A 271,460-nucleotide genomic window follows, 5' to 3' on the forward strand; every position below is an offset into this window, starting at 1 on the left:
TCCCCAGCTCCTACCTGCACATAGTAGGTGCTCAAGATAGGTCTGTTCACTGACCTAGGAAGTGCTCCTCCTCAGTCTCTCTTGTGGCGTCTACCTACTCTGAAGTCAGAGGACCACTGGCGTCCACAGTGTTTGAAAAATAGGAACACCCCGATGACCCTCCTGATTTCTGCCTTCTGCCGTGTTGGGATATCTGACAACTTGGAGCCCACTTTTATTTTTTTATGTTTATTTATATGTTTCATTTATTTATTTTGAGGGGGAGCAGAGGGAGAGGGAGAGAGAGAATCCCGAGTAGGCTCTGTGCTATCAGCACAGAGCCTGATGTGGGCCTCGATCTCATGAACTGTGAGATCATGACCTGAGCTGAGGCCAAGAGTTGGACACTTAACTGACTAAGCTACCTAGGCACCCCTGGAGGCCATTTTTCTCCTTGGGCACAGTAGGCTGGAGCTGCTAAACCTATGAAGGTTTAGCTGATGGAGATACAGATATTAGAAAAGAGAGACGTTAACACACGGAGGTGGTTATGCACCAGATGGAGGAGCTAAGGGGCCAAGTAGGAGCCAGTGAAGCAATCAGAAATTAGCAGCAGTGGGAAGCCACTGTCACTCCAGGCTGGAGGAACAAAGGAAGGAGTTACCGTCATCAGACCCAGAGACAAAGTCACCTCATAGAAGCTGGAGACCCAGAAGGATTGTCTAGCTGGCTGGAGCTGTGGGGAGGCACAACCACAGGGAGAGGGAAGAATTGCCTTGGCCTGCTGCTCCCACTCGCTGGGCTCCTGCCACTGCTTCCTGTTGGCAGAACCCCAGGTAAATCCAGATAAAGGGAGAGGCTGGAAACTGTGGCCTGGGATGCAGGCAGAAAGGGGAGGATGAGGAACAGGTCTGGGGGCGAATACAGCCTAGAGCAGTACAGCACGGGGTCCCGGACAAACCAGGGTCCCCACCGTGCCGTGGTGTCCCCACCTCACTGAGTCACATTATAGGTCTTGCTGCTGTAGGACTAGGGTTAGGGTAGAATTTGCGACCCCAGTGTTTCAGTTATCTTTTGCTGCATAACACGTTATCCAAAAACTAAGCAGCTTAAGTCAACCATTTTCTTTTTCCTCTGACTTTATGGATCAGTTAGTCAAGAAGGGCTCAGTGGGGCTGTTCTTACTTGGTGTCCATCGTATGGTTGAACTCAGATGTTGAGTGGGCTGGCGTCATTTGAAAACGCGACGGGCCTGGTGTCCCAGGTGGCTCACTCACATAGCTGGCAATGTTGCTGACCGTCAGATGAGAGGTCAGTGGGCTGCTGACCAGAGCAAATACACGTGGCCACTCCAGCGTGGCAATCTTACATGGTGGCTGGCTTCTCCCAGAGCATGTGTCGCAAAAGATCCAGAAAGAAACTGCTTAGCATTTTCTGACTCAGCTTCTGAAGTCACACAGCATCACTTCTCCTGCTGTCTATTGGTTGAAGTAGTCACCAAGTAGTTTTTTTTTAACTTGTTTTATTTTTTATTTTTTAAAATTGACATCCAAATTAGTTAGCATATAGTGCAACAATGATTTCAGGAGTAGATTCCTTAGTGCCCCTTCCCCATTTAGCCCATCCCCCCTCCCCCAACCCCTCCAGCAACCCTCAGTTTGTTCTCCATATTTACGAGTCTCTTCTGTTTTGTCCCCCTCCCTGTTTTTATATTATTTTTGTTTCCCTTCCCTTATGTTCATCTGTTTTGTCTCTTAAAGTCCTCATAGGAGTGAAGTCGTATGATTTTTGTCTTTCTCTGACTAATTTTGCTTAGCACAATACCCTCCAGTTCCATCCACGTAGTTGCAAATGGCAAGATTTCCTTCTTTTTGATTGCCGAATAATACTCCATTGTATATATATATACCACACCTTCTTTATCCATTCATCCATCGATGGACATTTGGGCTCTTTCCATACTTTGGCTATTGTCGACAGTGCTGCCATAAACATGGGGGTGCACGTGTCCCTTCGAAACAGCACACCTGTATCCCTGGATAAATACCTAGTAGTGCAATTGCTGGGCCGTAGGGTAGTTCTATTTTTAGTTTTTTGAGGAACCTCCATACTGTTTTCCAGAGTGGCTGCACCAGCTTGCATTCCCACAAGTGGTTTCTTACCTATGTGCCTTTGTACATGCTCTTCCACTGACTGTGTTCTACTCACTCTTAAGACACAGGTCTGTAGTTACCTTTATTGGAAGCCTTCCCTGGAAGCCTTCCTGAGCATGTACTGTCTCAGGTTGGGAGAGGCACCTGCCTCAGGGCCCAGTAACGGCCTGGGCCCATACATTCACTGCATTTTAGGAGAGTGCGTCTGTGGGGCCCACCATTGCATCTGTTTCTTGCCTGACCCTTGCGAAAGGTCAGTAAGGAGCCATTTACTGGATTGCGGAAGTCAGTTATACTGAGATTCCCAAAGAACTATACCTCACTGCTCACGCTCTCCCGCAGTCCTCTCCCTTGCCTCTGCCTTGGACACGTGACTTGTTTTAACCAACAGAATGTAACAGAAGTCACCCACTGCCAGTTCTGGCCTCAGTCTTAAGCTTGGCAGCTTTTGCTTTCGTGTACTCAGGAACGCTGAGCTCCCTGTCGGGGAGACCACATGGCAAGGCCACACAGAGTGATTACGTGGAAAAGCCACATGGAGAACTGAGGAAGCCAGATAGCGAGAATTGATAGCCCCGAATCTGTGACCTCTGTTCTAGCTGTCCCTCGGCCGTTTGAGCTTTTCTTGGAACACCAGAAACGTGAATAAAGAAGCCTTCTTGGATGCTGTAGCCTCAGCTGACATCATGTGGAGCAGAGACAAACCATCTCTGTTGGGTCCAATTCAAATTCTTAAAACACAGGGCAGTGAGCAAATAATAACATAGTTGCTGTTTAAGCCGCTAGTTTTGGGAATTTGTTATGCAGCAATAGCTACCTGATATAGGCTGAGCGAACTATTTCCTATTTTCTGTGGGCCTTATGGAGTAAAGGGGCAGGATGTTATTCCCAACATAAATAAACTCACTGCCCAGATTAAGGCTGGCATATTGTATGCATTCATTCATTCCCTCATTCTTTCATTCATTCATTCCCTCATTTATTCTTTCACCAGACATTCACTGAGATACTCAACTGCTGTGCACCAGGTTCTGTTCTAGGCCCTGTAGATACACATGAGTGATAAAGCAGACAAAATCACAGACTTCACCTAACTTAAAATGTGATTTCCATGAACTAGCAGTCATGCTGGGTATCTTACCGGAATGGCTGGCCAAAGACAGAATAAAGAAAGCAAGAATGTATTATAGAACAGAACTATAATGTCATACCAATTGGATTTATATTCCAGCCATTTGGGGGAAGATATCAATTTGGAGCCTCATCTTACATGACAAATAAAAATAAATTCCAGATGGACTAGAGTAAAATATGGGAAGAAAATTACACAATAAAAGTCTTGAAGATGAAATAAATATTTAATACTCTGGGTTGGAAAAGACTACCTGAACTTCAAAATGGGAGAACAAATCACCAAGGAAAAGACTGATGGATTTGACTGTTTAAAGAATTGAATATTGCATGTGTCCAAAAAGGGCATGACTAAAATTGAGGTTATGCAAATACTGGAGAAAAATACTCGCGACAGGCAAAACTGACAAATGGTTAGCATATTGTAATGAAGATATTAATATATCAATGTGGAATTAACATGAAAACCCAATACCCAAAAGATGGGCAAATAAGAGGAAAAGACAATTCACAGAAGAAATACAAATAGAAAAAAAGTAATGTTCAAATAATTGCCACTTGAAATACTGAAACACATCCCTTTGCCTGTCAAATCGGCAAAGATGTTTGAAATGTGGTTCCCTATAGCTGAGGAGAGTTCAGGTAAATGTGAGATTTCATTCACCATGGTTGGGATGGGAATGGGAATGACCCTTCTGGAGAAGGATTGGACAGCCTGAGTTCAAAGCCTAAAAATGTGTGTATCTGTTAATTCACCATTTATACGTCTAGGAATTTAGCCTCTGAAAGAATCCAGCAAGTGGGAAAAGATTTCACTAAAGAGATTTTCATGGCACCATTTTCTAATAATAACAGAAAAAACAGACCAAAACCAAAAACAAATTGGAAATAATCCCGTGTCCCACTAACATTTGACAAAGACCCATGGGATGTCATTTGAAGGTAAAGGGATTCCTTGCGAAAAGAAACGTGGGAAACGCTGGCTTGAATAAAGTTAGACGAGCTGCTTTGTTGGAATTTTTATCAGCATGCTGAAGTCCATGATAACTGTATGGGGAAGGGGTGGGGGGACCTCCTAGGCATTTCCACCCCCCCCCCACCCCCCGCCGGATTTATTTGGTCAGGCAGCCTGAATCAGTTGGCTATCGCTGGCAACTGTCCTGCTATTCCTTGCTCCTCATTCTGTTGACCATGTCAGTTCCCAACACCTACTCAGATTCAAGGGCAGGGAAATAGACTCCACCCTTTGATGGGAGTTGCCTTGAAGTCAGATGGTGAAAGGCAGGGAGACAGAGAGGGTTGAAAAATTGGAGCCATTTTTTGCAGTCTTCCAGAATCTTTGCTTCATGGAACATATTAGGTAAGGCAAATTACTAGCTTTTTAAAAAATGTTTTTAAAGTTTATTTAAAAAAAGACTTTTTTAAGGTTTATTCATTTTTCAGAGACAGAGAGACAGAATGTGAGTGGGGGAGGGGCAGAGAGAGAGGGAGTCACAGAATCTGAAACAGGCTCCAGGCTCTGAGCTGTCAGCACAGAGCCCGACGAGGGGCCTGAACTCAGGTTGGACAGGGAGATCATGACCTGAGCTGAAGTCAGACACTTAACTGACTGAGCCACCCAGGCACCCCACAAGCTCTTGTTAACCAAAGAAGCCCAAATTTCAGTGGCTTGATACAATCTATCTTTCCTTCACACCACAGTGTAAATGCAATCAGTAGGGGGTCTCTGCCCCTGAGTCACCCTGGGACTGAAGCTCCTCCCATCTGGCAGCTCTGGGCTCCTATAGTCGGCCTGCCCCTGCCCCCAGTCCTCTCTACCGGTGGGTGTTGAAAGAGGTGAGGGCCACAAGTGGGAGGTTTTCAGGGTCACACCTGGAGGTCCATCACAACACACTTGCTGGTGTTACTGCCTCACATACCTGATTACAAGGGACGATGGGAAATGTGGTCCAGCTGTATGCAAAGAAGCAGAGGGAAGCAGTTTTAGTGACAAATTAGCCAGTCTCTGCCACAGATTTTGGAACATGCTAGCTATCTCTGAAAATAGAAACGTCATATTTATTAGTTTTCTTATTTATTGCCTTTCTCCCTCCACTAGGAGCCAAGCTCTAGGAGGGCAGTTTTGTTCACTATTACATACCTATCACCCATCCAGGGGCCTGGGCAAATAGGTGTTAAATAAATGAATACATGCACGAGTTAATAAAAATTCAATAACTTCAGAAGATATAATATTACAAACCCATTAAGACTTATATTTCTTTTTTTTTTTTTAATGTTTATTTATTTTGAGGTGGGGCGAGGGGCAGAGAGAAGAGAGAAAGAATTCCAATCAGGCTCTTCGAGATCATGACCTGAGCCAAAATCAAGAGTCAGGGGCTTAACTGACTGAGCCACCCAGGCACCCATAGACTGATATCTCTAAGGGGATTTTAGGAACATGAGAAATCGCTCATGTGTAATGAACACTTAGATAGGATATAGGTTAGGTAGGATATGAACCCTGTAATAGAATTCAATATAACAGTGGCTTAAACAAAGTAGAACTTTATTTCTCTTTCACCAATAGATGAAGTATAAATAGTCCGGGGTTTCATTGTGATGGTATGGAGGTTTCATGGCATCAGAGATCTAGGCTGTCTAACCGATGGTCCTACCATCCCTAGGGGAGTGCCCTGGCCTGCGTGGTCCAAGATGGCTCCCACCACATTCACATTCCAGGCAGTGAGAAGGAGAAAAGGGAAATGGAGACTCACCTCACAGCTCTTTCCTAGCGTAGGTGAACCGAGAAATGAAATATATTAAAATTTTTTTTTAACTTTTATTTATTTTTGAGAGACGGAGAGAACCAGGCCATGAATGTGGGAGGAGCAGAGAGAGAGGGAGATACAGAATCTGAAGCAGACTCCAGGCTCCTAGCTGTCGGCACAGAGCCCGACGTGGGGCTCAGACCCATGAACTGTGAGATCATGACCTGAGCTAAAGTTGGACGCTCAACTGACTGAGCCACCCAGGCGCCCCAAGAAATGAAATATATTTTTAAAATTTATTTTTATTTTGAGGAGTGCCTGGGCGGCTCAGTCAGTTGAGCGTCCAACTTCGGCTCAGGTCTCCGATTTAGTGAGTTCGAGCCCCACATCGGGTTCGTTGCTGTCAGCGCTGAAGCCATCCATGCAGGGCCCACTTCCACTTCCAATCCCCTGTCCCCCTCTCTCTCTGCCCCTCCCCCGCTCTCTCTCTCTCTGTCTCAAGAATAAATAAACATTTAAACATTTTTATTTTTATTTGTTGAAGAAACCAAGAGTCAGACACTTAACCAACTGAGCCATCCAGGCACCTTGAAATCTTAAAAAAAAAAAAAGTTTATTTATTTATTTTGAGCAAGAGAAAGTGCGAACAGGGGAGGGACAGAGAAGGAAGGAGAGAAAGAATCCCAAGCAGGTTCCATGCTGTAAGCAAAGAGCCTGATGTGGGGCTCAATCTCACAAACCATGAGATCATGACCTGAGCTGAAATCAAGAGTCAGACACTTAACTGACTGAGCCACCCAGGCAGCCCCGAGAAATGAAATCTTAGCTTTGGTGTCTAATTTATTTTGCCCTCTGTACTGTGAGGGTCATCTTCTGGGTTACTTTCCAGAGCAAAGAGCAGATGTATAACAGTAAGGTCAGGTCACAGATGAGCAGTCGAAGGGAATATAGCTGCTTATTTCCAGGTAATACAAATTCTTTGCAAAAATTGGCAGGATGATAAGTCAGACATCTGAAGTGTTTGCATGTATGTTGTCATTTTTGTTGATCCTGCCTATTCTTGTTCATGATATCTTAGATTTGTAGGAAGAAGGACATTAAAAAATTTTTTTAATGTTTTTATTTATTTTTGAGGGAGACACAGAGAGACAGAGCACGAGTGGGGGAGGGGCTGAGAGAGAGGGAGACACAGAATCCAAGCAGGCTCCAGGCTCTAAGCTGTCAGCACAGAGCCCAACTTGGGGCTCGAACTCATGAACTATGAGATCATGACCTAAACCAAATTTGGATGCTTAACCGACTGAGCCACCCAGGCACCCCCAACCCCCAAAAATTTTTTTAAAAAAGATTTGTAGGAAGAATCTGAAGACCTAATATGGCTGTATGTTACTCCAGAGGGGACATTCATCCAGGACAAGACCCAGGTTTACCTGACTTAGGGGCTACAAGGATAAGCTGTTAGTTCACATGAAGGCTAGGTGATTTCTGGCTCACTCTTACCTTGAGTGTGACAAGCCTTCAGATCCCAGTTGAAAATGAAGAGTGATGTTCACACTCTCCAGTCTGGGTGGACCTGGGCCTCTACATTTTGCCTCTCTAGTCCCTAACTGTCTTCTGGATTGGACCATGTCTTCAGAACATAGTGAAGACATTTGTTCTGAAGACATTTGAGTTCTGGGCTCCCTTTTTGTTTTATTTTGGATATTGGATGCTATTTCCTTACCCTCTTACCAGTGCTTTGCTGCTTTTAGTAACTTTTCCTATATATTTCAAACTGCATTTTTAGTTTTGAGAAAGAGAGGGAGGGAGAGAGAGAGAGAGAGAGAGAGAGAGAGAGAGAACAAGTTGGGGAGGGGCAGAGAGAGAGGACAGAGAATCCGAAGCAGGCTCCATGCCATCAGCGCAGAGCCCGATGCAGGGCTCAAACTCACGAACTGTGAGATCATGACCTGAGCCGAAATCAAGAGCCAGATACTCAACCAACCGAGCCACCCAGGCACCCCTCAACCTGTATTTTTCTTTAATGTTTATTTATTTTTGACACAGAGAGAGAGAGAGACAGAGCATGAGGAAGGGAGGGGCAGAGAGAGAGGGAGACACAAAATCTAAAGCAGGCTCCAGGCTCTCAGCTGTCAGCACAGAGCCCGACGCGGGGCTCGAACTCACAGACCGCGAGATCAGGACCGCAGCCGGAGTCAGACACTCAAACGACTGAGCCACCCAGGCGCCTCCCTCAACCTATATTTTTATTTGTTCTTCAGGGGAGGGTGCTTTCTGATTTCTTAGAACACCAACATTGACAGCAGAAGTCCTGTATTTTTTTTCCTCCAAAAAATTGCCTTTATTTGTTGCGTTTTCTGAAATTAAAATATTTTTATTTATTTATGATTATATAAGTTAAAAATACTCTCTGTAAAAAAACAAATGTAAAGGGTGCCTTAAATTTTTTTTTTAATTTTTTTTAACGTTTATTTATTTTTGAGACAGAGAGAGACAGAGCATGAACAGGGGAGGGGCAGAGAGAGAGGGAGACACAGAATCTGAAACAGGCTCCAGGCTCTGAGCTGTCAGCACAGAGCCCGATGCGGGGCTCGAACTCACGGACCGCGAGATCATGACCTGAGCCGAAGTCGGACGCTTAACCGACCGAGCCACCCAGGCGCCCCAAGGGTGCCTTAAATTTTAAGCCCTGCATGGGGCTTAAAATTGTAGATTTCTAATTCATTTCTAATGACTGCATTTATGATATGGATGAACCACAACTGATAAATCTATGGAGCATTGCTTTAATTATATTTTAAAGGCCTTCCTTTCACAAACATATAAAGCCAGCTGTTGTGGCCTAGGATGTCTGTTCACTGACAATGTCGGGGCCACATTCCTGCGAAGAGGGAGAATAGAGAAAGGGAGGACACACTTTTGCCTTTAGGGACACAACCTGGAAGTCGTTTCTTCCCGCATTCCATTGACCAGAAGACCGTTCCGGGGCCTCATCTGGCTCCAAAGAGGCTGAGAAACACAGTCTTGGCTAGGGGACCAGATGTCCAATTACCAATTACATTTTAATAGAAGAAGGGAAGAAAACACTATTTGCTGATTGCTGGCATGGTGCTTCACTCGCCTTGCAAGTCAGTCCTTGCTAGCACTTTCCCACAAGCCAAAGCGGGAAACATCTGTCTAGTTGTCAACGCTGAAACTGGTAGGAAATAAAGACATCATGAAATCGCTTTACCAGTTTCTTTGGTGCTTCCAATTTTCATCTTTTTAAAACAATTTTTTATTCAGGCAGAATTTACGTAGAGTAAAACACATCCTTTGTAGTGTATTGTTCTATGAACTTCGACAAACGCATGCAACCATGAAATCATCACAAGAAAAATAGAGAATTCTATTGTCCTCCCCTCCCCAATTTCCCTCACTCCCCTTTGTGGTCAACCACTGCCTCCACTTCCAGCCCCTGGCAGGCACCGATCCGATTTCTGTCCCTCCAGGCTGCCTTTTCCAGAGTGTTCTATGGCTAGAATTGTGTATGGAGACTTTTGAGTCCGGCATCTTTCCCATAGCATGATGTACTTCAGATTTGTTTGTGCTCTTGTGGGTTTATCAGTAGTTCATTCCTTTTTCTTGCCGAGTAGTATTCCATTGTGTGGATGTACCATGATTCATTCATCCGCTGAAGAAAACATGGCTTGTTTTTAGTTTGGGGCAATTATAAATAAAGCCACTGTTTATATGGCATACTGGTGTTTGTGTGAACTTAAGTTTTGACTTCTCTTGAGTAAATATCTAGGAATAGGATTGTTGGGTCATATGACAAGCGTGTGTTTAACTTCATAAGAAACTGCCACTTTTCCTAAGTGGCTGAACCATTTTGCGTTCCCACCAGCAATGTGTAGGAGGGTTCCCGTTGTTAGGCATCTTCGGCGGCTCTAGGAATTGTCCGAAGTGCTGCTGTTTGCCATTCTTTTTTATTTTATTTTATTATTTTATTTTTTAAATGTTTATTTATTTTTGAGACAGACAGAGACAGAGCATGAACGGGGGAGGGTCAGAGCGAGAGGGAGACACAGAATCTGAAACAGGCTCCAGGCTCTGAGCGGTCAGCACAGAGCCCGACGCGGGGCTCGAACTCATGGACCGCGAGATCGTGACCTGAGCCGAAGTCGGACGCTTAACCGACTGAGCCACCCAGGCGCCCCTGCTGTTTGCCATTCTAATAGATGTGCAGTGGTATATCATTGTGTTTTTCCATTTTATTTTGACTAAAGAATCAAACTCTCATCTTGCCGGGGAAGGGGAAGGCAGGCCCTACGGATTGGTGCCTTTGGTGTTGTGGACATCTCTCATGCTTTCTATTCAGATGTCTGGAGTCTTTTGAACATGTTCTCTACATTTTGGGAATGTCCTACCCTATGAATTCAGCTTCCCCAGTCCAGAAGTCAGAAATTCCCAGCCTTCCTTGCAGCTGTGTGCAGGCATGTGTCCTGCACTTTGCCAATCGAACGCACCCACGTTTTCAAGAAATTTTTAATTTGGAGAATTTTGAAATGAAGGAAGACAAAAGAGTGTGAGGAATCCTGAACCATCTCTCTAACCCCGATGACCGTTCACATAGGGCCGATCCTTTCCCCCTCATTCTCCTCCTCTGTGTGGTCATGCAGCATATTTTGTCGGTAAATGTTTTGGTATTTGCATCAGGATTTTATCTGAAAGAGTGAAGAGAAAAAGGAAGCAACCTGTAAAATCGATTCCGATGTGAATAGCGGCGGAAGTCTTAGCAGAAACTCCTGGGTGGCATTAGGATTTGTGTAGCCCGGGGACAGATCTGTGGCACTCCCAGAGATTCAGTGGTCTCCCTAACATCCTTGAACACACCCACTTTGCTGTTTAAACGAGTTAGTGGCATCTACCGTACGCAATGAAGAATTGTGACTGCTATATCTGGGTCAGGTGTCACCTTGGTTTAATGGCCAGAGCCAGGACCTGAGCATAGGTAGCTCCAACTTGCAGAAAGGGGCCTTGAGAAGACAGTCACAGTGCAGGAAGTTGTAAGCCAGGTAGTGTGCCTAGAAGTGGCGAATACTGAGGGAGTATGGGGGAGGAGCCAAGGGCATTCCCCACATGCTGCTTAAGGACCAGTCCTCCTTCATCTCCAACGCAGTGTTCTCAAGCACCCTGCCACTTTCTTACAGACTTTGCCCCCCACACCAGCCACAGGTGATTGGTTTGGGAAATGCAGGGAATACATGCTGAGCCAAGCTGAGTCCTCTCCCAGGATTCTTTTATTTTCTTTTAATTTTTTAAGTGTTTATTTATCTTTGAAAGAGAGAGACAGAGCGCGAGTGGGGGAGGGACAGAGAGAGAGGGAGACACAGAATCCAAAGCAGGCCTCAGGCTCCAAGCTGTCGGCACAGAGCCTGACGCAGGACTTGAACCCATGAACTGCCAGATCGTGATCTGAGCTGAAGTCAGAAGCTTAACTGACTGAGCCACCCAGGCGCCTCCCCCAGGATTTCCTTTCCTTTCCTTTCCTTTCCTTTCCTTTCCTTTCCTTTCCTTTCCTTTCCTCTCCTCTCCTCTCCTCTCCTCTCCTCTCCTCTCCTCTCCTCTCCTCTCCTCTTTTAAATCATGGGCTCAGCAAGAGTGAGCTATTGATGACAGAAACTGTGCAGTTCCATAAGAAACAGAGAGGGCTGAACAAAGCTGGCCCAGAGAGAAGCGGAAGCAAGCTATGGAGAATCTTGGAGTCAGTCTGGATCTGTCCAGCGTTCCATCATCCCTTCTCCTCTGATGTTTAGGTTGTTTAGTTTTCCCCTTAGAGCACTTGTGTATTAACCTCCACATCTTCACAATCTTCACCCTCCAGCCTCAACTAGTTCAAGTTGGGCTTTTGAAACTGTATTCGGTGGAGTATAGATTTGGTTGTAGTGATATAAAGTCCCCAAAATAACAGTGCTGTTTCCATTGTCTATTGTTTTCTAACAGACCATCTAAAAACACAGGGATTTAAAACAACAATAATTTATTATTTCTCATGATTCTTTCAGCTGACTGAGTGGCTCTTCTGCTCCACATGGTGTTGCCTGGGGTCACTCAGGTGGCTGCATTTGGCTAGTGACTGGCATGGCAAGAAAGATCCAGATTACTTCTTTCACCTTCCTGGGGCCTTGGCACTTGCTATCGACTGGGGTGCCTTGATTCTTCTCCTAGTGGCCTTTCTTTCCACACATGGTGTCTCACCTCCAAGGCCTCTTTGTGTGTCCTCACTCTCTGGGAAGGGAGCTTGGACTTCCTTACAGCATGGCAGCTGGATTCCAAGAAAGCAAAACCAGAAGCTATAAGGATTCTTAAGGTCTACCTTCAGAACTGACACAACATCCCTTCCGCCACGTTCTTTGTCAATGCAAGTTGCAAGGTCAGCTCAGATTCAAGGGCAGGGAAAATGGGACTCTACCTTTTGGTATGGGGGATGGCGTGTGCATATTGGGAGGAAGAAATTCTTGGTGACCATCTTTGGAGACTACCTACCACAAGTGTCTTGAACAAGGTAGAAATTTCTCCCTTACGTAACAGTCCGGGGTTGGCGTGGCTCTTCCAAGGTGATGAGCACTGAGGATTCTTCTGTCTTCTTACTCTTTCATTTTTGTCATGTTGTCCTCATCCACTTGTTCCAAGTTTCCCACATTCCAATTCCAGCAAATGAGAAAGTCAAGGAGAAGCGTAGAGTGCATTCCTCCACAAAGGCTCTGCCTTTTAAATCGCCACTTTACTTCCCATGCTACCCGTTGGCCAGAATAAAGTTATATGGCCACTCTAAATGCGAAGGAGGCCAGGAAATACAGTTTTTAGTTGAGTGGGCAGATGCCTTGCTAAAAATTTTGTGGAAGAAGGAGCAGGAGGATATCGGGGGAACCCTAGCATTCTTATCTGCCAAGTGATTAATTCAAGGAGAAACAGGAGGCATGTCTGGGATACCATTAGAGCGTGATGCAGACATGAGGAGCCACGTTTAATCCAACCTGTTCCTGGTGGCCATTTAGTCCAATATTGAAAGAATATTTTCTGGGGAGCCTGGGTGGCTTAGTCGGTTAAGCATCCGACTCTTGATTTCAGCTCAGGTCATGATCTCACAGGTTTGCGAGATCAAGCTCTGCATAAATAAATAAACTTTATTTATTTAAATAAATGAAATAAACTTTTAAAAAAATTCCTGGGCATCTACTTTATGTGCTGAGAATACAACGGTGAGCACGGCAGAAAGGTTCCTGTTCTCATGGAATTTCTATTCTAGAGGAAGTGGCAGACAGTAAAATGGGAACACATAAATCAGAGAATTTCAGGTATGATAAATACAGGAAGAAAATGAAATTGATGGTGGTGGGTGACTTGAGCGGGAGAGGTCTCTGGGAGGGTGTAACATTTGAGCTGAGAGCTGAAAGACCAGAAGTGGCCAGTTCTACATGGACTTTGGGAAAACCATCATAGGCAGAGGGAACAGCAGGTACAAAGGCCCTGAGGTGAGAGTGCACTTGACTTATACAAGAAACAAGAAGGCCAGGGTAGCTGGAGTCGCGGAAGGGAGGAAAAGAGGGGGAGAAAGGGAGGACAGAAAGATAGGCAGGTCTTGATGTAAATATATGCTTTTATTTCTCCTGGGTAAACGCCTGCTTCTGTGGAATTGCTAGATCTCCGCGTAGGTGAATATTTACCTTTATAAGGTTTCTATTTTTTCATTTCCACCAGCAGTGTGAGATTTCCAGTTGCTCCACATCTCTGCTGACACTTGAGAGGGTCAGTCTTTTTATTTTATTTTTTAATTAAAAAAATTTTTTTTTACATTTTATTTATTTTTGATAGAGAGAGACAGAGCACAAGTGGGGGAGGGGCAGAGAGAGACGGAGACACAGAATCTGAAGCAGGCTCCAGGTTCCAAGCTGTCAGCACAGAGCCTGATGTGGGGCTCGAACTCACAGACCCCAAGATCATGACCTGAGCCGAAGTTGGACGCTTAACCGACTGAGCCACCCAGGCGCCCCAAGGGTCAGTCTTTTTAATTTTAGTCATTTCAGCGGATGTGTAGTGGTATTTCATTGTGGTTTTAATTCGTGTTTCCCTAATGACTAATGATGTTGGACGCTTTTTCACAGGCTTATGGGCCATTCACATCCCTTCTTCTGTGACATTATCTGTTCTAATATTTTGGCCATTTACAAAACTGGTTCTCTGCCTTTTCAAAAAAGCTTCCTCCGGGGCGCCTGAGTGGCTCAGTCGGTTGGGTGTCTGACTTGGGCTCAGGTCATGATCTCACGGTTCATGAGTTTGAGCCCCGTGTCCAGCTCTGGGCTGACAGCTCAGAGCTCGGAGCTTGCTTCAGATTCTGTGTCTCCCTCTGTCTGCCCCTCCGTTGCTTGCACTCTGTCTCTTGCATTGCCTCAAAAATAAATAAACATTAAAAAAAAATTTTTTTTACAAGTTTCCTCTGGTTGTTATGGGGAGGATGGGCTGTAGGGGGCAAAAGTGGAAGCAAGGAGAGCGAGGAGGGGTTGTGTCTTCCACAGAGGCAAGCTTGTTACAGGCTAGACACATTGCCTGCTTTCTGGCAAAGTCTGTCTGGGCCTTGCCCAACTCTTGGGCTTCTGCCAGGAGACATTGAGACATTTTACAGATCTCAAGGGAGGGCGAAACAGCCCCACTTCCTGGAGTCTGGCACCCTGTGAGGGTGGCTCGCAGTCAGCTGGGTGCCCCCCATCACAGCCTTCTTTCACTCAATGGTTCGCCCACCCATGAGAGCCCAGCCCGACCAGCCCCGGCCAGCATTCTGCGGTCCGTACCGGTGCGATCATACGAGATGCCAAAATATTGAAATACTTCACTTCTGGTTGGTAAAGAGCCTCTACCCCACCTCCCACAAATATCTGCCACTAACTCAGTCAGTTCCCTTGGGAGAGCTCCGACTTCCCCACATCTCAGCAGTGGAAAGGGGAGGCTCTGGGACTCGGACGCAGCACCAGCCCAAGGGCCGCAGCTGCTTGATTGGATGGTGCGTGAGCGCGCTGTTCAGACTGGATTCCGGGGCCGGCTCAGGCCTGGCTGGAGCCGGGAGGACCGGATTGCGGGGCCGAGTTTGAGGGGTTGAGGGAGGACTTTCAGCAAGAGGAGCCCAGAACTGGAGACTTGAAGTACTGATAAGGATAACTGTAATGATGAGGATAGTGATGAATATTCACTGAGCACATACAGGGTGCCACGCGGGCATTTTTCCGGGAGACGTCACAAAATCCTCTCAATATTGTGGACTGTAGCGGCAGCCTGGCCCCTGCTTTGGTCCCTGCCCCCTGCAGTGTGCTCCCCCTGCCCAGCCAGAGGGAGCCCACAAACGCCTGATTCAAGACCCTCCAGGCTGAGAGCTTCCTGTGGTCGCTGACTGAGACCACGGCTCGCTCAGCTTCAGCCACCTTGAGGCCTAGGGTGCTGCTGCAAGGGCCTCCACAGCTCGCCTCTTCTCTCCGTGCTCACTCCAGACCTGGCGGTGGTAGGGGTGGGGGTGTTGGAGACTTGGCCAGGCCTGGGCGACGGAGGCTGTTAGCAGCCAGTGCTCCCTCGGACTGGGCCCTGACCCTCCTCTGGCTTCCAAATCCCCCCACCACAAAGGGCCACTCGGAGCCTGTCCCATGACCAGCATCCAGGTTCCCCTTTTCTCTCCTAAGCCCAGGCCCAGGGAGCTGCGGGGTGTGACGCCTGGATGGGGGAGGGGGGCTTCCTGCCGCTGGCCCATCCCCCAGTGCCTTAACCTCAGGTTCCTCCTAGCCAGTCCCAGCTCAGGCTCCTGTAGGGGCCTAGAAGTCCCTGTCTCCCCCTGGGTGCCTCCCTCTGTCCTCACTTCCAGCTACTTCCTTATTTGGTGGGGCAGCCCAGCCTGGCCCAGTGGTCACCATGTTGTCCCCCCACTTGCCTCACCCCAAACGCTCAATCCTGTGTCTGTGCTGTGTGTTTTGGTGTCACTGCCTGCCTCTCTCTCTCTCTCTCTCTCTCTCTCTCTCTCTCTCTTTCTCGGCCTCGCCATCTCTTTCTCCTTCCTTATCTTTCTTTCGTCTTGGTTCTTTTTTTCTTCCTCTTCTAAGGGTCAACTATCTGTCCCTGGGTCCTGTATTTCACTATCACCTTTATTTCCTGTGTGACCTTGGGCAAGTGTCTTTACCTTTCTGTAAAATGGGGATAAGAGCATCTACCTCAGAAGGGTGCTGTGGGGGTTAAATGAGTTAACACTTAGGACAGAGTGCCTGCGGCTCATTAGTGCCCATATCCTGATGGCTCTCTTTTAATATCCTGTAAACATCACAAGGCTCTGAGTATCAAATAATTATAGCTGATGCTTATAAAAAGCTGACAAGGTGGGACCCTGTTCTAGAAACATTAATTCATTCCATCCCCACATACCCCTACAAAATAGGTACTGTTTTACTCCTCATTTTACAGATAAAGAAACTGAGGACCAGAGAGGTTGAATGGCTTGTTCAAGGCTGCCCAGCCAGGAAGAGGCCATGCTGACGGCAATCATAGCTACTGACTCTCCCGTTACACCGATGGCTGACCCCCGAGTGGGGGTGGGTTGGCACATTTCCTTTTATGTTCCGGTAGTTAGGGGCTATAGCATGGCCCCTGGAGCGTCTTGGCCTGATTCTTTCTGGCGTTATCTGTCTCTGTCCCTCCTCCTGTCTTGTCCCCTCCTCCCTCCTGCCACCACCCACCTCAGACTTCCTCCTTCACTTGGACGCTACACCATATCCCACCGGCCCTTGAACTCTGGTGTCCAGCAGCGTCACCTGCGTCATGAGGGTCCTTGGACCTTCCAACAGGCTGTTGTTCCTGCCTCTCCTCCTGACTGTGGGTGGTGAGTTGGGGGCTTCTGCAACTGCCTCCCCCGTCCCTGGGCTCAGCTTGGAGCAGAGCAGAGAGCAGGGTAGAAGGAGAATCAAAAGGGAGGTGGAGGGAAGCAGATCCCCAGCTCCCTAAAACGTGTGGGTCTCTCCCGGAGCCTGAGCCCCCAAGATCTGGCCTCTGGCAGAAGTGGGGGTGGGGGGACTCTAACGGTGTTGCAACAGGGCAGGTCAGGGTGAAAGTAATACAGTCCAGGGGCCTTGACGCTGACCCACAGGTCCCACCAGACATCATTCTCCACTCTTATCTCCTAGCTCTCAGGACCCAGCCTCCCCAGCTTCTGTGCCCACTCTGCAGTCACAGCCCCAGGCCTCAGTTTACCTTCTTTTTCTCTCCTCAGGTTTTAGCCCTGCGCAGGCACAGAACGGTAGGCCTAGACCCTGCAATTCCCCTCCCTGCCTCCCAAAGACTTCCCCATCTCTGTTCCCCAGCCTTTCCAAACCTGCCCCTGCTGGCACCTCCTCCCAATTCCCAACTCCCACTGACCGCCCCACAAACCCCCTGTGCCACATTCTCAGAATGCAATTGCTCCGTGGTGAGTCCCGGTGTGCTGGCGGGGATCGTGCTGGGGGACCTGGTACTGACCCTCCTCATCGCCCTGGCTGTGTACTCCCTGGGCCGGCTGTTCCCTCGGGGGCGAGGGGCTGTGGACGGTGAGTGGGGACGGCAGGGGAGAGCCTGGGCCCCTCTGAGGACTTGCCTGGCAGGGAGGGGTAAGCTCCCAAGTCACAACCATCCAAAGGGACATTGATGGAGGGACAAAATTGTCCTGATTCACCACCTTAACTGTCTCTGCACCCTGCACTACTCCCCATCCCCCAGCAGTGACCAGGAAACAGCGCATTACGGAGACAGAGTCGCCATATCAGGTGAGAAAACCAGCTTCTCACATCTCACTCCTACCCTGTGCATGTCTGTCCTAAACACCTCCCCAGTCCCTTTAGGACCTAGACCCTAAAGCCACTTTCTCAGCAACATTTCAAACCCTCAAAGACTAACGGGGCTTTCATGATCTGTCCACAAGGGCTTTCAGTGATCAATCATGACCTTATGCGCAGCTTAAAATGTGTGAGAAAACCCAGGGATGGCTTTACCTTTGCAAGGGCAAATGCAGGCCTTAACCTTCAGGCAGGCACTGAATTGTTCAGGACAGAATGATTTCTGGGAGAAGCTCTTAGAAGGGCAAGAGGATATAATTCAGCTCTAATTCAGTAACTCCGAAGAGAGGAGTTTTAGAATTTTTTGGAAGGAGGGATCCTGTATCGCTTTGAGAAGCTGATGAAAGCTAGAGATTCCTCAGAAAATCCACACAAAAATTTACAAAATTGTACATATAATCTAGGGGCGGTACAAGCACCCTTGAAACCCTTCTTAAGAACCACCATGCAGACAGAGGCATCTCTCCTTCTCTTGCCTCTCTGTCAATGTCCTTCTCAACCCTTTTGGGGGTCATGGGCTCCTGTGAGAATCTAATGGAAGCTGAACAGACCCCTTCCCATCGAGGTGTGCACCCAGACCGGTCGTTTGCATATGATTTCAGGGATTCAGTTTGAAGTCTGTCTCTTTGGACCATAAACCTCCCCCTCAATTGTGAGCCTCGTTCTATGAAATCTCTTACTTACCTGCAGCCAGCTTTGCTTTGCTTCCCTTGTGGATTAAAAAGTCTTTTTGTAAGGTGAAAGAATCTTGAGTTTGGCTCCATGAGGTCCAGAAGAATGAGGGAGATTTTCAGTTACCAGGGGCAGTGAAATTTGGGGGGAAAGCATTATTCTAATTTATTTATCCTTTGGTAGAATTTGTTGAGCACCTACACAGCAACAGTTTACATACTAGTTGGAGAGATGGACTTGAAGCAAATTAACATAATATCATTGGGGGAAAGTATCATGAGCGAAATAAAGCTGGTGTGGCAGTGACTGGGGTGTGCGTGTGGAGGGGAGAAATTAGATGGGGTATCAAGAAGTGCTTCTCTGAGGAAGTGACATGAGCTGAGACTTGCAGGTGGAAAAGGAACCATCCATGAGAATATCTAGGAAACCTGTGTTCTAGGCAGAGAGAACAGCACACACAAAGGCCCTGAGGCTGGGACATGATTGTGAGGCAGAGCAGAAAGGGAAAGACTGAATGCACTCGATTAAAATCCAGATCTCTTCCATGGTTGCAAGGCTGACGAAGCTGCTAGGAGCTTTACAGGCCACTGGGAGAAGGCTGAATTTTGTTTTAAGTTTATTCAGCGTACCTCTTCCACTGATGGTTCCCACCCTGTCTCTCCCATTAGGAGCTCCAAGGTCAGAGGTCAGATGTCTACAGTGACCTCAACACACAGAGGCCATATTACAAATGAGCCCAAAGCACAGCAGTCGACAACCTGATGCCTGGATCCAGTCATTCCTGATGCCTACCCAGCACCTTATTCCTCCTCCCACCAAGATCCAGATCCAGAGTGCTCTCCCTGAGATGTCAGACTTTTCTTCACCACTGCTCCCAAATAAACATGGCACACAAAAACACTATTGAGTTATTCCAGATCTCTGGGCTGAAGGAGCAGGGGATATGTGAAGTTCCTGGGAGGGAGGGAAGCTCTGGGGACCCTGGGGTTCTTTGAGGAAGACGTAGAACTGGAGGTGTTTTGGAGCACCTGGCTGGCTCAGTTGGAAGAGCATGCAACTCTTGATCTCAGGGTTGTAAGTTCGAGCCCCACATCGGCTGTGGAGATGACTTAAATTGTTTTTAAAAAATTTTTTAATATTTATTTTTGAGACACAGAGAGAGACAGAGCGTGAGCAGGAGAGGGGCAGAGAGGGAGACACAGAATCTGAAGTAGGCTCCAGACTCCCAGCTGTCAGCACAGATCCCGACACGGGGCTCGAACCCACGAACCACGAGACCGTGACCTGAGCCAAAGTTGGATGCTTAACCGACTGAGACACCCACACCCAGGCGCCCTTACAGTCTTTTTTTTTTAATGTTTATTTATTTATTTTTGAGAGAGAGAGTGTGGGGGAGGGGCAGACAGAGGGAGACTGAGAATCCCAGGCAGGTGCTGAGCTGTCAGTGCAGACGCGGGGCTCCATCTCACCAACCATGTGATTATGATCTGAGCCAAAGTCAAGAGTCAGACGCTTAACTGATGGAGCCACCCAGGCGCCCCCCCCAAACATCTTAAAAAACAAACAAACAAACAAACAAACAAACAAAACTAGAGGTATTTCAGTTGCTTTATTCCAACCCAAGTCGGGAGTGGGTATCCTGTGCCACCACACACAATGCAGGATGAGAGGGTCAGAAGTCAAAGGTGTCGCTTACAAGGGGGTCAGCCCCTGCCAGGCATGTTCATGTAGATTTTGTCATCTTCTGGGGGTGGGGGAGAGAAAGCATGAGGCCTGACCACCTACCAGCCACCCACGTCTCTACCTTCCTGGGGACCCCCTGCCTCAGGGGTTTCCTCAGGAGTTCCCCCATGCACCACCCCCAGGGTTTCCCCAGCATATCCTCCAGGGCTTCCCTGGAGGACACCTCCCCGGGGACCCCCTCCCTAGGGCCATCAGCCCCTCCGGGCCCCATCCTGTCTCTGCCCTCACCTTGGGTGGGCCTGCGGCGGGGGCAAGCACACACAAACACCACCGCAACGATCAGCAGCGACACCACCAAATCGGCGGCCATGAGGCCTACCAGCATCGGCAGGGAGGGGGGCCCACATCCGGAACAGGAACCTGGTGGGTGGCGCCCAGACAGAAGGGGATTGAGGTGGGGGGGGGGGGGTTCCAGACCCTCAGGACTGCACTTTGGGCATATGGGACAGAGGAAGTCCCTGGGGGGGGGGGTGTCTGAGATTCCCTGGGTTTGACTTGGGGAATGAAAGGGGAGGTGGAGGACTGGAGACAGGTGGGGGTGTCCCAGCACAGAGAGACATGGGTGGTGCTTCGGGCCTAGTGGGTACTCCCAAAGAAGGCTGGGGGGTGGCTGAGTCCCTGGGGCTTCAGTTTGGTGATGAGAGCAGTGATACGGGGACCCAGAGAGGGCTGCAGGTCCTCTGGGGGCTCTGATTTGGGGGTGAGAGGTGAGGTGGTGACCTGGGGTGTTCCAGGACCCTCAGGCCACACTTTAGGGACAGAAGCAGTACCTGAAGGGCCATGGCAAAAGGGAAGGAGTGCTGATTTCTCACCTGGGGTTGTCAGAGCCACAGCCACTGTGAAAAGAGAGGGAAGGTGGGTCAGCAGGGAGAGGTGGTTCCCAAAACAGGGTGCAGGGAAAGGTGGTGTCCTGAGAAGCAACCTCCATTCCAGAGGGAGCAGATGAGAAAGAGGCCAGATGGGAAGGGGAGCTCCCAAAGACACACAGAGATAGGACATCAGAAGTAGAAGTAGAGACAGACCCAGCAGGGAGATGGGGCGATTAACAGGCAGAGGCTCCAGACTCCGTTTCTCTCCCCAGAGAACCAGCCTCTGAAGCCAAATGGATCTCGAGGAAGGAAGGGGTACTGGGAGGATCTGCTCTCAGCACCCCTCCCTTCAGATGCCACCTGAGCCACCCTTTTCATAAATACCGTGCCTGCCACCCCCCATAGCCACTGGCTTCACCTGGGAGCAAAAGCAGGAACAGGATGTCACTTGAAGGGGCCATGGTGGGTAGGGGCTAGAAGGGGGCTGGCAAAAGGCTTTGGTCCAGAGAAGTCCTGAGGAACAGTGGGGGAGTAGAGAAGCAAGCAATAGCGGATATCACCCTGCTGGTGACAAGGCCACCTGCTTCCTGTGTGTGTGGGAGGGGTAGAAGTGGTGAGTCCCTGTGACTGCCTTTGGGGGTAGGGTCAGAGACCAGGGAGGCTGCTATGTTTGTCTAGGTGGGAGGTGACAGATGGACCAGGTTGTGGGCACTGGAGAGATGGAAAGATTCTGGAAGTAGAACCAACAAAATTTGTTGACCATGTAGGTATGGGTGTGTGAGAGACAGAGGGATTCAGGATGACCAAAACTTCTGGACTGAGCAACTGAAAAGTTGGGGCATCCTTGGACAGAGATGGCAAATGAGGGGAAGCAGGTTTAGGGGAAAGTGTCAAGGTCTGGGGACACGGAGTTGGAAATGCCTGAGAGATTCCTTGTGGAACTGAATGACCACAGCTGCATCTATGAATTCAGGGGATAAATCTGGTCTGGAAATGTAAATTTTCAGGTTGATGGCTTATGGATGGTATTTAAAGCCACGAGACTGGATGAGGTCACCAAGGAAGTGAGTACAGACAGAGGAGTGCCCCTGGCCCCCAAGAATGGGTGAAGAGGCGGAAACAGCCAGGGAAGCAACAGCATGTGAGGGAGGAGAACCAGGGGAGCAGAAGCCTTGAGAGCCCGAGAGAAATGATTAACATGATCACTGAGATGGGAACCGAGAATGAGCCTCCCCTGGAATGTCAGTTGGCTTGAGGGCTGGGAATTCCTGGCTGCTTAGTTCACAGCTATACCACAGCGCCCAGCAAAGTACCTCTCTTGCAGTAATAAATCATTTTTAATGATGATGAATATATGAGAACTGCCCTCTGAAAAAGAAGGTGATGTGGGGGAAAGGGAGAAATTTGAGCCCACCTATGGTCGCTCTTACCAACAGATCTTCCCTCCCTGGGGACCGGGACCCCAGTCCCCTCTTACCCCAGGACACAGTAATACTGTCCCCTCTCAGCCCAGGGCCCAGAAATCGAAACCTCCATCACCCCCTTGGATAGAGCCTCAGAAGTCTAGGCCCTCAGTGCTCTCCTCCTTCAGGACTCGGCTGTTCTGGGCCCACTTCTCCTTCAGACCTAAGATGGGGCCCCCAGCTGCCTCTTTCCTGGGAGACTCAGGAGTCTGGCTCGCAGTGTCAGCCCCGCCCATTCAGAGACTCGGCTTGCTAGAGCGCGACACGGGGACTCCCAGGCCTGTGGGCGGGGCCCTACCCATGACCGGGCGGTGCTAGAACCCCAGTTTAAAAACTCGCGGGGCACCAACTCTAGATCGGGGACCCGGCGGCGGCTCCGCGGGAAAGAGCGAGGCTGGCGCAGCGCCGAGGCCGCGGCCCTGGGGGCCCGCAATCCGCGCCACGGAATCCCCGAGGTAATGGGGGTGGGGTGGGGAGGTGAGACACGCTCGGCCCCTTGAAGGAGCGAGGGGCTGGGAGTCCGGCTCTTGAGGATGCCAGAGACGGAGCTGGGAGGATCAGGCCTGGGTGCTGAGAGTGAGGGTACTTGGTGTTTGGAGGGGCCAGGAGGCCCGGGCATCTGGGTGGTGATGGAGGAGCGGCTGGGGTTCTGGACTCCTGGGTCCTGGGCGGTAGGGGATTGGAGATTCGGAATCCCGGGTCCCGGAGGTGAAGGGGCTGGAGGCCCGACCCCTGGGTCCTGTGGGAGGACGGGGCTGGGAAGGAGTGTAGAAAGGGGCTAGGTTGAGTCCTGGGGGAGGGGGCGTGGTTGTTTAAAAATCAGCCACGGGTCCGCGGGGGTAAGATCCGGCGCCTGGCCGCAGGGGTCCACGCAGGCCTTGACCCTACCCCCCACCCCGGGAATTCCCGAGTCTCCACCAGCCCTGGGTCCCTGGGCTGCTCGGGAATTCCCCACGTGCGGGGATTCCACGCGCTCCACGCTTGGCCAAGCGCCCCGCCTCTCAGCGGGACACCTGCTGCGCGCGGCCAGGCGTGGAAGGGGTGGTTGGAAGATTCCCTTGCGTGAGAGCCGTGACGTCAGCGCGTCGCGGCTGGGCTGTTTCCGAGTCCGCCCTCCCCCGCTTAACCCTTCCTCCTCCGGAATCCGGGCTCTGAAGGGTGAGCGTTGAACGCCCGGACTTCCGGGGTGGTGTGGACCAGGCTTCTGCAAACTGGGACTCCCAGGTGCTAGAGAGGAAGAGGCTGAGGGCCCGGACTCCTGGGTCTTGGGGAAACGGGTGCTAGGCTCTCGGACTCCCGCAAAATGGGGCCTGGACTGTTAGGTCTCAAGGGGGAATGGGGTCTGGACTTCTGGAACCCAGATGAGCTAGGGGCTATTGATTCGTGGTTCCTTGGGGAGAGGGGCTGCGGACTCGGACGCCTGGTTTCCAGAGGAAAGTGTGTCAGCTTCTAGGGCAGAGATGTTGAGAACCTAGTTGTGCAGGCGTCTCAGGGAGTGATTCCCAGCGACCCCCGAGGCCTCGGGAATGAGAGGTCTGGGGGCTGGGATTTTTCACGGAAGTTGGGGGGAGGTGCTGCAGAGGAGCGCCCTCCTCCCCCTTCCTCAGTTTCCACGACGCTGGTGGAAAGTTGGGTCAGAGGGGAAAGTGCGAAGCAAAGGGAAGGAAACGGCGGCGGCGGAGGCGGATGCTGCACCTGAAAGCTAAGATTGGCTTTGGAGTTCGCAGGCGGAGTCAATGTGCCAGTTTTTCCGTGCAGGAGGGCGAGGCAGGGAGCCCAAAACCACTCCCCCGCGTGGTTGGGTGACTTAAAGACCCCTAATTATTTCCCTCCATCTCTTCCCCCCCCCTTTCCCCCCCTTCCCTCCCCCCTTGCCCCCCCCCCCCAAGTGAGCCGGGGTGAACGCAGCCACTGCCCGTCACAAACAGTGAAGAAGCTCCTGGAGGAACAGAGGCGCCGTCAGCAGCAGCCTGATGCTGGTGGGGTACCGGTAAGGCCCATGGAGCCTTGTGAACTACAACTCTCATGAGGCTCTGCCCCATTGGGCAAGGACTTGATGGCCTGCTGGGCCCTCAGAACAGATGAGAGGCTAGTCCTGACTTAGATACGCTGTGGGTGGGGGAATGGATGCTGGGGGATCGGTCATAGAAATTCTCCCTTGTTCCTTTTTGTCTCTGCCTCTACAGGGACAGTTTCCACCTCCTCTGGCCCAGTCCCTGACCCCATCTGTGAATGAGAGTGAGGCAGGTAAGTCTGGAAAATCATCTGCTTCCCTCAGCTCACAGCCCCAGCTTTCTTCAGGGACTCAAACGTTCCAAATCTTAGGACTTTTGGGAGCGTAGGAGTCAGACCTTCTCTTGCTGGGACCCAGTGGCAGTTGGATCTCCCAGATTCTTTGGAGCCCTGTAATCTATGTACGTAGCCCTTCCGTGTTGCAGGGGCCCAGGCTCCCAGCCTTCTGTTGCTCCGGGAGTCTAGGCCCTCAGCCCCACAGTGTCCCAGGAGTCCAGGTTTCAGAAGTCCAAGCTTCCAACCCCTCGGCGTCCTGGATTCGGGGTCCCAGCCCTTTGGTGTCCCACACGGACGAGGACTGGCTCCCAGCACCTTGGGAGGTTCCGGGCTCTCACACAGGTCCTCCGGCCTTGATGACTTCCCTGACTCTGGTAACCAGGCCTGCCCCTGCTCCTCCTCTCACACACAGGCCATTCTCGCTTGCCAGTACACCAGGAGACTGTGGGTTCTGGACTTGGCAGCCTGGCCCCCACCACGGGCTTTCCAGAGTGGGACCCCAACACGCATGCTGCCTACACAGACAGCCCCTACTCTTACCCTGCTTCTGCTGCTGAAGGTTTCCTGACTCCCGACTTCTACCCACCCTCCGACCCAGGGCGCCAGTGTCCATTTTCTGTGGGGATGGAGGTGAGATACAGAGTGGGAACAGGATACTGAAGGGCCCCTAAAATCCCCAGTTGCCCTCAGGCTGGATTAAGGTCCTGTTCTTCAGATGGGCAACACTGAGGCCCAGAGGTCCAAGGTCATTTGGTACAGATGGGACACCCAGCCACTGTACCTGGCACTCTGTATGTGTATGTATATATGGTAGGAAGAGAGAATGCTCAACTGATTGGCTCTTCCCACCACATGCACCCTTCAGGACCCCCTGGATACCCGGCTTTGTGCAGAACCTTCCCTGCCACAGGCAGGATCCTGGAGAGGTTCTGGACTCCCCTCAGGACCCCCACAGATGCCTCCCGTGACCACCGGACCGTCTCTGGACACAGCCCGTGCTCACATGCTGGCTTTGGGGCCACAACGGCTGCTGGCCCAGGATGAGGAGGGAGACACGTGAGTATGGGGGATCGCGGTCTGCATGCTCCTGGCTCAGCTGGGGTGCTGTGCTCACTGGTGTCCCCCTACCTGTCCTCAGGCTCCTGCACCTGTTTGCGGCTCGTGGCTTGCGCTGGGCAGCATATGCTGCAGCTGAGATGCTCCAAATGTACAGACATCTGGACATTCGTGAGCATAAGGGCAAGGTGAGGGCCAGGGGCCTGGACTCCTGGATTGAAGGCAGAAGGTCTGGGGCCTGGATTTCAGACGGGGGCCCCAGACTGACCTTCTTATGTCTTGCAGACCCCTCTCCTGGTGGCTGCCGCCGCCAACCAGCCCCTGATTGTGGAGGATCTACTGAACCTGGGGGCAGAGCCCAATGCCACCGATCATCGGGGACGTTCTGTCTTGCATGTGGCCGCTACCTATGGGCTCCCAGGAGTCCTCTCGGTATGGCCCGCTGACCAGGGGGGTGGATGGGATGGACTGGTTGCTCAAATCATGGCTTCCGGGGCTAGGAGGCCCAGGGAGACTCTAATCCAGCACTCTGCCTTCTCCTACTCAGGCTGTGATTAACTCCGGGGTTCAGGTTGACCTAGAAGCCAGAGACTTTGAGGGTAAGTTGGGTGGTGAGCAGGGCAGGTGTGGCAGGTGGGGTGGGTACTTCAGACACAGAGCCCTCACTGTCTCCATTCTGCAGGCCTCACCCCTCTCCACACGGCCATCCTGGCCCTCAATGTTGCTATGCACCCACCTGACCTATGTTCCCGGGTGCTGAGTACCCAGGCCCGAGACAGGCTGGCTTGTGTCCAAATGTTGCTGCACATGGGTGCTGATCACACCAGCCAGGTGAGCTGGGCAGTGGGCCGCCCCTAGGAGGGTGGGTCACCTGGATGGTGTGGGGCGGGTCACCTGGATGTCCAGGGGCTTCAAACAAATGCTGGCTTTGTCTCTTCCCAGCTATGTGAACTTGAGCCTATGACTTCATTTTTCTGTGCCCCTAAGAGTAACATTACTGATCTTAGCTTATATTTATCCAGCACCTACTATTCATCTAGTGCTGCGTTTCATGGATTAGCTAATTGAGTCCACAAACATCCTTTGACGTGTGTGCTATTATCACTTTTTCTGTTTCACTGGTAAGAAAAACTGAGGCACAGTGTCAAAAATCTTACAGCTTGTGAGTATCAGAGAAGGGATTAGAACCCAGGTGGTCTGACGCCAGAATCCACCTCTTCATAAATATATTATTCTCCTTCCTCTGATCGTAGCTTCTTCGCAGGCTGGCTGAGAGAATTAAACATCGACTTATTTAGTTTTGTTTTTTAGTTAAGGAATTTTGAACACAGATAAACTACAGAAAATGGTATAGTGAACTCCCCGTACCCAACATCAATAATCAGCAACTAGTAGCCAGTCCTGCCCCATCCATCCCCTCACTTTCCTGTATTATTTTATTTAGAAAAATTTTTTTGGTGTTTGTTTATTTTGGGAGAGAGAGAGTGAGTAAGAGAGGGGCAGAGAGAGAGAGAGGGAGAGGGAGAATCCCAAATGGGCTCTGCCATGTCAGCACAGGGCCCGATGTGGGGCTGGATCCCACGAACTGTGAGATCCTGACCTGAGCTGAAGTCAAGAGTCGGATGCCTAACCGACTGAGCCACCCATGCATCCCTATGTTATTTTAGAGCAAGCCCGAGCATATTTTTATCCATAAATATTTGTGTCTTTAAAGTTAAGGACTCTTTTAACCTCAGTACGATTATTCCACCTTAAAAAAAATTAATCTCAAAATACCAAATATCCTGGCTGTGTTCAAATTTCTGATTGACCCTAAGGGATATTTATTTTTTTTCATTACAAAAACTAGGATCCAGATAAAGCCCACATATTGCCATAATAAGACTTTTAAGGTCCCTCCTAATTTAGAGCTTCTCCCTCCGTCTCCTTGTCTTCTCTTCATAATATATTTGGTGAGCCAACTAGGTTATTTTGCCTTGTAGAGACAAACATATATATTTTTTTAATTTTTAAGGCTTATTTATTTTGAGAGAGAGTGTGTGTGCACGCACGTGCATGCATGTGCAGGGAAGGGGCAGAGAGAGAGAGAATGAATCCCAAACAGGCTCCTTGCTGTCAGTGTAGAGCCTGACTCTGGACTTGATCGCATGAACTGTGAGATCATGACCTGAGGAGAGAGAGGCACCGGATGCTTTACCAACTGAGCCACCCAGGCATTCCTAAACACATAATATTTTTTAATGTCCGTTATCATTACAAACCCTTTAAGGGTACATAATAAGGTTTCACCCTGGAAAATGCATTTATTTGCTCCAAAATATGAAGAGAACAACTCAGTATAGAAGTGGATATAGGCTTGCTTAGGCCCCTGATTGATGCTGCTCAGGTCCCATCCTTATAGGTAAAGACTGTCCATGTGGGATGCAGGTACATTTTACTGTGCCTCTTAGAATGTGGGGTAGCCAGGCAGCTGCTAGCCCAGAGTCACTTGGGCTGGAAAATTGTCATAATAAATGTATAGTTCTGGGATGCATTCGATGTGAAAGGCACCCCCTTAAACGTGGTACTCTTGTATGGTGCACAACACCTATAAGTGTATAAGGCACCCCTGGGTGCTTGTAAAGGGGAGACAAGGTGTCTAAAGGCTCTTGGTTCCATGGGAGGGACCCTGGGTGTGAGGGCTGGCCTGACCTCTGCTGTTCCCTTCTCTGTAGGAAATCAAGAGCAATAAGACGGTTCTGCATCTGGCCGTGCAGGCTGCCAATCCCACCCTGGTTCAGCTGCTGCTGGAGCTGCCACGGGGAGACTTGCGGGCCTTTGTCAACATGAAGGTAGGGGCCTAGGCTGGCATGTGCAGGTTGTGTGAGATATGACAGAGAGGGGCAGTGGGATGTTGGGAGTCCTGTGGGCTATGGCTGTGGAGGGGACAACGTATGGAACATGGGTGGGGACTGTATAGGATGTGGATGTAATTGGGGGAATGCATAGGACAGAGAGGGGTGTGTGGAATGTGATTGTAGAGGGGATTCTGGGATGTCACTGGGGGCATGTGGGACATGGATGTGAAGGCGGGAGTGTGGGACTCGGGTGTGGCAGAATGTAGAATATGAAGGGTACCTGTTGAGGGTCCAGGCCAGCTGAGTCTGAATCCTTATCAGTCCTCCCCTCACTGTCTCCAGGCCCATGGGAACACAGCCCTCCACATGGCGGCTGCCCTGCCCCCTGGGCCACCCCAGGAGGCCATCGTGCGGCGCCTGCTGGCAGCTGGGGCAGATCCAACACTGCGAAACTTGGAGAATGAGCAGCCTGTCCACCTGCTGCGGCCCGGGCCGGGCCCCGAAGGGGTGAGCACTGAGCCCACCCTGACTGTAGAGTGGCCTCTGACTTAACAGGGTGAACGCCTGACGCTACTCATTCATGACTTGAGAGGGTGATTTTAATCTCAGAAGGTGACTTTGAGCCCTATCCAACCCTGACTTGAAAATATGATCTCTGACCACAGTGTTGGATTTCATACCTGGTATTGGTGACTCCTCCTAACCTCTCCTTCAACCTTGACCTCAGAGTATGGCCTCTACTTCTACCCCTGAATCATGACTTCGGGGTGTGACCTTTGATTCCCAAGTTTGACCTCCAACGCCCTGCCCCAGCCCTGACGTCAGAGTGGGACTTCTGACCCCTAAATGTGACGTCTGATCCCTTGCCTCTACTCTTTGACTCCCAGTCCTCAATGGTAACCCCAAGGTGGGAACACACCCCAGCTTTCCTTCCATCCCCAGTTCTGGCTCCTGAACCTTTTCTCAGTGTTGGAACCTTCGTCCCTAACCCTAAGTCTTGACTCTGAACCTCTGACCTGCAAACCCAGTTGATCTTACTCTGCTTCTCCACTTTAACCCCCAACTTCACAGTGTTTGTGTCCCCCACCTCTCCTTCCAACCTCCCTAACTTCTCTTCCTCTGCCTTGTCTTGTCTGCAGCTCCGGCAGCTGTTGAAAAGGAGCCGTGTGGCACCCCCAGGCCTGTCCTCTTAGGACTCAAACCCAGAACCTGGACTGATTTTCCAGTCCCCACCGTCCTGTGGGACAGCCAGCGTATGCTAATGTTGCAAATCCGTGATAATGTATGTGGAATGTCCTGCCATTGGGGTCTTACATTAAAACCCCAAAATGGCTGCGGGGGTGTAAACAATCCCCAATATTTGGGGTGGTGTAATACCCCTCTCCCACCTACAAGGAGCCTTCTTGATGATTTCTGTGAAATCGAGGCCCCTTGATTGTTTCTGTGAAACACCTGGACCCCTAGCCCTTTCCCCATTGGGATCTTTTGGGGCCCCCGCCCCTACTCAACTGTTCACACCTAGAACCCCAGATGTGATTTCCCGACACAGTACTTGGAGTACCCCCAAAATAGCTCCCAGTGCCACCCAGTAGAGCTCCTAAGATGACCCCCCAAACCTCCCCAGGACCCACACCATTCAGGTCCTTACCTCTGAGACATGGGAAGGACTCTTCTAGATGTGAGTTCCCTAGGTCATATGCTTTCTAATTCAGAACTCCACTGGCTGGACCCCCCTGTCCCCGATCTCCCCATTTCCATTGAATCCCTCCCCGATGTGGAACTCCTTATTAAACTCAATTTGGACTCAACTGTCTTTGTCTTAATCTCTGGAGGCATTGGTGCAGGGGAGTGGCTGTGGTGCTCGGCTGGGTAGGCATGTTTGGATGAAGGTGCCTGGGGGGTGTGTAGCAGACACTGTGGGTGCTGCTGTCACCCTCACGGTATCAACATCTGGTGGTCTGACCTGCTCTGTCCTGGCTGTGAGCACGGCAACCTTAAATGCCAGTGAGTTTATACTGCTTCCCATCTAACAGCCCTCCTTTCAGAAGGAGATGGCACAGAACTACTCCAGGTCCTGGGGCGCCTGGGTGGCTCAGTCTGTTGAGTGTGCGACTCTTGATTTCGGTTCAGGTCATGATGCCAGGGTTGTGGGATTGAGCCCCATGTCGGGCTCCGCCCTGAGTGTGGAGCCTGCTTAAGATTCTCTCTCTCTGTCCCTCTCCCCCATTTGCTCTTTCTCTTTAAAATACACACACACATACATACTCAAGATCCCTCACCTCTCTGTGAGGATAATGTGGAAGTATGTGTTCTGTACAGGCTCTCAGTTTCCCAACAGAGTCAAGCTCCAAGCCCCGCACTGGTTCTGGCTTGATAACATACTCTTTCTCGACTGCTTTCCCTTTTCTGTGTCATATCCCACCTCCCCTACCAATAAGTTGTCCTCAAATCCTGCTTCTGGAGAAACCCAAACTAAGAGAGAAGACCTCCATAATGACCCTTCTCGTAATTGCCCCAACGGCCTCTGCTCCGGACTTCATCTGAGTCTCATCCCTCAAAGAGCCCCTCCCCCTCTGAAAGCCCTCTGACCCATCATAGCCCCCCACTGCTCAGAGCCTCTCAAGGACAACAAACCAAGCACACTTCAGGGCATGTACTTCTGTCTCTACCCCGAAACTTGAGGCTTAGAACAACCATCACTATTTGCTCATGATGCTGCAATCTGGGCTGGGCTCTACTGGACAGTCCTATCCTGCTTTGGTCACTCATGTGGCCACAGTCAGCTAGAGGCCTGATTAGGCTGGCCAACTTCACTCACGTGTCTGATAGCTCAGTTGAGATGGCCGGAACCACTGGGAGTGGGCCGAGCATCTCTTTGTCCACATGGTCTCCCCAGGAAGGTGGGCGGATCTCTTCACACGGCGGTTCCAAGAGAACAAGCCCTTGCTTGCATCGTGCTTGCTGACATCACCTTGGTCAAAGTCATTCACGTGGCCAAGCCCAGAGTCTGGGGAGGGGGCACCACACGAGGGCTTGAACACTGGGAGGTGGAGTTTCAGAGGCCACATCACCTCCCTGTACCAGCATGCGTTGCTTTCCTGTGTATGCACGTAGTGGCAGCTGACCCACGAAGAATTCATGGGAATGTTATGTCATAGATTCGAACAATTTAACTGGAGTTAATCTTACAGTCACAGCGTGGCTTATTTTAACTTATGTATTTTGGGGTGCCTGGGTGGCTCGGGTAAACGTCTGACTCTTGCTTTCAGCTCAGGTCGTAATCTCATAGTTTGTGAGTTCGAACCCCACATTGGGCTCCATGCTGACAGTGTGGAGTCTGCTTGGGATTCTCTCTCCCTCTCTCTCTGCCCCTCCCCTGCTCTCTCTCCCTCTCTGTCTCTCTCTTAAAAATTAAAAAAAAAAAAAACTTTAAAAAAAATTTCTGTTTTTTTCCCTTGTGGTACCTAAAGACAATTCTTACCATTGATGGCATCTTAGATTCTATTGACATATAAGATGCATATCCCAGGGCACTGGAGTGGCTCAGTTAAGGTCTGACTTCAGGTCATATCAAGGTTCGTGAGTTTGAGACCCACCTTACCTCTCTGCTCTCAGTGCAGAGCCCGCTTCAAATCTTCTGTTCCCCTCCCTCTCTGCCCCTTCTCAACTCGTTCTTTCTCTCAAAAATATTTTTTAAAAATCTAAAAAGATGTATATCCCAACATGTATCAACACACACATGCACGTGCGCACACACACACACACACACACATTAACATGATAAAATTATGTCTCGAAGAAACTATTATTAAAAGAAAAATTAACAAATTGTTTTCAATGAGAAAAGAGGGCAGCGTCAAACAAACAATAGCAAAGTTATTCTTCCTGCTGGAATTTCAATAAGTGTTTTAAAATTACCCTAAGTATTGCCATTAATATGTAAACATTAAGGAATCATACACTGAGCGTAGTGAGCAAAATGGCCTTTCATTTCCTGTTCCATCTGCTTGGAGCTCCTTACCCATTGTTAGCCTATTGATCACACTTGTCTGTGAAAACACACAAAAGCAACTTTTTCCCCTACCTGTGGTGCTAGTTATAGGTTTCTGCTAGGGTTGTCTCAGTACAACTGAAGCTAAAACCGAAATCAGAATGACGTTGCAAACTGGGTTCTCCAATGAAGCTGTGGCATTGTATCCAACTTGCATCATGTAGGCATCTCCCTCACAATGTCTACTAGGTCTGTATTTAATATACATGACCTGTATTTACATGCATATATTGTAAGAGACATTGTGAGCTCAAAGGCCCTCGGGAAAATTAGAAACAGATGCTCCCAGGCGCCTGGGTGGCTTCGTCGGTTAAGTGTCCAACATGATCTCACGGTTGGTGGGTTCGAGACCCTTGTTGGGCTCTGCACTGGCAGTGTGGAGCCTGCTTAGGATTCTCTCCTTCTCTCTCTCTCCCCCTCTCTCTGCCCCTTCCTGACTCATGCTTTCTCTCTCTCTCTCTCTCAAAATAAACGTTAAAAAGAAAGAGAGAGAGAAAGAAAGAAATAGATGCTCCCTCCCTAGGCCATATGTCAGAAAATTGTGTGCTGCCATTAGAACATGGCATATTACTGCCACCTGCTGGGAAGTTGTGGTAAAAATGCAAATCCATAGTGAATGGTAGGACTTGGAGTTTTGCAGTGTACAACTTGAACAGCCTCAAATTACCAGACAGCTGGTTAGCAAAATGGCCAAGAGTATGGGTGCTGGGGTGAGGTTGCCTGGGTTGAATCTCTAGCTCTGACCATTCCTATATAGTGACCGTGGGCATGTGATATGACTTCTTATATCCATTTCTTAATCCATAAATGGGAATGAATAATCATAATACCTCCTTTATGGGATCGAAGTAATGATTAAGTGTGTCAGTGTATGTAAAAAGCTCTCAGAGCAGGGGTGCCTGGCTGGCTCAGTCGGTAGAGCACACGATTCTTGAGCTCAGAGTAGTTGGCTCAAACCACACATTGGGCATGGGGCCTACTTAAAAAAAAAAAAAAGCTCTTGGAGCCGTACTCAGCACAGAGGGAGTGCCATATGAGTATTTGCTGCCACACTGTTTTAAAATTTATTTAACAAATACTTGTGAAGTGGTTGTGAAATGGCAGGCACATTTCTAAGTCTCCACAAATATCAACCCTCTTAATCCCCGTAACAACCCTTTTGGGACAGGTAACAGCATATGTAGAGGGTTAACTCCAATGTCACAAAATGGGGCACATGAAGGTTTAAATTCCAATAGGTGCTTGCAGACATCACATACCCCTCCCTAGGACATAACTGGATTTCCACATATCAGGGGGATTCCTATTGCCTCCCAAAGAAGTGATGAAGGCTTGTGAATGGGAAGAGAGTTTCAAGATCCTCGTTCTCTCCTTAGGCTCGAAGGTTGGGGGTGGAGGCTGTGTGTGACTGAGAGTGAGGGTGAACAGAAGGCAGGAGAAACTGCTAGAAACAGCTTCCTCGGAGTCTACCCTGGGGTTCAGCAAATACAGGTCTAGAAGTAACACACCGTTTGGCACCACGGAAAGCTTCTGAGCGGGCAGAGGGAGGCTTCCAAGTCTTTGGGCCCCGCCCTTCCTAAAGGCCCCGCCCAGAGTCCAGAGCTATGATTACACACTGATTCCCCCCCAAGAGACGCAGGATGGCCTGGTGGGGAAAAGGATTTTATTGGGACGTTAGTGGGGATCACATGGGAGGGTGAATTCTAGGGAACAACAGACACTGGGACCAAGCTGGTGGTCACCTTAAGGAACAATAAATTAACTTACAAAATAAATTAAAGTGAGGAGGTCCCAAGCAGGGAGGCAGCTGGGAATACCTGGGGATTTCTTGGGGATGGAATTTGGAATTGGAAAGGGGAAATAAGAATTTCCAGTCCCCTCACAAAGAGTGTGAAATGAACAATTTTGAGACCCCTCCCCCAGGCTGGGAGTTGGGGTTCTGGGGCTCCAGGAAGAGGGAAGCTCTGGGCTCAGCCAAAGGGGTGAAGGGGGCTGGTTCAGGGTCGTTCCTCCAGGAAGCGGTAGGTGGGGTTCTCATAGCCATGACGCTGCAGTTCACGCAGCTGCTGCTCCTCCAGGGTCAGCATAGGGTCCACCTGCATTTGGGGCGGGGAGGAACAGAGGGGCATAGAGACTTGACCGCAGATCTCACAGCGCCCCTGTGCCCAGGCTCTGGAACTCCTTCCCCATATACCATGTGTTTGTGCCTCTCACCTCCACCACTCCATGGCTGATAGCCCCATAGGGCTTCTTCCTGCGCAAGAGCAGGAGGGAGAGGACGATCAGGGAGCCCCCACCTGCTCCCATGATCAGCAGACCGGACACGGCCTCTCGGGACACACCTGTCCCAGCTGGTGCCTGCATGGAGAGGACATGGGGCAGGGGCCATCTGTGAGGCTCACCAGGGCCCTGTGTGGCTTTGGGAGTCACAGCCTAGCCACTGCCTTCTGACCTCTCCCCCTAGGTACCCAGAATAGTCCTCCTCTTACCAGCTCATCTCTCTGAATCTCCGCTGAGTGGAAAGGAAAACCCCTTGGAACAGATACATTCACCTGGGGGAGCAGGAGGTGTCAGGGACTCAGGAGTCTGGGCACCAGCCTCCTCCTCCCCTGGGCCCCAGTAGGGCATCCCCAGCCTTCTTCTTCCTTAGGACCCCAAAGTCCTTGTCCTCAATCCCTTATTCCCTCAGGCCAAAGGATCCAACCCCCTAACACCCTCCTCCTTCAGACCGAGGAGTCCAGGACCCCTCTCCCATCCACCCTCAACATCCCCAGGTCTCACTTACCTTTCGCTCATACTGCTCCAGGGGGGACATCTTCTCTTTCCCAGAGGATGCAGCGTCTTGTTCTGCGGACCCTAACCCCCAAGTCCTATCTCATTACTGAGAGTTGAGAATGGTGCTACCCCTGCCTGAGGAGGCGGTCAGAAGGGGCACCGGACTTTACCCCAGCAGGTCGGGAGTTCCCAATGTATGGACCCTTTTCCATTCGGGGCTCAGGGACTAGTGGGATTTGGTGGCTGGGGTCTATTCTGGGAGATACTCACCTTTCGGAAGGGCCACGGGGGTGTCTGCTGGCAGCCAGAAGAAGCAAGACAGGTGGAACAGTGAAGAAAGGAGGGCATCATGGAGGAAAAGGGTGGAGACACACCCTCCCAGCCAAGGCAGGAGGATCAAGGATCCTACAGAGGCTTCCACAACCTTAGACATCCGTTCCTATCCTCTCCCATTCACTGTGGTGGCTAAGATACCCCCAGAATTTAAGGGATTAGGATTGAGGTTGGGTGCCTGTCCCCCAAAGTCTAGGGTTATCTACATTTGGGTGAACTCACCATCCTTGGAATCCAGAGGCTGCAGCCCACCCTTGTCCTCACTGCTGCCCCCTGGGGCGGGGGCTTCCAATTCATTGGGACCCAGGTGCTCAGAGTGGAGAAGTTCCTCTGAGGGGAACATGCAGAAAGGGGGTCGACATCACGACCCCCATAGGGATGCCACAAAACAAAACGAGGTGAATAAACGGCAACCTAATACTAGAGTGATTGGGGGTAGCTGTAAGTATGATCTGGGGAAATTGGGGAGCTAGATGAAGGCACCCCTGGCAGGGAGGATGGAGGTTGAAGTTTCAAGAGAATGGCCTCTTTTTAAAAAATGTTTATTTATGTATTTTGAGAGAGAGAGAGAAAGAGCATGAGTGGGGGAGGCATAGAGAGAGAGAGAAGGAGAGAGAGTGAGAATCCTAGCAGGCTCCACACTGTCAGTGCAGGGCCTGATGCAGGGCTTGATCCCAGGAACTGTGAGATCGTGACCTGAGCTGAAATCAAGGTCAGACACTTAACTGACTGAGTCACCCAGGCACCCCAAGACTGGCCTCTTTAAAGAGCAGGGACAGGTGTGGGACATCCAGTAGGAAGTCACAATAGATCTGGGGGCTTTGGGAGATCACACTTTTTGGTCCTCACGCTCTCATGTAGGCCTCCTCCCTTTGAATCTGGACTGAGTTTGTCACTTGCTTTAATCAACAGAAGGTGGGCCCCTGCCTTAAGAAGACTTGGCAGCTTTCACTTTTATGCTTTGGGGAGCGTGAACCACTGTGTAGGAAGTCCAGGTATCCTGCTGAGAGACCATGCAGAGGGGCTCCATGGATAAGAGACCCTGAGCTGACATGGAGAGGAAGAGAGGCCTGTTGGTGCCAGAGTCCCATCCCTTAACTGATCTGCTAGCCAAGGGTAGCCACACACCGACCAGATGGCAGAATCAGGAGCAAAGAAAATAGTTGTCTTTAAAGCCACTATGTTCTGGAGTTTGTTACATAGGAATAAATAACTGAAACGGTGGAGGGGGGAAGAAAAGTTTGGGGGTCAATATCTGCCTTCACAGATCAGGAATGGGAACCAGGGGTCACAGGCACTCACGGATCTGGGGCCGCAACTCCTGAGCCAGGCGGGGGTTCTGGTCCAGCAACCCCAGGCTCTGATTCATCCTTTCCTCAATTACTTGAAGGTGGGTCTGCACCTGTGGGGAGGTGAGGATGAACGATGAACTGGGCAGTAGGCAGTTCTCTAGCCTACTGCCTAGAGATGGGGAAACTGAGGCAGAGTGCAGAAGGAAGGTCAATAGGGTCCAAGGAAAAATAGCATACACAATGGACAGGAAGTAGGGCCAGAGGAGGCCAGAGGAGGAAGGAAACTGGAGGCGAAGCAGAATAAAAAGAAAAGGAAAAGGTGTATAGGAGACAGGAAGTGAAAGGCTTGGAAAAGGAAGTAAGGCAAAAAGAAAAGGAGGAGTCACTAGGAAAAATGCACAAGAGACAATGTACGTATAAGATACCAGGGATATGGCATAGAAGATAGGAAGTGGAGGAAGTGGGTAGGAGGAGCAGAAAGTAGGGTCTGAGGAATAGAAAGTAAGGTTTCAGGGATTATAGAGAAGGAAATGGGATTAGACAGTCATATACAAATGACGTCTTTCTTTTCTTCTTTTTTGTTTAAATTTTTAAAAATTTTTTTATGTTTATATTTTGAGAGAGAGACAGAGACAGAGACAGAGCACAAGTTGGGGGAGGGCAGAGAGAGAGGGAAACACAGAATCTGAAGCAGGCTCCAGGCTCTGAGCTGTCAGCACAGAGTCCAACATGGCGCTCAAATTCACGAGCTGTGAGATCATGACCTGAGCCGAAGTCACTCAGCTGACTGAGCACCCAAGGCGCCCCCTGTTTAATGTTTTTTATTTATTTATTTTTGAGAGACCATAAGCAGGGGAGGGGCAGAGAGAGAGAGAGAGAGAGAGAGAGAGAGAGAGAGAATCTGAAGAAGGCTCCAGGCTCTGAGCTGTCAGCACAGAGCCTGACGCAGGGCTCGAACTCACGAACCGTGAGATCATGATCTGAGCTGAAGTCGGATGCTTAACCAACTGAGCCACCCAGGAGCCCCAGAAATGATGTCTTTCAAGGGCAAGACATGGAGTTCAAGAGCACAGAATGGAGTATTCATGGACAGGAAGAGAACATCGAAGAACTAGGAATTGGGATCTGAGGGCACAGGATAGGGGTTGCATGGAAAATAAGTAGTGTTTGGGAGGAAGGAGAGTTGAGGGACAGGAACAGGGTTCAAGGCGTTGGAGGAAAATTCTGGGAAAGGAAGTAGGAATCAAAGGGACAAGAAGGGGGTCAAAGGCAAGGAGCTAGGGTGGGGGTAAAGGGCAACATTCCAGGGTCAGGAAGTAGGGATCCAAGGGGCTGGAAAGGGTCCCAAGACTGGGGAGAGGCGTGGGGGCAAGCTTGCCAGGGATAGGTAGAGGTCCAAGGGACAGAAAGAGGGTCTGAGGGGTGGGGCCCTGGAGACTGGGGTCTGAGGGACAACAGGGTATTTGGGAGGCAGGAGCATCTGAGCACCTGGAAGCGCATCTGCTGGGCCTTCTCAGGATCCACGGCAGCCACGTGCTGGTAGTGCCTCAGCGTGTGCCTTCGTTCCTTCTGCTCTGCACGCAGGTAACGCCGCAGGGCCAGCAGGACGCGCTCTGCCTGTGGAAGGGACAAAGGCTGCCTAGGCCTGCCCCAGACCTTTTCACCCACCGCCCCTGCCCCCACGGCTCCCACACCTGAGGCGGATCTCCCTGCAGTGCTGCCAGGAAACCTTCCAAGGCTGCCCGGCGCTGGTCGTTGATAAGGGCGATGACTCGGGTGGCGTGGGTCTCCACCAGGCGCTGTCGCTCACCAGACACCTGCTCCTCCAGGGTCTGCAGAATAGACTGGAAGTGCTGGCAAGGGGGTGAGCACAGGGCCAGGAGAGGTGAAGATAGGTGAAAATCCAGGTCAACACTCTGGAAAGGCAGTCTGTAGGGCCATGTGGCGGAGGGTGGTGCGGTGGGTCTAGGCACGAGTAGAATTGACTCCAGGGTGGGACCAGATCACAGGATGTGGACTGGAAGGAGTGGGGATACAGGGCCAGGCAGAGTGCAGGTAGGACCAGGCCAATTGGGAGCTGATCTGAGGATGTAAACTCTACCGGGTGGGAACAATCTAGGAACTGAGGCAGCTCATGTTCTGGTGAAATATTTTCCAAGTATTATAGGAAAGGTAAGGCTGTAGGCCTGGGCGGGGCCTACTGGAGATGGCTGTGCCTAAATAGGACCTAGAGGGGTGGAGCAAAGATCAGGAATGGGGCTAACCTAAGGGGAGGGGGTGGGGCCTCTAGAGGTGATCAGTGAATCATGAGGCTGGGCCTACTGAGGAGGGACTGAGAGTGAAAGTGAGATTAGAGGGGTGGGACCAGAGTCAGGGGATGGGCCTAATAGGAAGGTGAATGAATCAAGGATGCTGAGAAGGACCAAGGATGCATCTTGCTGGGACTCAGTTTGGGAGATGACCACAGAGCCTGCCCTGAGAGGTAAGGATCAAGTGAGGATCAAGGCAAAACAAGGCCAGTCTGAAGAGGAGAGAAATGCCAGGTCAGACATAGGCCAAGAGGAGTGGAGCCAAATGGAGGGAGGGGGCCAGGAGAGACCAATATAAGTAGGAAGGGGTGGGACAGGATGAGCCAAGACCAGGCCTGGACCCAACTGAGACCAGGTGTGTCCTAGGTATCGGACAGGCAAAAGTAGGACCCGCCAGAGGGTGTCCTACCTCGTTCAGGGCCTGTCTGTCAGCTTTCGGCAGGTTCTTGGACTGGTTGTCTGCCATGGCCCATTCACGCATCACCTAGGGGCAAGAGGAACTTCAGGATCCTCGAATCTACCCTGCTCCACCCAGTGAGTCCCCCAATCCCTCTTCAAGACTTTGGAGGCTCCAGATCCTATAAGTCCTACTTGCTCTTGACTTCACAAGAGGTAAGGCTCCGAAGGAATGTAAGTGGAAGAATGCAGTTCACCAGGGTTTCCATAGAATCTGCTGGCATCTCAGTGGGATTCTAGGTGGGTCAGGGATCCCTGGTCATCCCAGAGGTGGTGTTGAGGATTAGGGGTTGGATGGGGGCTTGGGGAGTCTTTGGAGGTAGTCTCAATGTGCCTCTGAGGAAATTCCTGGTATTCAGGGAGTTCCGTGTTGTGGGAAATCCTGAGGCCCCAGTATCATCACCTCATTAATCTGGCGCATCCTACGTTCCTCCAGGTCCATCTTGGCTCTCAGGAATCCCTCATGCTCGCTGATTTCTCCAGGCATGCCAAAGTACACGTCCACACCATCTGTGGGCCTTGCGGTGGTGGTCACTGCAAGGCCAGGAACCGGGGAATCAGTCTGAAGCCCATCTTCAGGTTACCCTCCCTTCTTGGAGAACTACATTTCCTAGAGCACACTGGAGACCACCATGTGTCTACTTAACCATAGGTGGTGCAGGGCATCATGAGAGATATAGTTCTGAACTGGGCATGTTCTTGCAAAGCTTAGAAATCTACACCATCCTTCAAGCTTTCCCAAAATAATCCTTAGGAACTACCAGATGGCTCCTCCACTTTCAGGTACCCCCAAGCCACCCTCACCCTTTGCATTCTGCACAGGACAGCCCTTCCACCTCTTCTTTACCCAGTGTTACTCCCATCCCTTCCATTCCCCCCAGTTGGGTCTCTCCCCAACAGGTCCCTCCCAAAGATGCCTCTACACAAAGGCTCCCTCAAATCATCCTCCCTCCAGGATAGAGGGAACTAAGAGTTCAGAGACAGTCTCACCTTTGCTGAACCCTGCAGGGCTATGGGAGCTTGAGGGTGGGACTCTTTCCTCCTCTTCTTCCTCTTCAGCCTGTGGGGGCTCCACGAAGTAATCGTCTACTGGCTGTAGGAAGGATTCCTCTTCTTCCTCGTCCTCACCCCCCTCTACTCTGCCCCCTAGGGGCCAGGACCGGGTGGAGGGGTCACTGAGGGAACAGAAGACTTGAGGCAGTGAGAATACGACCCAGGCCCCCAGGCTTCCATTTCCTGCTTCAGGAGCCTTGGGATGGGCGTGGAGGGTTCCTTCCCACTCACCCAACTGCTGTCCCAGATGGATCAGGGGTGACTGGAGGGGGGCAGCACACATACTCCACACCTCGGAACCGATCCGTGCCACAGGGCAAAAGCATGCCCGAGCCATGCAGGATGAGGCCCTGGGAACGGCAGGCCTGCGGGAAGAGTAGGCCCAGATGCCAGGATTGTGGGCTAGGAGAGGGTAGAGAGGGAGCCTGGATGCCTGGGTCTTGGGGGCTGATGGGACTGGGGGCCTGGATTCCTGATTCTGTCCCAGTGGGAAGAGGGGGCTGAGGCCCAGAGTCAGGTTTGGGGAGGGGGGGGGGGTGGGTTGTTAGGGGACTGGATTCCTGGGTTGGGGACTGAGAATGGATGGGCCAGGGTCCTGACCTCCTGTGCCTCCTGATGCCTCCGAGTTGAACTCTCACACTGGTCCATGCGCTCCTGATGCAAGAACCGGCAGCCTTCAGGCACCAGCAGGGCCTCGCTCACGAATTCACCTGCTGGAGAGTGGGGGCACCAGAGTGAGACCCTCCCACAGACACTAGCTCTACCCTCTTCAGAATCCAGACATTTTATCCTCAGAGGTTTCTCTGCCCCACTCTGGACCCAGGCATGCGTCCAGCTTCCTAATATGAGCCTGAGACCGGGGCTCAGAATCTCACCCCAGGGAAACCCCCACTTCTGTTCCCTGCCCCCAGCCTGGGACTCACGCAGGCATTGGAAAGGCACAACCTGGTGGTGGGGGTGAGCACAGCGGCCACCTCGAGAGCCCCCACACCAGCGCTCCATGGGGATGGCCTGTGTCGCCTGTTCCACACGTGCAATCTGCAGCTCCGGGTACATCTGGGGGCAGCGGGTGAGAGTGATCAGCCCACAGCCTCGCCCCCTGCCAGCTGTGCTTCTCCACTGGCCATGTCCCTTTACAAGGCTCTAGTGATCTCCCTAGGTTCTGCTTCTCCGTAGACTCGGTAGCTAAGCCAGCCAGCTCCTTGGCCACGCCCCCAGTAGCTCTCCCTCAGAAGCCCCGCCATCTGCCCAGAAACTCAATCCCCGTAAACCTGCCTCTCTTCTGGTCACCTCTGTCCCCTCCTCCAATAGGTTCCGCCCTCCTTTTAGGCCTCACCGTTTTCTCTGTTTGGCCCCTCAGTAAGCATCCCTTCTCTTTGTATTAGAACTGGCTTTTCCTAGCTACACCTCCCAGCTTTCCACTCTCGCATTGGGCTCCACTCTCTTGCAGGTCCAAAAGGTCTTTTTTCTTAGCCCCGCCTCTCCTTTGACCACGCCCACCTGTGCCCCTACTCCTTAAGGTACCTACCACAGATTGCTAAACTGTCTCTTCACTGGATACAGTTCTTAGCTGACCCTCTTTGCACAGTTCTCCTTTCCTGCCCTAGTTTCTCAAAAACAGGTCCTGCCCTATCCTAAATTCGCCTCTTTCTCAGCCACGCCCCCTAGCTTCCCCTGACTACTTAGATCTCTCATTCTCCCTGGACCATGCCTTTTGCACGACTAGCTTCTTTCTTTTGGGCTATCCGGACAGTCTCGGAACCGTTTTCCTGCGGACCACGCCCCTCCCAGCAGGTCCCGCCCACCTGTCTGCAGTATTCCAGCACCCGTTGCGGATCGCGGAGACAGCGTCGTGAGCGCTGTTGGTCTGGTTCCCAGCGGCCGGTGCGCAGGTCCCGGTGAAGAGTTAGGTGCCCACATAGTCCAGCCACCTGGGCCGACCCTGGAGCCTGAGGGTCGGGTCAGAGGGGTCAGAGAGGGCCCAGGGACGCTGGCACGTGTGTCCCCCAGACCTTTGCTCCTTAGGACCCGGAGGTTCAGAACCCCAGCACCAGCCCCTCCACCAAGTGCCGCGCACTCGCCTCCTAAGAGGTACTGTTCCCCGGGAAACAGCTCCCACTGGGCGGGGGCGCCACAGCTCTCCCGTTGCTATGGCGACCCAGGTCCCCCGAGAGGCTCGCGGCCTTGTTGCCGCGGAGACAGGCTCCGCCCCCACCCCGGCGCAGCCGCACTGGAGCCCGAAGGGGTTAAAACTGAATCGCGGGGGAGGAGGCCAGAACCCAGGCGTTCTGGCCCCTCCTCCCACCATCCCTAGCTCAGGGTCCTATTCTCCGGTGCAAAGACGACAAGGCCTGGCTTCAGGGCCCTGCAGGCCTGGACACCAGGTCCTTTGAGGGATGGAAAGCTACATCCTGGGTCGGGGGTCGGTGTCTGAAGACCTAGACTCTTCGGTTCTGGGAGGCTGAGGGGGCCCTCAAATATGTCCAGAGGATGCAAGGGGCCAAGATTCTTGGATCCAGGTGTCTTACTGTCTGGTGGGTCCTGTCTGGTTGGGGCTGACTCACCTAGGTCGAGAGGGTCTGAGGGGGCTGGGCTTTTGGGACCACGGCTCTGGAAAAGCCAGTTCCTAAGCTAGCGGCGGGAGGCAGCTGGGAGGACAGAAGATGGGGGAACTGGGACCTGAACCCCTGGGTTCATGAATGCCTAGTGCCATTAGGGACGTATGGGGGCCTACCACTTGGCCGGAAAGACTGCGCTTTCTGCCCTGGACGCGTCCGCGTCCGGGCCCAAGGCCCGGTCCCGCCCCTTCCCCCATCCCCCAGGACCCGGCCGGGCCTCACCTCGGCCGCGCCGGGGCTCCCACCGGCCAGGCTCCCGACGGCGAGCTGCGCGCGCAGAAGCAGCAGCAATAGTGGCAGCAACAGCGGCAGCGGCGGCGGGCCCGGGTGGCGGCCCAGACCGCGAGCGGCAGGGCTAGTGGGCCCCATGTCCCGGCCCTCGCGCCCTCACGTCCCCTGCACTCCGGCCCGGCCCGGCCCGGCCCCAGCGGTGACAGGAGCTCCCAGCGCCACCGCCGCCGCCGCCGCCTCCTCCCGCCGCCCCCGGGCTGCGCCGGCGCCGCCAGCCCCGCCCCACGCCGGCCCCGCCTTCCTAGCCAGGACAAAAGCGTGGCAGCTCTGCGCAGACTGGAGCAGCTCGGGAACCCCGGGTGGGAGCCGGCGCCAGGCCCCCGCCTCCTAGAGATTCCAGGAGTCCCACCCCATGCAAGGGCCTAGCCGGCAGTCTGGGTCATAGGCTCCGCCGTTTTGAGCCCTTTCTCAGGACCCTCACCCCCAGCTTTCTCTTCCCTCGGACCCAGACACTCAAAATCAGCCTCTTTCTCTTCCAGGCATGCCAACATTGAAGACCTCCACCGTCCCCCGATAGATTTGTCTCTTGAGGTCCCAGGAATACAGGCTCTGAAATTTCCCTAATCAAGGATGCAGCAGTTGAGATCCAGTCCCCTTCTTCCTCAGATCCAGGAATCTGGACTGCAGGCTCTTTCTTTTTCAGGACCAGAGAACAAGCCCCCACCCTTTCTCCCTAGGACCTGGGCTCTTGGCCTTCTGCTCTGCTTTCCAAGGATCCCAGGTGTCTGGACCTTTAATTCCTAGCTCAAGGATGCATAAAACCAAAGCCCGTAGGTCCTTTCTTTAAGGATGACCTGAGTCAGGTACCCAGCACCTCAGGACAAGGGCCTCAACCCTATCCTTGCTTTAAGGACCATGGCATTTCTATTTTCTCACCCCTAGCCTCTCCCACCCTGCCTACTCTTCAGGGCTCACTGCTTTGTCTCCTTAAATAACTGTAGAATTCTGTTTTCCGCAAGCCAACTGGGGCAACACTATCATGTATGTGCATCTGTGCATGTGTGTTTGTGTAGATGTATGTTAAAAGAGCCCGGAGTGCTAAATGGGTAGCAAAAGGCTGGGAGGTGGCTCAAGGTTTTGTTCCTACAGCCACTTCATTGCCTAGGGTAGAGAATAGGGTAGAGGAAGGGTCTTAGGGCTGATTTAATGGACCCCTTCCTTGATGGAGGGTAATAATGCCAGGAGGATCTCCAAGACGCATTCACTCATTGACTTTTTTTTTTTTTTTATTATTAAACATAAATATTCTCATTCCAAGATTCCACCCCACCCACCCCACACTACTCTCCTCTCCCCATGATGGTTCTCACCCTATCCTCATTCCTTGGATTCAGTTCATCCAGGGCCCTTAAGGAGGTTGAAAGGAATCGAGATGGTGGCCATGTGGGGTTCCCAGAGAGTAATTAGCCATCTTGGCTGCACTTGAATTGGCCAAGCAAAGGGTCCCTCAGGGAGAACCAGGACAGGGCCTGGTCTGGCCTCCATCTTAACCTACGTTGCCTTTTTCTCAGTATAGGTGGTCATCTTGAAATCTCTTCTTTCCACACCTAGAAACAATTTCCATCCCTGCCTTCCATCCCATCACCCCCTGCCCCCGTCCGTCTACAAAGAGCCCATCTGCCATCTTGAATCTCTTTTACACAGGGGAATAGTCGGTCATAGTGGCCATCTTGCTCCCACTTGGGGACCTCAGTCCCCTTTGACTGAGCTGACTGTACACCAGTAATCCAGAGAACTGTAATGATCTTTCTCTCCCATCAGTGTTCAATTTTGGAGGAGTAAGGTCACCATCTTGTTCTGGTTCCTCAGAAATCAGGACAATCCATTACGGCAAGTTGAAGATCCCAGGACTCTTCACTTGGAGAGGTGTCACACATGAGTTTGGAGACGTGGGTGGCTGGGTGTGGGGAAGGCAGCGTATGGGAAGGGTGGAGTCCTGGGGGTCAGATCTGGGGGTCCAACGGATGTAGGTTTGATGTAGCTGGTAAAAGCTCGAGGATGGGGTGTGGTGAGATAACCTGCCCGAGCTCTATACAGTCTGCAGGGTGGGACCATGCCTAGGTGTGGGTTGAAGTCATAGAAGGTAGGGGTCCCTGGAGGTCCAAGGGGGGAGGGGGGCGGCAAGAAGAGGCCGCCTCCAGGGCCTTCACCAAGGCTCAGGCTCACACTGACTCCTCGGACCTTGTAGTAACCATTGGTTGGGTCCTGAGGGACAAATGGGATTTGTTAATGTATGTGAGGATATAAGATGGGGTGAGGGTCACTAATGGAGAGGCACACTTAGAGCCAGACCTAGAGAGAGACAAAAAGACAGAAGCAAGAGCAAACAGAGACCCAGAGTCAGAGAGATAGATGTACAGACTGATAGGAAGACAAATCGGGACAGGAAAACAGAGACAAGAGATAAAAGGACAGACGGAAATGGGCAGAGAAAGGCAGCAACAGAGGAGTATAGGCTTGCTGAGGGCTGGTGGTTTGGAAGGAGATGCAGTGGGAACAGAGGGGTTGAGACCAAGACATTCATTCATTCATCTGCCCACCGGCCCCAAGGCTTTGTTTCTGTGTCATGTCTTATGCTGCTGCTGGACATGTCTCTCAAGGGGAGAGACTGGGCCCTGCCTACATGGAGATCCCAGGCCAAAGAGGAAATGGCAAATCACCAGAGTCCAGGGGGGTCAGGGTAGTGATGAGGGAAATACAGGCAGAGTGAGAAGGCTTGATGGGGAAGCACAAACAGGATTTCAGGGCTGGGATGGGAATCCAGGAAAGAGTGGTCCTAGTTGTGGCAGGTGGAACACAGACAGAATGATCAGGGCTGTGAGTAGGGAAGCACGGACTTTCTAGAACAAGAAATGTGTGAGCTGAGACCAGAGGAATGAAGGGCAGAATTAGGTAGTATGGGAAGGAAAGTGGTGTTTCAGGCCAATAGAATAGCATGTGCTAGGTACAGAGGGGACAGAGAAGGGCTCTGGGCTAGGGACTGAGGTCAGTGGAGGCCAAGAGAGGGGACTTCAAAGGAAGGGCCTGTTTGGGGAGAAGTGAGGCCAGTGCGGGAGCTGGTAGGTAGGAAGGGGCCTGGCAGAGGCATCCAGGAGACCTGAGGCAGGACTGTGATGGGAAAGCACAGGCAGAGTGAGCCCTGATGTGGGGCTCCAAGAGGGAGGCCAAGGCTGGGACACATTTGTGGGCATTATCAGCAGCTGTGCAAACAGGACCTGGAGGTGGGTGAAGTGGCCCAGGAGGCAGGAGGAAAGTGTGGAGGGGGCTGGGTCCTAGCTCTGGGGGCAAGAGAGTGAAAAAGGAGGGGACCAAGCAGGGAGAGAGCTGGAGACTCAGTGAAAGGAAACCATCCCTTCCCAACACTTACCTTGGTCTCCAGAGCCCCTTCCTCATCCAGAACCAGGTCACTGTGATCTGTGTGCACGATGGGGCCCTGGGATAGGGTGCTTAGTGAGAGGGGGCACTCAGAGGATCCTCCTGGTCCAGTGCCAGACCCTGACAACCCTCAGTTGGACAGTGGAGGCCAGGCAGGAGGGACCAAGAGCACCTGGAGCTGGGGTCTAGACTCAAGACAACAAAGGGCCCTGGGGACGTATTTGGTCTAGGGGATAACTGGGTCAGGAGCATATTTGGACTTGGGGGACATGTTAGCCCGGGATTACTTATTAGGATGTGGACCGCCTTTGAGTTTGGGGGCTCAGTGGGGACTGGGAGAACAGTTGGGACTGGGTTACTAGTTGTTCTAGAGGCTGAGTCTTGTCTGGGGACCCTGCATCCTACCCGGTCCTCGCCACTGCCGGTCTCCTCCTCTTCAGGGCCTCTTGAACTGGAGCCATCACTGCTGCCTGGGATTCGTACCAGGTTCTTTTGCTTGGAGAAAGAGGCTGAGGCCAGGGACAGTGGGAGGCAGAGATAAGTGATGGGGCAGGGTCATGGTTTGCAGAGACCAATGAACAGGAAGAGAGAGGGCTGGGTTGGGTCAGGAGGCTGGGAACCAATGAGAACCTGCAAGGGGGAGGAGTGTGACCCTGAGGAGAAGGACTTAGGGCTTGAGGGAGGAACCAGGGTCTGAAGGTGAGTCTGAGGCCAGAGAGGTGAGACTGGGGCGGGTCTCAGCCAGGTCAGTGCGGGGAGGGGGCTGGGGGATGGTGCTGAGGTGGGGCTCAGTCACTGACCCTTGCCATGGCGCCAGCAGCAGAGGGCCACCCCAATGATGACCATAAGAAGAGTCACGGCTGCAGCAGCCACTGCAGCCACAATCCGCACTGTGGGCAGCAAGTCTACAGGAAGGAGAGGGGATGTTCTGAGGAGGGTAAGCATGAGACCCAGGAAGAACTGGGGAACAGGGACTCAGGACTTGCTTGCGTTGGCGTCTCTGGATTCAAAAAGTCCCCAAGTTTGGGGATACCCAAGTTTGTAGGTCCCTTAGCTTGAGGTCCCTTAGGCTTACAGGCTCATGAATTTGAGGTTCCACAAGTTTAAACTCCCTGGCTCTAGGGAGTCCTAGAGTTTGAAGGGTTTTTAACTTTACCATTCCCCATATTTGGCACTTCCTTTCTTTGGGGCACCTAAGTGTGAGGGGGGGGTCTCTCAGTTTAGAATTCCGTATTTGAAGGAATTTACTGTTTTGAGGGTCTCAGGGTTCAAGGGACTCATAGTTTTGAGGCTTTCAAGATTTGAGGGTGTCTGCATTTGGAGGTCTTTGATTTAGAGACTGTGGCGTGTGGGGGTTTGGGATCCTCAGATTTGGAGGCTTCAGGCCCAGGATCTCACCTCTACGCCCCAGGCTGACCCGGGCACCTCCCTCGCCCAACCGGTTCCTGGCACTGCAGTTGAAACCCCTGCTGAAGTCCGATTCCTGGGTCCCCGAAATGTGTAGCACAGAGATCAGGGCTGGGCCCTGGCCCCCGCGGCCCTCCGGGGCTGGGAATGTCTCCACCAGGAACCGACCCTGAGACCCCGCCGCCAGAAAGCCCTCATCCCAAGACCAGACCTGGGGGCACACACAAAAAGGAGGTCATTAAGAAGACTGGAGAAGGAAGGAAGGGCAGGCAAGGTGTCGAAAAGTTAGAGGTGGTCATAGCAGTTTTGGGGGTCTGGCTTGGGAGGACAGGGATAACAACTGGGCTGGTCATGAGAGCGGGGACATTCCCTTACCACAGCATCTGGGGCCGGAGATGCAAAGACTAGACATTGCAGGCGGGCGGGGCCCCTCAGGAAGGCGGGCGCAGAATGCAGGGCGGTCACAATTGGGGGAGCTGTTTTGGAGATTGTGGACCAGTCATATAGAGGCCCTGCCCTCAGAAACGTCAGTTCTCAATAAGGCGGGGCCAGGTCTCGGCACACTTCACGAAAGCCAATCAACCAGGCCACGCCCCTCAACAAACCCCGAATCCCTCAGAGGCTCGCCTTCGCGTGGTCTGGCTCCCAGCCCCAGGCCCCGCCGTCCAAAAAGCTCTCCCTCTCAAGGGCACGCCCACCCCCGTTTAGGGCTGGCCCCCTCTGTCCACTCTGTGTCCCGTCCCAGGCTCTGCCAGGTCTTCTAGGAAGCGCCACTTTCTCACCGTTCACAGTCAACCTAGCCTCCGCAGCGCCGCCCCCCAGGCCAGAGAGCCCCGGCTCAGCTCTGCACACGTAGTCGCCTGCATCCTCGGGCCCCACCGACGGAAGACGCAGCGTGGGCCCAGAGCCCAGCACCTGGGAGAGGGTAGGGGCATCAGGGGCAGGACCTTGAGAGGAAGTTCTGTCCACCGCCAGCCACGGCCACAGGCTTTAGATCGGGTCTCACCTGCGCGTCCCCGCTGCGGGTCCAAGTTACCCGTGGGAGCGGGTTCCCGCGCCAGGCACAGCTGAAGGAAGCGTCTCCCCCTACGTCTACAGACATGGGCTCCGGCCTTGCCTGCAGAATCGGCCCGACTGGAGGAGAGGAGAGGAGAGGAGGTGTCACATGGTCGGGGAAGGATGCAACTTCAGACCCAGGATCGGCTACTCAGAAACGACATCTTCCCGCCCCTGCTCCCCGTGGCGTTGACCCAGCACAGCCAATCCCTGCCTACATCCTTTTCCGTCCCACCTTCTCCCGCAGCCAGTCGCAGCCACGCCCCCCAACTGCCCCACTTTGGCCACACCCAGGGCCCCTCCCCCGCTCACACTGCACGTCCAGCGCTGTGCTGCGGTTGGCGCTACCCACTGCGTTGCTGACCTCGCAGGACACTGGCTCAATCAGGAATGAGGCGTCTGCCACAACCTCCAACATTGGTCCGCGGGCCCCGAGCACGGGGGAACCTCCCTTTGCCCACCTGCAGAGGCAGTGAGGCTGCTCATGTTGTCCCTGCTCCCCTGGCACTCCCGCGCACGTCCCAACCCTAGTCCTCCCTAAACCCTGCTCTGGGCTGAGGAGAGGCGACCTCACCTATAGCCTGTGACAGGAGGTTGGGCTGTTGCTTGGCACAGGAAAGTGACCTTCTCTCCCTCCAGCACACTCTGTGGTTCTGCAGACAGAGTCACCACTGGGGGATCTGTGGAGGTAGGTCAATGGTTAGCGGTGGGCAAGGACCTGGAACACCTCCATGGAGCATCTGAGTCCAGTGCCCAGCCTCTCCACCCCAGGAGTCTGGGTCCCCACTCTCCTCTTCCTTTTTTTTTTTTTTTTTTTTAATGTTTATTTTTGAGAGAGAGAGAGAGAGATCGCGCGCGCGAGCATGAGAGGGGGAGGGGCAGAGAGAGAGGGAGACACAGAATTTGAAGCAGGCTCCAGGCTCCGAGCTGTCAGCACAGAGCCCGACGTGGGGCTCGAACTCACAGACCATGAGATCATGACCTGAGCCGAAGTTGGAATTTCAACTGACTGAGCCACCCAGGCGCCCCTCTCCTCTTCCTTTTGAGCTAAGAAGTCCAAGACTCCAGGTCCCAATTTCCCCAGGGTCCCAGGTCCACAGCCTCCTCTTTCCTCAAACCTTGGAGTCCAGACCTCAGGCCTCTCTTTTCCCAAGGGCCTGCAGCCTGGAGGGTCAATTTTTAACTGCACTCACACTGCAGGCTTAGTGTGATAGCTGTATCCTTCCCTGAGGGCAGGGCCTGGCTCCGGGCCCGGCAGACCAAGGTGGCTCCGTCATCAGCGCTGGAAGGAGTCAAGGACAAGATGCTCTCCACCAACCTAGTGGTTCCTTCCTTCAGCAGGGTCTGGAGGTTATGAATAATAATAATGATTTCATCTTCTTGCTATATTGTGTTTACTATGTATCAGGCACTTCAAAGTACTTTATTTAATCCTCACGATTACCCTATGAAGTGAATATTATTGTCCCTATTGTACAGATAAGGAAACTTGAGGGACAGAGAGGTTAAGTTACCTGAACTCAAGATCAATCAACTAGCAAGTGATTTGATCAACTAGCAAGGATTTGAACCCGAGATGTCTGGCTCTGGAATCCTTACCCTTAATCACATACTAAGGGTCCTAACCCTTGAACTTCCTTCCTCCCATGCCCTTTTCTCCTCTGGATAAGCCTGTGGTCTGAGCAGACCCCAGATTTCCCTGAATGGGCAAGAGCTGCACAGGGATTTCGACCTGACCTGGTGGAAGGTGGTCCCATCCAGACGGATCCCATCTCGGAACCACAGCAGCTCAGGGATGGGGCGGGCATCCCCACGGCTCCGACAGGTCAGATTTGCAGGAACTCCAGCAACCAGAGACACAAAGGGGCCTCCCAGTACCTGGGGGGCTTCTGGGGGTACTGTGGGGTGGATTGGAGTCAGAGCTGGACCCTGGGCCCAGAGACCCCAATCTTCCCAGCTCTAACTAACCACCCCTCTGGGCTCCTCGGACTCTGACACTCAGCTAAGCACTGGCTGTCCCCCTGGGCTTCCCAGGTACAAGTGGATTGAGTCCTCACCCAGCACATGCAGTTGGGCTGGCCGAGAGCGGAGGCCTGCTTGTGTAGCCTGACATTCATATGATGCTTGATCCTCTAGCTCCACGGGCCTAATGTAAAGGTCGTGCTGGCCACTGGCTGCGTTCCCTGATATCCAGTACCGGGACCACCCTGAAGTTAAGGAAGAGGCAGTCACACCATGATTCTGAGTTCCTGGCCTCAGTCTCCTTTCCCAGGCACCCCACACCAGAAAGACACCAAAAAGTGGGTGCTGAGCCAGAGAGACTAACCCTCTCGCATCCAGAGTCATGGCAAACTTGGGGGTGAAAACGTCGGAAAAAAGAAAACAATTGCTATAAAAATCAGATTAGTACTATGTCTGGGGTGAGGAGAGGGCTATGGTAGGAGAGGGAATAAGAAAGGCTTCTGAGGAGCTGACAAGGGTCATGAGTAGTAGTTACAGGAGTGTCTACTTTATTTGGCAAATCTTCCTTTTGTGTTTTATATGCCTTCCTACATTTATGTAGTATTTTATAATACAAACAAAAATCTTCTACCCCCTAAAGAAGCTAAAACTTCAGTTCTCCCAGATGTTTATCTGAGCCCATCAATTTCCTAAATTTGAAAACATTAAAATAGAGACTTCAGATACGGCGCAAGCTCAGCACCCCCACCTGGAGCCAACCCCTCCTGAGTAGAGAGAACAGTCTCACCTGGTAGGTCCCTTTCACCCCCTAGAGCCAGCCCGTCCTTGGTCCACTGAACCAGCCCCCAGTATTCGCCCAGGGCACAGGGCAGCCGGGCCTCAGCCCCCAGCAGTGCTACCAGGTCATCCGGTTGTTGCAGGAAATGGGGCGACGGGCCTAGGAGAATTGGGGGAAGGGAGTAAGGTTGAGTTTAGGAACGATCTTAGCTCCCTCATTCGGGACCCAGGAGCCTAGGCTCCCGAAGTTCTCGTCCGGCAGATCTAGGAGTCTGAACCCCCAGTTCCATCCACCCCAGTAAAGAGGCAGCTGGCAAACAATCCTCCCCCCAAATTCATCCGTCCCTAGAGGTACCTGCATGCCCTCTGAGGCAGAAGAGGAGAACGAGGAGGGCGGAGACCAGCATCCCCGTCGTGTCCCCCCCAAGATTCCGCAGACTTGCTGCACGGGCTTTCCTGCTAACTTCTTCCTCAATAGCACACCTCTCACAACCCTGGTGGGAGCTCCCTTCGCGCCCGACTCTTCGCCCCAGGCTAGAGGCCACCCCGTTTCTGGCCTGGAGTTCCCGCAGTCTGCCCAGCTGCAGGCTCCAACACTCTGAAACACAGGCGGGTTCCGCGCCCTCTGTCTCTGAGAGACCGGGGAGGGCCCGATCCCACTCGCCCCGCCCCCTTGGAGACCCGCCCTTTCCCATTGAGGAACTCGCGCGGCAGAGACTTGGATGAATGGGGGCAACCAGGGCGGGGTTTCCCCGCGGGCGGGCGCCCCAGCCAAATTGGGGTCTGGGAGCCAGAACACCTGGGTCGAAGAAGGGCGTCCCGGCTGAGTTGGACACCTGCACCCAGCCAGGCTTGTGGGGGACATGGCGGGGGGAGAGAGTGGAAGAAACTTGCTCAGCCCAGGTCCTCGGAGGGACGGCGCTGAGTGGAAACGAAGCTATAAACGGGAGCCTCTGGGGCCTCGCTAGTTTCCGCGCCCTGGGGAGGCGGGGCCCGGGCCCCGCCTGGGCCTGAGGGTCAAGAAGAGGACACCGGGGTGCCTGGGGCAACCGGGACCCCCGAGAAGAGGAGGGGGTCCAGCTCTTCTCGCTTCAAAACCCCTCTTAAAAAGGGGTTGAACCACTTTTGCTGCAACCCATAGCACGTCCAAGGATCCAGGAATCCAGGCCCCCAGCATCCCCCCCCTTCCCGAGACCCCGCAGTCCCGGCTCAGCCCCTCGTCCCCGCTGTGGTTGCTGGGCGACGGCTGGGAGGCGGCGGTGCCCGAGCTGGGGCAGGCGGGGAGGCTGGGAACCGCGCAGCTTGTCCTGACGGCCGCCTGCCGCCCAGCTGGGGCGTTCCCACGCTTCTGGCCGGCCGGTGCGCTGCGCAGCTGGCCCGGCAGGTGGGCGGGACCCCAAGCCAATCGAGTGCGACCTGGAGGGGGCTGGGACCCTGGGTCTGACATTCCTGAGCCTGTAGTGACTGGGGGCCCACACTCAGGTTCTCTCTCGTTCCTGAGCTCAGATTCTGACGTCCTCACATGGCAGGCGTTTGGACTCTAGGATTCTAAGACTGGGCGAACAGACCTCTGTTGACTGACAAGTTAATGGCCTGAACTGCCAGTTTCTGAGGAGCTGGAGACTCAGCTAGGTCCCCTGCCTGCAGCATGGTGCAGTTGGGAGAGGATGATAGGGGGTCAGAAAATCTGGTCTTAAGTCTTAGAGTCAGTGGATTAACCACCAATCTCTCCCACCCCCACGCAGGCCCAGGAGGATTTGAAAATCACAGACGGTGAACATCTGCCCTAAGTCCTGTGTGTGCGTTGAGGGGGGAGGGTTGGAGGCCTCAACTCCTAGGACCTTGGGGAGAAGCTTCAGGACTCCTGAGTCTGAGAGACTTCTAGGTCTGGCGGCCTGAACTGGCTTCCTTCTGGGGACTCCAGTGACTGCATTTTGACATAGGATGAGCTTGGAGCCAGGACTCCTGAGTCTTGGGGAGGAAGTCAGGTAGTAAGGCTGTTTTTCCAGACACCTGACATCGCTTCCCCTTCCTAGCTCTCTTGGGCCACAGGCATGGAAAGATGGAGAGCCTGAGGTCCCAGGAGCATCCAGAGAAGGAAAACAGCCAAAGTGGAGGGTGGAAGGTTTGTGCTAATTAAAGGTCCCAGCAACGGACAGCTTTACACCCTGGCCCTGAGGGACACCATCTGGTGAGAGGGCCCTAAGACAGAACCTCCAGTTCTGCATCTAGTCTGTGCCCCGGGAGGCGTGGGGGGGGGGGGCAGTTGGGAGAGGGAATGTGGAGGAGGGCAAGGGGTCAGTAATGGGAGGGAAGCAGAACGACTAGAGCGAACATGAAGTATGGAGCTGTGGGGGCTCAGGCCAGATGCCTCATCTTGTTCCTGGAGGAAGACCAGAGGAGGGAGTCATGGTGATAGGAGTGGGGGGAGGAAACGGGCCGTTCCAATTCCTGCAGGAGATAAGCAGGCAGAAGAAGCTTATCCCATGTGAGTGTGTGTGTGTGCGCACACTGGGATGGGGAGGGCAGGCCAAGCAGCATATGGTTATAAAATTCAAAGATGTGAGAAACAGGAGGACTCAGAGATGGAGAAACAAATAAAAGAAAGAGGTATAATCAGATATTGACTGAGAACAAATATTTAGTGAGTTTCTGGTGCGTGTGAGAGACAGAACACTGGGGGGAGAGTGGGGGATAGAGATGAGAACAAAGAAAGACAGAAAAACAGAGACATGTAGAGGCATAAAGAGAGACAGTGATGGAGGTAAAGGTTGACTGAGGTGTAACCACCTTATGGAGAGGGAGGGAGGGAGGAAAGGAGGAGAGAGATGGGGGAGGAGGGGAAGGGGGAAGGAGGGGAAGGGGGAAGGAGGGGAAGGGGGAACCTGGGGAGAGACAGAGGGAAGCTTCATGAACTAAAACTCACACAGCCAAGGGCTCCCAAGCTGGGCTCGCTCCTATACCCACTCAGCGAGTGTAGTCTTGAGCTCCGCCTTTCACTTCCACCACTCTGACTGCCTTGCACACTTATACCTCAAGTACTCTTTTTTTTTTAATTTTTAAAAATGTTTTTATTTATTTTTGAGACAGAGAGAGACAGAGTATGAGCAGTAGAGGGGCGGAGAGGGAGACACAGAATCCGAAGCAGGCTCCAGGCTCCGAGCTGTCAGCACAGAGCCTGACACGGGGCTCCAACCCACAAACCGTGAGATCACGACCTGAGCCGAAGTCGGACGCTTAACCGACTGAGCCACCCAGGCGCCCCATGTACCTCACGTACTCTTGCGTATACCTTCACAGGGCACAATTCACTCTCACTTCCCCATGCTCACATGCATGCTCGTGCACTCACACACACATGCACACACAGATATCTGCACTCCTGCGGTCTGTCAAACACACCCTTGCACGCTCTCCAGCAGAGACCCCCGATGGCAATGGGGGGAATGAGGTCTACTCAGGGAAGGAAGACACTTGCCAAGATCATGTACCAGGGGAGGAGAGAGCTGGGGAGTCCTAGATGACCCAGTTCTCCACCTGGGTCTGACCTGCTCCCCCTTATCCTTGGCCCAAGCCAGGCTCTTGGGGTCATCGGGGCTGGGGAGGCACCGAGGAGTATTCCTGGCATGTGCTGACAGGGGATTTCATGCTCTGGATGGGCTGGGAGGAGCCTGCTGGGCAGAGGCCTGGAACTGGAGGCTCTCGGGAGGGCGCCTGGGGGAGGCAGCATTGTGAAGACGACAGTGGCTGGGTCTCTGTCACTGAGGGTCTCTGCCACTGATCACATCAGCCTCATCACTCTCCTGGGCTCCTGAAGCCTGCCGGACTCTGAGCAGCCGTCCTCCCTGAGGGACTGAGTGGTGAGAGGAGAGCAGGGGAGTGGGTGGCTGGAGAGAAGAGACTGAAAAGGAGGAAAAAGAGAGAGAGAGAGGGAGAGAGAGACTGACGGACTGACTCCTGGGAAGAGAGGAAACCAGAGAAAGAGAAGGAGACAAATGGACAAAGAGGGACAAGAAGCAAAGCAAGAGACATAGAAGGACCCAGAGAAAGACAGAAACAGAGGCAGCAGGTAGGCAGTGGACACCACAGGAGCCACAGGCAGAGGACCCGGGATGGCCCTGAGGACCCCTGGCAGGGTTCCCCTGCTCCTTCTGGGGCTGCTGACCACAGGTGAGTGGAATCCTGGTCTTGTGACCCAGCACCATGTGGCCCTCATTTCCCACTCGTGTTCTCCAGACAGACCCCCTGCCCTCTCCTGCTGACAGCCCTGTGTCCCCAGGCCTGGCGCATTTGCCACTCCCTGCTTCCACCCCCCGAGGCTTCTGGGCTCTGCCCGAAAACTTGACGGTGGTCGAGGGGGCCACTGCTGAGCTGCGGTGTGGGGTCAGCGCCCCTGGCAGTGCGGTGCAATGGGCCAAAGATGGGCTACTCCTAGGTCCTGATCCTAGGATCCCCAGCTTTCCGAGGTACCGCCTAGAAGGGGACCCTGATAGAGGTAAGCGGTCAGGGCCTAAGACTCTAAGCCACCAGCAGGGGCTGACTGTGGCCCTGACCTGGGACTCTTGGTCTTACCTGCAGGTGAATTCCACCTGCACATTGAAGCATGTGACCTCAGCGACGATGCAGAGTATGAATGTCAGGTCGGCCGCTCAGAGACAGGCCCCGAGCTCGTGTCCCCCAGAGTGATCCTTACCATCCTGGGTATGGGTGAGAGACCCCCAGGACCCTTGAGTCCAGATTTCCAGCCCTCTCCTATCCCAGGGCCCAGAGTTCCAAGTCCCCAGTCCCCAGTCCCCAGTCCCAGACCCAGGGCGCCGAGCTCATTTCATGAGCAATGAGACTGAAAACCCAAATCCTCATATCTTTCTCAGTGGTGGCAGCTCACCTCAGACCCTTTCTCACCAGTGCCCCCCAAGGTGCTTCAGCTGACCCCTGAGGCAGGAAGCACAGTCACATGGGTAGCTGGGCAGGAGTACGTGGTCAGCTGTGTGTCTGGGGATGCAAAGCCAGCACCTGACATCACCTTCATCCAGAGTGAGTGGGTGAATTGGTGGGAACAGGGTAAAGCCTCTGGAGTGGGGAGGGGGTGTGTCCCCACCCAGTGCCCTCCTAGGGGTCCCAGAAAATAGGACTTTCCTGAGTGATGGGGATGCAGGAGGGGGCCTGGAGAGATGTTGAGGTCAGCGTGAGACCCTGTAAATAGGAGGGAACATCCAGGGAAAGGTACCAGAGTGATCGCAGGACTGCAGGTCTGGAACTCAGGGAAGAGCCCGAGGCTCCAGACAGAGATATGCGTGTCATCGTTGGTGCAGAAGCAAGAAGCTGGGTGATGGGGGTGAGTGATACAACCCAGCAAGGTGGTGAGGACAGGGGTGAGGCCCAGGACTTGGCCCCAGGGACTCCAGGAGGGCTGAACGTGCGGAGGAACAGAGCTGGTGCTTTTCCTCTGGAACTAGGAGGGAGGGGGCAATATGTGCACCCTAGGATTTCCAGGCCATTCTCTTCAGGATCTACCTTGAGGGGAACCTGGCACCCCTCTAGCCCTCTTGTTACCCTAAGGTGGACAAACAGTTTCTGACATCTCTGCTAATGTGAATGTGGGGTCCCGGGAGAAACTCTTCACCACAGAGGCCACAGCCAGGTATGAAAATTGGGATGCCTTCCCTCAGCCTGGCCCCCAAATTTTCCCATGAAAACCCCATATCCCAGGGATTTATGCACAGAGACTAGAGTCAGGTGTGAACATCTGGGACCTAATTCTTTACTCTGACACTTCAAAACATCTTCATGGGAATGAATGCAAATTCCAGAGCATCAAGTACAAGGGCTTTGGTGTGGGCTCCGGGATCCCAGTTTTCACTGCTGACCCCCCAGATGTCTTCCATAGAACTCTAGATCCTAGAGGAAACCAGCAGAGAAACTTAGACCAGATGTGGGAAACTGGGATCCCCACCTCTTCACCCCGACTCCCCAAATTTCAGATGACTCTGACTCCAGAACCCCACCTTCCCACCCCAGGGTGACACCTCAGAGCTCAGATAATGGGAAGCTGCTGGTCTGTGAGGGGTCCAGCCCAGCATTGGACACCCCTATCCGGGTCTCGGTCACCATGAATGTTCTGTGTAAGTAGGGGACTGAGTCAGCTATGGACATTAGGGGTGGGAAGCAGGAATTGGGGGTCCTGGGGAGTTCAGGGATTATGGAAGGTTCAGACTCTCAAGGGGAAACATGGGGGTTCAAGAGGCAGGTCGTGGGTCCTGGAAAGAATGGATGAGCTCCACAGGCCCAATGGGTGCTGCTTCCCAGTCCCCCCAGGACCTCCTGTCATTGAATGGCCAGGCCTGGACGAGGGGCACGTGCGGGCAGGACAGAGCTTGGAGCTGCTGTGTGTGTCCCGAGGGGGAAATCCGCCAGCCACACTGCAGTGGCTGAAGGTGAGGGCGGAGGCAGGCATGGGGGTGGGAGGATAGGGGGAGGAGCTGGCCCTGAGCTGGCCCAGGTCTGTCTCTGTCTCCAGAATGGCCAGCCCATGTCCACAGCGTGGGGCACAGAGCATGCTGAGGCAGTGGCCCGAAGCATGCTAGTGATGATTGTGCGACCAGAAGACCACGGGGCGAGGCTCAGCTGTGAGGCCCACAACAGCGTATCGACGGGAATCCAGGAACGTGGGGTCACCCTGCAGGTCACCTGTGAGTCCTGATGCCAGCTGCCCGTCTGTCAGTCTGTGCCCCAGAGAACCATCTGTTTGTGCCCCCAAATCATGCCTGACTGATGCCAAAGACCTTGTCATCTGTCCCCAGTCCCTTATCTGGGCCGGCCTGTGAGGCATCCAGCCTAGTTTAGTGTCTCTCCTCTGTCCATCGTCTCTGCAGTCCCCCCCAGTGCCATTACCATCCTGGGATCTGCGTCCCAGTCTGAGAACAAGAACGTTACACTCTCCTGCATCACCAAGTCCAGTCGCCCACGGGTCCTGTTGCGATGGTGGCTGGGTTGGCGGCAGCTGCTGCCCACAGAAGACATGGTCATGGATGTGAGGCGGTGGCCAGGCTCCCGGGTCTGAGGGAGGAGGGAGCTGAGGGCATGACTCCTGGATCTGGGCGAGGATGGGTCCGGCAGCCTGGATGCCTTGGTCCTTGGGGAGTATGCACTGGGGTCCTGGCCTCCTGGGTCTCAGAGGAGAGGGTGGAGATGCTTTATGTGTCCCTGCTAGGGTCCCAGTTGAGCCCAGCCCTCAGTACCATGGATGGGAGTGATCTCGTTCCCAAGTCTGAAGCTCTCTCCCTGCCAGGGCCTGCATGGTGGCCACATCTCCATGTCCAACTTGACGTTCTTGGTGCGACGGGAGGACAATGGTCTGACCCTCACGTGTGAAGCCTTTAGTGAGGCCTTCACCAAGGAGACCTTCAAGAAGTCACTTATCCTGAATGTGAAATGTGAGCCCCCACCTTTGCCCAGAGGTGCCCCATCCCTTAGAGACCCCTCCCCACCCCCCACCCCCACCCCCGTCAGGCCCAGCCCAGAGAGAAAGGCCATTCTTCCTGGCTCTCCCCACAGATCCTGCCCAGAAGTTGTGGATAGAGGGCCCCCCAGAGGGACAGCGCCTCCGGGCTGGGACTCGGGTGAGGCTGGTGTGTTTGGCCATTGGAGGCAACCCAGACCCATCTCTTACCTGGTTCAAGGTCGGTGCCAAGCAAGGGGTGTGGGGTGGCCAGAAAAGTGGGGGAAAGATGAAGCCCTTTCTTTCCTCCAGAGTCTTGGGAAATCTTGGGAAAACTTGAATTTCTTGAAAAATACTGGCGAGTTTGAGTTTTGGTAGGGAACTGGGAAAGACACAAATGCCATTAGAATTGAATGGAATCCTAGGAAAACTCTTGGAATTCTGGGAGAACAGTGAGAATTCTGGGGAAAAAGAAGGCATTCTAGATCAGGATAGGGAATTCTAGAGAAAAGGCAATTAATTTCATCAAAAGTAAAGAAAATTCTCATGAAATTTTGGGGATTCGGATGCAATGGCAGGAATTTTAGAGAAAGACTAAGAATTCCAGGAACAAAGACAAAGATAGGGTAGAGGCTGGAAATTTTGGGGAGAGACTAGTTATTCCACAGAACATTTGTAAATCTATTCATATTAATTAATTCGTGGGACTTGGGGGTAAGAAAGTGAAATTCCATTAAAATTAAGAGAAATTCTGACAGAATTCTGAGAAAATCCTGGGAAATTAGGGGGCTAGTGGAAATTTTGGGGGAAAGACTAGGGATTATAGGAAATTTCATTGGAGAGAATTCTTGGAAAATGCCAAGAATTTGGGCATTACACAGGTAAAAGACTATTTTAGGGTAATAGAATATTGGGAAAGGATTCAGAAACCTGTGGAAAGACTATGGAATTAAGAGAACAATCAAAGGAAATCTTTGGGGAAAGTGGGAATGTAAAGAAAAAGAACTAAAGATAGGAAAAAATGAAGAAATTCTGGGAAAGGCTTGGGGATTCCATGGGAGTTTCCAGGCAGGTGGTTGCTAAGCGTAGCTGGAGTGGTTGTTGAGGAGTGGGGCTGAGGGTCGGCAGGGGGCGCTAACAACTGCTGGCCTCCGGAGAGCAGAGCAGGCGGGGCGGGGAATGGGGGCGTGGGCCAGGAAGCCAGATCCCACCGAAAAACCGCGGAGCTCTGGGGGCCCAGGGTAAGTGGGAGAGACTCCAGGTGGGAGGTGCTCAGTTCCAATCCCCATTCCTCTACCCTAGCTGGGTGCCAGCGGAAGGGGGCGCCTTTTCTTCATCACAGGAAGGCTTTATCTGGACTGGGGGCAGCCAACCCGATGAGACTCTTTCTGGGGGAAATGGCAGGCCTACGCGGTCCCCCCGTCAGTCTTTGCCCTCAGGACTCCCGTGCGGTGACCGAACCGCGGCCGCCCCAGGAGCCGCGGCGGGTGCAGCTGGGAAGTCTGGAGAAGTCGGGGAGCACCTTCTCCCGCGAGCTTGTACTGATCACGGGTCCGTCGGACAACCAGGCCAAGTTCACGTGCAAGGCGGGTCAGCTCAGCGCATCTACGCAGCTTGTGGTGCAGTGTGAGGGCGCGCACGGCCGTGGCCTGGGGGAGGGCTTGGTCGCGGCGGGAAACTAAGCCAGAGCCCGGCTGGGGGACAGTGGATGCCAAGAGCCAGGACTTGTGCAGCTGGGCCTGGAGTCTAGGTGAGGCGGAAGCAGGCTCTGAGTCTCGCTTTTCCGACTCATTCTTGAAGTTCCCCCAACAAACGTGACGATCCTGGCCAATGCGTCGGCGCTGCGCCCAGGGGATGCCTTAAACTTGACTTGCATCAGCGTTAGCAGTAACCCTCCTGTCAATTTGTCATGGGACAAGGAGGGGGAGAGGTGAGAGTGCGAACGGCCCCACCACTCTCTGGTTCTGGTCATGCCTCTTTACCGTCTGAGCTCCCCTCCCCACCCCTGGTGTCCTGCCCTGTACCTAGTATGCCTCTGGCTCTGGTTCCATCCCTGAGCTGGCTCTGGCCTGACTCCGCCACCCCTGCCTGGTCCACAGGCTGGAAAGTGTGGCCATACCACCCCGTAGTGCCCCATTCAAAGGATCTGCAGCAGCCAGGAGTGTCCTTCTGAGAATGTCATCCCGTGACCACGGCCACCGAGTGACCTGCCGAGCCCACAGCACTGAGCTGCGGGAAACCATGAGCGCCTTCTACCGCCTCAATGTGCTGTGTATGTGGAACCCTCTGGATTCCCTCCTGATCCTCTACTACTTGGGTCTTCACCTTGACACTGTCCTCTATCTCCAATCTAAAGCTTGAAACTTTCCGGACCTTTATCCTGACCCCCGACTCTACACCAACTCCAATCCTGTCCAACCTCCATTTTGCCTTTGCCCTCTATCCTGACCCCTGACAGTGACCTCCATCCCGAACCCTCTCTCCATCTCCTAACCTGACTCTGGCCTTCATCCTTTTCCTACACTGGATTCTAACCTCTATCCTGAACCTAACCTCTGAGCTCAGCTCTGAACTTGTTACCTTGTCCACAACCTTAAATCTAGTTATGACCTAACTTTAACCCTTATACCGGTATCTCAAATCCATCTCGGGCCCCAGCCTTAACAACAATCTTGACTCGTGGTGGTGCTCCTTCCACAGACCCTCCAGAGTTCCTGGGGGAGCAGGTGCTTGTGGTGACCGCGGTGGAGCAGGGTGAGGCACTGCTGCCTGTGTCTGTGTCTGCCAACCCTGCCCCGGAGGCCTTCAACTGGACCTTCCGGGGCTACCGCCTCAGCCCAGGTGCGAGGAGTGGGCAGAGAGAAGGGTGTGGGTCTCCTGGATGTAGAGAAGGGTGCAGGCCCCTCACCCTGACCTCCCCCAGCTGGTGGCCCTCGGCATCGCATCCTGTCCGGTGGAGCTCTGCAGCTATGGAACGTGACCCGTGCTGACGATGGCCTTTATCAGCTGCATTGCCAGAACTCAGAGGGCACCGCCGAAGCGCTAGTGCGGCTGGATGTGCACTGTGAGCCCCCTTCATCATCCTAGGAAACGAGAGTGTTCTGGGGGGCCTGCCCTCCATGGAAGCCACACCAACTCAGGGAACCTTGCCCGCTGTGGAGTCTCCTTATTGTGGAAGCTCCACACACCCAGAGATATTCACCCATCCTGAAAGCTTCCCACTCCGGGAGCCTCTACTGTGATGGAGTCACTCCCACTTTGGGAACCCTGTCCACTAGTGAGACTCTATGTGGAATTTGCTCAGACAGGGGGCCCACCTACATAGGAATTACTCTCATCAGGAAGCCAAGCCCGCTGTGGAAGCTCCACTTCCACACAATCCTGAAAGTCCACCAGACCTACCCTTGTCACTACAGAGACACAGCAGAGGGTGGGGAATGTCTCACTAACACTGAGAACTTTACTCCAAGTGCTCTTCATAAAGGGCAGTCTGTATTACACCTGTAACTTTCCTGAACACCTCTAAGACACCTCTCCTACTTGGGACCTTCTCTCACCATCAATTGTGTAGGCCCAAGTGCCTTCCCCAAATCCTTGCCTCCCCCAGATGCCCCCACTATACGAGTTCTCCAGGACCCTACTGAGGTGAATATTGGGGGTTCTGTGGATATAGTCTGCACCGTTGATGCCAATCCCATCCTTCCAGGGATGTTCAACTGGGAGAGGCTGGTAAGGATCCAACCTTTGGTAAATGGAAGTGGGGTCTGGGGATGTGTTTTCTTAACTGTGAATTCCTTGGGAGGAGGGATCACATCTACGTGATCCTGTATAATTACATCTTTATTGGGACATACTCCAGTGAACTGGAGAACTGGCAGGTGAATGGCAGATGGATGGGTGCATTTGTGGCTAGATAACCAAATGAGTGGGTGGACAGGTAGATGGATATATGGATCAATAGGTAGGTGGATGGATGGATGAATGAATGAATGGATGGATGGACAAATGGACAAGTGAATGAATAGACTGATGGTGAATAGATAAGTAGGTAAATGACTGAATGAGAGAAATAAATGGATTAGATTAGAGAGTAAATGGATGGATAAATACACCATCAGTAGAAAGATGTCTGTGAAAAGATTATGGATGGATGCATGGATGGATGGGTGCAGAGGTCAGTGGAGAGATGAAGAGATAAATAAATAGGTATCTGGATGGACTGATGAACAGTTGCATGTATTTATGGGTATGTGCGCATATGAACAAATAGATGAGGTGGATGGGTGGACAGATGGAAGGGTGGGCAGATGGATAGATAGAAGGAAGATAAATAGCTGGGTGAATGAATGGGCAAATGAATGAATGGATAGGAGAGGGAGATGGATGGACAGATAAATGAATAAATTGATAAACAGGTGCATGGTCAAATAGACAGGTGGATGGGTAGATAAATGGTTCCAAGCATGAATGGTTGGATAAATGGATGGGTGAATAGTTGTCTGGATTGGTGGATGAATGGATGGACCCATGCACAAATGATTGGATAAATGGATAGATAGATGGATGACTGGGGGAATGGATAGGGAATTTTTTCTTTGCTAGATCTGTGGAGGATGATTGTGCCTAGGAGAATAAAGATATAGGAGGGACCCAGTTTGGGGGATAACAGAGCTGGGGTCAGACTTGGGGGCCATCTCCTGTATCTTGTGCCTCAAGGGAGAAGAGGAAGAGGACCACAGCCTGGATGACATGGAGAAGATGTCAAAGGGATCCACAGGGCGTCTTCGAATTCACCATGCCAAACTGGACCAGGCTGGTGCTTACCAGTGCATCGTGGACAATGGAGTAGCACCTCCAGCCCGAGGGCTGGTCCGACTTGTTGTCAGATGTGAGTGACACCCAAAATCCTGACTTCAAGGCCTGCCACTATGCCCACATTTCTCATGTCCTTCCACATACCTTATGTTGACCAACAACCCCTCCTAGTTGCCCCCCAGGTGGAGCACCCCACTCCCCTAACTAAGGTGGCAGCAGCTGGAGATAGCACCAGTTCTGCCACCCTCCACTGTCGTGCCCGAGGTGTCCCTAACATCGTCTTCACTTGGACCAAAAATGGAGTCGCTCTGGATCTCCAGGATCCCAGGTGAGTCAAGGCCTAGCCATGTAGCACCCTAGTCCCAACTTTGGTCCCCCAACCCTAGTTACCTTCCCTGAGTCCCTGCCACACCTCTTCTCCAGATACACAGAACACACATACCACCAGGGTATGGTCCACAGCAGTCTCCTGACTATTGCCAATGTGTCTGCGGCCCAGGATTATGCCCTGTTCACGTGCACAGCCACCAACCCCCTTGGCTCAGACCGCACCAACATTCAACTCGTCAGCATCAGTATGGTGGGAGTGGGGTGTGAGGGTGTTGGGAGGGTGCTCCCTGGGTCAAACCCAATCTCTAGTTGGCCCAGAATGGCAGTGTTCCCCAAACCTGAGAGGTGTTTATGAGTGAGGATGGAGTTTCTGCCTGCCCTGAAAATCCTAATAGATTCTGGATCTTTAGGAAAACTCATAGCAAAGAAAAAAAAGGCAGTGGGTGGGTGAGGGATAATTTATTGGCCCAAGTAACCGAAAAGTAGATCATCAGGAGTTGCTAGATCTAGATTCACTGCCATCCAGAACTCTCTGTCTCTCAGGTCTGCTTTTCTGTGTTGGCTTTATTCTAAGGCTCCTCATGGAGGGCTGTTAGACTTCCTAGAGGACATAGAATCTTTTTCTTTTCCTAACAGTGGTATGAAAGTACTAGAGTTAAGACTCATTGGCTCTACTCAGCTCCCATCCCACCCCTGAACAAACCCCGTGGTCAGGGAAGGCAACATTCTGGTTTGTTTGGCCTGGACACAAATCTATCCTACAAGGGAGTGGAGTCACTTCCATCAGAAGCATGTGGCCTAAGAATGTGGGCTAGTGGTTTTCCAAAGGATACTCAGGATTTTGTAACCAGAAGAAATGAGGAATGGATGTGAAATAGGCACCAAAAAATCCACACAAGGAACGTATGTCATGTACAGCCAATACTCATTACTTGTCAAGTCTGTATTTGTAAATTTGCCTACTTGCTAAAGTTTATTTGTAACCTCAAAATCAACACTCATGCTGCTTTCTTGGTCACTTGGGGACATGTCCAGAGCAGGCAAAAAAATTGAGTTGCCCAGTGAGGACATTCTCAGCTGGGGTAGAATAAGGTGACACTCTGCCTTCTCGTTCCAGCTTTCATCCTATAACGAAGTGTCTTCTTTGTGGCCCTATCTGGTGCCACATTTTTTTTTTTTTGCACTTTTGTGCTTTTTGTTAGTGATCTTGCTATTTAAAATGATTTAAAATGGTCTGTAGGCACAGTCCTGAATTGCTATCTACTGTTCCTAAACATATGGAGAAAACACTTCTGTTGGATAGGCTTCCTTCAAACATCAATTATGACACTGTTGGCCGTGAGTTCAATGTTAATGAGTCGATCAATAATATATATTAAATAAGGTGTCTTTAGACAGAAGCACACACAAAACAAGATCATGTATTGACTGGTTGATGAAAATGTGACTGCAGGCTCACAGGAGTCTGACTCTGCATTTCTCCCAGAACCAATGATTTGATATTCTGTAATTCAGTGGTCATAGCAACTTTATAGAACATAACCACTACTAATAACAAGAATCAACTGTATATTTAAAATCATTCTTAGAAAAATCTGGAAGGAATCTTGCAGAACCCTTTTGTATCCTCTATTTCCCTCATCCTTTTCCTCAAAGGCCGCCCAGATCCCCCAACAGGATTAAAGGTCATGAGCATGACCCCATACTCAGTGGGGTTGGAATGGAAGCCTGGCTTTGATGGGGGTTTGCCACAGAGGTTCCAGATCAGGTGGGTTCCTGTCAAGGCAGGAAGGGATGGCAGCCAGCAGGGCTGGGGCACCTCCCTCAATGACTGCCCTTCCTCTCATGCAGGTATGAGGCTCTGGGGACTCCAGGGATCCTGTACATGGATGTCCTACCACCTCAGGCCACCACCTTCACACTGACTGGGCTGCAGCCCTCTACACGATACAGGGTCTGGCTGCTGGCCAGCAATGCCCTGGGGGACAGCGGACTAATGGACAAGGGGTCCCAGATCTCTGTCACCACCCCAGGTGGGAAAGGACAGTCTTGAGCAGGTTTTAGACCCCCTCAGGGGACTTGTAGGATGGTATAGTGAAGTAGATACTATTATTCCCTTTTTATAGATGAAGAAACTGAGGACTAGAGAGGTTAAGCAAACTGTTGAAGCTCACACAGCTAGAAGGAGGTAGAGATGAGATTGGAACTCAGGAAGATGAACGCCAGGAAGCAGTTTTTAGCCACTAAACTATACTGTCTGAATGTGATTAATGACACAAGGGAAATTAGAAGAAAGTTTGAATTGAATGAAAATGAAAACATGGAAATTGTGGGCTGCAGCTAAAGCAGTGCTTAGCAGGAAACTTGTAACATTGAGTGCTCATTTATGTTTTTAAAAAGGCTTCAAATTGATGCTTAGTTTCTATCTTAAGAAATTAGAAAAAGAAGGGCAAATTAAACCTAAAGGAAACAGGAAGAAAATAATAAAGGTAAGAGCAAAAATCGATGGACTAGAAAACAGAAAAACAATAGAAAAAAATCAGTGAAGCCAAAAGCTGCTGCTTTGAAAAGATCAATAACCTTTATAAAGCTAATCAAGGCAGGGGCAACTGGAGGGTTCAGTTGGTTTAAGCGTCTGACTCTTGGTTTCAGCTCAGGTCATGATCTCACTGTTCGGTTCGTGAGTTTGAGCCCCATGTCAGTCTCTGTGCTGACAGTGAGCTCAGAGCCTGCTTGGGATTCTGTGTCTCCCTCTCTCTCTCTCTGCCCCTCCCCCACTCATGCTGTCTCTGTCTCTCTCAAAAATAAACTTTAAAAAAAGGAAGAAAAAAAACAAAAATCAAGGCAAAAAAGAGGGAAGATGCAACCTCACCATTATCAGGAATGAGAGAGGACATTACTACTAATCTACAGATATTAAGGACAAGTTAGGGAATATTATGGACAACTTTATGCCAATAAATTCAGCAACTTTGATGAAAGGGACAAATTCTTTACTATGACTGATGAGAAGAACGTTTTGACTCTGGCAGGCACTGTAGTGTGGTGGCTAATCACACAGAGCCTGGTTCAGACAAGCCTGGATTCAGGTCTCAGCCCTGCCACTTCCTAGTTGTGAGACCTTGGGCAAATTACTTAACATTTTTGAGCCTCAGTTTCTAAAAATAAGGCATCTCAGATCTCTGTGCCTATTTCTGAAAGTAAGGTGTCTCTCAGACAGTGTGAGGATTAAATAATATGTCTAAAGTGCTTAAACCATGGACCCATACAAAGTAAATGCTATGTAAATGCCGATTCAAAGAAATGCACCCCCCTCCCGCCCCCGCTCAACTTCTGTTTACACTGCCCCATGAAAACTCACTCTTTCTGTCTTTCCCTTCCTGACACAGTAGTCTTTTTCCTCACGGAAGTAAGGAGTTCTTCCCATTCCTCCTCTTTCTTCCCCCCCCGTGGAGTCTTCTCTTTAGGTACTAAAGCATAAAGTGCCACATTCACTTCACTTGTTCTACAGCTGATACCTCTATGAAGACATTCTGAGAGGGGCACCTGGGTGGCTCAGTCAGTTGAGTGTCCACCTCTTGATTTCGGCTCAGGTCATGATCCCAGGGTTGTGGGATTGAGCCCTGAGTCTCCTCCACACTGAACATGGAGCCTGCTTGAGATTCTCTCTCTGTCTCTCTGTCTCTGTCTCTCTCCCTCTGTCCCTCTCCCTGACTTGTGTTCTCTCTCTAAAATAAAATAAAATAAAATAAAATAAAATAAAATAAAATAAAATATAAAAAAAGACATTCCGAGAGCCCAGCATCATTTTTGATTAACTCCCCAAAACTGATAATTCAGGTTAAAAGGACATTCCATAGCATAAAGCACTCATCAATAATAATAATTAGTAGTAGTATTAGAGTGGCTATTAATAGCATTGCCATTACTATCAGGATTTGCAGATGTCTTTGAAATATTCCTAAAGAAGACAAAAATCAGTTCCTCAAAATGGGTTGAAAAACTTAATAGGAAACTAAGAAATACTTAAGGCTTATCCCAGATTCTTGGTGTTAATTCACAATCTCTATATCCACCGCCCCCCCCCCCCCCCTAGGTCTAGACCAGCCTTCTGGAGAACCTGACTATCAACTGCCCACAGAGCAGCCTACAAGTAAGTTTTCAATCAGCTGAGTATCCCTCCCTCCTCTGAGAATAGAACCTTCTGGTTTCCAGCTCCGCCTGCTCTGTTTTGTGGCCACAGCCCCTTAAGACTTAGCTCTGTCCCTCACCCACATCCTCAGCTCTTTCTCTTGCCTGGATGTGATACGTTTTCTCTCTGCCTAATTCAGTTTAATTCTGAAAGAATTAGCTGGTTCTCTGCCCTGTGCAGAGCCTGTATCAGCGTTTGAGGCAAAATAAAGCACTTCAAACACGGGTACTTAGAGCTACAACCATTGTTTTTCTTGTTTCTATGAGTGACCCAATACTTCTGTTCTGAGCCACAGGCAGCTGGAGGCTCAGCTGGGGCTAGTCGATCTAGAATGGCCTCCTCCTCACACATCTGACAATCTGGCTCTTGGTTGGGACAATGGAAGTAACCGGGCCACATGTCTCTTCTTGGTTTGTTCACATGGAGGTGGTCACAGGAGTCTCAAGAACAGCAGGACAGGACAAGCACTTTCAAGCTTCTGATTCTGTCATATTTGCTATTGCCTTATGGGCTGAAGCAAGTGACGTGGCTCAACTCAGAGTCAGTGTGGAAGGGGACTACTCAAGAGTGTGGTTATAGGGACAGAATTATGACCATTTTGCAAACAGTCCCCCTTCAAAGTCTGAGAAGAAGGTTGCAAGTGACATAAATTCACCTGTGTGGGCAATAAAAAGAAATGCTTGGCTTGTGAAATTGAAAACTCCAATACGTGCTCACAACATTCACCAAGGATCTATTTCTCATCCCCTCTCAACTTGCCTTTGTCTTTTATAGCTTCCTTCTCAGGTTCTTTCATCAAGAGAGCAAAGAATTAACACCCCCCACCCCCATACACACACATACTTCTAGCTCTGTTCTCCTTCTTAGCAGCCAGCAGAGGAGTGCTCTAATTATTCTGGCAAAAATCCACCTTGGGTAAAATGCTGGATTGGTCTGAACTGATCACTGTGGAAAGAGGGATGGGTGCTCCCGTCGGCCAGGGTGGGCCATTGTGTCCTCCATGGAAGTCTGCAGAAACATACAGCCTGAGAGTGAGGGATGGTTATTTCCTTGAAGGAAATTAGTGCTGTCAGCAGAAGATGGGGAGATGGATGCTGAGCAGACGTCTACTTAAAGGGATTTAGTCTTGCCCTTAGGGATATAGCAGGGATTCCGATATTATCTGGAATGGAAGCTTGTGCAAAGAGGAAGTCATTTGAGAAGAAAATCAGTTGAGAAGAAAAGCCATTTAAGGACAGACATTTGACTATTCCAAATAGTCACACTTACAGGTGTGGCTTTGCCTCAGTGATTCTGGAAATAACCAGTGGTTAATTTGTGTGGCCAGAGGGTCCAACACCAGGGTCTATGGTTGGTGGGCAAGGCTTGATACCTGGGGAGAGGCCTTGAATGCCCAGCTAAGGAGCTGAAGCTCCCCCCTGAATCCACACGTGGGGCTCAGACAGAAGTAGGACCCACTGTTAGTGGCTTGACTTGAGAAAGTAGCCACCTGCCCTGGGGTGGAAAGAAGGAATGGACATGGAAATCCCTGCCCATCTGCTTTTCCGACCTGAGAAGAGACCTTTGCTTAATCAGAAATGAGCATTGTCAGAGAATGCTGCTCCGGGCCTACAGCCAGTTGTTTTAGGTTCATTGAGGGGTACCTTCTGCCCCCAGGACCCTCAAGGCTGCCCCTGATGCCTGTGCTGTTTGCTGTTGGGGGTCTTTTGCTGCTTTCTAACATCTCCTGTGTTGGGGGATTCCTCTGGCAGCGGAGACTGAGGCGTCTTGCTGAAGGTGAGGAGAGACCCTCTTCCCCTGCGGGGATGGAGGCCCAAGGGTGACATGAAGCCCTGAGCTTCATATTGAAAGTCTCTCAGGGCCTGGCTGGCCAGAGGAGGGGTGTCTCTGATCCCTTTTTCCCTACTTCCCTCAGGCATCTCAGAAAAGACAGAGGCAGGGTAAGTGGGAATATTTTTCTGTAAGAAAGATTCTGAGGGAGGAGTTTTGGGGATGAGAGGTGTCAGAATCAACACCCAACTGCCCTCCATACCTCTATCCTGGAAGGTCGGAGGAAGACCGAGTCAGGAATGAATATGAGGACAGCCAGTGGACTGGAGGCCAGGACACTCAAAGCTCCATGGTGAGTGGGGGTGCTTCCAAATGCTCTGCTAATAGTGAACTGGCAGACTAAAAGCCTGTCATTAGCTTTGGGTTTATCATTGTCCTTTCTGGGAGCTATGGAGTCAGAGGATAGAAAACATTTTATCTGTTGTTTTTTTTTTCGGGGCATGGGTGGGCATTATTGACAGGTTAGCACAACAGATGTAGAGCCATATTACCACTCCATGAAGGACTTCAGCCCCCAGCTACCACCAACACTGGAGGAGGTGTCTTATCCCCGAGGTGAGTCATGACCACATCAGAACTCCCCCTGCTCATAGATACCCTTGACATCTGGATGGGTGCCCTGATCATCCCTTCCTTTCACTCCAACTCCAGGTCTCACACATCTTGAGGAGGATATGGCTTTTCCTGGACACCTGTATGATGAAGTGGAAAGACTGAATGCCCCATCTGGGGCCTGGGGACCCTTGTATGATGAAGTACCAATGGTGAGGAGATTTGTATCAGCATAAGTCTTTTCTGGCTCATGCCAGAAACCCGCCTCCTACTGCTTATATTGGTGAGGGTAAGCTAGACACCATAGCAAAAAGTCCTGGCTACAATCCAGTGGTCTAAAGATTGCCTATTTCTTTCTCACATAGCAATCAGAGGTGAGTGACCTTGTTGCACGTGGTTATTCCAGAATTCAAGTTCTTTCCATTGTGTTCCTCTGCTATCTGTGAGTACATTGTTCAAATTTGCATGGATAGGCCAGTCCACTGGGGGTTTCAACTGGTGGGATAGGGAAAAATAGAGTGTGGTGGAGGCACAACCCTGCCTTATGGCCCAGGCCCAGAAATGGTACACTCTATTCATTCCCCAGTGAGAACACAGTCACATGGCCACACCTAACTGTAAAGGAGACTGAGAAATACAGTCCAGTTTGGAGATATATGCCTCACTATAGTTCTATTATTGTGGAAGAAGGAATCTATGCATTCTGTTGGATAATTAGCCTTCTCCAATACACTGGTTAAGTAGAGAGACATAGAGAAATATTTTTTTGGTCCATTCAATTGAAAAGTCAAGGGAAACCCAGAGTTTCCTCCCTAGAAATGTCCCTAGAGGGGCGCCTGGGTGGCGCAGTCGGTTAAGCGTCCGACTTCAGCCAGGTCACGATCTCGCGGTCCGTGAGTTCGAGCCCCGTGTCAGGTTCTGGGCTGATGGCTCGGAGCCTGGAGCCTGTTTCCGATTCTGTGTCTCCCTCTCTCTATGCCCCTCCCCCGTTCATGCTCTGTCTCTCTCTGTCCCAAAAATAAATAAAAAACGTTGAAAAAAAATTAAAAAAAAAAAAAGAAATGTCCCTAGAAAATTCAGGTTTGTATCCTATTAGATTGGAAATCTTCAGAAAAAGAGAATGTCTTTTTTTCCAATAGCCCTAAAGCCCCAGTGATGACACTTTATTAGTCTAGCTTTGGTCACATACTTATTGCTGAAACAGTGAGGCAGGGGAAGGACTATGCTAAGACAGGTCTGGATCGGTGTCCAGCCATGGCATCAGGGATTAGGGGCCAGTTTCACTCAATCCACCAGCCCGAGTGGGAGAGGAACAGAGAGCCCAGAGGGAAGTGAAGATGGTGGCCGGGCAGGCAAGAACAACAGACACTTTTGACCATCAACTACCCCCACCTACTGCCCCACAGTAAGGGAGATGGGTCAGAACCCTTGCCTTTCTGTGTGGCCTTGGCTAATGCTCTGGCACCTCTGGGCCAAGGATTTCCCTCTGTAACTTTGTCCCAGAGAGGGCACTGTTCTCACCAGCGTGGAAATAGCAGGGCATTAAAATGCTGTCCGTGGTGCTGAACCATATGTGCCCTCTAAAGCACAGATGCAGTCTGCACTCTTTCTGTAAGGGTCCAAATAATAAATATTTTGGGCTTTGCAGGACATGCTGTCCTTTTCAAAACCACTCATCCCTGCAGCTGTACTATAAAAGCTCCCATTAACAATATATAAATGAACAAATGTGGCTAAGTTCCAATAAAACTTCCTTTTTGGACACTGAAATTTGAATTTCATATAATTTTAATATGTCATAAATATTCTTATTTTGATATTTTCCCATAATTAAAATATGTAAAACCATTATTAGCCCCTCAGCAGTACAAAAACAGGCAGCAGACCATATTTGTCCCATGGACAAATCTGCTCTAAATTTTGCCAAGCTAAAACAACCATTTTTTCCCAATTCTAGGGCAAAGCACATGTACAGTAAGGATCCTTCTACATGGTCTTCTATTTTGATGAAAATTTGGAAATTTATAGGACTAACAGAATCACAACTCACATTCTACAATTCCCGATATCATGCTTTTTTGTTTCTATTTTATTTTTTAAAAGATTTTATTTTTCTTTATTTCTTTCATTTTTTTATTTTGAGAGAGAGAGAGAGAGCATGCATGTGTGTACACATATGAGTTGTGGGAGGGCAGAGAGACAGAGAGGGAGAGAGAGAATCCCAAGCAGACTCTGCACTCTCAGCACGGAGCCCGACATGGGGCCTGATCTCATGAACCTGTGAGATCATGACCTGAGCCAAAACCAAGAGTCAGATGCTTAGCCAACTGAGCCACCCAGGCACCCCTTAAAGATCTTATTTTTAAGTTATCTCTATACCCAAAGTGGGGCTTGAACTCACAACCCCAGAGATCCACAGTCACATGCCCTACTGACTGAACCAGCCAGGCACCCCTCCTGCATTTTTTAAAGTTTCATATTTCTGACATTTACATTATTTTTCTGACAAAAATAATGAGATATCTTGGACTTGAGGCTCATGGAGGCTCATTATAATCACTCTCTTCTTTGTATATGTTGGATTCCCTCCCATAATTAGAAACTAAAACATTTTTTTCTGGGAATTTGAGTAGGAGTGTGTATCCCTCCTAGAGCTGCAATTGTGACCCATAGGGCATCTCTCTATGGTTCTAACTCCAACTTTGTTTGTCAGGGCCTCTGTGATCCCTGCTGGCCTGAGGAGACATATGAAGATACAAGAGGAATCTATGATCAGGTGGCAGGAGACTTTGACCCGATGGAAACTGATTCTCTACCTTTTGAGCTGAGGGGACATCTGGTGTGAAAGCCTTCTCAACACCCTTTTCCTACACCTGCAGGACATAATATACCAATGGTCCTTTTTATTCCAATATGGGCTGAGCTTATTAAGTGAGCTCCATAAGACACAAAGGGACTGGACTATTTTGGGGAAAGGTGTGTGTAAGTGACAGGAGATGATTCAAGCCGGTGCCAAAAAGGCTTGTATAAATAAAGTTCCTCCTGGAGCCAGCTTTGGAAACTAAACTTCTCCAAAGGGGAACAGTAAATTATAAAAGACATCTCAATAATGAAAAAGCTATTCCAGGGTCTTTATACTTTTTTACAGGAAAATTTTCAGAAGTTGGAAATGACATATTAAAAATAGTTCATTTTGAAGTCAACTACACCCAAAATAGCTAATAATAAGTGGAATTTATGAGCCATTGTTATGTCCTACAATATTATTTTCCACAAGTATCTAAAACATGATGTATAGACTATGACACACAGGTAAACATAAATAGACTCTATAGAAAATAAAAAGACAATAAAAGAAGATAGACACAGAATAATATATATTATATGATTTCACTTACAGAAATTCTAAAACAGGCAAAGCTAATTTAAGGTGACAGAACAGATCAGTGCTTTCCTGGGGCCCGAGAAGGGAATTGACTGCAAAAGGGCACAGGGGAACTTCTGGGGGATAATGGAAATGTTCTATATCATTATTGTGGTGGTGGTTACATGGATATATAGATTTGTCAAAACTCATTGAACTGTACACTTATGATGGGTGCATTTTATGGTACATAAATGATACCTCAATGAAAGTGATTTGTAAAACAGTCTTCACAATAAAGCAGCCCAGCAAGAGAATTCTTATTGTTTATATTGAATAGCAGAAAAACTGAGGAGGCTGCCTATTTTCATGGAGAACTGACTATAGTTAAATATAATCTTTATTTAAGCCTCCACCCTCACTTGATTATCATATTACCAAAACTGTAGGCTCAAATGCTCATCCATATATTATATTTTATCAGTGCAGACTTTATCATAGGCTTTTATACCACAGCACTTGAATCCATAAACACCTTAGGGTCCAAATGATTCCCCTTTTAATTAAAAGATGATTCCTTTCCTAAAAGTAGAATTTTTCTTTTTAAAAAAAATTTTTTTTTAACGTTTATTCATTTTTGAGACAGAGAGAGACAGAGCATGAACGGGGGAAGGTCAGAGAGAGAGGGAGACACAGAATCTGAAACAAGCTCCAGACTCTGAGCTGTCAGCACAGAGCCCGACGTGGGGCTCGAACTCACGGACCGCGAGATCATGACCTGAGCCGAAGTCGGAGGCCCAACCGACTGAGCCACCCAGGCGCCCCTAGAATTTTTTCTAATTGTGTATTTTTGTTTGTCAAAGAAGAAACTTACAACATTCTGTTTCCACACTGGCTAAGCAGGAAAAGTGAATTTATTGGCTGTTCCAGCTGACAATCCCAGGGGAATGCTGGCTTCAAGCACTGCTGGATACAGTATTGAAACAAAGCCATGAAGGGCCTAGCTCTCTGTGTCGTTTGGCTCTGCTTTTCTCTGTGTTGATTTCATCCTCCTCTTCATTTAAGAAAGAAAGATGACCACTTACAGTTCTAGGCTGGCATTCCACAAGCTCAGCAGCCACAGTGCCTCTAAGCTGATAGTTCTAGAAAGTGCTGGGGCTGTTTTTCCTCAGCCCATCTTGAGTTTTAATCCCTGAACCAATCATTGTGGCCAGGTTAGAGAATATGCTGATAATCCTGGTCCTGGGTTGCTGAGCACCACTTGAACCACTTGGGTAAGTCTCTCCAAAGGAACTCCATGCTGTGGTTGGGTCTCTTCATGCACTTCCGGTTTCCTCTTTGTCATTGCCTGAATCAATGTAGCAAGTACCTATTGCTTCTGTCTGTCCAGAATCTAGTCCCTTTTATTTATATAAATAACTATGAATAAGACAAGTTCTTGATTACAGCAAGCTCCTGGATCCGGCTGTGCCTGAAGTTAAAGCCACTTCTGGACTATAAATTCCCCTCTCCACTTAGGCCAATCTGAATGATGACTCTAGTTATGAATGATGACTTTAGTTGCAACATAAATGACCCTCTTTTGTTTTTTTTTTCTTCAATCAATGACCCTCTTTCTTAAGCCAGTTTGAATGGGCTTAATGGATACAAAATGGATCATTTTCAAGGAGCAGAAGCTCATTCAACCTCAAGCAGAGCTAAAAAAAGCATTTGTTTTACTAGTTACTAAGGGAAGAATAGTAATTCCATAGTTTATAGATGCCACCTTATTCAAATGATCAAAGTTAACATTACCAGTCATGGGGTGAAATGGCATCATGGGCCCCCTGGTATGAAATACTGAGGATCTGACAGTATGTCAATGATATTCCTGACTAAAATACATAATCTGAATCTAATAATGAGAAATACAGATAGGAATTAAAGGATATTCTAGAAATGAACTGGCCTGTAATCTTCATCTATGTCAAGGTCATGTAATACAAAGGAAGATTGAAAAAAAAGAACATTAAGGAATTGTTTCAGATTAAAGGAGACTAAAGAGACATCAGACCTGAGGGCAACACATAACTTCCAAAAAGGATATTATGGGGCCAACTGGCAAAAATGAATAAGGATTGTAGATTAGATAATAATATATCAGTGTTAATTCTATTATGCTATTGTTGTGTAAGAGAATGTCTTAGTCTTAGGAAATGTAAACTTATGCATTTAGGGTGAAAGGGCATTGTCTCTTTAGTTTACTCTCAAACAGCTGAGGGGGAAGAAGTATCTATACACAGAGATAGAAAAGAATAAAACAAGTGTGGTAAAATGTTGACTGTTGGAGAGTGTGAGTGAAGTGTATTGGGATTCTTGGTACTATTCTTAGAAATTTTCCATATATCTGAAATTATGCTAAAAATGGAAAAATATATTGTAAAGGTGCAAGACAATGTCACAGAAGCAAAAAAAAAAAAAAAAAAAAAAAAACCAGGAAGCACATCTGGGTCTCATGAGTTGTATAAATCTATCTGGTTCTTTTAATCTTTCATTGGTCCATTCATCTTTTGTCTGCATCCCTCCATTCTCTCCTTGTAGATATTTAGCTTCCCTCCTTGTCTATAATGATTGTATTTTGAGACATTGGCTGCTCCAGCTCTAAAGCACCATGAAGCCTAACACCACACAAATGCTTGACTCTGAAATGTAGTACCCTTATTCCAAATCTCAGAGAAGCCAAATCCTATTGGCCCAAGTTGGGTTAAGAAAAAGAAATCATAGGGGGAATAAATAATACCTAGAACTGGATGAAAAATGAAGATACCACCTATCAAAATCTGTTGAGTACATCAAAAGAAGTTCTTTGAAGGAAATTTATACCCTTTAATACTTACACTAGAAAGGAAGAAAGCTCCAGAGTCATGAACTAAGTGACTACTTAAGAAACTAGAAAATGACATTTCACCAAAGAAGACATACAGATGGCCAACAGACACATGAAAAGATGGTCAACGTCACTCATTATCAGGGAAATGTAAATCAAAACTACAATGAGATATCATCTCACACCTGTCAGAATGGCTAAAATAAAAAACACAGAAACAATAAGTGTTGGTGAGGATGTGGAGAAAAGGAACCTTCTTGCACTGTTGGTGGGAATGCATACTGGTGCAGCCACTGTGGAAAAGAGCACGGATGTTCCTTAAAATTTTTAAATAGAAATATCTTACAATCCAGTAATTTTACTGCTGGGTATTTACCCCTTAAATGCAAAAACACTACTTCAAAGGGATATATGCACCCTATGTTTATTGCAGCATTATTTAGAATAGCCAAATTATGGAAGCAGTCCAAATGTCTATCAATAGACGAACGGATAAAGAAGATGTGGTATAGGGGTGCCTGAGTGTCTCAGTTGGTTGGATATCTGATTTTGGCTCAAGACATGATCTCACAGTTCATGGGTTCAAGCCCCACGTCCGGCTCCATGCTGATAGCTCAGAGCCTGGAGCCTGCTTCAGATTCTGTGTCTCCCTTTCTCTCTGCCCCTCCCCTGCTTGTGGCCTATCTCTCTCTCACTCTCTCTCTCAAAAATAAATAAACATTAAAAAAGATATGTGGTATATATACACAACGGAATGTTATCCAGACATAAAAAAGAATGAAATCTTGCTTTTTGCAACAACACAGATGGAGCTAGAGAGTATATTGCTAAATGAAATAAGTCAGAGAAAGACAAATATCATATGATTTCACTTATATGTGGAATTTAGGAAACAAAACAAATGAACAAAAGAAAAAAGAGAGACAAACTAAGATTCTTAACTATAGAGAACAAATCAATGGTTACCAAAGGGGAGGTGTGAGGATATGGGTGAAATACATGAAGAGGATTAAAGAGTACACTTATCATGATGAGCACTGAGTAATGCATAGAACTATTAAATCGCTATATCATACTCCTGAAACTAATATAACATTGTGTGTATATATATATATATATACATATATATATATATATACACATGTGTATATACATGTGTATATATATATATATTTTTTTAAGTTTATTTATTTTGAGAGAAGAGACCATGCGCAAGTGAGGGAGGGGAAGAGAGAGGGAGAGAGAGAGAGAAAATCCTAAGCAGGCTCCTCACTGTCAGTGTGGAGCCCAACATGGGGCTCGAACCCACAAACCCTGAGATCATGACCTGAGCTGAAATCAAGAGTCAGATGCTTAACTGACTAAGCTACACAGGCGCCCCAACATTGTATGTTAACTATACTGGAATTAAAATTAAAAACTCACTAAAATTTAATATAATAATAATAATAATGAAATGTTGGAAGATGTTTAAAAAGAAGAAAAAACTAGAAAATTAACCATAGAATAAACCCAAAGAAAATAGAAAATTTCTCTACTTTTAAGAAAATTAAAATAAAGTTAATGAAAAATGTAAAATAGAGATTCTTTTTTAAAAAGCCAACACGATGTTCTTTGAAACTAACAAAATATACGAATCTTATTACAAAGAAGTCATCGAAGTTATGAATGAAAAGAACTGTGAAAAACAAGAAGTAAAAATAAAGAGCTTTCAGTCCTAAAGGTGCTTTGTGAGGCTAAAGCAAGCTTGGAAACTGTAAGAATGTGTACGTGTTTGGGGGGGATATGGAGAGCCATGACAGCCCTGGGGGTTAGGGGTCAGAGCCTAAGCAGACTGGGAGGGGTATGCACAGGAGGGTTGCCCAGAGTGGGCTGTTAGAGCCCTAGCATAGTGGAAAGGGCTGGTACGGAGGACAAGGGTAGCAGCAACAATGGGACATCAGTGAAATACGGAGGGATTGATCAAAGGAATAAATATATTAATGACAGCTAGATTTCTCACCATCAAAGAAGGGGCTTTGCATGGACAAGAACACATCATAAACCGAAGATAATGGTTAATCCATTCGGTGTCCCTGGGGTCCAGAAGAAAAAAGAAAAACAGGACAAAACAAAAGTGCTCAGGTATAACTGTGTGCTCATGGGAGCATACGTTCATACAACCACTTTGTTTGGCTTTATCTACTAATTCTTTTTTTTTTATTAAAAAGTTTTAAAATGTTTATTCATTTTTGAGAGAGACAGAGACAGAGTGCGAATAGGAGAGTGGCAGAGAGAGAAGGAAACACAGAATCTGAAGCAGGCTCCAGGCTCCGAGCTGTCAGCACAGAGCCTGTCACAGGGCTGGAACTCACAAACTGTGAGATCATGACTTGAGGAGAAGTTAGATGCTTAACTGACTCAGCCAGCCAGGCACCCCTCTACTAATTCTTAACATACACATACCCTACTAACATATAAGTATACTCCTAGGTATATACCCAATAGAGATGCTTATATCTGTGAACAAAAAAGGCATAAACTAGAATGTTCATTGGTACCAGAATCCGGAGACAACCCAAGGGTCCATCAGGGAGAACAGATAACTCAGTTGTATGTTCATCCAACGGATACTATGACAATGAATATAAATGAACTACTGACTCAACAACGTGGACATATCTCAAAAACATAGTATTGAATCAGAGAAGTCAGACCCAAAAGAGAACACATTATATTTCATCTGCTTAAAGTTAAAAGCAGGCAAAAACAATTTGTAGCATTAGAAATCAAGAGTGGTCGTCTTTGGGAGAGACGGAAATAGTGATTGGAATGTGACACAAGGAGGGCTTCCAGAGAGACGATAATGTTCTTTGACCAGCGTGCTAGTTACACAGATGTTGTCACTTTCTGAAAATTTATCATACTGAACACTAGTGATACGGACACATTTCTTCACGTGTGTTTTACACTGTTAAAATTTTACATTATATCTCTTAAGTGGCATTATGGTTGGACTTGCAATTTTCCTGTATGGTGAACAATCTTTGCAGCCATTCTGAACAACAAAAAATTATCATTTTCACTCTACTTAATTTAGAATTTTATTTCAGAAAAAAGTCAGTATATTTCAAACAGTACCGAAAATTTTTATGCATTTGTATATATGTTGTCTTAATAACTTCAGATAATTAATAAACTTTTTTTTAACTCCTTTAAAGAAGGTTTCAACTTGTTTAGGGTGCGGACGCAGGGTCTAGCATTCTTGGTTCCTGACCTGTAAAAGTCTGTAGCGCCCTCCAAACAAGGTGGCAACCAAAAACATTTGCGCAAATTTCCAAAACTTCCACCAGGGGGCGGTACCGCCCCGTTGGAGAAGAACAAATCTAGACTAGGATTCTAAAGTGGTTTGTATATTTTGGTCTGTGCTGGAGATAAAAACTTGGTGGTGGTGATGGGAGCGTCCTCTGATGTTAAGTGGTCGCCGAGCCCCAATATTTAAGGCTGAGTAGGTGTGCAAGGGCATTGAGACACAGACAATCTCAGGAGTACGGGGTAGAGAGAGATTTTCCTAAAATTATTGCTGGAGAATTGTCAAGGCAGGAGTGGTAGGAATTGAGGCTAGTTGAGATGGACCAGGATAAATCACGACGGTCTTCTTATGGTGTTTGTACTTTATCCTATGAATGGTAGGAAGCCAGTAAATAGTTGAAATAACAGCAAACAGCATTCATGAGCCGTCTGCACATGCCAATCCCTATTCTAAGTTCTTTTTGTGGGTTTTCTCCTGGAACCGTTACCACTCATGAGCCCAATTGTTTTGTCATCTAGTGTCCATTCACCCTTTTCCATGCTGACTCTTTGGAAGCAGCAATGCCTATTTCTTCACTTTAGGTAGGCTTTGTGCATTGGATGGATGTAGACCTCTACCTGGTGCTCCTGCAAATGGCCACTCGGATTTGGCCAAAGTATTTAACACTCCAACCCCAGTGATTGGCTTAGAGGTCATCAGGGAACCCAATCAGAACTAATGAAAGGACTCTGACCCCAAAGCTGTTCTCCCACTTAGAACTATTTCTCTTTGCTAATATTAAATCCCCTTTCCCTCTCACCACAAAATGGGTGACCACCCACAGGACCATCTGGAACTTCATTCAAGAATCTTCCATGGCTACTATTGAGCAAACCACTGTGTTCTGTCTGTTCTGCCAAGCACCCAAGATTCCCCACCTAGGTTCTCCCCCTCCCAGCCTGTTATTTTCAACCTAACTTTACCCCAGTCTTAGATTTGTCCTTTGGGTAGGTCAGAATCTTTTGTTGTTGTTGTGGCAGATTGTATTTTTCAAAGATGGCCACAAGATTTGCTTTTCTTACAATGTGACTTGACACTATCCACTGAAAGATAAAATCTGTGCCCCCCTCCCTCCACACCTTGATCTGGGTAGGTTTATGACTGTGGCAGAAATGACACTGTGTGACTTCCAAGACTAGGTCATAAGAGGCAACACAACTTCTTCTTCATTCCCTTAGGATGCTCACTCTAAGAACTTGACCACCATGCTGTAAAGAAGCCCAAGCATTTTACAGAGAGGAACTGAGCCTCCCAGCCCACTGCCTTGACTCAGCTTCTAGCCAACAGCCAGCACCAACTTGTCATATATGTGAGTACAACATCTGGAAAGTGCATCTTCCAGCCTCAAGTTGAGCTGTCCCTGCTCATACTGCATGGAACAGAAACAAGCTGGCCAAGCTGAGCCCTGCCCAAATTGCCAATCTGTAAGCAAAATAAATTACTGCTGTTGTTTTAAGCCACTAAGTTTAGGGGTAGTTTATTTTGCTGCGATAGATAACTGGAGAATTGCTTCTGTTGACTCTCACTCATGGTGGCTTTTTTTCTTGTGTGCTTGGTGATCTTTGAATGTGAACTTATTACTTGATCTTAGTTACCAGGAGTCCTACAAACTTAAAATGGGGAAGCCTTCCTCCAGAGGGCTTCCTCCAAGCCCTTCCTCCAGAGGGGCACAATTAACCTGGGTCTATCTCAGGTCCTCTCAGGGTCTTGGCTGAACTTGAGAGTATCAAGTCCAGATGCCCCACCTCTCTGATAGCCCAAGACTTAGCATCTCAATATCAATGCTGTCCTCAGCACTCTCAGGGCAGCTCTACCTGTCTCAACTGTCCCCTGCTCTATCCCCTTCCAGGTCATGATTTTTTTGAGGAGGTGATTCTTGGGGACTGTTTTACTTCTTGCAAGATCACAGCGACTCAAGAAGAGGGCAATTTATTCGTACTTCAGCAGGAAGGAAACTCTAAGTCCTGTATCCAACAAATGCCAAATAAATCCATTAAATCATTCATTTGTGCCACAAAAATTAAGTCCTGGGCTAATCACTGGGGATAAATTAATGACATAAAAAAATGTGGTCCCTGCCCTCATGACACTCACAGTCTAGGTGTCATATTAACTAAGTATTTGCTCAAATAAGAATGAACGTGTCAGGAACTACAAGTAAAGGGTGGAATGGTTAAACTTCCCCTCTCAGCAAGAGCTGCTCAGGGCAGGACTCGTGGAAGGTGTGTCTTAAATCCTGAGAACTGAGGGCATGTGGGAGTTAATTAGGCAAATAAGAAAGGAAAGCGTTTTCAGGGAAAAGGAACAACAAGTGCAAAGGCCCTGAACTGGATGAAACCTGGTGTGTTCAAGGGACAGAAAGGAGTAAAAGAGGGTGGGAGTGGGGGAGACGTAAGAACTAAGTGAGAGAAGTGAAGGGGCTAGACTTTGGGGGCCAGGGTCCTCAGCTGGGGTGAACATTTACTCACCAGGGGAGCTGGTGACATTCCTAATGCCTAAAAGAGAAAATTACATCAGACTCTGTGAGGTTGGGGGCCCAAATGTCAGAATTTTTAAAAGCTCACTGGATGCTGGAAAGAACAGGTTAATGGATAAACAAGCTTAGGTGTATCCACACAACAGAATACTACTCAGTAGTCAAAAGGAGTAGAATTATTGATAAATGCAACAATTTACATGATCTCAGAGACATCATGCTAAGTGTAATAAGCCTGTCTCAAAGAGCTCATACTGTACGGTTGCATATATTTGACATTCTCAACAATACAAAACTACGGTGATGGAAAAGAGATCAGCGGTCATGGGGAGTTATGGGTGGGGAGAGGGTGTGGCTGCAAAAGGAGTGTTTTGGAATGGTGCAACTGTCCTTGCCCTGACTACAATGGGGAGGTGGATGAAATGGATTTATACGTGTGTTAAAATTCATTGAACTGTACACCAAAGGGGGGGAAAGTTATTTTTATTGTATGATAATTAAAATAATAAAATTAAAATAATCTCCTCAGGTGATCTCAGTGTGTAGTCAATGTTGAGACACTGGTGATGGCCTTGAAGTCCATCCGAAGTTTTTTCTTTCTCTTCAGAACCATGGGGAGCAAGGGAGGGGCATTCCTGAGATGGGAACCCCCCAGGATGATTCATACATTAAGGCTGGTCCAGGGAGTGGAACACTCATTGGTCTGAAGGCGCCAGGGGGATGAGACATATCTGAGCTTTTTCATGCATTCATTCAATAGCTATTCAGCACCTAAGTTGTGTTGCCTGTGTCTGGAGACTGCAGTTCACTGGGAAACAAAACAAAACAAAAAACTAAACTATTCCTTCCTCCTATCATGGAAGGAGAAAGGAGTAGTTTAAAGATGGCAAGGGGAAATCTGGGAAGGGAGTCAGAGCCAGTATCTCTGATCTCCCCACTTGGCTAGAGTCTCTGGGCTTGATTCCTGGAATCTGGGATTCTTATGGAAAAGTTTTTGGGGATCAGAGTGAGGGGACAGTGTTCCTCAGATGCCACACCTGATCAAAGTCTTTGTGCCTGTCACCCTTGGGACTGGGGTTTCCATGAAGATTTGAGGGGATGTCCCATTACCCATCCATGCAGTCTCCTGTGTATCTCTCCCCTTCTCCTCCTCCACTCTGTTCCTTCCTCATTATTAAGCTCCTGTTCCTGCTTCAGCCTCCTCCATGGCTTCTATCCTTAGACCCCCTCTCTTATCTACTCTCCACTGGGCAGCCAGAGGGATCTCCTTTTTTTTTGTTTTTAAATAATTTATTTTTAAATTTACATCCAAGTTAACATATAGTGCAACAATGATTTCAGGAGTAGATTCCTTAATGCCCCTTACCCATTTAGCCCATCCCCCCTCCCACAACCCCTCCAGCAACCCTCTGTTTGTTCTCTATATTTAAGAGTCTCTTCTGTTTTGTCCCCCTCCCTATTTTTATATTATTTTTGCTTCCCTTCTCTTATTTTCATGTGTTATGTATCTTAAAGTCCTCATATGAGTGAAGTCATATGATATTTGTCTTTCTCTGACTGACTAATTTCACTTAGCATAATACCCTCTAGTTCCATCCATGTAGTTGCAAAAGGCAAGATTTCATTCTTTCTGATTGCCAAGTAATACTCCATTGTATATACACACACCACATCTTCTTTATGCATTCATCCATCGATGGACATTTGGGCTCTTTCCATACTTTGGCTATTGTTGATAGTGCTGCTATAAACATTGGGGTGCATGTGCCCCTTCGAAACAGCACATGTGTATCTAGGGGGATCTTCTTAAAGCCTAAATCTGAGTTTCTCTTCCCCAGCTAGAATCTTCCATGGCTCCCTAGTGTGCTCAAGGTAAAATCGGCTCTTTATAACAAATATTTAAGGTTCCTCACAATCTATTCCCAAAATACAATTTTGCTCCTGGCTTCTCTCCTCTCTCTACACCTCCCTAAACTCTAGTCCTCTTAATCTCCCAATGCGCAGGTGTAGGAAGGCTTTGAACCTAGACCCTCAGCTTGTCTCCTACCCTTGAGGCTGCTCTGGCAGAGCTCTTGAGGAGCCTGGAAGGCCTAATAACATGATGGTTAAGAGACCAGAATCGGGGACTCCAGAGTCAATCTAAATTGTCACTGGTAGGAGACTGGACTAATAAATTATGGCTCTTGACCAGAACACTGGATTTACAGTAAATACATAGGATAAAGGAACATATTAGATGACATCACAAGAGTACAATCAGACAAATACAACATGAGGGGCATTCTACAAGACACCTGGCGTGGGCTTTTTTGGAAGGCTTTTTTAAAAAATCGTGAGGACTATACCACAAATATACCTCAAACGCTAAAGAGACAAAAGAACCAAATGCAAAGCATGAACCTGGATTGATTCTGGTTTAAAAATAATAGTAACATCTATGAGAGCCATTTTGGAGACAATTGGGGAAATCTGAACATGAGTGCAATATTAGACACTAAAGAATTATTGATATTTTCTTAGATGTGAGAATGGTGACGTGGGCATGTAGGAGAATATTCTTATTCTTTATTCTTAAGACGTGCATGCTGAGATGTTACAAGGTCTATAACTTTTTTTTTTTTTAATCTTGGAGAGAGATGATGGGGGGAGAGGATCAGAGGAAGAGAGAATCTTAAGCAGGCTCTGTGCTCAGTGTGGAGCCTGATGTAGGGGTCGATCACCCTGGGATCATGACCTGAGCCAAAATCAAGAGTGGAGTGCTCAACTCACTGAGCCACCCAGGCGCCCCTATAACTTACTTTCAAATGGTATGGGGGACACGTTTACATTAAGAGATAGGGGAAGAGGAGAGAAAAAGCAAATATGGCAAGGTTATTGGATCTAGGTGGAAGGTGTATAGGTGGTCTGTGGCCATTCTGGAAACCGTATCTGCAATTTTTTCATGTTAAGTGTCAGGAAAAATGAAGCCATCAATAATGAGAGCCCATACAATTGAACATTCTGCAAATGTTAAAAATAAGACAGATCAGCAAACCACAGAGAATATTAACAAAGCCAAAGTTGGTTGTTTGAAAAGATTAACAAGATTGATAAAATCCCTAGTTAGACTGATCAAGAAAAAAAAAGAACAGAAATTACCAATATCAAGAATGAAAGAGAGGTTGTCTCTACAAATTCTGCAGTTAGATTTGACAATTTAGATGAAGTGAGTATTCTTTGAAAAACGCAAGGTATGAAAGCTTGTGAAATAGAAAATAAGAAGAGTCCTATATTTATTTAAAAAATTGAATTCGTTATTGAAAACCTTCTCATAAAGAAAACAATTGGCCCAAATAGCCTTACTGGTGGATTCTATCAAAGATTAAAAGAAGAAACAACACAGAACCTTTCAAATTTGAGATAGAGCTATGCACGCTGAGATGGGAATGATCTTTCAAAATACATTGCTAAGTAAAAAAAAAATCAAAGTACAAAGGAATAAGTAGTATTTTTTTTATTTTGTAATAAATAAAGGAGATATATAGGTGCACTTTTTTTTTTAATTTTTTTTCAACGTTTTTAATTTATTTTTGGGACAGAGAGAGACAGAGCATGAACGGGGGAGGGGCAGAGAGAGAGGGAGACACAGAATCGGAAGCAGGCTCCAGGCTCCGAGCCATCAGCCCAGAGCCTGACGCGGGGCTCGAACTCATGGACCGCGAGATCGTGACCTGGCTGAAGTCGGACGCTTAACCGACTGCGCCACCCAGGCGCCCCTATAGGTGCACTTCTATGCGTAGTATATTCTGTCTTTGCAAAGATACCCCATTGCCTTAGAAGGAAGAAATTGAGGGGCTAAAATTCAGGAGCTGGAGAAATATTAATTTTTCACTCTGCCCCCTTTTGGATTGTTTTAATTTTTAAATATGAACTGTTCATGGAATAAAAAAAAAACAGTTTAGGGGTGCCTGGGTGGCTCAGTCTGTTAAGCATCCGACTTTGGCTCAAGTCATGATCTCGCAGTTCGTGAGTACGAGCCCTGCATCGGGCTCTGTGCTGACAGTTTGAAGCCTGGAGGCAGCTTCAGATTCTGTGTCTCCCTCTCTCTCTGCTGCTCCCCCACTCGTGCTCTCTCTCTCTCTCTCTCTCTCTGTCTCTCTCTCTGAAAAATAAAGAAAACATTAAAGAAAACAAAGACTTTTTTAGCTCAAGCTTTGCTGGATTTATAATCTAATTCCAGTCACGTGTTCTGTGAATTGAGTCCTGAAAACAGACTACACAAAGAAGTGGTTAAAATCTTGAGGCCTTGGGTCTCACAGTTGGTGAGATCGAGCCCTGCACTGGGGCTGTCAGCATGGAGCCTGTTTGGAATTCTCTCCCTCTCTCTCTCTCTCTCTCTGCCGCTCTCCCACTTGTACATACACACACGTGTTCTCTCTCAATAAAAAAATAAACTTAAAAAAATCTTGAGGCCTGAGGTCTGGGGGACAAGGTCATTAAGCCCACACTTGGCCATCAACTGGCTGTGTGATTTCAAGCAGGTATCTCCACCTCTCTGAGCCTCTGCTTTTAACACCCATGGATTAGGGGCTCATGTGAGAGTCCCTGGATGCAGTACTCCAGGCATGTTGTCACGCATTGTGGCCGGGAGCCTTGAAAGCTGCTCGGTGGCACTGGGAGAGATCTAGAAGATTGTGCCTGGGGCACAAGAGACCCCACGGGCCTCTTCCCTTTGTTATTTTTTTAATTTTTCAGTTAAACACACTTTTTTTTTTTTAATTTTAGAGAGAGAGAGAGCAGGAGAGAGGGGCAGAGAGAGATGAAAAAAAATCTCAAGAAGGCTCCGTGCTCAGCGAGGAGCCCGATACAGGGCCCAATCCCACCACCGTGAGATCGTGACCTGAACTGAAATCAAGAGTCAGACGCTCAACCAACCGAGCCACCCAGGGGCTCCTTGCCTTTGCTATTTTTAATCTATCTCCTTTCACTGTAATAAACCATAACGGTGAGTAAAACATCTCTTCTGAGTTCTGCGGATCCTTCTAGCCAATAACTGAACCTGAGGTGGTTTTAGAGATCCCCAAACACAGCAGCGATTAACAGTATATACCTCACCAGGAGCACAGGCACCAATGGAATTTTGCACACACAGTACCTAAAGATCACAGCCGGTACTTACTGAGCACATGTTGTGTCCCAGGCTGTGTGTGCACATGAAGTCACTGGATCCTCACAACAGCCCCATGAGACTGATACTCGGATGAATGTTTCCTTTTTATCTTGTTGTGAAATGTATTGTCTATTCAGGGGTATAAAATGCAACTGTAGGGCATTAAAAAATACTTAATAACGTGAACAACTGAATCATCAGGTTAAGAAAGGACAGCCCCCGTGTGCCCCTGCCCAGTTACAGCGCCTCTTCTCTGACTTTTGGGATAATCATTTCATTTACTGTGTTTTCTTTACAGTTTGACCACGCATGTACATATTCCTAACACTGCTGTCACTTCCTTTTCCTTTTTCAGGTGTATTGAACAGAAGAATGCAGCATATCCTGTTTGGTGTCTGGCTTCTTTCACTCACCGCTTTGGGTGTGAGATATTTTATTAATATATATATTTTAAGTTTATTTATTTGGGGGGGATGGGCAGAGAGAGAGAGAGAGAGAGAGCGAGAGAGAGAGAGGCAGAGAATCCCAAGCAGGCTCTACACTGTCAGGGTGGAGCCCGACATGGGGCTCGAGCCCATGAATTGTGAGATCATGACCTGAGCCAAAACCAAGAACGGGACGCTCAACCGACTAAGCCACCCAGGCGCCCCTCTCCGTGTGTGAAATTTAACCATGTGGTTATACGCATCATTAGCCTGTTCTTTTTTATTGCCGTATAGTAGTCCATTGTGTGAACAGGCCACAATGTAGTTATCCATTCTCCAGCTGACAGAAATCTGGATGGTTTACAGCTGTTACCCACAGTGCAGTTGTAAACGTTCCTTCCTCTTCATGTTTCCCGATGGCGATGTTCTCGAGGTTCTCTTTCTCTATGTTCTCTACGCTATATGCTCAGCAGGGTACAGCTGGGTTACGGGTTATGAGCATTTGTAAATTTATTCAGTAAGTAACGCTACAATCTTTCCCATTTGAAGATGAAGCACTTGCAACAAGAGAGGTTAAGTAACTTTCCCAAGATCCCAACACCAGACTGCCTTGAACCCAGGGGTCCTGGCTCCGGAGTCGCACTTTCACTTAGCATGGAGAGCACCTAGGAATTGTGAGCCGCTGTGCTGAGGGTGGTTGGGGGCTATTATTGGGACTGTCCTCTCTTGTCCCGTTATTTTGAACTCTGTCCCCCTCAGTTAATAATTAACTGCCCCCCAAGGAGCCTATGATCCTAAAAGATTTGCCTTTCCCTGGCTACTGCCTGGTTAATCAGTCACTGTCCCTGGCCGGGCAAGGGGCACTTGGGAGACCTCTTTACTTGCTGTCGGAGCAGCTGGGGATTCATGATGCTCCGGACCTGTCGTGCGCTCTGTTCCCAGGCTGGGCCCTCCACTGGAGGCTGGCAGGCCCTAAACTTTGATGGTGGGGCTTTTCACCTCAAGGGCACGGGAGAGCTGACACGGGCTTTGCTGGTGTTGCGGCTGTGTGCCTGGCCCCCTCTGGTCACACATGGCCTGGCGGTGAGCAGTGACCCTGGGGACGGGCCTGGGGGGTCCCCAGGGCTGGATTCTGAGCCCTTGCTCTGTGTCACTCCAGCTCCAGGCCTGGTCTCAGCGGCTCCTGGGCTCCCGGCTCTCGGGCGCACTTCTCCGAGCGTCTGTCTACGGGCAGTTTGTAGCTGGTGAGACAGCAGAGGAGGTGAGGGGCTGCGTCCGGCAGCTCCAGGCCCTGGGCCTCCGGCCCCTGCTGGCCGTGCCCACTGAGGAGGAGCCTGACTCAGCTGTCAAGACTGGGTGAGTAGGGGCCAGGCCCTGGGAGGTTGGCAGGAAGGGGGGTGGCGGGCTCCAGAAGCTAATGCCTGCTGGCTGGGCAGTGAGGCCTGGTATGAGGGGAACCTCAGTGCTATGCTTCGGTGTGTGGACCTGTCACGAGGCCTCCTGGAGACCCCTGGCCCGACTGGGAACATCCTTATGCAGCTGAAGGTGACGGCGCTGACCAGCACTCGGCTCTGTGTAAGGGACAGACCGGATGGGGGAGGGGGGTATGGCTGCCTACCAGGTCCTCCTCACCACTCCACCCATTACCCTATTCCAGAAGGAGCTAACCACGTGGATCAGAAGACCAGGGGCTTCCTTGGAGCTGAGTCCTGAGAGGCTGGCAGAAGCCATGGACTCTGGGCAGGTAAAGACCTCAGGCTGGGGGAGAATGGATAGTTGGTGGGGAATGTGGGGGGAGCAGAGTTCTCTGTACATGAATGTAGCAACCACCTGTAAGCGGGATATTCAAACTGTGTAGCTGCTGCTACTCCCCAGGCTTAGAATAATCAGAATAAGTATGCTATAGCCCTGGGGTCTGGTCGGAAGAGATGGAATATGGGTCATCTGGGGGTCTTGGGGAGGGGCCTGGGGGCTGGGAGTTCTCAGAGGAGGGAGTGAGATAGTGGCTCTTTACCAACTAGAAGAAAGTAATCAGTATTTGGTCAATCAATTCAGCTATGCTATGTGCTGAATGGCTGGGAGTTGTGATTAGGCCAGTGGGGTTTTGGTTAATTCATTCATTCCTTTCTTTTTATTTGCATACACTATTTTTACCCTCCCTGCCATTGGCATCTGGCTTCGTGATGAACAGAGGGGCCCTCCTCCTCCCTGGGTCACTTGCTTTCCTTGGCATCCCTAAGAGCATCACACCTGGTTTTCCTTTTTCATCTCTGCTGGCTCATTCTCCATCCTTTTGGGCTCTTCTCTGCCTGTCTCTTAAATATGGAGGTTCCCCAAGGCTAGGTCCTGGCTCCCTCCTCCTTACTCCTTAATCCCTTCAATGGGGCCTTCTTACCCACCCTATAGCTTCAGTTTCCGAAGTCTGTACTAATGAGGCCCACGTTTATCTCCAACCATAGCTTTTTCCCTGAGCCCCTGGATATCCTCCAGACCCCTCACACTTAGCAGGTCCTACCCTGGCTTGAGTGTCTCGCCAAGGCTGCTGCCCTTCCTGTCCCCATCTCAGAGACAACCCTACCATCCCATGTCTCAGATTTGAGTCCCTACCCTCCCTGGTCTCCACAGTACAATTCACAACTGTCCTGTTCACTGTCATATCCTCAGCCCCTGGCACCTAGACGAGATATGATAAATAGATGTTAAATAGATGGATAAATGAAGCAAGTGATTTTTAAGCAATAAATTACTAGCGAAGAACTTACTGATCACTCACAATGCACCACACACTGTCCTAAGTGGCTCATATATGTTTGAAGGAAATGTTTACCCTGCCTGTGAGTGGGTATATAGAGTGACGGTTAAGAACTCAGGGTCTGAAGGTGCCTGAGTGGCCCTGTCAAGTTAAGCATCCAACTCTTGATTTCAGCTCAGGTCATTATTTCATAGTTCGTGAGATTGAGCCCCACCCAAGTCAGGCTCTGTGCTGTTAGCATGGAGCCTGCTTTGGATTCTCTCTCTCCCTTTCTCTCTGCCTCTCCCCAACTTGCTCTCTCTCTCTCTTTCTCTCTCAAAATAAATAAATAAACGTAAAAAAAAATAACTCAGGGTTTGAGGAAGCCGTGTGGCTTTGGACAAGCGGTCTCGCCTCTCTGTGCTTCAGTTTCCCTCTCTGTAAAATGGGGGATGATAATAGTCCCTACTTCAAGGAGGTGAAGATTAAGGGAGGTAAATTCTTGGTGAGGTATGTGAAATAGCACCAGGCACCTCGCAGGACCTCGATGAGGGTGGCCATCGCATACAGCGAGTTTTGCCAGTTTACCCCAGAACTCCCCCGAGACTCTGCCCTCAATCCTCCGATTGAGGAAAAGATGGCTGGGCAGGTGCCCCATCTCTTCCCTCCTTCTGGAGAGTTTTCTCCACTAAGATCCGGGGGAGGTTTGCCATGTTCTCCCAGCCCAATTCTGAGGGAGTTCCACTAGCAGACTTAGGCCTACATCTCCATGTGGATTCTGTTAGATATAACAGAACTAAGTCCCACCTGTTCCTCCTTCTTTAACTTCCCAATTTCTTTGAACTCACCTGGACTCCTTGCATCACCAGTGGCTCACATTGACCCTTGGAATCCCCATAACAAGATCATAAGTTAGGGACAAATATTATTTCCACATCACAGATGTGTTAATTCCCTGAATGTTTATTGATCACCTACCATGTACCAGGTGCTGTGCTCCTCCAGGGGTGGAGGGTGGAGGGGACGATGACCAAGACAAACTCCCTGTCCTTGCTGGTCAGGGAGAGGCAAGAGGCACTCAATAATTAAAACCAAAGCCGATATGGAACATGTGTCAGTAGGCATCATAGGGAATAGTAAGGCTGAGGAAAGAGAAAAGAAAGCCCCAGATCGGGAGCTGCAAATTTGAACCAGGGAAAACCTCTCTGAGAAGGTGACATTGAAACAAAGACCTGGAGGAGAGGTGGGAGCGAGGTAAGTGGACATCTAGGGGAAGAGTGTTTCCCACAGAAGGAACAGCCAGAGCAAAGGCCCTGAGGCAGGAAGGTGCCAGGCGTGTTGCAAGAATAGCAGGGAGGCGAGTGTGCCTGGAGGGCAGTGAGCTCGGAGAGCTGAGGAGAGGAAAGCAGAGGGGCCAGATGGGTGGAGCCTTGTGGGCTGCAGTGAGGCTCTGGCCTTAGATGAGGATACTGAGGTCCTAAGAGACCTAATGCAAGGCAACACTTAATGGCACTTACTATGACCTAGCTACTGTTCTACGCACTTTCTATGTGTTAATTCCTAGTTACCTCACTCACCAACCTTCAGTCTTCTCCCTGGAAAATGGAGCTTGGAATAACTATCTACTGGGATCGTTGTGAAGATTATATCAATAAGCTAGTATATGAAGTCACTTATTACAAATTGTTTAAAAAATTTTAATGTTTACTTTTTTATTAAAAAATTGTAATGTTTTAATTTATTTTTGAGAGAGAGACACACAGAGTGAGAGCAGGGGAGGGGCAGAGAGAGACGGAGACACAGAATCCAAAGCAGGCTCCAGGCTCCGAGCTGACAGCACAGAGCCCAATGCGGGGCTCGAACCCATGAATGACGAGATCGTGACCTGAGCTGAAGTCGGATGCTTAACTGACTGAGCCACCCAGGCGCCCCATAATTTTTTTTTAGAGAGAGACAGTGCTAGTGGTGGAGGGGCAGAGAGGGGGAGAGAATCTTAAGCAGGCTCTGTGCTCAGCCTACAACCTGACAAGGGGCTCGATCTCACAACTCTGAGATCATGACCTGAGCCAAAATCAAGAGTCGGATACTTAACCGACTGAGCCACGCAGACACCCCAGAAATCACTTATTATTATAATGACAACATATATTGAGCGCTTATCATGCGCTGGGCCCCTCCCATTCTTCTGTCAAGGCACACTCCACACAGCAACTCCATGAGGTTGGTGCCATTATCATCTAATCATTGAAAAAATAGACAACAAATGAGGCCCAGAGAGGTTATACCACTCATCCAAGGCCATACAGTAAGTGGTGGAACCAGGATTCAAACCCAGATCCTGGGTTCTTGACCACTTTATTTCCCTCAATAAATAGTATCTGTGTGATACAGCTACTTTTCATATTTCTAACGATTTCTAAACAGTCTTCCCTTCTCGGTGGGTGGGGAGAGGAGACATAGGCCCTGGAAGGATCCAGTAACCCGAGCCATTCTCGCCAACCCTCCTGCTCCCCCAGGACCTTCAGGTCTCCTGCCTCAACGCCGAGCAAAACCGGCATCTCCAGGCCTCTCTGGGCCGCTTGCACCGGGTAGTACAGGTAACATCTTCTGTGGCCTGGCCCCACGACACCTCCTGGGCACCCTGACGCCTGACCACGGCCTCTCTCACCCTCAGCACGCCCGGGCCCAGCACGTGAGGCTCCTGGTGGACGCTGAGTACACCTTCCTGAACCCTGCGCTCTCTCTGCTGGTGGATGCCCTGGCCGTGCGCTGGAACAGCCCCGGCGAAGGCGGGCCCTGGGTGTGGAACACTTACCAGGCCTATCTGCAGGTGTGTGGCACGCTCTGGGGGACGGAGGGGGGGGGGGGTCCCGGTGTCCTGACCCGAAGCTGCCGGGGTCCTCCGCCAGGACACACATGAGCGGCTGAGGCTGGCCGCCGAGGCCGCTGACAGGGCTGGCCTGGCCTTCGGAGTGAAGTTGGTACGAGGGGCATATCTGGACAAGGAGAGAGCGACGGCTCGGCACCAAGGGACAGAAGACCCCACTCAGCCTGACTATGAGGCTACCAATCGGAGGTAGGACTGGGCCAGACAGGCCTCTGAGATAAATGATAACCTCTAACCTCTCATCAGAGCGCACTACATGATGCTGAGCTTCCTGTGGATGTCCATGTGTTACTTCCTCTCCCCGGTTTAGGACATCGTCCCTTCCCACCCTGAACAGCAGCCTCCTCTTCGGGCTCCCTGCATCCTCCTTTGTCCCTCCCCCTCCCCAGTCTATTCCTTACTGGCAACCAGAGGGAGTCTATTAATATTGAAGTCAAATCCTGTCCCTCTTCAGTTCAAAACCCTTCCGTGGCTCCCACTGCACCTCAATAAACCCCAAATCCTTAAAGCAGCCCACAGCTCCCTCATGATCTGAGCTTGTCACCTCTCTGACTTCTCTTCCTCCCACTCTCTCCTCACTCACTGTACTCCAGCCACACTGGCCTCCTCGATGATCCACAGGGCCTTTGCACTTCCTGTTCCCACTGCCTAGAATGTTCTCCCTCCACACAGCTGCATGGCTCAATCCCTCACCTCCTTACGTCTTCACTTATTGGTACCTTCTCAGGGGACCTTCCCTGCCCTCCCTATCAAAAACTAGAACGCCCACACCTACTCTCTTCCTGAATTTATTTTTCTCTTTAGCCCTTACTTACTGGCATCTGAGGTTCTATACACTTTCGTATTCAATTGCACATTGTCCGTCTCCCCCCTCTCTAGAGTGCGGGCTTGGGAGGGCAGGGGTTTCTGTTTTGTTCATTGCTGAACACCCAGTGCTTAGAATCATGCCTTCCACATGGTAGCTTCTGTACAGGTCTGTTCAAAACATAAATAAACAACCACAAGAAGTAGGTACTATTATTATTACCCCCCATTTCAGAGGGAGGAACCCAAGCACGGAGAGATGGAATCACTTACCCAAGGTCACATAGCTCGTAAGTGGCAGGGCCATGTTTTGAACCCAGCAGGCTGGCCCTACAACCTGCATTCTTACTCACCTCAAATCATAGTGTGCTGGGAGCAAAATATGGGTGAGCTCCTTGGGCCCCCATCCCAGGACCCTAGGAAGGAGGAAATTGTTCCTTTACCACATACTCTCTGATCACCTAATTTAGATCAGGACCTGTGCTGGACCCTGGTCCCAGTATCAACCAAGGTGGTCCCCAGGCCCTGTCTGTGTAAAGCTTACAAAGTCTACCTCCATTTCACATTGGATCCAGAAGAGGTTTCTAGAGACGCAGGGACTGACCCAAGTTTACGAGGCAAGTGGTCAAGCCATGGCTGGAACTGAGGCTTGCCTCCAAGGCCCATGAGGGCTCCTACATACGGTTGTGCCCCACAGGCTTAATCACTGGCACCATTATTATTTCTTTTTACTAAGATATAATTCATATACCATAAAATTCACCGCTTTAAAGTATACAATTCAGTGCATTTTAGTATATTCACAAGGTTGTGCAACCGTCGCCGCTAATTCCAGAACATTTCATCACCCCCCAAAAGAAACCCTGCATCCATTAGCAGCAGTCACTCCCCATTCCTCTAATCTTTCTGTCTCTGTGGATTTGCATATTCTGGACATTCCCTATCAACGGAGTCGTAGAATGTATGGCCTTTCGTGCCTGGCCCCTTTCACTTAGCATAATGTTCTCAGGGTTCAACCATGTTGTTGGATGAATCAGTACTTCATTCCCTCATACGTCCAAATAATATTCCACTGTATGGACGTACCACATTTTGTTTGGCCACTCATCAGCTGACAGGCATTTGGATCGCTTCCACCTTGGGCCATTGTGACTAGTGCTGCTATGAACATTCCTGAGCACATTTTTGTGCAAATATACACTTCCAATTCGCTTGACAGCTCAATCCTCTAGGAGTGGAATCACTGGGTTATACAGTAACTCCCTATTTAACTTTGTGAGGAACTGCCAGATGGTTTTCCAAAGCTGCTGCACCTTTTTACATTCGCACATTATACATTCTGAATACATAATAAATTTGTGTGATTAAAAATCACAATGATTCAAAAATGAATACAGACATACCTCACTTCCACCCAAATCCCCATCTCATTTTGGAGATGTTTATCTCCTAAGTTCCTTTATGCATAAATAGGCAAACGCAAAGGTTTTGTGTGTCAGTGTACGAAAGGTATCATGCCTGCACACCGCTCCCTGTTTTTCCACTCAACTGCTTATTTTAAAGGAAGAACAGTCTAATGATAATAAACGCAGGCCCTGAAGCATCAGACAGCCTGGGTTGAAATCCCAGCCCAGCCACTTCTAGCTGTGTGACCTGGGGGCAAGCTTCAGTCTTCCCCTCTGTAAAATGGAAATAACCAGAACGTCTACCTCATGGAGCTGACCTGAGAGTCAGAAGAGTGAATGTATGTGTGTCAGGCAGGACCCCAGAGGAAACGGAATTCCAAGCAAAGGGCTTTAACTACAAAGAAACGTAGTAAAATGCACTCTCTTTATAGAGAATAGGAATATTGAGGAAGCCCGGAACCTACAACAGCATGAGGCTCTTAGGGCCCTTGTGCCGTAGCTGAGGAAGAGGGGCCACCCTAGAGGAGATGTGGCCACCCACAGAGCAGACAGGGTGAGCCAGGGAGGGGGCAGAGGGGTGAACTACCCCAAGCTCTCTCTCCTCCCACCTTCTGATCTCCTGCCCATTACACCATGGGTGACACAGGCCATAAACGTCAGTTTCCTGGGTAGGGGGCAGAGGAGGTCAGAGGACAGATCTGGCAGTCTGTCCAACTCAACTAGCCTAGTACATGAAGTCCTTAGGGTAGCGCTTGGCCTGCAGCAAGCTGGGAAAGCATTTGCCAGTCATCTTACCTTTCCACATCGGTGCCCAAGAGGGTCCTCATCCCTTCTCACGGCTGCCCGGCCCTCCACTCTCCATTGTGTGCCACCATTCGTTTCCGCCAGTCTCCACTTACAGACAGTTGGGTTATTGCTACTCGTGTTCTGTAGATAATGCTGCAGTGAATGACCTTAGGTAAATTTCATCTTGTGCACGTGATGTGGCCCTTTGCTGTGAGACTGCCCTTGTGCCAGGGGCTTTGACACCCTCATCTTACTCCATCCTCAGCAGCGCTGTTAGGTGAACTTGAATTGTTACAGGAGAGGAAAAAGGCTCAGAGAAGGGCTAACCCTTGCACCTGGTGCAGGTGCAACGGAGGGACTTTCTGACTCCAGAGTACTTGCCCTTAGGCACCCCACCTCCCAAGGACAGGAGCCCTTAGTCCCTGGGGACTGACCCTTAATCAGCGGGTGCCATAAGCTGAAGAGATCATCTCCCTTCAGCTATAGCCGCTGTCTGGAGCTGATGCTGACCCATGTGTCCCACCGTGGCCCCATGTGCCACCTCATGGTGGCTTCCCACAATGAGGAATCTGTTCGCCAGGCAACCAAGCGGTATGTAGAAGAATGGAAATAGGTACCCACAAGAAGGCCCCCTTCCTTCCTCTCCCTTGCTCACATGCCAGGGTGGGCAGAGGGGTGGGTGGTGGACGTGGAATAGGGGGAGGAACGGTGAGGGGCCAGTAGGTCCACAGGGGTTCTGGGGAGGCTGTTCAGACTGAACAAGACATTGCTCCTTATTTGCTGGGGCATAGAGAGGTCTGAGGGTCCCAGGGAAGGAGGTGGGACTCACTGGAGAGCTTTCCAGGGGCTTGAGAGCAGTGGTTATCTATCACTGGGTTTGGAAGTACTTCAAAATTTTAGTAACTGAAACAGCCATATGACTGCATAATGGCTGCTTTCAGCTCTGAATCCAGCCACTGTCTGACTTGACGATGTGGCCTTGTTTGTAGCATGTGGGAGCTGGGCATTCCTTTGGATGGGCCCGTCTGTTTTGGACAACTTCTTGGGATGTGTGACCACGTCTCCTTGGCATTAGGTATGTGAATGGCCCCTTCTCCCCATACCTGACCACCATGCCCCACCCAGTCCTAGGCCTCATTCCCTCCCAGCCACATCCCTTCTCGCATTCCCAACCAATGCCTGGCCAACCTCCCATCCAGACCTTTCCGGATACATCTGTTGTTCCCATTATCTGAAGGCCCTGCCTGCCTGTCTCTGAGCCTGCTGTCTGTTGGTTTTGTTGGTTCTTGAACATGGTGTCTTATTTCCTGTGTGCTTTGTTATCTTTCCTGTGTTGTTCCCCTGGGTCTGAGACCAGAAGATTTATGTTTTCTTCTGCAGGCAGTAAGGGGTACAAAACCACTTTACCCTAAATTCAGAGCTTGAGGTTTCTTGAGGCATCTCAGTGATGCAACTTTGAGCTACAAATATGTGAGAGGGCTGATCCAAGGCCTCAGTCTCTCAGAGATGGGTTTCTGTTTTCTTCTGTGCTCCACTTATGGTCAAGGCCATCATTCCCTGCGAGTGGGGGAAGGTGGGAGGGTTGACTTCTGGTTAGCTCTTACATGGAGGGTGCAGCTTAACTTGGGGGAGTTCCCCATTACAACTCTCACCCTGGCCAGGCTCTGGGCCTCGATCTCTGCACCCCCTCAACTCTGCAAAGTCATAAAATAGCAGCTCACTTTTGCCTTCAGGGTGGAAGGACTTCCTGTGCATCCCTTCCCTCCGGGTGCTCACTTTCTCTTAATTTTGGATTAGTAAGCTCCTTACTCTTTTGGCAGTATTTTTATAACTTTAAGAAGATTTTCTAGGGGCGCCTGGGTGGCGCAGTCGGTTAAGCATCCGACTTCAGCCAGGTCACGATCTCGCGGTCCGTGAGTTCGAGCCCCGCGTCAGGCTCTGGGCTGATGGCTCGGAGCCTGGAGCCTGTTTCCGATTCTGTGTCTCCCTCTCTCTCTGCCCCTCCCCCGTTCATGCTCTGTCTCTCTCTGTCCCAAAAATTAAAAAAAAAAAAAAAAAAAAAAAAAAAAAAAGAAGATTTTCTAAACGTTTACTGCAGGATTTCTAGTTTTCTAAGTGGGAGATTTTATCCAACTCACCTAGTCTGCCATGTTCTCCGAAATGAAAGTCTCTGTTCCAGATGGGGCCTCACCCCAAACAGGTGTTCATACCCTGCCAACACTCTCCCCACAGGGCAGGCCGGCTATGCCGTGTATAAGTCCATCCCTTATGGTTCCCTGGAGGAGGTGATCCCCTACCTGATCCGGAGGGCCCAGGAGAACCGGAGTGTGCTGCATGGTGCCCGCAGGGAACAGAAGCTGCTCAGCCAAGAACTTCGGAGGAGGCTGCTGGGGCGGGGCCTGAGGGTTCCCCATTAGCACCCTCAGGGGTCCTGTGGTTAATAAAGATCCTGAGAGCTATTGCCCAGGCCGCTGTCCTGCACTGAAGCCGCCTCCTTGGGGAAGGACTAATCTCAACCTCAGTCAGCCCATGCTAGGGAGACCTTTAGCTGACCCTGGAGCCCAGCAAGGGCATTGATCAAAGACTTATGATGCCTCTCCCTAACCCCAAGGCACCCTATCCTGCAATGGGCCTGGGATCAGTCAAGTAACTGATGTGGGTGCTTTCTTAACTCCAGTGGATGTCCAGATAAAGAGTAGACTTTGAGGTACTGCATCAAGAGGCCGGGAGGGACAGAGGGAAGAGGCAAACCACCCATTCACTTGGTAAGCATTTACTGAGGCTCCTTCTGAGCTACACTCTGAGGTGAACAAGGCTGAGGACACAACAGTGCGAAGACAACTCTGCAGGCCCTGCCTCGCAGAGCTTAGTCAATAGTGGTAGACAGATCTGTCTTCACACAATGACAGCCTGGTGGATCAAGAGGGCTTCCCAGAGCATTCATAAGACTAACCAAGTGAATGCTGAGCACAGCATTCAAAAGCAAGGGCATATGCATAGACAGAAGAGTGTGGAACAGACGGGGGAGTGGGGAGACAGGGATGGAAGGGTAGGCAGGCCAGATGATGCCATCTTTGATGCCAGACTTCAGGGCTTGGACTCTGTCCCAGGGGCGTCAGGATGCCCTGCGGAGTCGGGACAGTTTCAGGTAAGGGAGGGACAGAGTTAGGCCTGGCTTAATAAGATTTCCCTGGTGCCATGGAGAGGGTGTACCATAGTGGGGCGACAGGCTGGGAGCCGGAAGGAAGCTGGGGTAAGAAATCCCTGCAGGCAGCCGGAGCATGGCAGGGCTGTAACAAACTGAGGAGGGGGCTGGCTGATGGAAAGGACACTCAGGAGGCTGAGTGGATAGGCCCTCAGCAGACAGACTGGATGGGAGGGAGACATTGCAGGGAGAGGCCCAAGGCTCTGGCTTGAAGAGGGGGGACCCTGAGATGGGGATTGGGGAAGAAGTGCAGTTTGGGGGAGATATTACGGCAAGCGTGGGACCCAGTGGATGTGAGGGTCCCAGGGGATTCCCAGGGGGAGGTGTCCAGGACACTGCGGGCCCCAGGTTTGGGGCAAAGAGATGAGGCTGGGGCAAGGAAAGGGAGGAAACAGCCCACGGGGATGGTGAGAAGCGTGGGAAGAAGACAGCCAAGGACAGGGATGAGGAAAGGCCCACCACCTCCAACAAGTCCTGGGGCAGGCGTAATCAGGGGGTAACGTAGGGCACAGCCCACAGCTCTGGGGTGGACATCGCTTTTTCTTTTCTCGCGTCACTTCAGGGCTGGAGGGGCGCCTCTCAGGGGTGGGGGCTACTGCGCAAGCGCAAACGTGGCGGGAGGGGGCACTGATGCGCATGCGCCGCTGCTTCCCGCTCGGCCCGCCAGAGCTAGCGTGCCTGGGTCACGTGGCAGTCACGTAGTGCTTGCTGTGAGAGCCCAACGGTAGGTGCCAAGACCTCTGGGCTGGGCCCTAGGCCCCCAAACCTTCCTAGAGCTTACTGGGCCCTCAGCTCTTGGCCAGACCCGCCCCCAGGCCTCCCTCTCCCTCCTTCCCATCCTTGGTGGCCCGCAGACCCTACCCTTTATCAGACTCTGGCTCCCAGCCCACAGGCACAGGCCTCAGATCCCCTTCTTCCTCAGTCCCTTCCCCCAGCGCGGAGATCCCAACCCAGCACCCAGAGGTTTCCCTGAACCTCAGTCCACATCCCCGGACCTCAGACCTTCTCCCAGCCCGCAGACCCTGCCCTCAGACTGTCTTCCTCCCTTCGATCCCCTTGCATAGCCTGGAGACCCTGCCCCTTCTCAGGTCCCAACCCTCAGGCCCCTCTTCCTCCAGACCCTTTTCCTAACCCCCTAGACTCCTTTCCTACGCTCAGATCCTATCCCTGGAGGTCCTTACACCTCCCTGAGATGGAGTGCCCAGCCCTCAGACTCCCTTAGACCCCAGACCTGCTGGTTGTAGCTCCCAGAGCCCACCCCTTTGCTCCTTCAAAAGCCTGACAACAAATCAGACCCCTCCTGACTCCCCTGCCTTTCTCACACTGCCCTCCAGGACTCCCAGCCGGCTCTGTTTTTATTGCCCCCAGAGGTCCTGTCTTCACTTTCTCCTGCCCTCATGAGACCCCCTAGGTGATCCCCACCCAGGAGCTGACTGAGTCCGGAGCCCACAGATGCCCTCCCCGCGCTCTCGATTCCCCGTGGAGCTGGGCTCTGTTAGGGATCCAGAAGCCCAGGTGGGACAACTGCATCGCCTGGCTGTAGCTGGGGGCCCAGGCTGGGGCCTCACGCGGCTCCTGCGCAGAGGTGAGGGTCTGGCTGCTGCAGTTGCCTGTGGGGCAAGATCAGGAGGCAGTACAGAAGGTGTGACTTTAGCTAGCCAGTCAACGGCTGTGTAGCGGGCACCTGTTGTCCATGATGGGGATTTAGGGGTGAAGCTAACTTTCTGGGTCATTTCAAATGGAATCTATTAAGAGAATTTAAGAGAATGGTGAAGATGAAGTAGATACATTGAAAAGGATGGCTTTTTGGATGGGGTGATACTCGTCCCACATTATAAAAGTTGGTCATGCAAAAACCTGGGGAAGGGCACTTCAGAAGGGTGGAATAGCCATTGCAAAGGCCCTGAAGTCCAAACAGACTGGGTATGTGTAAGTAGCCTTGGAGCGAGGGGGCTCAGAGAGAGGGCTGAAGCTAAGAGGCTGCGGGTGCAGACAGGAAAGGGCCTCAAAAGTAGTGTGTGAATTTTGTTAGATTTTGTTCTGTGTGTGATGGGAAAGCATTGGAGTTGTAAGCAGGAAATGAAGGTCTAATTTACAATTTCCATTTTTTCATTGATTTTTGTAAGTCGATTGTGTATCTGGCTACTACTTTCTGAGCTTAAGTAATCGTTGTAATTTTTGGTTCTTTTACATTTTTTGTTACCTGAGGATGGTGACAGTTTGGCCCAGCCCTTTAAACTCGAATTCTTTTTTTTTCTCACGTGAGGTGTTGGCCAGAACCCCTGAACTTTGTTGTGGGTGGATAGCTCTTTCCTTCTTGACATTAAAGGGAATTAATCTGTATTTCTGCATTAAGTATCGTGCTTACTCTTGGGTTTTGGTTTATAATTTTTATGAAGTGAGGAAGTTCCCATCTATTCTTAGTTTTTGAGATATTCCCCTCACCCCCAGTCATAAGTAGGCATTGAATTTTATCAGGTGCTTTTTCTGTATCTACTGAGTCAAATGTGATTTTTGTTCTTTAATCCACGAATGTCTTTTCCTACGTTGATTTTGTTATGTTGAATCATCCTTGATTTTTGGGAATAAATCTATTGGGTAATCCCTTTTACTTTATTTAGGGGGGTTGCATATATGATCATAAATGGAATTGAAATATACTTTCATTTTTGGTTCTGGAAGTTCATCTGGTTTTGGAATTAAGGTCTTACTAGCTTCATAAAGGGAGCCTTGCCCTCTTTTTCTCTTTTTTTGTTTTTGGATCATCGTGTATAAGATTACCTATACATGGAATGAAATGATTACCACTGTAATGATTATATCATGCAATGAGGTGTGTTTTAAGAAGATCCTTCTGCAGGGCAAGACAAATGCAGAAACCCAGTTAGGATGCCATTGTGGATGCAGTGAATGTGATATTCGGATGTTCCTAAAGGACCACATCTGGAGGGATTTTGTGACAGAGACCAAGCTGGTTTGGACCAAGTGCATGATTGATTTTAGTCATATCTGCCAAGGACATAGGAGTGCAGGGACAAAGACACCACGCATTTTCCCTCAGTAGGGATAGGGGCTAGGGCCTAGAGGGAGACGGGTGAGTCCAGGGTAGCTGGGAGGAGTGGGCGAATGGGCTTCATGTGCGGTTAGTTACCTGTCCGCATGCAGCAGCCACAGCAATGATGATGGGTGGGGAGAGGAGGGGTTAGCAGGGGGATCTGAGCAGGATGATGGGGGGGAAGGGCTTGGCATAGGCGTGGAGGCTCAGAGGAGACTGCTACTTGGATTCAGCTCTTAGAAGCAATATTCAAAAATAAACTTGAGAGATTTCCTGGTAAAATCCAGAGTTTGCTTTTCTTGAAGAACTGGATGCTGGCCACATGGGATGTGTATCCATACACTGAATTAAAGCTGGGTAGAGGCTGCCTGCCGTGGACAGTGCTTACTCCTGTGAGCCGGAGTCCCTGAGAAGTCCACCTCCCCCTGGCCCCCGGGTACTTTTGTGTGATTTTACCACTTCTGGGACGGCACATGGGTGTCAGCGTGGCAGGTAGACGTCACCCCTTGTTGCAGCTCTGTGCACTTACTAGTGGTGAGTACTGTGTCGAGGCGAACTCTGAGGCAGAGTCCCCAGTGGCTGGAGGGTGGGGGGTTCCAGGACGTACAGATAGAACCTGGAGTCAAGGGTCACCCAGTCAAGGAGGGACTGTGGGGACTGGAAATTGGCAAAGGTGTTGCCTAGCGGCCCTCAGGACCTCTGCCTCTGGAGTAGAGGGCAGGGAAGTCCTGAGCCTCGCTGCCCCTCAGTTGTCCAGGTCGATGGTGAGAACTCTGCTGGGCAGACGGGGCTCTTCCTTTCGGCGCTGCTGGGCCACAGCTCTGCCGTGCAGCTCCTGCTGACCTTCGGCGCCAACCCTAACCAGTGAGTGGACGGATGGCGGTGCCCCCACGCTCCCAGGTCTCTGAGTCCCAGTCCCAGAGGTCCTGGGAGCCAGGGCTTTCTTCCGAAGACACCTCTCTCCCTCAGGACACCCTCCTATCCCCAGTGACCTCCCCCTTGTTCTCTGAATTAACCCCTTCTTGTCCTCCAGTGACTATTCCCATTCTCCTGGTATCGCCCATGCTCACGGTGATACTCTCACCTCTCAAAGACCCCACCGTGTCCCCCAAGTGACCCCTCCTGTTCTGATATCCACCTGCCACGTTCCTTTCATCCCTCAGTGATCCCATCCTGCCACCTCTTGTCCCTGTTACACCCTTTTCCTAATCCATTTCTGTCCTCATTGTTCTGCTGCAGCCGCTGCCTCGATGGCAGCACGCCTGTGCACGCAGGTGCCTTCTCGGGCCGCCGCCCGGTGGTGCTGCACCTGTTGCGGGCAGGGGGTGACCTGCGTCTACATGACCAGCAGGGTCGCACGCCTCGGGACTGGGCAGAGCAGGGTGGCGCCAGGCAGAGCCGGGAGGTGAGCGGCAGCCCAGGTAGGGTGGGGGCGTATAGAGTCAGCACCCCGATCTGCTCCAGCGCACCCCGCCCCCATCCAGGTGCTGGAGCTGCTAGAGCTATGCCGAGCCCGCGTAGCAGCACTGGTGCATGGCGGTGCGTTAGCAGCCAGTGCGTCCCTGGGCCAGCTGCAGGCCAGCTCTGTACACCACCTGTGTGGCTCCCTGTGGTTGCCGCGGCTGCTGCGTGCGGACGGGTAACTATCCACGCGTGAAACCCACTCGCCCGCCGCTCCCAGCTACCCTGGACTCACCCCTGTACGTCCCTTTGCCCCAGGGCGCCGAGGCAGGAGCAGACCAGAAGACCCCCCCAAATCCCAGCCTTGGGGTTTGGCCAGGTAAGCGGGAGAGGTTGGGGGAGCAGGGGCCACCCCTGTCCATTTCTTGCCTCATAGTCTCACTCCCCATCCCCAGCTGAGCAGCCTGTGGCCACTGGGGCTGCTGACGGGCATACCCCTCGCGGACCCCAAGGAGCTGCTGCCAGCCCAGGGCGAGCCCGACCGCACCTACGAGAGCAGCTCCCGCACCCTCATGGCCAAGTGAGAGCTAGCCCCCCCAGGCCCCTGCCTAACTGTCCGGCAGAGCTCTGGGAGGTATCCAGCTCTCCTCCTAACCTCACCAGGAAAGCCCCCTTGTCCCAGACCTGCACTCTTACCACCTCCTCATTCTCTAGCCTTCTGTGGAGGGGCCACCCTGTGACAGCTCGGCAGCTGAAGGTACCGGGAACTCAGCCTGATGTGCTGTTGGCCGACCTTCAACACTGCAGGTACCCCCACCCCCACCCCCAGCCTTGCCCTCAGGCTAGCCCTGTCTCACAGACCAGTCTCCTGCCTGCCTGTCCTACTCAAGTGTTTCACAAACAGAAGGCCAGGAACGTGACAGCCGCCAGCGTTATAGTCTTCACCTCCAGGCCAGCGCTTGGCACGGACCCCTCCTACCGGAGTGACCACCCCTCCCCCTGACCGTAAAGTGGCTCCCCGTTCCGCGTGCAGTGTGTTACAGGCCGGATGTAGGGAGGGTACCACAGGTGGGGTGTGAAGTGGGTGCCGGCCTGCGAGCCAGGTCTCAGTGTCTCCTCTGTCTGGTGGCTGGTGCAGATCGTCAACCCCTGGCACGCGGTGAGCTGTGCCCAGGGGCAGCCCCCACCATGCAGGTTGGGGCCTCCTTGTGAGTGGCCTGATCTCCTCCCACCCAGCACCCTGCACCACCCCAACATGTTGCTGCTGATGGCACTGAGCCCCTCGGCGGACCTGTCAGGGCTGTGCCTCCTCTTCGAACCCGTGTGGCTGGGCTCCCTGCATGTGGTGCTGCACCCACGGGGACCGAGTCAGGGAGGGCCCCGCACTGTGCCAGGCCTGCCGCCCGGCCACCTGCTGCTGCAGGTGCTGGAGGCCCTGCTGTTCCTGCAGGCCCGCTGGCGTGCTCATGGCGGCCTTAGCTCTCATGCCGTGCAGCTGGTACGGCCAGGCCTGGCCAAGGTGGGCAGCCTGGAGCACGGGCGCCCACTGCACCGATGCTGGCTGCCGCCCAGGTGAGTGCCTGCCTCATCTGCCCGCCCCTGTGTCCCTGTCCCGTGGCCACTGGCTCACCAGGCCCCTTGGCCTCCGCAGGCCACAGCAGGGCTACCCCCGGGGAGGCCCAGGCCCAGGGCTACCCCCGCCTCCTGAACTGTACCCATGGCTGCCACTTGAGCTCATCTGCGGTGACGTGCCTGCCGCCACCTCAGATCTCTACAGCTTCTGCATCCTGGCCCAGGAGGTCTTCACCGGTCAGTGAGTGATCCTACACCCCGCCCCACGGAGGTACCTGTACTGTTTCGGTCCCCCAGTCATGCTTCCTCACAGGAGAGCTGCCCTGGGCTGGGAGAAAGGGGCCTGAAGTGAAGGCTAAATTGGAGGCAGGTGAGAGCCCGGCCCTGGATCCCCTGGTACCAGCCCCCTACCAGGCCCTGGTTCAGGCTGGGCTGGGCCTAGGGCCCGCTGACCGCTGGGGCAGCCTGCAGAGTACTCGATACCTGCTGCGGGAGGCCATGGCCCAGGTACAGGGCAGGTTGGCAGGGTGGGTGGTAGCCATGGAGCCTTAGGCAGGACCCACGTCCCATACTCAGCCTCCTTCCCCAGGACTCCACTCCTGAGGTGAGCTCCCGGAAGCATTGGCCCACACGGTACCTTTCATCCCAGGGTTCCCCACCAGGTGAGAGGGCAGGGAGTGGGTGGGAGCAGGTGGTGAGCTCAGCTCTGCTCTCCCCATTCCAACCAGCTGGTCTGTCCCCCCAGAGACACTGTACTGTGAGGTGGCTCCCAGAGCCAGGACTATACCCAGGCCTGTGCCCCCTGTGATGCCCCTAGGCCCCTCCCCATGCCAGGTAGGAGCCAGAGCAGGGACATGGAGGACCAAGGGAGCTGTGGGGCACCTGGGCAGGCCCTGCCAGCTCTCTGCCATGGCTCTTTGCAGGCCCCGGAGACTCCTGAGACCCCAGGCCACAGCAGAGTCCAGAGGGGCGCAGCCTGGGACTCAGGCAGCAGCTTGACTCTAGGCAGCCTGAGCCCCAGCCCCAGCCTCTACCCAGGCTTCAGCCCCGCAGCCAGGGTCAGCCTGCACCGCTGCCTGGAGCCCAGCTCAACAGTATGGACACCCGCAGGGCCCTGTGCAACCATTCATTTGTTAATCTTTTACCCCTCACCCCAGGTGTCACCAACCCCAGTATCCCTGGCTGCTTCCCCTTTGACCAGGGACTCACAGGACACCCCAACTTTCCTGTCACTCACCTGTGCCCCCCTGACCAACTCTATTTCACCCAGGGCCCTGTCCTGTGCTCCAGCCATCAGGACTCAGCCTCCCTTCTAGGGACCCAGGGCTCTTTGGAGGAGTTTGAGAGGAAGTTCTCAGTCACGATTCAAGCCCTGCAGGGGCTGTGGCATCACACACACAGGGCTGCCCCGCGGGGCCCCTCTGCCGTGTGAGCCTAGCCCCTGCCTGCTGACCCACAAGGAGGCCTCCCACACCCTGGAGGCTGCTGGCAGGGAAGGCCATGAGGGCAGGTGAAGCAGAGGACCCTGAGCCTATCCCCTGCCCCATGCCACCTTCCCGGGCACCCTCTATGGCCACTGGGTGGCAGCTCCAGCCTTTTTCCCCTGCAGGTGCCCAGTCCTGAGCTGATCAAAGGAGATCTCTTCTCCAGCCTGCAGAAGTGAGAAATGGGCCCTGCTGGGGGACCCCGGACCCCTTCCTCACCCCCGGGGTAACCTTGGCTCCACCCCTATCCCACTACTCCCCAGGATGGACCTGCTGGAGGAGGTCATAGCAGAGCTGCAAGGTGGATGCCAACTCGGAGACAAGCCCAGCCTCGACCCCACTCCTGACACAGATTCTTAGGGTGCCCATGACTGCCTCCCTGAAGATATCACTGCTCAGAGCCTCCCAGGAACGGTTCCCTGTTCAGCACTTGCTGAAATAATAAAGTGATAAAGCAGCCTATCTGTCTCTGCCTCTTTGTTCACTGCATCTGGCTCCAGCATGACACTAGCAGCCATATTTTCACCATTTTTATTAATTTTATCAGATGGTTTAGTGGGGGTGTTGGAGGGGGGTGGAGATGGGCAGGAGCTGTTCCCCAACCCCCTGTGCACAGGGCAGGACAAGCTGGGGGCTCCTGAAGGGAGAGGGAAGACAGGCTGTTAGCCTAGCCCTCAGATTTGTGCGAGAGCCCCCAGGATGGGAGGACGGTGGGGGGATGGGTGTGCCCTTCGGCCCAGGGTAGGAAAGCTATAACAGGTTAGGGACCCACATCAGAAACAAGTTACAAAGTTAGAAACCAAGGGTAGGGGTCAGGAGCTCAAGAAAATACAAAACAAGGGATTGGATTGGGCCAAGATCAGTGAGGGGGAAGGGAAAGGAAGAAGGTCTCCCCCAGCCGTGGCTCAGCAGTAGCTTCGGGTCTGACCCTCAGAATGGAGGGACCAGCTGGGAGTGGGGTAGGGGGGTGGGGGACCAGCCCCCTCCCTTCCTTGCCCCCCATTCCTGTACAAAGATCCTCGGTGGTGTTCACCCCCCCTCCCGTAGGCTGGTGGGGCTGCCCTATACAGCAGAAGAGGCTCTGGAGGGCCCCAGGGCCCAGGCACCCTGTGAGGGGTGTGGGGGCCCCAGGGGGCCCGCTGTTTCTGGGGGAGGCGGGGAGCTGGGGGGCCAGGATCTGAACGGCTACGGGGGTGGGCAGGAGGGGAGGAGGAGCTGGAAGAGGCGGGTGAGGGACCCCTGGGCCCCAGAGCTAGGTTGACATAGAGGGGCTCAGGCCGGGTAGGGCGCCGGGCAGGATGCTGGGAGGCTGAGTAGCCAAGGTGGTCATGGGGAAAGCAGGAGGGGGGTGGTGGGTAGCTGAGCAGGAAGTCGGGGGACCTGTGGAGTGGTGGTGACTGGCCAAGCAGGCCGTATGAGGCATTGAGCCTATCTGGGGGCATAGAACGAAAGGGACTCCAGGACCGAGTGGGGCCAGAGTAGGGGGATCCCTCACCTGTCTCGATTTCATAGTACAGGTTCTCTCCCCTATCAAGTGGTGCAGGGGGACCTAGGGGGCTCCTCCAGACCGGGGCTGGGGAGCTGGGCTGGTAGGATGGGGAACCCAGGGAGTACAAGCCTGGTTTAGGGACCCCAAGGAAGGGTGGCAGGCACTCCCGGGGGGCCGAAGAGAAGAAGCCAGGAGTAGGAACCTGTGTGGGGACAGAATACAGGAACTGAGCTGCTGTCTCTGGCTCATCTCCACACCCCCTGCATCCCCCACTTGTCCTGAGCTGGGCACTGACCTGGGAAGGGCCTCGGAGTCCCCTCCTTGAGGTCCCTGGGGGACGCTGGCTCCTCACCAGGCTCCCGTCACTTTGTTGCCTCGGTAGGGAAGGTGGGGGTCCAGGAACCCAGGCACCCGGGTGGGCTAGGGAGTTGGGGGCTGGCCCAACCCCTGAGGTCCCTGGGGGCTCACCGCCCACCTCCAGTGACAGTGAGCGGTGAAAAGGGGAGTGGGGAGCAGAAGGGGTGCTCCCATGCTCCTGTTGGCTCTGTCTCTGGGCCACCTGCTGAGCCCGCTCAGCCAGGGCCAGGGCCATGAGGCGTGCTGGGTTCTTGGGGGGTGGGGGCGGGGCTCCCCCAGGGCGCAGGAGGGACAGGGGTGGGGGCAGCAGCGGAGAATCTGTACCAGGACCTACACAGAGAGGAATGGGAAGAGGAGTCAAGCAGGTCTTGGGTGCAGCTTCTGGGTCTATGAGGGTGTAGGGTAGACTGAGCGGGACTCACCGTGCTGGCCTTGGGGCCCCCGGGGACCAGGCAGTGACAGCTTGCTGCAGATCTCCTGTTGGCAGGTGTCACTCAGCTGGGCCTCAGCTCCACGCAGCAGCAAGGGGATGAGATGGGGCCGCAGGCCTGGGTTGGGGCTGAGGGCTGGCGTCGGGGTGACTGAGGCAGGTGTTCCCCCAGCCCCCAGCAGCTCCAGGACAGCAGGTGGCACTGATACAGCTAGGGGCTCTGAGATGTCCAGGGCGGTGGGCGAGGCAGGGCTGGTGGTCCCACGGGGTGAGAGGGCCTGGGGGGTCACCCTGGGTGGGAAGGCAGAGGCAGGGGCTGGGGGTGCTGGGCTGGCAGGAGGTGCAGGGTCCCCTGGTGTGGGGCTGCTGCAGCGAAAGGTCAGGGGATCAAAGTCGAGCCCCCGGAGCCCCTCCAGGCAGCGGGGTGGGCTGAAGTCCAGCTCGTCACCATCATCTAGCCAGGCTGAGGTTCGGTGTGAAGGGGAGCCAGAGAGTGCCCCCAGCCCAGCTGCTGAGGATCCAGATGATGAGGACTCAGAAGAGGAGGAGGATTCAGAGGAGGAGGAGGAGGAGGACAGGCTCTCGCAGGAGCCAGCAGGTGCTGGGCCCACAGGGAAAGCATCGCTGCTGGAGTGGGGTCGCCGTAGCCTGTGCAGCCTCTGGAGGCCTGGAAGAGGGGACAGTTTGGTGTCAAGGGCCAGACCTTTACGTACCCATACATCAGTGAGAATAGGGCACGCAGCCCAGTGGGTTGGTGGAGGAACACGAAGAGGCACTTCCCTGGATAGGGTCACAATGGCTGCGAATCCAGGGAGAGCTGTTCAGACTCACAGTGATAAAGGAAATAAATGGCAAGACCATGAGGAGAACCATTCCAGACCCAAAGGCAAGAACGAAGTCTGACAACCACATAGCTTGTGAGCATGAGACCAATGGGATCTCACACGTAGCTGGTGGGAGTGCAGACTGGGGCAGCCATATTTGGAAAACAAGTGGGCCTTCTCATGTACAGTTGGACATGAACATACCCTACAGCATGCACCTCCATCCACTCCTGGGTACGTGCAGCGCTCTCACCAGAGTGTGGGGCATGGCAGAGATCGCTCACCAGAGCCCCTCAACCCATCGGGAGTGGGACAGACATGCAGCTCTGGATAGGACATCCACACACGGCTACCAGAGAGCAGCTGAGAGGAACGAGCCTGGGCTACACTTGGCCACATGGGTGGCAGTGAGTGAAAAGTGATGTTCCTCATCCAACACCATACCCCCTTTCTTAGGATACCTTTAAAGATCCAAAACCACTAGGACTGTGCTGTATGTTATTTATGCAGACGCCTACAGGTGAGGAGACCTTAGAGCAAGGGGATGCTGACCATCAAGTCTGGAGGGCGCCTCCGGTGGGGAGGCAGCAGATGCGAGGGGAGAAGCTTGAAGGTAAGGTCGTGGGGCTCTTTTAGTTCTGGCCAGTGGGTTCATGGGTGTTCATTTTATTATCTAGATTTGTTTTTCAACAGGAATGCATAGAAGACTGTTTGAAAGGGCCCTGCCTGAACCAACGATCACAGTACATCATGAACCAAGGGTGATGCTTTATCCAACTCATTGTACCTAATGTCCAGATTAAGGAAAAAAAAAACCCAACCCCCCAAATTTGAAGCACATTTAGAGGCCACCTCAGGGCCCCCGGCCCTCCCAGTTCCACCTGGTCACAGGCATGAGCCACCCTGTGCTCACCAGCTCCGCTGGCCTGTGATGACAGAGACTCCTCGCTTTTGGCAGATCTCAGCGTGACAGTGTCAGGTCGGCCACCTGCTAGGAGAGGTACAATGGTCACAGGGCACTTCAGAGTGCCTCCCCCTACCACCACCGCCCACTGCCGGCCTCTGACCTGAAGGCTGCGGTGGGGCACGGGTGCCCCCCAGCCAGGGTAGAGGTTTCTTTCGGGGGATGCTGGGGCCCCGGCCCAGGGCAAAGAATGTCTTCCAGCTGCTCCCCCCTGGCTTTCGCTGTTTCTCGCCTCTCTCCCTTTTCCTCCTGGGGTTTGCATGAGACACAGGAGACAGTTTGAGGATCTGGGGCCTCCAGGCTGATCCTATGCTCCCCTAGCATTCCACTCACCTCTCCACAGGCGAAGCTGGGGCCTTGGGAGTTATGGGCTCCGTGGGTGTCCCCAGACGGCCCTGGGTGCGAGCCTGGGCTTCCTCCAGCGTCAGCAGGCGAGTGGAGGGGCCGCTGCCCGCAAGTGACTTGGGCCTGGGGAGGAGGCAGCGGCCTAGGGAATTGGGAAAGGGGGCAGCTGTCAGCTCAGGGTGCCATTCAAGGCCACGGGCAAAGCCAAGCGCTACAGCCCAAGCCCCGGCCCCGCAGCGTGCCCACCCGGGCTGGCAAGGCAGGGGGCCAGGGCGGATCAGGCGGGAATGGGTGGGCAGCAGGCAGGTGAGGAGGAGGAGTGAGGCAGAACGAGCTGATGAGGAGGCAGCTCCCGGCAGCCAGCGAGGGCAGCGGCTCTGGCTTCAGTTACCTCGGGCCAGTGGGCCCTCCGACGTGCTGAATCCTGATTGGGCTGGGGTCCCGGGTTGGGCGGGGAGTCTGGGTGGGGCCAGGGCGGGGTCAAGTCTGGGGACCTCCCACCTCCTCCCAGATGGACCCATGGCCCCAAGAGCCCCCAGGAGCTACAAGGGGTGAAGGAAGAACGATGTCCGGGCCAAGAAGTGGGGATCCTGAGCGTAGGAGCTGAAATGAGAAGGGGGGGGGGGGAGGGGAGGGAGAGGCCGGGGCGGGGTCCTCAAGGAGCCAGGAGGGAGGTCCAGCTTCAGTGGGGTAGGGATAGGGCTGGGAGCCCACCTGCCCTCCCACTGCAGCCCTAACAATGAGGGGGCAGTAGCCAGGACATGAGCGGGTGAGATGGGCGTACCTGCAGGGTCGAGGCCAGCAGAGGAGAAGGTGTCGCTAAACAGGACATCCACGTGGGTGAGCAGGAATTCCACCACCACAGACTGCACCCGAACCTCCCTGAAGGCTGCGGCCCCACCCAGCCCCACTGACTCCAGTTCCATGGACCTGGGTGGGAAGAGAGAGAGGGAGGCCAGGTGATTTAAGCTCCAGCTGGTGGATTTTAGCTACCCAAAATGGGGAGCCAATGGAAGAAATGACTGTCATCTAACACCTCTGACCTTCCCCAAGTGATCACATCTAGCATTGGGCTCTCAACCTTTCCCCAAACCTCCTTCCTCCCTGTCCGCAGCTCAGTCGATGCTCAGGCCAAACACCTCCGGGTGTTGTTCCTGATCCCCCTCTTTGCCTCACACTCACATCCAATCTCTCAGAAATCCTCCCTGCTCCACCCACAAAATCTCTCCAGAATCTAAACTCTCCCCCACTGTCCCCACCCCTGGCCTGGCCTCTACCCTTCCCATCCCAGACACCACAGCTCCTCCCTGCCTCCCTGCCCCCTCCCCCTCCATTCTGTGTTCTGCCCTCTGCAGTCTGCTCCCCTCTGCAGCCAGAGGTAGCCCCTCCATGCTGGGTCAAGGCCCTCCCGGCTCAGAGCCCTCCCCTGGCTGCACCCCTGTCCTGGTAAAGTCTGTCCTTACCATGACCCACAAATCATAAGTCATTCCTCTGTCTGGTCCCCTGGCATCTCTGACCTCACCATCTCCTCCCCCTCAACCCCTCCCTCCCTTGCTCACTGGGCTCCAGCCACACTGGCCTCCCCGCTGGTCCTCCAGCACACCGGGCACCTTCCCAGCCTCCAGACATTGGCACTTTTGGTCCCCTCGGTCTGGTTTGTTCTTCCCCAGATAGCCACATGTGTCCCTCCCTCACCTTCCAAAGTTCTTAAATGTTACCTTCTCCGTGGAGTCTTCCCCACCCACTTTATTTGAAATTGTAAGCTGCCTTCTCTTTTTGTTTCTTTGTCCTCATAGTTCTTATATCCACCATCTGATGTACCACCTATTTTATTTGGGACAGAGAGCTTGCCTGTCTTGGTCACCATCAAATCTTCTGTGGCTCATGCTGCTACTGGCCACAGAAGCTTCTTACTTGAAGCCTTCCCTGCCACTCTAAAAATCTCAAAATACCATGACCCTGTGCATCTCCCTTCCCTGCTTTGTAATCTTTCTCCTTGGTACTCATCACTATCAGACCATAGTCTCTATTTTTCTTGTTGATGGTTCATTGTTCATCTCCCCCATGAAAATGTGGACTTAGGAGCACAGGATTTTGCTCACTACTGTGTCCCAGTGCTGAGGAAAGGAACTGGCACACAGAAGGTACTCAAGAAATATGTGTTGAATGAAATGAATAAGAGAGCAAAAGTTGGGCTCTGGGTGTGGGGGGCTTCTTGAGGCCCAGCTAGTGGAGAAGGCTGAGGGGGCAGGCTGGTGAGTTGCCAGCTTACCGTAGCAGATTGGGTGCCCAGACAATGGCCAGGTTGCGGGCATGCATGCTGGTGTTGGCGCTGTGTCTTGCCATGCGGGCCAAGTGCCTCAGCAGGTACTCCAGGGTCCTGGGGGTGGGAGTGGAGGAGGACACCTGAGCCTCAACTCCCTTGGGACCCCACCACAGCCCTTTCTGCCCCTCCTGGTTTACCTGTAGTGTGGTGGGGGCAGCTGTTGGATGACGTCGTGGACACGCACCAGGCGTTCCTCCTCCCCAGGCACTGACATGGCTTCCTGGGATTATGCACAAGCATGATGGGGGCTGGGCCAGATGCATCCCAGCACCCTCCAACCTTGCCAGCTCCCTTACTCACACTGAACTTCCCATAGAGCTGGTATGTGAGCAAGGGATTCGGCAGCTCCCGGAAGTACAGCTTGCAAAGGGAGGACACACTGTGGATGTCCTGCAGAAAGGCGGGGCCAGACAGTTCAGGGATCCTCTCACTGTCAAACTCATGCCTGAGGCCACCAGGTCAAAGAGGAGAAAGATTCAGGTCAGAGCCGAACCACCTGGCCATGTTCTTCCCCCACTTCCCAAAGTGGCCACACATAGGTGCATGCACATGGATCCTGTGCTGGGCTCTTCAGAGGCAGAACCTTACTGACCGCCTCCCACCCCCCCCCACCCCCCCGCAACAACTCTGTGTGCCCCAGAGAGCATGCCTCATTTGACAGGAAGGACACTGAGGCTCAGGTGGGAGATGCCCCTGCTGTGGGTACCCAAGGCTATCTGAATCCAGAGTGTGACCATGCTCCTTCCACGAAGCTGTCATTCTCCTGGCTTCTGGAGGTCACTGAAAAACGTGGCCCAAATCCCAATAGCCCCTGCTCACCACTCTCTGGTGAAGTCCCACTGCTCTTGGGTAAACATCCTATCATGTGACCTCATGCCTGTCTCTCAGAGTCTCAGGCTCCACACTGACACCTCATGCCTCCTGTCAGCCCCAGTGCTCGTGGCTCACTGCTTCCCCTTAGACTCTCCCACATGCTGTCCCTCCTCAGCTCAGAACCCTCTTGTGGTTACCCCCTTATTCTGAGTAAAAGGCAAAATCCTAACAGTCATCAAAAAGGCCCTGTATGCTCTGCCCCCATTTCCTTCCGGGACATGACCTCCTGCCGCTTTCCCTTGCACTAACTGTTCCCTCCATGGTGAATGTTCATCCCAGCACATCCACACAGCTCACTCCCTCACCTCCACCAGAGCAAGCTCTCTCCCAGGCGGCCTTCTCTGCCCACCCTATATAAAACTGCAATACCCCTCCCCAACTTATTATGAGCCTCCCCACCCCATTCTATTTTTCTCCATAGTACTTGTCACCTGCTAGTACACACTCTCATTTCCTTGTTTGTCTCTCCCTCTAGTATGTGAACCCCATGAGGGCAGGAATCTCTGGTTGTCTCTCATCCACCACTGTGTCCCCAGTGCCTCATGCTTGGCATGTGGCAGGTACTCAATGAAGGTTGATCTCTTGCTTCCAATGCTTATTCTGCTCTTGCCTTTCAGGTCTCAGTGTGGGTATCACTTCCTCAAGGAAGCCCTCTCTGCCCCCAGCCCCAGTCTAACCCCACTCTAAGCCCTCCTAACCCTCCCTGATAACTCTATGTCCCCAGCACATGGCACAGGGCCTGAAACAGAGATGATGCTCAGTAGGAGTTTGTGGAAGGAAGGGCTCGGTGGAGGGCCCTCACCGTAGCCTCTGGATGTTGGATGACACTCCTGAGAGCCGGTAGATTCCATCCACCACCCCATGGGCCTCAATAAACTCAGAGCAGCAGCGAAGCACCTGGGGCACTGGGGAAAAGCAGGGGCTCAGGTCTAGGCAGGTTGCAACCAGGGTGGGAGGAGAGGGCTGGGCAGGGAGACATAGGGCCTGTCCTCACCATCCTGGCCTGAATTGCTGAGATGCTCTCCAAGGTCACAGCCAAACACCCTCTGCCTCAGGATGCCCCGCTGCCGTAGCCGCTGCCGAGAAGGGCGGGAGCGCATGAATGTTCGGAGGAGGCCAGCCAGCTTCCCACGTGGCCGGGGCACAGCTGTGGGGGTAAAGGCAGGCCACACAGGGTCAGTGCAGCCACTGATCTTATGGTGGGGGGCAGGGGCCTGGCCCCTTGTTCCCATTACCTGAGGTCAGAGAGGAGACACCCTGGGGAGTTGGGACACCACACGGGGGACCATCGGCATCTGTGGGGTGAACAGTAGGTGGAGAGAATGGATGGCAAGCAAAGGATGCAGGGAGGCCTCCACATTTTGCCCCTGGCACTTACCCCCCTTTAGTCCTGGGCCAGGCCGCTCTGTGAACAACTCCACACACTCACTGGGGAAGAAACCGACCTGAAGAGGGTTTGGGGTCAGCGAGTAGGCCACCCTAGCTGGCACAGTGCCCTGCCTCACTTGTCCACCCCAAGCCAGGCTCACCTGGAAGCCTCGCTTGCCCCGCCACCAGCTCCGGTCCTCAGTGGGTGGCATGTCGATCACTGAGACAATGTCTCCCACCTGAGAGTGGGAAGGTAATTGGAGGGAGGGTCAGAAGGGACAGGGGAAGTGGGGAGCCCAGGTGGAGTCCGCTTCCCCACAGCCTCACCTCGAACGACAGCTCGTCTGGTGCCTGGGCTGTGTACCGTTTTATTACATGGGCAGCGGCCACCGCAGGGATGTTAAGGGAGGCTTCCTCACTGAGGAGCAGTCGCCGGCCATGGTTGTCCAGCTGAGATGGTGGGGGCAGAGGGATGTGCAGGGAGAGGCCAGAAGAAGATAATAAAGGCAGAGGAGGTTCCTCCATGTCCAGTGGAGCTCACTACCTGTCCCCTACCTAAAAGCCTCTGTCAGTCAGAGCTATCGGTCAAAGAGCTAAATTCTTGCCCCTACCCAACAAAGCCCCTCCTTCCTCTCATGTCCCGGGATACCCCTGCACCCTCATCCTCCATGACACTGCACATTTGGTTTCTAAAAACCGACTGGTTTAAGCCACTGTTGGCCGAGTGTTCTGTGAGTTACAGTAAAACCTATTTCTAACTGATATATCTTGAAATCCTCACATCCCCATAGTCCAATGCCTCTCTCTCTCTCTCTCTCACACACACACACACACACACACACACACACACACACACACACACACACTTATTCTCTCTCACAGGCATGTGCCCACACAGACACTGAAATATCAGTGCCTCCTCCACTCTGGCTCGTTTCTTTCCTGTGCCCACACACTCTCTCTGGCTGGTTCTCACTCCTCAGACATCCCTCACTCACTCCCCACCCCGAGTCCCCTTTCCCGGGCCTACCTCCATCCAGGTGAGCACAGGCCCACAATTGAGGTTACTGTCCACCAGTCCTGACAAGGTCTCCAGGTATTGTAGCAGCAGTGGTACCAGCATCTGGGGGCAGGTTGTCAGGATGGGCTTTTGTGAGGGGAACTTGAGAGAGTCACTGCCCTCCTATACTGCCCTAGCTCACCTCTAGACAGGGCTGAAACTCAGCCTGAATGCATGGGTGCTGCTCCACTGGTAAGCACTGAAATATTTTCATATCAGTTAGTAAATAGGCTATGCCAAGCTCCTGTGTGCCCCCATTGGTCTGGCCATGCCGACTCTCCCACCAAATCCCCTGGAACTCCCATGATCCTAAAGCTGAAAGGAGCCTCCAGAACCTTGCTGCAGTTTTATTCTGGGCCTCTCCATTCTGATTGGTTGGAACTCGGGCCATACCAGTGTTTAAATATTTAACTATCCTCCCTTGATGGTTTCACACAGTGCTTATGAGGACACACCATAGCTGAGGCTGGGACCATAAACAGTTTACCTGGGCAGCCCTGGCACCCTCTGGGGGTGGGGGAAGCTCTGGGAGGCAGGAGAACCTCCTGTCAAATATGCACCGGTGTAGGTGGGCATCCAGGGAACGGAAGTCATCGTAGCTACGCAGAACTGGCCACGAACGGCCCTGAGGGAGCAGGAGGGACAGAAAGGAGCAGTAGTCCTATTACACTGAGCCAGTGTAGACCATGAAGACCAGACTGTCAGGCTAGATGAGAGGAGGGGTGGCCTCACCTGGCAGGTCACCTGTACCCCAAACACCAGCTCATTCTCTCCAGAGAAGCTGGGGCCTTCACGCTCTGGAGACAGCAGGAGCTATAGTGGGAAATAAAGGCTCAGGTAAGGGCCTCACTTTTGTCCCAGTCCTGACATTCCCAGGTTAGCACTATCTGGAAATGGATCTGTGTCCCCTGCCTGGGGCTCCCTAACGGCAGGGCCTGCTGATGTCTCAGAGTACAGGGCCCTGGCACAGTGTGTACACCTAACAAAAAGTTAGGTGAATGAATAAAGAAACGAACAAATGAATAACAGTTCTCTTCCACCCTGCACCTCCTGCCAGTGACTGCTCAGCTATTCCTGAGATAGGCTTCAGGGGTAAAGTGGCTGATACTGCTTCAAGGTTGGGTAGGATCTCACCCTCCCACCTGGGTGCAAAGCCCCCATACCTGAATATGGCCAAAGTCAACATTCTCATAGTGGAAATGGGCACAGTCAGCCAGCCGAGGGAAGGGACCTCGAGGAGCCGAGAGCCTGGGGGACAGGTGACACATCACTAGTGGCTCCTGTGCTTGGCCCCCCTCCTAAGCTGAGCCTCACCCTCACCTCTCACCTTTTCCCAGGCTTCCCCTTCACACTAGGCCCCCCAGTGTGGGGCAGAGGCTGCACTGAGCCTTCCCCTGGGCCATCCAGGCTGTCAGTGCTGCGAGCCTGTAGAGCAGAAAGAAGAATCAGAGGCCTCCAGAGATGGGAGCAGAGAGACAACGGGAGCATTGTTATCTGTGAGCCTGGGCCCAGAGGCCCGAATTGCTTCACAGGCTGCCCTGAGCATGGAGCAGAAGGGTAGGTCAGGGGGAGGTGAAGGCAACTGAGGGTAGGCCTGTTTCTTTGTGGGTGGTCTGGGGTGGGGGGCTGGAAGAAAAGGGACTGAGGGTGAGGGAGGGAGAGCGCACGCTGGTACCATCTCTCCCTGTTTGAAGCCCTCCTTTAGCCCCTGCGGAGTATAGTCATCTCCCCTATGTGCCTCTCCACACCTTTCATTGATGTCTGGACAATCATAGCTCCCATCTTATCAATCTTCCTGCTTCTAACCTCTCCCCTCCTGCTCGCTTCTTCCTAGCAAGTGCTGGTATAATTTTCTTACCACACAGATCTACCTGTCTCTCCATAGATCATAGACCTTCAATGGCTCCCTGTTATCTTCAAGATAAACTCTGAATTCTCAGGTCTCTCTTTACCACTCCAGCCCAGCCTTCCCCCCCAATGGCCTCTACTCTCAGGGCTCACACTTTAGAGTCCAACAAAAGCACGACCTTCTCATTTCCTCCTAGGCCTTTGCAAAGATTGTTCTCTCTGCATGGGACACTCTTCCTAATTCTTTCAGTAGGTTCACTCCTCCTCATGCCTCAGGTCTCAACTCTCATTCTGTCCTCTTGACCCAGGCTGTGTCAGCCTCCTCTTCTGGACTCCTCTATCCCCATTCCAGCCCTGAGCACTCTGAGATGTCACTGGTGACAAGCCCATCTCCCCCGTTGGACTGTGACTTCCCCAGGATCAGGGACTCCAGCACATAGCTGGGCACAGAATTGATGCTTCTCACAGGGAAAGTTGCCTGATTCCTCTGTGGGTCCCAGTGTCCAGTTACACAGCAGGAACCAAGTAAAACCTGACAAATAAATTAACCAGCTGCCAGATAGGGATTTTCCAGGCTGGGCTCTAGCCTCTCCTTCCTTCATATCCCTGAGACCCCAAGTTCATCCTTGGGTCTCACCCTCAGGTCTGTCCCCCTCCAGCTCAGAAAGCTCCTCAAAGCAGGATGAGATCTGAATCTCTTTGCACGTGGAACATGGGGTCTGCCCGGAGGTATCAGGGAATGTCTGTTAAATGAGCGAATGAGAGAATGAATGGATGAATGAGCAGAAGCAGCATGGTGGGAGAGGGAGATGGTGGGGGAGGGAGGGTGAGGACAAGAAGATGGAGAAGGACCCAAGGATCTAGCAAGAGGTACACTGCTGGTTTGGGGTTGGGGTGAAGTAAGGAGAGGGGAGACGCTGGAGAGGATGAGGTAAAGGTTCAGGCTGATGGGGGGTAAGGGAGCGTAGATTGAGAGGAAACAGAACGGAATGAGATGGAAGAGAAAGAGAAGAAAAGGGTCAGGCTGAGGATGGAGCCGGGTGGGGGTGGGGCTCAAGAACGCGAAGGGGGCTGGTGGTAGGAGGGGGAGTGGGCTAGTCAGAAAAGGGTGGAGGTGGGGAGAGGAAGCTGAGGATGGCTCTGGGATGGGGATTGGCGAAGGACCCGGGAAGCTTCAGCAGGCCCCTGCGGGGGCCACTTCGTGGTGCGGGTCCTTCCCGGGACTAGCCCCTCCCCCCCAAGCCTGGGTCCTCGGCCACTGTCACCTCCATCCAGGACAAGGAAGGGGACGAGCACTGAGGGGGCGGGGCTGGGGTAAGGGCTTGGGCCCAAGACCAGGCCGGGGGACGAGAGGGACCTCGACGAGGGGTGAGGGGCGGCGCAGGCCGCGGGCTCGGGCGGGGCCGGGGGCGGGGCGCGCGGGGCGGGGCCGCGCGCGGACAGACTGACACGCGGACGGACTGACGCCCGCTTGGGCCCCTCACCACCATGGTAGCGTAGCCTCCTCAGGCGCCGGCCGCGCTCGGCCCGTCGCTCGTCGTCCTCGTCGCCGCTGCCGCCGCCATGGCGACACAAAGGGGAGGGCGCGAGCCGCGCGCGGGCGGCTGCAGGCCCCGCCCCTAACGGCTGCCCGTGGCTCCGGCGCGCGCCCCACGGAGGCGGGGCAGTGGGGGACGCGGCGCCGCTTTTCATTGGCTCCGCCCTTGGCCTTAGGATGACTCCCCGCCCACCTAGCGGCTTTTCATTGGCTTGGGTTTTGGTCCCATCCCTGGCTCGGCCTCTTCGGTCCCGCCCCGCGAAGTTTGACAGCGCCGCGCCCATGACTGCTTTTCATTGGCTGTCATTGCCCTCCCGAGACACACCCCCAGGTTCTTTATGCTTTGCTTCCAACACTTCTAACACTAAGCAGTGGGCTCTCCCCTTAGTCCATTCTCAGTGACCACTCCTCTGACACTGTTTTCCCCCTTCTGACACTCTTAATTGGGTTCTTCCATGGCCTCAGGGCTTTTCTCCATCCCCAAGTAGCTTTTCAAGGTCTCAATCCTCTAGCTCCAGCTTTGTCAGTTGACCCTGACACCGCCCACAGAATACTGAGGACATTTGCCCATGGATGGTTTTCACTGGCTCAGATACCCTGCCTGGGACATAATCTTTGCCCTTCCCACATTGTCCTTACCTCCTCCTCTACTGTTTCTTACAGGCCGGCCTCCGGCTCTGACTCCTTTTTCATAGGACCTGGTTTAGCCCGCAATGTAGAACATGACCAGGTCTCCTATAAAGCCAATCCCAATCTTTCCGCCTCTAACTTGAGCCAGGTCCAGAAAACACTATAACAATGCTGTTTCCAAGAAGACTTTCACTGGTCATGTTCTCAACAGGGCCCCTCACCTCAGAAAGTACAGCTTTGATTCATTCTCTCATTCATTCAAAAACTAATCACTTAATTTGTGGCTACGTCAGTATTCAAAGGAAGGGAAAATATATCCTGCCTACATGGAGCAGAGATAAACTGTCCCCAACTGTGCTGTGTCCAAATTTCTGACTCACAGAATCCATGAACATAACAAAATGATTGCATTATGTCACTAAGGCTTGGAGATGATTTAAAATCCAGCGATAGTAATTAGGATAGTCTTTTGTCAACTAGTTAATTCCTACCTGTCTCAGCCTGAACGTAACTTCCTCAGAAATCCTCTTTATATCTAAACAGCTATTTCCTTCTTTTTTATTTCATTTAATTGTGTGGTTTGTTCAAAAAGGCTGAAGACAAATATATGCCATGTCTATGACATACAGAAGCTACTTTTAATAGAAACCTATCCTATCCTCCCTCTTTAATAAATACAGATATCAACATAATCCTGATCATACATTCTCCAACATTTTATCATGAAAACTTTCTAACATACAGCAAAGTTGAACAATTTTACAGTTGACACCCATAGATCCACCACTTAGATCCTACAGTAAAATTAACATTTTACTGTATTTGCTTTATCTCAATTCACTTATTACTCTATTCATCCTGTTTCATTAATCTTACTATTTTTTGGATGTATTTCAAAATAAATTATAGGCATTGGTATACTGTCCCCTAAACACTTCAGCATGCATATCTTTAACTAGAGTTCAATATTTATTTTTGAGGTAAACTTCACATACAATGACATTCAGAAATTTCACTGAATTTTGACAAGTGCATACACCTGTGTAACCAAAATCCCTATCCAGCATGGCAACTGGACTTTTTACATGGAAGTCCAGGGCTCCAAAGCATACAAAAGGAGGGGGGAGATCAGGGGGATACTGTATCATCTTGGCTAATTTGGTTTAGAAAGTTAAAGCAGTATCATTTCCTCTGCATTCTATTTGTTGAGGCAGTCACAAAGTTTTACCCAGTTTCAAGGAGATGGGACATAGAATCTACTTTTTGATGGGAAGTGTGTCAAATAATTTGCAGACAAAACAATAGGTTTTTCAATAGTCCAGGTGCCATAGCTTAGGCTGGGGTGAGGGCAGTGGAAGAATAAGGGGTTAAATTCTGGATAGATTTTAAAGGAATTGCTAGCCAAATTGACTGACTGTGGGGTGGGGGAAAGAGAGGAGTCAGGAATGGCCACATGGCTTTTGGCCTGGGCAACTAGAATAGAGCACAGGAAAACCAGAGTGGCAAGTTAAGGGGAAGATTGAGAGCTCAGTTTAAGACCTGTGAACTTTGAGACAGTAGGCATTGGCATGGAAATGGTGAGGAATGGAGCAGGTAGCGGAATATAGGAACCTAAGGTTCAGTGGCCCGGTCTAGGGTGAAGATTGAAATTTGGGGACTATTAGAATAGAGATGGGCTAGAGATGCCTGAGAATGAGTACAGACAGTTAAAGGCAAGGACCTGGGACATGCTAAAGTGACAGGTTGGAGCAATGACAAGGTGTGACCAGAGAGGTGAGGAGTGGGGTGGGGCACTGGAAGGGTAAGGAGGAGGTGTTTCAGGGAGGGAGGTATCAGCACACTAAATACTGTTTCTGGCTCAAGCAGGGTGTGGACTGAGGATTGACCATTGCCCAGCACTCTGATGACCCCCATTAGTTTCATGCCCAAAGGACAGCCCTTTGGTCTCAGCTGAGACAGGAGGATCCACTCTGAGTTGAGAGTCAGCTAAGGTAAGTCCAGTCTTGCCTGAAATCTGTCCTGGAACCCCTCCCTGTCCTGACCTCAGAGAGGATTCCTCAGAGAGGATACCAGAAGAGATTTTGTGCCAATGGTCAGGAACTAGAGTGGAATGGGGCAGGGCAGAGGTACCTCGGATAGGGGGAGGGAGGGAGCCATTTCTCTTAATTAGCACGACTCTTAGCCTTTCCAGAACAACTCCCAGAGAAACTAAGTAACTTGAAAAAAACATTTTATTGGGAAAAATACAATTTGTATAATTCAGCGTCGTCTGGTCTCAAGAGAAGCTCCTTCCTTTTGCATTCGCCTTTCTGGGGACCTGGAAGGTGATCTGGTTGGAGGAGACCAAGTCGCTTGGTCTTCAGTGTGGTCCAGTAAGAGCGATAACTGCGCGGCCACTTTCCTGCAAAAAATCCGGGGTTGTAGAAGCTGAGGTGGTTATGTGCTCAGGATTGGGGTCTGGGGTTGTGGATGGCTCTGGGAAAGGCGTGTTGTAGATCCTGGTGATGGTCACCTTTTTTGCAGCCTCAGCTCGGCCCTCTTAACTCTTAGCACCTGCAGTACAGGGTCGTCCTGGAACTCGCTGCCGTCAGAGTCTAGGGGAAAAAGAGGGGGCGCCAGGAGGTTGACTTGTGGGGTGCTGGACTACTATCCAGATCCGGGCAGCCACGCACATCAGCTCACCCTCTGCGGCCTCTAGAAGTCGGGCGGCCTGGCAGAGCAGATCTGAGGAGGCGTGGTCAGCAGCGGACGGGGGCGTAGCCACAGCCTCCAGAGACCCCGCCCTGAAGGAAGGGGGCGGGGCCTCGATGCAAGCGGACACCTCCTTAGCTGGAGGGGGCGGGACTCTGGGTTTCAGATACCCAGCTTCAGCCAAGGGAGTGTCTTTGTCCTTCTTCCGCTCCGACGTCGCTAGGGGGAGCTTGGCCTTGGCAATCCGAGACTCTGCTTTAGACCGACTAGGCGGGGTCTGTTCTTTGGGAAAATGGGATCCAGATAGAGGGGGTGTAACCTTGGTTTGGGGCTGTGTGGCCTTGACTTTCTGAGATTCAGTCTCTGCCAGAGGTGGGCCCTCAAGGTGAGGGGGCGTGTCCTCCAGGCTGTCCGGGAAAAGCCGAGCGGCTACTACCTGGCCCAGGGCGCCTCTGAGCTGCAGGCCAGGACCCTCGTCAGCTGCCGTGACTCTCCCAGCGGACTCGCGGCGCCGGGCTCTGCCACTCCCAGGCTTGGGGCCCTGCTTCTCAGGCTGGGCGGGGCAGCTTGGCGCAAGAGCCGGCGGATCCTGGGGGACGGCTGGGGGCGGGGAGGTGGAGGCTGAAGGTGCCGCGTTGGAGGCCTGGGGCACCGGAGTGGAACCCGGAGGCGCAGGGGTAGAGGCGAAGGGCGTGGGAGGAATGGCCCCGAGAGGTACCCAGGGACCAGGCTGCGGGGCCCAGAAGAACCCATGTGGGCTGGGGCCCCAAAAGATGTGTGGAGAGAACCCTGGCGGAATAGGAGGCCTCTCCATATAGAAGGCCTCCAGGGGACCAGGCCGGGTCACACTGCTCCAAAGTGGGACGCAATTAGGCTGGGTTCCCAAGGAAGCAAGGGACTCTGCAGGGGCAGCAGGAGCTTGTCGACAAACAGGGACAGGGACCTGAGATAAAGAGAAAGGGTAGAGGGGTCCTCAGTCGCCTCCAGGCTCCTCTTTCCTCCAGCTCTCCTTAGCATCCCTCCCTCCAGCCCCCTCAAGCTCCTCCCTCCCCCATCTCACTGGAGTGGTGAGGGCAGGAGTCTGGGGTAGCACCCAGGTTCCATCACCCTGCCCTCCTCGAGCCCTTTCAAGCTTCCGCCGCTGCCGCCACTGGTATAGAATGTCATCCTCTGGACGCAAGGGTGCCTGGGAGGAGATCGGGGCTGGAGCAGGGATGGGGGCATGTGCTGGTGTTCCTGTGGGGTAAGCAGAGAGGGGCTAGGGTGATGAGCAAACCAAGGACAGTCTGTTTATATACCTTTTAACTGTACCAGAAAGTTATTCAGACAAGCTCTCCAGATAATGTCCCAACTCCTCATCCAAATAGGAAGTGAGAAAAGAAGCAGAGTCAGGGATAGAGCACTCCTGGGCTTCTCAAGCTGCCATCATACAATTCTTTATTCATCAGCAAGTATTTATTGAGCTCTTACTTTGTGCCTGGACATTATGCATACAGCAGTAAACAAGACAGATGCTCCAGAATCTGCCCTCTTCTCCCCCTCTTTTTTTTTTTTTTTTTTTTTAATTCTTTCAGACATTCATTTTTGAGAGGGTGGGGAGGGGCAGAGAGAGAGGAAGACAGAATCCGAAGCAGGCTCCAGACTCTGAGCTGTCAGCACAGAGCCTGACATGGGGCTTGAACTCATGAACTGTGAGATGATGATGGCCAAAGTCGGACGTTTGACCAACTGAGCCACCCAGGGGCCCTTCACTTCTCCCCCTCTTTACTGCCCTTACCTGGGGCCAACCCAACAGGAACCTTTTCTCTTGTTTCTCTACTTCTGTCCTCCCAATCTATTCACCCTGCAGCCAGAGAGAGCCTGGGAACACCTGAGTCAGATCAGGGCCCTCCTGGATTAGAACCCTCCCCAGGCTGCACCTGTCCTGGTAAAAAGCAAAAGCCTGTGCATTTGTGGTTCCCACTGCCTGTCATGTTGTTCCCTCCTGTATGTACAGGGTTCAGGCCCTCAAATCCTTCCAATCTTTGCTCAGTATCACCTTCTTAGTGAGGTCTTCCCTGGCTACCCTATTTAAAACCAAAACAACCCCCAGCCTTACCACTCCCAATCCTCTTTCTTGTTCCATTTTTCCCCTTAGTACTTTTCACATTCTAACATACTCAGTATGGCGCTTCTTTGTTTATGTATCTCTGGCAGCTACACAAGGGCAGTGATTATTTCTGTCTGACCATTCTCATATCCCCAGTGTCAAGAACAAGGCCTGGTGCCACCAGTATCTGTGGCATAAATGCCAAATGAACTGATTATATTGAACTGCAGTGCCCAGACCCGTGCTAGGGATACCGCAGTGACTAAGGGTAAGGCCACTGGTTGTCCTCAGTTCAGTGGGGCAAATGGACATGGATATCATTCCGATCATTCAGAGCATAACTTCATCAAAAATGATCAGTAGGGCTACCATTGTCTCTTAAAAGACCTGTCATTTGATGTTGCACAGAGAAGGGGGGGGGGGGTGTCACCCTGGATCTCTCTCCCTCACTCCCCTCTATATCCCGTGACTCTACTTCCAAACCTGGCCACTTCCCTCTACTCTGCTCCTCAGGCTCTGGCCCAAGTGAAACTACCAGCATCTCTCACTAGGGGGTCAACAGCAGCCAGAGGGAGTCTGTTAATACCCAACTTAGATCACATCCTTTCCCTGCTCAGAATCCTCCATGGCTCCCTAGTACTAAGATCATGACCAAATGCCTCCTGTGCCTACCTGGCCCAATGTAATCTGACTCCTGCCAGTCTCTTCCACCTTACCCCACCCTACTCTCACCCCCCGCATCCCTTGCCTTTTCTAGTCCATTGTCTGTACCATGTTCCCTCCCACCTCAGGTCCTGAGTACATGCTAGAGGGCTACTGTCTCCACCATCATTGTTCAAGTCTCCAGTTAGATAGCCCCTCTTCCCCGGAGGCCTTCTGTGACTTCCCAGCATCACAACCATCGCATGGCCTTCATTTCTGCTTACATTTCACTTTTGTTTGTGGGGTTATATAGCTATTTTCTGCCCTACACTGACTATATTATGAGGACCATGAAGGTGGGACCATGTATGGTTGGTTCACTGTGGAATCGCCAAGCCCACTCACAGGGCCTCATCCACAACAGGTATTCAATGTTTTTTGTGTGTTTGTTTGTTTGTTTTTTTTAACACTTACTTTTGAGAGACAGAGCATGAACAAGGGAGGGGTAGACAGAGAGAGAGACACACAAAATCTGAAGCAAGCTCCAGGCTCCAAGCTGTCAGCACAGAGCCTGATGCGGGGTTTGAATCCACAAACCATGGGATCATGACTTGAGCTGAACTCGGATGCTTAACTGAACCACCCAGGCGTCCCGGTATTCAATGTTTTTTAGATGAAAGAATGAATACATTTCTGCAGAACAACTCATGAAGTACATACTAGTTTTACCCCCATTTTACAGATGAGAAAACTGAGGCTTAGGAAGGAAAGGTGAATAAAAGGTGAAGTGAAGCTGAAAAGGAGCAAAGAATCAGACAAGGAGGCAGGGTCACGCACCAGGCACGAATGCCTGTCTGTTCACTGTGCCTGCCTGTCCCCGCTCACTTAAGCCCCGTGAGACATGGAAAGCATCTGTCCTGTGCACCACGGCATCATCCCAGGACCTGGGCATGGAGTAACAGTAACAACAATGATGACAATAGTAACCCAGGTCCTTCATCCCACCTCTGAAGTCTGAAAATTTTAGACGGCAGAAATGGAGAGTTCAACAGTTTGCATGCTTTAGCAGAGTCACACGATGTGAACAGCACTGCCAGGGGGCTGGGTCAGTACACCAGACTCAAACACATTAGCATTTCGCTGAACAACACGAAATTGCCAATATTCAACCACCTTTTACTTACAAAGACAGAGATCTTCATGTGGTTCAATGTAACACAACCATAGCAAAAATTGTACGACTAGTCACCCTAAATGAAATACACAGAGATCATAAACAGCCTTCATACTCTTTAGGTCAGATTTTGCATCAAATCAGGTATGGTGCCAAATTAGCAAAGAGCTAATTTCCAATTTTGGACATCTGTGTTCAGAACTGCAAACGGGATGCAGGGAGAGAGCCTGCCATACTAATGATAGGTACTGTTCACAGACCGGCGGTAAGCGCACCCTGCATTATTCACCGACTCATTTATTACCCCTGTTCTAAAGCTGCAGAAACAGAGGGGCCCAGAAAGGTCCCAGGTGACACAGCTGGTAAATGTCAGAGCTGGGATTCACATCCAGACTGCCCTCAATCGTGGCCTCAGAACTTACCGTGTGCCTTGGGGTCAGAGCCCTTGCTGGAGTCAGGGGTGAAGGTCATGGAGAAGGGAGAGAGGCCATCAGAGCTGACGGGGCATGAGGAGCCGCTGGCATCGCTAGGGCTGAGTGAGGAGGAGGAGATTGAGGCCTTGCTGTAGGGAGAAAGCAGAAGTGAGGCAACAGAGGTCTCAGAGGCAGTGGGCTGGGCCCGGAGCTGTAGGAGTGGGGACGATGAGGGCAGGGAAGGCACCTTCGCTTGAGCAGCCTGGCAGCTCTGCTCTGCAGGCTCAGCGTCTCCAGGTCCAGCAGGGGTGAGTTCCACGTGCTGAGGCTCTGTGAGGTGACAGGGGTCAGAGGCCAGCCCCCACCTCAAAGGGTGCTGGGAAAGGGGCTGTGGACAGAGGGCCCGAAGTCCAGTCTGCACTCCACCTGGTACCCTCACATGCTGGCTTAGAATCTGCTCCTCCTCCTCAGGGAAGGGGGACCCAGTGTTCCTCTGTGGATCCACCCCCCCCCCCCCCCCCCCCCCCGTAGTCATTGTTCTGGGAGAAGGGTTGACCTCACCTTCCTGACCAAGACTGGCTAATCGCAACAATCTGTCCTCTGGTTCCACAGTGATTGGCTCAAAGATGAACGAATGAGAGTAAGCCCTGGTGCTCTGGAAGGAACTATTGGAAAATCCTCCTCTTTCCGCTAAACTAACTATGTAAGTTAGAAACCTAGAGCGAACTAAGGCTATCTTAGTGACTTCATGGGGAAAGCCTGCCTGAGATTGAACCCAACAAAGAGGAACAGAGATTCAAGAGAGTTGAGTTCCTCTTAATACTGTCCAAAAACCTGGATCCAGCCATGCCTGAGAGCATATACATTTGGATTTCTTGATTGTATTAGCCAACGAATCCTTCTTTTTTGTTTAAGCTTCCTTGAACTGGGATGGACTCTAAGTCTATCCCAGGGCTGGAGCTGTCGGTTCAGGTACAGAGGGAAGGAAGTGGATGAGGATGTCACCTGCTTCATTTCCTGAAGGGGGGCCACAGCCTTAGCCTGAGATGCGCTCATCACCTTGGCAAGAGTTGAGACTGCTATGTCGGGTCTTCCTTCTGGTTCACTGGCTCCTGCTGAGAAGTCCCAGTTGACTTTGGTGGGGTATGAGGAATGTCTGCTGGGGACATTGATCAGGAAAGGTTTTCAGCTGGGAGTGGATGGGACTGAAGCAGGTACCTGCTGCAAGTCGACTGCTGGTGTCTGGAGATTCAGGCCGCAGCCACCAAAAGTCAGCTGGGCCTGCAGGCTGGCGTTCCTCTCTGCTTGTAGGCTGAGCCTGGCGGAACCGGTTTATGTACCTATGAGCATCAGAGAATGGGAGGTGGGTGAATGAATGGAGCCACATAATAATGACAATAACAGTCACAATAGTGACGTTTATCAAGTACCATGGAAGTACCTACTACTTGTCCCTCAACATCTGTTCTCCTTTCTTATATAATAATGCAATATTATATAGGACTATATAAGACTGGACAGGTCTTCTACAGATATATTTATCAGGGATCCTTACAGTTTTATGGTCATGTAACTAGATTCTTGACCAACAGGGTATGAGGAGATGTGATTCTGGAAAGTGGATGTGGCTGGGAGCCATTTTGGTCCATAAAGGAAAGAGCAACAGCCTAGTGATGGGAGGCAACAAGATAGAAGGAAACTGTGTTGTGTCCCTGACATCTCAACTAGGGGCTGCCATATCAGCCCTGGTTGCTTCTACCTGGACTGTTAGGTGAGGGAGAGGTAAATGTTCTCTTGATTAAGCCCCAATTAATTTGGTACTCTTTATTAAACTAGCTGAACTTGCAGCATACAAATCCAAGTACTATGTTATAGTACTTGTTATAGATGCTTTATAGACAGTAACTCGTTGAAAGCTTAAAACCGCCCTAGGGGGATATATGCTATTAATATCCCAATTAACAGATTGAGGTCCAGATTGGAGGGTAAGTGACAGAGCTAGGATTTGAACCCAGGCAGCCTAGCTCCAGAGCACTTAATAACACACATGAAGTGTGGTTCTAAAAGTGCTGCATTAACAACTCTGGCTATGATGATTATTATGGGATGCCTGCCCCCTCCTGACCCAAACCCTTCTTTCCCTCCAGGGCTCCTGGTACTTACTTGGCCACCACGGACTCCTGGCTGTCAACCAGGGCGGGTGGTGGGGAGGCTCCCTTCTGTTCTTCAGTGGTGCTAGGTGGGGAAGGGGTCTCTGAGCTGGATGGCCAGGACTCTTCAAACAGCTCAGAGGAGTTGGGACCTGTGGCCAGAGCCTTAGGAACTTTGGGGAGCTTGGACTTCTGGGACCTGGACGGGCTCAGGGTCTAAGATACGGAGATGGGGAGAAGAAAGTGAGGGCTGAAGAGTCATCCCTGTAGGGGAACGAAGACACATACGAAGCGTGTCTCAGTCCAGAGGGGAGGAAACACATCCTACAATGGCAACAACTCAGTGATTGGGGCTATGATAGGGGATCCAGGTGACAGAGGACTGAGTAAGGGCAGAGCTGTAGGGAGGGCAGGAGGGACTGTCTCTTAATTTCCTACCCCTATCTCTCATCACATGTCCTCCTTCCCTCTAGTCACTCCCTCACCACTGGGCTCACATACAGCACTCTCTATGGGGTGTCCTCACCTTGGGGTGCCAGGTCTGGCTTCGGGATGGCCAGTAGTGGCTTTGATCCAGGGGAGTATCCTCAAAGGGGCTGTCTCCGACTGAGAAAACTGGCAGACTGCAAGGGGAGAGTAAGGCTGGCAAGCGGAGCATGGTCAGTGCAGCCCTGTTAGGGGGTTGCAGGGTGGAGTCGGGTTGCAAGGTTGTTAGAGGAGGGCAGAACCAGATTACAATTCCCATAGATTCCTGGAAGAGATGAACTATAATTCCCATGAAGTGCCACTGCACATTCAAGATAATGATACTAGAGGCTCGATTCCCACCAGCCCTTGAAGCAGTCTCAGAAAACCAAGGAACTGCTAACTGGTGGCTCTTAACCCTAATCCAATCTAGGAGATTTTAAAAAATACAAATGTGAGGTCCTCACCCCAGGCCAAAAGAATCATAATATCTGGAAGGAGGCTGGGCATCTGTATCTCTTTTGCATCATCCGTGACTTCGGCTCAGGTCATGATCTCACAGTTTGTGAATTCGAGCCCCAAGACGGTCTCTGTGCTGACAGCTCAGAGCCTGGAGCCTGCTTCCCATTCTTTGTCGCCCCCGCCCTCCCCTGCTCATGCTGTCTTTCTCTCTCAAAAATAATAAATAAAACATTATAAAAGAAAAGAAAATAAGAGAAAAGAAAAGAAACAAGCCTAAAACTTATCACTGTACATTTCCCATAAGTCCTTGGGACACTGAGGCGAAAACAGTAAATGGACTACAGTCCCCGTAACTGGGCTCCGCCTTAAGCAAGAAAGGTCAAAAACAACACCCATAGGAGTCTGGGGGAAATTTTAAAATTAAAACATTTAATTTCCAAGAGGACACTGGGCATCTTTAGAGGAAAATGAAAAGTCCTGGGGCCACTTAGAAAGCGGAACATAAAACGCTACGGGACCCCCGAGACGATGAAGTCCAAGGCTGGAGCAGCCAAAGGATGTGGGGCATCTTGGGAGTTGTAGTTCCAATGCGGTTGAGAAAGAGACTCCGGACCCTAGCAAATCTGACCCAAGGCTGTGTTAATCTCACTCTAGGTCCTCCCCAGGCCTCCTGTGGTCCCCGGGAAGGATCGCTCACCTGCGGTCCATCCCGCAGCTACCTGGGCGCTTCCGCCTGCTAAGCTCCTTCACTGGGCTGACCCCGCGCACAGCTTGGTCGCTTAGCAATGCCTTGCCAGGCCCGCCCCTTTCTGGGAGTGCCGACGCTAAAGAGAGCGGCCTCCAAAGCGACCAATGATGGAGAGGAAAATAAAAGTAATTGGAAACGGGCCAAAGGGAGATGTCTCACAACTGGCTGTATTGTCGGCCTGACTTGAGAGAGCATGTTTGATTGGAGAATCGTAGCGCGCGGCAGTAATTGGCAAGCCTGCGGACCAATGGAAAGGATCTGAGGGTGAGCTCGCGGTTAGGAAGAGTTCCAAAGTACACTAGCTGTCCAGCAGGCTGTTCTAGCCACGCCCCCTTTTGCTGCAGAAATGGACTCCAATATAACTACCGCTTTTCGCGTTGCAGAGCTATTAGAGAATCCGTCCCCTCTCTAACCAACGCCCCTTCATCCGTCGGACCAGCCAACCGGTCCCGCGGGGTCATTAACCACTTCTGTCTTGCTGCAGGAGCAGCTGGTTGCACTAAGTGCCAGGCCTGGGCTCCTAGCCGAAATGGTAGGATCAAAATGAGCTATTTCGGGCCCGGCGCGCGGCCCCTGGGGGGCCAGCCTGGACTGTTCGTGCCTGCGCCCTCTGGCTGCTGCTCACCTGGCAGACCCCACTACCCTGGGCACCCGAGGCTGAGTCAGAGGCCCAGAATTAGGCCTGGCTTGCCGGGGGGCTGGGCCCAAGGCCCTGTTGAGATGGGAGTAGGGTCTGTTTTGTGTCCTCCTGACAGCCTGGCTGGCTATCACATTCCCTGTACCCAAGAATCTGCTCCTAAGACCGCCATCTACGTCATCCCCGGAGCTGCCTGCGGGGCGGGAATGGATTAAAGGGACTGCGAACCGCGCGGTGGCCCTGGGTCCCAAATACCGTGCTGTTCTACCTACTCGGCAAGGCTGCGCCTCCTCAGCCTTAGTTTCCCCTTTGGGAAATTGGGGGATCACCTCTGGCATCCAGCAGGCGCTTAATAAATGGCCAAGTCATTGTTGGGCTTTCTAAATAAGGCTCTATTAATGGCCGGCGCTGGCCGCGGTCCCAGTGTCCCCGGGCGGCCCGCCGAGGGGCGGACACAAGGCGTACTATAAGAGCGGCTGCCGCGCACGCAGGGGCACTGCGGAGCCTAGGGGCGGCGGCGGCGGCGAAGCAGGATGGAGATCCCCGTGCCTGTGCAGCCGTCTTGGCTGCGCCGCGCCTCGGCCCCTTTGCCCGGGCGCCTCTTCGACCAGCGCTTCGGCGAGGGGCTGCTGGAGGCCGAGCTGGCTGCGCTCTGCCCCGCCACGCTGGCCCCCTACTACCTGCGCGCACCCAGCGTGGCGCTGCCTGCCGCCCAGGTGCCAGGCCTGGGGGAGGGCGGTAACCTGGCCACTTCCAAGGCTTGGGGCCCCGGTCATCCTGAGGGGGGTGTGTGTGTGTGTGTGTGAGGAATGCCCCCTGACTTTGAGCGGGGAGGAAAGTCCGGCCACTCAGAGGGGCTTCTAGAGTTGCCGTAGTATGGAATTTTAGCAGTCGGATTACTGAAGGGGGTGGGAGGTCCCTGACCCTCAGAGGAGGGGCTCAACTCTGAGGGGCTGGAATGGCTGAGTCACTGATAGGGTGCGGCGGTCACTCCGAGGGGGAGCGTTGGTGACTGAAGGAGACCGGTGATCCGGGGAAAAGGGGGCGCTCAGTCATTCTGAAGGGGGCGTGTGGGTTCCCAGGGACTCCTGAGGGGAAGGAATGTTTTGTCATTTTCGGGGAAGAGTTTGGAGACTGTATGTGGTGTCCCTCTGTCTCGAGACAGAGGAAGGGTCCTGTGACTTGAGAAAGGGGGGCCTGGCCACTCGGGGAAGTGGAGGATGAATACTGGTAACTGTTGAGGGCGTAAGCGGCCCCGTGACTCCAGTGGGAGGGTAAAGAGAAGACTCTGGAGGCTGGGGGAAGAGGCATCTTGGCAATTTCTGGTGGTGGTGGTGGGGAGGGGGTACAATAAAGGCACCAGGAGTTCTGAGAGGAAGGGGGCTGGGGACTCAGTGTCCAAAGGATACGCTGGCTATGGGTCCTTGACACTGGGGGAGGGGGCAGGGTTACCCTGTGAGAGCCGAGGTCCCTGACTTTGCCCAAGAGGGCCTCATCAGTCTGTGTGAGAGGAAAATCTGTGATTACAGGGGGAGGGGTGATCCCAGCTATTCCGGGTGAAGACATCCTTTGGGGCTAGGAGTGGGAAGGGAGACTGCCCAGTTCCGGAGGCCTGGGGCAAGGGCAGCCCCGGAACGGGCGGGGGGAGGGGCCTTGCTGGGTCCTGGGAGCCAACCCCCCCCCCGCCCCGCCCCCCCCCCCCGCCATGACGATCGACTGTGCTTAGGTCCCGACGGAACCTGGGCATTTCTCGGTGCTGCTGGACGTGAAGCACTTTTCCCCAGAGGAAATCGCCGTCAAGGTGGTTGGCGACCACGTGGAGGTGCATGCGCGCCACGAAGAGCGCCCGGTGAGCCCGCTGGCGGGGGTGGGACCAGAATGCGTAGGCGGGACCCACCGGCCGGAGCGACAGGGCGCCTATAGGGAAAGGGCGGAGCCACTCAAATCTCGTTCTCTTTCCAGGATGAGCATGGATACATCGCACGCGAGTTCCACCGCCGCTACCGCTTGCCGCCTGGTGTGGACCCTGCCGCCGTGACGTCTGCGCTGTCTCCTGAGGGCGTCCTGTCCATCCAGGCCGCTCCCGCGACAGCCCAGGCGACGGCCCAGGCTCCACCGCCGCCGCAGGCTGCTGCCAAGTAGGCGGTCATGCCTGAACCCTGGGAGCCGCCTCAGGCCCCCTCTTTTAAAGCCGACCTGACTCCGCCCAGCCAGATGTCCTGAGCGCGCCAAAACCACCCACCCAATCTGGGATCCTACCCTGACCCTTCCCAACTAGGCTCTGCCCTGGTAACCTAGACCTTTCCACTGACGCTCCCACTCTCATACCCCCTCCAGCTTTCAACCCCCTGACACCTCCCTAGCTTCCAGGCCCTACAAGCACAACCCTTCAGCCTACAGTCTCCCAGCCCCACTGACCCCACTTTCTTGGCAGTATAAACCCACTCAAAATTCCCTCCTCTGCTTCCTTCTGACTCATCTGTTAAAACATCTCCAAATCCCATTTTGATCCTTTCCCCACTCTGACACTATGTTATGGTGTGGCCAGCCCTGCTCCCACCCTAGATCAGTCAAGCATAATCCCTCTCCACCCCTCAAATATCCCAGACTGCCCAGACCTCCCACCCCAGACCATCTAGGCCTGGTCCTCAAGACTCTGGATCCTTCCCCCTCGTTCCAACTGGACACTACTCCCCCTACCCATCTCGTGACTTGAAACCCCAGCCAGCCACCCCCAGACTCTTGAGCCCCTTTTCTGACCCCCACTCCTGGACACCTATTTCAGGCCAAGCAGGACCCTCAGCCTCAGACTGTACAGACACCCACCCCATCTCCCCAGATTCTGCACAGATATCCTAAGCCCCATCCCCAACTCTACCCAGAACCCCCCAGTCATTCTGTCTTAACCCCTAAGTCTCCAACCACATATCCCAGGCAATCCACCTTCCACACACCTCCCCTTATTCTCCAAGACCCAACCAAGCAGCCACTTTTTCTTCGGTTCCCCACAATCCTCCCTCCTTGAATTCCCTGCCACCCCTGTCCCCTCATACTACCTAGGCCCACTCCCCGAATAAATGTGATAGAGCTGGTACCAACTGCTTTATGTCTGGGCTGGGAAGAATAGGCTGGAGCAAGCAGAGGCCAGTGTGAAGGTGTGAAGGAGGGGAATGTTTATTGGGGGGATGTGGGGAGCAGGGGAACATCACTGGCGCTCATACATCTCCCGTAGGATCTTCATGCTTTCTGAGTACCGAAGCTGGTTCCGATGAGATGCCTCCTTCCACCTGTGGTGGGGGTGGAGAAGCAGAGGGAGGACTCAGCAGTTGGGGCAGAGGCCATAGGGGTGCCAACAGGATGGGGATGCTCACCTCTGGCGGATGCGTTTCCAGCGCTGCATGTTGCGGTAGATGAGTGTGGATGGTGAGGGCTCAGGCTCGGAGGGCTGAGTGGACAGAGAAGCCAGGCTGGGTGGCCATGCCCGAGCCTCGTAACATATGCCCCATAGCCCTGGGTCAGTTTGCATACCCACCTCATCCTCGGGGGTACCCTGGGTCTCAGGCTGCAGCGGGGATGGAATTCGGGACCTGCAAGCATCACCAGATGGCCCAGCGGCTGTGGGTGGAGGCAGCTTGTACACATCGCGACTCTTGCTGCTGGTGACCTCTGAACTCTGGGGACACAAGGGCCCCACCCCGGGCCCAAGAGGTTAAAGAAGGCCAGCACTATATACTTCACCCCTCCTGCCTCATCCAGTGACAATAGACATGGGGGTCTCACAGGGGCTTGTCTTAAGAGCCATGCCAAAAGAGTGTCTCCTGTCCAGTCCAGGGACCCCCCTCCACCTCTGCCCAGCCCAGGGACCCCCAGTTACTCCTGCTCAGCCCAATGACCCCCATCTTCTCCCCTAGGCCAGGTGGCTACACCTTTTTGCACTAAGGACCCCTGTTGAGCCCCCCAGCTTTTGGTCACATCTATCTGCCCAAGGGAGCCCTGTTCCCTCTCCCTCCTAGGCCAGGTAGCTGTGTCCGTCTGGTTTAGGGAGTTCCATCCATACTCTCAGCCAAAATGTTCATATCTGTGTCCCTTATCAGGCCAGAAATCACTGAGGGACAGAGACCTGTGCCTGTCTATCCCACTAGCTTTGGGAGGACACCCTGTGGTTATCTACCCACTGCCCCCCTGGCTGCCGGGAGGGGGCCCACCACACATCCAACCTCCTCATCCTCAGGCAGTGGGGGCAGTGGCGAGCTGGGTGAGCGTTCTCGCTCGCGCACTGAGGGGCTGTTGCGCATCCAGGCACGGCAGATTGGGTACAATGGTGTGTTCTCACTGAACTGAGCCAAGTCCACACTCCGGTCAAACAGCTTGATCACATATGTGTCTAGGGTGACGGGAGGGGAAGGTGTGTGAACATCCTCCCATAGCTGCCCATCATGGCCTGCCCTCTAGAGTCACCGCCTACTCACTGGATCGCTGCGGCCCTCCCTCAGCCAGCCCGTCATCCATCTCCCTCCTCTTCTTCCTCCGCTGGTGGGGGAAGCGGGCGGATGGTCTGTGTGGGGCAGGAGAACATCAAGACCAGGGCAGGGGCTGGAGACTTCTTGTCAGTTGGCTGGGGCCCCTGCCACCTTACCGTTTGCCGGTAGATGCAATGGAACAATCCCTGTGGGGAGACACAAGATGTCAGCAGGTGACTCTAAAACAAATGCCTGCTTAAAACCCCAAAAGGTACCCTGGGGAGACTGAGACGTTCACAGGGACCCCACCGAACTCTTAGGCCCTGCATCCCACCCACGCCTCCAGGGCTGGAAGTGCCAACCATAAGGAAACCTAAGCTTCTGCTGCCACAGGGTCTCTGTACATGCAGGGTGGTCACGACTGCGGTGGAGGAAGTGTGGGGCAGAGTGGTCAGAGCCTGGATGAAGAAGGAAGTTATCCAGCACAAGCCCTCAGATACAGATCCCATTAACAAAACTTACTTGTTGTGGGTGTCCGAGGGGGTTTTCCCAGCTTCCTCCTCCAGGCGCTCCCTGCTAGTGGAAGAGAACTGTGGGCTCAGGGTTCCCAGGGGCAAGTGGGAAGGCACCAAGTAGCTTTTCCATTGGGCCCCTTCCTCCCTAAGCCAGCCTCTGGGGTCCTACCCAGATCCACCCAGGACGACCCATAACCCCTGCTGGGCTAGGTCCCAACCTGTCCATGTGACTCTTCTCCAGCAGACACTGCAGGACAGCATCAAGTTGGTTCCGGGCCTTGGCCATCTCCAACTCTGGGGAAGAAGATACCAACCAGGAGTCGGTTCTAAGGCCCATCGCAGGTGGGCAGCCAACTAGGCTGAAGGACATCCACATCCAAGCCTACGGCCGGGCCCAGGCACATTGGGCGGTGCAGTGGGCAAAGACAACTGACGTGATGAGCAAGAGCTCTGGGTTCCAGGGTTGTCCCACATGCTCATGTGTGACCAAACGCAAGTCACCTTACCTCACTGAGCCTGTTTCCTCAACTTGAAAATAGGTCTCCCAATGATACCTATCTGCAAGGACCGTTTGAGGTTTAAATAAACCTATGTTGGGGCACCTGGGTGGCTCAGTTGGTTAAGTGTCCAACTTGGGCTCAGCTCATGATCTCCCTGTTCCTGAGTTCAAGCCCCGTGTCGGGCTCAGTACTCACAGCTCAGAGCCTGGAGACTGCTTCAGATCCTGTGTCTCCCTCTCTTTCTCTGCCCCTCCCCCACTTGTGCTCTGTCTCTCTCTCAAAAATAAAATGTTAAATTTTTTTTTAAACAAACCTATGTTATATATGAACCTCTTAGCAAGATGCAATTACAATAAGATGTACAGAGTACTTATTATGTGCCAAGAATTGTCCCAAGCACATTACACGTATTAACCCTTTAAATTCTCACAATAACTCTGGCAGGTAGATAGGATTGTCCCCATCTTATGGATGATGAAACTGAGGCACAGACAAGTTAGGCTAGGAAATTGCAGGACTGAGGATTTGCACTCAGGCACTCCACAGATGAAGTTATAAGGCAGAGACTCACACTGGGTGCAGAATCTAGCTCCCAGATGTGGTCTGTTTGGCTGAGGCAGTGGTGTTATTTTAAATCTGAACTGAATCTAAATGGACAACATGTAATAATTGAGAGACTGCACCTAAAATATCCATTTTTGGCTCCCCCCCTGCCCCGCTCGAAATGAGATATGGGCCTACCTTCCTGCATTCCTGGCTCTGTTGGCCTCTGTGTTTGCCTCCCCTCGTCATAGAACTTAAAGAGGTGATGATGTTATAAATATTCTCCTCTCGCCTTTGTGGGGTGTTTGCTCTCGTTCCAACCAGTACCTAGCATCACTCTAGTCCAGGGCTCAAAGCCTGGAAGGACGCTTGGGGACATGCTTTGCCAGCCCTGGGATGAAAGAGGCAGGGATTCCCAACAGCATGGAGGAGAGGCAGGGTGGGGGTGAAGGGCTGCAGGCAGCTGAGATTCTAACAGAGAGCCCTGGACAAGAGCCCAGGTATAAATCATACATACCCACATCTCTTTCCCTAGGCCCTGCTTCTCTCCTGAACCTCAGACCTTGAGATCCCATGGTCTCCTGGATACCTCCCCCTGGACATCCCCTAGGCCCCTCCCATCTACTGGGTCCACACTGGCCTAGTGTCTCTCTAAACTTTACCACTTTTCCTGGGCCCCCATCTCTGGGGTAGCCCCACTCCCCCAGTCCTTCACTGGGCCTCATAATAGACACCTCTCATCCTCCTCCACCCCAGCTCACCAACCCCATGGCCTGTCCACTTGGCCTCCTGAGTATCTCTCTGCTCTCTCCCTATCCTGGTTCTCTCCCTTCCCCCAGGCTCCCAGCCTCAATCTCCTCCTCTGACCTACCCTGCACAACGTGGCCAGGAGACTCTTTGGAAAACCAAACCCACCCTGATCCTCCCCTGCATAGAATAGTCCACCACTCCGTAGTTCCCCAGGACTGAGTCTGAACTCTTTGGCCGGGTGTTCACAGGCCTCCAATGACCCTGCCTGCCCCCCGCCCCCACCATCATCTGTAGTCAGGCCGTTATATTATACTCTTCCACTCATGATTTTTTTTTTTTTTTTTTTGGAATTTGGGGGAGATCTTTATTAACTCACTCCTCAGTTCAAAACCCTCCTTTGGGTTCCCATTTCCCTCAGAACAAAAGCCAAAGTCCTAACTTGGATCCACAAGAACTGTCCTCCTCCCTCTCCCTGTTTGCCATCATCTCACACTCTCCACCTGACTCTCTCTGCTCCAGACACACTGGCCTCTCTGCTGGGCCTTGAACGTGGCAGATGAGTCTTCCACCTCAGGACCTTTTCAGAGCTATTTCCTACATCTGATTTGCTGTTCCCTCATCTGTCCTCACTCCTTTTTTTTTTTTTTTTTTTTAATTATTTATTTTCGAGAAAGAGACAGAGAGAAAGAGAAAGAGAATGAATGAATCCTAAGCAGGATCCAGGCTCTGGGCTGCCAGTACAGAGCTGGACGTGGGGCAGGAACTCATGAACCCTGAGATCATGACCTGAGCTGAAGTCACAGGGCTCAACGGACTGAGCCACTCAGGTGCCCCACCTTGCCTCACTCCTGATCTTACCTTCTCCTGTTTCGTTTTATTAGAACTTATACCATCTAACACCCTACAAATCATTTTGCTTTTTGGGGGGTCTGGATTCCATGCCTCTCCCACCACCCTCATTAACATGCCAGTCCTGGGTTCCCATCAGCTCGGACGCAACCCAAAATGACTTCCTCTCTCTCAGCTTCGGTTTCCCAGTCTACCACACTTCCTACTTCCTAGGATTACTGGGATACAGGGACCGGGAGGATTAAAGGCTTCTCTGTACTTCAAGTGCTGAGCACAATGCTTGACTCATGACCACTGCTGGAAATGGGGAAACCGAGGCAGAGGCAAGAAGTGTCCTTTTCATTGTCACACGTCTCAGGATCCCCGGGTCTTACTGTACCACACGGTCTGAGCCACCACCATTCAATCTCAACGCTACCTTCAACACAGACCGGGAGGGTATGAAGATGGCAAGAATCGTTCAATGCCTGACATGGCGACAGTCAGGTGGGCGGCAGGAAGAAGTCGCGTGGTCCGTCTGATCGCGACAATCTTATCTATCGGGACTCCCATACCCTGATGGGTCCGGTGCTCCCCTACAGGCCCCCTACCTCGGGGTCCTCACCTGATTTCTCCACTTTCACCTTCACCGGAAACATGGCTTGGGTCTGAGGTGTGGCTAGCTGGGTCAGATGAGGCCAAAGAGCCCCGGGTCATAAATGGAGGCCGAAGACTGACGGGAAGAGGTCAAAGATAAGCTTTGTGTGCGACCAGTCCTCCGCGCTGAGCAGTGTCCGGCGGCGACCGCCACTACAGCCGCCACCTCCTCTGTTTCCCTTCTGTGGGCGGGTCCCTTTGGCAATTGCTTGTTCCCATTTGGCAGTGCCACGGTCGATCTCGTCCCTGACCAATTGACACCGCTGCCATCTGCTCCCAGCTGTAAGTCCCACCTTTCTGAGGCCCCGTTTCCGGAAACAAAGCAACGGCATCCCGGGGTGCTTCCTGGGAGGTGTAGTTCTACGTCCGAGACACAGCCAGGGTAACAACGCCTGCGCCGCGCGAGGCACGGTGGGAGACGTAGGATCAGGGCTGCGTGAGGTTTCTTGGAACTTGTAGTGTTAGGCGCTTTGAGGAAAACCAATTTAGCTATTACCAAGATTTATCTAACCGTAGGAGTCCTTCTTGTCCCCGAGAAGAAGACAAGTCTGGAGTTAGGCCGGGTTCAACCTCACTGAGCCCTCGCCAGGTGCCAGCTACCTGTTAATCTCTCCTCAGGAGCAACCATTTACTTAGCAAATATTTATTAGCGTGCCAGGCACTCTTCTAGGCACTGGGGACACTGCAAAGAACAAAACCGACAAAAATTCCTGCCGTAATAGAGCTTATATTTCAGAGGATGTAAGATTACAAGAAAGAAGTAAAACAGTTTAAAAGAAATGTAATAAAAGAAAGAATACAACCTCAAGGCACTTAGGGAGTACCAACGTTACGGATTGAAATTTTAAGTAGGACGGTCAAGGAAGCCTTCTCTGATAAAGCTCTTGGCTATGTTTATTGCTGCAGACAACATCTCCTTCAGAAAATGGGAAACTTCCGTTTACCACAGATGCTTTGGGTCTGATAAATTCTAAGAGGTAGTATTGATATCCACATTTCTTAAAAAACAAAAAATTTTTTTAATGTTTTATTTTTGAGAGAAAGATAGAGACAGAGCATGAACAGGGGAGGGCAGAGAGAGAGGGAGACACAAAATCCAAAGTAGGTTCCAGGCTCTGAGCTGTTAGCACAGAGCCTGATGGAGGGCTCGAACTCATGAACAGTGAGATCATGACCTGAGCCGAAGTTGGACACCTAACCTACTGAGCCACCCAGGTGCCCCAGTATCCACATTTCTGATGAGAGTACTGAGGCCAAGTGGGAAAGTAGAGTTTTCAAATTCACACCCCCCGCCCCCAGGACAGGATAGCAGCCCCTAGTAAAGGAAGCATTGTTTCTTTCTTATTCTGCATCTGTAAAATAGGGTTCCTGAGCAGGAAAATTCCTATTTCAGAGGGTTCATAGAGTGAAGGATTGCACTACTGTGTGAAGCACTAAGCCTGGCACAAAGTGAGCATTCAATACACGTTTCTGAATATTAATAACCATTTTATGCTTCAACCTCCAAAAGATCCAGGAAGTCAATACAGAGAATTAGAGTCCTTTATTGGGGGATGTCAGCAAAGAACACAGGAGATGGGAACAAGTCTTAGGGGCTTGAGAGGGGCTTAGAGTAGAGGAGCCCATCCTGGGAGAATGAGAGAATGAGCAAGTCCCAGGCCTGTGTAGGAAGCTATCAGGGGGTACCTAGGGGTATGGTGAAGGAGAGATAGTCACCAAGGGCGCCCCAACGGGGCCGGTAGATCTGGAAGATGGTGATCCAGGTTGTGAGTACAATCACCCAGAAGAGGAAGCCCACAGCTGAGCGCCAGACATCTGTAAGAAGGAACAGGAATGGGTAAGGTTGGCCTCCAACTGCCCTCTGGTCTCCCCCAGACTGGCCCTCTCTTCTCTTTGGGAGCCCCAGAATTCTGAAACCTCCATCATTCCCTCTGGACACCCAATGGCCTCCCTTCATCTGTGTCCTAGACTCACAGCCTTTGATTTGGCTCTGCTCTGTGTACGCCGGGACTAGGAACGCCTCTCGGAAGAACCAGAAGATGTTGACCAACCAGAGAAAAGGCAGGAAAGCAAAGCCACCTAAGAGAAAACAAAACAAAACAAAACAAAACAAAACAACAACAACAACAACAAAACTGTAACAAAAAGCAATGACATTCACCCCCGCCCCAAACTTCTACATAGAGGACAGAAGCCCTCTCCCATGTCCAAGTTCAAATGGAGATCTCTATCAGAGATTTAGGAATTCTGGCTCCTCCCTGTGACCCAAAAATCTGACTCCTCAATCATCTATTTCTCAGGACCCAGAATCCAGCCCCACAGCTCCCCCCCCCCCAGCCCCGTCTCTTGGGACCCAAAAGTTGAGGCCCCAGCTTCCTCTTTCCTCAGGTCTCAGACCCTTCCCTCAGACCCAGGAGTCCGCAACTAAGACCCAAGAATCCAAGTCCCCGGGTCCTCTTCCGTCGGGTGCTCTAGTCCTGTCCCGGTCCCCTCTCTTCTCCTGGGACTCTAGGAATCGGCCCTTACCCAGGTAGTACTTCCGGCACAGATTTAGCTTCTCCTCGTTGGACACCCGCTCCAAGTTCATAGTTGCGCTGAGGCGGAGTCGTCCCGAGGGTCTGTAAGGGCAAGAGCCGAGCCTTGACCCCAGGTGACAGGTGCAGGGATCGCGAACAACCACGCCCCTATTACGACAAAACGGAGATAAAACTGAAGGATGGGTTTGCTGAAAGAAGGGTACTCCGGCCCCCACCAGCAAGCTGACAGGGTTGAACGCTCTTCACGTCTATTGGGGTACGCGAAACGACCCCCAACTCACCAGTGGAACCTATTTCCTCCGCTTGGAAGCCTTTGCCACATTCAACTCCGGACGTTTGCGCGAGATACCGCAAGTATCTCTGGAGTTTGTAGTCTTTTTCAGCGAGGCAACGCTGCACGCATGCGCCTTCGGGGAACTCCGGGAGGCGGTGATTTTGCGGGGAGGGCGCAGGTCTCCAACACGCAAGCGCAGCAGACGGTCTAGGAGCGCGTGCGGTGGAGGGAGGCAGCGACAAACTACACTTCCCAATGCTCTAAAGCAACGGAAATGACGTAAAGAGCCGACTGAGTTGGAGGGTTCGAGTAAAAATGGCTGAATATTTAGCTTCGATATTCGGGACTGAGAAGGACAAGTGAGAACGGGCGCAGGGAGTGGCCCCCTGCGGGGACCGGGGCCGGGACATTTGGTTCCCTGGTGGCTGGGAGGCGTTGGGCGGTGTTTCTGGGGTGTCCGGCCTCCCCGGCCCTCGGTTCACCTCTGTCTTTGCACCTCTTCCAGGGTTAACTGCTCTTTTTACTTTAAGATCGGGGCCTGCCGGCACGGGGACCGGTGCTCCCGGCTTCACAACAAACCGACTTTCAGCCAGGTGAGACCCGGCACGGAGCCTTGAGGGTTAACGCCTCCCAGCCATTCCCCTTCTGTTGTCCATCATCACGAGGTCCCGCCTTTTCCGGATTTCAAAGGCCCACCTTACCACCGGCTTTTTTCCTGTCGGGCCTCTGCGGGTTCCTCCCCTTCCCTCAGGTCCCTCTCGCCACGCCCCCGTACTTACGAACTACACTGCTGGGCTGTCCCTGACTGCTAGGTTTCTCTTCTGGTTTCCTTAAGCGCAAGCATCGCTGATGCGCTCAATCAAGGTGCTTAGGCTTCTTCTCTGTTGCCTGGTCTCAGCCCCAACCTTCATACCCCACCCCTTTGCATGAGCTCAGGCCCCCGCCCCCTTTAAATTCTGTTCAGACCATAGTGCTGCTCAACCTGTACCGGAATCCACAGAACACCGCCCAAACCGCAGACGGATCACACTGTGAGTGAGGGGCCGGTCTTGGGGGCAGGGCAGACAGACCCCGGCAGGCCACCCCCTGATTTCATCCTGCCCCCTCCTCCAGGTCACGTGAGCGACGTGGAGGTGCAAGAACACTATGATAACTTCTTCGAGGTGAGGGTTGGCAAGGGATGGGTTGAGTCTCCTGTGGGCCAGGAGCTCAGCTGAATGCCTCCTGATCTTCCGCAGGAGGTGTTCACGGAGCTGCAGGAGAAGTACGGGGAGATTGAAGAGATGAATGTGTGCGACAACCTGGGGGACCACCTCGTGGGCAATGTCTACGTCAAGGTGTCTGCTTTCCCCCCAATAGAGCCTACAGGTGGAGGCATTTCAGTGTCACCACTGAAGCCTCACAGCTTGAGGTCCATCACCAAATCCAGCCCAGCCCCAGAGCTGCTAACTGATTCCCTAAAGACTTCTGAGTTTGCCAGCCCTGATCGATTTTTCCCTTAGTTTCGGCGTGAGGAGGATGCAGAGCGGGCAGTGGCTGAACTCAATAACCGCTGGTTCAATGGGCAGGCAGTGCATGCTGAGCTGTCTCCTGTCACCGACTTCCGGGAGTCGTGCTGTCGGCAATACGAGATGGGGTATGGTAGTACGGGGGTGGGATGGGCACCAGGAGTTCCAGACTCCTGTGTGTTGGGAAGCTGTCATCGACGGCAGCGTCCTCCATCCATCTATCCCCTACCCAGGGAATGTACCCGGGGTGGCTTCTGCAACTTCATGCACCTTCGGCCCATCTCCCGGAATCTTCGACGTCAGCTGTATGGGCGAGGACCCAGGCGCAGGTACCTCAGGATCAGCTTGTCAGGATGTCTCATACCCTAAGGCCTTTGTACCCTGGGATGGACCTTATCCTATGTCCCCATAACAGCGTGTCTCTTTTAGATCCTAAGACTAGTTCTGAGCATCATCCCAGGACCAGCGCCTAAATCTCAACCCCAAAACCAGCTGGAACTCCAAACCCCCAAACCCAAGACCAGTCTGGATCTCCAATCCAGAGATCAGTTCCTGAGCACCTGTCCTGATACCACTCAGTAACTCTAGTTATTTCATCACCTGCCCTGCCCTACCCCAGAACTGAGAGGCAGGCCTGGGGAAGTGTGCAACATTTTTCACAGCTCTAACCCTCATCTCTCCTCTCCTGTTCCCAGGTCACCCCCAAGGTCCCATACTGGTCACCGCCCCCGAGAAAGAAACCGAAGACGTTCCCCAGACCACCGGCATGGCCGCTTCTGAGACCCTGGCTCCCTTGACCTCCACCCCTGACAGGCATAAATGTTCCTGGCCAGAACACCTCCTGAAAGCTTCCTTACCTCCCCAGCGCCGTCTTCCCCAGGCTCCGGGGCTCCGTGATGTTAATCTGTTAAACACAGGGACCTTCCTTTACCACCCTTCCCCTAATAAAGTTCTGTATTGAGGGTTTAGAACCTGTTAGCTTGAGCCTAGCTGTGGGCTGGAGTTTCCTTCCACCCCCGCATCTCCTGACGAAAAGGGGAAGCGGGCTGGGCTCTGGCCACAACTTCAGCTGAAGAACTTCCAGCAACAGGTGGGAAAGCAGCAGGCTCCGGGCCCAAGGCTCTAGAAACCCCTCAGTGGGACCCGTAGCAGTGGGGACGCTTTTGTGCTGGGAACTTCAGGACATTTCTCGAAGGCTTCTCAAGGGGGAGGTGCCTGATTGTGGCAGGTTGGAGGATTCCCAGCCCGGAGGAGATTGGGGTTAGGAGCTAAGGTAAGGCCCCTGGGAGTTGAGTGGGAGTCTCCAGAGGGTGAGGTCCGGGTGCTCCATGCCAGCTCCCCTGAGGTGGGAGTTCGCGATACCTAATAGTTAAGCTTACTGTATGCTAGGTGCTGTTCTAAGCAGTTTACTTCTAGTAATGGTTTTAAGTCTTCGAAATAAACCTTTGAGACAGGTACTGTTCTCCTGTTTTAGGGATGAGAAAAGAGGTAAGGAAGATGGCAGCGGTGGGATATGAATCCACTCTGTGGTTCCTGAGTCCTCATTCTAGCAATCTAGAGGCCTTGGTGGTCCTTCTAATAACGGGTCAGGAGCTGGACTAGGGGCTGGGGGGGGGGGGGGTAGGTTCCCCGTCTTCCAAAACGGTTTGGGTATCCCAAGCCCCCACATCACTGCTTCCTTCTTCTGCCCTGGTTTCCTGGAAAGTGTGACAGAGGCGCTGTGGCCGGAAGTTCTGTGGTCATGGCCTCCCAGGCTACAGACCCCGCCCGGATGGGGCCCCTACGCCGCCTCCTGACTGCGGCACTACTTCTGGCTCAGGCTGCGCCTCAGGAGGCCTCCCAGCACTGCGGGCGCCTAGAGTACTGGAACCCTGATAACCGGTGCTGCAGCAGCTGCCTGCAGCGCTTTGGGCCGCCCCCCTGCCCGGGTGAGGAGCAGGGGCCGGGGTATGAGGGCGGAGCCAGGAGGTGATAAGGAGATGGGGAAGGGACGAGGTCTGTGGATTATTGTCTGTGAGGCTTCCTTCTGCGTGGGGGCGGCCGGCCCTATGCAGATAAGACGGCAGGGGCGCTGAGCCTGTGACGGAAGGGATGGTATGGGTTACGTTAGTGCCAAGGCGAAGTGGTCCTGCCAGTGAGAGGGGCCGAATCTCGGCGGTGTTCAGAGGGTGGGCTGTGTGGCTAAATCGGGAGTGGGTGGGACTTGGTGCCGAAGCGGGGCGGGGCCTGTGTAGAGAGGGTCTTGAGCCTGCTTGGCCAGTGCGGGGAGGGTGGCACGTCCACTGATAGGGTGGGTGAGTCGAGTACAAGGTCGGGATAGGACAAAGGGGAAAGGGAGTCGTTAGTGCAGAAGAGGAGGGGCTGGGCAGCCACACGTGAGACTTTGTTTCCCACCAGACTACGAGTTTTCGGAAAACTGCGGATTCAATGATTTTGCCGATCACGTGACATACCCCTTCAAAGAGTGTCCCTTTGGGCAGTGCAACCCCGACAATGCGGAGCTATGTAGCCCTTGTGGCGCCGGAGCCACGGCCCCCGCTCCCGCAGGGAGCAGGAGCGGAACCCAGCGTCGCTGCAGAGAGGTGCGGGTAGGCCCCGGAGGGCCTGGGAAGGGGTGCAGCCTGTCGGATGCGGGACAGGGGCTGGGGGGAGTGGTTTTGGGGTTAGGTGGGCGGGGTCTGGACTAAGGGAGGGAGTGTAGTCCCACTGAAGAGAATAATAGGGTTGGGGGAATAGTAGTATCAGGAGACCTACCTGGGTTAGGGGGTGGGTCGCTGGCTCAGGTAGGGATTTGGTCCCACTGAGGGATATAAGGATGGGAGGTTCAGGCTGAGGGGGGCAGAAGTGGGTGGGGCACGCCTCCAGCTTTACTCCAACCTATTTGCAGAAGCCGGTCCCTCCCAAGGAGCCCTGTCCTCTCAAGTCTGGGAAACCCAGAGTCTATAGCTCCCAGGAGCCCAGCCCATCAGCGATTTCCAGTGTCTCCTGGACACCTGAGCGCAACGTCACTCAGCAGGCCTTGCCGAATTTTGCCCTGCCAGTGGTGCTGGTTCTCATGGTGCTGGTTCTGCTGGTGACCTCAGCAGTGATCCTTCTGCTTGCCCAGCGGTGTCACCGCCGGGCCAAAGTCCTCCATCCCTACCCCGGCTTGGTTTGTGGCGACACCAGTATCCATACGGTCTTCTCCTTGCCCTCGTCCTCTCCAGGCTCCCTGGAGGCATCAGACGCAGGGGACAAGGTCTCTCTGGTTCCACTCCTGGGCAGAGGTTAGTCGGGGACGTGCCAGGGAGGGAAAAGGTGGACTAGAAGATTGCCCTTCCTCTTCCTCACCCCTCCATTTGTCTCCCAGAACTGCCGAGTCTGGCATCACAGCCCCTGTCTCGCCTCCTGGATGAGCTGGAGGTGCTGGAGGAGCTGATAGTGCTGCTGGATCCTGAACCTGGGCCAGGTGGGGGGATGGCACGCGGCACCACGAGACACCTGGCGGCGAGGTACGGAGTGCCCGCTGCCTGGTCCACCTTTGTCTACTCACTGCGACCCAGTCGCTCGCCACTGCGGGCCCTGATCGAGATGGTGGTGGCAAGGGAGCCCTCTGCTTCTCTGGGGCAGTTTGGCACACACCTGGCCCAGCTGGGGCGGGCAGATGCGCTGCAGGTGCTGTCCAAACTTGGCTGATCTGGGGCTTGTTCGGCCTCCTCCTCAATAAAGTTTCCCATGAATTGCCTGCTGCCTCTGGGCCTCATTAAGGTGCCCTTTTGAAATACGGTCTTAACTGGGCCAAGACCCAATGGGAATCCCCTCATTCCACCATGCGCAACTAGACCAGATGTGGGAGCCGGCCTCGTGCCTCTGGGCACCCATGGTCCCGAGAAATGGCCCCGCTACCCTGGGGAGAGCTCATTCACAGGGGCCCAGCCAGATTCTAACTGGGAATATGTTGAACGTTTGTTGCTCCGAAGCCTTAACAGACCCTCACAATTTACTTGTAATTCTGAGTGATAGCCTCACCCTTCTATGGAGGCTGACGGGCTTCCCGGGCTAAGGCATGGCGAAACGGGAGCTCCTCCGTGCCCCCAGCACCACACGAACGGGAACACCACCTCTCCAAACATTGACAGACTTTATTACGGGAGGTTCCCACCTGGGATCCCACCCTCTTAAATAAAAAAGTGCATAGAAAAGAAGGGATTTAGAAACCTTTGTACAGTATCTACATCCTGGGCCCCCAGGGCGGGAAGGGGGCGATTGCTGGGTGGGGTGGAGGCAGGGCCTTTGCCACCTGCATGCCCACATCCACCCCGAACAGGAGGGTGGGGGTGAGATGCTCTGGGAGGGACGAGGGAGCCCCCAGACGAGGGGCAAGATGGCAGCAGGGGGTGTGGTGGGCAGCCACGGCTTCAGTTCAGGAACCGACGGCAGCGCTTGGCGCCACAGTTGCAGGGCAGCTTGTTGCTGGCATCCTCAATGGGGAACTTGTAGTCGTAGGTGAGCTCCTCACCACGCAGGATGCGGCGCAGGGCGAAGATGACGATGTGCTTCTGGCCCTCCACGTGGATGACCCGAGAGAAGCAGTTGGGCTCACACGAGTGGTTGATGAAGCGGGCAGCGTTGCCGTGCATTGTGGCATCCACCACATCAAAGTCATCCATGCGGAACATGTAGCACCCGATACCCTACGGGGATAGGATAGGGCAGTCAGGTGCTCCGTTCCCACGGATCAGCCCCACTCTATCCCCTCGTCCCCACGGCCTGGGGGGGGGTGCCCACCTTCCCGTCGTAGAACTTCTCCCGCTTGTCAGTCAGCACAGAGCGAATGACGATACCGGAATACTCAATGACCATCTCGCCGGCATCGATGTTGCGCTTACAGAACAGGCCCCGCCCATGGATGGCAGATCTGTGGGGTAGGATAGGCAAGGGGGAGCTCAGGGGGCAGGGGGACAGAACCAAGGCAGCCCCACACCAGGGCACCTGTCCATCCACCCAAGGGGCATCCTCCCCCCAACCCCACTAACCTGTAGACACCCACAGCCTCTTTGGATGTCTTCTTGAGGTGGCGAAAGCGCATGGCCATGGGCAGCTCCAGGCTGGTGGCACGTCTGGTGGGGTCAGCAGTGTCACAGGCTGGTACCCAGGAATGACCTCTCTTGCCCCTGGTCACCCTCTTTAGGACCCTTCCAGAACACCCCCAGCACCCTGGCCTGCCCTCCATACCTGGTTGACCTGAGCTGCACCTCATCCTCTTCCTCGTCACAGGTGGCTCCCTCAGGGAGCACACGGTGCTGGGAGGCCAGGAAGTTGAACATGTCAAAGGTACACTTCCTGCAGCAGAGAGAGGAGGAAAGAAGGGAGGATCACAGCCATTCCTTCAAAAAGATGCCACCTACCTACCCATTGGCTTGGGCCTGCCGCTGACAAAAGAAATACCGCTACCACTGGAGACAGAGAAAAGGGGAATGGAGGGGGTTCGTTCTTCCGATGTGAACTTTAGGAATAATTCCTGGAGTGGCCTGGCATCTTCTCCCAGGCCTCAGTTTCCAATCTCTACAGACTTCATTCCCATGCTCGAGAACTCCCATAGGGCTCCCCAGACCTCTCACCGGAGATAGACCTCGGCACGGGCTGCCCCGTGGGGATTCAGGGGTGGTTCCTCCTGGCCCTCTCCCTGCTGGTGGTAGCGGAACTTATAGTGCTGGCAGCGCTGGGCCCCGGGAAGCTGCTCTGCCAGGAAGATGACAGCGTCGTGGTGGATGCCCAGGAGCCTTGCCCCGCTCATTCCTGGGGAGAGTCAAAGGTGAGGACACACAGGTCATGGCAGAGGCCCACCTTGTCCTCTGGGAGTCCTCTCAGCATCCCTGTGGACGCTCCCCACTTACCACTGAAGGAGAGATGTCGGAGGCGGGCGTGCCCTCGGGCCTCTTGCACCTTCTCAATCAGAGTTCTCCACGCCCCTGAGGAGGGAGCAGGGCCAGAGCAGTGAGGACGGTGCTCCACCAGACACCTGCCCTCCGTCACCACTACTCCCGACTCACCCTCCAAGCTCTCTGCCTCCACGCTGAACCCATCCTCACTGCTGATCTCAAAGCGTAGATGTGGGCCAGCCCGTTTGGGGGCCTGGTTCTCTTTGTCCTCTGGGGATGGAGGCTCTTCCTCGGAGCTCGAAGCCTCACCTGATCCCAAGCAGCAGGTCACAGTAGGTGAGGGTCACCACTCCTGGACTCCAGAGTCGCCGGTTCCCCACCACCCTCCCTTCCTCTCCCTGCACAAGCACAGATACTTGGTCGGTGGCTCTCTTCCTGCTCTAATTACCCAGTGAACCCTACAGGATGGACATTATTATTCTTTTTAATGTTTACTTACTTATTTTGGAGAGAGAAGAGAGAGAACGAGCACAAGCAGGGGAGGGACAGAGAGAGAGGGAGACAGAGGATCCGAAGTGGGTCTATGCTGACAGCAGAGAGCCTGATGCGGGGTTGGAACTCACAAACCGTGAGATCATGACCCAAGCCAAAGTCAGGCACTTAACTGACTGATCCGCCCAGGCGCCCCTGGACATTTTTTTTTTTCCTACAGGGCCTGCGGTCCCTTTTCTACAGGAGTTCTTGGCTAGATGAGCATTTACACAGAGGCCTGGAGTGCCCTGGCTCTGCAGGACACACTTCTGGTTCATTCAAACCCAGTTTACAAAAATGCCCATCTACACCCCTCATTCTTTCTCTCACAGAGAATTTAAAATACCAGAGAGGTGCATTATACACATGTATTTTTATATACACAGCATATCTGTATAAATACTGCAAATTTATTATTATATAGGCCCCTAACCACAGAGTCAAGTACGTGTATCTTATGAGCTATTTAAGGGATCTCTCAGGGGCCAAAGATTTGGAAAACACAGAAGACAGAAGTTGTTGCTATAGGAGATGTGGATATGAGAGACAGTGGAACGTCAAGGACAGCTCAGGTTTGGGACCTGAACACCCAGAAGGATAAAACTGCCAATGACTGAGATGATGAGGGAGAGGGAGGAACAAGTTTGGGGTGAAGGTCAAGAGCTCAGTCTGGGACATGCTGAGTCTGAAATTCCCCTTAGAGAACCTGCCCTTGCAACCTGCTGGGGGAGACGGCAAACAGGTGGCAGGACCTAGGAGCCCAGCAACCAATCTGGGGGCTGTCGGAATTAGAGATGGGATCCAGAGCCATGCAGTAGCTGAGAACATCTGAGAGTACAGATAGAGAAGTCAAAGCCAGGGCCCTGGGACATGCCAAAGTGACAGGCTGGGGCAATGACGAGGTATAACTAGATTGGTGAGGAGAGGGGTGGAGTTCTGGAAGCCAGAGAAGGAAGTGCTGCAAGGAGGGAAATCAGTGCAAATGCTGCTGCTTGCTTAAGCAGGGTGTGGACTGAGGACTGTCATGGCTGGGGGGCGGGCGTGGGGGGAACCTACGTTTGAGTGGAGTACACTTTAGGAGAGAGGCAGGACCCACTGTGGCCGCACTTTCTCCCCACACCACTTCTCTGCGCCAACCTGACTGCGTGCCCTCCCAGCCCTAGGCATGCCTCTAAACCTGATTTGCTGTGCGACCCACATCCTCTCCAGGCCTCAGTGCCCCTGCATCCACCTCTGACAGTTTCTTCTACCTCCTCTTTGCCCTTGCCCCATCCTCACCTCCATTGTTCCCTGAACCCGACAGGCTGACTACAGGGGCCTCAGCCAGGCGCTCTCATTGCCTTCTTTCTCACGGTGCTCGTTCTCAGCTGCGGTACACTTGCTAATGTACGTGTCTGTTTCCTCTACCAAAATCTGGCGTGGTCCCTGAGGGTGGGACCTGTCCGTCATGGTCACTGCCATAACTTCACACCACCTCTGACCCCCATAGGCGGTCTTGCAGTTAAGCGGTCTCTGTCTACCTCGCTCCGCTTCCACGCTCAGTAACTCAGCACTACGGAACGAGAGAATCCACACATGTGGACAGGACTCGGGCCAGGAGAAATTCCGAGCCTCAGGCTGCTCAGTTGCCAGCTTGCTTGGCTGTAGCCTACCCCTCTGCCGCGGCCCTCTGTAACCAACACAGCACCGCCCTCCTAGCTTCACTGAGGTTGGCAGCCCAATCCACTCTGTGTGCCCCCATCCTGTGTCCTGATGTCTCTGCCAGTGCGCTAACCTCACCTTTCCCCCAACGCAGCGGTCTCCTATTCCAACCCAACCACCATGCCTCCTCCCACCTCCGCTTCCATCCACAAGCCCCCTTCCCCCTCCTCCGTGGCTCTGCTGTCTCAGCCCTCACACAAACCCCTCTAGGTTGCTGCCTTCCCCTCAGACCCTTACGCAACCTTGCTGGCAAGATGCCTAAGTCTTGTTTTGGCTTCCTCATCAACCACAGTCTTCAATTCTGGACCCTGATACAGCATCCTTCCCAGTCGGTACACCAATCCTAAACCCCACATGCCTGGTGTTCCCTGAGGCAGTTAGGACCAGCGACTATTCCCTTCCCAGGGCCTCTGGGACACCACTCTCCTGTGATCTCCTTCCTACTGTTCCTGCCCCTCCGGGTCCTAGGTGAGCTCTATCCTCATTGGCACCCAGGTGCTCTTATCTAGCTGCATGGCTCTGAATCCCATCCCATTCTGACAGCCCCCCCAGCTGCTCAGCTTTACTAGGAACCTAACCCTCTGACCTTGGCAGATTACGTTCTGAAGCTGACCCCCGGGCTCCTGGGCATGCTGCACGGGTACTTTCGAAGGGCCTCTTACATGGAGCTGAAACTTCCTCTCCATGACTGTTTCTGCCACGGGTCACACTCTCCCTGAGAGTGTCTCTAGAACTCTTCACACCTAGTCTCGGGCTCATAGCCAGGTGGATGTGCGACGTGTGTTTTCGGAAGTGGCCTGATTCTGAACTGACCATCACCCAGCCAAGGCAAGCACGAGGCAGGGAAGCAGAGCGACAGGCCGGTTCCTACCTGAGTAGTGGTGCCACTGGGACTCAAGCAGCAGGTCGGGGGGACCATCAGGGGCCCGAGGAGGACCACCTTCTGGGAGTGACAGCAGAGGGGACCGGTCCTGGAGGGGCCTGTAAGGAGAGACCTGTCAGAAAAAGGAAGGAACAGAGGTCCTAGAGCCTCCAGGGAAAGGGGACTGGCTACTCACCTTGGGCTTTCCTCCCCCGTGGGCTCCCCAGGCTCATCCAAGTCAAGAACTCCACGCACTGTGGGCGTTTTCATCCTTACTCGGCTAAACCTGGGGGAGGAACCCCGAGAAGGCTGAGCTGCTTTCCCCTGCCCACCTCTCACCCTCCTCCAGACTCAGCACACTCACTCACCCGCTGCCACTAAGCCCTGGACCCTGGGGGGCATCCTCCAAGGACTCTCCATCTTCCTCCAGCCGGGGAGTCTTGTTTGGGGGAGGCGCTGGTGGGGAACGGCCAGAGAAGGTGGACACCCTCTTGACGCGGATGGCCTGATGGGGTGGGCTGGGGGGTCCACTGCTCAACACCAGGGTCAGTGGAGGAGGGGGTGGGGGTGGGGCGGGGCGGACCACCCCTACCACTGGCAACACACCCAGCAGCGGTCCTGGGGGCAGAGTCCAGGAAGCAGGGGCTGTAGGGGGGATGGGAGGGGGCAGAGGTGGCTGCTTCACTGGGGGTGAGACGGGTTCACCCTCCCCAGCCATCTTCACAAAGACTTGCCCCAACTTGTTGACAAGGATGATTTTGGATGTGGCGGGTTTGGGGGGCTCAGGGGCAGGGCCCAGGCTCAATACCCGGACCCCTGGGGCCCCAGGGAGCCAGGCAAACGTCCGAGTGGGGTCAGCTGGGCTAGGGGGTAGGCCCTGGGAAGGCTGGCTGCCATTGGCCAGGGGAGGTGCTGGGGGGAGGGGTTCCTCTCTGGGTCCAGCACCTCCCTCTCCAGGCCCTCCTAGGTTCTTCAACACAAAATCCACAATTTCTGACGGCAAGTCCTCAGGAGGTCGGGTTCTGTCCCCTGCAGCCCCGATGACCCCAGCCCGGCCCACTCCTGGCCCCGAAGGAGGAGTCCCCTGGCCCCGAGGCTGCTGGACTGCCTCTGCTTCGCTGTCTGTGCCGTCATCCACTCCGTCCAGCTGTTCGATGCGGGGGGTTCCAGGGAGGGCACCAGGGGCCAGGGCAGGGCCAGACACCACAGTCACAGGGAAGTGGACATAGCGGGGGGTAGGGCTAGCCTCCTCCTCTGAGCTGTCCCCTGGACCCCCGTGGCTGCTCCCCACTGCCCCTGCGGCCACAATCTCTTCCTGGAAGGGCTCAGTCCCCAGCAGGCTGGCCGCAAAGTCCAGGTCAGCAGCACTCAGTCCTGACACCACCTCCATGTCCTCAAAGTCTGGGCCCAGGTCTTCAGGGGGTGGTGGAGGAGATGGGGCTGGGCCAGGGGGAGCCAGCTCCCCTGAGGTAGGTGTGAGGGCTCTAACGACTGAGGTAGGAGGGGGCACCCTGAGCTGTGGGGAGGTTCTGAGAGGGGGAGAGGCCCGCCGCGACGGTGGCAGCCTTGGGGTCAGGGGGCTGGGACGACGGGAGCGTCTGGGGGGAGCTGGAAAGTCCAGGTCTCCCACCGTAGGGATGTGGTGGGTCAGAGAAGATGGACTTCCTGTTGGGGGGAAGGGTCAGTGTCAGCCACAAGCTCCTGCCTCACCCACCCACCCCCCTCTCCCCAACAGTCCCAGGTACTCACCAGGGGAGGGCAGGGGTCCAAAGGAGACACCCCCCAAGGGCCTCCGGGATGGTGAGTAGTTGGGCACTTTGATTCGAGCCCCTGAGAAGGAACGGGGGGCTGGAGGAGGGGCAATGCTGAGATCTGGCCGAAGTGGGGGGTCCAGGTTCTGAACAGGTGAGTGGTGCTCAGGAGCTCCAGGGATAAGGGCATCTGTATCTGGCGGGGGGTCCACATGATCCGGGGGTTCTGAAGAGGCAGGAGAATGGCATCAGGAATGACAAGGACCCTGTCAAAGCCTCTCCTCACACACCCTCCCTTCTTTTGAGCCCACCAAGGCTTCTCCACCCCCACCCGATGGTCTGGTCACAATGTGCACTGGTTCCCAGTCATCACCCAGGTTCCACACCCCTCTGTGGTTTCTTTAAAATGTCCATACACACCTGGGTCAGGGTCCCTCTGTAACTCCTCCTCACCCATCTCTGCCATCTCCCCCATTCCTGGCTGCCTACTGTTCTCTGACTCAGGCCCCACATTCCACAAGGGGCACTGCGCACTCTCCAGCAGGGCCAGTCCTACCACTTTCTCACCTGCACTGTGCATCCCTGCCACATCAAACACACCCGCCTCATGCTGGCGCTTGGGGCTCCCCATTACCTGGCTCCACCCAATCTGTGAGAACAAATCTCTGCTGCCGCCTCCAACACTCCCCTGCTTCCAGCCAGGGTGGCTGCACCCTCCTCCCCTCTCCACTTCATATTGGAACCTGGCACAAACTCCTTTTCTGCCAACATAATCCGAATCTCTTCCTTCTCCCTTTCAGCTCACAACCTCTCCTTTTACTGATCTCCAAGCCCAATCTTTGAGGTGTGCCATCCAGCGCTTGGCCACATCCCTCAGCACTGGTACAGCTATGAGGGGACCAATTCGGTTTGAATCCTGATTCCACCACTGTGTTATGTAGAGAGCAACCGCCCTTTTTAAGCTGCAGTTTGGCAGAGCTTGCACCTTCCTTGTAAGGCTGTGAGGAGCACCACGGGAGCACATAACCCCAAGTCAGGTGGCCATAAACATTATCTGTTTGTCCAGAAGCTGCCACCCCCCACAAGTAGGTAGCATGGTGCTCTTCCCTCACTTCCTGCAAAATGCTGAGCACGGTCCCTAGCACATAATGCTATCAGTTACTGACATCATGACAATCGGAAGAACGACAAAAAACCTAGAGTATCTTTAGGGGAGAGGGGAACCGGGTAGTGGGAAACCGTTTGAGGGCAGCATTCAGGGAAGGAAATGAGGGAGTTCCAACACCCATACCTGAGGAAGGGGTGGGGCTGTGCACAATGGTCTGGTTCTCCTCTGCTGCCTCCAGGTGAACTGGCTCTTCCCTTGGACCCCACGGACGATACTCCAGAATACGACACCGATACCAGCAGCGCCGCCGAGCATCCACTGTGCTCCAGTACAGACGGGAGCACCTGTCAGGTGGGTGTGTGGGTCAAGAGAGTCAGGACAACTTGGGAAGTGGGATCCAGTCCTGGAGTCCTTCAACCCCACCCAGGCCCCCTGGGCTGCTCACTGGTAGCCAATGGGGAAGAGCCGTCCCTCGCAGTCCGAGAGATCAGACAGGGTACCCAAGGAGTCAATTCGGATGGAACCTATAGTGCAAAGAAGTGATCAGAAGGGTGGGGGCAGGCAGGGTCAGGAAGACCAGGGTACAGAGCAAGAGGCTTACCAATGAGCACATTGATGGCATCAGGTTCGAGCCCCGTCAAGAACTTTCGCTTGAAGTTGATGCCCTCAAAGTCCACATAGACTCGGCGGAGAACATCAAACCCATCGGGGGTCACAATCTCCTGGGAGGTGGGTGGCAAATGGGGTTGCTGGATTGATGGGGGGGAGGGGGGGCGAGGGGGCTGTGAGGGAAGGCTCTGGACGCAAGGACTGGACAGTTGGGTGCTTGGCTCAAGGACTGAGGAAAACAAGGGAGACACCAAGAGGTAGCTGGGAAGGGCTGAGGGGCTAAAGGGGCCAATGAGTGGAAAAAGAGAGAGCAGTGTGGAGCTGTCTCCCCCACGGTCCTGACTCACCTTGCCATCCAGCAGGTCTGTGTGTTTCTGACAGAAAACTTTCTTGTCGTCCTGGAAGATGCAGTAGCTGGCCCGGGCGCACATGAAGTGGAAGTTGCTGAGGCAGGAGGAAAGGCAGCAGCCCACCGTGGCTCCAGGCTTCAGGCAGAGCTCACAGCGCTGCGGGTGGAAGGGGCTGCTGACGGGAGAAGCCAGTGACCGAGACCAGGGTCTGATGCTCAGCATCACTGTCTGTGAGACTCTGCTTGGGCCCCAGTCTAGCCCAGCACCTCGCATAGCAAAGGCATTCACCAAACATAACCTCTTCCCTAGATGCATCCAATGCCAGGTGCGTATCAAACCTACTTCAAATTTTCTGAAGCGGAGTGTTGCAGTAGAGAGAAAGATAACGACAGCTAACGCTTACTTAGCAGCATTTACCATCTTTCTCACATAATTTCTTAAATATTTATTTAAGTAATCTCTACACCCAACGTGGGGCTCAAACTCAAGACCCCGAGATCAAGAGTTGCGTGCTCTTCTGACTGAGCCAGATGTCCCTCTCACACCATTTTAATGTGAAACCTGTATCATTTCATTTAATCTTCACTGACCTCCCACCAAGTAGATCTCCCCCGTGCTTCACTTCCTAATCCTGAGGCATCCTACGGCACCTAACCCAGGTCCCACACTGGTGAGGAGAGGTTCTAGCCCAGTCAATACCTCATCTCATAGGGACACAGTAAGAGCTAAGTGCCACACTGCATAGAAAGCATCCAGAACAGGTTGAATCAACAAAAGATCTTCCAACTTTTAATCTCCCAGACTTCAAGCTCAAATGGGGGTGGGGGGGTAGCCGCTATCATTGCAGCACCAGAGTCCTGGGACAACCAAAAAATGATACCCAGGACCAGCGGTGAAAGGACACGTTGGGGTAAAGACTGTGAAACAGGAGCTGTCTCCCCTGCAGGGGGCCCTACCTGAGACCCCAGGGCTGCCCACCTCTCTAGGCCCGGGCTCTCACCATCTGCCTCCCTCGAGCTACAGCAGCATGCACGTTTTTGAGGGAGCCATCATTTTCCTCAAACACTTCAGCTGACCAAATGGCACAGTTGACATGTGTCCACTCATTCTGCCCAATGTATAGAAGCCGTCCCGCCTCCTGGGGGCAGAGGAGAAATGGTGTGAGGGGAGGCCCCAGGGACTAAGCCCCAAAACCCGGGACTTCACATGGTAGCCCTCACCTTAGAGTCTGCATCCCCATATTTGAGGCAGAGCGCACACTGACGGGGGTCCTCCAGGTGTGAGAAAGCAGCTGGATCCTTGCCCTGAAAAGCTGGAAGGGGTGTGGAAAGGGAAGTTCCAGAATCAGGACCTAGAGTTTGTTCCACCAACTCAGGGGCCCTGGCTTCCAGCCCCCATTTGCCAGTACCTGCCGAGGGGTCCCCTGGAGGCTGCCCTGATTCTGGGGTCTCTGGTTCCTGCTGCCTCCACTGAGCGTAGACATGGTCCAAGGATGGAGGTAACACGGCATTGGGAAGAACTCCGCTGTGGACAGGCAGGGTCAGCATCTGACACGTCTAACATGGGTGGCCACCCAAATCTTAGCCTAAACATGCCATGACACACTTGGTCCTCTCTCCATGTGGCATTTCTCCCAGTCTCCCAAATGAGCCGGGGCCCCCCCATGCCACCTGTGACACGTGAAATGCTGTTCCTCATGTCTGTAATAACTCTTTTTCCACATCTCAGCTGTCATCTCTTCTGGAGAGTCTTAGGCCCTAGGAACCTTCTCTGGGCTCTCATATCCCCTTGGACTTTCCCATCACCACCCTGACAATCTGGCTTATCAGGCATTAATGTCTGTTCAACCTCAACTCCCACCCCCCAAACATGGCTAACTCATTGCTGTCCCCAACACTACCTTGCACAAAGTAGAAACAGAGCGGGCTAACTGCACAATCTGAGTTTTTGCTGACCTAGAATCCCCAAGGACGCTCCTCCTGGCTCCACCACCCTCTAGATGCTAACTCTATTCCTCGTCCATTCTCAGCCCAGGTTGACCCTGGATTCCCATGTGCCCTTGCTTTTGCCCTCATCCCCTAGATCCCCTCCTGCTACCCAGCCTTGCTCACTTCGGCAGCCGGGTACTCCGTCGCCAGTACTTGGGGTCATGGGCGTCGAACCAGCCGAACGCAGACTCTAGCAGCTGGGGAGTGGGTTAACAAAATGAGAAGAACTGGCTTCCCCAGGCAAGTTGGTGGGGGCAGGGTCTGAAGTACCCACTCTCTCTTCCCCACTTCCATTCAAGCCACCCTATAGGCTTTCCCCAAAGTTCTCACCTTCAGTAGGAGCCCCTTCATCTGGCCTCCAGCCCGGCGCTCTGGGGTTTCTCCTTCTTCTGAGTGCTTCATCAGGATGCCCACCATGTCCTCCATAAAGCTGTGCTGTAAGGGAGCTTGTCAGGATCAGAGCCCCCACCCCGCCCCCAACCCCCCTCCTCCTGACACCCACCTGTTCCTCTGTGTCCCACTCACCACGGACTTGTAGTGGCCTTCCTCGAACCGCCGACTCACGGCTTGCAGATCACAGGGCCCCGGGTGCAGCTGCTTTCCAGCCTGCCCACACTGCAGAGACAGGAAGTCAGCAGGGCTGGTGCTGGGCCTGGCCCCACCCCCCCACCTCCCGAGCCCCCAGACCTGAGTGCACAGCAGCAATGGGCCCGCCACCTTGGAGCTCAGTAGGCCCTGGAGCACCTGGCGTAGGCCCCCCTGCAGGGCCCCACTCAGGGCCTCTCGCCAGCGGGGGTGCGTGGCCCCCGCACACGGTCCGCAGGTATATAGCACGGAGTCTGGCAGCCCAGAAAGGATCTCGTAATCTTCATCTAAAACAGCCAAAGTAGGATAGGAGAGAATGGTTTGGGAGGACGTGAGAGTTGGCTCTCAGCAGCCCCTAGAGGTTGCCAAGGATATTAAGCCCACCTGTCCCATAAGGGCCTGTGCTGTGGGTAGGACAGGGACCCCCTCAGGGCTGAGGCAGCAGCCCAGACACTCTGCTGCTCACCCGAGAGTCCCTCGCACTTGGCGTGCACCCAGTGGTCACACTGTGCACACTGCATCATCTTGCTCTCGTAGTCGTTGTCTTCGTAGCAGCGTGTGCAGATTGGGCAGAAATTTCCTGCAGAAGAGGGAAGAAAAGGGCAAGTCAGAGGAGCTGGGGCCACTACCTGTCCCCTGGAGGTCTCTCTGGGGCCACCACCTCTTGGCTGCCGTGAGGGCTGCCTCTGCTATGTTCCATCTTGGGTCCCTACTATTCTCAAATCGTTGGCTGAGGATAAAGCCTCTTTTAACCCTGTGACCCCAATGCCTCACAAAGAACCTTGCTAAATATGCTGCCTGAGCAAATGGGGAAAGCCTCGGTTTTCAAAGTGCTCAGTGGAGTCCTGAGGATCCAGGGGACATGTCAGGGACCACCACAACAATGGGATCTAGGCCCTCCACTCCCACTGCCCTCAGAGAAAGTATGTCCTTCTATCTGAGGTACTGGCTAGGCTTCCGTGGGAAAGTACCATGAATGGAAGGAAAGGTTCCGCGGCTAGAGGAGGATACAAAGCCACTAGAAAAACACATCTGTCCTGCCTGTCTAGGAGCCTGGCCCACTGCCCGGTGTCCCCCAGGGCCCAGGTCCCCTGACAGGTCCCCACCTTTCTCATAGAGCTGGGTGCACCTGGGGCAGAGGCTGTAATCTCCAGACCACTCGACGTCCCAGTTCTTCCCTGGAGTCGCCCCACAGCTCTTACAGCGTACGCAGGCTGAGCAGATCTGGGGGCAGGGGGGGCAGGGTGACATTAGGGGGAGCAGCCTGGAGCAGTGTTGGGGGGTACAGTGGGAGGAGACGGGCAAAGAAGACTGGATGGCAGGCAGGAGACAAATGAGAAAGGACAGGTAAGAGGAAAAAAAGTGAGCAAGAGAAGCAAGGAGGAAGGAGGGAGAGGAATGAAGTGGGGGAGACTGGCACAGGGAGACAGGGAGGAGTGGAGATCAGGCAGGAGCAGGGGATTCTGAGCCCAGGACCTTGGAATCCATGAGCCCCTGCAATCATCCTGTGTAAGTTCTGCACGTAAGTCTCGTTTACACGAAATTTCAGAAGAGAAAATGCTGTTTATCAGATAAACTCTCACAAGGACCTCTGACCTTTCCCTCCTCATGGAAGCCCTGGCCTAGAGTAAGTCTGGGGGTGGTAGCAGCCTTAATTAGAGCTCCAAAGCAAGGGGCGTGGGCCTCGTCTCTCACCCAGTGGCGCCGTTTGCGTGTGGCCCGGGTTGGGTAGCTGGGCCCCAGGCAGGCTGGATGATAAGCATGGCGGCAGCGCTCACACTCCAGGAGGTGCTGTTGGGAAGTTCGAGAAAGACAACAATGGCAGAACCTACTGACACAAGAACATCCCTCTCCTCCACGCCTCCACCCACTCGCACGGCTCCCGTGCCCAAACCTTGGATCCCCGGCCTTTGCGCCCACAGACGTGGCAAAACTTGCAGCGGCGGCAGCACCAGGTGTCATGATGTTGGGGCAGGGGCCGTTCGGCCTCCTCCAGACAGAATGGATGGAAAGGGTCACAGCAGACTTGGCAGAACACCAGCTGGGGGTGGGGAGAGTGAACAATGGGCACAGTGTGAGGCCAAGAGGCCAGGGATGAGACCCTGCTGAGAGGGCCCAAGATCTCAGGCAAGGAGGGCCAATGGAGACCTGAGGGGCTGTGGAAAAAGGCGGGGATCCAACCTCATGCAGGCCTTTACTGGCACACAGCAAGCACACCATTGGCGGCCCCCCTGGCACGGAGGTGAGCACACTGAGGCCGCCCATCAGCCACACGTTCTCCAGGTCACAATCCTCCTGAGGGGAAGAGAGGACACAGGTCAGAGAGCAGCCAGGAACACAAGCCAAATTCTTCCTTAAAGCCCTGGTTTCTCATATACGATCAAGTTTCTTCCAAACACGGTCCTTGAGACCCTCTTCCTCAATGCCATACCTTAAAATCCACACGGACCCGGTGCACTCCGTCAGGGGACTTCTGTTTTCCAGTCCAACCATTGGGAAAAGAAGTAAAGGGGCCAGGGGCCAGAGCGTCCTAGAAAGGGAGGTGGTGATCGGAAGGCCGCCAAGGCTCACCCTCTGCAGACTTCCCTCCACACTGCCATTTCCCCCAGTCTGCCCAGCCTTGTCTCTTGCCCAGATCCTACTTTACTTTCCAGAAGGACAGGCCTGCCTTACCCCTCAGGGCCTGTCCTCTGGTGTGGAAAACACGGCACTCAGGTGAGTCCGTTACCCTGACTTGCTAGGAAGCTCCCGAAGGGCAGGAGCCATGCCTTCCACGGGGCTCAGGGTTCTTGGTGTGGGGCCTTGCTGACCTTGTCCAGGCGCCTTCGGGCCTTAAGCTGCAACACAGGCTGCAGGGTGGGTTTGCGGGGCCGGCTCTGCTCCTCAGGTTCTGGTACTGGTAGCTCTAGGCAGGACACATAAATGGTGAGGTTCCCCTATTTAGAGGTTCCTCACCCTAAATAGGTGAGGTTCTTCCTTCCCTATTCCCCTTTCTCCACAACCCCCTAATGTTACCTGGATCCCCAGGGCCATCTTTAACTAAGACCCACTAGGATGACCCGGCTCAATAAGCTACTGAAAACCTCACGCACCAGTTCTCCCTATCCACACCAAACTACCTCCTTTCCTTGCAGTCAGCTGTGTTCTCTAACATACTGGTAGGGCCCCGGGTCTGGAAACCCCGCCCCTTCTACACAAAAGACACGGGACTAACTGAAAGGGGAAGCAACAAGCAATTCGCACCATTCTCTCGGGGGGTCCGACGCCGGGGAGCAGGGGGACCCCCAGGCTCTGAGTCATCCGAGTCCTCGAAGATATCATAGGAGGGTCGCTGTTTGACGCAGCGCCGGGCTGACTTGCGCTGCAGTAGGAGGGAGTCCTGCTCCTCGGGCCCTGGGGGGGCCACCACCTCCTCCCGGGGCCCCCCAGCTCCCGCCCCCCGGCGTGGGCCTGGAGGACCAGGGGAGGCCTCAGGAGATTCATCGGAATCCCAGGGCAACAGCGTCTTCACTATCGTCCGGCCTGTGGGAACAGGGGACTTAGTAGGATCTGAGCTCAGCCAGGGACATGGGACACTGGGATGGACAAAAGCCAAAAAGAAGTGGGGCAGAAGAGAACGAGTACAGGAGAGATATGAAAGCACACGATGGAAAGACAACAAAGGTAGGAGACTGCAAAGATAAGGGAAAGAGAACAAAGAAAACATAGTTTCCTCCACACCACGGATCTAAACACGGTTGTATAAAGAAATACTCCTCAAGTCCTGTTACCTTTTTTAGCCAACCGTTCCATCTTCCGAGCCTCTATCTTGTCACACTTCCGGTATCTGGGGAGGGGAGCAGCACGTCACCAGGGTAGGGGACTGGTGGTCTGGGGGAAGAGAGGAAGCTCTCCACAAGGATGCCAATCCCACTGCTCTGGCGGGGCAGGAGGCCTGGGTGACTGACAACCATGGGTGGGAACAGAGGCTCCGCCCAGGCTACTCACACACAGCACTGCTTCTTGGTGTTGGGGCCCCCAAACTTGGGCTTGTCCAGGCAGTTGACACAGGACCCACAGTCCTGCACACGCAGGCAGCCCCGACAGTGTCCACACCGTGCCATCCGCATCTTCTTGCCATGATGGGAGGGCAGCGAGCGCCGGGGCGTTTGGGCCAGGGTCCCTCCAGACCCGGCAGGCTCTGAGTCTCCCCCAGGCCCTGCTGACTCCACCTTTCCCCGCCGAGACCGTGATGGGACACTCTCAGTCTCAGATGCTGATGACGTATCTAGCGTAACGCAGAGGAAGGAATGGAGTCACAAAGCCACTGGGCTTTTTACCTAGATCCCATTCAATTGGCCCTCTGGTCTCCACTTTCCCACAGTGCTCAGGTCCCTGGTGCCCCAAATCTGCTCTAAGACCCAGCACTCCAACCCACTTGCCACCTGCCCCAAGCATCCAACTCAGCGCCCACCCTCCTAGGCTCTTGGTGCATTTGCTCGCCCCCAAACTTGACACAGCTGTCAAATCTTCCCACAACACACCCGCCCCTACCCTCCGTGGCGATGTCCTGCCGATCCCGGAGAGGAAGAGCACTGAGGCGGGGGACGTCTTCGGGCACCATGGCCCGGGCCTGACCTAGGGCCACAGCAGCATGACGACAGACATGTTTGATGCGGGGGCCTTGCACGGGGGACTCGGGGCCCTAGGGGAGGAGAAACCAGGAATACATGTGGAAGTAGCCCCTTGTGCTCCTGCAACCAGCCTTCTTCAGAGGGCCTTCCTCCCACTCCATACCGACGGTCTCTCTCTCTTAGTTTCCATCGATTCATCTTCAGACCTGACAGAACCTCTATCTGAGAGTTGCTTGACAGTCCCCACGACTTCCTCCATCTGCCCTCCAGGGCTCGGCTGGTGGGGGGAATAAACAGGGTCAGAGGCTGGAAAGTGAGGAAAGATAGGACCAGCGGACTAGCGTGGGGGAGGGACGGGGCCAGGGAAGGAATATAGGAAGCTGAGAGACAGGCAAGGACTGGCTCTGAGCGTTCCCTGAAATACTGGAGGCTGACTGAGGAGACAGGCAGTTAAGGAGAGTTAAGAGAAGCAAGGCTGGACGATGGGTGCAGGAGCCTGGCCAAAGCACCATGCTCACCGGCAACAAAGACGCCACCTTCTGCTGCTGCTGCTGATCGATCTTGAACAGCTGCACCTTGGCTCTCTTGAGGAGGCTGAACATTTTCTCCTCCACACCAGACAGTGGTAAGGAACCCAAGCCTGCAACACGGGCCTTTTCCAGTGGCGGCGGCTGCTGTGGTGGCGGCTGTGGCTGCAGTTGTAACTGTGGCTGTAATTGTGGCTGCTGTGGTGGTAATGGCTGGGGCAGCAGCTGGGTTTGCAAGGCCTGTAGGGGCTGCTGTAGCTGAGCCTGAGGCTGAGGCTGCTGCCCATTGCTCAGAGTTGGCGCCCCAGGAAGGGGCACCTCGGCCTTGACAGGAGTGGCGACCACAGGGGCAAATCGAGGCAGGCTGAGGTGGTTGGTGCGGCCCACTGCCCGTGGCTCAGGCTCAGCTGGAGAGTCATCGGCGGGAGGAGGCTCTGGCTCAGGGGCTTCAGGGGCCCCAAGAGGAGTAGTAAGCACCGATTCGTAGATCTTCAGGTGGGCTTCGCTTGGGGTAAACTGAGGCGCCCGAAGGAGCAGGGGCCTCCGGGATGGAGTGACAGGGGCAGGAAGTGGGGGTGGGGCCGGTGGAGGAGCAGGAGGAGGAGGGGGCAGTTCCCGGGTCAGTGAGGTCCAGCGAAATGTGGGTTCCCTTAGAATGGACCGTCTCTTTTCAGGAAGCGGGACTGGGGTAGAGGGGGGAGTTGGGGCACGCGGTGGAGAGGGAGCTGGTGCCGGTTCTGGGGGGGCGAGTGGGGACATGGCGACAGGAGGCCGCAGAGTAGGTGAGACTTCTACCTTTAGGGGCTTGGGGGGGTCTTCGTCCATAAATCGCCGGGGTGTCTTGATGACACGGGAGGAGCGGGCACTCACCACGGGCATAATAAACTGCCGGATATTCTTCAGGAAGGTGGTACTTTTGGGGGCCACAGTGGGGCTGTCTTCCAGAGGGCCTCCCGTGGTGGTGCTGGGGGTTGGAGTGGGAGGAGTACCTTCTGGCACTGCCCGAGCAGCTTCTCGCTCTGCCCGCTGGCTGGGAGTCAGGGGAGGCCGGCCCCTCTTCCTGGAGCATGTAGCTGGAACCACTGGAGGAGGGGATTCTTCCTGCTCCTCTGGGGCAGGAGGTGGTGGAGGTGATGGTGGGGGCAGAGGGGACACTGGGGGTGGTGGAGGACAAAGTGGGGACGAAGGAGAAGTTGAGGGAGGAGGGAGGGGGGGAAGGGGTGGTGGGGGTGGTGGGGGTGGAGGGGGTGGAGGGGGTGGAGGAGGTGGAAGAGATGGAGGGGATGGAAGGGGTGGAGGGGGTGGAGGGGGTGGAGCGGGTGGAGGGGCTGCAGGGGCTGCAGGGGCTGCAGGGGCTGCAGGGGCTGGAGGCTCTGGAGGAGTCGAGGCTGGGGATGGCAGCTCTGCCTCTTCCTTTTCCTCCGCTAGCATCATCTCTTCAGGTCCAGCTCCCTCTACCTTCTCTTCCTCCTTCTCCTTGCCTTTCTCCTCTTCTGTCTCCTTCTCTCTCTCCTCCTCCAGCTTTTGCTCTTTCCTCCAGCAGGGGCCCTCTCCCTGTCCAGATCCAGCTCTTCCTTGGGGGGCATCCTGCCAGCTCTCCTCACGTTGATCTTGACCCTGACCTGATTCAACTCCCAAGGACAACTGTCCCATCTTCACTTTTTTGGCCTTTGAAACAAACTTGATGACGAGAGGGAGCCCGCCTCGGCCTCGGCCTCTACCTCCACGGCCTCCTCGCCCAGCCTGTCCTCCACGCTTAGGGGTCCCAGGTCCTGGGCCGGGCCCCTCCTTGCACTTCCAGCTGCCAGTTCGGTGTTTTACTGGAACCACAGGAGGTGGGGGCTCGGGTTTGGGGATTGTCACAGCTGCTTCTGCCACCACTACTGCTTGTTGCTTCTTCCTGCAGGGGCCTGCTGGCCGTCCTGGGGGCCGTCCCCGAGACCGACGTGGAGTGGAAGGCTCACATGTCCGGCCCCGGGGGGCTGGGGGTGCCTGGGCCCGCCGGAGAAGTTCAGTCAGTGCCTGTACCATCCGTTCTGTGCCTTCCTCACCCCGTTTCCGGGCAGGAGTCTTTGGGGGGGTAGGAGCAACATCTGCTAGGCGAGGAGGCGCAATGGGGGTCGTCTTATGCTTGCGGCCCCGACCTCGGGGGGCTCGACCTAAAAGGAGAATAGGTGTGGGGAGATGGGTCAAGCTAGCCCTGCAGACCGAAGAAGGCACTCCAGGAAGGCAAGGACTAAGTCTTACTTGTCTGTTTCCCCCACAGCCCAGCCTAGCTTGGGCTTGAACACAGAACACACTCTGTAACTGATGGAGACTCTAGCGGAACAGGGAAGAGCTGACACAAAGAGCAAGAATCACATTCCTGTAAAACTACAGAGGTAGAGTTTCCCCATCACTCACCTCGCTGGGATCGGAGCGCAGAGCGCAGGGAACTGGGGGCCACATCTTCATCTGAATGAAAACCCTGAAACTCCTGATTTAGGGGACCAGAGGTGGAGGGGAAAAACAGCAGTCAGTGCCAAAGCCCTCATTTCACCTGAGACTCAGGTATGGAGATACATCCCCAGTTTCCCTCTTAACATACCCCTACCTATTTACGGAAAAACTTAAGAAGCTAGAAGATGTGAGAGGAATAGAAAACAGGGTCTCTCCCTAGGGACAGAGGCACAGGGTATTCTGATCCCCCATCCCCTGTGCCGGACCACATCAGCACAGCCACCAGTGGTTCACTGGCCCAAAAGGGAAGAGAGCGGGGTCTTCCCAGGCCAGGAAGTAAACACTACCCTCAGATTCCCTCATCCTCTAACTCAGAAAACGGTGGGACTTGTTTACTCACTCTCAGAATGTAGTTTCTTCCTGAATGAAGATGGGAACGGGGCACCCAAGTGGGGTGTGTGTTTCAAATGGTTTACTGTAATAGGTTCTACTCTGAGCCCTCAGGTTACTACGCACTGTCCTAAGTAATACAACCCACACCTTCCTGACTTTTCTGGGAGGCTGAGGATAAATCCTGAGCTGAACTCAGACCTGCTAGAGCTCCCAGCCTCAGCCTTTATTCCATTTCTCTTCAATCTGTGCCCCTGAGAGGAAGCCTTCCACCAGGCTACCATCCCTCCACCTTAAGAGAAAGAATCAGGGTACGGGTGAAACCAGTGATGTGTCAAATTGTGAGGCCAGGCGGAGCAGCCTACAGGTAAGAGCCCAGAGAGCCCTAGCCTAGGTCCACTAAAGCCACGCTGCTGCTGTCAACCACCACTGGTTGGGCATGCGGTACCCACAGTCTTCTCGCTCAAACCTCTACTGGCATGGCTTTGCCAACTACCAAGATCATCATCCCAGGACACTTCAGCAGGATGTGCCTCGGGCCCAAGTGCCCAGCTGCAGCCCGGCTTCTCTACCCACTTTCGGAGGCCTTTTGCACCGACACCTCCGTGCAGCCTATCTCCTCCCAGGCCTATCCGCAGGGCCCCACCATCCCTCCGCAAGGACCCTGAGAACCTCGCTTCCTCACGCCACCCCTCGGGGCCACCCCGACCCTAGGAAGCCCCCCGGCCTCCGCCCCGCCCGGCGTTGGGGACGCCTCTGACTGCCTCACCTCATCGTCGGATTCCTCGTCACTGCTCTCCTCAGGCACGCAGCCCCGGCTGGGGCCCCAGCCCCTGCCCCGGCCCCTGCCTCGGCCCCGCTGAATGCGCGGGCCGGCCCACAGGCGGCGGAGCCGGCGCAGGCCCCGGCGGAGCCCCAGCAAACGGAGCAGGGCCGTGTCCTCCCCAGGCTCGGCTCCGCCCGGCCCCGTCGCGCCGCCGCCGCGCCGCAGAGCTACCCGCACTCTCTCGGCTCCGCTGCCCCGTCCGCCGCGGCCCCCGCCCCCGCCGGAGCCCCGCGGCCGGCCCGGGAAGCGGCCCCGCGCGGAGCCAGGCCCGGGGCAACTGCCGCCGCCCGCCGCCGCCGCCATCTTGGCACCGTGAGAGGGGCCGGGGAGGCGGGGGGAGGGGCGGCCCGTGCGCAGGGCCGGGGGGAGGGGAGGGAGAGGTGGGGCGGGGCGGCTGCGGCTCACGACAGCAACCAGCGCCGCCGCGGGGCTAGCGGGAGCCGGGGGCTGGGCCGACCACGCGCGGGGCACCACGGGAGCGGGAGTCCGAAACCAGTCGGCCGTCACCCTTAGACCGCGCCTGAAGAGCATAGACCCCGCGTTGCGGCCCGAGAGGGGTAAGGCGCAGGGGCCCCCGGGAAATGTAGTCCGGGCGCTTCGCTCCTTCCGCCGGGAGCTAGGGCCGCGAGAGCTGGGACTACAGAGTTCAGAAAGCCATCTCCGGGGCTGCCGGGAAGTGTGGTTCTCGCCGCAGACCCCTCCCATGGTTTCTATAGAGGCCAGCGGCACGTTTGAACTACCACTCCCAGGGTGCAGTGGCTTCGGACCCTGGGAAATCCCAAAGACACTGGGAAATGAAGTTTGAGACTGCAAGAGGCGTGGGCTGCTAAAGGGGCCGCGGCAAAGGATTAGTGTCAGTTAGAGGTGCGACCCGGCGGTCGTTCTGCGCAGCATGGAGGGAAGGTGCTTGAGAGACCCCGGCTTTGCAGACCCTGTGCTCAAGGAGTGGAGGCGGGTGGCGGAAAGCAGGGTAGAGCACGCGTTCCTCGAGCCCTGGACTGGGGGTCCCAGACTCAGACCCTGCGCGCCGTTGCTTGCTGTGGAAGGGGGGAATAACTTGGGTGTCTCACAGGCTTCCCCCACAGGGCTTGCTGCTAAGTCAGCCTGGACTTCGCGGCCCTCGGCCCCTACCTCTGGGGGAGGACTGATAGACCCGGGAGATGGAGGTGCTCCCCGCCCCGCCCCGCCCCGCTGACAGTGGATGCACGGCCACCAGGGGCCGCTACAGGACAAGAGGCAAGGCTGTCCTTCCCTCTCCCCTGCGCACAGACTGAAGTCTGGACTCGGCTTGTCCTGAGAGGAGGGCACAGGAAAACTCTTTATTTTGGTGATGAGATCGCCAGTCCCCGCACAGTTAATTTTCACTCGTGCAGACTTCACTTCCCACACCCCACACGGACTCGCTTGCCCAGGCTCATAGGGCCAGCGGTCATCTGGGAGAAGGTCTCGGCGCCCTTGCTGCAGTGCTTTTTGGAGCCAAATTTGCTACGCTGCCGTACCTGCGGTGCTGGGTCAGAAGCCTATCCAGCCCGGCGGCCCGTCTTTCATTATTTAATTTTGTTGTTGGATGAAGCCAGAGAAGGTACCGACACCGTCAGGTGGTGGAGGAAGGGGATCTACAGGGAGAAGTCGAGGCCCGGGATGGCCTTGAAGAGGAGGAGTAGAGGAATGTGGAGCGAATGGTCCATCCAGGTGGGAGCTGGCTGGGCGAGTGGCCGCGCATGTGCGCCTGCATGGAGGCTAGGCTGGGGCAGCCCGCCCGGCACAGAGGGCAGCGGTAGGGTGCGACCCCATGCGTCCGCAGGTGTTTGGTCATGGCTGAGAAGTCCCGGGAGCGCTGGGGACATAGGCTGCAGGAGAAAGGCTTCTCTCCTAGGGCAAGTGGAGGGGGAGGGCGGTGAAGGAAAGAAGGGGCGGAGGCTGGCCTAGGGGGTGATCTGGGCAACTGGACAAAGGAATTGTGTGGGAGCCAAGCAACCAGCGAAGGACTCAGGGACAGACTGGAGTTTGTAAGGGAGCAGATAATTCACCGAGGGCGGGGGGCCCATACCTGTGTGGACTCGGTAGTGTGTCTCCATCTGATGCTTGAGTGTGAACCTCTTTCCGCAGACAGAACAAGAATAGGGCCGAGACCGAGCAGGAGGGGGTGGGGGAGGTTGTTGGCGAGGCGGGCCTGCTGTGCTCACCTGACTCACACAGGTTGCAAGTGCACCTGTGGGGACAGAAAAGGCATGGCTGGGAATCCCAGAGCTGGATCACTGGTACTCCCAGGCAAGACATCAGGAGGTACAGTGGGACTGAAGGCAAAGGTGCCCTCACCCTACTCACCTGTGTGCTTCTGATTACAGTCTTCCATGTCCCCAGGGCTGAGCTTTTCGGAGCCCTGGGGGAGGGAACCTGGAGAGAGCAGAGTGAAGTTGGTGCCCTACTCAAGCTGGACTTCTGGAGCCCCAGCCTCAGGAGAGAGAGCATGTTATGATATTTGTACAGGTCACTGAGGGGCTTACCTGGGGCAGGACTGGAGGAGGCCAACTGGCTGTGGTTCCAGAGACCTTTCTCAGGGTTCAGGGACAGTGGGATCCTGGGGAGGGGGTAGGGAAGAGTTAGCCTTGGCAAAACCTGGCCAGACTCATCCTGGGGAGAGAGGAGTCAGGAGTCCTCCTCAGGGGCTGGGCTTTGACTTCCCCTGTGGTGAAAGCTTCTTGTCCTATCACCAGCTCAGGAAATGTACAGTAGAGATAAGAGATGTGGTACCCCTTCCACCCATCACTGTCCGCCTGTCCTGAGCCACTCCCTCCCAGCCAGGGAGGTCTTCCACTAGGCTCTTCACTCACCTCTGGTCCTGAGGCCAGACCTCCTGCCAGGCTCCAGTGATGGGGGTGCTATGAGAGAAGGGAGTGCCATATCTGGGTGGCAACAGCAGGATGCTCCACAGGGCAGGCTGGCCCTCCCTGAACCAAGGGGTCTCAGCCCACCAGGGCCTAGGAATGACGCTGTTTTGGAGGGAGCCTGGTGGGGGAAGGGGGCCAGGGAACTCCCGAAGTCTTTCATCAGAACTCCCTGGGCTCTCTGTCACCCACATAATCACTTCTTGCTTTCCATCTATTCCCCCATGGCCAAGAGGGGATTGCTTGAGTTTCTCCTTTGATCTCATCTCCTCCCCTTCACCCTCCTGCAGTGGTTCTGCTCTCTCAGGGCTCTCTCTTGGTGGTCTTTGCTCATGCAGTGTCTCCCATTCTATTCTACCAGCACTAACACGTTTTTCTGGTCTCTGCTCTCCATGTCCCCCCAGTCCTCTTTCAGAATCCCTTGTGGGTTTCTCTGGCTCCTCCTGATGTTCCCTCAGCCCTGGACCCAGCTCTCTAACCCCATCCCATCGAGCCCTCCTGCATGCGTCTTCCAGGGACTGCACCCCCAAGGCCCTGGCCGCTTCCTCAAGGGGCCCCAGTTCCCCCGGCTGCAGCTCTACAGTCTCCCCATAAACAAAGTACAGAAGCTGGGCAAAGGTAGAAGGGCTGATGCCTTTCACCAGAGCCCAGCGGCCCCTACGGCCCAGCTGCTGGCTCGCACCTGCCAGCACCAGGCTGTGGGCAGGGAATTCCTGGCTCCCCACAGTGATCAGGGTATCACATAATGCTGGCCGGAGCCTGGCTGCTAGCCGTACCAGCCGATCAGAGCTGTAGGGGCTAGGCAGTCTTGTCCGGAACAAGGGCATCGTGCCTTGCCTGGGTACCAGTCTCAGAGGATCTGAAAGAAAGGCCACAGTGTGGGGTCCATGGTGGAAAGGGAAGAGAGCAACGGCATATTCTCAAGCCTGTGGAGGTGAGGGGAGAAAGAGTGAGTTGCAGGTTCAGAGCTCTCTGTGTCCTGAATGAGGCACATAAACTAACCCAAGAGAGGATCTGAGCTTACCCAGAATCACAACAGACCAGGGGGTAGGGATGAGGGTGGGGATGGCAGGAGAATGGAAATTAGACCAAATTCGGGACTTAAAAGAGTAAGGACCAAGCAGTTAGCAACCATATCAAATGGTGGGTTTAAGGCTGGTATAAGATGGGTCCAGTCAATTAGCAGTCTCTGACTTAAAAGATAGCAGAGGTTGATACTTATGCTACTCCAAGCCTTTCTGTGGGGAAAGACCTTGCAGCAGGCCAGGCTGTCTTCTTTCCAGACAAAGAAATCACCATAAGACCCAGTCAGCCCTGGCAGTTAGGGATGGAGCACCACACTGCTTCACGGGAGAGTTTAGAAAGCTAGCGTGCCATCCCCTCACCCCCACCCCAAGCCCATCACATGAAGTTGAGTAGTCCTGAGAGGCAGAAAGGGCAGCAAGACTGAGGTCATAGCTGCAGAAGGGCATGCTCAAAGGCATCAATAAATTATCTCCCTACGGCTGAAACTTCTAGAACATGTCCTCAGAGAAGGACCTAGAAGAGACCAAAGAATCCCCTCCAGTGGGTTGAGAGAACAGGTGCACAAGCCACAGAAGAGACGGTTCCCAACTCAAGGATGGAGAGAGATTTTGGAGAAGGTTTTGACCCCTGAGGAAGTGGGAGAAAGGGAAATGGGAACGGTAGAGGGGGAGGGATTTCCTTTCTAGATTAGGGTAAGGAGATGGTTTAATTTTGTTCCCCACAAACCAAAAGCAAAGAATAGATAAGAGTCCAAACAAGGTGGAAATTTATCACATATCAAAACTACCACATTGGCTTTTAAGAAGAGAACTGGGAACTGAGGTACTAAGAGATCAACAGACCTAAGTGTCTCAGCAGGCATATTCCTAAGCGTGGGCTCACTGTGAGTAAGGACCCTTATTGGGAGAATTACTGCTGCGACACCTCGGGGAGAAGGCTACTAATTGGCAAGAAGTGAACAGAAGAGGGGGTGTAATGGGAGGAAAGTCTCAGCTGGGGAGAAGCAACCACTCACCGGTTGTAGCTTCCTCCTGGACACCGCATGCTCTGAACTGCTGTTGGGGCTCCTGGGGCCCCCCTGGAGCTAGCCCCGCCCCTGACCTCACAGTCTTCCATTGGGTGTCCCAAGTACCAGTCTGCCACAGTCCCCCAAGGGGGTGTGGTTTTATAACCCTGGCTCTGCTTCACTCCCCTCTCCCCAGGAGAGAACACCCTCTCCACTTCCAGATTCAAGACATTCTGGCTCCCTGTCTCCTTATTTCATTTGTGAACTTCTAGAGTCAGAGAAGTTCATCTGAGGGGTGCCTAGCTGGCTCAGTCGGTAGAGCATGCTACCCTTGATCTCTGGGTTTTGGATTCGAGCCCCGTGTTGGGTGTAGAGAGTACTTTAAAAAAATAAAATAAAAAATCTTTTTTTAAAAAAGTTCATTTGAGGCAACAAGGAGTTTGGAATAATCAGACCTGCATTTGAGTCTCATCTCTGCCATTTACTAGTTGAGTCACCTTGAGCAAGTCGCCTCTCTGAGCCTCAGTTACCTCATCCGCGAAATAGGGATAACCTTTGCTGACCGCATTTGGAGGTGAGGATAAAGATAAAATGACATGATAAATGTGAAAGTGGTTTGTCAGTACCTCACATCGTTCAAATAGTATTAATCCTGCTACTGAGAAGCATCAGTAGAGCTCCAGCAGCTGGAAGCTGTTTCTACTACCTCAGAAGCAACAAGGGCTGAAACATCTGGATTCCAAGGAGAGAGTGAAAGAGGGCCAAAAGCACGCATCGTCCTTCCTTGCCTTGACTTAGTACTAGGGAAGCTTTAACTGCTCTGTGGAAATGACCCCTGTCATCTGGGCCACCACTGGGGACTGAATGTGCAAGTGACTCAGATTCTCCCATCAAGCTTTGAAGGGGGCAACCCCAGGAAGGGCCTGCGGTGGTCTTCGAAGAGAAAACTCCCTTTTCTTGGGTTGATGACAAATGACATTTCTCTGAAATCAGAACCCTGGGGTTTCTTTCACTTCCTGCCAAAAGGGTCAAGCTCTCAGGAGATTTCCCCTGTTTTCACACTTTAGTGCTTGTTAACCTGGGGAAAGGAGGTCCGAGAGACTCAAATTTCTTTTCCTGTTTTTTCTTATTCCATTATCTCCCATCCTGTGGCACATTTTTCATTCTTTCAACAAACGTAGAGAGATCATTTATGATATGTGCCTGCTGCATCGTATGTGCCCAGTAAATAACTGGAAGATGTGCAAGTCAGGCACTGGTAGGCTGCTCTGGTGACATGGCAGAGTCTGGTTCCCCCGGGCTTCTCCCTTAGATCCTCGTCCCCTCCTAGACCCAAACATTCTGTCTCTAAACTCCTGTTTCTCCCTTTCGTTCAGGACCCCAAAATATTCAGACCAGCCTTCTACTTTCTCCCTCCAGACCAAACATGCCTTCCCTCTACTTCTTGTTCTAGCTTGGGTGCAGGCAGATGTTAATCCTTTCTATACAGACAGGGTGTGCCAATGGGTGAGGCTGGTGGAGGGCAATAATAGGGTGGGGAGAGGGGAAGATGAGTCAGAGTGAAAGGGAAAATGCAAATGGACAGGCTGTATTCATGTGCTACTCTGAACGTTAAATATTTTCCATTTCTGAGCTTTCTAACTCCTCGTACCACCACACCCAGGGACTCATTAGACACCCATATTAAAGCCACTTGGCCTGAACATATAAAAGCACCAATCCCTGATATGTATGCATACAGAGAAAAACATCCTTTCTTCAACACAGAAACACAATCCCTGGAGGTATGGAATAAGTGGGGAAAGCCATGAGAGAGAAACCCCACGTGTAGAAGGAAGGTACAGGGGTCTGGACGATTACATCATCACCCCTCGCCTCCCAGCTCTACTTCTTGGGTCTATGACTCAGCTCTCTCACTGGTATGATCTGCCCATTGATGATCAAGAATGTTGGAAACTGTGCTCAAAGGGCAGAATTCTCTGTAAGCCAATTGTAGCTGACGGGGAGTGTCAGCAGGCTTCCGGGAAACATGGAGGAGAAGGCGCAAGGAGATTCCCCATCCGGTGAACAAAAGCCCCCAAGAATGGGAAGCCTCATTTTGCCTCCCATCTGGTGTCTACCCGACCTAAGGATATCCTTTTAGAGACCGCCTCCTTGGAGGTATCTCCAGGGCCCTCTACACCTTAGCCCTTACGCTGGTGACACTTCAGGCCCTTCTCTCTACCTACATTCTTGACTACACAGCCCAAGACTTCTTGCACTGAGCAGTAACAGCAGAAGCATGAACAAATTGCACTTTGACTTGGAAGGGTAGGGACACTGCTAACTGTCTATTTTTGAAAGGTCTCCCATCACAGTCTCAAAACTCTTGTCCAGCTTCCACTTCCCAGGTTGACTCTGTAGAAATCGCTTGCAGTTGTCTTATGGGGTGGACACAGGAAACCATGAGTTTTGAGGACACAAACCTGCATCTTGGGAGAGGGTACAGTGAGTAGAAGAGATTAGGTAGGGCATAACTGGAAGGAAGTATGTGGGAAAATGAGGTATGATTTTTGCCTCTCAGTCCTAATACATTACTAAATAAAGTTTAAAATCTGATATTTTTTATTCTCACTGATAGGCTTGATGATAAGCTCCTTCATAAGCCCCTGCAGGTACAATCCAGCTTTATATAAAAATGTCAACACAGCAATACAGGTATGGATTCTCCTCAAATATAATTAAAACTAAACCATCAGAATAGGCCAGTTAGAGGTATGATTACTTGTTTTATGAAAAATGTTCTCTCTTTATCTCACTTTTAAAAATTTATTTATTTATTTATTTGTTTGTTTGTTTGTTTGTTTTAAGTAGGCTTCGTGCCCAGTGCAGAGCCCAACACAGGGCTTGAACTCACAACCCTGAGATCAAGACCTGAGCTGAGGTCAAGAGTCAGATGCTTAACTGACTGAGCCACCCAGGTTGCCCCTATCTCACTTATTTTAAATTTTTTTTTTCAACGTTTTTTTAATTTATTTTTGGGACAGAGAGAGACAGAGCATGAACGGGGGAGGGGCAGAGAGAGAGGGAGACACAGAATTGGAAACAGGCTCCAGGCTCCGAGCCATCAGCCCAGAGCCCGACGCGGGGCTCGAACTCACGGACCGCGAGATCGTGACCTGGCTGAAGTCGGACACTCAACCGACTGCGCCACCCAGGCGCCCCAATCTCACTTATTTTAAATATTGAGTACCTCCAAAGCCAAGGTAAACAAGATTCAAATTAGAAAAATTCTATGAACTTTCTACTCTCCAGGAACACAACTCTTTCTGCAAATTAAGGTGGTTAAACTCCCCCACAGCATTTCATACAGATTTAAGACCAATTATCTAAATCTAACATAAAATTTCAAATGCCCACTCTTTCTAGTTAAGTTCATCCAATATATACCAGAGAAGAGACACCACGGAATAAATTAGTTTCTTTCTTCCTTCAAATCTGTTTCATATAACTCAAGAACCAGATATAATCATAGCCAGTGAGCTGAATCTAGGCCATAGAGACCTTATCATAGTATATCTTTTGTGGATTAAGTGGAAAAGAACTAGACTAAAGTGAAAAAACAAAAACACTTAGGTTCCACTGCATCCTCCCTGTTGGATGGCCTTTGTTTTTTCAGCCCTAATATGGAGCTAACTCCTCTGAGACCCTCAACTTCCTCACAGGGGCTGTCTTCAAGACCAGAACTGAATGCCAATATTTCCTTAAACCCAGGCAAAAGGCCCCACTCTGACCCCCTCTGGCTGTGTCCCTCGCCTTGGGCTAAGGATCCCAAGGACATCTAGGAAGACCCCACCTGGAACATATGTTCCCCCAATTCTAGGCCACTCTCTAGGAGTTTGGAACCCTGAACCTTCTCACCCAAATGGCCCACTTCTAGGACCTACATGGCCCTCAACCCCAGGTCCATACTCATGAGTGAATTGTGTGACTGATGTACACACCCCAGGCCCTGGTAGGTAGACTGAGCTCAGACATGCAGTCTAGTATATGAAATGCCTTGAAGTGTGTGCCAACACCAGGTTTGGGAAGAAAAGAAGACATCATTTCTAGTCTTGTCTGGTCCCTGTATATAATACAGCAGCCTACTTTATTCCAATGATTCTTAACCTCGTAGGTTAAGGGGGTCACCATTCCTTTTAAAATTGTAAGCTATGGAATCAACTGTTTACACTAGAAAATTGTAGATACTCATACCATTTTTCATGTGAATGACAAGGGATTCACAGATTGCTCTGCAGTCAGTCCTTGGACAGGTTAGATGTTTCTTGCTCATCCGTGTGGCTGCCTTGCACCCCCTCCAATACAATATGCATACAGTTTTTCTTATGATTTCCAGGAGTTCAAACCCCCCTGAAATCCACTCATAGACCACTTCCTTGCATTCCCCCACCCAAGGTTTAAGAACTCTGGGTGTACATGAAAGCACTCTGAAAGCTTTAATACCATGTAGAATTTGAACAGCTGAGTGAAATTAGATATAAACACCCTGCCCCCTAAGTATAAAAGATTTTCTGTAGGGGCGCCTGGGTGGCGCAGTCGGTTAAGCGTCCGACTTCAGCCAGGTCACGATCTCGCGGTCCGTGAGTTCGAGCCCCGCGTCGGGCTCTGGGCTGATGGCTCGGAGCCTGGAGCCTGTTTCCGATTCTGTGTCTCCCTCTCTCTCTGCCCCTCCCCCGTTCATGCTCTGTCTCTCTCTGTCCCAAAAATAAATAAAAAACGTTGAAAAAAAAATTAAAAAAAAAAAAAAAAGATTTTCTGTAAAGACAACCTGGGTGATTTCCTAAGGAGCAGGATGTCTCACACACCTCTTTCTATGCTCCGGTACAATATCCATCTTCCTTATGCATCTGGCCCCATTTTTATAGCCTGGTATCTTCTGGGAATGACCAGAGTTTGGGGAAGAGTGGGGACAGGGAGTGAAAGGCTCTAAATGTGACCCAATCCTGTTTTTTTCCCAGAGACATCACATGGCAATAGTATATCATGGAGGTCAAACAACGTATTTGAGATTCAGAAACTCCCTCCTCAAGAACCTCCAGAAGACCATGGGCCTAACCTCCTAGCCAGGTTGTCTAACCTGGACCCGGTACTGGAAAACCTGCCAACAGCACCTCAAGCTGGAGTCCAGAGACCCGAACTCTCCCCGCTGCCGCCCCCCCCCCCCCCCGCAAAGCCTTGCAACCACATATTCTCAGCACAGCCTGGATGCAATAACCTTTGACAACTTCTCATCAGGCTTTCAACCCCAGCAACACTCACTCTCAGTCCAGGCTGGATCCAAAGACTCCAGAAAACCTCTCAAGTGTACATCAGTTTCATCTTTTGGCCAGTGACTCCCAACAACCTCTGGAGAGTCACAGGTCTCTCCTTCCAAGTCACCAGATCCAGACTCATACCAGAGACCTCAGACAACTTCTCACAGTTCAGAGGCCATACCTCATGGCCAATGACACCATGCAGAGCTCCAAAGGCTTTCAACTGCCTCATAAGCTAGCCTCAGGGACCATGGACCAACTCATAGGGCATGTTGGCCTAGCCTCTGCCCAGCCTGGGTCCAAGGGTGCCCAGGAGGCTCCGTTCCCAGCCTCACCGGGGCAAAGGAAGTCTCCAGGGACTAAAAGCCCTCAGTCCTCAATTCCCGACCCTCACGGCCACCACTCAAGCTCCCACACCCCAGCTTTTGCCTGGGTCAGCTCAGGCCTGAAGAAGTGTAAGAAAAACCATGGCACTCACTGACTCAGACCCTGTTCTTCTTCTCACAGCCTCACATACACTGAGGGCAGTGCAAGATCCAGTGTCCGTTAGAAAGGGATGAGCGTGAGGCCAGGAGCTCGAAGCCTGGGCGCGTGCACAGCTCGCTTGTCTCCCTGAGGCGGACGCTGATTGGCTGCAGTGTGGACCGCATCTACCGAGCATTCTCAACATCCTAGGCGGCACCTAGGACAGCTCCACTTGCTCCCTCCAGCCTCCCGCCCTGCTTGCTGTGCGGAGTGGCAGGGCTTTGAGTCTAATTGGACCGCGGACTCAGGTTTCAGGTCTCTAAGACTGAGATCTTATCCTCTAGCCCGTCCCCCATCCCTTCTAATTGGCTGCGGAATTTGCTCTCCCTCCGCCCCCCTATGAAAAAACTAGGCCCCGAACCTCCTTCGCTAACAGCCTTGGAATCTTCCTCTGCAAGGGCTCAGGATACCACCAGTTCTTTGCTCCTGTCTTGCCAACGAGTGGCTCTCGTTGCAAACCCTTTCATCTCTCTCTCTCAACCCCTGACAGTCTATGCAATGTATGTCTGTGTTTGGTTGGGGGGCCCTCAAGAGCCAGCCGGGATTCAGGTGCCTGTGGGCAGCTCCCCTTTCCTGCCTCTTGCCTTGCTTCACTACTGATTGGCTGCAGAACGCCCCCTGCCTCACCTGGAAGTATGCGGGGGCAGGGAAGGCACCAGAAGGGCAGTGCCTTGACCCGCGATTGGTCAAATGCTCATTGTCTGTCAGCTGAGGCAGGGTTAACTGCGTACTTCACGTACCAGCCTCCCCTGCCCGCCCCACAACCCCACCCCAGCCAACACACCAGAGAGAATGGCCCATTGCTTTGCCCCACCATTAAATTGGTCAGAGCTAAGAGCCCAGCCAGCTGGCGTTCTACCCAGGAAGGGCTGTAGTGCCGACAGGCGACTAGCTCGAACGGCGCCAGTCCGAGAGCACTACTGCCTCCTTCCACGAGCTCCGCTGCGGTTGCACTGCTGATTGGCTGGCTCCACTCTCTTCTAAGTGGCTTAGCCTTGCGTTCGCGCAGGGACACATCCAATGAGGAGCGAGGGCGCTTTCAGGAGGCGGGCATTGCTCGACCGGTTCCACTTCTGATTGGTCCAGGGGCTTGCCTCTTCTCTTTTGATCGATCAGAGGGGCGGGAGGCGGGAGCCCAGCTCAACGGTTTCAGGCGGCAGTTGGGAGTTCTGTCCCTGTGCTTCGAAAGTTCAGCTTCAGGGCTCGGTGGAGTGTTGTCTGGCGCCTACTTCCCCGCAGCTAGCTGAGGAACTGGGGAGGGAACACGGGGGCAGGAGGACCTGGGACTGTAGCTGCAGCTCCAAGTCGGGATGGACACCGACTGAGGCGAGTGGCCGACCGGCGGGTGCAAACCCCTCAAAAAGCTGGAAGAGTCAGGTGCTGTAGTAGTAGTAACAGCAGCTCCCGCTCACCGAGCCCTTTTGGTGGACCGCTGTGTGTGCTCATCTCACTGACTCCTTCTAAATAACCCTGTTACTCTGCTGGTTAACCTCCGAGGGTCATTTGTCGCCCACAGCGAGAGCCGGCATTGCTGGAACTCCGACCTTGTTCTAGAGAGTCCGGCATTCGAGCTACACCATGATTAAGTAGGGTTGATCTTGTAGATGTGGGGTGGGGGCTGATGTGATCACCTTGGCCCTGGCTTACCTCGTCCATACATGAAGGTGTTTGGGTTTTGGTTTTGGACTAGGATCTGATCCTGAAGGCTTCACTCAGTACATATGCTCAAGTCCTCAAACTTTTAGGTAAATGCATTTGCATTCTGGGAAAGGATAATTTTAATGTTTATTTCTGAGAAAGAGAGAGAGCGAGCACAAGCGGGGGAGGGGCAAAGAGAGAGCGAGACAGAGGATCCGAAACAGGCCCCGTGCTGACAGCACAGAGCAGGACGCGGGACTCGAACTCATGAACTGTGAGATCATGACCTGAGCTACAGTCGCCGCTTACCTGACTGAGCCACCCAGGCACCCGAGGGAGTCCTTTAGACAACAGAAATTTTTTCCCCACAGTTCTGGAGGCTGGAAGTCCAAGATCAAACTGCCAATAGAGTTGGTTTCTCCTGAGGATTCTCTCCTTGGCCTGCAGATGTCTGCCTTCCTATGGCCTTTCCCCTATGCACGCACACTCCTTGTGTCTCCTCCTCTTTTTATGAGGTGCCATGTAAACTGTTTTGTGTCAGTAAACTGTGTCAGTTCACATATTGAAACCTAATCCCCAATGTGGTATTTGGAGATGGGGGGGCTTTGAGAGGCGATTAGGTCATCAAGGGGTGGAGCTCTTATGAATAGGATTAGCGCCTTTATAAAAAAAAGGCCCCAGAGATCCCCCTTGCCCCTTCTACCATGCGATGTTCAGTAAGTAGACCGTCATCCATGAACCAGATCCACCAGTGCCTTGATCTGGGACATCCCAGCCTCCAGAAAAATAGATTTCTGTTGTTTATAAGCTACCCAGCCCATGGTGTTCTATTATGGCAGCCTGAGCAGACTAAGACATAGTCCTATTGGATTAAGGCCCTACTCTTATGACCGCATTTACCCTTAATTCCCTCCTTAAAGGACCCCTCTCCAAATACAGCCATGTTGTGGGTTAGGGCTTCAACATAGGAATTTTGGAGGGGACACAATTCAGTCTGTAACACAGAATATCTACCACTAAAGGCCTCGAAGTTTGGTAGGGGAGAGACAAATTATTTACTTCAGAGGGAGGGGGCACATCAGAATGGTTAAGATGTTAGCTCTGGGAACAAGACTGACAGGTTTGGGTCCTGCCTGTACCACTTATCAACTGTGTGAACTTGAGCAATTTTCTTCCACTTTCTGTGCCTCATAAGAATCAAACGAATAGACACCCCTGATATTCTTAGAATAGCCCCTGGCATGGAGCAAGCGCTGATGGGCTATTGTTGGCCATCGGTATTGGCTGCAAGTAAACTTAAAACTATGCTAAGTGCTCTGAAGAAAAATCACAAGAGAGATACTTTAAGAAAGTAAAACAGGACGCTAACCTGGCCAGGGTTTTCAAGAAAGGCTTCCTGGAGGAAGTGAATGCTTGAAGTAAGATTTTCCAAATAATTACTAACGACTAGGAGAAGGGTGAGTCTTCTGGGCAATGGTCAAATAGGTCCCAGAGCTCTGGGGTGAGAGGAGGCATGGCCCCGAAGACCATTGTTGTTGGAATGGAGAGAGCAAAGTGAGAGGGAGCAGGGGAAGCAGGGGAGAATGAGGCTGGATGTGGTGGGCGGGGCCTGGCCCAGTAGGCCATGTTCAGGAGGGCTGGCATTTCCTAAGAACCACGCAAAGTCGCAAAGTCGCAGGAGGAGGTGTTTATGACTTTTCAAAGTTTTTGTTTTTATTTACTTTGAGAGAGCAGGGAGGGGCAGAGAGAGAGAGAGAGGGAGTCAGAATCCCAAGCAGGCTCCTTGGCAGAGCCCGATGCGGGGCTCAAACCCACAAACTGCAAGATGTTTATTTTTGCGAGATGTTTGACCTGAGCTGAAATCAACCGACTGAGCCACCCAGGTTTCCCCCTCCCCCCCCCCCCTTTTTTTTTACAGGGAATGGTTTAACCCTTCCTGGCAACGCTGCAAGCCCTGCCACACGAACAAACTTGGGCTGGCCTGCGGTAGACACATGGCCCAGTTCAGAGTCATTACCCCAGCCACCTACACCCACTGCCAGCCAGCCATACATGTGAGTGAAACCACCCCAGACCAAACAGCCCCCAGTCACCCCACTAGCTGACTGCAGCTGCGAGAGTCAGCCCAGGTGAGACCGACTGCAGAACTGAACTGCCTGGCTGGGCTCAGCCCAAATGGTCCGGAAGAATCAGGAGCTACAAAATAATAATTATTTTAAGCCACTGTGTTTTGGGTGGTTAAAAAAAAAAAGCTAACTGACATACCCTGGACCAGAGTAGTTTCTAGGCAACAAATATCACTTACCTGGATTCTGGGTCTTGAAAGTTGAAAAATTCCTTCTGTTTCCAGACTGGTTTCTTCAATTTTTTGAACGAATTTTTATGAGATGAACTTATTTAAAAAAATTTTTTTTAATATTTATTTTTGAGAGACAGAGCATGAGTGGGGGAGAAGCAGAGAGAGGAAGACACAGAATCCAAAGCAGGCTCCAGGCTCCGAGCTGTCAGCACAGAGCCCGAGGCGGGGCTCGAAGGGAAGAACAATGGGATCATGACCTGACCCGGAGTCAGCTGCTTAATAACCGACTGAGCCTTGGAGGTGCCCCCTATGTGATGAACTTTAATGCCTGGGATCTTTGGGTCATTTTTCCCCCAGTAGGACTGAAAGTGGCTTTTCAAAAAACAAACCAAAAAAACCCAGTTGCTCTGTTTTGTATCTTTCTATTTTCATTTGCAGAGCATCTGAATAGGCAATTAAGGGAGAAATCATGATTCTATTTCATATTTTCGATACTTCTCTTGGTTAAATGATGCATCCCTAGCTGGGCTCAAGGAGGTGCTAGAGGTGGCCAGCTACCAGGGGGAGGGGAGTAACAGCCACCTGTTGGGCACAGCCCATTGCCAACTGGAACAAAGCCCTGGAATCTGGAGAGAAGCCCCTAACTTGCAGTGTCCCTCCAGCGCCCTCTACTGACAAGACCTGACCTCATGCCAGCTGATAAATACTGGAATTAAGAGGCAATCAATCAAAAATTGGCCCCGTGACTAATGGGCTCCCCAAATGTTATTAACAATGATAGTCAAGAGAATGGCTAACATTGAGTTCTCAGTGCTTTTTGTGTTATTTATCTCTGAATAATCAGGAGACAGCTTCTGGGGAGAGAGGATAGTGGTCCTTTCTGTGTCTATGGTCTGTTCACCCTTCCCTAGGCTCAGAGCCTGAGTTGGTCCTGGGTAGCCAACTTTCCCCCTGGCAGGGCAGGCCCATCGGGTGGAGCTGAGTCCATCCCTGCTCCAAGGCAGGCATGTGCCCCGGGGATGGTGAGTCAGAGCTCTCTCCAACTCTCCACACCACATTGTGGTGATGGGACAATGGGAAATAATCCAGGGGAGGAGCCATGTCACCTCCAGAAACTCAGACATCCAGACAGGATGTGGATGTGGTGCTGACACTCCTTGCCTCGCTTCCTTGTAGTTTTAAAAATTCCTTTTTCTACCTAGCACTTACTATCCTCTGACATGTATGTTTCCCTTCTTGGTTTCCTTGATCTCCTCCTCTGAAAGGTAAGCTTTTATAAAGAGAGAGACTGAGGTCTGATTTGTTCCCTGCTGAGTCCCCAGATCTAGAACAGTGCCTGGTACACATGTTAGGCAAGCAATAAATATTTGAATGTATGAATGAGTCATTAACAATTATACCGCCTAGGACAGAGGCAGATGCAACTTACCTCAGCATAGCTTCCTGGGCCCCCAACTGGGTCTTAAGATATCAGTGACATTGTCTGCATAACATTGGTTCTCACTGGATCTGGAAAATTTGAGTCTTCTAATTCTACAGTGCCTTGAATACCCAGGACTTAACACCAGTTAAAGAATTTTTGATAAATTCAGTGCGTTGTCCATTTGGTAACATGAACATCTTGTGAGTTGGTTTCTAGTGAATCACCCTATTTCCTTATTTTCACTCCAGTCCTCAGCCATGTGTAATTTCTTCCTGCAATCCAAAATGAAAACATTTTGAAATAATGCCAACAGATAAAAAATTTCAAATAGGGGTGCCTGGGTGGCTCGGTCAGTTGAGTGCCCGACTTCGGCTTAGGTCATGATCTCCTGGTTTGTGGATTCGAGCCCCGCGACGGGCTCTGTGTTGACAGCTCAGAGCCTGGAGCCTGTTTCGGATTCTTTGTCTCTGTCTCTCTGTCTCTCAAAAATAAACATTAAAAAAATTTTCAAATAATGACACTTGTCAGGTAGGTACTCTGAAAAACTCATGATGCAAGCGTGAATATACATTATTTAAAAAATATTCATCAATTGTCGGTGGATAATCATTTCCGAATTAAGGAAAATTACTCATAAAAATACATGGGCATTTCCTGTGCATACACAAATGTTTCCCTTTTTTTTCCTCCTTTTTAGAGTTCTACAAATGTAGAAACGTACATTCAGTTGTTTCAAATAAACTTTTCATTTTGGAAGAATTTTGAATTTGCAGAAAAGTTGCAGAGACAGTACAGAGAATTCTTGTATGCCCTTTACCCAGTTTCCCCTAATGTTAACATATTACATAGCCATGGACATGTATCAAAATGAAGAAATTAATGTTGGTACACTACCATTAATCTTCAGACTTTATTTGGATTGTGCCAATCTTTCCACTAATATATCTTGTCTTCCAGGCTCCAATCTAGGATAACAGTTTGCACTGAGCATATATTCAGTTTTGGGCGTTGCGCTTTTATCAATAAACAATATATCTTGGAGATGGTTTCATATCAGCAAATATAAATGCGGCTCCCTTTAAACCTAGCCGCATAGTATTCCGTGGTGTGAAAAGAGAATTAGAGAACTATTTCTTTTCTGACATGATTTATGCTGTTTTTCAGGGATTGCTTTTAGGTTATTCTCGTACAGAGCATCTTTGCACCCACTTGTGAGTGCATATGCAGAATAGATTCCCAGAGGTGGAATCACGTGGTCAAAGGGGTGAGAGTTTTACATTTTCGGGACTAAGCTTACCTGCCCTCGTGTAAGGAATGTAAACCACAGCGGGTGTAGTCAGAGGCGTGTGCCTGCCCGATGGCTTGTACAGTGTATTCTTTCCATTCTATACTCTCAGATGATGAAAGAAACATTGACCCAGTGGGGCAGGAGAGGGAGGTAAGCCTGGGGAGGTGGCAAGGAGACAAGCCATAAGGGACCTTCAGTGCCAGGCAGAGGTGCTGGATGTTATCCCGAGGACACTAGGGAGCCGAGTAGGAGTAGAGGCTCGATCAAGCCATGGACAGACGTGGTCAGGTAGAGATGTGGTAAGAAGAAACATCAAATGGCTACCTCTCCCTTGGGTGGCCCCGGGAGCCTCACTCTGCCCTCACGTCTCTCTCCTTCCCTCTCACCCACAGGAGTGGGCATGTGAGCGGAGGGACCAGGGCAGACAAACCTGTTCTGCCGGCCGAGGACTGCCTAGGACAGGCCACGCTGCTGCCAGTCCGGCTGAGTGAACTACACTCTGCAGGCGTGTGACCAGATGGAGCCAAGGAAGGTGGTGGCAAATGTGGGACAGAGGTGGAAGCCTGCCTACCCGCCCTCTCCGAAGCCAGCGCAACCCCCAGCCCCAGCATTTGGCAGGGCCTGGCCTGTTTTAACTGTTTAGGTAAAATTCGAAAATGTTCCGGGGCGCCTGGGTGGCTCGGTGGGTTAAGCGTCCGACTTCGGCTCAGGTCATGATCTCGCAGTCCGTGAGTTCGAGCCCCGTGTCAGGCTCTGTGCTGACAGCTCAGAGCCTGGAGCCTGCTTCAGATTCTGTGTCTCCCTCTCTCTCTCTGCCCCTCCCTGTTCATGCTCTGTCTCTCTCTGTTGCAAAAATAAATAAACGTTAAAAAAAATTAAAAAAAGAAAAAGATAATGTTTCGCAGAACCATTCTTTCCTTGATACACATCTCATGTCCCATGGTGACGTTTTTCTTAACATTTGTTTATTGTTTTTGGAGGACAAGCAATAATCATTGAATATTGGCAAATACCAAAATAGCCAAGGAATGAAGTAAAAGTCCCTGCAAGTCTCTCCTCTTCCTTAGTAACCGACGATAACCTTTGGGAGACTTTGTTTTACAATTTTATTTATTGATTTTTTAATGTTTATTTTTGAGAGAGAGACAGAGTGCAAGTGGGGGAGGGGCAGAGAGAGGGAGACACAGAACTCGAAGCAGGCTCCAGGCTCCAAACTATGTGGGGTTTTAAAGCTCTGGGTTTCAAAGCAAAGCTATATGTTGTTCAGTATTTTAGAAACCACTTTTCTTGTTTTTGAAAAATAATAATCTTTCTAAAAAGTTTTTCAAACATTATAAAGATATGTATGGTATGCAGACCCTTCTCCTGTCAGCTCCCCATTCTGCTCCCCTCCTTAAAGGAGTCCTTTGTGGGGAAATTATATATATATATATATATATATATATATATATATATATATATATATAACATAGTATGTATTATATATATAAAAAATATAGTATGTATTATATATATTATATATGTACATATTATTATATATATATATTCTGTGTATATATACTGTGTGATCTATATATTATATATATAATATATATAATTTTTATAAAAATGAGATCATGCTTCCTGTTCTGCTCCTTGCCTATTTACATAACAAGATGATCTATGACACATCTAAACCCTGGAATGCATTGCAACAATAAAAAGAAAAAAAAAAGAGGTGAATTCATCAATACTGAATGGAAAGTGACCATAATACATAGTTAAGTGAAGAAAGCAAGTTACAAAGCAATATTTTATAGCATGATTCCATTAAATGTGTGTGCACTTATATAAATATCTATAGATGTGTCTATATAAACTGTTGAAAAGCTAAAAAAGACATTCATCATGTGTCAATAGCAATTATCCAGGGGGGATGGACCAGATTTGGGGGAGGGGTGATGATTTCCTGGGGCGTGAAATATGGGACGCTTCCACCTCTAAATTTTTATAATCTTTAAGTAGAAGGGTTATAAATTCTTTTAAACATCATTCTGAAAACATTGACCCATTTCTTTAAAAAGACCCAGCCCTGAATATGTTATCCACAGGAATAAAAGCACTGTATGTGCAAGTTTTTCTACTCTGCATTTCTTGGAGACTTTTCCACGTTAAAACATTATTTTTTACTACTGTGTGGTATTCTAGAGTATAGACATAGCATAGCTAACTTAACCAGTCCCCGACAGAGGCTCATTTAGGTCACTGTGATGAACATCCTTATGTATACCTGCCAATTATTTATGTCATTATGACATTTTTCTATATTGGCTCATGTAGTTCTCCTTTTTTTAATGTTTTTATTTATTTTTGAGAGACACAGAGCACGAGCGGGGGAGGGGCAGAGAGCGAAAGAGACACAGAATCCGAAGCAGGCTGCAGGCTCTGAGCTGTCAGCACAGATCCTGACTCAGGTGGGGCTCAAACTCACAAACCGTGAGATCATGACCTGAGCCGAAGTCGGGCGCTTAACAGACTGGGCCACCCAGGCGCCTCCCTCTACATTCTTCTTAAACAGCCACAGAGAATCCGGCCTAAGGATGTAACATGAGTTGTACAACCCACCCCCTGCCGATGGTTGTTTCCCGTTTTTCACCCTAACAAAAAAGCCTCTTTGACCATTACAAATTAAAAAAAAAATGTTTATTTTTGAGAGAGAGAGAGGGAAAGAGAGACAGACAGAGCGTGAGTGGGGGAGGGGAAGAGAGAGAGGGACACGGAATCCGAAGCAGGCCTTGGGCTCTGAGCTGTCAGCACAGATCCTGACACAGGGCTCCAACTCACGAACTGTGAGATCATGACCTGAGCTGAAGTCGGGCGCTCACCCGACTGAGCCACCCAGGCGCCCCAGATCATTGCAGATTTTTAAAAGTATATTTTAAAAAGTTGGATATCTGAATTCAGCATTTGCAGACCATCTGTGGAGTAAATGAGGAGTGTGGGAAACTTCATTTGATGGAGAAGGAGACCAGGCCCTCTTGGCAGGGCCTAATTCCTATAAAATGGACAGAGGATGGCCTGCTTCAGAGAGGACAAAGGAGCGAGGATGAGATTCCTAGAGTTTTGCTGTCATCCACCCATTAGAGAACTTGCTGGAAGCTACAGCCCGTAGGAGGAGGTTTCTGTCACCCATACCAGCCCAACAGCCCGAGCTCTAATTTTCCTTTGATAAACCACCCCCACTTCCCAACACCACCCTTAGCAGTGTTAATTCAGATACCCTCCCTTCCCCAACCAAAGGATGGGCTAGACTCTAAAGTAAGACAGTGAGATTGAATCCCTGACCTTGGGTAGAGCTGTCGGGAGAGAGGCCTCTCTTGCTGCTGTGTTGCTTAGCTATGAGAAAGTCTGTCTGCGAATGAAGCAGGTTTCCTTGAAACTTAGATTGAACCCCTGGATCCAGACATGCCTGAAGCCAGAAATACTGACTCAGTTGCATGAGCCGAGAAATTCTATGTTATGTTTCAGTCAGTGCCAGTTGGGTTTCTGCCACTTCCATTGGAAGAGTTATTGTTCCTTTGTCTTTGCCCCAGAAGAAAGCAAATTAATTCATTCAACCAGTATTTATTGAATATCCACGCTCAGCCCTCTGCTGGGTGATGCTGGGGACAATACAGTGACCATGAGCTTGTTCCTCCCTTCCTGGCGACCCTAGTCCACCAGAGAATAAACAACCCCAAACTATTTAGCAATAAGGGCCAACATCTACCCTGAAGGAGGAGCTTGGGGAGCTGTAAGAGAGGCATTGGTGATGGGGTGGGTGGGATCCCGGAAGGGTCCCCAGAGGACAGGACTTGAAATTGACACTGAAAGATGGGCCAGGAATCAGCAAAGTGAAATGACGTCAAGGGCTAAGGGCCCACGCACACATGTCCCAGGGTTTCGGGGCACCTCCAAGTCCCAGCAGGGCTCAGAAACCTGGGAAAAGGTCTTTGGTGAGGAATGAGGGAAGCTTGAGGGAGGTGGGAAGGGGAGAGCTGAGGCAGCCATCCAGTCCGCGGCCGGAGGAAACAGGAACAGGAGGAGGAAGAGGCCGAGGCGTGCATGCGGCCTTCCTGTTCCTCACAACGTGGTGTAGAAATACATGGCGATCAGCATCACAGGCAGCTGGAGGAGGAGGCAGTGGAGTGAGGGGCGCTCCAGCCCCACACGCACATCCCGCCTAACCCAGAGGCTCCCCACCTCTCACCGTCCACATCAGGATGGCAAACCCAAACCACGAGATGCCCCATGTGTAGCTGTCGATGGCATGGCTGATGTGCTCAAAGCAACCCTGGGAGGGGGAGAGACAGGGGGTGGGGGTTGAGAAAATGTCACCGTGAGCCCTTGGGCAGGTGATTTCCTTCCTCAAGCCCTGGTTTGCTCCCCTGTGCAATGGGTGTGTGTGTGTGTGTGTGTGTGTGTGGCAGTGTCTACCTCCCAGAGCGGTTCTGGGGAACCAGGGATGCAATGTGGAGCCCACCCCCCGCACAAGTGGGTACTGCCCTGTTGGTGGCTATGAGAGTCTGAGGGCAGCCTTGTCTAGAGCTGGCTTTCCATGCTGCCCGTAAGTCCCCAGGGTTTGAAATCTGCCTTTAGGATGAGTGCAGTTTTGCTACGTCCTTTAGGAATGAGGCCAGGTGGGGCCCGAGTCTCACAAGCGAGTCATTTCCACGTAGACCCCTGCCTCGACTTGGCAGCAGCAGAGAACGAGATTCAGGGTGTCTGTCCTGGAGTCAGGTGGGACTGAATTGGGGACCAGCTCTGCCACCTGTTAGCTGTTGGAGCCTAGGAATGATTCTGAGCCTCTAAGCCTCAGCTTCCCCGTCTGTGCAAGTGGCAACCCTGACGCACCGGCCTCCGAGAGCACTGGTGGGGATTCCATGGGACGACACGCGCGCACACACACACACACACACACACACACGCACTCCGCACAGAGTCGGGCTTGAGAAACGGCTGGGTGACTCTGACAGCGGTGATGGTTTGCACAGGCTCCTCTCTCTGTGACACCTGATCTAAGATGTGGCTGAAGCGCCCCCCCCCCCCCCCCCCCCCCCCGCCGGGGGCCCAAAGCAGCCAGAGCAACCACTGGGACTGGTTCCCCTCCCAGCTAATCTCCTCTGGTTTCAATCTCTGCCTCTGCACTCACCTTGCGCTAGTTAAAACGCCTAGTTGGGGCCTACCCTCCTGAAATCCAGCCCCAGCTCCATCCCTCGCTAGCGAGTGAGCTAGCTCCGTTTCCTCATCCTCAAAGTGGGATCATTCTAATCTTTGCCTCCCAGGGCTGCGGTGAGAAATCAGACAAAAACTTGAAACACCTAGAAGAATGCCCGGCACCACGCAAAGGCTGGATAAGCGATGGCTGGTGTTGCTGTTGTGCGATTGCTGTTATTGTTGCTGTTCTTATTCCCAACTGAGAAAAGCCGAAGGTGCCAGGTCCTGGGCCTCCCCCTGACTAGCAGAGGGAGGGAGGGACCGACGGGGAGAGGGCTGGGCGAGCCAGAGAGAGGGGGGAGAAAGAAAAAGCCAGAGAGGGGAGGAGAGGACAGAGCGGCAGGGAGGGAGAGAGAGAAGAAACCGAGGCGGCCAGACCTGCAGACCGGTGGGGGGGGGGGGGCGCACCTTGGTGAACAGGTAGTCTGTGTGGCCCAGGCGGCAGCCTTCTTCATTGAGGGGAATGAAGTTGCCTGTCCGCCGACAGCACAATGGGGGCCAGGGGAGCACCACCTCCGGGGTGGCTGCCCGGAAGGCCGAGGTGAAGTTCACCCAATCCATAGGACCGGTTGTGCCACAGCACTCTTGCTGGAGAGAAAGGCCGGAGTCAGGCAGGCTCCGGCTCAGAGAGGACAGCCACTCGCCCGAGGTTGTAGAGTGAGGAAGCTGGGCCTGACTTCCCCATGTCCTCGGCTTCGCAGGGGCGGGGGGGCCAGTGTCTGCGTCCCGTCACCAAGAGGCTGGTGGAGGATTTGGATCAAACCCGCCGTTTCGTTACTTATTTTAAAATTCTTTTGAATTAGCTGTCAACAAAACCCGAAGTAAATGACACCCAAAGGCAGAATTTTGGCTTCTTCAGGCCCCTGTGGGTGTTTAATTTGTGGCCCTGGATGATAAAATCATAGGTTCCTTCAAATACGAGTCCCCATCTTGGCTAGCTGTATGACTTGAACCGAATTGGGACCTCAATTTCCCTTGGGTCCTCAATATTCTTCTCTTGTGCCACATCGCATTGGGTTTAATTAAGAATGTGGCTTTGGGGGCGCCTGGGTGGCTCAGTCAGTGAAAACAGCGACTTTCGGCTCAGGTCATAATCTCGCGGTTCACGAGTGTGAGCCCCACGTTGGGCTCTGTGCCGACAGCTCAGAGCCTGGAGTCTGCTGCGGATTCTGTGTCTCTCTCTTTCTCTCTGCCCCTCCCTCGCTCATGCTGTCTCTGTCTCTCTCTCAAAAATAAACATTAGGAAAAAAAAAAAAAAGAATGTGCTTCTGGAAGCTGATGGTCTGGGTTTCAATCCTTCTGGTTCTGTGACCTACCAGCTGTGTGACCTTGTGTAAGCCACTCAACCTCTTACCTTGGTTTCCTCATTGTTAAAAAGCTGATCTCCTTTATGGGGTAGTTGTGAGGAATAAGTAAGCTTTAAAGGTGCTTTGAACAGTACTAAAGAAGTTAGTACTCATTACATTTCGTTATTATGATTACCATCATTATTAAGAAGGTATGTGTAATGATTAAGAGCAGGGACTCTGGTTATAGGCTGTCAGATCTTGATCCCAGCTTACCAACCGCGTGACATTGGACAAGTGACATTCCCTTTTTGGGCCTGTCTCCTCATCTGGAAAATGGCCATGACCAGCCCTCCCCACCCCCCATAAGAACCGCAGGAGAGGGTATCATCTACCAGTGGGCATAATGGGAGCCCTAGCTACCTCAGAGTCCCAGGTCCTCCAGCCCTCCCCATCCCTTCACCCGCCTCAACCCCCCCCATGTCCACCTCAATCATGATGCGGTCCCAGAGACGAGTCAGTTCCCGGCCCTGGTCCGTGTCTGCACTGTAGAAGGTCAGCATCTGCTTGGTAATCAGGGATGGGTTGGACACCATCTGCGGAGGTCCAGGAAGAAGAGGATCCAGTGGGGCTGGGTGGGGCGGGAGGTCAGCCTCCACCCCACCCCCAGGCCCAGACCCTTGCCACCCTCCCCCAAGTCATGCCCCTCCCCTGGCCTCTGCCCAGCTCACATAGTCTCGGTGAGTGTAGGATGTGATGCAGGAGGCGCACTCAAAGATGTAGACGATGAGCATGAGCACCAGGTACTGGGGAAAGAGGGAGGGAGAGACAGAGGGACAGCCCGGTCAGGGCAAAGCCTGTATCAAGTCACACCCCCTCAAGGGACGGACTGATGGATGGAAATGCAACTTTATTTTATTTTATTTTAATGCTTTTATTTATTTTTGAGAGAGAGAGAGAGAGAGAGACAGAGCATGAGCAGGGCAGGGGCAGAGAGAGAGAATTCTAAGCAATTCACAGAATTCTAAGCAATTCACAGAATTCTAAGCAGGCTCCAGGCTCTGAGCTGTCGGCCCAAAGTCCGACGTGGGGCTCGAACCCACAAACCATGAGATCATGACCTGAGCCAAAGTCAGATGCCCAATCGACTGAGCCACCAAGGCGCCCCTAGAAATGCAACTTTAAAAAGAAGTGTAAGACAATGTGAACGGTAACATCTACGTGGTGGTTGTACGTACAGGGGTTTCCCGTTCAAGTCTTTCACCTTTTCTGTGTTTTTGATATATTTCTGTATTTTTTTTTATAATAAAATGTTAGGAACAAATGAAAGCAACAGAAATATGTAAAGTATTTCCTGAAGCTAACTATTGGCTTGGGTGCAGTAAAATAAATGTCTACCATAGGAGAAAAAAAAAAAAAGACATTCTTGAGACAACCAGGAACATTTGGTTGTCTGTTTGTCTAGTCTGCGTTCAAACAGATATCGGAAGAGAGATATGAAGGAATTTGGGTGGGTTTTGTAGGTGCACCAGTGGCATGATGGTTGCGCATAAGAAGAAAAAAAGCTCTTCCCTCACCCCACGCCCTCTGCCTCAGAGCAACAGGGGGTGGAAAGTGGTCGTGCTAACCCCTCTGCCATGAGCTGAGACCCTGCGGTATAACACGTCTGGCTGCTCGAAACAGTGTCCTCATCACAGAGAAATGTGCACTCAAATATTTATGGGTAAATGACTAGGTGTCTGGAATGCACTTCAAAATACCCCAGAAAGAAGAATGTGGGCAGGCAGGGGTGGAGCAGAGGGGACAAAGCTGGCCAAGTCTATGGTCCATGTCGTTGAAACCAGGTGATGGGGGTGCCACTCGCTCTGCTCTATGTTTGAAATTTCCCATAGAATTCTATGCCTTACGTGGAAAGATGCTCAACGTCACTCCTCATCAGGGAAATACAAATCAAAACCACACCAAGATATCACCTCACACCCATCAGAGTGGCTAAAATGAACGACTCAGGAAACAACAGATGCTGGCGAGGATGTGGTGAAACGGGAAGCCTCTCGCGCTGTTGGTGGGAACGCAAGCTGGTGCCGCCGCTCTGGAAAACTGTGTGGAGGTTCCTCGAAAAACTAAAAATAGAACTACCCTATGACCCAGCAATAGCACTACTAGGAATTTACCCAAAGGATGCAGGAGCACTGATGCATAGGCACTTGTACCCCGATGTTGATAGCAGCGCTTTCAACAATAGCCAAATCATGGAAAGAGCCTAAATGTCCATCAACTGACGAATCGATCAAGAAGGTGTGGTTTATACATACAATGGAATACTACTTGGCAGTAAGAAAGAATGAAATCCTGCAGCAACCTGGATGGAACTGGAGGGTATTCTGCTAAGTGACATAAGTCAGGCAGAGAAAGATATCGTGTTTTCACTCATATGTGGAATTTCAGAAACTTAACAGGGAAGGGAAGGGGAAAAATAGTTTCAAACAGAGAGGGAGGCAAACCATAAGAGACTCTTAAATACAGAGAACAAACTGAGGGTTGAAGGGGCAGGGGCGCGGCGGGGAGGGGAAAATGGGTGATGGGCATTGGGGAGGGCACTTGTGGGGATGAGCACTGGGTGTTGTATGTAAGCGATAGATCACGGGAATCTACCCCCAAAACCAAGAGCACACTGTATGCACTATGTTAGCCAACTTGACAATAAACTACATTAAAAAATAAAAAAATAAATAATGAGAGATTGAGAAACAAAGCAACATGTTAATGACTGGTGAATTTAGAAAGATTTGTGGGAGTTTGCTGTTGCCACGATTCTGTAAGTTGGATAATTTTTCAAAATAAAATGTTTAAAAATGTTCTCTAGTCGGTAACCAATGTTCAATTTGCAATATTTGCAATAAAATATCATGTGAAAAAAATGCCCAGTTAAAAAAATAAAAATAAAAAAAAATAAAATTTTGTGTCTTAGTTAATGACAAACTAATAAGGGAGACAGACACCTTTTTTTTTTTTTTTTTTTTTTTTTCACCAGTTGGGTGAGCTTTTAGGGCTTAGGTTAAATGGTTATGCCAGAGAATTCCGTGCAGGAAAGAAAGAAAAAGAGAAGGAAAGCTTTTCCAAGGCTCCATCTTATAATAAGGCCCAGGTCCTTACCAAGGCTGGCAAGACTCACCCGATAGGCCCACCTTCCCCTTCTCGCCCTCATGCCCCTTGCCCACCGCCCACTGTACCCACTCCATCCAACCTCATTTCCTCTCCTTCCCCGCCACCCCCACTTGGCTCTGACTTCAGAGCCTTTGCTCTTGCTGTTCCCTCCCCCACGCATGCTCTTCCGCATGCTCTTCCTGTAGACACAAGGCTCACTCCCTCACCTGCCCAAGGCCTTCTCTTTCTCTGGCCGCAGGCCTCCCCTGCCCCAGCTCCGGCTCTCCCTCCCCTCTTCGCTGTGCACTGCTGCTCCCGTTGGAGCATCCTCCCCTGGGACAAGGGGTTCACCAGAGCCCCAGTGCCCAGCGCGGGGTTTGGCACGTGGTTCTTGCTCAATAAACGTTTGTCGATTGAATAAGTAGCTGCTCCCGGGAATCGAAAAGGCCCTTGATTGTAGAGGAGGCGCCATGTTGGCTCTGCAGCAGTGGGGCCGGGATTAGAGGCCCTGCCTTCCCGAACGCCTGGGCTGTTGGCCTCTTTGAACCCCGGTTTCCTCAACTGGGAAAGGGGCAGAGAAGCATAACTTTGGAGGCTTCTGGGGAGATCGGCGGAGCTCATTTTCTAAACTGCTCTGCCTAGTGCCGGGCACAGGAGGGGTGCTTGGGAAGTGTGGGTTCTTGTCGTGGTGGTCATTCCTGGCAGAAATTCAGAGCACGGGCTTGAGCTGAACTACTCGGGTTCAAATCCCGGCTCTGTCACCCGCTCGCTGTGCAACCCTGGATGAGTGACTTCACTTCTCCGAGCCTCAGTTTCTACTCTGTCAAACGGGTTCACGATGAGGATGCTATCTCACGGTAGGTTGTGAGGAATAAATGAGCCAATCTAGGTAAAATCTAGAATGTAGCGAGCACTCCTTGAACGGTAGCTGTGCTGTCATTACTGTTGTTGTTCACGAGCACAGACTCTGGGGACCGACTAGCTGAGGTTCGAATCTCAGCCCTGCCACTCAAGAATCATCCTCCTGGGCAGAGCTTCCTTGCCTTCCTCTCTGTGCCCCAATTTTCTTTGGAAATTGAGGATAGCAGCTGAGCCTGTTACTGGGTGAGGGAAAGATTAAATCGGATGACAGGCCCAAGTGTGGCATCATGACGAACACACACTCGTGGCTGCGGCGGTGGTTACGATGGTTCCGTGTGGATGATCTCCGTGCCCACCCGTCCCCATGCCCTGCCCCCGGGGCCTCACCGTGAGGATCATGGACCGGCGGCGGCAGAGCGCCGCGCCCACACCAAAGCTGGCCACCACGAAGAAGGAGAAGCCGCAGAAGATGGCGATCCAGGCGCCAGCGAAGACGTCATCCTTGCCAGAGACGCCCATCAGTGGGTACACGCGGTACTGGTCAGCTGTCACCCACACCGTCTCAGCAAACAGGGCCAGGCCTGACAGCTGGACAGGGCAACAGGTTAGAAAGGCTGGCTCAGGCGTGGCAGCCGGGGCTGCGGGACTCTCTGTGAACAAGTTCCCCTTCCGAGCCCCCACCGGCCTCAGTAAAGCGGGCTGTAGTAAGAAGGGCAAGGACCTCGCCTTCCGTGAGTGGGGATGGGGCTGGGCAGAGGCCAGAAGGGAAGGGCTGCCCGGCCGGATCCCTGCCCCCCGCCCACATCCCGGCCGCCAGTTGCTTCAAGGACACGAGGAGATGCCACACACACAGCCCAGAGCGCACGACTGGAACAGGGGAGATGCTTGATCCCATGCCCTCTCTCAATAGTGTTGTTATTCCCGAGCTGAGGAATCTGGCCGGGGCCGGAACAACTACAAACGCATCAACCCTTTGACCCACAATTCCGCCTGCAGTGATCAATCCTGCTTGTGCAGGAAAATCATAAACCCACACAGTTATTCCCTGTGTCCCCATGTAAAAGGAACCGGCGTGCCACACGAGGGAGTGCTCTGCAGTTATGACAAAGGGGCGAGGAGGCTGAGGACTCACGTGGAAGGGCCTACAGACTAGGTCAGCGGGAGAAACGGGGAGGCACAGAACAGGATGTGGAATGAGCTGTATCTTGGACAAAAAGGGAAGAAAATAGGTATACACGTTCCTATTGCTTAAAGAAATTGTTGGCGAAACTAAAAATCTAGGTACTTATAGGGATGAGAGATGGGAAGCAAGGAGAGAGGAAGACTTCTCAGTGGCTACCTTTGACAACACTCACACCGACGCTCGTGGGGTATTTAGTGTGTGCGCGCCAGGCACGGTCCCACTAACTGCTTTCTGTGTGATAGTCATCGTCACCAGCTGCAGGGTACTACGGTTGTCATGGCCGATACAAACAGTAACCATGTGTCGTCCCACGCTCCGCACGAATCTGATAACTCACCTTAAACTCTCGGCATTCCTATTTCATCTCCATCTACAGATGAGAAAACTGAGGCCCAGAAAGATTACGTTGCTGGCCCCAGGTCCCACAGTAGAAAGCAGCAGAGCTGGGATTTGAGCCCAGGCCGTCTGGCTCCAGAGCCATGTACAGGCATCACAGTTTAAAAAATTAAATAGTAATTAATAAGACATTGCTATGGTTAGTATTCATTACGATGGGCCTCCTGTGCCCCAAGCAGGCACTTTATGTCTATAGTCATGTTAACGAGGACAACATTTGTCAAGCCCTTTTTTGGAGCTGAGGGTCAGTATGGATTAACCCACACAACAGTCCCCACAATGGGGACACCAATCTATCGATGAGGAAGCAGCACGGAGAAGGAGAGTGGCTTGCTGGAGTTTGCAAAGCTGGGGAGCCGCAGAGCCGGGATTGGAATCCAGGCTGCTCTGGCTTGACGGCCTGCAGCCATCACCAACCCGGGAGTCCTGGGCCCTGAGCCCCCACCCTCAGGTATCCCCTCCTCCCTGCCCGCCCGCTGGGCTCCCAGCACTGGGGGAGGTCTCACCAGAATAATGATGTTGCCCACCACCAGCAGTCCCACCACAACCGGAGACCCCTTCTCCGCCTCTGCTGCTGCAGAAGCCATAGTCCTGCTGGGGACACATGAGTGGGAGTGAGGCCAGGAGGGGAGGGAAGCCCCACCAGCCTCACTCCACACCCCAGCTGCCGGGGGTGCTCCTGGCTCTCTGCTGGCCCCAGACTGGTGCTGAATGAATCTCCCCACAACCCTGATGGCGGGCCACTTTACAGACAAGGAAACCGAGGCTCATTGGCCAGAGCTCAGTGCTGGCCTCCCTGCACCTCATAGCTTCCTACTTTCCCTTGCTCATCCAGACCCTCCAGAGCCCCCTCCTCACCTTCTCTTTCCGAAGCCTCTGTGGTCAGCCCCTCCCACAGTGGCTGCCTATATATCTATGCCCAGGCCCCTCCTTGGGCCAGTCTCCCAGGAAGGAGGAAGGGAGTCGGGAGGAGGAGGGGACAAGAGGTCAAGCAAGCCGACCAGCATGGGAAAACAGATTTATGAGCACCCCACCCCCCAACCCAGGTGATTTATAGACCTGAAATTCAAGATTGTGCTAATGTCTGGCTACATGAGCAGCGTGATGTGCCCATGGCCTCCGGTTCCCAGGCTGTCTTGGTGGGGGAGGGGGCCGGGCCACCTGATGTCTCTCCTTAGGACATGGGCCTTCTTGGGAGCAGGGGGGAGATCCAGGTTGGATCCACGTGTGAATCCTGAATTCCAGAACCGCCTCCTGTGCTGGTGGCTCCACCTCTCCGAGGCTGGGAGCCCAGGGGGAGGCCCAGACAGGGACCCAGCAGGCTAGGACAGAGCAGGACCAAGGCAAGGAAGTGGGGAGGAGATGAGGGAGCAGGTGAGAGGGCAGCTCAGAAGGCTGATTATATGGGCTGCAGGCTAAGGGAAGAGGACGGCTGGAGACAGGTGTGTGAGGGGAGTTCCGGATGAGCGCACAAGAGGGGGAAGAGAGTGTGCCAGAAAAAGAGGGAGGGCACACTGAATGGGCTTGGTGGGAGAAAAGCAACCCCTCCCCCCACCCCCCACGGACAAAGCAGGGTCACAGCGAGGAGCCATAAGTGGAAATGTCTTCAGGCTACAGAATCAAGAGACCTACACTGAAATCCCAGCTCTGCTCCTCTGGGCTGCGCAACTTGGTGCGTGCGTTTGCCCATCTGCAGAATGGGTATCATTCTTATACTTATAGCAGTGGGAACTGAGTGCAGGGATGTCTGCAAAGGATGCCCTCTGGGCGCGTGTACAGCAAGAGGCCAGGCTGCACCAGCAATGCTCCCAAGAGGCCCACTTTTCCTCTGATGGCGCCCCCTAGTGGCAAGAGGTTGGTTCCTTAGATGAAAATGGCTTGGGGCACCCAGTCACTCCCCAGAACTCAAGAACCAAGGCATTTACCATGTTTTTTCTCTGAGCTGTAGCTCCCTCAAGTGTATGTGAAACCGGCAAACAACTGGGACTTAAACTTCACTGTTAAGGCAATGGCTTGGTAATAAGACACATGAGACGTGTTCCAGTTAAAATTAAAACAATTTGGCTTTTAGTCAATCCACTTTACATGTAAAATAGTTTTTCTCGGGGCACCTGGGTGGCTCAGCCAGTTAAGCATCCGACTCTTGATTTAGTCCAGGCCATGATCTCTCAGGATCGTGGGATGAGACTCCTGTCAGGCCCCATGCTAAGCATGGAGTCGGCTTGGGAGCATCTCTCTGCCCCTCCCCCACTCTCTCTCCCTCTCTGTCTTTCAAAATAAATAAACATTAAGAAATAGTTTTTCTCTGTTGATTTACATTTATATTAAGGACTAATAAGAAAATTTAAATAATAATGTACATGACCTGTCAAGAACATTTTATGAGCTTTAGCTAAAATAACTTGGTAATAATATGGCCATGTGAATAATATGAAATATTTTTATTTTCAAATGGTTGGTAACTGTTAGTTGTTGGGAGTTACATAAAATGTCTCAGGCTTTTGGCTAAAATCAAGTGTAAAATATCTAGTAAAAACAAAAAGTTATCAATGGGGCATTACTATGTCACCAGTCATAAAAGGGATCCATTCTGTTCTGAAACATGAAGCCAGTGTAGTTTGATGTCAAACTTGAATTTTCATGATTCTTTCTTCTTACTATATAAACCACTCTTCAAACAATACATTTTGAAGTGCTAATCACTTCCTTTAAAAAATCATAACGCCACATCCTCTAAAGATGACATATGGCTATCCTATGACCCAGCCATTTGTCCCTGGGAATGCCCCCATTCCCGTCTACCAAATGCTCTGAATGCATTCGTATCAGCCTTGAACTGGAAACCACCCAAATGCTCCTCAACAGTAGAATGGATACGTACGTTATGGCACACGCATACAAGGGACACTATTCAGCAATAAGAGGCAATGAGCTATTGACACTTGCAACTACCGGGATGAATTTCAAAAGCATTACACTAAATGAAAAAAGCCACACTCAAAAGATTGTAACTGTATGATTTTAGTATGAGGTTCTAAAACACGCAAAACCAATCTAGGGAGATAAAAGTCAAGGAAGTGGTTACTCTCGGGGGCATTGTGACTTGGGGGGGGCAGGGAGGGGATTTTTTTTCTTGATTTGGATACTGGTTACATGGAGTTGTTCAGATTGTTGAAAGTACATTAAGCTGTATAGTCATGATAAGTGCACTCTTCTATGTATATGTATATATTTTTAATTGCAATGCATTTTAAGAGGGTAAAATCTTGGGGCGCCTGGGTGGCTCAGTAAGTTGAGCATCCAGCTCTCGGTTTCAGCTCAGGTCATGATCTCACGGTTTCATGAGTTCGAGCCCCACGTCGGGCTCTGCGCTGATGGTGCAGAGCCTGCTTGGGATTCTCTCTCTCCCTCTCTCTCCCTCCCTCCCCTGCTCACTCTGTCTCTCTCAAAATGAATAGATAAAACTTAAAAAAAATTTTTTAAAAGAGGGTAAAATATTTTCAAAGAGACTTACTCAATGTGTTGAAGGGGTGGTTTCTGCACAAGAGATGAGTTTAGGCTGTTTATGGACATGAAATGAAATGGCATGAACCAACTGACATCTAACAAGAAAATGATCTGGTTCTAATCGTGATGGTGCCATCGAGAAAGGCTCAGAAAGTAGTTTGATGCTGTGTCCTAAATGCCTCTCTAACCTTGCTTAGAGCAGGTCTCAACGGGCCTCAGTGTCTGCCTAGAAGTGAATAGTATATTTTCATTGTATTTATTTTTAAGATGAGATGTTTTGGGGGCGCCTGGGTAGCTCAGTCGGTTGAGTGTCAGACTTCGACTCGGGTCATGATCTCATGGTTCATGAGTTCCAGCCCCCCGTCGGGCTCTGTGCTGACAGCTCAGAGCCTGGAGCCTGCTTCCAATTCTGTCTCCCTCTCTCTCTGCCCCTCCCCCGCTCATGCTCTGTATCTCTCTCTCTTTCAAAAGTAAATAAACATTAAAATTAAAAAAAAAAAAAAAAGATGAGATGTTTTGTCTTCCATGGTCAGTGGTGAAAGTCTTCTAAAAATTTTGATAGGAAATATTCCAGGCAGACAAGAAAATGTAGACAATACTTGTAACAAACACCTACATCCTCCCCACCAGCTTTGTCAAATGTAAGTATTTTTCTATGTTCACTGAAGATTTTGGGTTTTTTTCTTTTTCAAGTGGCATACATTGCAGATGGCATTTTAAGCCACCTGATCTCACCCCAGAGACAACTTCATTCCTACATTTGGGGCTCATCATCCTCCACAACCCTTACACTGTCTTCTTTTTCAGATCTCAGGCGTCATGGGTTAATTCCATACCCTCAGCTCATTATTTTCCACAAGACAGCTCTTGTTTTACATTTGATTTATTCCCTTATATCCCCATATCCCAGTCTCTGTCAGTGCCCTCTACTGGCAGACATTCACATATGTTCGAATGTTGAACATATTTTTTAGTTGGCTGTGCTCTTGTCGGATGGATACCATTGCTTTCCGTGCATGTTTTGTTTTCTTTTTCGTTTTTTAAAGTTTTTATTTATTTATTTATTTTGAGAGAGAGAGAGCGCGCATGCAAGGGGCAGAGAGGGAGAAGCGCCTGTCAGTGCAGAGCCCGACACGGGGCTCGATCCCACGAACCGTGAGATCATGACCTGAGCCGAAATCAAGGGTCGGGACGCCTCACTGACCGAGCCACCCAGGTGCAAGTGTTTTCTAATTTATATGCCCATGACTGTGTGCATTCTTTTCTCGCTTAGCACTGATTTTAGGATCCACCCCCGTTACTCTGGACACATGGAGTTCACAGTGTCTCATGGTTGCTTGGGGCACCCCTGGTGTGCCCCCTCCACGGTTTACTGTCTCCTCCCCAGTGAGGACACTCAGGCTCCTTCCAACCCCCCTCCCCCACCACGACCCCTGTGAATAATGCTGCTGTGGGCACCCTCATGCATGGCCCTTGGAGACGTACCTGTCTCTTTCCAGGGAGAATCGCTGGGTCATGAGTGTACGTGCCAGATTGCTTTCCACAATGGTTGTCCCGTCCATACTCCAACCGAGAACTCATGAGGGTTCCTGTACCCTTCCGTCACTGCTGACACTTGGCATTATCCAACTTTCTAGTTTTTGCCAGAGTAATTCAGTGTCAAGTGGCACCCGCCATTACTTCAGCTCTCACTTCTCTTTACTACTGATGATTTTGAGCACCTTTTCAAATGTGTATGAGCCTTCTGGGTTCCCACCTCCCTGCACGCTTTCATGTTTTTTTTTTTTTTTTTTTTTTTTAACATTTTTAATTTATTTTTGGGACAGAGAGAGACAGAGCATGAATGGGGGAGGGGCAGAGAGAGAGGGAGACACAGAATCGGAGACAGGCTCCAGGCTCCGAGCCATCAGCCCAGAGCCTGACGCGGGGCTCGAACTCACGGACCGCGAGATCGTGACCTGGCTGAAGTCGGACGCTTAACCGACTGCGCCACCCAGGCGCCCCTCATGTTTTTAATATATACATAGATTTATCAATATATAGTTCTATATAACGATACACTCTAGACAAACTGTATCTTATATGTCCTTACGCAATTGACTTTTTTCACCTCGACATTATGCTTTCGAAATTTATTTTCATCACATACGTGGCTCTAGCTGATCCATTTTTTGCAGCAATATTTCATAGGTTAAGTTTCCTTTCCAAGTTCATTTTGGCAAAGATGATAGAGAACAATAGCAGCACAGAGCTTTGCAGTCCGTCTACAGAGTCTGAAACCTGAAGTTTGGGCGCTAAGGTCATAAGCAAAGGCTGAAATCTCAGGGGCTCCTTGGGTCAGCTGAGTAATGGAGGGCCTGAAATTTATGGGTAGGGCTGGGCAAGCTCCCAAGAAAGGGGGACTTTGGAGGTGGGTGGGGCCAGCGTGAAGTGTGGGATGAGGCAGAAAGAAGAGAGAAGGCACAGGGAGACTAGGACGGGGTGTGAGATTGTGAAACAAGGAGGAAAGCACTGAGGCAGAGTTGTCAAAAGGTCCTTTTATTTTTTTCTCAAATTCACTGAGCACCAAGCACATGATCAGGCCAGAACTAAAGCATTAAGGACACGGTGAACCTAATGAGTTTTCTCAGGCCCAGCCCTATGTGGGGCCATGCTGGGAAACAGTGGTGGTCAGGCCAGCTCAGTTTCTGCCCTCCCAGGCTCACAGGAGAATAGGAAGACATTCACCAGAGAATGACAGCCCAGTATGGTCAGGGAGATGCTGAAGTGACCCAGGCCCCGAGAGAGGAAGCATGGGCCAGAGTGATCAGGGCCAGTGGGGAACACAAAGGTGAATGCGTGAACCCAGAGGAGGTGCCTCACACAGCCTGGGGTGCAGAGGAGGAGAATGAGGCCAGCAGGTAAAAGGCAGGAAAGAACATTCCTGACAGAGGGAACATGGTATATACGTACAGTGGAATATTAATCAGCCTTAGAAAAGAAGGATATCCTGAGGCGCCTGGGTGACTCAGTTGGTTAAGTGACCAACTCTTGATTTTTGGCTCGGGTCATGGTCTCCTGGCCATGAGGTTGAGCCCCACGTCAGCTCTGCACAGAGTGTGGAGTCTGCTTGGGAGTCTCTCCCTCTCTCCCTGCTCCTCCCCTGCTCGCTGACATGTGCACTCTCTCTCTCTCTCAAAATAAATAAATAAACTTTAAAAAAGAAAAGAAAAGAAGGATATCCTGTAATATGTGGCGACATGGAGGAAACTTGAAGGCATCATGCTAAATGAAATAAGCCAGTCTCAGAAAGACAAATACTGCATAATTCTATTTATAGAGGTATCTATAATAGTCAAACTCATGAAAGCAGAGAGTGGACTGGTGGTTGCCAGTGCTGGGGGGAAGGGGAAAGGGGGAGTTGCTAATCAATAGGTCCAAAGTTTCAGTTATGCAAGACGAATAAGTGTGAGAGATCCGCTGGGCAACATTGTGCCTCTAGTTAACAATACTGCATTGTAAACTAAAAATCTGTTAAGAGACTAGATCTCGTGTTAGGTGTTCTTACCATAATAACAATAATAATAATAGAAGACATTTAGAAGGAATATTTCCTTGGTATGTCCACAGCCTAGAAAGACCAATGTGTCGAGAGCAGCTGATAGTTAGAGAGCATTTCCAACCCACTGGGCACGGTTCTAAACATCCTACATATAGTATTAGGCACTATTTTATGCATCATACATGTAGTATCTCATTTAATCTGTACAACAGCTCTATGAAGAAGGGGTCATTAACTTCATTTTATAGATGAGGGAACAGAGACACAGAGAAGTCAAGGAACTTGCTCAGAGTCTAACAGCTGGTAAGCGGTAGAGCCTGAGTTCGAACCCAGGCGGTCTGGCTCTAGTGCCTATCCCCTTAACCGCTACACTGTACTGCTTCTTTGTGTGTATACTGCCTTTGCCGGAACAGCTTCCTTTTCTTGTTTTTAATCAGGAGAATATATTCATGTATTGCTTGCACAATTTGAAAACCTTAAGAATATCAGATTGACGAGGAATGATCTCTAAGTACTGTTATCAATGAAGAAAAGCAAGGTTCAGAACACCAGGAATAGCAGGCTACGGTGGTGGACAGGCAGGCAGGAGGGAAAGTCTCTTTGCAAATGCATAAACTATCTCTGGAAGGAGACACAAGAAACCAGTAATGGCAGTCACCTTCTCATGGCTAGAGGAGAAGGTAAGAAACATATTTTTCCTGGAGAGTTTTTGCACCTTTGAAAAGGTTGAGAGTGATGTAATCAAATGGTGAAATAGTTTTTCTACTCTCTTTACCCCAAAGAACACTGATTTTGACAATCACCCATGGACAAGAGTACCTTTGTGGAAACCTGGGAGTCCAGCAGAGAAGTTCCATCACACACCTGGTGGAAAAACCTCAGACTGGATGCACTGAAGAGAAGTTCTACGCAACTAGGGGTCAGGAAGCAGCTGGGAGAATAGCAGCTGGGGGTCTTGGAAAGCATCAAAGGGACTTGGATCCTACTGACTGCACTGCAGACATCAGGGAGACCGCCCATGCTTTGCCTGTGGGTCCCCTCAACTGATCCATGGGCATCCCCTGTGCTGTGCATGCCTCACCCACACACCCACGCCCACCCCGTGGCTGGCTCCCTGTGGATGCCCATGAGGACTGAGAGTGAGTCTCTGAAGGTGGCTAGTAAGCATGTGCAGAAAGTCGGCTGACTCAGAGGGGCCGGGAGAAAGCAAGCAAACTTGAGCAATAAGCACAACCCAACGGAAAGCAAACGGGAGGCAGGCAGCACTTGGTGTGGCTGCGCAGGATCAAGAGGAGGCTTATCATCTTAAAAAGCACCCCCTTCCTTTGGGAATGCAAGCTGGTGCAGCCACTCTGGAAAACAGTATGGAGGTTCCTCAAAAAACTAAAAATAGAACTACCTTACGGCCCAGCAATTGCACTACTAGGCATTTATCCACGGGGTACAGGCACCCCCATGTTTATAGCAGCACTATCAACAATAGCCAAAGTATGGAAAGAGCCCAAATGTCCATCGATGGATGAATGGATAAAGATGATGTGGTGTATATATACAACCGAGTATTACTCAGCAATCAAAAAGAAGGAAATCTTGCCTTTTGCAACTACATGAATGGAACTGGAGGGTATTATGCTAAGTGAAATTAGTCAGTCAGAGAAAGATAAAAATCATATGACTTCACTCATATGAGGACTTTAAGAGACAAAACAGATGAGCATAAGGGAAGGGAAACAAAAATAATATAAAAACAGGGAGGGAGACAAAACAGAAGAGACTCATAAATATGGAGAACAAACTGAGGGTTACTGGAGGGGTTGTGGGAGGGGGGATGGGCTAAATGGGTAAGGGGCACTAAGGAATCTACTCCTGAAATCATTGTTGCACTATATGCTAACTAATTTGGATGTAAATTTCAAAAAAAAAAAATAAATAAATAAATAAATAATAATAATAAAAATAAAATAAAATAAAATAAAATAAAAATTTAAAAAAAGCACCCCCTTCCCCAAGAGGGAACAAGAAGTATGGAGCAGGTGTATCCATAGAAAAGGTCTGAGAAAGCGTCAGAATCCCTCACAAAGCTTATGGAAGGTATTTCTTACCTGAAGCCATCAGTAAAGACTGGATAAGGTAACTGCTTCTACAAATGCAAACACAGCAATGCAAGACTTCAAGGAACATGAAAAATCAAGGAAACATACCGCCAGAGGAACACAATAATTTTCCAGTAACTGACCCCAAAGAAAGGATATCTGTGATTTGCCTGATAAAGAATTGAAATAGTTGTTTAAGGAAGCTCAGTGAGCTATGAGAAAACACAGAAAGACAATTCAAGAAATTAGGGAAAAATACACACAAACAAAACTAGAAGTTTAACAGAGAGATATAAGTCATTAAAAAGTATCAAAAAAAGTGGTGCCTGGCTGGCTCACTCGGTGAAGTGAGTGACTTTAGCTCAGGTCACGATCTCATGGTTCATGAGTTTGAGCCCCGCATAGGGCCGTCTGCTCTCAGGACAGAGCCCGCTTTGGGTCCTCTGTCCCTCCCCTGCTCATGTTCTCTCTCTCTCTCTCTCTCTCTCTCTCTCTCACACACACACACACACACACACACACACACACACACACACACATAAATAAAACTTTTACAAAAAAGTTACCAAAAAGAAATTCTGGAGTGAAGAATACAATGAATGAAATGAAAACTGCAATACAAAGAATCAGCAACAGACTGGATCAAGTGGAGTAAAGAATGAAAAACAGTTGGGGCATCTGGGTGGCTTGGTTAAGCCTCCACTCTTGATTTCAGGTCAGGTCATGATCTCATAGTTGTGAGATTGAGCCTTGCATCGGGCTCCATGCTGAGTGTGGAGCCTGCTTGGGACTCTCTCTCTGTCCTCCCCTGCTCATGCTCTCTCTCTCTCAAAATAAAACAAAAAAAAAACCATTTTTTTTTTTAAAGTGAAAAAAGCCAGGGCGCCTGGGTGGCTCAGTTGGTTAAGCGTCTGACTTTGCCTCAGGTCATGATCTTGCGGGTTTGTGAGTTCGAGCCCCCCACATTGGGCTCTGTGCTGACAGCTCAGAGCCTGGAGCCTGCTGTGTCTGTGTCTCCCTCTCTCTCTCTGTTCCTCTCCTGCTCACACTCTGTCTCTCTCTCAAAAACAAATAAAAACGTTAAAAAAAATAAAGAATGAAAAAAGCCCAAGTGAATGATGGGATCCATTAAGATAAACTCTATGCAATGGTCGAGTCCCTGAGAGAGAAGAGAGGGAGAAAGGGCGATACGCTATATTTACATCAGACAAAATAGCCTTGAAGTAAAAAACTGTAACGAGACAAAGAAGGTCATTATGTAACGATAAAGGGGTCAATTCATCAATAGAATACAAAAATTGTATATATACAGGTAATATTGCAGCACCTAAATACATTAAGCAGGTACTAACAGATCCGAAGGGAGAAACAGACAACACAATAATAGCAGGGGACTTCAATACCCCACCTTCAACAATGGATAGATCGTCCAGATGTAACATCAATAAGGAGACATTGGGGGCGCCTGGGTGGCGCAGTCGGTTAAGCGTCCGACTTCAGCCAGGTCACGATCTCGCGGTCTGTGAGTTCGAGCCCCGCGTCAGGCTCTGGGCTGATGGCTCGGAGCCTGGAGCCTGCTTCCGATTCTGTGTCTCCCTCTCTCTCTGCCCCTCCCCCGTTCATGCTCTGTCTCTCTCTGTCCCAAAAATAAGTAAAAAAAAACGTTGAAAAAAAAATTAAAAAAAAAAAAAAAATAAGGAGACATTGGACATGAGCCGTATACTTTAGACTGAATAGAACTAGCCGACATATACAGAACATTCCATCCACTAGCAGCAGAACACACTTCTCCTCAGGTGCACACGGAACATTCACAAGGATAGATGATATGTTGGGCCCCAGAACAAATCTTAGAAAATTTAAGACTGAAATCGTAACGAGCATCTTTTCTGATCACAATGTTATAAAAAGGAGAAAACGATTTTTTTTTAAAGCCCTGGAAAATTCACAAATATGTGGCTATTAAACAACATGCTCTTGAGCAACCAATGGGTCAAAGGGGAAATCGAAAGAAAATAAAGAAAACAACTTGAGACAAATGAAAATGGAAACACGGCATACCCAAATTTATGGGAGGCAGCAGAAACATTTAAGAGGGAAGTTTAGAGAGATAAATGCCTACATTAAGAAAAAAGAAAAATCTCAAACAACCAGAATTTACACATCAAGGAACTAAAAAAAAAAAAAGGAAAAAAAAACCAAATCCCAAAGTTAGCAGAAGGAAGGAAATAACAAAGATCATAGCAGAAATAAATGAAGATACCAGAAACACAATAGAAAAACCAATGGAACTAGGAATTGGTCTTTTTCTTTCTTTTTTAAAAAATGTTTGTTCATTTTTTTTAGAGACAGAGTGTAAGCAGGGGAGGGGCAGAGGATCCAAAGCAGGCTCTGCACTGACAGCAGAGAGCCCCACACGGGGCTCCAACTCACAAACCGTGAGATCGTGACCTGAGCTGAAGTCGGGCACTCAACAGACGGAGCCACCTGGGCACCCCAAGAATTGGTCTTTTAAAGAGATAATAAACAAAACTGACAAACCTTTAGCTAGACTAAGAAAACAAGAAGACTCAAGTAAGTAAAATAAAAAATGGAAGAGGAGACTATACAACTGATAACACAGGAATACAAAGGACGTAAGAGGCTACTATGAAAAATTGTTTACCAACATATTGAACAACCTAGAAAAAAATGTATAAATTCCTAGAAACATAGAGCCTACCAAGACTGAATTATGAAGACAGGGAAAATCTGAACAGATTGGTTACAAGTAAGGAGATTGAGTCAGTAATAAGAAACCTCCTAACAAAGAAAAGTCTAGGACAAGATGGTTTCATTGGTGAGTTTTACCAGACATTTAAAGATGAATTAATACGGGGTCCCTGGGTAGCTCTGTTGGTTAAGAGTCTGACTCTTGACAGTTTGTGAGTTTGAGCCACAAGTGGGGCTCTGCACTGACAGTGTGGAGCCTGCTTGGGATTCTGTCTCTCTCCTTCTCTCTCTGCCCCTCTCTTGCTCTCTCTCAAAATAAATAAATAAACTTAAAAAGAATTAAAGAAGACTTAATAACAATCCTTCTCAAACTTCTCCAAAAAATTAAAGGGACGGGAACACTGTCAAATCATTTTACAAGGTCAGCATTACCTTGATACCAAAGTCAGATAAGTACACTAGTAGAAAAGAAAGCTATAGACTAATATCCGTGATAAATACAAATGCAAAATTCTCAGCAAAATATTAGCAAATTGAATTCAGCATCACATGAAAAGGATCATATACCACGATCAAGTGAGATTTACCCCTGGGATGCAGGGATGATTCAATATATGTAAATCAATAAATGTGATTAACACTATATTAACAAAATAAAAAGATAACAATGATAGGATCATCCCAGTATGTGCAAAAAAAGCATTTAACAAAATTCAACATTCTTTAATGTAACAATAAAAACTTTCAACTGGGCAAGGGGGAAACATACCTCAACATAATATAGGCCATGTATGACAAGCCTACAGCTAACATCAAATTCAACAACAAAAAGCCAAAACCTTTTCCTCTAAGTTCAGGAAGAAGACAAAGGTTCCCAGTCTCATCACTCCTATCAATCTAGTACTGGAAACACAAAGCAAAACAATTAGGCAAAAAAAAAAAAAAAAAAAAAAAAAAGAAAAAAAAAGAAAAAAAGGCATCCAAATCAGAGAGGAAGAAGTAAAATAGTCTTTCTTTGTAGATGTTATGATCTTATATAAAGAAAATCCTAAAACTCCACCCCAAAACTGTTAGAACTAATCAACAAATTCAGCAAAGTTGAAGGATACAAAATAAACATACAAAAATGCATTTCGATACACTGTTGGAGGAGGTAAAAAGACAGGACTGCTTGTTGACCCCTGAGCTGGATCCGGGCAGTTGGAGGCTCCTCACCCACTACTGTATCTTTGGAATGTACGCTCTGCCTACCATTTCCACAGTGGGAGATATTCCAAGGACATAGCCTTGACAGAGTAAGGTGTTGTTGAGACCATCTGGAAGGTATACATTACTGAACCCAGTTAAGGCCTCTATACAAACTTTAAGATTCTGGTAAGTAGGTGCAGAAACATACCCATTTTGTGGCTGTCCAAGACAAGCCTGATAAAGTTCTCTTGCTTATTAAACCTTCCACCTACCGACCTGAGCAGTCTACCTCTTTCTTCAGTCTCTCCTTGCCCTTTGTTTGTACAGGTCAATTTGCAAACCAACATTCACTAACAACAAACTATGTGAAAAAGAAACAAACCATCTTTTTTTTTTTTTTTTTAATGTTTACTTATTTTTGAGAGAAAGAGAGACAAAGTGTGAGCAGGGGAGGGACAGAGAGAGAGGGAGACACAGAATCCAAAGCAGGCTCCAGGCTCTGAGCTGTCAGCACAGAACCCGACATGGGGCTCGAACTCATGGACTGCGAGATCATGACCTGCGCTGAATTGGATGCTTAACCGACTAAGCCACCCAGGCACCCCAACAATCTTTATGATAGCATCAAAAGGAACAAAATACTTAGGAATAAATTTAACCAAGGAGGTGAAAGATCTGCATACTAAAAACTGTAAGACATTGATGGAAGAAATTGAAGAAGGCATAAATAAATGGAAAGGTATTCTGTGTTCTAGAAGAATTAACATTGCTAAAATGTCTATACTACCTGAAGCTATCTATAACTTCAGTGTAATCCCTATCAAAATTCCAATGACATTTTTTACAAAAATAGAGAAAACAATCCTAAAATTTGTATGGAACCATAAAAGACCAGAATAGCCCAAGTAAGACTGAAAAGAATACAGCTGAAGGCATCACACTTCCTGATTTCAAACTATATCACAAAGCTATAAGTGGTCAAAACAGTATGGTACTGGCATTAAAAAAAGACACACAGATCAATGAAACAGAACAGAGTGCCCAGAAATAAACCTATGCATATACTGTCAACTAATTTTTGACAAAGGAGCCAAAAATTTATAATGAGGAAAGGACAGGCTCTTGCATGAATGGTGCTGGGAAAACTTGAGAGCAACATGCGAAAAACTAGAACCCTATCTTACACCACACATATCCGCTCAAGCAGATTAAAGACTTAAACATGAGACCTAAAACCATAAAACTCCTGGAAGAAAACAGGGATAAGTTCCCTGATGTTGACCTTGGCAATGACTTTTTGGATTTGACACCAAAAGCAAGGGCAACAAAAGCAGAAATAAACAACTGGGATTACATCAAACCCAGTTCTTCTTCTTTACAGCAAAGGAAACTGTCAACAAAATGAAAAGGAAACCTATGAAATGGGAGAAAATACTTGTAAACCACATATCTTGGAGTTAACATCCAAAATATGTAACAAACTCAAACCGCCCCGCCCCCAACAAAACCCCAATTTAAAAACAGGCAAAAGACCTGAATAGATATTTCTCCAAAGAACACATGCAAATGGCCAAGTTACATGAAAAGGTGCTCAACATCACTAATGACCAGGGAAATACAAACCAAAGCCACAACGAGATATCACTTCACACCTGTTAGAATGACTATGATAAAAAAGATAAGAGATAGCCAATAATGGCAAGGATGTAGAGAAAAGAGAACCCTTGCACACTGTTGGTGGGACTGTAAACTGGTACAGCCACTGTGGAAACAGTAGGAAAGTTCAAGTTAAAAATAGAACTACCATATAAGCCAGCAACATCACTTGTGGATATATATCCAAAGCAAATGAAATCACTAGATCTCGAACAGCTATCTGCACGCCCATGTTGACTGCAGCACTATTGATAATAGCCAAGTATGGAAACAACCTAAGTGTCCGTAGACTGATAAATGGGTAAGAAAATGTAGTGCACACACACACACACACGCATGAATGCCACCCAGTCTTTAAAAAGAAGGAAATCTACTTGTGACAACATGGGTGATCCCTGAGGGCACCGTGCTAAGTGAAACAAGCCAAAGACAAATACTGCCTGGTATCACTTATGTGTACAATCTACAAAAGCTCATAGGAACAGAGTAGAATGGTGGCTGCCAGGGGCTGGTGGGGGTTGGGGGGCAGGGGCAGGGAATGGGAGATACTGGTCAAAGGGTACAAACTTACAGTTATAAATTGAAGAAAGTTCTGGGATTCTAATGTACAGCATAGTGACGATGGTTAACAACACTGTATTATGAGCCTAAAAGTTGCTAAGAGTAAATTTTCTATATTCTCGCCACATGAATACACACACACACACACACACACACAAAGTGATTATGTGAGCGGGCATCTGGGTGGCTCAGCTGGTTAAGCACCTGACTTTGGCTCAGGTCATGATCTCACAGTTAATGAGTCCGAGCCCTGCTTTGGGTGAGCCCTGCTTCTCTAGATCTCCCTCTCTCTCAAAAAAAAATAATTATGTGAGGTGATGGATGTATTAACCAACCTTATTACGGTATCATTTTGTAATATGTACATGAATCAAATGATTATGTTGTACAGCATAAACTTACACAATATGTAAAGCTGGGGGAAAAAAGGTTACCTGGGCTCAACTTCACTTACAGTTCGGGGTGTCCAATTGGTTCTGGTAGTGAAAGCCCCTAAGATTGGGAGTACGGGGGGAGTGGCAGTAAGGCAGGGTAACACCCTTCCGCTTGAGGTATTTTCCAAGCAGTCCTGGACACCCCTACCCTGGCTCCAGCTTTATGCCGTGTAGCAGCCATGGGAATGGTGGGCTCTTGCTCCTGGAGCAGTTGTAATAGCATGTTCATGGCACCAGTAGGCACTGCCTGATTCCTCAACTTCTCAATTATAGGAGGGGTAGCTGGGCCCTGTAGCATGCCTGTGCTGGAGTATTTTTTTTTTTAATTTTTAAAAAATGTTTTATTCATTTTCTGAGGGGGGGGGGAGAGGGAGAGAGAGAGAGAGAGAGGGAGAGTGGGAGCGAGCGATCAGGGTAGGGACAGAGAGAGAAAGGGAGACACAGAAACTGAAGCAGGCTCCACGGCCCGGAGCCTGATGTGGGGCTCAAACTCACGAACCGTGAGATCATGACCTGAGCCGTAGCCAGACATATAACTGACTGAGCCACCCAGGCACCCCTTGAGTATTTTCTTGAGAGTCATTTCTGCAAACCCAGGCTAGAGCCCTCTTCTCTTGGTCTTCCAACTGCTAAGAAGTTTTGATCCAATTTTAAGCATTTTTGGAAACCATAAATATGTCAGTATTCAGTACTCTCAGGAAGTATCTCTAAAAAAGAAAAGCTTAAAACACAACCTCAGTATTGTCATCACACCTAAAAAATTAACAATAACTCCTGAACAGAATAAAATATTCAGTCAGTATTCAAATTTCCAACGGTCTCATAAATGTCATTAAAAATGTTCGGGGTGCCTGACTGGCTCAGTTGGTGGAGCATGTGACTCTTGATCTTGGGGTTGTGAATTTCAAGCCCCATGGTGGGTATAGAGATGACTTAAAAATAAGAAATATTGGAGCACCTGGGTGGCTCAGTCGTTTGAGCATCCGACTTCAGCTCAGGTTCGTGAGCCCCACTTCGGGCTCTCTGCTGTCAACGCAGAGCCAACTTCAGATGCTGTCCTCTGCACCTCCCCATTCATGCTCTCAAAAATAAACATAAAAAAACAACAAAACTGTAAAATGTAGGCTCGTGTTGAGTTAAATATAATGAAATAAGGGTGTGATACTATATCCAAATTCCTCACATTAAGTCTCTTTCTACTGAATATGCTTTGGGAGGTTCCGGTTTTCTGCACTGAACCCTCTCCTGTACAGACACACGAAAAGGAAATCCACAGCCACGTCAACTGGCAGAGGGCTGGAAGTGTCAGTTTCCTCACTTGTATAGTAGGGGTCATAATAAAATTTTTAGCTCGAGTTGTTAGGCCAGAGATAAGGCAGGTAAGGTGCTCAGCATGGTAGCTTCAGAGTCGTTTTATAGCCTGCAGCTCTACGGAAGGGTGAGGAAGAAAGTCCTATGCTGAACGGAAACAAGGGAAGTGGATGAGAAACGGTCTTGTAGGAGTCTCCTGCAAGAGACAGAGGTGGGGGCGGGGGGGGGGGGGGCGCCTGTGTGGCCATCAGTTGAGCGTCCACCTTCGGCTCAGGTCATGATCTCATGGTTCATGGTTCAAACTCCACATTGGGCTCTGTGCTGACAGCTCAGAGCCTGGAGCCTGCTTCAGATTTTGTGTCTCCTTCTCTCTGCCCCTCCCCTGCTTGCACTCTCTCTCTCTCTCAGGAATAAACATTAAAGAGACGGAAGTGGATGAGAAACTGCCTCACGGCAGCTCTTCACAAGACCACTCATCTTCGTTTCCGGAGTCAGCAGGCCTTCTGCCAAAGTTCGGGTCAGATCACAGTTAAGTTTTCCCTGTGTGGCTTACGTGGAGATGTGCAAGGTTGTGCAGGTGCCATGGCAGAACCATTCATCACAGCACCACCCAACAGGTCATCTGCCTGTGACAAAAAGGGATAACATCTTTCTGGAGGAGACACCTGGTGGCCATCACCATTCCCAGGGATTAGACTTGACCGGCACTATTGGGGCAACATGGCACCAAGTACCTCCTGACGGGAAGCAAGAAGTCAGATACATAGGAAGGATTCTTGTAAAAAGTACTTACCCTGCACCTAATCAGGTCTTTAGAGCAAACTTCCAGTTTGTAAGATCTCCAGAAGATGGCAGAAGTTAATTGACACCATGAGAAAACAATTAGGCAAATCCAGAGTGGGGGACATTCTACAAGACAGCTGGCCTGGCCTCTTAAAAAAAAGTCCCGTCTTATAAAACTGGGTGGGGCGGAGCAGGGAGGCTACCGTAGAATTTAAAAAGACATTAGAGACCTAAAAAAACAACGTAGAATTTGAACTTTCATTGGATCCTGGAACAAAACACAAGCAACAGTATAGAAGACTTTTGGGGTTACAATTTGGGAAATCGGAATATCAGACATTAGAGAATTAATGTTAGTTTTTCTTACAAGTGATAATGGTATGAAGGAACGCGTCATTTTTCAGAGATACATACTTAAGTGCTTAGGACTGAAGTGTCAAGATGTTTGGAAATTAGTTACTCTTGAACCAAGACGTATTTGAATTGCAAGGGTCCACTTACGAGCAGATTTACATATACATGCAGTACTGTAAATGTATTTTCTCTTTCTTATGGTTTTTAAATAACATTTTCTTCTCTCTAGCTTACTTTATTGTAAGGATAGTATATAATACATAGAACATAGAAAATAATCGAGTGTTAATCGACTATTTCGGTTATCAGAAAGGCTTCCAGTCAGTAGTAGGCTACTAGTAGCTAGGTTTGTGGGAAGTCGAAAGTTATAGATTTTTTTTTTTTTTTAATACATGGATTGTCGGCATTCCTAACCCTCACCTTGCTTGAGGGCCTACTGTACTTTTATTAAAAAAAAATTTTTTTTAAATGTTTATTCATTTTTGAGAGAGCGTGAGTGGAGGAGGGGTAAAGAGAGAGGGAGACACAGAACCTGAAGCAGGCTCCAGGCTCTGAGCTGCCAGCAGAGCCTGACGTGGGGCTCTAAACCATGAACCGTGAGGTCATGACCTGAGCTAAAGTCGGACGCTTGACTGAGCCATCCAGGCGCTCTTCCAACTGCACTTTTCATTGGTTCAGTAAAAAGAATATGTAGACACAAAGTAAATATGAGAATATTTACTTTGTAAATTAATTGTACAGTAAATTTAACAATATTAACAATTGTTAAATTTAAGCGGTGGGTATGATAGCAACTATACGGATGTCCACTTTTTCTGTATGCTTGAAATTTTTCATAATAAAGTATTTAAAGAGGGAATATAGATTTTAAAAAATCCCTGCCCTCATGGAAATTACATTCCAGTGTGTGTGGAGGGGGGAAATTATCAAGGATGAATTAAGTACAACATAGGGAATGTTAGTGGTCAAGTGCTTACGAAACAAAAGGAGTCAAGGGCTGCAAACATTGTGTATGGGGGTTGAAACCGTAGGTCAAGAGATCGAGGGAGGGCCTAAGTTGTATGTGAGGAAGACCTGGTGGGTATGTGGTGGAAAGGCATTCCAGGCAGGGCAAACAGCAAGTGCAAAGCCCTTGAGGTTGGAGCCAGCCTGGCATACGTTGACACTTCTGGTTTGCTCACAGTTCCTGTCACACTGAGAAGGCCAGCTTGGCAGGAACTGCAGGAGCAAACAAGAAGTGGTGGATCAGAGAGGAAATAGAACCATATCAAAGCTTTACCAAATCAAATACGTATCAAGTATACACATTTATATATACACATATAAATACTTCTAGATGTGTGGGCAGTCTCCGGAAGAATGCATGGGAAACTGCTGATGGCGGTTGCCTCCAGACAGAATTGGGCATCTGGGGTCAGAGTGAGTCCTACATCTGGACTTTTCTCTGGACTTCCTGATTCACTTGAAATTCTCACCATGTTTAAGCTCTTTCTTATTTCCGACACATGACATAAGCTACAGTTCCTCAAAGTCCCTGGGCATACATGAGGATCCTCTGTTTAGAGCCTCTCCTCCTCATAGGCAGCCATTTCAGAAGACCCCTCCCTAGGCCATTTTCCCTCAATGCAAGAATCCTCTCTCTGCTCGCCCGAATATGCTTCAGATAAGCCTGTCTCTCAACCACTTGAGTGGTCTTGAGGAAACACCAATTCAGCCACAACCTGGTGCTCTAAGCGAGTCAACTGTCTCAGGAGCTCCCTGCTGACAAATGTGGTGGGTGATATTCTGGACTATTGTGTGGCAATTCCTTTGGGGGCAGCAAGAAAAAATGTTCATCTGGCCTGCTTAAAACGACCTCCGATCATCACCACGATCAACATGAAAAAGGAGGACCAAAATAGAGGGAGAAATTCCACACTGTGAAGAAAACCGATCAGATGATATTAAAAGTGTACCGTTACTATCTTAGATGTAATCATGGCAGTGTAATCATGTGTAAAATAAATCTGCATCTCTAAGAGATACATATACTTACTTATCTCTGGATAAATCCTCAGGATTTGCTTTAAAATCACCTAGGGGGGAGGGGAATAATTAGAGATGAAACTGATTGGTATTCTGTTGATAACTGTTAAAACTAGGTGATGGCTACACAGAAGTTTTTATTATACTGTTTTCACATGGTTCAAAAATTACATAAAAAAAGTTTCTTGTAATTATATAGATAATAAAGGAATAATCAGATAAATTTTAGCATGTATAGGGGCTCGAGGCTATTTTGTATAATCAACTCACTCTACTGTCTGGTATAGAGAAGGCAGTCAGTTTAATAACATAACATAAAACAAAACAAAACAAAACAGAAAAAAAACAATCACCCTGAAGCCCCTCTTACTGGTCAAGGTACTAATTCTACCCCAGCTTCTTGCCCGATCATCCAGCTCTTTCACACATACACAGTCTTACACTTTTCCAATGAGTGTTTATTATTAGTTAAGCCATGCTTCAGGATCCCAGGGTGGGGATCACCATGTACCCAGGTCCCCCTTCACTGCCCTAGGAGAAGGATGGAGTACGGAGGAGAGGTGGGTGGAGCCAGTTCAGATCTTCCCAGGAAACGTGCCTTCCGCCCGGCGGTCGTCCCAGGCTGCCACCTGTGGAAACACAGCCAATGTTACTCCCTTCCCCCGTGGGGAAACCAGATGAGTGACCTTGGTCTTCCTCACTTTGCTCACCTGCTCAGTCGTCAACAAGTAAGCCCAGTACTGCCACTATTTCAGGAGTGAGGGTTGGAGGGGGGCGAGTAACATGCAGAAAAATCCCACATTCACTGCAGGGCTGTCCCTGGGGAGATGTGTGACTGTAAAGAGGTTCAAGAGTGCGGCTGTGCCGTATCTCAGGAACCCCAGAGTTAACACTCAGTGATGGTTGTCAGAATACAGGAAAGAACACTAGGCAGCTGCGAGACAAAAAAGAGGCTCATCTATGCCCTGGCACGAGTGGATCTCCCAAGTGCAAAAAGGTGCAAAACTGAATACAGAGTGTGATCCTGCTGATCACAGATGTACGCATATAGGCATATAAAAAATAACAGAAAGGCCCGTATCAAACTGTTAACGCTCCCTAGAAGAAACACTCTGCAACCTGTGGACCTTCCTACGGGCAGTCAGAAGCACAACCACTGATATACATACACCCTCACACTCACATATATATGCCATGTATTAGAGGCAGTGGACCAAAGCACGGATAATAAGGAAGACTGAGTCTGAATTCCTAGCTGTGACACCTCGGGCAAATTACTTAATCTTTCAGGGCCTGTTTTTTTTTTAATTTTAAATTTTTATTTTGAGAAAGAGAGAGAGAACACACAAGGTGGGGAGGGAGGCAGAGGGAGAGAGAAAGAATCTTAAGCAGGCTCCACGCCCAGCACAGAACTGGACACTGGGTTTGAACTCACGAAACCATGAGATCATGACCTGAGCCAAAATCAAGACCTGGATGCGCGACAGACTTGCCACCCAGGCACCCCTCAGGGCCTCAGTTTTTAATTGTATAAAATGAGGACAGTGAGGGGCACCTGGGTGGCTCAGTCGGTTAAGCGTCTGACTTCAGCTCAGGTCATGATCTCATGGTTTGTGGGTTCGAGCCCTGCACCGGGCTCTGTGCTGACAGCAAGGAGCCTGGAGCCTGCTTCGGAGTCTGTGTCTCCCTCTCTCTGCCCCTCCCCTGCTCGCGCTGTCTCCAAAAAATAAATAAAACATTAAAAAAAATGAGGATAGCGATAACAGTATCCACCTCATCCTGTTTTGCAGCATGTTTGCCCTTAGAGGATATCAAGTGCTTACAAATGAGCTGGCTCATAGTTAAGTGATGTGTATTTTATTTACATACTTACACACCATGTATCATGAATACTCTGTACTTTAAAAAACATACAGACAAATTGGGCCACACTACGTATTGTCCTGCAACTTGCTTTTCCCACAAGTCTTAGAGCTCTTTCTGTTTTCTGTCACAAAGATCAAGATAAACGTACCAACATTTATCTAGCTCGGGTTGTTTCCGAATTACAAACAACTCTGCAATGAAGATCCTCACACAGGAGCATCTTTGTAGGTCTAGATGCAAAACTGCCACGTGTATGTTTTTTTCCATTTTGAAAGATCCTGCCAAACTGACCTCAAAAGAGATTGTACCAATTTATGGAACAACTAACATTTAGCACTGTCCATCTTTATAATTCTTGCACCAGAATGCAAGGTAAAAACAAGCTTCTCTCTGTTGTTTTAAGCTGTGTTTTCCTGATGACTTGAGTGGAGATGGACATCTTTTCAGGTCAATGCTCACCTGGATTCCCTCATACTGGACTTGTACTGTCCACAGTCCACAGTACTCTATGAGTGAACTTCTCAGTCGCTGGGATTGACCCTCTCTCCATCTCTCTCTTTTTAAAAAATGTTTATTTTTGAGAGACAGAGATAGAGCTCGAGTGGGCAAGGGGCAGAGAGAGAGAGGGAGACACAGAATCCGAAGCAGGCTCCAGGCTCTGCACTGTCAGCACAGAGCCCGATGCAGGGCTCGAGCCCTGGAACCATGAGATCATGACTTGAGTCAAAGTTGAATGCTTAGCCAACTGAGTCATCCAGACACCCCTCTCCATCTCCTTTTTTTTAAAATTTTATTATATTTTTTTAAAAATTTACATCCAAATTAGTTAGCATATGAAACAGATTTCAGGAGTAGATTCCTTAATGCCCTTACCCTCCTCTCCATCTCTTTTTAAAGGATCAGGTTGGTCTGATAACTTGGAAATTTCACTTTGCCCAATAATCCCACTTCATGGAAAGGAAACTAAGGGAACCATTCAAATAGAGAAGAAAACATTTCCCGGAATGGAAATGTACACTGAAGTATCATCTAAAATAGTGAAAAGATGTGAATCCAGCTAAAAGGGAAGGAAATATTTTATAACTATTAAGATGATGGCTGCCCAATAAGTGAGCAGATTGTATGGACATGGAAGTAGGTACACAATGCATGTTAAGTAAAAAAAGCAAAGCATAAAACAGTGTCAGGAGTATGACCCATATTAGTATTAAAAAGTACATAACCACACATCTACACATACACACACATTAGCACACAGAAAACGAAGTAAAAGGTTTGTGCCAAATGACTAAGGAAAGTTAACTTTGGGATCAGAAGGGAATGGCTCGGGGGCTTTCACTTTCTACATTACATAAATCTCCTGTTTTGAAGATTCCACAAAAGTCAGTGCTATTTTTTCATAGAGAAACTCAAGATTTTTTAACCTGGAAAATAAAACATGGTTGGAAAAAATGTTTTAAATGCCCTTCCAAAATACACATACTGGGATTAGAGACTAATTGAAAATAATACACAGGAAACACCTGGAAATGCTACAGTATTATTAGGGAGGTCAGGAGGATGGGGAACATTTTTCTGCCCTTTCTCTATTTTTTTAAGTTTTTGTGAAGTGGTTATATTTTTCACAAAAAACAAAACAGGGGTGCCTGGGTGGCTCACTCGGTTAAGTGTCCGACTTCAGCTCAGGTCATGATCTCACAGGTCATGAGTTTGAGCCCCTCGTCGGGCTCTGTGCTGAGAGCTCGTAACCTGGAGGCTACTTCAGATTCTGGGTCTCCCTCTCTCTCTGACCCTCCCTGGCTCATGCTCTGTCTCTCTCAAAAATGAATAAACATGAAAAAAAAATTGAACAACAACAACAGCAATAACAAAACACTTGTTTTTACTTCACCAAGTTTTTAAAATGAAGAAGCCAGGGCAGCCAGGTTTAAAAGGGACTTGGCAGAATACATTTATATTCAGCCCTAACAGGGCAGACACAGCAGGCACCTGAGGGTAGGAACCACACAATCTGCTGCTCCCAAGGTAAGGGCAGGCCCAGGTCCTGGAGAATGGGGCGTAGGGCAGCACCGGGGCCGGAAGCATGCTTCCCAGGCCTCTGTCCAGCATGCACCCAATGGAGGCTCTGAGGCTGGAGGAGGGATGTTATGAATTCACAACATCATGCTACCCAAGATCACCCAGCGACAAGGAGAAATCCTGGAAGGGCACAGGGCACTCAAAGACACATGAGACACTGTGGCCAGAGAGGTGGGAGGAGAGCCAAGCAAGCTGAGGAAGACTGCATTAAGGCAATCTGTTCTCAAGAAATAAGCCCCAAAGGCGTACATCAAGGATGCTTCATATATACTGAAAAATTAGAACATAATCTCCATCAAAAGGGAATCAGTTAAATAAAAGCATCTGAAAGTTACTAAAACCTAAAACGGCAGATCTGTATGCATTATTATAAAAAAAGGCTTCAAGACACACTGAGAAGTCAAAGCAATTCGAAGACTACGTCGTGTGACTCATCCATACAGAGGCTCCACAGGAAAAAGGGAGTGAGTTAACACTAGTTACCTCAGGGAAGGAGCACTGGGGAGCACAAGACGGCTTCTACTTTTTATTTTACTGTACTGCTCACAGTTGGCTTTTTTTTTTTTTAATTTTTTTTTTTTAACGTTTATTTATTTTTGAGACAGAGAGAGACAGAGCATGAACGGGGGAGGGTCAGAGAGAGAGGGAGACACAGAATCTGAAACAGGCTCCAGGCTCTGAGCAGTCAGCACAGAGCCCGACGTGGGGCTCGAACTCACATACTGCGAGATCGTGACCTGAGCCGAAGTCGGACGCTCAACCGACTGAGCCACCCAGGTGCCCCGGCTTTTTTTTTTTTTTTTTTTAATAAGCACTATGACTTTTGTAATACTACCATATTTTGATCCTAAAACACAAGGTTTTTGCATTTTAACATCTCTGAAATTAGCATTAATTGCATTCCTTTCTGGCATTTTAAAAAAAGATTTCTCAATGTTTCTTGCAGTCAAGAGGATCTTTGATTTGAGGCAATAGTACAATGTTAAACATAAATATTTGGGAGGCGGGGGGCTCAATCAGAAGGACTTGGGCCCCTAAAGATAAATTCTTTATTTAAAGTGTGTGACAGAGTATTAAATAGTCACAAAAGGTCTGGTCAATCAGGGCTAGCCAGATTGCCTTACTGTGTCCGCATCTTCTAGAGAAGCACACGGAAGTAGGTAGGGGTAAAAAGACATGTTTGAGATTTCCTTCAGAATACTACAGCAAAGAAAAGGGGAAAGAAGGGAATGTGGAAAAATCTTGAAAATACTCAATTTGGGGGGGCGCCTGGGTGGCTCAGTCGGTTGGGCGTCCGACTTCAGCTCAGGTCACGATCTCACAGTCCGTGAGTTCGAGCCCCGCGTCGGGCTCTGGGCCGATGGCTCAGAGCCTGGAGCCTACTTCCGATTCTATGTCTCCCTCTCTCTCTGCCCCTCCCCCGTTCATGCTCTGTCTCTCTCTGTCTCAAAAATAAAATAAAAACGTTAAATAAAAAAAAAAAAAAAAAAAGAAAATACTCAATTTGGGGAGTGGGTATAAGTGGAAGGTCACTGAATTATTCTCTCTACTTTTATGTATAATTTGAATGTGTTCATAATAAAAGGCACAGAACTGCACAAGATGGCGAGCCCCACAGGGACAGGGAGCCGGCCATACGCATATTTGTGGGCTGCATGAGCAAGATGGATGTAGCATGGAGACGGCCCCAGCTGCCCCAGCTGAGAGTCCTGACTGGCTGAGAGTATCATTAAAAAGAGAGAATGAGGGCAATTCCACAAAGCAAAGGTCAAGTCCCATGGACAGTGCGATGCCCTGTGCTTCCTCTGCCTCTCACAGATGAGCCCCCACCGAGTTACTACACTCCCTTCTGCTAAGACCCCATCCAGCGTTCCAAGGGCTCCAGCAGGCAGTACATACCCAGGATATGGGGCAGAGGGACTTGTACACACGCCGGGTACCATTCACACACGGAGACATCACCCCCTTTAGCAGTCATCGCCTTCTCACAGCGGTGAAAGTCTGTGAAGAAAGGGGCTCAGGTTCAGCCCAGACCAAGGACTGGAACACATTTTTAAAAAAATGTTTATTTTTGAGAGAGAGAGAGAGAAAGAGAGAGAGAGAGAGAGAGAGAGAGAGAGAGAGAGAGAGAGAACAAGTGGGGGAGGGGGAGCACGCAGAGAGAGAGAGAGACAGAGAGACAGAGAATCCCAAGCAGGCTCTGCGAGGTCAGTGAAGAGCCCAACTCAGGGCTCCAACTCACAAACTGTGTGATCATGACCTGAGCCAAAATCAAGAGCCCAACACTTAACCAACTGAGCCACCCAGCTGCCCCTAGAACACATTTTTGATCAAAACTCAGAGAAATATTTTTCACTTCACAGCAGTTATGCATACACATACACACACACACACACACACACACACACACACACACGTTTGACAAAGAATGTACATTCCTACAAATGTGCTGAAAAAGGCTAGACATGCCTCGCCAAATTGATCTCATGGCCCCTAGAGAACTACTGTTTGACCTGAAAATTCTGGGGTCAGGAATGAGGAGGTAACATGAGGGACATGTGCAGGGACTATGGAAGTCCAAAACCAGGGCAAAGGAAAGGGAAGATAATCTTGATGCTAAGATGCTGGCATCCTAAGACGGGAAGAGGATAATCTTGTTTTTAAAAGTAGGAAACTAGGGGCGCCTGGATGGCTCATTCATTCGACTATAGGTTTCAGCTCAGGTCCTGATCTTATGGTTTGTGAGTCTGAGCCTCTCCTTTCTCCCACCAGGATCTGTGCTGAACTATGGGGAGGCTGCCTGGGATCCTCTCTCTTGGCCCTCCCCTGGTGGAGCTCTCTCTCTCAAAATAAATAAATAAACTAAAAATAAAAACACCTTTAAAAGTAGGCAATTAAGGGGTGCCTGTCGGTAGAGCATGCAACTCTTTATCTCGAAGCTGTGAGTTTGAGCCCCACAGTGGGTGCAAAGATTACTTAAAAATAAAATCTTTAAAATAAATAAATAAAATAAAAGTAGAAAATTAATTAAAAAAGAGAAAAATACTCCAAGTATTGTACTCCTGGGCACATTCTCTACATAACAAAAGCATTCATATGCACATCAAATTACACAGAACATTCATAGCATCATCATTCATAAAAGCCCCCAACTGGAAACCATGCAAGGGTCCAGAAATAAATTATGGAAAATTATACACTATGAAAATGACCAAACCATACATCATAGCATGGATGAATCTTCAAAACTGCCAAATGAAGAAATTAAAAAACCGAGACTATGTATAATGTCTATAAAGTTCATCAAGAGGCAAACCTAAAAGCAGTGATAAAACCAAAATGTGATTGCCTTAAGTCGGCAAGGTTACATCTCTAGTGGGCAGAGTAGGATGCTGTATTCAAAGCAAGGCATGCAGTAGGCAGGGAAGCTCAGGATGCTGGCCAGTATCTAATTTTTTATCCAGGTTATAGTTACGCAGGGGAATCACTTTAGTATTATTCATTTAGGTGTACATTATGCTTTACATATTTCCTTTATGTATGTTACATCTGTCACATATACACACAAATAGTCTTCAAAAAAAAAAAAAAAATCATTATAGGAACCAAAGTTTGTGATCCTGACCTAGATCCTGGAACTTGAACACAGCTGTGATGAGGGGCATGGGCCCTGCAAGGTGGGATGCCCACAACAACAAAAAAAGAGGCCTGGGATGTACAGATCCAGTAGGAAACAACAGATAAGCGACACGAGGTGAGGGACCAGGAACAGGTCTGCATCCCCTCCCACGTCTACGCCCTGCTTACCCAGGTAGTTCTGCCAGCAGTTCCTGGTCTGGTTCTGGTTGGGGAAGCGGCTGTCAAAAGGGGCAGTCTGGTAGTTCTTGATTTTGGTCTTGATGTCTTCTGCCATGGTGCTGAGTCCTGGAGGCATAGGCAATGGAGGTTGGCAAAAGTTCTAAGGGACCTGGGCATGGGGAGGTCAGCCCACCCAGACGCAGAATAACGGGGTAGGTTAGGTGTGAATCAGCCACCACCTTCTACCTCTCAGCATATACAAACAGAGGTAAAGGGTGGGGCAAATCCACACATCTAAGTGTGGAAGTCACAGCAGGGCTTGGCAGGGCGGGGGGATGGGACTCCTTAGCAAAATCGGGCCTTATTCGTCCCAAAATAACACTGGCCAACATTCACTGAGTACTCAGTATAGGCCAAGCACTGTTCTACACACTTTACTCCTGCAGCCACTCTAAAAGGTAGGAACTATTACTCATCACTATCACTGTTTCACAGACAAGGGACAGGGTGTCCAAGTGACTTCCCAAGGTCATACAAGTGGAGGAGCCACACTCCATCACTGACAGATCTACACTGTAGAGGTTCTTAATCTCCTTGGTACCACGAACTCCTCAGGGATCTAATGAACCCTTTCTCAGAATATTTTTTAATGCATTAAAAGATTGCATAGGACCATAAAGAAAACCAGTTGTATGTAGCAGAGGATTTATTAACTACCACAATTCTGAAGTAGTCACGAGTGAAGATGTATTCTGTGACATCTGCAACCATAATGTGATATAAGATGACCCGTGATTTTGATTGCTGACAAAGCGACAGATGATGACTGTTACCAAGATTGATGCCTCCATTCTTAAAAGGAAATGCTACACTTAAATTAGAGATTAAGAAGAATAAAGGGGTGCCTGGATGGCTCAGTCTGTTAAGCCTCCAGCTCTTGATTTCAGCTCAGTTTGTATCTCATAGTTGGTGAGTTGGAACCCCGCGTCAGGCTCTGTGCTGACACTCCAGGAGCCTGCTTGGGACTCTCTGTCTCCCTCTCTGCCCCTCCCCGCTCGCTTCTCTCAAAAATAAACAGTTAAAAAGAAAGAAATTTTTAAAAAGGTTAGGAAAAATACATATGTAATTTTCCCCCCTTCAAGTACTAGCACACCTTGCATTCTATGGACTTTGCAGACTGAGAATCACAAAGCTCTGCTGTATCTCTTATGAGGTGACACACAGTTTTCTCCATGGAATGTGAAACTGCCTCTATTCCAGAGAATTCAAAGAGTAATGGGGTTACAAAGGCCCATGTAAATTCAAGGGACCCAACGTAGTGAGCAGGCCAGTGTTAAATTCAAGGGACCCAAGGTAGTGGTGGGGATCTGGGGCACCACAGTAGAATCTTTGGGGGGAAAGGGTAGAGGCGCATGAGGAGGAGACGTAGAATACCAGCGCTGGGACACAGAAGAAGAGTTGTTCTGAAGTGTTGTTTTGGGGGGAGACCTGGGAGGGAGGGTGGTTCAGGAATGACTCTTAAGCCCTCTAACATTCAAGAGGGAGGAGGAACCAGAAACCTGGGTGCAAGGCCAGGCCGCGGCCCGGGCAAGCCACGGGAGCCACGCCTGCCTAGGGCCCGCTGATTGAGGGCACTACAGTCCTAACTACGGAATCCAAACCCCGGTCGCCGGCTAAGTAGCTTAATATCGCTGATCCTCAGTTGCTTCACTGTCAAAAAGGGATAATTACGGGCCTTTCCTCATAGGGCTGGAGTGAAGATTAAATGAATTAATAAAGTCGCGTGAAACGTTACCTGGCATTAATTAAGGAAGATCGAAATAATCGTTAGCTACGAATACTAACAGAACAGGACCCTAGGGACCGGGGTTGGGGGGGGGGCGGTGCAGACGCCGCGGGCCGGAAACTCACTTCGTCCTCGAGGAAACGAGGGTCCGGTTCCTCAGTTCCCCAGGATAGGGTCCCAGCTTCCCAAGCCCTGGACACTCACCTAAAGACACCCCCGAAGCACCTTGCAGCTCAATGTGACCCTCAACAAAGACGCCAGAGTCGGACCGGAAGCGGAATTGAGGCCGGCCGGAAGCGGAGCGAGTCAGCGTGCGTGAGAGTTTTCCGCGAGGCTAGAACGCCCGCGGAAAAGCCGTCTCTGGAGCCATTAAGGCCACGCCCATCCGGGAGAGCTCCGAAATCCTATTGGGCTGAATGCCCGTTGATCATCACTTCCGGCCCAATCGTGAGCTGGCGTGCGCTTTTCGAAGGTCCGACCTGGGCTTGAGACGCCTGGTTACAGTTTCTCATCTCTTGTTTTTACCTAGGGAAAGGAGTTTCGAGTCCTGGGACTATCTGCAGAGTGGGCCGAGGGAAAAGTATCCCAGCGGAAGTATCCTTATTCATGCAGGTATTGCTTGTTTAACGCTTACCCAGTGCCAGGTACTTCGATAAGGGTTGGGGATGCATCACTGAACAAACACGAGTCCCTACCCTCTTCATGATTATTACGGGATCAATTGTTAGGGGTTTGAAATCGAACCAGTCTTTCTCCCAGGGTCATTTGTCATACTGTGAGGAATATCCAGACTCCCACCTCCCTGTTCATTACCGTCTTTCCCCAAACTCCAGAAGGCACAAATTAACACAGATTTGGGTGCCTGAAGGTTCAAACCAAAGTCCTGCATCACAGAGAGGAGGGGTTAAGAACATAAAAGCTTGGGTCTGGCAGAAATTAGTCCATCTTGGAAAGTGACACATCTATTCTAGTCACAGAGGTATCCCTGACTCTCTCTCACACCTCACAGCTAGCTGATCAAGAAATCTTGTCTTTGCCTGAAGCAATATATCCAGAATCTTCGACATCTGGTTCAAGCCACAGGCACAGCCAGCCTAGGCTATAGAAGCAGCCCACACCCTAGCCTCCTGGTTTCCCCACTGCCCTCCACAATCATCCACTCAGCCAGAGAGACCCTGTTAACACCTCAGTCATCACTTCCCTTTGGCTTAGAACCCTCTCATTGGGTCTTGTCTGACTCTTTCAGTCAAAAGCCAAAGTCCTCATAAATGACCTACACAGTTTGGTCCCTCTTATACCCTCATTTCTTATCCTTTTCTCTTTATTCCCACTGCTCCAGCCATACTGGCCTCTTCCTGTTTAAACACGCAGTCTGGCTTCCCTCTAAGGGCCTTTTGTATTTGCTCTCCCCTTGGCCTGGAATGCTTTTTGTGAAGCTGGCTCCCTTCCTCACTTCCTTCAGGTCTTTGCTTCAATGTCACCTTCCTGGTGAGTCCTTCTCAGACCAAATACTTAAAATTGTCATTTTGTCAGTCCATAGGAGGACCACTCTTTAGGGACTCAGTGGTTCCCAGAATGGGGTAGGCTCTCCTTGGGATCTAGATCCAAGTTCAACCACCCTCAACTTGGAGTGGTGAGACAGTAGGTGGTTTGGGGGATCTAGCACTAAGTCTAATTACTTAATGGTCCCAAGCACTGGAAGAACACACATAAGTCCTCTTTTGGAGTTTTGAGTCTTCTCTTCAGAAGGGACACAGCAGGTAAACTCAAACGTTAGTGATTGGGTCCGATTCCTTTACAAGTCCCAGCACGGGCAGGCACACAGTAGGCCCTAAAGGGACTGAGTTGATTCCTTTGAATATCCCATCACACAGTGAACATGCAAGTAGGTCCCCTAAGGGTCTGGGTGTGTTTTAGTCACCGCGCGCGCGTCTTAAGATCACACAGGCCGGGGGTGGGGGTGGGATGTGAGTGTGGTGGTGCACACTTAGGGTCCTTAGTGGGTTTAGTCAGTGTCAGTGGGAAGGACGCAGGCAGCACACACGACTAATTTGACGGGGTATTTTTATTGGGTCGCTCCTCCCGGTCCACCTCCCGCGCAGTCGGTATGGGCCAGGCCGGGTACGCGGCCCCCGAAACGGTACGTGTACTTGCGCCCACCGCTCTTGCGCACGATGTCGCGGCGGTAGTAGTAGCGCAGGCCTCGGCTCAGCTTCTCGTAGTTCATGCCGGGCTTCCTCTTGCGCTCACCCCAGAGCCGCGCCACCTAGGACAGAGGCTGGGCTTAGTCTGAGAGTCAGGAGGGAGCCTGGCTAGGCAACAGACGCGCGGGGCGGGGGACGCGGTTTCGGGTACGTTTTGGGCAAGAGTTAGTCCCTTTAACTCCTGCGGGGATAGAGATGAGTACGAGCTGGGGTGGGGGTGGGGGGTGGGGGTGGGGTCAAGTACTAGGCAAACTGCCTCGACTTGGCCGGTCTGGGAAGCTGCCCCACCTCTCTGGGGTCACACAGCTGGAACTCGCGGCTGTTGCCCGTCCAGCGGATGCAGTTGCTACGCTCCCCGTCTCGGAGCAGCTCCAGGAGGAACTGCCACAGCTGAATGGGACCTGCGGAGTGCAGGCAGGTGAACACTCAGGCTTCCTAGCCCCGGACCAAGTCGCTTCGATGACCCATACGTCCGGGCTCCCTCGCCTCGAAGGTCCACGTGTCCGGTTTTCCCAACTCGGGGCCCAGCAGTCCATCCCCTTCGGGCCCAGCGAGTCCGGATCCCTCCATATAAGGATCCCCAGCATCGGCCTCAGGGACCCAGGCAGCCGGGGCCCCCATCTCTGAAACTTAGGAGTTTGGGTGCCACATCTTGGAGACCCAGATATCCAGACCCTCACCTCTTTCCTCTCAACTAATCCAGGAGCCTAGGTCTCTTGCTCCCTGGAAGACTACCAGTGTCTTAGTCCTCTCCTCCTCCGGGACTCACCGTCACCACCTCTCTCGGACTCTTAGGTAACAGCCTCGCCCCCTCATTTCCAGTTTCCTGGTTCCCGCCCCTACGCGCCTAGGCCCCGCCTCATTAGATTCGGGTCTTGCGGACCCCTCACCTCGATGGTTACTTTTGGGGTAACAAGCCAAGGTTACGTGGTCCGACTGCTGGCTGGGTTCAGAGGACGTGGTGAGATCTGAAGCCTGGTATCCCTTTGAAGAAGTGGTGCAGTCCGTATGCAGCCCCGAGACCCAGGAGGTGGTATAGTCTGAGACCGCAGGTCCAACCCACGAAATGGTAGTGTCCGCGTGAGGCTCCCCGCGGAGGCCCTTGCCCCAGTAGGTGGCGCCGTCGAGACCAATAGAACTGTCCCAGTTGGTGGAGCTGGGGGCGGCCTGGGCACAAGACCACGAATTGGTCCCTCCCCCGGAGGTGGCACAGTTCTGATCCGTTGGCCCCGCAGAACCGGCGAAGGGGGCGGGGCCCAGGCCGGGAGGGGCGGGGCCCGGGGCCTGGGAGAAGCCGTTCCAGTGGTCCGAGCCGTTGCACGTCAAGTCTGTCCAGTCTCCCGACCACGGAAGAGCCTGACGGGCGGGATCTGTGAGGAGCAACAGATCTCAAGTGAGGGGAGCCTAGGTGTCCCGGTCTCTGGCTCGGGGGTTCTTGGAGTCTAAGCTCTAAGCTCTGGGGCCCTGGGCTCCCGGATCTAGGCCATGCCACATCGAGGACACAGGTGTTTCCCGTCCTAGCCCCGTTCCCCTTAACGATCGAGTAGTTTAAACCTCCAGCTACGGAGGAGGACCCCAGTGTCTTTCTTCCCCCTCCTCTGTGTACACACTCACCCGCCCCCCGTGTAGCTTCTGGATGCGTTAACGTGGAGCCCCAGTCCAGCGGTGAGAGCCCTGCGAGGGATAAGAACGAACAGAGTTTAGGGAAGGTGTGAGCAATGACTAGAGACGTCCCCTCGACCACTCACGCAGCAGTCTTTATTCTTCAGGGAATGAGTTATTACCTCCAGCCCCTACTCACGCATACCTAGAACTCAGGACCCTGGCCTCGTCGTCTTTCAACCTCAGGACTTCAAGCCCGCAGCCCTCCCCCCTTTTTGCCTTCGGAGTCCAGGAACACACCCTTCCTCCCTCAGTCCCAGCACCCCAGTCTCTCACCTTCCTCAGCTCCCAAGGGTCCCAGCCCACAACCACCTTTCCAGCGTGTCTCCACTGTCAGCGTGTCCCCTGGGAACGCCAGCTCAGGGAAATAGAAGCCGAGCTCAGCTCCTTCTGCAGGCAATGAGGAGGTTAGGGCTGGGTCGGGGTCAGCAGAGACCCCCACCTGTGCACCCTCCCCATACAGTGACTCAGTGCAGCAGCCTACCCAGTCCTGAAAGCCTGTTCCCTGGGGGCACTTCCTGCGGTGAAGCTTCATCCCAGTTCCACAAGTCCATGGATGCTCCTTGTGAATGTTCTGGGCAGGGGAAAAAAGGGGAAGGGGTGAGCTGGTGACACTTAGGGACCTTGGAGTCTGGCTGGAGACTCCCTCAGACCCAGAAGTCCAGGCCTTTTGTTCCCTTCTTCCCCGAGACCCTGAAATCTTGGCCTCCAGTGTCCTTTTTTCTCAGACTAGGAGTAAGGGACCTCAGCCCTCTCCCTCCCTCAGACCCAAGAGTCCAGACCCCCAGACATCCAGTCCCCAGTTCATGGCTCACCTCTGGCGGGTTTCTCTGTCCCCAGCCAGGGGTCTCAGCCCCATTTCATACCATGCACCCCCTCCCCTGGGGGCCGGGGCAGGGGGGGAATTTTCCGAGACGTCAGAGCTGGGGGTCGCAGCTGGGTCGAGTTGCAGGGACAGAGGCGGGGCCAAGCGTCGTCCCCCCCCACCCTCCACCCCCCTCAGGGATGGCCGTCCGCCGCCTCCTGACAGCTCCAGCTATCCTGTTGCGGGGATGGCTTGGACTTGGACAGGAGCTTGGGGAACAGCGGGCTGCGCGAGACCCGGGGTGCGGAGGGGAGTTTACGGGATGATGGGGGTGGGGCGGGGGGCTTGCTGGACAGGTTCTCCGTCTTGGGTCTTGATCCTGCGACATGGGGGGGGGGGGGGGGAGAGGGGGGAGGGTCTGGGGTCAGTTGGGTTGCGCCAAGCTTATCTACAACAGGAAGGGGGATTTCCGGCCAGACCCCAGGTCGGCCTACGTCACAATCTGCAGGGGGACTGCGTGGGGGGTGGGGAGGAAGGATATGGTTGGGGGAAGCTGACCCAGAATCCCCAACTGGGCAGAGTTCTCCCCTTCGAGGGCTTTGAGGACGACATTCTGGGGCTGCTCTTGAGTGCCAATCATGGTAACAGCATCAACGATATAAATAATAACGACAGTACTTCTAATAGCTAACATTTATTGAGGGCTCATTGCCTGCCACCAACTGTGTCACTGGGTTTTCACTTAATCCTTTTATGAGGTAGGTACTAGTCTTCATTTTATGAAAGGGGGAAATTGAAACAGACTTCCTTCCACTTCTCTTCATGTCCGGAATCCATGCCTTTCCATGCTATAATAGTTTGAGACAAATGGGGAAAATTTGAGTATGAACTGAATATAAGATATAGAATTATTCATTTTCTTAGATGTGATCATGGTATTATAACATGAAAGATGTCTCTGTAAGGAAATGGACACATATTTAGGGGCGAAGTGTTATGATGTCTGTAACTTACTTCAAATGATTCAGCATCCCCCCCCCCCCCCGCCCCTCACGTATACATATAACATATACATCTATACATGCAATAGTTGGGACATACTTATACTAAAAAATTATTTGTTTATTTGAGCTTCAAATTTAACTAGGTGTCCTGTATTTTTATTTCCTAAATCTGGTAACCCTAAACCCAGGTAGCTTGGCTTCAGAGCCTGTGGTTGTACCCATTATGCTGTATTAGTAAGTGTTTACCATTAAAAATAACCTCCTTAATGGCATTTTTCAATATTCACCCTGCTTGACCATTAACCATTTACCATTCTGAGGGTGGGAGGATGGAAGTGTGAGCACTACTCTTCTGTTGGTGTTACAGGAGGAAGCTGGGCTTGAAAGGGGAGAGCCACTTCCCAGGGCACATGGTGGGTGGGTGGTGTTGGGATTGGCTTCAGCATTGGGTGAGCAAAGAGCACCCAGGTCACTGCTCCACCATCTATCCAACCCAAGGACCTGAAGGGTACCCTAACCTAGTGTTCCCCACCATGCCCCAGGCCTCCTCCCCCTGAAGCTGGTCTCTCTCCTGTGTGTCAGTCTCCATGACTCCCTACTCTAGGTTGGTGTCCCTGGCTCTGGGTCTCTGTTGCACCAGGCCTGATCCAGTGAGGCCTTGTCACCCAGTCTCTCCTGCTGAATCTCAGTCCCTTCCCTTCTCTCTCCCTACTTCCTTATCTCTCAAGTCTCCATCTCTCTCTCTCTCTGGGTGTTCTCCCCATCTTCCCTCCCATTGTACTGCCTTGACCTGCCATTCTCGCCTCTCCATCTGTCTCTCTCATCTCTGCTTGCCACATCCTCTCCATCTCTGTCCATCTGTCTCCCAACCCCACCGAGCTTTCTTTCCCTTTCCTCAGGGAGACTTAAACACACACATTTAAAACTTCATTTTTGGAATCATTCCCTCTTCCCATCTCCTCCCTTGTTGCCCTCCCTGACTGAAGTGAGCAGAAGGGGGTCAGGAGCAGGGAGGGCTAGTGATGTGGGGATAGGGTCTGAGGGTCCTGGGGCTGGGTTGTCTGGCCCAGGTGACAGGGGGCTGAAGGACACTTCCTGTGAGGGAGGGAGACCCTCACCCTTGTAACCAGACTGGAAAATGTGACGTCAGAGAGGGAGCAGTAAGGGAGGAAGGCGGGAACAGAGGAAATTTGACACCTCTCCTGGGTAATCAGCTTCCTGAGAGGCCTTGGCATTGTTTCCTTCCTCCTCCGAGTGCCCTTTCTCAACCCAGGGTTCTGCTGGCTTTGGCCCTGGGAGACCCTCATCCCTTCCCCATGCTTGAATCATGGAGTATCCCTCCTCTGCCTGGTCCCTGCCCTAGCCCCTTTCAGACCTCCAGTCCACAGCACGGCAGTGTCAGGGCTGTTTCTAAAGTGCAAATCTGATGCCAGTCCCCCGCGTGAACTTGGTTTCAACTTCTTAGGGCTTGCTGCTGCCTTCAAGGCAAAGTCTAAGCTCTTAGCCTAGTGTTCAAGATTCTGCTTGGACACTTCAGACAGGCAGAGTCAAGCTTGGGGCTGGGAAAAGAGAGACCTGCAGATGCAGAGAATAGAAACTCAGAGAGATACAGACACTTAGAGACAAGAAACAGAGGGGCACTCACAGACACATTCAGGGAAATAGACACAGAGAAACACTCGAGGACGCCCACACAGATGTACGGCAAGAGAAGTTGGCTGGGGTTTGGCAGAGTGAAGAAACTGGAAAACAGTCTGAGATCCAGAGGATGAGAACTGCAGAAACTGGGAGAGAATGACATGAAGAGCATGAGACAGACTCAGAAGTGGCGAGTTCCTTCAGGAAGCCCTTCCTGACTGCCAGGTCAGCACCCTGGGCTCCACTATCCCAGTCCCGACCACTCTGGGCTCTCACTGTGTGGCAGTGGGCCTATCTTCTGCCACTGGACCATGTGCTCTGAGGGAACAGGGCCTGAGACTGCTTCAGTCACCATGTCCCCAGCACTGGCTAGGCCTTCGGTGAGGTTGCTGAATGGATGAAAGCCTGGAAGGCTGTGGGCTCCAGAAGGCCCAGTCCAGAAGACCCCCTACCTTGGTGCTGAGAGCACAAGCTGGAGTGAGAAGACAACCGGTCTGAGTCTCAGCTTGGCTTTGGCCTTGCTAAAAGCCTCTGCTTCCTCCTTTGTGGAATGGGTTGCACTCAGCACACACTTAGGAGGTTTCAGGAAGATGTGATGGGCACTGAAAATGCCCATTTACGTGTTTGGCTAGGTAAACTTATAAAGCTCCCCGCTATTTCCAGGTCTGGGGATGTTGAGCCCTGCTCCCCAAAGAGTGCTTCTAAGCCCAGCCAGGGATGGAAATAACGTAAATTTATTGAAACTGGTTTTGGGGAGGGTGGATGGGTGGATAGTTGGGGATCTTCCAAAGAGAACTGGGGGAAGAGCCAGCGCTCCGGCCAGGTGGGAGCGGGTGCCTGGCCACAGACCCTATCTTAGGCCCAGTTTCTTCTTCTCCTTCTGCTTCTTGCGCACCACATCCAGGTTCCGGTCCTTCCACATACTCTTGCGCAGCTTGATGGGGCGCGAGCCCACATACTTCCCTGTGGGAATGGAGGGTTCAAGGTCAGGCTTGGGGTCAGGCTTAGGCCAGATGCTGGTCACACCCACTGTCCCTAAGAGAGGCTTCACCTACCATTCATCTCACGCATGGCACGCACATAGTCACTGGGGTCCTTAAAGCTGACGAAGCCATAGCCCTTGGTCTTGCCTGTGCGCTTGTCTCGGATCACCTTAGCCTTAAGGAAGGATGGGAAGCGGCTGAAGGCGCGTGCCAAGATGTCATCGTTCACTTCATTGCCCAAATCCCCACAGAAGATCCGGAAATCATCTGGGGTTGGGAGAGAGGAGGTCAGAAGATGCAGATGCCTGGCCCCATGTCTGCCTTATTTAGATAGCCCCACCTTCTCTGAAGGCATCCCCCAAACCCTCCTCCCTCTATCCCCAGCGGTCTCTGCCTGGGGCCCTCTCAGTAACAACAGCCAACACCTATATGGTATTTACCCTGTGCTAGACTCTGCTAAGCACTCATGAGGTTTTAACATATCCGGCACTCCCAACACCCTTTAACACAGAGGCACAGAGAGGTCATGTCACCTGCCCAATGTTACTCAACTAGGAAGTGGCAGAGCTGGGACAAGAACTCTGGTACCTGACTCCAGAGTCCTCGCCTTTACCTCCCCACCCCAGAGCCATGTTCTCCATTCCCATGAATTAAGGCTCCAACTTTGTCCTAGCCAGGCTTCTCCTCTGAGCCCCCAGCATCCCTTGGTCCCCATGGATATCCCCTGGGCCCCTCACACCCATTTGCTTTAGAGAAAGCCCATTCTAATTTCCCCTTGAGTCTCTGAAACGTGAACACACTGTCGGATCCTTCTCCAAGGCTGACCTCAGCTTCCATTCCTGGGCATACCCTCTGGGCTGGACCTGAGCCAGACTGAATGTACTCAAGCCCAAAGAATCCCTTCCGCCACAAGGCACATACTATTATTATCCCCTTGTTGGAGTGAGGAAAGGATAGAAAGGCTAAGTGACTTGCTCAAGATCACAGAACTAGGGGTTACAGCCCGCACCGACCATATCTAGGCTGACATTGCCATGCCCTGGCCTGGAGCAGGTAGACAGTCCCAAAACAAGAGGCAGAAGTCAAGGACTCAGATGGGAGGTAGGGCTGTTTTCTCAGCTAGCACTGTGGTTGCCCCACAGCTTCTGTGGTGATTAAGGACACTCTCTAAGAACAAGTTAGGCCACTCTAAAGAGGAAATTATGTGGCAAACTCAGAGGGAGGGGCCTTCTTCAAAACAACTGGGCTGGACACTTCAAAACACTGTTACATATAAGACAAAATGGTAGGAGGGAAACCATTCTCCTTAAGAGATAATCTAGAGACCTAAAACGGCATGCATCCTGATCCATGGGAAAAGATGGCTACAACAGAATTTAGGAACAACTGGGGAAATTTAAATATAAAGGGAATATGAGATACCATAGAATTATCATTCATTTGCTTAGGAATGTTAATGGTATTATGATACAAAACAGAATGCCACTTTTTTTTTTAATTTAAAAAAAAAATTTTTTTTTTTATTAACGTTTTATTTATTTTTAAGACAGAGAGAGACAGAGCATGAATGGGGGAGGGTCAGAGAGAGAGGGAGACACAGAACCCGAAACAGGCTCCAGGCTCTGAGCTGTCAGCATGGAGCCCGATGCGGGGCTCGAACTCACAGACTGTGAGATCATGACCTGAGCCAAAGTCGGACGCTCAACCGACTGAGCCACCCAGGCGCCCCCAGAATGCCACTTTTCTTAGGAGAAGAATACTGAGGTATTTAGGAGTGAAGTGAGAACTTCATTTATAACTTGCTTCAAATGATTGAGCAAAATCCAAGAAACACACATACACATAGAAGGATAAAGTGAATACAGAAAAATGTTAATTGCTGAATCTAGATGGTGGTTATATTTGGCTGTTCGCTGTTATATTCAGTGTTTAAAATTCTTCATCAGAAGGGGCGCCTGGGTGGCTCGGTTAAGCATCCATCTCTTGATTTTGGCTCAGGTCATGATCTCACAGCCCCATGTCGGGCTCTGTCTGGGCTGACAGCATAGAGGCTGCTTGGGATTTTCTCTCTCTCTCTCTCTCTCTCTCTCTCTCTCTCTCTCTGCCCCTCCTCTGTTTGCACATGCTCCCACATGTTCTCTTTCTCTCTCAAAATAAATAAACTTAAAATTGTTTTTTTCATAAGTTGGGAGAAAAAAGAACATTCTTTTATCTTTAGCAACTCAGGCAGAGGTCAGAGGGTTCTAGGTGCCAATAACCTCTACCAAATTCTGTCCAGTGGCTTAGATGAGGGCCTGCCCTTCAGAGCCAATGTTTAGCCCTCCATGAGGTAGGCAAATAGCATGTGCCTGCCTTACAGAGAGGTGGCAGTTGTGGACCTACCCAGCTTACCCTCCCTGAGTCTGCCCCAAGGAGACCTTGGTGTGTCCTTGACTGAGCAATGCCTGGCCCTGCACCTGGGCCCACTTACCTGCGTCCCACTCCAGCAGGCTGGGGTCCTCCCAGCTGCTCCCAGCTGCTGTGCGAATGCAGCGTTTCAATTTCTCTGGCTTCCCTTTCTTCTTGTCCTCACCCAAGGGCTCTGGGACCTGCAGAGGAAAGGGGATGGGGTGCAAAGGGCTTGGTGTTGGGAGTCTTCTGGACCGATATGTCCCCTTCAGACTCTCCCACTTTCTTTCACCCCTTGCCCTCCTACTTCCATAATTAAACAACTAGATGTGCTTCTGGATGTGAGGTACATGTATCTGCCTCCTTCTCTCCCATGTCCTCCCAGCCCTTCCAATTTTCTGGTTCCCTCATACCTTCATTGATAGAGGACTACATGTCTTTCTGGGTATAAAAGGCATGGGTTCCTGCCTGCTCTCCCAGCCCTTTCTACTTGCTGCCCACCCCTGACTGCTATGCTCCCTGAGAGCTTACCTCAAGAGCCATGAGGCCAGGGGGTGGCTCAGGCCGTGGGGGCCGGGGTCGAGGACGCAGGGACAGGAGCTCAGGAATGCGCAGTGGGGGCAGTAGGCCTCGTACAACCTCCAGTGGGAGGGGCAGTGGCTCAGGCTCAGGCAAAGGCATGGCCAGGGCCAATGGCAGGCTGGGCCCAATGACTGCAGGGCCGGTGGGGGCACCTCCTGCCCCAACAGCCACTGCTGCGCCAGCCTCCTCCAGCCCAGCTGCCGCTGCCACCACTGCCTCTTCCTTCTCTTTAAGGCCCAACCCCAGGCCTAGGCCCAGCTCTCGGGGTGTTGCTGGCTCTTCCTGTGGGCAAGGGCAGACAATGAGGGATACCATTTCACAGGCTCAGACTAAACTCCCATCCTATACAACAAAGCAAGGGCCTGAGGCCAGAAAGCAGACAAGAGACCTAAACAGAGAAAGGAGTCTCTAGTCAGAGACAGACACAGGGACAAAAACATCAGGACAGAAAAACAGAGAAGGACAATCAAGAGAAAAATAGAGATAGAGACAGAATAGAATAAAAACAGAGACAGAACCCATTGCATGTGTTTCTCTATTTTCCTCACAAAAAGAAAGAAAAACAGACTCAGTCACCAAAAGAAATAGGCAAAGACAGAGACTGAGACAGAGTCAGAGAGTAAGAAGGCAGATTTAGACACAGCCTACCAGACCAGGATTGAGCATCTCCCCACCCTTCACACCTTTGACCATTAACTCCCTGTCCATACTTACCAGAGGAGGCCTCAGAGCAGCCATGGAGCCCAGGGGGGGCCCTGGGGCCCGAGCCATCGGTGGCAGCATCATAGGTGGTCCAGGGGGCCCAGGCAGAGGGGGGCCCACAAGGGCTTGGTGAGGGGGCCGCAGGGCCATAGGGCGGGGACCACCTGCTGCAGAAGAAAGAGCAGAATCTGTCAGGGTGTTAGTGGGGGAGTTGGAGGGCTGAGGGGGGAAGTTATGTGGCAGGGATGATGACCCTGGCCCCCTCACCTGCTCTCTGTAGCACGTGGGGGACGAAGGCCGGACGCAGGATAGGGGCCCTCTGGGGGGCCACAGCTGTGGGAGAGAGAGATGGGGGTGTGTGTCATGGGGGACCGGGGCACTTGAGGTGAGGTGTGTGTGTGTAGGTACTCTCAGAATCCAAGAAATCCTGGAGAAGAGTCTGGGGAACCTTCTGGGAGATGCAAGTCTTTCGATTTGTTCATTCAGCAAAAATTTACCACGGAACATCTCCTCTGGGCTGTCCCTGTTCTGGACAATAATAAGGACACACCAAAAGATCAAAAACTCTCAGGGATCTTCTGATCCAGAGTAGGAGGGTGACAGCCCAGTGTGTCTCACCAGAGGGTGACAGCCCAGAGTGATCAGGGCCGGAAGGGGGTAAAGCCCAGGCAGAGTGATCGGAACTAGAAGGGGGAAACCTGGGGAGTGGTGGGAGCCCGGAGGAGCCCTCTGACTTAGCCAGGGCGACTAGAGGCTTCCTGTGAGCTGAGACCCAACGGATAATAAAGAACCAATTGCCTTTGGTCAGGCAAAGCGTGACTGTAAAGACTACTGGCAAGAAGAACATTTACGAACAAATTTTTTTCCCTTTTCAGTTTAGTATAAATTATAATAGCAGAAGTTGCAGTGTGGAGGGCTTCATAAGAGAATGGTCAAGAGGACAGTAGGCATCCAAGAATAGTCTCATTGGCTGGACCATGAATGTCCTCCTGAGGGCACCAGGGAGCCATAGCAGGACTGGAAGCTGGCCAGGGTGACTAAATCAGATGTGCATTTTGATCAAAACCATACCAAAGAGTAAGAGATGTTAAGATTTCTCAAACGTCAGACAAAAAAGTTTAACAGGATTTAAGTAACACAAGTTTGATCCAATACAGATCGTACCAGAACTTTACAGAACGTGTATTTTTTTCTTATGTATAAGGAAGTAGTGTCACAAAAATTGACTGTAAAGGTCACCTCAACAAATGTAAGAATGACCTGTGGAGAGGATAGGGTTTAGTTGATTTTGGTTAACTTGATTCTGATTTGGGCAATAGGCTTTGGAAGATTACAGTTGGGTGGCAGTGAGCAGGAGAGAGAAGGGAGGTCAACAAGAATACTGCGGGCATATCCTAGCAATGTTTAGGGCTCCTGGGGAGTATGTGAGAGTCTCTCCATAAGGGGCCAGGTGATGTAGGGTCTTGACTGCTAGGTGAGGAGCTTGGTGCTTGTTTGATGGTTTATTTATCCCATGAACAGATAGTACGTAATGCTTACAATGTGGCAGACATCAAGACTTTCGTCTCTCATGAAGTTTGTATTTTAGAGGAAACAAAAGAGGATAGCCATAATGGGTAAACTGTATAGCTTGTTACGAGGTGCCTGGGTGGCTCAGTCGGTTAAGCATCTGACTTCAGCTCAGGTCATGATATCATGGTTCATGAGTTTGAGCCCTGCATAGAGCTCTGTGCTGACAGCTCAGAGCCTGGAGCCTGCTTTGGATCCTGTGTCTCCCTCTCTCTCTGCCCCTCTTCTGCCTGCGCTGTCTCTCTCTCAAAAATAAATAAACATAAAAAAAAAAAAACAACTGTACAGCTTGTTATAAAGTATTAAGTGCTATGGAGAAACACAACAAAGAATAAGGATTAGGAGTGACAGTAAGGAGGGTGGTTTGCAATGGTCAAGTCAAGCTCTACTAAGGCCAAACTGATGAAGTACATGATCGGGTTTGTGCTTTAGGAAGATGGTAATGTCAGGGTGGGGATGAAATTAAGCAGGTGAGTTAGCGCAATGATGTAGGCAAGATGCTGGAGTAGTCAAAACAAGAGTGCTTCATTAAATGTGGGGTTCCCGGCCTGAGACCTACCTGCTCGACGCAGGAACATAGCTTCTCGGGCCTCTGGACTATCCAGGTGACTCCGATCACCAGGGCCAAAGCCAACTGTTGGGATGGGAAGAGACAAGGATGGTGGGAGGAGAATCCCAGGCATCCCATTTTATCACCTTGCCTGATCCCCTGGCTCCCTCTCCTCCACCACTCCTTACTTACCTGGACCTACAAAAGGAGGGCCACCCACCATGGGAGGAACCACTGTGGCTGCAGCAGCTGCCCGGGCCTCCAGAGTCTGTTGAACCTGTTGGGGAAGAAATTGGGGTGAGGGGCCTGACTCAGTGCCACCAAGCTGCCCTGGCTGGCTTACCCTGGGAGACCAAGGGTTTCATTCTTTGCATTCTATGTGGGGCTGGCTATCTGTCAACATTAAGTCTAAGCTAAACTGTTACTTTTCAGGGAGGCTTTTGGGATCACGCTAGCGAAAACTGTCCTTAGCCCCTCCCAGGAGCAACTCATCTTGTTATCCTGTTTCATCTTCCTCAACGCATCTCACACTATCTGAAATTATGTCCAGCCTGTCTTTCTCATCTCCCATGCTACCACCCTGGTCCAAGCTATCATTATCTCTAGCCTAGATTATTATGGTAGCCTCTTCAGTCTCCTCGACTCTGCCCTAGCCCCCTTACAGTCTGTTCTCCAAACACAGCCATGATTAATTTCTAAGTTGGACCCTATTACTCCTCTGCTCAAAATCCTTCCACAGCCTCCCACATCAGAGTAAAAACCAAAGTCTTTAAGGTGGCCCACAAGGCCCTACCAGGTCTTATCTCTATCACCTCTCTGTCCTCATCTCTTCCCACTCTCCCCGTTGCTCGCTGTACTCTAGCCACACTTTTCTCTGCTCTTCTTTGAACATGTCAGGGATGCACCTGTGTCACAGCCCTTGCACTGGCAGTTCTCTCCGCTGGGAATGCTCTCCCACCAGATATCTCCATGGTTCCCCGTATCATGTCCTTTATATCTTTGCTTAACTGTCACCTCCTCAGAAAGGCCTTTCCTGACCATGCTGATAAACCTCTGCTTTTCTTACTCTTTGACCTGTCACTCGCCAGTACAATGTAAGCTACAAAAAGAGAGTGATTTTTTTTTGGTCTATATTGTTCTCTGCTATGTGCTTAATGCCTAGAACAGTGCCTGGTGCATAGAAGGCACCCCATAATTATTTATTGACAGAATGAACCAGTTCCATTTATTTGCCTTCTTTTTAGTAGTCTCCCTCTCCACTAGTTATATACAACTTGCTATTGAGCATGTGAATGTGACTAATGAGACTGAGGAACTACTGAACTTAAATGTAAACTTAAATAGATACAGAACATTTTCATCATTTCAGACAACTTTCTGGACAACAGGCTTTAGAATATAAGCTCCCAAAGGGCAGAGGTATTGTTTGCTTTAGTTGTTACTATGTTCTCAATGCCTGGCACAAACATTGTGTTCAAGCACTGTGCTCAGCTCAGTCGTACCTGCTGATAAGTGTTGGTTGCGATAATTGGGCGGATCACAGGAGCTGCTGGGACCTGCATCGCTTCTACCGTGGGGACCGTGGGCACCGCAGGCACAGCAGTCGGGATGCCGGTTACTGGAGCCCCCAGAACTTCCTGCTCAAACCTGAGGAGGCAAGACCAACAACACAGCTCAGGACCTTTCATTAACTCTGAAACGTTGGGTACACCGCGATAGAGCCTTCACCCCTGCCAATCTCTTCTTACTCCCGCCCGCACAATCCCGAAGGTCCCATTTCCCCATGATAGAGCCATATCGGGATAAATGCGGCCTGGAGGCTCCAGGGCTCGGTGGCTCTGACTCTGAGGGCTTTTATCGCGCCTTGCCAAGGGCCTTACAGAGCCATCTCCGCCTCCATCTCCTTCAGGCGTTCCTCTCCGCTCTTGCCCGGCATGCCGGCGCCAGGGCCCGGGACCACAGGTCCTCCTGCACCCGGGAGTCCCGGGGCTGGCCCCGCCCCGGCCATCGCTGCTGCCGTCGCTGTCGCCGCTACTACCGCCTCGGCTCAGCGGCCTCCACCAGTTCCGCTGTCTACTCTCTGGTCTTGTCGGGTTGGGCGCCCTCGAATGACGTATCAGCGAAAGCGACGGGCGCTGGTGTATGACATCATACGCCAACGTGGTCTCGCCTTCGGAGCAAGGCCAATGAGAGTCTGGCCATACCTGGAGGGCCCACCCCTAGAAGGAATATAGACCAATCAGAGTGCGGTAAAAACAAACCAATGAAGAGCCTGGGTCTAAGTAAGTGAAGGCAAATGAGGTGGCCACGCCTTCATTGGAGGAACGAAGGCTAATGAGAGCGCTGTAAAGTAGTTGGCCCCGTCCCTACCGAGGAAACTGGGCCTTTGAGAGCTCAGAAAAGTTTGGAGGCCCCGCCTGTGCCACTGAAGCTCGTTCCGGAAGTTTTAAAATGCATCGGAGTCCGCGTCAGCCCAGGGATGTTTGAGGCTGGAGACTGCTGAATACCGTAGCCTTCCCAACTGGGATAGACTGACACCGGTGACTCCCAGAAAAACCAGGAACAGGATGTGGGAAGCTCATAGGGGGCGCCTGACCTTCTCCAGGAGGAGAAGGTAACACCTGACTACTTCTTGCTAGATGAAAATGGAGAGAGATGGGAGGAATCGTAAAGGCCTGGAGTAGTAAAATGCGGCAACTCAGAAAGTCGTGTGTAGGTTTGGTCTCTGTGTCCTTTCTTGGGACACAGGTGACCCCTCCTTTTCTTCCTAGTCCTCAATAGGTTTCATTATGAATATTTAAAATACACAACACTGGAGAAGAATATAACGAGCTTCCATGTACCTCTCAACAATTACTAATATTCTACCCTGTTTCATCTATACTTATCCTCCCTCTTCTTGGAGTATATTAAAGCAAATTCCAGACATCAATTCCTCCACAAATACTTCATGATGTGTGTCTTAACAGATAAGGCCTATTTTCACGCCCAAGAAAATTCTGATTTCGTTCTCGGATTTCGGTGCGCGCGCTCGCGCGCGCGCACACACACACACACACACACACACGGAAAAAATTAACTTTTTTGCTGTCATCTTACACCCAGACTGTTCAATTTTTTCTGCCTCAAAAAAATTGTATAAAATCAGGCTACAAATAAGGTATGCACATTGGGTTTGATTGGTTGGTCGGTCTTTTTTTTTCTGTCAAAACTTTTGTTGGCTGTCTTGGTTTCTTGAAGTTCCAAGATTAAATCAGCACTAATGAATGATTTGTTAAAATACTGGCTTTTTGTTTGCTTCTTTACAATAGATGTGATAAGAGAATAGGACGCTTTTTCTTTTTTAACATTATTAACTAGAGTCCATACTTTGATTTTCTTAGTGTTTAATCTCTTCTGTTTGTTCATTGCATCCAGGATACCTTGCATGTAGTTGTCATATTTTCTTAGGCTTCTCTTGCCGGTGACAATTTTTCACACTTGTTTTTCATGAATTTGTTAGTTTTGAGGAGTACTGGTCAGGTATTTTGTAGAATGTTCCTCGTTTGGGATCTGATATTTTCCTCATCATTAGGCTGGGGTTATGCATTTTGTGGGGGTGAGGGGAAAGGCTGCAGAAGTAAAGTGAAGTTCTCATCATGTCATATCAAAGGTACATTTTATCAACCTGACTGTTGGTGTTAACTTTGATCTCCCAGCTGGGGTACCATTTGTCAGGTTTCTCCACTATACTTTTCTTTTTATTCCCTTCCCATGCTCTTTGGAAGGAAGTCACTATGCCCAGCCTACACTTAAGGGGTGGAGAGTTAAATTCCACCTCCTTGAGAATGGAATATTTACATAAATTATTTGTAATTCTTCTGCACAGGGGATTTGTCTATTCTCCTTTTATTACATCTTTTTTATCAGTATGGACTCATATTTTATACTTTGGGTTGTAATTCAGTATTACTTTATTTTGTTGCTCAAATTGTTCCAATTTTAAAATCTTAAGTCTTGGGGTGTCTGGGTGGCTCAGTCAGTTAAGCCTTGGACTCGTGACTTTGGCTCAGGCCATGATTTCAAGACTCGTGAGTTTGAGCCCCACATTGGGCTCCACACTGACATTACATAGCCTGCTTTGGATTCGTTCCCTCCTGCTCTCATTTGCACGCTCTCTCAAAATAATCTTTAAAATCTTGTCTTTTAGTCTATAAGTTTCCCTCCCTCTGCCTTTTTCTTCCTTCCTTCCTTCCTTCCTTCCTTCCTTCCTTCCTTCCTTCCTTCCTTCCTTCTACCCTTTCCTTCTTTTTCTTGTTTTTATGTTTTCATCAGTAATTCCCCTTACTGCATCTGGATTTTGAATTATATTTAGGCAAGTTTGCCCAACTTCTAGTTTATAGAGAACTTCACCTTCATGGAACTCATATTCTGTTTGGAAGACAATAAAGGATAAATAAAGTAGAACATAAAGTATATTAGAAGGCGTACTACAGAGAAAGATTAAACAGGGAGGGGGGGCAAGGGCCCCCCCGTGTTCAATCTTGGCTAAGAGCCAAGACGAAGAGAGGAGGGGAACACTAAGGTGGCACGTTGTAAAGCAAACATGTTAAAGACACAAAGATGTCAAATCTCCCTCATTTGTAAACTCCCTGCAACCCCGATAAAACCCTCATCTGTGTATTTTTTCTGGAACCAGGTAAGTTGGGTATAAAGTTTATTTCATTTTGGAAAAAAAATTAGCAAGAGGTAAACCTTGAAAAATTAGAGCAAGACAGCAACCAGCCATTTCAGACACTAAAACATATTTCAAAATCTTTATAATCAAAACACTGTGGGGATGGCATATGAGAGTCAGACAGACAATAGGCTTGGAGAGAGTCCAAATATAGCCTGATTAATCATGGAAACTTAGCTTATGAAGAGGTGGCATCTCAGATCACCTGAAGTTTTACTTTATATAGGTGGGCAGTTTTACTCTATAAATTGAAGAATAATTTACAGTGAAATGCACAGACCTAAAAAGTATAGCTAGACGGGTTCTGACACCTACCCTTATTACCTTCAACATATAATCCACTTCCAACTCTACAAAGTTCCCTTGTCTCCTCCTTGGTTGATCCCTGCTACCTACCTCTCCTTCAGAGGCAACAACTGCTCTGAGAATTTTAAGAAGTGCTATTGGGATACACGTAAAATATGACAAAATTGGATCCATTTGGATAAATTCCAAATGACTTCAGAGATTTAGATGTAAAAAAAGGAAACTACATAAAAACTAGAAGACAACCCCCCGCCCCCCGCCCCTGCCCTGTCTCCTTGACCTTCACACTGGCATGTTCGAGCTCAGGACTGTTGCTAAGCTGCAACCTCCCTCCCACCCCTGACCCCCACAAGCCCTCCTCAGACACCCACATGCTTCCCTCTCATTACCTTTACAGAGTGTGTGTGGCCTTCTATGTAAAGCTGCACCTCTTTGCAGCTTGCTTTATTTTTCTCCAGAGCAGTTACCTCCCAACATACTAGATATTTTGCTCACTTAACTTGCCAGGGGTCCATTTCCCTGTCCTAGAATAACAGCTTCCTGAAGTCTGGGACTTCTGTCCATTTCGTTCAGTGCTGGATCCTCAGTGTTTAGGGCAGGTGCTCAATGACGTTTTGCTAAGGGTGAAAGTGATGAGCGGAGTTTCAGGGGGACTTAGGGTGGGGTCCAGATAGCCCACTGCCTTGGGTTTGATGGGATGAAAGGACAGGTGCAAGGCAATCGAGAGGAACAGAACAGCCTGTGAGGGGGACAGTAAGTGTGGGTAGAGACGGTGGGTTGATATATCTGGGCGATGCTCCCTTCCAAAGGTCTAATGATGGGGTGAACAAACGAAGCTCTTGAGTTCTGTTTGGGCCCCCTTTTCATCTGCACAGTTGTTGCAGGATGCCTTGGGCCTGGACCCAGCGCAGCCGCCACTGGGGCAGGGACAGGCCCTGGCAGAGCTCCCCGGACAGGGCGGCTTGGCCTGGCTGCTCCCACCTGGGGAAAGGGGACAGTGTCACAGGGAAGGCCCGGGACTCTAGACACTCAGTGGCCTCCACACCCCCCCCCCCCAACACCTCCTCCCCTGCCTGCACCCCCAGGTCCTGCCCGGTCCACCCAGCTCAGGACCCTGCCCCCACCATCGTGCCCCCCTCTCACCAGTCCCCAACAACCCCCTGTAGCTCGGGGATTCGCTCCAGCGCTTGTTTCAGCAGGTTCTCCAGCTGCTTCAGAGCCTGTCCCAGATTCTCTTTCTGCTCCTTTTCCCGAGCTGCCCGGATCTGCAGCAGCTCTGCAGGTGAGAAACCCAGGAAGCAGTGCTGAGTCCTCTGGCTCCTGGGGTCTCACAGCCAATGGGTCACCAAGTCTCCAGTCACCTAGTGTTGACCTCACCTCTCCCACACCTCTCCTTCCTCCCACTTCCTCATCTCAAGGGCAAGCCCACCATCCCCCAGGCTTCATCCCGGATACCTTCCTCCCTCCCGGACAGACCATCAATCTTCTCGGCCCATCCCTCAGCTTCCTCCCCCTTCCCCCCTTCCCTACTCACCCCCCAGCCTCCCTCCTATGCTCCAGGCCTCAGCCTCCCATTCTGGTCCATGCCTCTGGTACATGGCAGCCAGAATGATCTTCCTAAGGCATAAACCTGATCCTTTCCCTCTCCTGCATGGAACCCTCCAAGGCCCCCCAGTACCCCCAAGTCTGAGCTCCTCAGGCCAGTACTTGAGGGTTTGCACTATGTGACCTCTGCTACTATCAGCCCTCACCTATCCCTCTGGGCCCATTCGAGGCACCACTTTCCCCCTGGAAGCCCTTCCCAGCGTTCCCCACCCCAAGGCTTCCTCCTCGGACTGCTGTAGGTTCACTCCAGCAGTGTTGCCCTGGAGACTATGACTGGGTCTAGTCCCTCTCCATAGGCCCAAACAGGCCCATCTCAGAGCAAGTACAGATCAGCATTGTGGTCAGAGCCCTGCCCCGACTCCATTCCATCCTTGCCTTCTGACCTCAGGCATGACATGTGCCCTTTCTTCAGCTACTTCTGCAGTCAGGTGTAACTGAGCCACAGGCTAGCAGGGCAGGCTGCAGACTGGGGTACTCTGAAGCAGGACCTACAAGGCTTGTTGACAGGTTGAAGGTGGGGGGGCGGCTTAGGGTCCTGGGAGGAATTAGGATGACTCGTGGATTGCTGACCTCAGTAAGGAGGGTGAGGTCACTTTTTGAGGGAAGGAAACCAGGCAGAAGAAAAACAAAACTGCTTTTCAGAACAGGGGGAACTATGCTCTGTTACAGACATGCTAAAGCCCAAGATGCCCATGAGGTGCAATGATGCTGTGCCAGTCTTAGGCTGCTCCCGACACAGCTCCCTGTCACTGGAGGGGGAGGCAGGGAGCCTGAAACTCAAAGGCCCGAAAATGGCCTCTTCCTGCTTTGCTGATGGCACCTCGGTTCATTTCTCATCAATACACCTCTTCCACCTATTTATCCTTTGATTCTGCGCTCTTCGCTTCTACCACTGGGATCCCTGGGGCTGGACAGCTCGGGCGTCCTCTCCCCATTGAGCTCTGGGGGCCAGTAGCAACCCAGCAAGTGCTAGTTGAGGGAATCTAGTGATGAACAACTTTTCCGAGTTTCAGTATTGTCATCTGTAAATTGGTCTTAATAATGTCTACCCTTATGGTAAGGACTGAAAGAGACTCCACATGTGCAGACAAAAAGATCGTAACCACACCAGAGACGCATAGCGCTTACTGTATGCTGTGCATTGTTAAGTGCCCTGTTTGGGTAACCGGACTGAGTCTTTGCAGCAACTCTGTAAGGTGCTATGATTATGCTTACTCCACTGAGAAGGAAACTGAGGCACAAAGAGATCACACAGCAGGGAATAGGTAGGGCTAAGAAGAGTTTAACTCCACAGCCTAGCTTTTAACTACTCAAGTATCCTATTGGATGGTGATACATGAGAACTTTGCAATTTGATAGGCAGTGTCACCTGGTTAGGAGTACAGACACATGTCAGGCTGCCTGGATTTAAATCCTAGCTCTGCTACCTAAGCAGCCACCAAGGCCTCCTGTCTTAGTTCTTGCCTCTGTAAATGGGGCAAATGGCAGTGCTAACCCCATGGGACTGCTGTGCAGATGAAACCCGTGAACATGCTTAAAGCTGACTCAGCACACAGTAGGCACTGTGTCAGCACTGAGTGTTTGTGATTTCTTCTGGAGGCTGATGGCCCTGGGAATGGGCAGGAATGCCACTTGTGAAGGCAAGGCCTTACCCTGGGTGGATGGTCCTGGGGGCAGGCTGGTCTTCATGTGGAGCAGATCCCAGGACCGGAGACTCTGCTGGTCCTGGAGAAACAGAAGTTCCTGACGAAGAGAGGCAGCCTTTGGGAGGAGCAGTTCTGGAGCCTGGAGGGAGGGGGAAGGACAGTCATTTTGGGAGGGGGTAGGAGTGGGAAGACAGATCCTAGGGGACAGAAACTCACCTTCCCTGCAGGCAGCCCCAATCTGTGGCTCAGCACTATGAGGCTGGAGCCCCTTGGGGACGTGGGATGCAGCTGGTAGATGGATGGCAGGACCGTGGGCAGGGGCTGTAACCTGGAGGGAAAGTCCAGGTTGGGTGGGGCACTGGGAGGAGGCTTGGGTTCCAGAGGTTCCGGGGGCTGAGAGGTGGGCTCAGGAGGCCCAGGAACTTGGAGGTGGGTCTGGGGACTAGGATTTCAGAGTTAGGACTGAGGACTTGAGGGCAAGGTCTGGCAGCTTGGGAACACTGGGGGCCTGGGATTATTTTTTTGGAGTAGAATCAGGGAGTGATAGTCATCGGTGGGAGGGGATATAAGGGGTGGCTCCAGTCTTACCCTCCAGGGCTGTGCCGAAGCATGGTGTCCAACAGAAGGTAGGGAAGATGCCGGGCTTCCTCCTCCAGACAATGAAGCAGTTTCTGGGACTCTGGTGCCACCGCTTCAGATGTGGGGACCACTTTTCGCTGAAGCAGAGCCAGTACCTGTGGGGAAGGAAAGGGATGGGAAGGGCAGCCTGGAGCCACCCAGCCCCATCTGTAGGAGCCCTAGCCCTACCCAGACCTTGCCTCAACTCCCGTCTCACCTCTGCAGGGCTCCGGCACAGGCGCGTCTTGCTGGCTGAGTTGCCTTTGATGAGCAGGCGGATCTGTTCCTGTGTCTCCTCCTGGGTAACCATGAGGCCACTGAGATGGGCTGCTTTTACTTCCTACCTCCCAGCTTCTGGCTCTGCCTGCCCCTTTGTACAGGTCCTGCTTCCTCTTGGAAGACTCATCCCGGGCCCCTCCCCACCACCAGAGGCCCAGTTCTGGATCCTAAGGCTCCCAGCCTCTCTCTGGCCCTCCATGCAGCACTGCCACTTCCCCTGAGGCCCGCCTCTCACCACCAGCCGGCGCCAGTGCAGGATCCGTTGCTGTTTGGCCTGTAGTTCCTGTAGCAGAAGCTGCCGGCGCCCAGCCACCTCCTCCAGCTCCTGGCTCTGAGCACGCAGGGCCTTGAGCTCTGCCCACAGGCCACAGCCTCGGAGTCCCAGCACCAATGCCTGCCTGGGGCACAAGCAGAAGAGAGCAAGGGAGAGGAAGATGACTAAGACTCATAGTGGAAGAGGGAAATCAGATCTGTAAGGATGCACAAGGAGCCACAAACACGGACACAAACCAGAAGAGCAGGGAGGCAGAGCTGGGAGCCACAGGGGCAGAAAAAGTCCAGTATTTTGAGACTTCTGGGAGAGAGATGGCCTAGAGTCTCTGCTGAGAGAGCCTCCTCACCTCTCGCTGGATTCCAGGGCACATTTCTCCACCTCCTCCATCAGGCCTTGGAGGCGCTGGGTCAGGATTTGATGCTCCTTCAGCAGGGGGCCCCGCTGTGCAACCAGCATACCCACGTCCCGCCAGCCCTCCTGGGGCAGGGGTATAAAGTCAGGGTGGGTATGATCCCTGGGGGTGAGGGGATTAACTGGGGCTTGGGATGGGAAGGAGATGGAATCCTGGGAAGGATGCCTGGGGGTCACCTGGATGAGATGCACCATGGACGGCAGGGCCCGGCTGGAGTCTGGCTGGTCTGGTGCCTGGGACCTGGAGGTGGGATAAAACTCCTGGGGGAGGAGCCCTCTCCCCTTCCTGAGTTCTCAGGGATGGCCAATGTCAGCCCACCTGCCAGATCTATCATTGGGTTTCAGCTCCATCCCCATCAGCAGGTGACTGTGCCTGGCCCTGAGTCTTCTGGCTTAGCCATCCCCTGGCCCTGCCCCACCCTCAGGAGCACTCCACTTCACACCTGGTTATCTCCGTATCTTGGAGCCCATCTGGACTGCACAGGGACCGAATCTCTGCCTCCCGCTCCTCAGCCAGGTGTTCCAAGGAGGCCAGGATGTGGCCCGGAGGATGGTTTGTCAGTAGTGTCTAGTGGGGGGAAGGGTAAAGTAGGGTGGATGGGTGTAGGGCTGTGAGCTAGGACCCATGGTGATGAGGCAGGGATCAAGAGATAGGTTCTGGCACCCTGAGGTTCACTCATGGGGCAGAAGGTGTGGCCTTTCCTGAAAGCCCCCCTCACCTCCACTGAGCTAAGCCACTGCTGGTAGGAAGCTCCAAAGTGGTCATCTCGAGGGGTTCTGCAAGGTTAGGGAAGGGGACAGAGAATATTACAAGATCATGTCGACACTCCCTCTACTGATTACCACTACCCCTAAGGTGGGGACTATTGTCCCTATTTTAAGGATGAGGAAACCAAGTCCATCAGGAGTCCATGCCTCCTAGACTTGAGTTCCCTGCTTATACCAACTAGCTAGACTTAGGGCCTTTCACATGTGCTATTTGTCTAGAATACTCTCTTAACCTTTTACCCTCGCTAAGCCTCCTCACCAGAGAATCTGTCCTCCCTGACTCCTTAGCTGAGTAGTGTCGCCTTTGGGTACCTGGAGTTTCTCAGGCTTCCCCGCCTCCAACATCCCTAACCACCTGGTTGTCACTATCTGTGATGGATTTGTCTCTTCCTTGTCCCAGCCTGGGAGCCTTCAGGACAAGATCTGCAGCTGACATAGTCCAGAGGCTCAGTGGCTGAGGAATTAACAGATAAGTGGCTCCCCCCCTCAAAGCCCAGGTTCTTGGCAGGGTCTGTGGGGCCTGGATGACACTCACAGGATGCTGCCTCCCTTGGCCTGAGGAACTAGGAGGTTCTGCAAAAATTGGGTCCGGAGGGTACAGGCTGTTCGGACATCACCCTGGGAAGAAGAGGATGGGGCGTGAGAGGAACCCAGATTGACCCACCCACCCACCTGACCCCAGACTCTCCACCTCTTTCCCCATGGCCCAGGACTCTTACCAGGACCACAGGCTCCAGTCCCAGGGATGCTGATGATAAGGGTCGAAAGGTTATATCTACTGTGGCCTTCCTGGAGAGAAAAATACAGTTGGGGTGGGGGTGCCTGGGAGAAGAGAGCTAGGAGAACAGATATCTGTGTCTCCTCCTGCTGCAAGGCTAGTCACAGGGATCAGTGAGCCTGGATCTCAGGGGCCACCTCTAAAATTAGACCACTGTCATCTCCTGGCTGTATTAGCTTCCTCACTGGCCTCTGCTCTTGGCTCCTGTGGTCTGTTTCTATCTAGTAGTTAACGATCCTGCTAAAACCTGACACATCATGTCACCTTTCTGCCCCAAACCCTTGAAAACAATGTGTTTTCCCACCACACTCAGAATAGCAACAGTGGGTATCAGAAACTCTTTTAAGCATCCTGCGTGATTTGACTCATTAATTATCATACTTACCCTATACAGTAGGTTTAACATTATCCCCATTCTACAGCGCTTACAAACTGAGGCACAGAGAAGTTAAATCATTTGCCCAAGTTCATAGAGAAGTGGACAAGCTAGGGCATGAACCCAGCCTCAGAGTAAAATTCCGATGCTTCCATAGCACTCTGTCCCTGTCTCTGACCTCATCTCACGCTCTCCCTTTCGCCTGTGTAACTTAAGCTGAACTGGCCTCCTGGCTGTTCTTCCCACATGCCAAGCTCAGCACCTCTGCTCTTGGTGCCCCTCTCCATGGAGATTCCTCCCCCAACACAAATGTCACCTTCTCAGAAAGGTCTTCTCTGACCATCCTACCTAGAGTAGCATCTCCCTCTCCCGTTCTCCACACTACCCTTTTTATCATAGCATTTATGTCTCCCTGCAATTATAGAGTTTGCTTCCTAATTTACCATCTCTCTCTTCTGCATTAGAGTATAAGATCCATGAGGGCAGGGACTTATCCCTTATTTACTGTTCTTTCCCCAGAACATTCCCTAGGTATACAGCTGGCACCATTCTAGGCACTGGAAATGTAAGTGGCTAAGGTGACAAAATTTCTTGGCCTCACAGACTTTAAATCCTAAGGAGTGGAGCTCAGAATTGTGGAACCCAAGAAGGGGTCAGGGTCTCTAAGGAAAATGTCTGTGCACCTGGCCTGGTGAACGCTGGTCCCTGGGAACCTGAGGCCTACCTCTCTATGTCCTGCAGACGCTTCAATTGATTCTGTAGCCGCTGCATGGGATCTTGAAGCCCACGCTGCTGTCTTCGCATGGCCCCAGCTTGGGCCCGGAGGAGGAGACCACGACGCTGGGTGTCTTGAATGCTCTGCAGGGCCTGCTCCATGGCCATGTCTGTAAGAGAAATGGGTGGCCATCAGCACTGCTGCTCATCTTCTCAGCCCCGTAGGTCACCCTGAGCCTCAGTCTCTCGCTCCATCAGCTCCAGGCTGCTCATCTTCCCAGCCCCGTAGGTCACCCTGAGCCTCGGTCTCTCGCTCCATCAGCTCCAGGCTCCGGTCTAACTCCTGGATCTCTGCCCGCAGGCGAGCAACGGTGGCTTCCAGCTCCAACTTCCGACGGGCCTGGTGGGATCAGGTACAGAGTTAGGTGCATGGCCTGGCTGGGGCTTGGCCTGGCTGCCCTTTGTGGAACGCCAGTCTCCTCACCTGCACAGGTAGGTGGCAGGGGTTTTTTCCTAAGCAGTTTCTGTGTCTGATTCTCCAGGCCCAGAAGAACACTAGGGTACCATCCGTCTTCCTCCTTCCTCCTGGGATTGCCTCACCTATCCTCTTAACCTGTTTCCTGTCTCTGCACTGATGACACTACAGCTGTGCCCTAGTTCTCATCTCCCCACGAAGAGCCAAATCTAGGAGTCCCAAGGTCTTCTGGAATCCTCCCCCAGATGTCACCTGGGCCTCTTGCACACAATAGGTCCTCCATTGGCCTCAGTGTATCTCCTAAACCAGTCCCTTCTCCCATCTCCCCTCATCAGCTTTGATGCCTCATATCCACGTCCCCTCAACATCCAGCTCATGCCTGTGTCCCCTGGACTGTAAGCCCTGAGTGTCGAGATCAGAGCTGGCAGATCAACCCAGCGTCCCCAACATTACACAACACGAAGCTGGGCCTAGAGCAGAAATCTACAAATCCTCTTTTTGGATGGAAGAAAATCTTATAATACATGCTTCTCACCTCTGGACTGTCCTGGTGGCCATACCTGAGGAAATGAGGCCAGAGTTAGCGGGTGACGGGACTTCCAGGGGGAGACAGGAGGTGTGAGGCTACGGGTGAAAATACAGCTGGATGGGAGTAGGGAAAATAGGAAGGAATAGCTTTTAGAACCAGTTACCAAAGTAAGTTTCCTCGGATCTTCTTGACATTCCTACAGTGGAGAGGTAGAAGGAAGAAGTGTTACTGTGAGGTTTGCCTGTGTCCCCTCCCTTGTCACAGCCTCCCTCATGCAGCCAGGCTCACCTCTGGCTATGCACATGCCGCAAGACATAGGCCCAGATGTCGGCCCCCTGGCCTAGACACAGTCTGTGGAGACAGTGTTTAAGGGTATGCCTGGGGCATCACAAAGGTTGGGGGATCCTTATTCCCAGGGTGGCAGTGGTGGGGAAAGTCTTTACTAGGGAGTTGTCGCTTCTGGGGGGAATGGGGATGTGTCCACAGTCTTTGGGGTGAGATATTCCTTCCTGGGGAATTCTTGGTCACTGAGTTGTGGGCTTTTCACTGGGTGTGGATATTCTCATTCCCTGGGGAGGGGGGTGGAGGGGGTGCGTGGAGATTCCTTTCTCTGGGAGAGGGCTATCGCTGGTCACTTCCAGAGGTGGGAGTGGAGAGTATACTGCCAGGAACTGCTCTCTCATTACCAGATATGGATCATCACCCTTCTAGATTCAGTCTCCAGTGGGGTGGTCTTTGCTGACCTGGAGTCTCCTCACTGGCTTGGGACGGTAGGGGTGGTAGGTGCTGTAGGGACAGTCTTGCTCCAAAGATCTCACTTCTACATAGTTTGGGGGCTTTACTAACTCTCAGAGGATCCTCACTGGTGCCTCGCCCACTCTGGGTGGTCTCACGGGGTGGGGGGTGGGAGTGGGGGGGGGGGTCTTCACTCAATCCGGGATCCTCTTCCCAGCTATATTACTGGGTGTGTGGGTGGGTTAAGGGGGACGCCCTCGGGGGTTATTCTCATTGGGGCAGAGGTGGGGAAGACGAAGGAGCGTCTTCAGTGAGGGGTGGGGTTCTCACCCCCGGAGACTATCTCTAAGGTATGGAGTCCTCACTGTCAGAGCGTCCCTCACCTGCGCAGAGTTGACTCCGGGGCCCGGGCTGCCGCGGGCGCCCCCATCTCTTCCGCCGCCCAGCAGCCCAGTTCCCGCGCTTCCTGCACTAACTCCATGTCCGCGCGCCGCGGCGGCCGCTTCCCGCACCCTCTTCGAGTGTGGCGCCCGCCTCTGGCGTCACGGGCGCGCCGTCAGTGACGCCATCGGTTGCCAAGCAGACGAGGGCCTCGCGGCTCTTCAGCGTCGCGGAGCAGTCCTGCGTGTCTGGCTCCTCCTGGATGGGTCCCTTCGAGTGAAGACGAAAGGGGGGTGGAGAAACGGTGAGGCCTCTTCGCTTTCGGCCTCCTCCCGCTCACCACCAAGTGTCCCCAAGAGGCAAAAGGTCCCAAATGCCTCCCTCGATTTTCTTGACAAAATGGGACTTTCATCCTTGGAGGTCAGGTGCGGAGATGCCAAACTTAGGCTCTTTGATTTCAGAAACAGAGTGTTTCCGGTCTGAGGGATAGGGGGCCGATAGCAGGACCCTAATATTTCCCCGGCACGCATTCTTCCAGGTATTCGTTCGTCTTTACCATTCCATAACATTCGTGAGCCGACGCTGCCGACCCTGCCCTGGGGACATCGCGGTGGAGGAGACTGGTCCAGTCCCATGTGGAGCTCACAGTTCAGTGGGGGAGTTAGACGCCTCACCACCACCAGGTAAGGATAGAGTATAAGCTGCAGGACTGGGTCAGTTGGGGACACAGGGAGTGTGCGAGGTCTGTCGGCCGCCCCCGAAAGCACAGGATACTGGGGCTGGGGTTCTGGAGCGCCCACTCAGCCTCAGACAGGCCCCGGAGGAATGGCAACATTCAGGGACCTTTTACCGAGCATGCATGCCCAGCTCACTACTCTGTCCTCGGTGTCCAGTATAAAGCCCAAGTCTCTAAGTAGTTATTCAATAAACAAATGAGGGGAGAGGTGGTGGGGTGAGAATAAAGCTGGGGACTGAGGGACGAGGGTGGGGCAGGATGAGGTGTGGGGGTCGAGGGCAATGGTGGGTGAAGTAGGGATGCGGAGAAGAGAGGAGGACACTGAGTGGGTCATGAGACTGATTGGCTGTAGAGGGCGGGGTATCCAGGGTGAGGTCCCAGCTCTGGGCTGGGGATTAGATGGAGCAGACCTTGAAATGCTGATGTGAGAGAAGGGACAGCTTTGGGGGAGATGCTGATAACAATGTGGGTGTGAGGAGTTAAGGGGACATCCAAGGACTGGCTGAGTCACTGGCCCAGGGACAAGGGGACATGGTATCACCACTGAGATAGCACATTTCGGGGAGAAGCTGAGTCCAGCTTCTAAGTGCTTCATAAGGGCTGAGAAGCAGAAGGGGGTGCCAGGGGCTGATGTAATCCAGGTGGGTTTCCTGGAAGAAAGATTAGCAGCTACTACTCCACAATGCTTAATTCTCAAAAGGTGCCGTTTCTCTCAAACATTGCCACCCTTCTGCCTTTTGTAGGGTGTTTTGCTATTAAAAAACAAAATGAATTAGCATGTCTGCCATTGGTCTATGAGCCTTTCCAGGGGCTTTAAAAGTACTGTCCAAATGTCCATCGACAGATGCATGGATAAAGCAAATGTGGTATATATATACAATCGAGTATTACTCAGCAATCAAAAAGAATGAAATCTTGCCATTTGCAACAATGTGGATGGAATGAAAAACAAATATCATATGACTTCACTCATGTGGAATTTTAAGATACAAAACAGATGACCATAAGGAAGGGAAGCAAAAATAATATAAAACAAGGAGGGGGACCATATATGAGACTCTTAAATACAGAGAACAAACTGAGGGTGGGGGGATGGGCTAAATGGGCAAGGGGCATTAGGGAGGACTCTTGTTGGGATATGAAGAGGAAGTGTCACTGGAATCTACTCCTGAAATCATTATTGCACTCTATGCTGACTAACTGGGATGTAAATTAAAAAATAAATAAACGAAATTTAAAAAATTAAAAAAAGAAAGTACTGGTTGTTAGGAGAATGAAAAGATAAATCACAGACTGGCAGAAAATATTTGCAAAACACATACCTGAAGATGGACTTGTATCCAAAATATACAAAGAACTCTTAAAACTCAACCATAAGAAAACAAATAATCTACTTAAAAATAGACAAAAGTTATGAACAGATATCTCACCGAAGGAGATGTACAGGTGGCAAATAAGCACGAAAAGTTGCTGATATCATGTCATTAAGGAATTGCAAATTAAAACAATGAGATAACTCTGCACACCTATTAGAATGTCTAAAATCCATTTAAAAAAGCGGTACCAAATGCTGTCGAGGATGTGGAACAACAGGAATCTCATTCATTGCTGGTGGAATGCAAAATGATACAGCCACTTTGGAAGATGATCTCAAAAGATCGTCTGTATGATTACAAATATATAACATTCTAGAAAAGGCAAAACTAGATCAGTGGTTGCCAGGAGATCATGAGGTGGGGGATAGGGATGGAAAGGTGAGGCTCGGCTTTTTTTTTTTTTAAGTTTATTTATTTATTGTGTGTGAGAGAGAAAGAGAACACAAGCGGGGTAGGGCAGAGAGAGAGAGGGAGAGCCAAGAATCCCAAGCAGGCCCCATGCCATCAGTGCACACCACTGTGAGGTCATGACCTGAGCCAAAATCAAGAGTTGGATGCCTACCCAACTGAGCCACCCAGGCGCCCCGAGGCTTGGCATTTTTAGGAGCGTGAAACTATTTTGTGTGATACTGAAATGGTGGGTACATCACATTATGCATTTATAAAAAGCCACAGAACTGTGCAATACAGAGTGAGTCTTAATGTGAAGCATAGATTCTAGTTAATAATGTTTACTCTTGGTCATTAGTTGTAACAAAGTTACCTGCAAGATGGTAATAATAATAAGGGAAAATATGTGTGGAGGGACAGGAAGTATATGGGAACTTTCTTTTCTTTTTGTGTAACTTTCTGTAAGCATAAAACTGCTCGTGAAAAATAAAATCTATTGAAAAAGAGAATTGGCTGAAAGTTGGAATATTATCTAATGAAACATCTATAACCATGACCTAATGATAACTAATCAGATACACCTTGACTGAAGCTATGACATGAAAGGATTCTGTATGTTTTGGAAGAAAGGCTAAAACCAAATAAGAGATAACTACTACAGTTTCCCCTCCAACTCTAAAGAAATGCCACCCGGAAATTATTAGAAACATCCACTCAAGCTGCTTATGTGACCATCTCCCCGGCAGTCACTGATGAGCTTCTCACCACTCTCCTCCAGTCTCTGTGCTGTGGCTTTGTAATGTGTCAGCTTGACCAGGCTGAACGAACTGTATCTTGGAATTACCTTCTCTGTGTGATTTCAATTAGGATGGACCCATAGAGAGGCTTGGGCAAGATTTGGTGGGCAGAAGTGAAGCAGCTGCCATTTTGTAGATCACACAGGTTGTCACTGGCTGGCTCTGCTGGGTCATCACGTTTGCACAGGGTAGCAGCCGGGCCAGCAATTGTTTCACCTTTTCCTGGATCTTCCCCCCAGCTTCTCAGCTCCTGGGCCAGGTGTGGGTTTATCTCCGTAATGAAGGATGGCAGCTGTTCCTGTGGACGTTCACACCACCAAGGGCAGAGGCCCCCTTGTCGAGTTTCTCCCCACTTTATGTCTGTCTTCCTTTCCTAACTGCCTGCCCTGTGCACTTCGAGTGCCAGCATCAGACCCTAAGACCACAATGTTAGGGACTGCTTCATAACTCCAATTGCATAAGGTTAAATCCCAGTTCATCTGCCTATCTATCTATCCGTCCATCTGTCCATCCCCCCAGTGGGTCAGCTTCTCTGATGGAACCCTGATACACTCTGTAAGCAGAGACTCTGGATGCCTGTGGAATTACTGTTACCTCAAGCTGTCGTTCACGGAGGAAGTTGCAGTGGCTTTCCTCTTCCTCTCTTACATAAGAAGAGGATGTTTTCGTCTCCACCCTCCAAAAGGCTGATACAAAAAGGTGAGATTGGCATCTTACAGAAGAAATATAAGTCCCCTCTGTACCCCTACTGTGTTCGGTCTGTTCAATATACTTGACAAAATAATTATCATCACCTGTATTCTGCTCCTGGTCCCTGTTTGACAAGCTTCAAGCTTTCACATTAGTGTCTATAATTTGCTGCTGTATTACAAGGTGTTCAAAGACCAGCATTCTCCAGGGGCTTGTTAGAAATACAGAATCCCTTGCTCCTCCACTCCTGGACTTACTGAATCAAAACATGTATTAAATTTTTTTAATAAAAAATTTTTTTAATGTTTATTTATTTTTGAGAGAGAGAGCGAGAGAGCGCACATGAGCTGGGGAGGGGCAGAGAGAGAAGGGTACAGAGGGTCCAAAGCAGGCTCTTTGCTGACAGCCGAGAGCCCGATGCGGGGCTCGAACCCATGAACTGTGAGATCATGACCTGAGCCAAAGTTGGACGCTTAACCAACTGAGCCACCCAGGCGCCCCCTAAACATGCATTTTGATCAAATCTATCAGTGATTTGTATGCATAGTAAAGCTTAAGAAGGGTCATCTATAGGACACTACTTTTGGGGGATAAAACCTTCTTTAGTAGCATTAATACCCAGAGATGGATTCTTATCATTTGCCTCTTGGACACAGTGTTTTAAAATTTGTGATCAACATCTGGCACATTTTAGACTATCCTGTCTCTAATTTCCTACTAACAATTGACCTTTTATGACCATGTCAACTGAAACATCAACTGGACCAGGTGAGAGACCCAGAAGGTGAGTCTTGGAAGATGAAGAGCTGGAAAGATTTGGCAGAAGTCACTAAGGACTACTACACACCCAAACGCAACAACTCTACACCATCAAGTGTGTCCACATCCATTGAGTAAAAGTACAAAATACACATAGAATTTGCTTACGGCAACATGAGTTTGGTGGTTTCTTTCAGGGATGGAGGGAGGGAAGAAGAGAACAGAGGAGAAGGGGGAGGCATTTAATTTGTACATACAACATTTAATTTCCAAGAAGGAGATCCGGTGCAAGTATAGGAAAATGTTTACATCTGCCAAGTGTGGATGTCACATGGGGGCTAGACTTGTTCTTCACAGTTTGTAGATTTGAAACACTTATTTAAATAAATTATGAAATTAAAAGTTAAAAAAAAAGTGGGAGGAACATTCTGGGTGTTCTGTAGATGGTGGATCAGAGGAGGAGACAGGCCAGGGCCGGTAACTGGGGCAGGCGATGACAGAGTTGAGGCTTAGCAGAGGGCTGGTGGGAGAGATGATTGGGCTGAGTGGAGGACACTTATCCTTAGGTTAAGACCTTTCCAGAGAGGAAGATAGTGTTCTCACTGGGGCATTACCTGTCAAGGCTCCCTCCTTCCCATCTCTGGGATTTTATTCCTGCTGTGCTCCCTACCTCCATCACCCTTCATTACCTTCAATGGCTACCTCCTCCTCAGTCTTTTAAGTCTTATCTCAGATGTGCCCTTCCATGCAAGACTTCTCTGACTCCCCCTACCCCCGACCCCAGATTGGTTGGATCACCTCCTCTGGACTCTCACAGCTAAGCCTCTTTCTGGTTACAAATGTCCCCAACCCAACTCAGTGTAGTGTTTTTCCTCCCAAATAAGAAATATCTTGGTTCATGTGATTTAAAAGAGGTACTGCCTTGTCCTGGTTCAGGTGAGGTGTAATCCAGCAGCTCAAACACTGAAAGGCAATTATCATGAGCAAAAGTTCTGCAGTCTGACTCATTGGGTTTGAATCCTCATTCTACCACTCACAGGCTAAATGATCTAGGGCAAGTCTCTCAATCTCTGCAGCCTCAGTTTCTCATTTATGAATTTGGGACAGTAATAATATCTGTTTTTAGTGTTGTGGGGTTTAAATGAGACAACATGCATGAGCTCCTTGAACAGTGCCTGCAAACAGTTGACGGCTCAGAGACTATCATGATGTTATTGGGGACCCAGTTTCTGGCTCCTCTTTCTCGCACTTGCTTCTTTTTTGGCTCCTCCTTCATTCTAGTAGCTTTAGCCTCTTCCACCTGGCTGCAGAACAGCTTACCCTGCACCAGCCGAGGTGGAGGAGAAAGATGTGGTCTTAGAAGGTAACATGGAAGAGGTGGGCTGCTTCTCTCTACCATAAGCTCCGGAAACCATTTATCCCATTTTCATTTGCTCAGGCAAGGTCACATGCCCACTGCTGAACCAGCCTGCAGCCAGAACATTGGCTTCTAAACCTTAGAATGACCATTACAGTGTAGTCCCCAGACTTGTTTCTCTACGACTTCTCCAGGTCAGACAAGGGCAGCTCTGTGATTCCTGTTCCCGAGGCCAAAATTCCTTCTTTCTCTTACACCCATATCATGCATCAGCAATTCCTATTTGCCTTTAAAAATCATCAAGGCTTTTCCCTTTCTTCTTCCCCATTCTGGCCTAATAGTCTATCACCTCCCATCTGGAATATCACATGAGTCTCCCTGCCGTCACCTGTGCACCAAAGTCTCCTCCCCTCCAGAGTCAGAGAGAGACTATTAACACCTGAGTTGGCACAGGTCACTTACCTTTCCAATGTCTGTTCATGTCACTCAGAGTAAAGTAAGTTCTCTTTGATCTTGCCTACGTTACCTCCCTGATTGCATCTCCTAACCATTCCCTACGTTACTTCACTTCAGCTATACTGGCCTCCTTACCATATCTCAGAAATATCAGATGTGCCCCTCCCTCTAGGCCCTTGTACTAGTAGTTCCATCTGCCTGAGACTCTCGCCCCAGATACATGTCTGGTTCCCTCTCCTAAGTCCTGCAAGTCTTTGATAAAAGTCAGATCCTAATTGGGGCACTACCTGCCTCTCTATTTCAAACTATAGCCCCTCCCCTGTCTCCAATACTTCCAATCACCCTTACCATGCTTTATTTTTATTCCCCAGTACTCTTAATATTTTCTTACTTAAGTTTATCATCTTTCACACACCACCAGAACGGCACTGTAATAAATGAACAATAGAACTTCACTGAATGAAAGAATAAATGAAAGAACAATTCACAGCCCCATCTGGTGGTTAGCCTGTCTTCTCCACTGGACTGCAGATGTCCTGAGGGCAGGGATGGGGTCTGTGTTGGTCACTGCTGTATCCCCAGCATCACCCAGGGCAGAGCCAGGCATGGAGGGGGTTGGAGGTCCTAAAGGTAGGCAGCTGTATGTCTGCAAAGATTCCTGTGAGCAGATCTCTGTCAGACTGAGGGTAAAGGACAAGTGTTGGATTTCCTCTTCAGGAGAGCTGGGATTGGGGGTCATCTTAGGGACCTTCATAAGCACCTACAAGGGTTCTTACAGGGAAGAGAGAACCCCACCTGCTTTGGAGAGTAGATGTGTGACATTACTGCCACAATGGCCTCCTTTTTGTTCTTTGAATCTCCAAGCTCATTCCAGCATTAAGGTTTTCTGATTGCCATTCCTACTCTGGGAACCCTGTTCTCACAGTTCTTGGAGCAGCTCTTACACTTGGGCTTCCATGTCTCAGCTCAAAGAACATCTTAGAAAGACTTTCTGTGGCAAAGCCAACTAGGTGTCTATTGGCTGTGCAGTCTAAGACTACATTTTCCAGAGGCCCCTGCAACCAGGTGAGGCCATGAGATTAGCTATGTCCAATGGACTGAGAGCAAGAGGTGTATGTCACCTAGCACCAAAGCTTTATTTGTTATTGAGGTATAATTGACAAAAATGTGACATATTTAAGGTATACAACATAGTTATTTGATATATACACTGTGAAATTATTACCACAATCAATACATCCATTACCTCGCACCTATTTTTTTTTTTTTTTTGGTGAGAATGCTTAAGATCTACTCTCTTAGCACATTTTAAGTATACAATACAGTATTGTTCACCATAGCCACCATGTTATACATTAGATCCTAAGATCTTACTCATTTTATAACTGAGTGACGTATCTTTTTAACAGCCTGTCCCCATTTCCCCCAGCCTCCACCTGGCAACCATCATTCTGCTTTCTGTTTCTGTCAGTTTGGCTTTTTTAGATTTCATACATAAGTGATACCATACATTTTGTCTTTCTCTTTCTTATTTTACTAGCATAATGCCCTCAAGGTCTATCCGTATTGTTGCAAATGGTAAGATTTCATATTTCTCATGGTTTAATAATATTTCTTTGTATATGTATTGGTATATCCTCTTTATTCCTCTGTCCATTGGAGGACTATTTCCATATCTTGGATGTTGTGAATAAGGCTGCAGTAATTACGGGAGTACAGATATCTCTGAGACAGTGATTTTTATCCTTTAGATATATTCCCAAGGAAGTGAGATTGCTGGATCATGTGGTACTTCTATTTTTAATATTTTGAGGAGCCTCCATATTATATTTTATAGTGGCTGTACCAATTTACATTTCTATCCAAGAGTGTATAAGGATTCACTTTTGGGCTAAGGATTTTAAGAAGCAAGTGGGGGTTCTCTAGTCTCTCATCTGCCTAGGTTCAGAAGACTCTAAGCACTTATGATGGTGGAATTAGCAAGTGGAAGGAGCCTGGATCCCTAACTTAATATGTGGGCAACCAGAAATGCCCACTTTGGGAGGTTCTTTAAGTGTGAAGTAAGCTATTTTGTGAGCTACTGAAATGGTGGGGTTTATTTGTTACAGCCACTGGCATAACTCTAAACAATATACTCCTAGACCTCATTCTAGCTTAGTGTACCTCAAACTATTTGTGGTTGCAGAGTAGGACTCATTTTTTGATATCTCCAAAATGTCATGTACAGATAGATTCTTTTGGTCTATGCCCTGTCCAATAAGACAAGTCTGTTGATTCTATTGTTGGATGTCACGGCCATGTCAAATTTCTGTGAGTTTTGAACTGCTTACTGGAAATTTCTGCACTTAATCTTGTTGCAGACCATCAACAGAAGTGAACCACTATGGCACTGCTTTAGCTTATTGCCCTATTTGATTTCTCTCCTTATCATTTACCACTCCCTGTAATTATCTTATTTACTTAGAGGTCTATTTGTTTATGGTTCTTCCCAGTAGAATGTAAGCTCCTTCAGAAAGGAGACTTATCTTGCTCTGTTGAATCTCCAGCTCCTAGTACAGTGCCTGATAAGTCATAGGTGCTAAGAAATTATTTGTTGAATAATGAATAAATGACAAGCTTTGGTGGTGAGGGGGGACACGAGGCCATCATAACTGTAACAGAAGTTCTCCACAATTGTAACTTGACCTGAATTCTTATCAGTTCACTGACAGCTGCTTGACTTCCTGGCTTTCTGGTAGACCATAAGTACCTAAGATTAGGTCAGGCCTCTTACAACCGTCCTCTCTGGGTTCACCCTACTAGAGACTAGACCACACTGAACTATCACTCTCTGATGATATGTCTATCTTTACCTGATTTATAAGTTCTGAGAGGGGTGTGGTTGGAACTGAAGTGGTCACTGCTGTATCTCCAGAGTCAGGTTGCAGAGCTAAGGTCCTTGGCATGAACGGATTTATGACATGAATGCATGATGTAAGCAGGAGGGGAGACTTCCCTGGGGAAACAGTGGCATACCCTGCCTCCATGGCCCCCATCCCTTGGCAAGATCCCAGGGTTGGTCCTGAAGGTCCAGTGGGCTGCCCAACCTGCCCCTTTCTTGCCCCATCAACTACCTCAAGGTGCTGGCTCAGGCTGTCAACACTTGGCAACCAGACATTTTGGAACAGGTGTCCCATTTGGCCCAAATGGATACTTAGAGCCAAGGTATGTAACACTGTTATATATTTTTAGTGGTTTGCTGAAAAGGAGGTTAACGAGAAAATAAGTCCACCAGGAGGAAAATCAAGATGGCGAGTGTGATGATGCTTCCCAAGACAATCCCCAAGACTGCCATGTAGTAGACTTGCTGGGACGTCTCAGCTGCCAAGGCTCGGTTATTCCACTTGTTGCTGTGCCTTGTCTGATTAGAGGGGAGAGGCGGGACAGGAATAGTTGGCTTCAGTGGGTTATTGTAATGGGTGAGCTATGGGACTGTAAGGACGCAGGTGGGGATTTGAGCCCACAGGAGGGACAAAAGAAAGAATTTGAGTCAGGGTCAAGGCCAGGATGAAAAGGAAAGGAGGAGAGGATTAGCCTGATGCAGATTCCCACCTGGAGAGAGAAGATCAAGGCTACAATGCCTATGGGAAAACACAGGAGTAAGGCACAAATGGACAGGCACATGTGGTCTCTGGGGGGCTTGTCCTGCAAAATTTCAAACGCCTGTGGGGAGGGAGTGGGTTATGGCTCAGTATGGCTTCTGTACTGTGCTGTCCCCTCTGACTCCTTTTCAAGATATTTGGCTGTATAGATTCTTCTTTGATTTCCTTAAAAACTCTTACCAGCCCCTTCTAACTCCTACCATGTGCCCTCTAATCTGTTCTTATTCCAATACGTCCTTCTACCTGGATCTCCCAGCATCCCTCCACCCCTATGCTCTATAATCCCTGCCCATTCCCTGTCTCCTATAACCTCTCCCTGTCTTCTATAACTGCCTTCAGGTCCCTACAGCATGTCTCACTTGGCCCCTAACACCACCCCCACAAAACCCCTTACTGACTCTGATGACTCTCACTTGTCCTTCGTGAAACCTCAACTGAGTCGTTAACAAACTCTGTTCCTATAACACCCTCATGGTCCTCCCAAAGCAGCCTTCTTTTTGGCCCTATAAAACACCCTAATAAGAAGACCCCTACTCAACACTTGAACACTCTCACTTTCCATCTGTGAAACCTCCCTTGTTCCCTCATAAAACTCTTACCCTATAAAACTGTGAATGTCTCCAATAGCTCTCTCCTTATCCCACTTGTAATATCCCTCACTTTGTCCCCATGAACCTGTCGTGGTCCTGTTATGAGCCTTACTGTTCGCCCATAAACTGCTCTCTTCCCCTTCTCCCCACCCATTACCTCTCTGTTGGCTCCTCTTAAGACCTTCTTTGACCAACTCTAAACTCTAAGTCCTCTCCCTGTCATAGTCTCATAGCCTCTTTTTGTCCTCTTATAAAGGCCTGCCCTTTCTCCCTCTACCACCTTCTCTCCACCTCTGAAACCAGCGTCCTGACCGTCTGAACCTCTCCTTCCTCCACTCATAGCAGCCTCCCTGTTCTCCTAAACCAGTGTTCCCTCTAAATAGTTCTCTTCTTATAACACCCCCTCTGCCTCCTGAAACCCTTCTTGCCCCCTCATTCTGCCGCTACCCATGCTTTCTCCCACCCTATCCCCCGTAAATTCCCTCCCTGCCCCTTCAAACACCTCCCATCAGGGCATCTGGATCTGGGTACAAGGAGGCTCTCCGTCACTCCAACCCGCCATGGGTTACCGTGGAGACCATGCTGGACCCGCCTCCTATCTTGCCTTTCTATTACTATAGGCTGATTGGAGGTTGTCTGTGATAGGGTGGGGAATCCAATACTCATGTGGCTACTGATTGGTCTGAAGGAGTGCAAGCTCTTCCTACTCTCTTAGGTGATTGGTCAATTCTGGGAGTTGCTTTTTATTACAGTTTAGTTTTGAAGGTGATTTATATATTTTGGATAGAAGTCCTTTCTCAGGTATGTGATTCGCAAATGTTTTCTCTGGGTCTGTAGATTATCTTTTTTGTTTTCCAACAACGTCATTTGCAGAGCAAAGTTTTTAATTTATATTAAGCCCAAATTATTTTTTAATTTTATTTTATGGACGTCCTTTTGGTGTCGTGTCATGTCTAAGAATCTCTTCTTAATACAGTGTCAGGAAGATTTTCTCCTATGTTTTCTTCTAAGTGTGTGATAGACTTACATTTTACATTTAGATCTATGATCCATATTGAGTTCATTATTTTATAAGAGGTGAGGTTTTAGATGAGATGATGATGATGATGATGATGATGATTTTCATTTAGTTTTTCAATTAATTAACACCATAAAAAAAACCTGTTCGTTCTCTGATAAGTTGCACTGGCCTTCGTTTGAAAGTAAATTGGTTGTAATTAGCACCATTTAAAAAAAAACAAAACCTGTTTGTTCTCTGGTAAGTTGAATTGGCCTTCGTTTGAAAATAAATTGGATATATATATCTGTATATATCCAGAAAGATATATATATATATATATATATATATATATATATATATATATATATATCTATATCTCCATCCAATTTATTTTCAAACGAAGTCCATCCATATATATGTATATATGGGTCTCTTTCTGGACTTTTTATTCTGTTCTGTTGATTAGTGTGTCCGTTCCTTTGCAAATACCATGTTCTCTTCTAATGTAGCTTTATAGTGATTCTAAAAATTGAATGAGTATTCCAATTTCATTCTTCTTTCACAGAATTATTTTGACTCTGCTTGTATAGATCTACAAATCTTGCTGGTCTTTTAATAGGAATTGCATTAGAATTTCAGATCAATTTTAGGAGAGACATTGAGCCTCCATTTCACTGTAATTGGGAGCCTCTCCATTTATTTAGTTTTTTTTTCTTTCTTTTTTTCAGCAGCTGCAGTTTAAATACATGGCTGATACACATAATAGTTTAGATTTATGCCTAACTACTTGCTTTGTGGGGCTATTGAAAATGGTATTATGATTATCATTTTTTGCTAGCTGTTATTTATTTTTATTTACTATTTTGATGGAACTATAATTAACATAGTGTTATATTAGTTTCAGGTGTACAATGTAATGATTCAACAATT

The 271,460-nt window shown here is 50.9% G+C and overlaps 22 protein-coding genes and 2 long non-coding RNA genes across 58 annotated transcripts; 9 read left to right on the forward strand and 15 right to left on the reverse strand.

The window, feature by feature from the left end:
* Positions 1-16,766: 16,766 nt before the first annotated feature.
* On the forward strand, positions 16,767-19,461 carry TYROBP (transmembrane immune signaling adaptor TYROBP). 2 transcript variants are annotated; one of them, XM_019423244.2, is made up of 5 exons: positions 16,767-16,904; positions 17,292-17,318; positions 17,470-17,604; positions 17,774-17,820; positions 19,230-19,461. In XM_019423244.2, exons 1-5 carry the CDS (start codon positions 16,844-16,846, stop codon positions 19,293-19,295), a joined length of 336 nt encoding a protein of 111 aa, XP_019278789.1. In that variant the 5' UTR covers positions 16,767-16,843; the 3' UTR covers positions 19,296-19,461. The 2 variants fall into 2 exon arrangements, with proteins under 2 accessions (XP_019278789.1, XP_019278790.1); XM_019423245.2 differs by having other exon boundaries at positions 17,777-17,820.
* A 690-nt stretch (positions 19,462-20,151) lies between these two features.
* HCST (hematopoietic cell signal transducer) lies at positions 20,152-22,174 on the reverse strand. Of its 3 annotated transcripts, none has more exons than XM_053906436.1 (4): positions 21,532-22,174; positions 21,075-21,140; positions 20,533-20,664; positions 20,152-20,302 (listed from the first exon to the last, which is right to left on the reverse strand). In XM_053906436.1, exons 1-4 carry the CDS (start codon positions 21,572-21,574, stop codon positions 20,265-20,267), a joined length of 279 nt encoding a protein of 92 aa, XP_053762411.1. In that variant the 5' UTR covers positions 21,575-22,174; the 3' UTR covers positions 20,152-20,264. The 3 variants fall into 3 exon arrangements, with proteins under 3 accessions (XP_053762411.1, XP_053762410.1, XP_019278802.2); XM_053906435.1 differs by having other exon boundaries at positions 20,152-20,305; positions 21,532-21,706; XM_019423257.2 differs by having other exon boundaries at positions 20,152-20,305; positions 21,117-21,140; positions 21,532-21,697.
* A 730-nt stretch (positions 22,175-22,904) lies between these two features.
* On the forward strand, positions 22,905-30,566 carry NFKBID (NFKB inhibitor delta). Its single transcript, XM_019423182.2, has 11 exons — positions 22,905-23,031; positions 24,466-24,566; positions 24,763-24,823; positions 25,731-25,921; positions 26,004-26,109; positions 26,207-26,353; positions 26,469-26,520; positions 26,604-26,752; positions 28,636-28,752; positions 29,101-29,265; positions 29,898-30,566. Exons 3-11 carry the CDS (start codon positions 24,809-24,811, stop codon positions 29,949-29,951), a joined length of 996 nt encoding a protein of 331 aa, XP_019278727.1. The 5' UTR covers positions 22,905-23,031; positions 24,466-24,566; positions 24,763-24,808; the 3' UTR covers positions 29,952-30,566.
* Positions 30,567-34,458: 3,892 nt separating this feature from the next.
* On the reverse strand, positions 34,459-44,141 carry APLP1 (amyloid beta precursor like protein 1). 4 transcript variants are annotated; one of them, XM_019423022.2, is made up of 17 exons: positions 43,868-44,141; positions 42,833-42,976; positions 41,951-42,083; positions 41,628-41,740; positions 41,259-41,392; positions 40,965-41,149; positions 40,378-40,508; positions 39,928-40,002; positions 38,904-39,062; positions 38,698-38,826; positions 37,220-37,319; positions 36,140-36,247; positions 35,855-35,878; positions 35,595-35,665; positions 35,299-35,361; positions 35,024-35,167; positions 34,459-34,905 (listed from the first exon to the last, which is right to left on the reverse strand). In XM_019423022.2, the coding sequence occupies exons 1-17, from the start codon at positions 44,012-44,014 to the stop codon at positions 34,807-34,809; spliced, it is 1,959 nt and encodes a 652-aa protein (XP_019278567.2). In that variant the 5' UTR covers positions 44,015-44,141; the 3' UTR covers positions 34,459-34,806. The 4 variants fall into 4 exon arrangements, with proteins under 4 accessions (XP_019278567.2, XP_019278566.2, XP_053762336.1 ...); XM_019423021.2 differs by having other exon boundaries at positions 35,855-35,881; XM_053906361.1 differs by lacking the exon at positions 35,299-35,361.
* Positions 44,142-45,677: 1,536 nt separating this feature from the next.
* KIRREL2 (kirre like nephrin family adhesion molecule 2) lies at positions 45,678-53,658 on the reverse strand. The gene is given in 16 exon segments (XM_019422964.2): positions 45,678-46,141; positions 47,304-47,369; positions 47,717-47,820; positions 48,112-48,216; positions 48,710-48,929; positions 49,094-49,194; positions 49,501-49,633; positions 49,725-49,852; positions 50,087-50,235; positions 50,349-50,454; positions 50,968-51,118; positions 51,512-51,672; positions 51,832-51,981; positions 52,524-52,673; positions 52,869-53,330; positions 53,333-53,658. Coding segments are annotated over 16 exon segments (2,568 nt in total). The 5' UTR covers positions 53,379-53,658; the 3' UTR covers positions 45,678-45,805.
* A 2,343-nt stretch (positions 53,659-56,001) lies between these two features.
* On the forward strand, positions 56,002-75,351 carry NPHS1 (NPHS1 adhesion molecule, nephrin). 3 transcript variants are annotated; one of them, XM_019423261.2, is made up of 29 exons: positions 56,002-56,683; positions 56,793-57,008; positions 57,092-57,214; positions 57,419-57,547; positions 58,073-58,154; positions 58,532-58,635; positions 58,820-58,947; positions 59,031-59,202; positions 59,386-59,543; positions 59,802-59,946; positions 60,068-60,192; positions 61,391-61,577; positions 61,752-61,881; positions 62,051-62,223; positions 62,652-62,792; positions 62,875-63,015; positions 63,559-63,680; positions 64,668-64,839; positions 64,938-65,094; positions 65,190-65,341; positions 66,753-66,864; positions 66,948-67,129; positions 69,193-69,249; positions 70,945-71,064; positions 71,204-71,228; positions 71,335-71,410; positions 71,580-71,673; positions 71,770-71,882; positions 74,384-75,351. In XM_019423261.2, exons 1-29 carry the CDS (start codon positions 56,626-56,628, stop codon positions 74,513-74,515), a joined length of 3,726 nt encoding a protein of 1,241 aa, XP_019278806.2. In that variant the 5' UTR covers positions 56,002-56,625; the 3' UTR covers positions 74,516-75,351. The 3 variants fall into 3 exon arrangements, with proteins under 3 accessions (XP_019278806.2, XP_053762298.1, XP_053762299.1); XM_053906323.1 differs by lacking the exon at positions 56,002-56,683 and having other exon boundaries at positions 56,694-57,008; XM_053906324.1 differs by lacking the exons at positions 56,002-56,683; positions 56,793-57,008 and having other exon boundaries at positions 57,098-57,547; positions 58,495-58,635.
* Positions 75,352-90,125: 14,774 nt separating this feature from the next.
* On the forward strand, positions 90,126-100,361 carry PRODH2 (proline dehydrogenase 2). Of its 2 annotated transcripts, none has more exons than XM_019423145.2 (10): positions 90,126-90,364; positions 90,441-90,637; positions 90,718-90,856; positions 90,939-91,025; positions 94,529-94,609; positions 94,687-94,842; positions 94,922-95,088; positions 98,376-98,486; positions 98,885-98,970; positions 100,128-100,361. In XM_019423145.2, the coding sequence occupies exons 1-10, from the start codon at positions 90,188-90,190 to the stop codon at positions 100,310-100,312; spliced, it is 1,386 nt and encodes a 461-aa protein (XP_019278690.1). In that variant the 5' UTR covers positions 90,126-90,187; the 3' UTR covers positions 100,313-100,361. The 2 variants fall into 2 exon arrangements, with proteins under 2 accessions (XP_019278690.1, XP_019278691.1); XM_019423146.2 differs by having other exon boundaries at positions 90,157-90,266.
* Positions 100,362-101,715: 1,354 nt separating this feature from the next.
* LOC109251428 (inactive serine/threonine-protein kinase TEX14-like) lies at positions 101,716-109,072 on the forward strand. 5 transcript variants are annotated; one of them, XM_019423038.2, is made up of 16 exons: positions 101,716-101,824; positions 102,435-102,685; positions 104,905-105,019; positions 105,395-105,560; positions 105,640-105,794; positions 105,875-105,935; positions 106,012-106,136; positions 106,271-106,363; positions 106,793-107,128; positions 107,208-107,365; positions 107,442-107,635; positions 107,718-107,790; positions 107,874-107,962; positions 108,052-108,222; positions 108,738-108,787; positions 108,876-109,072. In XM_019423038.2, the coding sequence occupies exons 2-16, from the start codon at positions 102,553-102,555 to the stop codon at positions 108,970-108,972; spliced, it is 2,016 nt and encodes a 671-aa protein (XP_019278583.2). In that variant the 5' UTR covers positions 101,716-101,824; positions 102,435-102,552; the 3' UTR covers positions 108,973-109,072. The 5 variants fall into 5 exon arrangements, with proteins under 5 accessions (XP_019278583.2, XP_053762330.1, XP_019278584.2 ...); XM_053906355.1 differs by lacking the exon at positions 101,716-101,824 and having other exon boundaries at positions 101,974-102,685; XM_019423039.2 differs by lacking the exons at positions 101,716-101,824; positions 108,738-108,787 and having other exon boundaries at positions 101,974-102,685.
* Positions 109,073-109,127: 55 nt separating this feature from the next.
* Positions 109,128-122,114, reverse strand: ARHGAP33 (Rho GTPase activating protein 33). Of its 2 annotated transcripts, XM_019422955.2 has the most exons (22): positions 121,981-122,114; positions 119,976-120,073; positions 119,812-119,896; positions 119,381-119,461; positions 119,136-119,273; positions 118,619-118,711; positions 117,916-118,038; positions 117,750-117,827; positions 117,599-117,665; positions 117,456-117,515; positions 117,215-117,367; positions 117,023-117,125; positions 115,648-115,792; positions 115,485-115,567; positions 115,294-115,401; positions 113,806-113,951; positions 113,010-113,163; positions 112,780-112,925; positions 112,626-112,700; positions 110,881-111,555; positions 110,397-110,788; positions 109,128-110,303 (listed from the first exon to the last, which is right to left on the reverse strand). In XM_019422955.2, the coding sequence occupies exons 1-22, from the start codon at positions 121,984-121,986 to the stop codon at positions 109,518-109,520; spliced, it is 3,795 nt and encodes a 1,264-aa protein (XP_019278500.1). In that variant the 5' UTR covers positions 121,987-122,114; the 3' UTR covers positions 109,128-109,517. The 2 variants fall into 2 exon arrangements, with proteins under 2 accessions (XP_019278500.1, XP_019278499.1); XM_019422954.2 differs by having other exon boundaries at positions 109,128-110,788.
* A 2,762-nt stretch (positions 122,115-124,876) lies between these two features.
* On the reverse strand, positions 124,877-133,574 carry PROSER3 (proline and serine rich 3). Of its 9 annotated transcripts, none has more exons than XM_019423013.2 (11): positions 133,447-133,574; positions 132,349-132,445; positions 131,836-132,038; positions 130,891-131,012; positions 130,732-130,784; positions 129,920-130,002; positions 129,682-129,821; positions 126,415-126,590; positions 125,346-126,297; positions 125,176-125,257; positions 124,877-125,064 (listed from the first exon to the last, which is right to left on the reverse strand). In XM_019423013.2, the coding sequence occupies exons 1-11, from the start codon at positions 133,455-133,457 to the stop codon at positions 124,923-124,925; spliced, it is 2,061 nt and encodes a 686-aa protein (XP_019278558.2). In that variant the 5' UTR covers positions 133,458-133,574; the 3' UTR covers positions 124,877-124,922. The 9 variants fall into 9 exon arrangements, with proteins under 9 accessions (XP_019278558.2, XP_019278555.2, XP_019278557.2 ...); XM_019423010.2 differs by having other exon boundaries at positions 130,678-130,784; XM_019423012.2 differs by having other exon boundaries at positions 130,732-130,787.
* A 1,039-nt stretch (positions 133,575-134,613) lies between these two features.
* HSPB6 (heat shock protein family B (small) member 6) lies at positions 134,614-137,228 on the forward strand. The gene is made up of 3 exons (XM_019423237.2): positions 134,614-134,850; positions 135,861-135,983; positions 136,097-137,228. Exons 1-3 carry the CDS (start codon positions 134,668-134,670, stop codon positions 136,274-136,276), a joined length of 486 nt encoding a protein of 161 aa, XP_019278782.2. The 5' UTR covers positions 134,614-134,667; the 3' UTR covers positions 136,277-137,228.
* Positions 137,229-137,284: 56 nt separating this feature from the next.
* On the reverse strand, positions 137,285-142,685 carry LIN37 (lin-37 DREAM MuvB core complex component). Of its 3 annotated transcripts, XM_053906425.1 has the most exons (10): positions 142,356-142,685; positions 139,616-139,663; positions 139,328-139,403; positions 139,117-139,170; positions 138,771-138,800; positions 138,604-138,689; positions 138,352-138,518; positions 137,667-137,807; positions 137,506-137,579; positions 137,285-137,421 (listed from the first exon to the last, which is right to left on the reverse strand). In XM_053906425.1, the coding sequence occupies exons 3-10, from the start codon at positions 139,393-139,395 to the stop codon at positions 137,340-137,342; spliced, it is 702 nt and encodes a 233-aa protein (XP_053762400.1). In that variant the 5' UTR covers positions 139,396-139,403; positions 139,616-139,663; positions 142,356-142,685; the 3' UTR covers positions 137,285-137,339. The 3 variants fall into 3 exon arrangements, with proteins under 3 accessions (XP_053762400.1, XP_019278763.2, XP_019278762.2); XM_019423218.2 differs by lacking the exon at positions 139,616-139,663 and having other exon boundaries at positions 139,117-139,167; XM_019423217.2 differs by lacking the exon at positions 139,616-139,663.
* A 1,230-nt stretch (positions 142,686-143,915) lies between these two features.
* On the reverse strand, positions 143,916-145,337 carry PSENEN (presenilin enhancer, gamma-secretase subunit). 2 transcript variants are annotated; one of them, XM_019423239.2, is made up of 4 exons: positions 145,206-145,337; positions 144,914-145,071; positions 144,362-144,466; positions 143,916-144,202 (listed from the first exon to the last, which is right to left on the reverse strand). In XM_019423239.2, the coding sequence occupies exons 1-4, from the start codon at positions 145,244-145,246 to the stop codon at positions 144,063-144,065; spliced, it is 444 nt and encodes a 147-aa protein (XP_019278784.1). In that variant the 5' UTR covers positions 145,247-145,337; the 3' UTR covers positions 143,916-144,062. The 2 variants fall into 2 exon arrangements, with proteins under 2 accessions (XP_019278784.1, XP_019278786.1); XM_019423241.2 differs by having other exon boundaries at positions 144,914-145,005; positions 145,206-145,302.
* Positions 145,338-145,425: 88 nt separating this feature from the next.
* Positions 145,426-147,690, forward strand: U2AF1L4 (U2 small nuclear RNA auxiliary factor 1 like 4). Of its 2 annotated transcripts, XR_002073530.2 has the most exons (9): positions 145,426-145,557; positions 145,704-145,791; positions 146,163-146,229; positions 146,312-146,361; positions 146,437-146,535; positions 146,701-146,834; positions 146,940-147,035; positions 147,136-147,284; positions 147,402-147,690. XR_002073530.2 is itself a non-coding variant. In XM_019423229.2 (8 exons), exons 1-8 carry the CDS (start codon positions 145,514-145,516, stop codon positions 147,484-147,486), a joined length of 663 nt encoding a protein of 220 aa, XP_019278774.1. In that variant the 5' UTR covers positions 145,428-145,513; the 3' UTR covers positions 147,487-147,690. The 2 variants fall into 2 exon arrangements, 1 of the variants encoding a protein (XP_019278774.1); XM_019423229.2 differs by lacking the exon at positions 147,136-147,284 and having other exon boundaries at positions 145,428-145,557.
* A 487-nt stretch (positions 147,691-148,177) lies between these two features.
* On the forward strand, positions 148,178-150,429 carry IGFLR1 (IGF like family receptor 1). Its single transcript, XM_019423185.2, has 5 exons — positions 148,178-148,291; positions 148,412-148,634; positions 149,104-149,288; positions 149,594-149,972; positions 150,056-150,429. Exons 2-5 carry the CDS (start codon positions 148,448-148,450, stop codon positions 150,379-150,381), a joined length of 1,077 nt encoding a protein of 358 aa, XP_019278730.2. The 5' UTR covers positions 148,178-148,291; positions 148,412-148,447; the 3' UTR covers positions 150,382-150,429.
* A 380-nt stretch (positions 150,430-150,809) lies between these two features.
* KMT2B (lysine methyltransferase 2B) lies at positions 150,810-171,178 on the reverse strand. Of its 2 annotated transcripts, none has more exons than XM_053906321.1 (37): positions 170,791-171,178; positions 169,596-169,668; positions 167,184-169,351; positions 166,829-166,942; positions 166,586-166,736; positions 166,040-166,319; positions 165,823-165,878; positions 165,296-165,574; positions 164,863-164,957; positions 164,484-164,582; positions 164,234-164,347; positions 163,947-164,093; positions 163,748-163,843; positions 163,159-163,276; positions 162,519-162,632; positions 162,155-162,339; positions 161,993-162,082; positions 161,798-161,902; positions 161,591-161,664; positions 160,888-161,003; positions 160,700-160,791; positions 160,480-160,617; positions 159,477-159,635; positions 159,122-159,242; positions 158,966-159,044; positions 158,704-158,864; positions 157,411-157,638; positions 156,030-157,326; positions 155,858-155,947; positions 155,671-155,780; positions 152,739-152,876; positions 152,583-152,657; positions 152,307-152,484; positions 151,921-152,028; positions 151,722-151,805; positions 151,474-151,603; positions 150,810-151,379 (listed from the first exon to the last, which is right to left on the reverse strand). In XM_053906321.1, the coding sequence occupies exons 1-37, from the start codon at positions 171,148-171,150 to the stop codon at positions 151,104-151,106; spliced, it is 8,298 nt and encodes a 2,765-aa protein (XP_053762296.1). In that variant the 5' UTR covers positions 171,151-171,178; the 3' UTR covers positions 150,810-151,103. The 2 variants fall into 2 exon arrangements, with proteins under 2 accessions (XP_053762296.1, XP_053762295.1); XM_053906320.1 differs by having other exon boundaries at positions 159,122-159,269.
* Positions 171,179-172,135: 957 nt separating this feature from the next.
* Positions 172,136-181,743, reverse strand: ZBTB32 (zinc finger and BTB domain containing 32). 4 transcript variants are annotated; one of them, XM_019423135.2, is made up of 6 exons: positions 181,543-181,743; positions 173,682-174,594; positions 173,355-173,428; positions 173,176-173,244; positions 172,898-173,059; positions 172,136-172,719 (listed from the first exon to the last, which is right to left on the reverse strand). In XM_019423135.2, exons 2-6 carry the CDS (start codon positions 174,560-174,562, stop codon positions 172,442-172,444), a joined length of 1,464 nt encoding a protein of 487 aa, XP_019278680.2. In that variant the 5' UTR covers positions 174,563-174,594; positions 181,543-181,743; the 3' UTR covers positions 172,136-172,441. The 4 variants fall into 4 exon arrangements, with proteins under 4 accessions (XP_019278680.2, XP_019278679.2, XP_019278681.1 ...); XM_019423134.2 differs by lacking the exon at positions 181,543-181,743 and adding an exon at positions 175,777-178,748 and having other exon boundaries at positions 173,682-174,661; XM_019423136.2 differs by lacking the exon at positions 181,543-181,743 and having other exon boundaries at positions 173,682-173,840; positions 174,512-174,570.
* Positions 172,457-185,450, forward strand: LOC109251535 (uncharacterized). Its single transcript, XR_002073572.2, has 2 exons — positions 172,457-172,539; positions 185,146-185,450. It is a non-coding gene; the product is annotated as an uncharacterized LOC109251535 (long non-coding RNA).
* A 6,374-nt stretch (positions 185,451-191,824) lies between these two features.
* Positions 191,825-200,960, reverse strand: UPK1A (uroplakin 1A). Its single transcript, XM_019423193.2, has 7 exons — positions 200,852-200,960; positions 199,154-199,354; positions 195,490-195,564; positions 195,247-195,354; positions 193,881-194,060; positions 192,466-192,549; positions 191,825-192,383 (listed from the first exon to the last, which is right to left on the reverse strand). The coding sequence occupies exons 1-7, from the start codon at positions 200,930-200,932 to the stop codon at positions 192,339-192,341; spliced, it is 774 nt and encodes a 257-aa protein (XP_019278738.1). The 5' UTR covers positions 200,933-200,960; the 3' UTR covers positions 191,825-192,338.
* Positions 200,961-220,792: 19,832 nt separating this feature from the next.
* LOC109251499 (cytochrome c oxidase subunit 6B1) lies at positions 220,793-230,381 on the reverse strand. The gene is given in 5 exon segments (XM_019423252.2): positions 220,793-221,139; positions 226,355-226,390; positions 226,392-226,456; positions 228,263-228,379; positions 230,244-230,381. Coding segments are annotated over 4 exon segments (261 nt in total). The 5' UTR covers positions 228,369-228,379; positions 230,244-230,381; the 3' UTR covers positions 220,793-221,085.
* A 1,705-nt stretch (positions 230,382-232,086) lies between these two features.
* ETV2 (ETS variant transcription factor 2) lies at positions 232,087-235,095 on the reverse strand. Its single transcript, XM_019423187.2, has 7 exons — positions 234,721-235,095; positions 234,390-234,479; positions 234,182-234,295; positions 233,858-233,917; positions 233,134-233,613; positions 232,532-232,644; positions 232,087-232,305 (listed from the first exon to the last, which is right to left on the reverse strand). Exons 2-7 carry the CDS (start codon positions 234,457-234,459, stop codon positions 232,105-232,107), a joined length of 1,038 nt encoding a protein of 345 aa, XP_019278732.1. The 5' UTR covers positions 234,460-234,479; positions 234,721-235,095; the 3' UTR covers positions 232,087-232,104.
* Positions 235,096-238,070: 2,975 nt separating this feature from the next.
* RBM42 (RNA binding motif protein 42) lies at positions 238,071-246,242 on the reverse strand. Of its 5 annotated transcripts, none has more exons than XM_019423139.2 (10): positions 246,007-246,242; positions 245,629-245,773; positions 244,319-244,403; positions 244,136-244,210; positions 242,275-242,340; positions 242,020-242,174; positions 241,255-241,587; positions 240,806-240,923; positions 238,408-238,602; positions 238,071-238,315 (listed from the first exon to the last, which is right to left on the reverse strand). In XM_019423139.2, the coding sequence occupies exons 1-10, from the start codon at positions 246,132-246,134 to the stop codon at positions 238,203-238,205; spliced, it is 1,413 nt and encodes a 470-aa protein (XP_019278684.1). In that variant the 5' UTR covers positions 246,135-246,242; the 3' UTR covers positions 238,071-238,202. The 5 variants fall into 5 exon arrangements, with proteins under 5 accessions (XP_019278684.1, XP_019278682.1, XP_019278685.1 ...); XM_019423137.2 differs by having other exon boundaries at positions 242,020-242,195; XM_019423140.2 differs by lacking the exon at positions 242,275-242,340 and having other exon boundaries at positions 242,020-242,195.
* A 3,324-nt stretch (positions 246,243-249,566) lies between these two features.
* HAUS5 (HAUS augmin like complex subunit 5) lies at positions 249,567-258,910 on the reverse strand. Its single transcript, XM_019423050.2, has 19 exons — positions 258,741-258,910; positions 257,911-257,973; positions 257,786-257,818; positions 257,629-257,653; positions 256,913-257,018; positions 256,629-256,788; positions 255,470-255,539; positions 255,286-255,368; positions 254,702-254,759; positions 254,426-254,550; positions 254,160-254,223; positions 253,918-254,048; positions 253,533-253,695; positions 253,236-253,316; positions 252,989-253,134; positions 252,617-252,728; positions 252,407-252,539; positions 250,293-250,425; positions 249,567-250,130 (listed from the first exon to the last, which is right to left on the reverse strand). Exons 1-19 carry the CDS (start codon positions 258,836-258,838, stop codon positions 250,013-250,015), a joined length of 1,902 nt encoding a protein of 633 aa, XP_019278595.2. The 5' UTR covers positions 258,839-258,910; the 3' UTR covers positions 249,567-250,012.
* A 9,594-nt stretch (positions 258,911-268,504) lies between these two features.
* Positions 268,505-270,103, reverse strand: LOC109251521 (uncharacterized). Its single transcript, XR_002073559.2, has 3 exons — positions 270,033-270,103; positions 268,891-269,001; positions 268,505-268,699 (listed from the first exon to the last, which is right to left on the reverse strand). It is a non-coding gene; the product is annotated as an uncharacterized LOC109251521 (long non-coding RNA).
* Between the last annotated feature and the right edge of the window lie 1,357 nt (positions 270,104-271,460).

Source organism: Panthera pardus, unplaced genomic scaffold (genome assembly GCF_024362965.1).
Source record: "Panthera pardus isolate Hobbes unplaced genomic scaffold, ASM2436296v1 HiC_scaffold_18, whole genome shotgun sequence".
Lineage (NCBI taxonomy): Eukaryota > Metazoa > Chordata > Mammalia > Carnivora > Felidae > Panthera > Panthera pardus.

Coding starts and splice junctions, on each gene's coding strand:
- TYROBP (XM_019423244.2), top strand. CDS start 16,844: ATGAGGGTCCTTGGACCTTCCAACAGGCTGTTGTTCCTGCCTCTCCTC. Junction 17,319..17,469: donor CCCTGCGCAGGCACAGAACG/GTAGGCCTAGAC, acceptor CCACATTCTCAG/AATGCAATTGCTCCGTGGTG. Junction 17,821..19,229: donor AGACAGAGTCGCCATATCAG/GTGAGAAAACCA, acceptor CTCTCCCATTAG/GAGCTCCAAGGTCAGAGGTC.
- HCST (XM_053906435.1), bottom strand. CDS start 21,574: ATGGCCCCTTCAAGTGACATCCTGTTCCTGCTTTTGCTCCCAG. Junction 21,141..21,531: donor GTTCCTGCTTTTGCTCCCAG/GTGAAGCCAGTG, acceptor CTCTTTTCACAG/TGGCTGTGGCTCTGACAACC. Junction 20,306..20,532: donor CCGCCGCAGGCCCACCCAAG/GTGAGGGCAGAG, acceptor CCCCACCCCCAG/AAGATGACAAAATCTACATG.
- NFKBID (XM_019423182.2), top strand. Junction 28,753..29,100: donor GGGCCTTTGTCAACATGAAG/GTAGGGGCCTAG, acceptor CACTGTCTCCAG/GCCCATGGGAACACAGCCCT. Junction 29,266..29,897: donor CCGGGCCGGGCCCCGAAGGG/GTGAGCACTGAG, acceptor TCTTGTCTGCAG/CTCCGGCAGCTGTTGAAAAG.
- APLP1 (XM_019423021.2), bottom strand. CDS start 44,014: ATGGGGCCCACTAGCCCTGCCGCTCGCGGTCTGGGCCGCCACCCGGGC. Junction 40,003..40,377: donor GGATGCGCCAGATTAATGAG/GTGATGATACTG, acceptor TCTTGCCCCTAG/GTGATGCGTGAATGGGCCAT. Junction 38,827..38,903: donor TGCAGGGAGATCCGCCTCAG/GTGTGGGAGCCG, acceptor TCCCTTCCACAG/GCAGAGCGCGTCCTGCTGGC.
- NPHS1 (XM_053906323.1), top strand. CDS start 56,717: ATGTGGCCCTCATTTCCCACTCGTGTTCTCCAGACAGACCCCCTGCCC. Junction 63,681..64,667: donor TGTTCAACTGGGAGAGGCTG/GTAAGGATCCAA, acceptor TTGTGCCTCAAG/GGAGAAGAGGAAGAGGACCA. Junction 71,411..71,579: donor AGGACACTCAAAGCTCCATG/GTGAGTGGGGGT, acceptor CATTATTGACAG/GTTAGCACAACAGATGTAGA.
- PRODH2 (XM_019423145.2), top strand. CDS start 90,188: ATGATGCTCCGGACCTGTCGTGCGCTCTGTTCCCAGGCTGGGCCCTCC. Junction 90,857..90,938: donor TGACCAGCACTCGGCTCTGT/GTAAGGGACAGA, acceptor ACCCTATTCCAG/AAGGAGCTAACCACGTGGAT. Junction 98,487..98,884: donor GTTCGCCAGGCAACCAAGCG/GTATGTAGAAGA, acceptor CCTTGTTTGTAG/CATGTGGGAGCTGGGCATTC.
- LOC109251428 (XM_019423038.2), top strand. CDS start 102,553: ATGCCCTCCCCGCGCTCTCGATTCCCCGTGGAGCTGGGCTCTGTTAGG. Junction 105,561..105,639: donor GCGCCAGGCAGAGCCGGGAG/GTGAGCGGCAGC, acceptor GCCCCCATCCAG/GTGCTGGAGCTGCTAGAGCT. Junction 105,936..106,011: donor CAGCCTTGGGGTTTGGCCAG/GTAAGCGGGAGA, acceptor CCCCATCCCCAG/CTGAGCAGCCTGTGGCCACT.
- ARHGAP33 (XM_019422954.2), bottom strand. Junction 118,712..119,135: donor AGGGTGCCAGGGCTGCCCAG/GTAAACTGTTTA, acceptor ACCTGCCCCCAG/ATGCTGGTACCACTGCTGCT. Junction 113,164..113,805: donor TGCTGGCCTCGACCCTGCAG/GTACGCCCATCT, acceptor CCAATTCCCTAG/GCCGCTGCCTCCTCCCCAGG.
- PROSER3 (XM_019423009.2), bottom strand. Junction 131,013..131,835: donor CAGGAGTCCGTGGTGGCCAA/GTAAGTACCAGG, acceptor TGATGCTCATAG/GTACATAAACCGGTTCCGCC. Junction 125,065..125,175: donor GAGCTGAGGCTGCAAAAAAG/GTGACCATCACC, acceptor GATTTTTTGCAG/GAAAGTGGCCGCGCAGTTAT.
- HSPB6 (XM_019423237.2), top strand. CDS start 134,668: ATGGAGATCCCCGTGCCTGTGCAGCCGTCTTGGCTGCGCCGCGCCTCG. Junction 134,851..135,860: donor TGGCGCTGCCTGCCGCCCAG/GTGCCAGGCCTG, acceptor GACTGTGCTTAG/GTCCCGACGGAACCTGGGCA. Junction 135,984..136,096: donor CGCGCCACGAAGAGCGCCCG/GTGAGCCCGCTG, acceptor TTCTCTTTCCAG/GATGAGCATGGATACATCGC.
- LIN37 (XM_019423217.2), bottom strand. CDS start 142,389: ATGTTTCCGGTGAAGGTGAAAGTGGAGAAATCAG. Junction 139,404..142,355: donor GGTGAAAGTGGAGAAATCAG/GTGAGGACCCCG, acceptor CTTCTTCCCCAG/AGTTGGAGATGGCCAAGGCC. Junction 137,422..137,505: donor TGGAAACGCATCCGCCAGAG/GTGAGCATCCCC, acceptor CCCCCACCACAG/GTGGAAGGAGGCATCTCATC.
- PSENEN (XM_019423239.2), bottom strand. CDS start 145,246: ATGTGGCAAAGGCTTCCAAGCGGAGGAAATAGGTTCCACTG. Junction 145,072..145,205: donor GGAGGAAATAGGTTCCACTG/GTGAGTTGGGGG, acceptor TTGTCGTAATAG/GGGCGTGGTTGTTCGCGATC. Junction 144,467..144,913: donor GTGCCGGAAGTACTACCTGG/GTAAGGGCCGAT, acceptor GTTTTCTCTTAG/GTGGCTTTGCTTTCCTGCCT.
- U2AF1L4 (XM_019423229.2), top strand. CDS start 145,514: ATGGCTGAATATTTAGCTTCGATATTCGGGACTGAGAAGGACAA. Junction 146,230..146,311: donor AACCGCAGACGGATCACACT/GTGAGTGAGGGG, acceptor CCCCTCCTCCAG/GTCACGTGAGCGACGTGGAG. Junction 146,362..146,436: donor ACTATGATAACTTCTTCGAG/GTGAGGGTTGGC, acceptor GATCTTCCGCAG/GAGGTGTTCACGGAGCTGCA.
- IGFLR1 (XM_019423185.2), top strand. CDS start 148,448: ATGGCCTCCCAGGCTACAGACCCCGCCCGGATGGGGCCCCTACGCCGC. Junction 149,289..149,593: donor CCCAGCGTCGCTGCAGAGAG/GTGCGGGTAGGC, acceptor ACCTATTTGCAG/AAGCCGGTCCCTCCCAAGGA. Junction 149,973..150,055: donor GGTTCCACTCCTGGGCAGAG/GTTAGTCGGGGA, acceptor TTTGTCTCCCAG/AACTGCCGAGTCTGGCATCA.
- KMT2B (XM_053906320.1), bottom strand. CDS start 171,150: ATGGCGGCGGCGGCGGGCGGCGGCAGTTGCCCCGGGCCTGGCTCCGCG. Junction 159,270..159,476: donor CAGACCTGCTGGATGGCAAG/GTGAGTCAGGAC, acceptor CCATCAATCCAG/CAACCCCATTTGCCACCCAC. Junction 157,327..157,410: donor TGGACCCCTGCCCTCCCCTG/GTGAGTACCTGG, acceptor TCCCCCCAACAG/GAAGTCCATCTTCTCTGACC.
- ZBTB32 (XM_019423135.2), bottom strand. CDS start 174,562: ATGCCCTTGTTCCGGACAAGACTGCCTAGCCCCTACAGCTCTGATCGG. Junction 173,429..173,681: donor GTCTGGCCTCAGGACCAGAG/GTGAGTGAAGAG, acceptor CCCCCTCCCCAG/GATCCCACTGTCCCTGAACC. Junction 173,245..173,354: donor CTCCTCCAGTCCTGCCCCAG/GTAAGCCCCTCA, acceptor TGCTCTCTCCAG/GTTCCCTCCCCCAGGGCTCC.
- UPK1A (XM_019423193.2), bottom strand. CDS start 200,932: ATGGCTTCTGCAGCAGCAGAGGCGGAGAAGGGGTCTCCGGTTGTGGTG. Junction 195,565..199,153: donor GCCGGTCCATGATCCTCACG/GTGAGGCCCCGG, acceptor CTCTTTCCCCAG/TACCTGGTGCTCATGCTCAT. Junction 195,355..195,489: donor CCTACACTCACCGAGACTAT/GTGAGCTGGGCA, acceptor GGACCTCCGCAG/ATGGTGTCCAACCCATCCCT.
- ETV2 (XM_019423187.2), bottom strand. CDS start 234,459: ATGGACTTGTGGAACTGGGATGAAGCTTCACCGCAGGAAGTGCCCCCA. Junction 234,296..234,389: donor GAACAGGCTTTCAGGACTGG/GTAGGCTGCTGC, acceptor CATTGCCTGCAG/AAGGAGCTGAGCTCGGCTTC. Junction 232,645..233,133: donor CCCCAAAAGTAACCATCGAG/GTGAGGGGTCCG, acceptor TGCACTCCGCAG/GTCCCATTCAGCTGTGGCAG.
- RBM42 (XM_019423137.2), bottom strand. CDS start 246,134: ATGGCCGGGGCGGGGCCAGCCCCGGGACTCCCGGGTGCAGGAGGACCT. Junction 245,774..246,006: donor ATGGAGGCGGAGATGGCTCT/GTAAGGCCCTTG, acceptor TTGCCTCCTCAG/GTTTGAGCAGGAAGTTCTGG. Junction 244,404..245,628: donor CAACCAACACTTATCAGCAG/GTACGACTGAGC, acceptor CTTCCCCAACAG/GTTCAACAGACTCTGGAGGC.
- HAUS5 (XM_019423050.2), bottom strand. CDS start 258,838: ATGGAGTTAGTGCAGGAAGCGCGGGAACTGGGCTGCTGGGCGGCGGAA. Junction 257,974..258,740: donor CCGGAGTCAACTCTGCGCAG/GTGAGGGACGCT, acceptor CTGTCTCCACAG/ACTGTGTCTAGGCCAGGGGG. Junction 254,224..254,425: donor CAAGATACGGAGATAACCAG/GTGTGAAGTGGA, acceptor TCCCACCTCCAG/GTCCCAGGCACCAGACCAGC.